The sequence below is a fragment of the Homarus americanus genome, unplaced genomic scaffold, assembly GCF_018991925.1.
Source record: "Homarus americanus isolate GMGI-L3 unplaced genomic scaffold, GMGI_Hamer_2.0 scaffold48220, whole genome shotgun sequence".
In the NCBI taxonomy this organism is placed as follows: domain Eukaryota; kingdom Metazoa; phylum Arthropoda; class Malacostraca; order Decapoda; family Nephropidae; genus Homarus; species Homarus americanus.
The window spans coordinates 3,065,949-3,275,928 of NW_024755060.1; the positions used below are offsets into that span (position 1 = coordinate 3,065,949).

The 209,980-nt window shown below is 40.0% G+C and overlaps 4 protein-coding genes across 20 annotated transcripts in view; 2 read left to right on the top strand and 2 right to left on the bottom strand.

Moving 5' to 3' along the window:
* Positions 1 to 38,351, bottom strand: part of LOC121856380 (RNA binding protein fox-1 homolog 1-like) — a 131,686-nt gene extending 93,335 nt beyond the window's left edge. For 4 of the 9 annotated variants that reach the window (XM_042351920.1, XM_042351922.1, XM_042351921.1 and 1 more), the window contains exons 1-3: positions 38,152 to 38,350; positions 32,427 to 32,459; positions 19,823 to 19,879 (exon numbers count right to left, since the gene is read on the bottom strand). In XM_042351920.1, the coding sequence (XP_042207854.1) occupies positions 19,823 to 19,825 (3 nt within the window). In that variant the 5' untranslated portion in view covers positions 19,826 to 19,879; positions 32,427 to 32,459; positions 38,152 to 38,350. Of the gene's footprint in view, positions 1 to 19,822; positions 19,880 to 32,426; positions 32,460 to 38,151 lie in introns of all 9 variants that reach the window. The other 5 variants (XM_042351924.1, XM_042351923.1, XM_042351919.1 and 2 more) reach the window with 3 other exon arrangements.
* Positions 38,352 to 63,346: 24,995 nt separating this feature from the next.
* LOC121856375 lies at positions 63,347 to 80,179 on the bottom strand. Its single transcript, XM_042351907.1, has 6 exons — positions 80,078 to 80,179; positions 78,112 to 78,343; positions 73,436 to 73,517; positions 72,666 to 72,827; positions 67,420 to 67,904; positions 63,347 to 65,036 (listed from the first exon to the last, which is right to left on the bottom strand). The coding sequence occupies exons 2-6, from the start codon at positions 78,318 to 78,320 to the stop codon at positions 64,250 to 64,252; spliced, it is 1,725 nt and encodes a 574-aa protein (XP_042207841.1). The 5' UTR covers positions 78,321 to 78,343; positions 80,078 to 80,179; the 3' UTR covers positions 63,347 to 64,249.
* A 6,144-nt stretch (positions 80,180 to 86,323) lies between these two features.
* LOC121856346 (chromodomain-helicase-DNA-binding protein 1-like) lies at positions 86,324 to 188,977 on the top strand. 6 transcript variants are annotated; one of them, XM_042351839.1, is made up of 34 exons: positions 86,324 to 86,612; positions 90,379 to 90,485; positions 90,798 to 90,843; positions 97,632 to 99,727; positions 115,793 to 115,944; positions 116,835 to 117,060; positions 117,158 to 117,288; positions 118,032 to 118,217; positions 118,325 to 118,500; positions 118,685 to 118,854; positions 137,013 to 137,170; positions 139,631 to 139,760; positions 140,906 to 141,028; positions 141,235 to 141,334; positions 144,690 to 144,868; positions 148,079 to 148,221; positions 149,638 to 150,005; positions 150,393 to 150,508; positions 152,075 to 152,299; positions 152,513 to 152,662; positions 152,970 to 153,111; positions 157,036 to 157,139; positions 160,981 to 161,145; positions 161,831 to 161,950; positions 162,377 to 162,514; positions 166,663 to 166,867; positions 167,440 to 167,653; positions 168,397 to 168,583; positions 170,886 to 171,047; positions 174,971 to 175,249; positions 177,810 to 177,988; positions 184,374 to 184,607; positions 186,949 to 187,101; positions 187,412 to 188,977. In XM_042351839.1, the coding sequence occupies exons 4-34, from the start codon at positions 99,719 to 99,721 to the stop codon at positions 187,869 to 187,871; spliced, it is 5,484 nt and encodes a 1,827-aa protein (XP_042207773.1). In that variant the 5' UTR covers positions 86,324 to 86,612; positions 90,379 to 90,485; positions 90,798 to 90,843; positions 97,632 to 99,718; the 3' UTR covers positions 187,872 to 188,977. The 6 variants fall into 6 exon arrangements, with proteins under 6 accessions (XP_042207773.1, XP_042207776.1, XP_042207774.1 ...); XM_042351842.1 differs by having other exon boundaries at positions 187,415 to 188,977; XM_042351840.1 differs by having other exon boundaries at positions 170,889 to 171,047.
* Positions 188,978 to 199,632: 10,655 nt separating this feature from the next.
* LOC121856383 (gastrula zinc finger protein XlCGF57.1-like) lies at positions 199,633 to 204,652 on the top strand. 4 transcript variants are annotated; one of them, XM_042351934.1, is made up of 3 exons: positions 199,633 to 199,844; positions 201,627 to 203,092; positions 203,345 to 204,652. In XM_042351934.1, the coding sequence occupies exons 2-3, from the start codon at positions 202,234 to 202,236 to the stop codon at positions 203,782 to 203,784; spliced, it is 1,299 nt and encodes a 432-aa protein (XP_042207868.1). In that variant the 5' UTR covers positions 199,633 to 199,844; positions 201,627 to 202,233; the 3' UTR covers positions 203,785 to 204,652. The 4 variants fall into 4 exon arrangements, with proteins under 4 accessions (XP_042207868.1, XP_042207865.1, XP_042207867.1 ...); XM_042351931.1 differs by having other exon boundaries at positions 201,627 to 204,652; XM_042351933.1 differs by lacking the exon at positions 199,633 to 199,844 and adding an exon at positions 200,024 to 200,503 and having other exon boundaries at positions 201,627 to 204,652.
* The last annotated feature ends 5,328 nt before the right edge of the window (positions 204,653 to 209,980 follow it).

The following is a 209,980-nucleotide window of genomic DNA, read 5'->3' on the forward strand; positions in this document are numbered from 1 at the left end:
CTGAAATAATAAATAAATAAATAAATAAATAAATAAATAAGAAGAATAAATAATAAATAATAGAATAAATAAACAAATAAATAAATAAGAAGAACAGTTAAATAATAATAAAATAAATAGTTAATAAATAATAAAGAAGAAGAAGGCCACAATAGCACAATAGTAAATAGTTAAAATAAATAAAAATAAATAAAGAAGAAAGGAAGAAGAAGAAAGAATAAATAAAGAAGAAGAAACAATAAATACAATAAATAACAATAAAGCAAGAATATATAATAAGGTTAATAAGAAGAAGAAGAATAATAAAGAATAAGTAACAAAAGAAAAGAAGAAGAAGAAAGAACAAATAACAAATATAAATAATAATAAATAAATAAAGACAATAGTTAATAACAAATAAAAGGTAGTAATAAAGAAGAAGAAATAAATAATAATAAACAATACAATAATAAATAAATAATAGTTAAATAATGAAGAAATAAGAAACAATAAATAATAGTTAAATAAATAATAATAAACAAATAACAATGGAAGAATAATGTACAATAATAAATAATAATAATAAATAAACAAAGAAGAAATAAAGAAATAAAATAATAATACAAGCTGAAAGAAGTTAAACAGAATGAAGAAGAAGAAGCATGTTAAAGGTATATCAAATAAATAATAAGAAAATAATAAAGAACAACAAATAATAAGAAGAAGAAGTATTAAAGAAGAATAATAAGAAGAAGTAAGAAGAAGAAGAAGAAGAAGCAAAGAAAATAAAGAAGAAGCAAAGGTAAAAGAAGACAACAAAGAAGTTAGTAAAGTTGAAGAAATAATAAAGGTAGTAAATAATGTAAAGTAAAATAGCAGCAAGAAAGAAGGAAGAAGAAGAAGAAACCTTCTCTCCCAAAGCCTATATAAATTGGAAACAATATTATGCTCATTTTACCGTACCTTCAGGAGCTCAGCAACAAAATATAATACATTGCTGCATTATTTTATGAAGGCATGAATAGTGAGTATAAGAAGCATCATATACTAGGCACCATCATACACAATCTCTAGCTCTCTCTCTCTCTCAAAATGTAACTTGTAATACCCATATTCTCAATATATCTACACCTTGAAGTATACTTGTGCATCTTGAAATACACATGTGCACCAAGAAGTACACATATACATCTTCAAGGTCCTGTACACATTACATGTACACCTTCAAGTGAACTTTTACTCGTACCCAAAAACTGGTAATACTCTAAGTTCACTGTCAAGGCTCTCTCTGCTGTCTTCCAGTATGTGTCTTTATGTATATGCAGGTAATTATGAGTATTTCTATATTAGTATGTGTGTATACTAAAACACACACACACACACTCAATACGCACACAGTGTACATTTAACCAAGAATGTGCACAGGTGCGCGAGTGAGTGTGTGTGTGTGTGTGTGCTACACCTACACACACAGACAGGTTAGGCCACGCACACACATATCTACTACACCTGTTTGCCTTGAACTAGTTACGCCAGGTCTCTCTCTCTCTCTCTCTCTCTCTCTCTCTCATATTCATACTTATGTTTATCTATTCTACAATAATTATAGTACTCATTAAAATAATATATATATATATATATATATATATATATATATATATATATATATATATATATATATATATATATATACAGAGAGAGAGAGAAGGAAGTCACAGGGAGAGAGAAATAGAGAAAGAAAGAAAAAAGAAAGGAACAAAGATAAAGAAAAAAGAAAGAAATAAAAAGTATGAGAGAGAGAGAGACTTACACAAGAGCAATATTACCAATGTTCAACTGTCTCATGACAAATGTCGCCACCATTGGTGACACTGTTTACGCCACCCGGAGCGTGTATGAGGAACCTAAAAGAAAAGAGGAATAATGAACTGAAGGGAGGCGTAGTCAAACCCCAAGGGGTTCTATCATATGAGAAAAGATTGGACTAATACAGTCAGATACCGACGAGATAACTGATAACGACGGAGAAATGAGCAACAATCTGAATAGATATTTTTCAACAGTTTTCATCACCGAAAATTTAAGCATGATTCCCCGAAGCACCGAATATATACATAGGTAGGTAGTGAAGAAAATAGATTAAGCGAGATAGTAGTGACTAGTAACGATGTTAGTAAGAAAATTGACAAACTAAAGCCTAATAAGTCACCTGGTCCCGATGAGATATTTGCCAGAGTATTAAAGGAATGTAAAGAAGAGCTTAGTATGTCCTTAGCAAAGTTGTTTAACATGTCATTAAAAAAGGGTGTAGTACCAGAATCCTGGACGATAGCGATTGTAATACCGATTTTCAGGAAGGGAAATAGATCACTATCCTCTAACTACTGTCCGATTAGTTTAACATCAATTGTAGGCAAATTACTGGAAGCAATAATTTCAAACTCTATTCGAAATCACCTGGAGAAGCACAAGTTGATCAATGATTCCCAACATGGCGTCACAAGAGGGCGTTCATGTCTAACTAATCTATTAACATTCTTTTCATCAGTTTTCGAATCAGTGGACGAGGGGCACAATTATGATGTGGTATATCTCGACTTTAGCAAAGCCTTCGACAGAGTCACCCACGAAAGACTAATAAGAAAAGTGGAGGCTCATGGCATTAAAGGAGATATTCTAAAATGGATTAGGGCGTGGTTACAGGACAGGAAACAGCGAGTGAGCATTAATGACACTATATCCAATTGAAGCAAAGTCACTAGTGGAGTTCCCCAAGGCTCAGTACTTGGACCATTATTATTTATTATATACATAAACGACATAGATATCGGCATAGACAGCAACATAAGTAAATTTGCTGATGACACTAAAATAGGGCGTGTAATTAAATCTGACAAGGACTCTGCAAAACTACAGGAAGATCTAAACAAACTTTTTGAATGGTCTGAAAAATGGCAGATGAAATTCAATGTGGACAAATGTTAAGTACTCAGTATAGGAGATGTAAACAGGGAAACAAGATACCAGATGAACGACGATGTTATTGAGAAATCCGACTGTGAGAAAAATTTAGGAGTTATGATAAGTAGGAATCTTAAGCCAAGTAAACAATGTGTATTTGCTCGAAACAAGGCTACTAAAGTACCCGGGTTCATTCAAAGGAATGTTGGTTACAAGACTAGAGAGGTCATCCTAAAACTATATCTTGCGCTTGTAAAACTTCACTTGGATTGCACAGTTCAATTCTGGTCACCGTATTACAGAATGGATATAGAATCCTTGGAAAGAATTCAGAGGAGAATGACAATGTTCTTATGTAATGTACTGTTGTTAGGTGCCCTCCTCTTACCCCTGACACACACATGCTGTTTAAGGTGCCCTACTCTTACCCCTGACACACACATGCTGTTTAAGGTGCCCTCCTCTTACCCCTGACACACACACACACAGCCTTCATCGGGTGAGGACGTCGGCTCTGCCCGTGGTTTCTTGACCATGGAGACAACTGCCAGCCTGGTTTATCAGGCCCTTCCCCTTCCCCATCTCCTCCTCCCCATCTCGATTTGTCAACATCCTCCCACCAACAGTACAGTGCAAATATTGACGATCAACCCACAAGTGATATACAAAAAGTGACAATTTCAACTCCAAAGAAAGATTAATTCAGGGAAGGATGCAAATGCACAACAGGAGGATATAAATAAAATACAGGAGTGGTCAGAAAAATGGCAAATGTAATTCAACACCAGCAAGTGCAGCGTACTTAATATTGGAAGAACAAATAGTGTCAACGTATACAGCCTTAACAACATCAACCTAGAGAAGTCGACTTGTGAAAGAGCCTCAGGGGTATTTGTAAGCCCAGACCTACGGCCTAGAAAACAGTGCGTTAATGTTCGAAATAAGGCAAAAAGAGTATTAAGAGTAATACGAGTGCGGAGGTCATATTGCAACTATATCTTGCGCTAGTCAGGCCGCACCTCGATTATGCTGTTCAGTTCTGGTGCCCTTATTATAGAATGGATATCAATTTACTGGAGTCGTGCAACGAAGAATGACGAGAATGATTCCAGGACTTAGAAACCTTCCACATCAAGATAGATTAAAGAAACTAAACTTGCATTCCCAAGAAAGACGAAGAGTGCGGGGAGATAAGATAGAAGTATTTAAGTGGGTGAAAGGAATCAATAAAGGAGATACAGATAAAGTTCTTTTGATATCCGAGCATGATAGGACTCGAAGCAACGGACTTAGGTTGGAAAAGTTTAGGTTTAGGAAGGAGATAGGAAGGAACTGGTTCACAAATAGGGTGGAAGACGAGTGGAACAAGCTTAGCAACTTTGTTGTAAGTGCTGGAATGCTAGAAAGTTTTAAAAGGAGGCTAGATAGATTCATGGATGATAGAGAGCGGTAGTAACTCTCTACAGGAGTTGCCATGCACAAGTCAACCGGCCTATTGCAAACTCCTTATTTTCTTATGTTCAATCAAGTGACCCACTCCCCGATTTCATCATATGTAGCTTATCACCTCTGTTCACTGTAATGTTCAGCCTTCGGGCTGCCACCGGCTGCAACTCTCTTAATAAACCGTTTATTATTACGTATTATTATTATTATTATTATTATTATTATTATTATTATTACACACACACACACACACACACACACACACACACACACACACACACAGAAAGACAGATACACACACAGACACACACACTCAGGTATACATAGACAGATAGAAAAATAGAGACACACAAATACAGCAAGACAGACAGAGACAGACAGTGGTGTAATCAAGAGCACTGACTCCCCCAGATAATTGCTGAAAGGGTCAACAAGTGTCGGTCAGGTCACGCTATATCACCTGACTGTTCAACAAGTCAGAGGATGGTGTTGAATCTATCTAACTATTACCCGATCTTCCTCCCTACTACCCTACCTACCTCCCTACAACCCTACCTACCACCCACCCCCACCTACTCCCTACACCCTACCTACCTCCCAACCCCTACCCACCTCCCTACTACCACTCCCCACCACCCTACCCACCCCACCCACCCACCAACCTACCCACCCCACCACCCCACCCACCACCCTACCTCCCTACCAATCTCTACCCACTCCCTCACCACCCCACTACCTACCTCCCCTACTACCCTACCCACCTCCCCTACCACCCTACCTACCTCCCTCACACCACCACTACCACACCACCTACCTACCTACCACCCTACCTACCTACCTACCAGCTCAGAAATAGGTATAATGAACTATCTAGGAATGTTAAGAAATATGTAAGGAAAGCAAAGAGAGACTGAAGTCAAAATGGCAAGAGAATCCAAGGCGAATCCCAAGGGATTTTTCCAGGTATACAGAACAAAAGTCAAGGACAAAGTTGGGCCTATAAATAGGGAGGGGAGAAATGATAAATGGCAGTGAAGAAATAAGCAAAGCATTGAACTCATATTTAGAGAAAGGAAGAAGAGAAATTAAAGAATATCACTATCAGAAAAGAGGATGTTCTTAAGAGGATAACAACTAAAGAAGACAAAACTCCCCAGGGCCAGACGAAATTTTCCTAGTCTTGAAAGAGTAGGAACAGATTAGCGGATCCCTTGTAAATTTATTTACAAAATCATGACACCGGAGTTATAGGAACTTGTGGGAAACAGGCAAATGTACTACCTATATTCAAAAAGGAGACAGAGCATCACAGCGTCAAATTAGCGCCGACCAGTTTGACGTCAGTAGTGGGGAAATTTCTTGAATCAATTATAGCAGATAGCAAACCGATTGCATCTAAGAAAAGCAAATTAATCTACGATTCGCAACATGGGTTTACAAAGGAAAAACTTCTGACGTTTTTAGGAAAGTCTTCGAGGTAGTAGATAATGACGAATTACAGATGTTATTTACTTAGACTCTAGCAAAGCATTTGACAGAGTACAGCATCAGAGGCTTTGAGAAAAATTAAGGCTCATGGTATCGAGGGAAAGTTTTAAATTGGATAAAATCATGGCTCACTGATAGAACTTAGAGGGTCAGCGTAGATGGTGTTAAATCTGAGTGGGGGTGTAACCAGTGGGGTTCTCAGGGTCAGTAATTAGGCCCACTTTTTCATAATCTACAAACGATCTACGATACTGGATCAGCAATGACATACAAGTTTGCGGATGACACCAAAATAGGGCGGCAGATTAATTCAGGGCAGGATGCAATGCATTACAGGAGGATCTAAATAAACTGCAGGGGTGTCTGAAAATGGCAAATGAAATTCAACACCAGCAAGTGCAGCGTACTTATATTGAAGAACAAAATGACAATGTATACAGCCTTAACAACATCAACCTAGAGAAGTCGACTTGAGAAGAGACCTAGGTGTACTTGTAAGCCCGGACCTAAGGCCTAGAAACCGCAAGCGTTAATGTTCGAAATAAGGCAAACATAGTACAGTATTGGGTTTTATATCTAGAAGTGCAGAGGTCTTATTGCACTATATCTTGCGCTAGTCAGGCCGCATCTCGATTTATGCGGTTCAGTTCTGTGCCCTATAGAATGGATATCAATTCACTAGAGTCGGTGCAGGGAAGAATGACGAAAATGATTTCGGGACTTTGAAACCTTCCATATCAGGATAGGTTAAAGAAAATTAACTTGCATTCCTAGAAAGACGAAGAGTGCGGGAGATATGATAGAAGTATTTAAGTGGGTGAAAGGAATCAATAAAGGATATAGATAAAGTTCTATAATATCCGAGCAGGATAGGACTCGGAGCAACGGATTTAAGTTGATAAGTTTAGGTAGAGATAGGAAGAAACTGGTTCACAAATAGGGTGGACGAGTGGAACAAGCTTGCCAACTTTGTAGTAACTGCTAACCCTGGAAAGTTTCAAAAGGAGGCTAGATAGATTCATGGATGATAGAGTGGTAGTAACTCTCGACAGGAGCTGCCATGCACAGCCAACTGCACACTTCTTATTTTCTTATGTCCACCATACCACCTACCTACCCACCCACCTACCCAACACACCCACCAATCCCTACCCACCTACCACCATACCTACCTACCCACCCACCACCACACCTACCGACCCACCACACTCCTACCCACCTACCACACCAACCCACCACCCACCTACCACCATACCCACCCACCACCATACCGACCCACAACCTACCCACCACCTACCTACCCATCTCTACCACCATACTACCACCTACCTACCACCACCATACCTACCCCCCTACCTACCCACCACCAACCCACCACCCACCAACCACACCCCACCACCGACCCTATCCACCACACCCACCTACCCACCCACCCACCCACCCCACCAACCATACCCACCCACTCACCAACCACCCACCCACCCACCCACCCAACATACCCCACCAACCCACCCTCCCCACCACCCTCCACCCACCCACCACCATACCACCCACCTACCTACCACCATACCCACCCCCACCACCCACCCCACCACCACCCACCACCCACCCTACCACCATACTCTACCACCCTACCTACCCACCACCATACCTACCCACCCTCCCTACCCACCCACCACCATACCCTACTCCCACCCACCACCAACCACCACCCACCACCCCACACCCACCCTCACAACCACCCCACCCCACCACCACCCACCCACCACCAACCCACCTACCACCACACCCCACCAACCACCTACCCACCAACACACCACCAACCACCACCCACCCAACCCACCTACCACCAACCATACACCCACCAATCCCACCACCACCATACCCACCCCACCCACACCCCACCCACCCAACCCTACCACCATACCACACACCCCACCCACCCACCACCATACCTCTTCACCCTACCCACCACCACACCCACCCTACCACCATACCCATACCCCACCCCACCCACCACCATACTCTACCAATCCCACCCACCACACTCCACCCACCCACCCACCACCCCACCCACCTCCCACCCACCCCACCATACCACCAACCCCAACCCACCCACCAACCACTCCACCCCACCCACCCACCAACCCACCCACCACTATTCCACCACCCACCAACTTTAACCAATCTCCACCCACCAACTCCTATCCACCACCCACCACAATACCCACCCACCCACCAACTTACCCACCACTCCCCACCCACCAACCCACCACCCACCAACAACCCACCAACCACCCCACCCACCCACCACACCACCCACCAAACCAACAAACCACCAACCACTCACCCAAATCACCAACCCAACCCACCACTTCATACCCACCAACCACCACCATACCTACACACCCACCAACCACCCCACCAACCATACCACACCATACCTACCCACACTACCACACCATACCCACCACCTTACCACCATACCACCACCTACCCACCCACCACCATACCAACCCACCACCATACCTACCTACCCAACCTACCTACCTACACCCACCACCCCACCTCCCCACCCACCCACCCACCACCCAACCCACTCCCACCCACCTCCCCACCCACCAACCACCCACCCACCACCATACCCACCCACCCACCCACCACCATACCCACCCCCCACCACCCACCACCACCCAACCACACCCACCCACAATACCTACCAACCCACCCACCACCACACCACACAACCACCAACCCACCAAACCTACCACCATACCCACCTACCTACCATACCTACACACCTACCCACCACCTACCGACCACCACACCAACCTACCTACCACCACAGCCTACCACAACCCATACCCACCACCTTACCACCATACCTACTACCCCACCTACCACCATACCCACCCACCACCACACCCACTCACCCACCCACCTACCACCCACCCACCTACCACACCCCACCACCCACCTCCCACCAACCCACACCAACCCACCCACCTACCCCACCACCCCACCCACCCACCACCATACCCACCCACTTACCAACCCCTACCCACCCAACATACTAACACCCACCACACCATACCTACCACCTACCACCATACTTACCACCCTACCTACCCACCCACTCCCCACCCACCCACCAACCACCATACACCCACCTACTTCACCTACCCACCCACCCACCACCATACTTAATACCCTACCCACCCACCACCATACCTACCTACCTACCACCTACCCACCACCATATTCAACAATCTCACCCACCCACCCACCTACCCACCCACCCACCAACTGACCCACCTACCACCATACTCCCACCCACCACCCACCTACCTCCCACCCACTCCACCACACCATACCTCACCCCACCTATCGCCATACCCACCCACCTCACCACCATACCCACCTTCCTCCCCACATACCACCATACTCACCAACCTAACCACCCACCCACCCACCCACCCACCTCCCACCACCATACCTACCTTCCTCCCAACCTGCCCACCAACCACACCCACCTGCCAATCCCCACCCACCTGCCAACCACCCACCCACTCACACTACCCACCCACCAACCCTACCCATCCACCCACCACACCACCTACCCACCAATCCCACCTACCTACCTACCTACCACCTACCTACCAACCTATCTACGTACCTACCACCCTACCTACCTACCACCATACCTACCTACCTACCAACCACCCTACCTACCTACCACCAAACCTACCTATCACCACACCTACCTACCTACCACCATACCTACCTACCTACCTACCACCATACCTACCTGCCTACCAACCACCCTACCTACCAACCACCCTACCTACCTACCACCATACCTACCTACCAACCACCCTACCTACCAACCACCCTACCTGCCACCATACCTACCTACCACCTACCTACCACCATACCTACCTACCACCATACCTACCTACATAGGAATAAAGGAAGGAATGTATAAGAAATTAAAGGGAGGGGAGGAGCAGCTCAGAAATAGGTATAATGAACTATCTAGGAATGTTAAGAAAAATGTAAGGAAGGCAAAGAGAGACAACGAAATCAGGATAGCAAAATAATCCAAGGCGAATCCCAAGGGATTTTCCAGGTATATAGAACATAGGTCAAGGACAAAGTTGGGCCTTTAAAGTCAGAGAGAGGGGAAGTGATTGATGATAGTGAGAAAATAAGCAAAGCATTAAACAGCTACTTCTTATCAGTTTTCACAGAAGAAATCCCAGAGGTGGAACTGATATTTAGGGGAAATGAAGAAGAGAAATTAAAGAATATCACCACAGAATAGAGGATATTCTTAAGAAGATAAATAAAATAAATTTAAGACAAAATCCCCAGGGCCGGATGAAATTTCCCCCCGAGTTTTGAAAGAGAGTAAGGAACAGATTACCGGACACTTCGTAAATTTATTTACAAAATCATTAGACACCGGAGGTGTACCAGACTTGTGGAAACAGGCAAATGTACTACCCATATTCAAAAAGGGAGACAGAGCATCAGCGTCAAATTACCGGCCGATCAGTTTGACGTTAGTAGTGGGGAAATTTCTTGAATCAATTATAGCAAATAGCATCCGATCACATTTAGAGAAATACAAAGTAATCTACGACTCTCAACATGGGTTTACAAAGGGAAAATCTTGTCTAACAAATCTGCTGACGTTTTTTAGGAAAGTCTTCGAGGTAGTAGATAATGACGAAAATTACGATGTTATTTACTTAGACTATAGTAAAGCATTTGACAGAGTACCGCACCAAAGGCTTCTGAGAAAAGTTAAGGTATCGAGGGGAAAGTTTTAAATTGGATAAAATCATGGCTCACCGATAAAACACAGAGGGTCAGCGTAGATGGTGTTAAATCTGAGTGGGACTGTGTAACCAGTGGGGTTCCCCAGGGGTCAGTACTGGCCCACTCTTGTTCATAATCTACATACACGATCTAGATACTGGGATCAGCAGTGACATCAGCAAATTTGCGGATGACACCAAAATAGGGCGGCAGATTATCTCAGGGTAGGATGCAAATGCACTACAGGAAGATTTAAATAAACTGCAGGAGTGGTCATAAAAATGGCAAATGAAATTCAACACTAGCAAATGCAGCGTACTTAATATTGGGAGAACAAATACTGTCAATGTACACGGCCTTAACATCAACCTAGAGAAGTCGACTTGTGAAAGAGACTTAGGGGTACCTGTAAGCCCAGACCTACGGCCTAGAAAACACTGCGTTAATGTTCGAAATAAGGCAAACAGAGTATTCGGTTTTATATCTAGATGTGTAAGTAATAAGAGTGCGGAGGTCATATTGCAGCTTCATCTTGCGCTAGTCAGGTCGCACCTCGATTATGCTGTTCAGTTTGGTGCCCTTATTATGGAATGGATATCAATTCACTGGAGTCGGTGCAGCAAAGAGTGACGAAAATGATTCCGGGACTTGTGAATGGAATCAATAAAGGAGATATAGATAAAGTTCTTATAATATCCGAGCAGGATAGGACTCGTAGCAACGGGTTTAAGTTGGATAAGTTTAGGTTTAGGAGGGAGATAGGAAGGAACTGGTTCACAAATAGGGTGGTGGACGAGTGGAACAAGCTTAGCAACTTTGTAGTAACTGCTGGAACGCTGGAAAGTTTTAAAAGGAGGCTAGATAGATTCATGGATGATAGAGTGGTAGTAACTCTCGACAGGAGCTGCCATGCACAGACCAACCGGCCTATTGCAGACTCCTTATTTTCTTATGTACCCACCTACCTACCTAGCACCCTACCTACCTGGCAACCTACCTACCTACCTACTTCTCCCGTCTCCACAACAGGACCCTCCAGAGTTAACCACATAAAACCTGTTTGTGTAATCGATTTTTGTTATATGAGACCTTGTCGTGGGAACTGGTTGTGTGTTTTATCTACTTATGTATGTATGTCTGTATGTATGTATGTAGCCATCTATCTATCTATCTAGCTAGCAATCCATCTATGTATCTATCTATCTATGTATCTATCTATCTACGTATATATGTATGTATGTATCTATCTATCTATCTACCTCTCTCTCACACACACACACACACACACACACACACACACACACACACACACACACACACACACACACACACACACACCTGATATCCAATATTCCTGGGTTTATAATTAAGGCCACGACAGGCCTGGTTGCTGTGTGTGACGGATACATACATACTCAGACACAAGTCACAGGTGTGTCTGGACGTGTCTAAGAGTGTCTGGCCACAAGACTGACAGACACAAGTTACAGGTGTGTCTGGACGTGTCTAAGAGTGTCTGGCCACAAGTCTGGCCACAAGACTGGCCAGGGGGTAAAATTCTTGGCACTCTGTAATACCTCAAATGTATACACGTCCATGACTCACACACACGTACACGCACTCATACGTACATATAGGAATATATTACGTGTGTGTGTGTGTGTAGATTATTTGTGTATATATCTTCAAACACGCACAAGAATTCACGTAAACAATCACATACGTAAACAAACAAACAAACAAACAAACAAACACACACACACACACACACACACACACACACACACACACACACACACACACACTGTACACAGGATGTTCCTTTCAACGCTAAAATTGTAAATAATTTATCGAGTCAAGATAATATTAATGTTAGCGAGGCAGGGCTCTCTCTCTCTCTCTCTCTCTCTCCAGACGTGATAGTCACTGAAGGAGTGAAAGAGACAGGCAGCCAGATAATTGATGCCTTGCTGAAGGAGAAAGAGATAATGTGTGTGGTAGAGAGACAAAGAGACAACAGAAAGACCTAAAACCATATTGAAGAGAAAGAGACGAAGACTCTGTGGGAGGTTTGGTAGAGAGACGGAGAGACAAGGGAGGGACTTGAAGCCTTACTGAAGGAGAGATGAGAGAGATAGAACGCTTGAAGAGATCGTCTCAACTCCCCTTAGTCACGTCTTATACTTGACCTCTCTCTCTCTCTCTATCATATATATATATATATATATATATATATATATATATATATATATATATATATATATATATATATATATATACATGCTTATATACATACAAAAACAACAGCATGCGGTCGTGAAATATCTTGATTTATTTTCATAATTACAAAATTAAAGTAATGGAGATAGTCAGTAATTTTTAAAGTATTGCAACACAAAATAGGGAAAGAAATTGAGAGGTCTGCGACACCTAGACGATATGTGATAACTGTTTTAGAAGTTATGAAAATATTTATAATGAGATGAGGAAATACACAAGAAAACCATAAAATTTAAGAACTGGCGATATTATTGTATACGGTACATGAAAAATAAAATAATATTTTATATATTTTTGTGCCATCAACAAGACAAATACCATAAGGCAATCTGGATGTAATGAACACTCACGGTAACATAATTAATAATTAAAAACAATTAAACTACTATAACTTCTCATAAAACATTTATGAAGTAGCAGCCGACGTTAATATTAACCTTCTATGCTTTCTTTCAGGTAAATTTTTCTATCTGTTCATGATAGCACAAACTTGCTGCCAGTTCTTTTTTGAAGGAGACCATAGCCAGTCCACTCAACCTCTTGAGTAGTTGTCCTTAGATACAATAGTTTCATATCAGGTTTGAGTTTAGACAAACTTGGCTCCCCTGATGCCACTGTGACTGGAACGGCCAACAAAATCCTTAGCGCCATTTCTGCATTAGGTAAGGTCCCATTGAGAGACTTTAGAAACGAAAGGACATGAAGTGCATTTATTGTTTCACTGAGAATGAGTTCTCGGAGTACTCTGAAAACAAAACGGTTTCAATATTGTAAGAATTTCCTTCCATCACTAACCAAAGCAGAGTTGTGTTCAGCTAGGTACTGCTCAGCTGCTATAATAAAGTGTATCTATGGTATTCATTAAACACAGCCTTCTTTTAACTTCCATCCATTAGGTTAAGGTTGAACAAGTGTTCACTTGATGACTCATGAAACTTTAGTATTTCACTAAAATGCCTCCAATCAGCACAGCCTTCTGTTGATAGTTTTATGTGTTGCATTTGAACTATATAATTACTAACCAGAAGAGCGCGAGGCCCGGGGCGGCCACTCCCCCCTCCCCACTTCAGGACGGCTGTGTGTAATATATATATTATATATATATATATTATATATATATATATATATATATATATATATATATATATATATATATATATATATATATATATATATATATATATATTCTGTCTTTCACACACTCACACACTGGGGTCTATTAAGACGTGGGTCTACTAAACTAGGGCCTATTAGCACTGGGGTCTATTAGCCTCTTCACCACTTGAAGCAGCTCTTAATATTTTGTTTGGTTAACGCCAGACGATTTTACTCGGCACAAAGAGGCCCCACAGGCCCCCATGCATGAGGTGTTACATTTGGGATCTGGTAGGACTGGGGTCTGCTAGAACTAGGACTGGTGTCTATTACGACTAGTAGGACTGGGAGCCAACACTGTCGGAAAGACACCCAGAGAATGTTAAACTGGAACTAAACACACACACACACACATCGAACCACTGTTGTCGCTCTCACTGTCGACGCACAAAACCGGACATGCCAGACTTGCTGAATAGTGTCTTTGTGTGTGTGTGTGTGTGTGTGTGTGTGTGTGTGTGTGTGTGTGTGTGTGTCTGTGTGTGTTTTGCACACAGGGTGGTGATATGCGTCTAGTGTGGCAGCATTATGTTAGTGATAAGGTGCAAGCACTGCTTGTTCCCCCCCTCGCTTTCAGCTACCACCTCTGGCTAGCCCTCGTGGCGAACAGGGAAGCAACTTGCATAAGTCTTCCCCTGCCAGTACACAGCCTCTTCACCATCAAGACTCCTGCTGTGCCTCCTCGTGGCAACACCCGGTAACTGGGTGCCTCGTGGGCCCAGGCTAGACCAGCAGGGGATCTCGGAGTAGCAGTGGGCCCCAGAGGGACGGCGCATAGGCCTACTGGCATGTGGACACGTCCTGGCGCCGACCAGCCATTGCCCCACTGCCTTGCGGATTAACCTTGGTAGGTATAAAGGAGTAAACCCCGAACGAAAAATCTGCGGTGGAGCCACGCATCAGGCAGACATGCTTACAGAGCTCCAACAAGACCCCAACGGCGGTATAGGCGGAAGAGGTAACCACCGTGTGAGCCCAACGACTACACCGGCGGACGAAGGCAATGCCTGATGGACAGGCTACTAAGGCGAAACCCAACAAACTGGGCTATAGGCAGTCCATTGCAACTATCCCTCTTCCCAGTTATTGCAACACTTGCACCACTGGAACAGGAAAAGGGAGAACCAAGATGTGTGGTTGCAGCCTGCGCTCCTGCCTCACCACATAAATCAACTCACTGGCAGCCATCACCCAGCTCATCATACCTCTCATCATCATCAAAACCCCTATACCCCCCAAAAGCCCTATGGCGACGGGGACAGGCAGAGATGACTGCCGGGAGTCTCTAATCACAACTCTGTACATGGGCGGCACAGATAAGGTGGTCGTTTATGCACTGGGAACTAGGCAGCAGTGCAATCCGGTCCTGTCTGTGCGACTGAGCAGCCCTTACGAGGAGCCAGTCTGCTCACTCCACATGGGGAGGGGGCTAGAAAAGGTGCTCTAAACATAGCCTGCCTAAAAATCCAACCTGACTGGGCAACCGCACCCAGTAAGGTTATCCTTATGTGGTCGAAAACACAATCAAAATCACAAATCCAAACAGAAACAAACCGTACAACCTCTTATGGTCGCTGCACGGAATGTCAGGACCCTTCTGGATACTGGCACAAATGAGCGTCCTGAAAGAAGAACTGCCCTTGTGGCAAAAGAGCTGGCTTGGTATAACATCGACATTGCGGCCATTAGTGAGTCCCGGCTCCCAGATGAGGGCCAACCTACAGAACGGGGGTCTGGCGACACCTTCTTCTGGAAGGGTAAGCCTGCTGTGGAGAGAAACCACATTTATGGAGTTGGCTTTGCCATCGGCCAACGCATCCTACACAGGCTAAATGAAATGCCTATTGGGATCAACGAGCGCCTCATGACGCTTCGAGTCCTACTGAATCACTCACGTCATGCCCCAACACTGGATGCAGAGGATGACATCAAGGAGGCCTTTTACGCCGACCTCGACAGTGCTAACCTCTCTCCCCGAGAAGATAAGGTTGTGCTCCTTGGTGACTTCAAAGCAAGAGTTGGCAGAGATGCTGACATTTGGCAGGGAACCATAGGGAGAAATGGACTAGGCAAGTGTAATCCCAACGATTTACTCCTCCTCAGCAAGTGTGCAGCGCACAACCACACTATCACCAATACCTTGTTTCGGCAGGCCACAAGTTCAAGGGTTCGTGGCAACATCCACAATCCAAACACTGGCATCTCATTGAGTACATAATTGTCAGAAAAGGAGATCGCCGAGACGTCCTCATCACCCGTGCCATGCGTCGCTCAGACCACTGTGACACTGATCATCGACTTGTCAGACCCAAGCTCTCACTGCACGTCACCCAAAATGGCGAAGGCAGCAAGCCTCCAAAAGAGGTTTAAATACTAAGCGTTTGGAGGATCCAGCGGTACCTCAAGCTTTCAGAGAGCAGCTCGAACATGTTCTTATAAACAACCCAACAACAAACAACGCTAATCCTAGTGCCGAATGGGATATTCTCAACACTGTTATGACAAAAACCTGCAGAGACCCTCGGCCAGATCGAAAAAATACACCAGGACTGGTTTGATGAAAATGACCCGACAGTCAATGTAGTCACCGATGATAAACGTGCTGCTTTTACTGACTGGCAGAACATCCCTCAGTCTTGGACCAAAGCTGATATCTTCCGCAAGAAGAAAGCAGGGGCCCAGCGGGAACTTAGCAATCTAAAGAATGACTGGCTTTAAAATAAAGCTTGTGAAATACAAAAAATTGCAGATCAGCACAAAATGTGAATTTTTCAATTCCATTAAGCCATTTTACGGGCCAGTCACTCGTGGCGCAGCCCCCTTCCGCTCATCTGACGGAAACTTCATAATTACAGATGATGAAGGCCTCCTTCAGCGCTAGAAAGAGCACTACCATTCATTGCTCAATCAAAACACCGATGTGGATGCCCTGACTACCCAGCAGGTCCCTCAGCATCCAGAGCTGACCCACCTCAGCTATCCTCCATCCCTGGATGAGGTAGCTACCACCACAAAACAGATGAAAAATAACAAAGCCTCAGGGCCTGATGGAATCCCAGCCGAGGTGTATAAAGCAGGAGGACCTTTGCTTACCAGCCGTCTTCACTCAGGCAAGATTATCGCCTGAGTCCTCCTAAACAGACTTCTTTCTGAGGCGGAAAATTTCCTCCCAGAATCTCAATGTGGTTTTAGACCATCACGTGGCACCACTGACATGATCTTTGCTGCCCGCCAGATACAGGAAAAGTGCAGAGAATAGTGTCGTGGCCTGCACATGGCTTTCATCAACCTAACCAAGGCCTTCGACTCGGTAAACAGGGAAGCCCTCTGGTGGACCCTCAGTCGTTTTGGCTGTCCACCAAAATTCATTGCCATTGTGAGGCAACTCCATGATGGCATGAATGGCAGTGTCTTGCACAACGGCACCCAGTCTGAGTTCTTCCCCATCCAAACAGGAGTTAAACAAGGGTGTGTACTGGCACCAACTCTCTTTTCCATTTTATTGGCTGCCTTCCTTACTCGTGCCAGTGCCAATTTAACAGGTGGGGCGGACATCGAGTACCGGATGAAGGTGGTCTTTTCAACATAAGATGAATCCAGGCGGGAAGAACTAAGGTGTCGGCAGCTTCCATTACTGAACTTCAGTATGCAGACGACCTCACCCTTGTTGCTCACACTGAACACAACCTACAGGAGATCCAGAACACCTACGCAGATGTGTATGCACACTTCGGCCTTGAGGTGAATGTACGTAAGACTCAGATTCTCTTTCAGCCTGCCCCTGGTTCAGCCACACCTCCACCATCCTTCCAGCTTAACGGTACTACCCTCTCTAATGTTACCTACTTTCGATATCTCGGCTCCCACCTGTCCACCACAGCAGACATTGATGAAGAGATTCAGCATCGGATCAGATGTAGGGAGATGAAATTATCGACAAAGCTGCACGTATATCGAGCAGTGGTCCTCTCCACCATGCTATATGGCAGTGAGACATGGGTCACATACAGGAGGCACCTCAAGGCACTTGAAAACTTTCACCAACGTAGTCTACGTTCCATCCTCCGAGTTTGCTGGGAAGACAAGAGAACAGATGTCAGCATTCTTGCTGACACTAACTGTAGGAGCATCGAGGCTACCATTATTCATGAACTATGCTGGACTGGCCATGTTGCCTGCATGGACGACAGTAGACTGCCAAAGCAGCTACTTTACAGTCACCTAACGAATTGTAAACGCAATGCCATATCAAGATAGGTAAAAGAAACTAAACTTGCATTCCCTAGAAAGACGAAGAGTGCGGGGAGATATGATAGAAGTTTTTAAGTGGGTGAAAGGAATCAATAAAGGGGATATAGATAAAGTTCTTATAATATCCGAACAGGATAGGACTCGGAGCAACGGATTTAAGTTGGATAAGTTTAGGTTTAGGTGGGAGATAGGAAGGAACTGGTTCACAAATAGGGTGGTGGACGAGTGGAACAAGCTTAGCAACTTTGTAGTAGGTGCTGGAACGCTGGAAAGTTTTAAAAGGAGGCTAGATAGATTCATGGATGATAGAGTGATATTAACTCTCGACATGAGCTGCCATGCACAGGCCAACCGGCCTATTGCAGACTCCTTATTTTCTTATGTTCTTATGTAGTCTTAAGACAAACCTGGAAAGTGCCAAATCGACCCCCTCACCTGGGAGTCGATTACTCCACACCATAACGCTTGGAGGAGCACCACACGAGAAGGTGTCCATACTTTCGAGTTAGCCCGACTGCAAACCGAGGCAGACGAGCACCAACGCCGGAAAGACGCTGCCACCGCCCCTCCCGCGCTAGATGCAGCCCTCCACATGTGCAACGAATATGGACGACCCTACCGGTCCCGTATTGTCTTCTTTAGTCACCTAAAAACTAACCAACCTAGGTGACAAACTTAACTCATATCATTGTATCATAACTGGTTGACAGTCATACTCGATTCCGAGTGACAGCAAAGTAGTAGTAGTAGTAGTAGTAGTAGTAGTAGTAGTAGTAGTAGTAGTAGTAGTAGTAGTAGTAGTAGTAGTAGTAGTAGTAGTAGTAGTAGTAGTAGTGTGTGTGTGTGTGTGTGTGTGTGTGTGTGTGTGTGTGTGTGTGGTTTGCCTATAATTTCACAGATAACTGGACAGGCAGACGTAATATATAGCCGAGGATATGTTAAATGAAGCAATTTAGCCAATCAGGCGACGAATTGTATCAACCAATCACACGCCGGCTGACATTCGGTCTCCAGCGGAAAGTTAAAAATAATGCGTTAATTTTGTGTCTTTGCGTAACGTGTGTGAGTCACTAGAGAGAGAGAGAGAGAGAGAGAGAGAGAGAGAGAGAGAGTTGCCAGGAATTTGGGGTCAGCTGCTAGGGAACCCGTTATATATGGAACCCCCATTATACAGTCAGTCAGTCAGTCAGTCAGTCTCTCTCTCTCTTGACAGATGGGACAGTTAATGAGCCACACAAAACTGGCAATACAATTACATTAAGTAAAATTTTTGCCTGTTTGTCCGTCACACACTTGTGTTCCCTGACCGACTGTATACTGTAACTCTTAGGCTGATAACCCCTTAATGGTGGGTCTAAGGGGTGTGCCAAATAAGGGTGAGTCTGTTTATGGGGTTTTTAAAGCAATACTTGTACGTCTGACAACATTGTTTACATACCATGCGTGCGTTGCCAGCCCAGGGTGCAGGGTGTCGTACTGCCTGGAGAGAACTTACCTATAAAGAGAAACAATTTATTAGTATTAACTCAACCAATCTATCAAGATAGATAGATAGATAGATAGATAAGGCGTCATACGCACGTCTTTGAAACACCTCAACTTCGTTACGTAAAACGGGTTTTCCCCCGAGGCGTAGGCACAGAGAGAGAGAGAGAGAGAGAGACGTTTCAAGTTACATACATACATACTGAAAAGGGATAAATCAACCAATAGACACATACAGGAATAAGTAAGAGTGTTTTATCAATAAATAAATAATAATTGTACGTCTGGCAGGTGTCATGATGCCGGCAGCGAAGTGATTCATCTGTCCGGTAGGATAAGTTTGTGTTGTCAGGGAGAGAGAGAGGACTACAGCATGTACTAACAGTGTGTGTGTGTGTGTGTGTGTGTGTGTGATATACACCAAAATAGTTGGGCAGGAAGAGGGGAGGGGAGAACCTCCTCACCTCTTCCTTCACGACGAGACAAAGAAAATTTCTATCTTTAATTTCTAACTCTTTTCCTAGCTCTAATTCCTAGCTCTAATTCCTAGTGTTTCATTCCTGGCCTTAAATTTTAATTCACTTGTTAACTTCATTCTTGTTGTTCAAATACCTAACGTTGTCAGAGAGAGAGAGAGAGAGAGAGAGAGAGAGACCTATATATCAAGGTAAAGTTGATGTACCTCTATCTCTACTGGACGCCTGAGCTAGGTTAGGGTAAGGGAAGGTTAAGGTTTAAGGTAAGTTAGGTTAGGTTAGGTTAGGTTAAGGTTAGGTTAGCGTCTCTGTGAGCGTCTCTCAGTCTCTTCCCCTCATCTCTCGAGCACCGGGGGATCGATACTTGTTTGTCGAGATGGTGACAGATGGCGCTGGTGTGTGTGTGTGTGTGTGTGTGTGTGTGTGTGTGTGTGTGTGTGTGTGTGTGTGTGTGTGTGTACAATATAATACACAATAATATATTCCCCTCAGGGATCTCTCCACCTAAGACCAGACATACACACCCGCCCTAAATTCTTTCATAGAGTTTTTATCAATATTTTTCCCACACACTTAACTCCGTGTTAGTCCATCTTGCTTACTCAAACACCTGGCAAGTTTAAATAAACGAATAATATTAATAATAATAATAATAATAATAATAATAATAATAGACAAAAATCAGTATTTAATAACCGTACCAAGTTGCAGTGGCCAACCTACCACAACTACCAGCCTACCACAACTACCAGCCTACCACAACTATTTTGTATGGACGTGGAAATAAAGAGAATATACTGAACTGGCAACACTAGCTATCTCCTCATTGGTATTCATTTCAGCCAATCAGAATAAAGCGCTGGTTGCCTACTTAACTCTCTCTCTCCCTTCACTGAGATTGACTCAATACACAATAGAACTAACCAATAATCACCATGAACACAAAATTAGCGAATCAGAACCAAGTGCTAAGACAAAGAAACCAATGATTGGATGAATTCTACCTAAGCAGGAAGGCCCTCTCGTGTGATTGGGCACAGGATGCACCAATCAAAATTAAGTGAGAGGATGGTGGTGGATGGTGCCTGTTGTGGGCGGCGGTGAGTGGTGGTTGTTAGTGAAAGCGGTAGCTTGTATAATAGTGGTTTTAGTGGTGGTAGTAGTGATAGTAGCACTAGATGATGTTAGTGCTAGTGGTAGATGGTGGTGGTAGTAGTGGTGGTGGCAGATGATGGTAGTAGCAGTGGTGGTAGTAACGTGACACCACTTGAGTGGGGTTTCATCTCTCAGTATTGGGAAGACAGAGACACAGACAGAGACAGACAGGCAGACAGACAGAAAGACACACAGACAGAGACAGACAGGAAGGCACACACAGACAGAGAGACAGACAGGCAGACAGAGACACAGGCAGACAGAGGACACACACAGACAGAGAGAGACAGACAGGCAGACAGAGAGACAGACAGGCAGAGAAAAAAGACACACACAGACAGACAGGCAGACAGAGACACACAGGCAGACAGAGGACACACACAGACAGAGACAGACAGGCAGACAGAAAAAGACACACACAGACAGACAGGCAGACAGAGAAAGAGACAAACAGTGTGGTAGGAATATGGTAGTGTGGTATTATAGTAGGGATAAGGTAATGGTAGGAGTGTGTGTGTAATAGGAGTGTGGTAGGAGTATGGTAGTGTGGGGTGTGGGAGGGGTAGTTGATAGAGTGTGGTATGGTAGGAGGTGTGTGTGGTGGTAGGAGTGTGGTGATAGAGTGTGGTAGTATGTAGGAGTGTGTAGTGATAGAGTGTGGTAGGAGTATGTGTGTGTAGGGGAGTGTGTAGTATGGTAGGAGTGTGGTAGGGAGGTGGTAGAGTGTGGTATATGGTAGGAGGTGGTTGTGTGGTGGTGTGGTTGTGTGTGGTGGTAGTGTGGTTGTGGGTAGTGTGGTACGGTGTGGTGGGTAGTGTGGTACGGTGTGTGGTGGTAGTGTACGGTGTGTGGTGGTGGGTGTGGTACGGTGTGTGGTGGAGGTGGTGTAGGAGTGTGGTAGGGTATAGGGTGTGGTAGAAGTGTGGTTGTGTGGTGGTGGGGGTAGGAAGTGTGGGAGGAGTGTGTTGTCTGGAGGTGGTAGGGAGTGTGGTGGGAGGGTAGGGTGTGGTGTGTGATAGGGGTGTAGAGTGTGGTGGGGTAGGAGTGGTGTGGTAGGAATGATAGGGTGTGGTAGGGGAGTGTGGTGGTAGGAGTGATAGGGTGTGGTAGGGGTGGTGGGAGGATAGGTGTGAGGTGGTAGGGAGGATAGGTGGGGAGGGGGTGTGGTAGTGTGAGGTGGTGGTGTGGGAGGTGGTGGGAGTAGGGGTGGGGAGTGATGGGGGTAGGTGTGGGTGGTAGGAGGTGGTGGTAGTGGTGGGGAGGATAGGGGTGTGGTAGGAGTGTGGTGGTAGTGTGTGGTGGTGTAGAGGTGGTGGGAGTGGATAGGGTGTGGTAGGAGTGTGGTTGTCTGGTGGTGGTGTGGTAGGGGTGTGGGGAGGATAGGAGGGTAGGAGTGATGGGGTGTGGTAGAGTGTGGTGGTAGGGGAGGTGGGTGGGAGGATAGGGGTGGGTAGGGGTGTGGGGAGTGATATGGGTGTAGTGGGAGGTGGGGTGGGAGTGTAGGAGTGTGGTGGGAGAGGGTGTGGTGGGAGGATAGGGGTGTGGGGAGGATAGGTGTGGTAGGAGTGTGGTGGTAGTGTGGTAGGGAGGTGGTGGGAGTGATAGGGTGTGTAGGGGTGTGGTGGGAGTGATAGGGGTGTAGAGTGTGGTTGTCTGGTGGTAGTGTGGTAGGAGTGTGGTGGGAGTGTGGCAGGGAGCGTCCTCAGCTGGTGAACGCGGTAACCTTGGTTTTAACTGAAGGGTTTTTGTCGCCTAACTCCACAGTTGCTTACACTTGATGATCGTCACTATCGGCTACAATAGTTCTCATGGATAGTCTAGAGCTTTGTGAGTAGGATAGGATTGTGAGGAATAACTCATATTTCTCATAATCAAGCTTCAAAGGGTTTTATGATCATTTCTTTGTCTTTAAGTAATGTAGTCTTGTTTGTGAAGTGAATAGTCCATAATGAACCACTGCGATAGTTCTCAGAGAATTTTATCACAACAATCAAAGGCCTTGTGACTATGACAGTTACGAACAAGCATTAATAATATAGGTTCACACGCTCTTCGATTAGTATTTTCCCGACTGGAGACAAGATATATTCAGGCTTTTCAAGTCAACTAACAAATACTATCAGATGCCTTTCTCACGAGAGTCAGAGACTTTGTGAGAAATATGAGAGAGACAGTGTGTGTGTGTGTGTGAGCAAGTTGAACCACACCACAGCCACGGCCCAGCGAGCTCACTCATTGAGGAAGGGAGCCATTTCAAATGTTACCGCCTTACATGATAAAACCTCTCCTTATTTTAACTATTTCTGCATATCTCTAACCAATTTTACCGTGTTAAAGAAACACCATTGTTGACCTAAATATTTGTTTATAAAGTTAAGTATATTTACGAGGACGTTTGAGGGGGAAAAATAGACGTTACTGAATGATACACTAAGATATATGGAAAGCCACAAGGCCGATGTTACCTCTTCGGACGAAAAGCCCTTTTTAAATTCTAACTATTCTAATGTATATCTAACCTATTCTAACATGTTAAATCATCAACAATGTTAAGTTATACGGTAAAATATAATGTTAAATGGGTTTCTGTGGACGTATAAAGGCGGGGAAAAGTGTTTATTGAGCGATAATGTTGTGAGATGTAGCGAAAACAGAGACATTGGACCGCTTGGCTGGTCCCACTTATTATGCACCTCTTAACACCAACTACCACCACTGGCTACCACCATTGACTACCACTACTAGCATCACCACCAACTACCACCATCGACTACTATCACCAACTACCACTAATAACACCATCGATTACCACCACCAACTACAGGTACTACCACCACCGACTACCATCATCGATTACCACCTACTACTACCACAGCCAACTATAACCATCAACTTCTACCGTCGACTACCACCATTGACTACCACCATCGACTGGCCACTATCACCAGCTACTACCACACCCATTTCTACAACTATGTCTTTCTACTACCAACCATCAACCACCACCAACTAGCACTACTACCACTAACACCACCACCATTACCAAGACACATGGCAGAGCGTGTAGTCATGGGTGGGCGGACGTTGAAAGTTACAGCATGGAAAGAATGAGGCGTGGGAGGGCGTGGACGGGTGTCGCGTGGAAACAATGGTGTGGTAAGGCGTGGATTGGCGTCGCGTGGAAAGAATGAGGCGTGGGAAGGCGTGGATTGGTGTCGCGTTGAAGAATGTGGCGTGGAAAGTCGTGGATTGGTGTCGCGTGGAAAAAATGGCGTGGATTGGCCTCGCGTTGAAGAATGTGGCGTGGGAAGGCGTGGATTGGTATCGCGTGGAAAGAATGAGGCGTGGGAAGGCGTGGATTGGTGTCGCGTGGAAATAATGGCGTGGATTGGTGTCACGTGGAAACAATGGCGTGGGAAAGCGTGGATTGGTGTCACGTGGAAACAATGGCGTGGTTTGGTGACACGTGGTAAAAATGGCGTGGGAAGGCGTGGTTTGGTGTCACGTGGAAACAGTAGCATGGAAAGACGTGTAATGGTGTTAGCGTGGAAACAATGACGTGTGAGGGCGTGGAGTGGTATCGCGTGGTAACAAAGCAGCATGGTGAGCAGCCTGGCGTGGTGACTGGTGAGGAGGCGCGGGTTGGTCTACTCTTGGCCTCAGACCTCACGTATTTGAGGCGTGTGTCAGCGGGCCACGCCTTGTGTGTGTGTATGTGTGTGTGTGTGTATCTTTATGCCTTTCTGTGTATGTGTGTGCGCTTGCAAGTCTCTGTGTGTGTGTGTGAGTGTGTGTGTATGTATGTATGTACGAGTATGAATGTTTATGCAAGTATGTATATATGTATGTATGTATTTGTATACCGTTGTGTGTGTGTGTGTGTGTGTGTGTGTGTGTGTGTGTGTGATGTATAGTTTAACACAAAAATACACAAAGGAAACACAGGAACAGACACATACTTGGAAAACCTGCTGAGTAACTTAACCACAAAGGACATACTCCAGTTCTTCATGATGTACTGACTTTGCATAACCTAGCCTTAACCTAATCTAGCTTTAACCTAACCTTTACTTTAATCTAACTTAACCTGAAACTAAGCTTAACCTAATCTATTCTTTACCTAACCTTAACCTACCCTAATTTAACCTTAGCCAAACCTAACCTTAACATATCCTAACCTAAACCAAACCTAAACTAACCTTAACCAAACCCAACCTAAACATAACCAAACCTTAACCAAACCCAACCTTAACATAACCAAACCTTAACCAAACCTAAACTAACCTTAACCAAACCTAACCTTAACATAACCAAACCTTAACCAATCGTAAACTAACCTTAACCAAACCTAACCTTAACAGAACCTAACATAACATAAGCAAGTTTGCAGATGACACCAAAATAGGGCGGCAGATTAATTCAGGGCAGGATGCTAATGCACTACAGGAGGATCTAAATAAACTGCAGGGGTGGTCTGAAAAATGGCAAATGAAATTCAACACCAGCAAGTGCAGCGTACTTAACATTGGAAGAACAAATACTGTCAATGTATACAGCCTTAACAGCATCAACCTAGAGAAGTCGACTTGTGAAAGAAGTCTCCAGTACTTTTAGCCCGGACCTACGGCTCAGGAAAAAACAGTGCGTTAGAAATTGAAATAAGGCAACAGAGTATTGGGTTTTATATTCAGAAGTGTAAGTAATAAGAGTGCAGAGGCTCCACAAATTGGTATCTTTAAGCGTCAGGCCGCACCTCGATTATATTCTTCTACCCTGAAAAAATTTTGCTATAGAATGGATATCAATTCACTGGAGTCGGTGCAGCGAAGAATGGCGAAAATGATTCCGGGACTTAGAAACCTTCCATATCAGGATAGGTTAAAGAAACTAAACTTGCATTCCCTAGAAAGACGAAGAGTGCGGGGAGATATGATAGAAGTTTTTAAGTGGGTGAAAGGAATCAATAAAGGGGATATAGATAAAGTTCTTATAATATCCGAACAGGATAGGACTCGAAGCAACGGATTAAAGTTGGATAAGTTTAGGTTTAGGAGGCAGATAGGAAGGAACTGGTTCACAAATAGGGTGGTGGACGAGTGGAACAAGTTTAGCAACTATGTAGTAAGTGCTGGAACGCTGGAAAGTTTCAAAAGGGGGCTAGATAGATTCATGGATGATAGAGAGTGGTAGTAACTCTCGACAGGAGCTGCCATGCGCAGGCCAACCGGCCTATTGCAGATTCCTTATTTTCTTATGTTCTTATAACCTAACCTTAACCAAACCCAACCTTAACATAACCAAACCTTAACCAAACCCAACCTAAACATAACCTAACCTTAACCAAACCTAAACTAGCCATAACCAAACCTCAACCAAACCTAAACTAACCTTAACCAAACCTAATCTTAAGCAAACTAAACCTTAACCAAACCAATACTAACCTTAACCAAACCAAACCAATACTAACCTTAACCAAACCAAACCTCAACCAAACCAAAACTAACCTTAACCAAACCTAAGCAAACTAAACCTTAACCTAACCTTATAATAACCTAAACTTAACCAAACCTAACCTTAACCAAACCCAACCTTAACATAACCTAACCTTAACCAAACTTAACCTAACCTTAACCAAACCTTAACCTAACCATAACCAAACATAAAATTAACCTAATCTTAACCAATCCTAACCTTAACCTAACCTAAACTTAACCAAACCAATCCTTACTTAACCTTAATCCAACCTAACTTAACCTTTACCAAACTTAACATAACCGTAAGGCAACCTAACAAAACCTTAAGTAACCTTAATCCAACCTATCCTAACCTTAACCAAACCTAACCTTAACCTTTCAAACAACAATGACCCTAAATGGATAAATATTTATTTAAAGAACATTATTGGTCAAAGGAAGGCTATAGGTACGAGGATAAATAGTGGCGAAATTTACCTCAGGGATTATTATAAGGTATTGACCGATAGGGTTAAGACCGAGATAAGGAAAGCAAAGAGGAATAATGAGCTGAGGATAGCAAGAGAGGCGAAGACAAACCCCAAGGGATTCTATCAAATGTATCAAACTAAAACACGAGAAAAGATTGGGCCAATACAGACAGATACCGGCGAGCTAACTGATAACGACGGAGAAATGAGCAATAATCTGAATAAATATTTTTCAACAGTTTTCACCACGGAAAATTTAAACATGATACCCGAGGCACCAACTCTATTCAGAGATAGTGAAGAAAACAATTTAAGCGAGATAATAGTGACTAGTAACGATATTAGTAAGCAAATCGACAAACTAAAGCCTAATAAGTCACCTGGTCCTGATGAGATATTTGCCAAAGTATTAAAGGAATGTAGGGAAGAGCTTAGTATGCCCTTAGCAAAGTTGTTTAACATGTCCTTAAAAACAGGTGTAGTACCAGAATCCTGGAGGATAGCGAATGTAATACCGATTTTCAAGAAGGGGGATAGATCACTAACCTCTAACTACCATCCATCAGTCTACCATCAATTGTAGGCAAATTACTGGAAGCAATCATTTCACTCTATTCGAAACCACCTGGAGAAGCACAAATTGATCACTGATTCCCAGCATGGCTTCACAAGCGGGCATTCATGTCTAACTAATCTATTAACATTTTTTTCATCAGTTTTCGAATCGGTGGACGAGGGGCACAATTATGATGTGGTATATCTCGACTTTAGCAAAGCCTTCGACAGAGTCCCTCACTGATACGCTTTAAATGCAGGAAAGTGGTTTTCTTACCGTAAAATTCAGATACCTTCACACTGGTTACTCACCCAGGAGATTATGGTGTATCACTACATTGAATTTCACTCTACATCCGGCATTCAATGCGTTGTGTACTTGATAAATGATGATTTAATGAATTCCATTAATTTCCAACATCCATCTAAGTTATTGGTTATACTTTGTCATAACCAATCAGTCATTACCTATAGTAATAATAATAATAGAGGGATCACAGATACGGGCAGATCATTGCACTTACGTTTATTTGGCACAATTCCATTCACTGGACTTATAATTTGCATGGATAGGTCAGTCACTCACATTCACGCCACAGTACCGTAAGTTATAAGGGAGAGTTTGTCAACCTGGAGAATTAATCGTTTAGATCTATTAGGCCGGCCTGGAGTGCTCTTGTAGCAAACAGGCCCTCAAACATTGATCACTTCCTTTACAGGATGTGTTAACTTGTCGCTGGACTTAACAACAATCTTGGGGATTTGCACACACAGACTCGTAGCACTGGTAGGACTGTATGGCTCCTGTTCTAAATCCGCAGAGCAGGAGGTCTTCTCTAACCCAGGGTCTAAAGCCCACTGGCAAAAATGTGGTTTTGAGGCGTCAAATGACCTATCGGCTGGCCAGGTACATTATCTCTATCTAAACAATAATTTGGGATGGGTTGTGCAGGAGGCCCAGAGCAACCCATGACACTCACGAAAGACTAATAAAAAAGGTAAAAGCACATGGCATTAAAGGTAATATTCTAAAATGAATTAGGGCACGGTTACAGGACAGGAAACAGCGAGTGAGCATTAACGGCACTAAATCCCATTGGAGCAAGGTCACTAGTGGAGTTCCCCAAGGCTCAGTACTTGGACCATTATTATTTATCATATACATAAACGACATAGATATCGGCATAGACAGCAACATAAGTAAATTTGATGATGACACTAAAATAGGACGTGTAATTAAATCTGACGAGGACCCCGCAAAACTACAGGAAGATCTAAACAAATTTTTCGAATCGTCTGAAAAATGGCAGATGAAATTCAATGTGGACAAATGTAAAGTACTCAGTATAGGAGATATAAACAGGGAAACCAGATACCAGATGAACAACGATGCCCTTGTGAAATCCGACTGCGAAAGAGATTTAGGAGTAATGATAAGTAGGAATCTTAAACCAAGTAAACAATGTGTTTTTGCTTGTACCATACACAGATGAGGTTCAGTTCAGTTCTGGTCACCGTATTACAGAATAGATGTAGAATCCTTGGAAAGAATCCAGAGGAGAAGGACAAGACTAATCCCGGGCATTAGGAACCTTGAGTACAGAGACAGGTTAAAGCATCTTAATGTGCACTCCCTCGAGAGACGTAGAGGGAGGGGCGACATGATAGAGGTGTATAAATGGAAGTTATGTCTAAACAAAGGGGACATTACAAAGGTACTCAAACTATCCAACCAGGAGCGAACTCGAGAACAATGGTTTTAAATTAGACAAATTTAGATTTAGGCGTGAAATAGGTAAACACTGGTTTGGAAACAGAGTAGTGGATGAATGGAACAAGTTACCAATATCATCATTAACTCGAATACGCTGAATAGCTTCAAACATAGGTTGGATGCTTATATGAGCAATAGGGGTTGGGTGTAAATGGGACTGCCCAGTATGGGCCAATAGGCCTGCTGCAGGTTCCTCCATTCTTATGTTCTCATGTAAACCTAACCTGAACCAAACCTAAACCTTAACCTAACCTAACTTTAACCAAACCTAACCTGAACCAAACCTAACCTGAACCAAACCTAACCTTAACCAAACCAAACCGTAACCAAACCTTAACCTAACCCTAACCAAACCTAACCTTAACCAAACCTTAACCTAACCTTAACCAAACCTAACCTTAGCCTAACCTTAACCAAACCTAACCTTAACCAAACCTAACCTTAACCAAACCTAACCTTAATCAAACCTTAACCAAACCTTAACCTAACCTTAACTAAACCTAACCAGTTACCAAACAGCTGACGTAATAATAACATTCAGGCCAAGTTCATAGACCAACAGCAAAAACTTGTGTTTGAGAGAGAGAGAGAGAGAGAGAGAGAGAGAGAGAGAGAGAGAGATTCTCACAACCAGCTGAACAAACTCTTTATTACTTGAGGGTTGCCAACTAGTCACATCGTGTTTTTACTGCCACACCTACACACTTACCAAACTTACAGTTACACCCCCCTACACTTAGATACTTATAAACACCTACACACACACTTATAAAGGCGCTACTTACACACTCACCAAACCTACACACACTTGAACATACACTTATAAAGGGTTACTTACACCTACGCACTTATCAACGTACACGCCTACATTAACTTACACAAGGTTACCCAAGCAGATTTCGTCTACTATGTATTAAAAAATTAAGATAAATAAATGATATAAAAAAAAATTAAGGTGAGGACAAATTTAAACTCATGACAGACAGACAGACAGATGGTTCAGCCACCTGCTCTAGACAGCTGGTGGGCGGCGGGTAACCATTTCCTTGTTTTGTTTAAGTGGGGCTTGTTGTGTGCCAGCTGTGGGGAGAGAAGACCCTACCACCATCACAACGAAACAACCACAACCTACTACCATCACAACCCACCACAACCTACTACCATCACAATGAACAACCACAACCTACTACCATCACAACCCACCACAACCTACTACCATCACAACCCACCACAACCTACTACCATCACAACCTACTACCATCACAACCCACCACAACCTACTACCATCACAACGAAACAACCTACTACCATCAACGAACAACCTACTACCATACACCACAACCAACAACCTACCTCACAACGAACCACAACCTACTATCATCACAACCCACCACAACCTACTACCATCACAACGAACAACCACAACCTACTACCACCACAACCCACCACAACCTACTACCATCACACAACCCACCACAACCTACTACCATCACAACCCACCACAACCTACTACCATCACAACGAACAACACCCACAACCTACTATCATCACAACCCACCACAATCTACTACCATCACAACGAACAACCACAACCTACTACCACCACAACCCACCACAACCTACTACCATCACAACCCACCACAACCTACTACCATCACAACGAACAACCGCAACCTACTACCATCACAACCCACCACAACCTACTACCATCACAACCCACCACCTACTACCATCACAACCCACCACAACCGACTACCATCACAACCCACCACAACCGACTACCATCACAAATCACATCACAACCTACTACCATCACAACCCACCATAACCTACTACCATCACAACGAACAACCACAACCTACTACCATCACAACCCACCACAACCTACTACCATCACAACCCACCACAGCCTACTACCATCACAACCCACCACAACCGACTACCATCACAACCGACCATCACAACCCACCACAACCGACTACCATCACAACCTACACAACCGACTACCATCACAACCCACCACAACCTACTACCATCACAACCCACCACAACCTACTACCATCACAACGACCACAACCTACTACCATCACAACCCACCACAGCCTACTACCATCACAACCCACCACAACCTACTACCATCACAACCCACCACAATCGACTACCATCACAACCTACCACAACCGACTACCATCACAGCCCACCACAACCTACTACCATCACAACCCACCACAACCTACTACCATCACAACCCACCACAACCTACCACCATCACAACGGACAACCACAACCTACCACCATCACAACCCACCACAACCTACTACCATCACAACCCACCACAACCTACCACCATCACACAGCCCACCATCACAACCTACTACCATCACAACACCACAACCTACCACCATCACAACCCACCACAACCTACCACCATCACAACCCACCACAATCTATCACCATCACAACCTACAACCTACATCACAACCTACCACCATCACAACCCACCACAACCTACTACCATCACAACCCACCACAACCTACTACCATCACAACCCACCACAACCTACTACCATCACAACCCACCACAATCTACCACCATCACAACCCACCACAACCTACCACCATCACAACCCACCACACTTATAATAATACTCACATAATCATCGCCATAAGGATGTACTGGGCTTACCTGAAAAGAGAAATTATTATTATTACTATTTATTATTATGATTATTATTATTATTATTATTATTATTATTATTATTATTTAGAGTGAAATATAGAAATATTACTGATAGAGAGAGAGACAACAGAGGGGTACCAGGCCTAAAATATCCACACACCAACGATCTACAGTAATGCGGGTGGTCGGGACAAAAACCCCCTCAAGAAAAGTGCAAAAGCGGAAAAAAAACTTATTTAGAGGGGGGGGTTTAGGTTAGTCTTATGATATAATAAATTTAATATTTTACATGTCAGAGATGTGTCCATAAACAATAAAAGGAATAAAAATTATGGTATATTTTTTTCCTAGGGGGAGGGGGAGGGGGTTGTCTGTAATGATAGGTGCAGGTCTGCCTCTGGACTTAGTCTGAAAATAGATAAACATAAGAGGTTTTGTCCTATTTTTTGTACTCTAAATAAGGAGTTTTGTCCTATTTTACACTTTACTTGAGGGGGTTTTGTCCAAGGGTTTTTTGTCCAAGTGGGTTTTGTCCTGCTTAACACTTCCCAAATACACTTATTGATGAACTTAACACTTCCGATACACTTATTGATATACTTAACACTTCCCAGATACACTTATTGATGAACTTAACACTTCCGATACACTTATTGATATACTTAACACTTCCCAGATACACTTATTGATGTACTTAACACTTCCCAGATACACTTATTGATGTACTTAACACTTCCCAGACACACTTATTGATGTACTTAACACTTCCCTTATACACTTATTGATGTACTTAAATCATGTATAATTATTTAAGTAATTAACTCGCTTACAAATATATAAGTACCTCCTAAACCTACTTTATACTTCACACTACCCATAGAAACACTTATATAAGTACTTATCCCATTGATAAGTAATTTAGTACGTTCGAATACACGTTTAAAAGTATTTCGTGTAGTTTCGCTCATGTGCACATAATGTTTGGAAATAGAGTAGTGGATGAGTTACCAAGTTACCAAACATCATCATTGACGCAATACGCTGGATAGCTTCAAACACAGGTTGGGTGGATATATGAGCGATAGGGGTTGGGTGTAAACGGGACTCCCCAGTATGGGACAATAGGCCCGCTGCAGTTTCCTCCATTCCTAAGTTCTTTAAGTTCCATTCTTATGTACGCACATCGCTCATGTACACATAACATCCACGTATTCCCCATGTATTCATCACCCAATGCACACACTTTACCCATATATGTACACACATTACTCATGCGTGCATATTACCCATGTACCCATATATACAGCACTGAGAGAAAGATCACGTGTTAGTACCGTGAGGTCAGGTTAAACCTAGGTCAGATCAAACACGACATTTCTCAAGGCGATGGAGGTCAGGTCAGGTCAGGTCCAGTCAGTGATTGGAAGGCCCTATAAGATGATTGGAACATAATTTAAAGTAATTCAAACCCTTGATGATTGGAGACCTACATACGCTTATTAGAACACGGTGTAGAGAGAGAGAGAGAGAGAGAGAGAGAGAGAGAGAGAGAGAGAGAGAGAGAGAGAGAGAGAGAGTTACCAAGTTACCTAATATCATCATTAACTCGAATACGCTGAATAGCTTCAAACATAGGTTGGATGCTTATATGAGCAATAGGGGTTGGGTGTAAACGGGACTGCCCAGTATGGGCCAATAGGCCCGCTGCAGTTTCCTCCATTCTTATGTTCTTATGAGAGAGAGAGAGAGAGAGAGAGAGCCACGCGGGCAGTTTGGCGCGCCTAGACAAGGAAAGAGCATGAGAAAGGGGAGGGAGGGAGGAAGGTGTGGAGGGGGGACAGCCACAAGGCGTGGTTGGGCAGCGTGCCTCTCTCTCTCTCTCTATAGCTACCACAACTACTAGTACTACCACTACTACTAGTGCTACAATCTACCACAACTACTAGTACTACAATCTACCACAACTACTAGTACTACAATCTACCACTACTACTAGTGCTACAATCTACCACAACTACTAGTACTACAATCTACCACAACTACTAGTACTACAATCTACCACAACTACTAGTACTACAATCTACCACAACTACTAGTACTACAATCTACCACAACTACTAGTGCTACAATCTACCACTACTACTAGTGCTACAATCTACCACAACTACTAGTACTACAACAATCTACCACAACTACTAGTACTACAATCTACCACAACTACTAGTACTACAATCTACCACAACTACTAGTGCTACAATCTACCATTACTACTAGTGCTACAATCTACCAATACTACTAGTGCTACAATCTACCACAACTACTAGTGCTACAATCTACCACTACTACTAGTGCTACAATCTACCACTACTACTAGCGCTACAATCTACCACTACTACTAGTGCTACAATCTACCACAACTACTAGTGCTACAATCTACCACTACTACTAGTGCTACAATCTACCACTACTACTATTGTTACAATCTACCACAACTACTAGTGCTACAATCTACCACAACTACTAGTGCTACATTCTACCACTACTACTAGTGCTACAATATACCACAACTACTAGTACTATAATCTACCACAACTACTAGTGCTACAACTACTACCACAACTACTAGTGCTACAATCTACCACAACTACTAGTGCTACAATCTACCACAACTACTAGTGTGCAACTACTATCTACCACAACTACTAGTGCTACAATCTACCACAACTACTAGTGTACTACAATCTACCACAAGTACTACTACTACCATATTCTACCACACCTACCAGTACTACAATCTACCACAACTACTACTAGTGCTACAATCTACCACAACTACTAGTGCTACAATCTACCACAACTACTAGTGCTACAATCTACCACTACTACTAGTGCTACAATCTACCACTACTACTAGTGCTACAATCTACCACAACTACTAGTGCTACAATCTACCACTACTACTAGTACTACAATCTACCACAACTACTAGTGCTACAATCTACCACAACTAGTACTACAATCTACCACAACTACTACTACTACCATATTCTACCACACCTACCAGTACTACAATCTACCACAACTACTACTAGTGCTACAATCTACCACAACTACTAGTGCTACAATCTACCACAACTACTAGTGCTACAATCTACCACTACTACTAGTGCTACAATCTACCACTACTACTAGTGCTACAATCTACCACTACTACTAGTGCTACAATCTATTACTACTACTAGTACTACAACTACTACTAGTGCTACAATACTACCACTACTACTAGTGCTCTACCACAACTACTAGAGCTACAATCTACCACTACTACTAGTGCTACAATCTACCACAACTACTAGTGCTACAATCTACCACAACTACTAGAGCTACAATCTACCACAACTACTAGTACTACAATCTACCACAACTACTACTACTACCATATTCTACCACACCTACCAGTACTACAATCTACCACAACTACTACTAGTGCTACAATCTACCACAACTACTAGTGCTACAATCTACCACAACTACTAGTGCTACAATCTACCACTACTACTAGTGCTACAATCTACCACAACTACTAGTACTACAATCTACCACTACTACTAGTACTACAATCTACCACTACTACTAGTGCTACCATCTCCCACTACTACTAGTGCTACAATCTACCACAACTACTAGTACTACAATCTACTACAATCTACCACAACTACTACTACTACCATATTCTACCACACCTACCAGTATTACAATCTACCACAACTACTACTAGTGCTACAATCTACCACAACTACTAGTGCTACAATCTACCACAACTACTACTACTACCATATTATACCACAACTACTACTACCATAATCTACCACAATTCAATCTACCACAACTACTAGTACTACAATCTACCACAACTAATGCTACCACAATCTAACACAACTACTAGTACTACAATCTACCACAACTACTAGTACTACAATCTACCACTACTAGTACTACAATCTACCACAACTACTGCTACCACAATCTACCACTACTACTACCACCATATTCTACCACAACTACTACTACCATAATCTACCACAATTCAATCTATCACAACTACTAGTACTACTACAATCTACCACAACTGCTAGTAGTACAATCTACCACAACTACTGTTACCACAATCTACCACAACTACTAATAATCTACCACAACTACTAGTACTACAATCTACCACAACTACTGCTACCACAATCTAACACAACTACTAATAACATAATCTACCACAACTACCGAATCATCAACCTATTCACACTGAGTTACATAAACCCACAGCCTTACTTATTAAAAGATTGTGAATTTGATAAACTATTTGCCGAAGAATACTTGATCCTAAATAAAAATTAGATAACTATATATAACGATCAGTAAATAATAAAAATATTAACAATAACGTAAAAGGGTTAAATGTTATCATATGGTTAATTGTATATGACAAGTATAAGTAATGTATTATGAGTATTAATTCACTAATATGATGATTGTAATTAACTTTTATACGTAATAATAAAGATCTAAAAAACTTTGGCTTCAAAAACAAGATTTATTACGATTGTTTCTTAACAAATTGCTAATCCAAGCTTGCAATATGGTGCTTGCTCAGAACACTCAACTGGGGTAATCCCCTCACTCATTCAGGTTTACTCACAAGCAAGTTGAGTAAAATGAGTAAGATCCCCCCAAGCTAATTTGAAGCAACGTTTCAACTTATAATCTATCTGTTCAATTTTTTTTCTTAATGTTAAATTTATGAGCCTATGAATATGGTCCTTACTCATAATATTTTTGTGAGTATAACCCCATATCCTTACGTTTATTGACGAGTAAATATGAGTAAGAATGAGACATACCACTTATTGGATAAACCCATCAACGATCGTATGACGATTTACGGATATTATTCAACATGTATTCAAATTTTACTCACAATACACATGTGAATAAACCTCACAGACGTTCTAACGTACTCATACTCACTCATAAATACTCATGGGGGTGAATAATGATGGATAAACCACTGAAACGTATTTATGAATCATCGTATAGATTTCAAATCACTTTTCTTCACCAATACAGTGTACTATTCATTTCTACTTACAATACTCACTTAAATAAACCTCACATTTGTGCTTACTTACTCATGATCACTTATAAAACAAGAATATGAGTATTACAAGGCACCACAACGAACCACGCAAGTAATACGCATCACGATTCTCATTTCTACGACCATTATTTATTATTTCATTCCATATTACTCACAATACTCACACACAGTGGCCATGGATTATTCACAAACACTCCTATCTACTCATAAGGGTGAAATGCGAGGAATAAACGACCAAAAACGAAGGAAAAGTGGAATTATTTAACCCGCCTTCAGGATGCATCGTTAATAGTACGCTTCACGCTTCGCTTTTGTAAGCTTACTGTTCACTTTTCCTCCATTATTACTCCCACTACATATATTAACACGATCCTAACTGACACATACATACTCTTTAAATACTCATATGGGTGGAATATGAGGTACAAGTATATTAAAACGAAGAAAAGGTATTTGAAGTCACCTCAGCTATGCATCACCCAAGATGTCTACCTAATGCTAGCTGGGGGTAGTCTCACAAAGATGGTTATTTCAGCTATAACTCACCGGGTAATATGCCGGTTGAACCTGCGCCGGCAGGGGAAATACACTTGAAGCCCACAGCTTGCCGGTTGAATAACGTACGTCGGGATAAAAAACCGCAAAAGCGTCGCGGACGTCGAAAATATCGGACCGACCTGTCGAACCCCTTGTCACTACTCGGCCCTGTGCCTGCCTTTAACACACTGTGAGAGAGACTCGACTCCCGAGTCCTCTCTCTCTCAGAACAGCGCGGAAGAATACACCATCGTGGGTCCCAACTAATCGATGACCGCCTTACCGACGCCTTCCCGTTCACTCCTCCGCGATTATAAGTAACTTTTAAAGTAGTTCGAGACACTAAAATTATTAATTTTTGCCATTCGTTCTCATAAATACATTTGAGTTTTTTTTCACAATCCACCTCATCGACGCCGCTTCTCACCAAACCACCGCGATTATAAGTATATGTACGTAGATCCGGACCATGCAGTAACCGTTTTTTACTTAAATTGCTTATAAATACTATTAAAAGTTATATTTTTTAGATGACCGCCATACCGTCATCTCTGCTACTCTTCCGCGATTACAAGTAGTCTAAAATTGATCCCGCACGAAGAAATTATTACTTCTAATCATTTCTTTTTACTTATATTTAAATTACGTCGATCATTGACCAAAACGATGAACCATAAGTAACTATTTTTATTTTTCAATGACCGCGTAATACTCCTCCGCGATCATAAGTAGCTTTAAGTATATCTGGATCTTAAAATCACTACTTTTGCCCATTCTTATTTACTTACCATTTAATACCTATATTTATTATTTTACACTTAATACTTAAATTTATTACTTAACATTCATTATTTGCTACTTAACAGATTTGCTTGATATTTGTTTGTAAGTAAATTATATCAATATTTCTTCAATTTTAAGTAATTTAGCTATTATAATAAGTAAATGCGACCCTATATTTCAACCTATATAATTACTTAAGTACTAAAATACGTAAAATTAATACACTTTTCAATATTTTTATTAATTTTATTAATTATTTACTTAAACACTTTAAAAAGTTATAATTTACATATCTATCTATCTATCTATCTATCTTTCTATCTATTTTCATAAAAAGACAGATAGATAGACAGACAACTTTGTAAAGTAAGTGATTGACATAAGGCAGCTACCAAGAAAGGGGGCTTCATATGCATGAGGCATGACGAAGTAAGGGATCTCACAGCAAATATGTTGAAGGAAATCTGCCGTGATTTCAGAGTAGAACAGACCCTCCTCCTTCCATTGAACGGTGAGAATTTCCAATATAGGACTTCAAACACATCCAACGAAGCCCGTGTTGACGTCAGTGCTCGAGGATTCTGGACGCGGGGACAGCGAGCCTTCTTCGACATCAGAATTTTTGATCCCATGGCCGCATGTCACCGTAACTTAGCTCTCGATGCTGCACACAGGAGGAACGAGAACGACAAGATAAGGGCATAAGGGGAGAGAATTCAGAACATTGATCAAGGCAGCTTCACTCCTCTAGTGTTCACAACCTCTGGTGGGATAGGACCAAGTGCAAGATGCTTCTACGCCAGACTCGCGGAGGTGATCTCCGAACAGAAGCAGCAGCCCAGACGTTATGTTACAGCCTGGATGAGATGTCGACTGTCCTTCTCTCTCCTTAGATCTGCTTTGCTCTGCCTAAGGGAACGAGAGCATCGGCCCCAAAGCTGACAACAGTTGCAGATATTGACTATGAGGCTACAGTCACTGAATGCCACATAGATCTGCGGCTCAACTAACCCAACACAGCTAGGATAGCTACTTATGTATTAGGATATTTAATATTAAGGTAATAAAATGGTGGCGAAGGAATGGCTATTGGGGGAGGCTGGAGGCCATTTTCAAAAAACAAAAAACAAAACAAAACAAACAGGGAGGTACTACCGCCTGGGAAGATGTTGGTAGACCCTGCTGCCACATATGACCAAGTCCCAGGTTGATCATGTGACTTCCTGCCTCATTTACACACAACTGCAGGGTCTCAATTGTTTCTCTTACTTTGACAACACAACATACATATATTATTTCTCACTACTGATCTTTTTTTTTCATTCTTGTATTTCTTTTGGGTGGGCTAATCCCCGTAACAAAATAATAATAATAAATATATATAAATACGATGATGAATTACTTTTTTATTTATAAATAAGCTGAAGTTAAATAATATTAATTGATAAACGTAAAGTAATAACTGTTAATAATAAGTAACAATACACACCGCTTACGTCATACAAGTATGCGAACGTTAAGAATAAGCTACACTGACAGAACAACAAATGAAGAAGTACTAAGATTAGCAAACACGTCAAGAGAAATACTGAAATGTTCAGAAACAGAAAATTTATATATTTTGGTCAAATAATTATGGATGATAGAATAATAACATAAATATTAATGGGCCAGGGGAAGGCAGAGACTGGGATGGATGAAGGAAATTAAAAACTGGGCCCCCAGAGAGACACAAAACCTTAGAGGAGTGAAAAAGAACAGCCCGAGAACGTTTAGAGTGGAGGACTGTGGTCGACAACCCTCAGAAACAGCCCGGAAACGTATAGAGTGGTGGACTGTGGTCGACAACCCTCAGAAACAGCCCGGAAACGTATAGAGTGGTGGACTGTGGTCGACAACCCTCAGAAACAGCCCGGGAACGTTTAGAGTGGAGGATTGTGGTCGACAACCCTCAGAAACACCCGAGAACGTTTAGAGTGGAGGACTGGTCGACAACCCCTCAGAAACAACCCGAGAACGTTTAGAGTGTGGGACTGTGGTCGACAACCCTCAGAAACAACCCGGGAACGTTTAGAGTGGTGGACTGTGGTCGACAACCTTCAGAAACAGCCGGGAACGTTTAGAGTGGTGGACTGTGGTCGACAACCTCAGAAACAGCCGAGAACGTTTAGAGTGGTGGACTGTGGTCGACAACCCTCGAAACAGCCCGGGAACGTTTGGTGGTGGACTGTGGTCGACAACCTAGAAACAGCCCGAGAACGTTTAGAGTGTAGGACTGTGGTCGACAACTCAGAAACAACCGGGAACGTTTAGAGTGGTGGACTGTGGTCGACAACCTTCAGAAACAGCCCGGGAACGTTTAGAGTGGTGGACTGTGGTCGACAACCCTCAGAAACAGCCCGGGAACGTTTAGAGTGGTGGACAGTCGGATATGAGGACTGTGGTCGACAACCCTCAGAAACAGCCTCACTGTGGTCGACAACCCTCGAAACAGCCGAGAACGTTTGGAGGACTGTGGTCGACAACCCTCAGAAACAGAGAACTGGAGGACTGGGTCGACAACCCTCAGAAACAGCCGAGAACGTTTAGAGTGGTGGACTGTGGTCGACAACCCTCAGAAACAGCCCGAGAACGTTTAGAGTGGAGGACTGTGGTCGACAACCCTCAGAAACAGCCGAGAACGTTTAGAGTGGAGGATGTGGTCGACAACCCTCAGAAACAGCCGAGAACGTTTAGAGTGGAGGACTGTGGTCGACAACCCTCAGAAACAACCCGAGAACGTTTAGAATGGAGGACTGTGGTCGACAACCCTCAGAAACAGCCCGGGAACGTTTAGAGTGGTGGACTGTGGTCGACAACCCACAGAAACAGCCGGAGAACGTTTAGAGTGGAGGACTGGTCGACAACCCTCAGAAACAGCCGAGAACGTTTGAGTGGTGGACTGTGGTCGACAACCTCAGAAACACCGGGAACGTTTAGAATGGAGGTGTCGACAACCCTCAGAAACAGCCGGGAACGTTTAGAGTGGGGACTGTGGTCGACAACCCACAGAAACAGCCGAGAACGTTTAGAGGAGGACTGTGGTCGACAACCTCGAAACAGCCGAGAACGATTTGGTGGAGTCGATAACCTCTGAGGACTGTGGTCGACAACCCTCAAACAGCCCGGGAACGTTTTGTGGTCGACAACCCTCAGAAACAGCCCGAGAACGTTTGGACTGTGGTTGCCGGAACGTTTAGAGTGGTGGACTCGAAACAACCCGAGAACGTTTAGAGTGGAACGTTTAGACCGATGGACTGTGGTCGACAACCCTCAGAAACAGCCGAGAACGTTTAGAGTGGTGGACTGTGGTCGACAACCCTCGAAACAACCCGAGAACGTTTAGAGTGGAGGACTGTGGTCGACAACCCTCAGAAACAGCCCGAGAACGTTTAGAGTGGTGGACTGTGGCCGACAACCCTCAGAAACAACCGAGAACGTTTAGAGTGGAGGACTGTGGCCGACAACCCTCAGAAACAACCCGAGAACGTTTAGAGTGGAGGACTGTGGCCGACAACCCTCAGAAACAACCCGAGAACGTTTAGAGGAGGACTGTGGTCGACAACCCTCAAAAACAACCTGAGAACGTTTAGAGTGGAGGACTGGTCGACAACCCTCAGAAACAGCCGAGAACGTTTAGAGTGATGGACTGTGGTCGACAACCTCAGAAACAGCTGTGGACTGTGGTCGACAACCCTCAGAAACAGCCCGAGAACGTTTAGAGTGGTGGACTGTGGTCGACAACCCTCAGATATGAGGACTGGACTCTAATATAAGTAAGGACAATGCTCAGTAGATAAGTGACTGACTTACAGACTGCCATTCACTTACAACAGTGAAATAATATTTAAGTAACATTTCATTAGACTTACGAATTATTTTATGTATATATATATATATATATATATATATATATATATATATATATATATATATATATATATATATATATATATATATATATATATATATATGCCCAATCCAACATATGAGCCTGAGGAGCAAATATATAGCTTAGCAACAACAATAATAATAATAATAATAATAATAAAAATAATAATAATATAATAATAATAATAATAATAATAATAATAATAATAATAATAATAATAATAATAATAATAATAATAATAATAATAATAATAATAACAAAGAACAATAAATACATACAAAATTGAAAACAAATCAAAAGTGAGAAACGATATACTGTATAGTGTTGTGTTGGCGAAGTAAGACAAACAATTGAGACCCTGCAACTGTGTGTAAATGAGGCAGAAAATACATACAAACATACATGCATACAAACATACATACATATAAACACCTCCTGATTTATGTACTGTACAGCCCTGTAAATGTATTCAACGCATATTATATCATTATGTCAAAATCAAATGTAAGTCTGTATATTTTCACCCACCTGCTGCAACTCTATTAATAAACCGTTTATTATTATTATTATTATTATTATTACTATTATTATTATTATTATTACACACATATATACATACAAAAATAAAAAAAGATGGAGCGAAAAGATAGATAGATAGACTGGCTGATTAACAAATAGAGAGAGAGGAAGAGAGAGAGAGAGGATAATGATGTACAAACACACTCATTGTCCCCCCAACATAAGACACCCAACTCCTTTCGAAGTCGTGTTGACGTGAGCCAGTGGGTTTCTTTCACACTTTTCTTGGTTATATAGACAGAGTAGATGACTCTCTCTATCTCTCTTTCTTCGCCATTATTATTCGTATTTTCTATATCAGTCGTTTTCTCTCTTTATCTGAGACTGTTTCTCTCTTTATCTGAGACTGTTTCTCCCTTCATCTGAGACTGTTTCTCCCTTTATCTGAGACTGTTTCTCCCTTTATCTGAGACTGTTTCTCTCTTTATCTGAGACTGTTTCTCCCTTTATCTGAGACTGTTTCTCCCTTTATCTGAGACTATTTCTCCCTTTATCTGAGACTGTTTCTCTCTTTATCTGAGACTGTTTCTCTCTTTATCTGAGACTGTTTCTCCCTTTATCTGAGACTGTTTCTCTCTTTATCTGAGACTGTTTCTCCCTTTATCTGAGACTGTTTTCTCTCTGAGACTCTCTTTATCTGAGACTGTTTCTCTCTTTATATCAATCTTTTCTCTCTTTTATCTGAGACTGTTTATCCTTTATGAGACTGTTTCTCTCTTTATCTGAGACTGTTTCTCTCTTTATCTGTTTCTCTCTTTATCTAGACTGTTTCTCTCTTTATCTGAGACTGTTTCTCTCTTTATCTGAGACTGTTCTCTCTTTATCTGAGACTGTTTCTCTCTTTTCTCTGTGTCTCTTTATCTGAGACTGTTTCTCTCTTTATCAGAGACTGTTTCTCTCTTTATCCTGAGACTGTTTCTCCATTTATCTGCAGGACTCTTTATCTGAGACTGTTATCTGAGACTGTTTCTCCTTTATCTGAGACTGTTCTCTCTTTATCTGAGACATTTCTCCCTTTATCTGAGACTGTTTCTCTCCCCTTTATCTGAGACTTCTGAGATTTCTCTCTTTATCTTTATGAGACTGTTTCTCTCTTTATCTGAGACTGTTTCCTCTCTTTATCTGAGGGCTGTTTCTCTCTTTATCTGAGACTGTTTCTCTCTTTATCTGAGACTGCTTTATCTGAGACTGTTATTTCTTTCTCTTTATCTGACACTGTTTCTCTCTTTATCTGAGATTGAGACTGTTTCTCTTTATCTGAGACTGTTTCTCTCTTTATGTAAGACTGTTTCTCTTTATCTGAGACTGTTTCTCTTTCTTTATCTGAGACTGTTTCTCTTTATCTGAGAGACTCTTTATCTGAGATCCCTCTCTTTATCTGAGACTGCTATTTCTCTCTTATCCCTTTATCTGAGACTGTTTCTCTCTTTATCTGAGACTGGGCCTGTATCTGAGACTGATTCTCTTTATCTGAGACTGTTTCTCTCCCATTTATCTGAGACTGTTTCTCTCTTTATCTGAGACTGTTTCTCTCTTTTATCTGAGACTGTTTCTCTCTATCCTTTATCTTCTCTCTCTTTAGACTGTTTCTCTCTTTAGCATCTGAGACTCCCATTTATCATTTATCTGAGACTGTTTCTCCCTTTATCTGAGACTGTTTCTCTCTCTTTATCTGAGACTGTTTCTCTTTATCTGAGACTGTTTCTCTCTTTATCTACTGTTTCTCAGAGATTTATCTCTCTCTTTATCTGAGACTGTTTCTCATCTGAGATTTATCTGAGACTGTTTCTCTCTTTATCTGAGACTGTTTCTCCTTTATCTGGAGACTGTTGTTTCTCTTTATCTGAGACTGTTTCTCCCTTTATCTGAGACTGTTTCTCTCTTTATCTGAGACATTTATCTGACTGTTTTTCTATCTAGAGACTATTTCTCTCTTTATCTGAGACTGTTTCTCTCTTTATCTGAGACTGTTTCTCTCTTTATCTGAGACTGGAGCTGTTTCTCTCTTTATCTGATCTGAGACTGTTTCTCTCCCTTTATCTAGAGACTGTTTCTCTGCTTTATCTGAGACTGTTTCTCTCTTTATCTGAGACTGTTTCTCTCTTTTTCTGAGACTGTTAGAACTGTTTCTCTTTATCTGAGACTGTTTCTCTCTTTATCTGAGACTTTTCTCTCTTTATCTGAGACTGAAACTGTTTCTCTTTATCAGACTGTTTCTCTCTTTATCTGAGACTGTTTTCTCTTTTATCTGGAACTGTTTCTCCTTTATCTGGGAACTGTTTCTCCATTTATCTGAGACTGTTTCTCTCTTTATCTGAGACTGTTTCTCTCTTTATCTAGGGCTTTGTTTCTCTCTCTTTATCTGAGACTGTTTCTCCCTTTTATCTTTATCTGGGGAACTGTTTCTCTCTTTATCTGAGACTGCTTTCTCTCTTCCTCTAGAACTGATTCTCTCCCTTTATCTGGGAACTGTTTCTCTCTTTATCTGAGACTGTTTTCTCTTTATCTGAGACTGTTTCTCTCTTTATCTGAGACTGTTTCTCTCTTTATCTGAGACTGTTTCTCCTGAGACTGTTTTATCCTGAGACTGACTGTTTCTCCTTTTTATCTGAGACTGTTTTCTCCTTTATCTCTCTCCCTTTATCTGAGACTGTTTCTCCTTTATTGAACTTTTCCCTTTATCTGAGACTGTTTCTCTTTATCTGAGACTGTTTCTGTTTCTGAGACTCTCTTTATCTGAGACTGTTTCTCTCTTTATCTGAGACTGTTTCTCTCTTTTTATCTGAGACTGTTTCTCTCTTTATCTGAGACTGTTTCTCTCCTTTTATCTGAGACTGTTTTCTCTCTCTTTATCTGAGACTGTTTCTCTCTTTATCTGAGACTGTTTCTCTCTTTATCTGAGACTGTTTCTCTCTTTATCTGAGACTGTTTCTCTCTTTATCTGAGACTGTTTCTCTCTTTATCTGACTGTTTCTCTCTTTATCTGAGACTGTTTCTCTCTTTATCTGAGACTGTTTCTCTCTTTATCTGAGACTGTTTCTCCATTTATCTGAGACTGTTTCTCCCTTTATCTGAGACTGTTTCTCTCTTTATCTGAGACTGTTTCTCTCTTTATCTGAGACTGTTTCTCCCTTTATCTGAGACTGTTTCTCTCTTTATGAGACTGTTTCTCTCTTTATCTGAGACTGTTTCTCTCTTTATCTGAGACTGTTTCTCCCTTTATCTGAGACTGTTTCTCTCTTTATCTGAGACTGTTTCTCTCTTTATCTGAGACTGTTTCTCTCTTTATCTGAGACTGTTTCTCTCTTTATCTGAGACTGTTTCTCCCTTTATCTGAGACTGTTTCTCTCTTTATCTGAGACTGTTTCTCTCTTTATCTGAGACTGTTTCTCTCTTTATCTGAGACTGTTTCTCCTTTATCTGAGACTGTTTCTCTCTTTATACTGTTTCTCTCTTTATCTGAGACTGTTTCTCTCTTTATCTGAGACTGTTTCTCTCTCTTTATCTGAGACTGTTTCTCTCTTTATCTGAGACTGTTTCTCTCTTTATCTGAGACTGTTTCTCTCTTTATCTGAGACTGTTTCTCTCTTTATCTAGTTTCTCTCTTTATCTGAGACTGTTTCTCTTTATCTGAGACTGTTTCTCTCTTTATCTGAGACTGTTTCTCCATTTATCTGAGACTGTTTCTCTCTTTATCTGAGACTGTTTCTCTCTTTATCTGACTGTTTCTCTCTTTATCTGAACTATTTTCTCTTTTTCTGAGACTGTTTCTCCATTTATCTGAGACTGTTTCTCTCTTTATCTGAGACTGTTTCTCTCTTTATCTGAGACTGTTTCTCCATTTATCTGAGACTGTTTCTCCATTTATCTGAGACTGTTTCTCTCTTTATCTGAGACTGTTTCTCTCTTTATCTGAGACTGTTTCTCTCTTTATCTGAGACTGTTTCTCCATTTATCTGAGACTGTTTCTCTTTTTATCTGAGACTGTTTCTCTCTTTATCTGAGACTGTTTCTCCATTTATCTGAGACTGTTTCTCTCTTTATCTGAGACTGTTTCTCTCTTTATCCTACGTGTACGTATGTATGTGAACCCAACAAAGAGAAAATAGACAAACACAAAGAGAAATTTGACAACTGGCCCCATACACTACACTACAGTTGGTGACCCTCGGAGTGACGCACACACAACGATGGATAAGAAACGGATCTCTCTTCAACCACAACATCGAGGACTGGATAATTCATGTGGAGGCAGCTCTCATCTGCTCAACAGCTAAAGACGAGCAAAAGTACGTCGCCCTGGTCTGTTCCCTGCCCACAGAAGTCGCCACGCAAGTCTCAGAAGTCATCACTAAGCTCCCAGATGACAACAAATTCACAGCTCTACGAGACACTCTCAAGAGGCGATACAAGCGGCCTGACACCAGTCTCCTGCAAGACCTATCCGGTCTCTCCCTCGGCAACTCAACGCCTGCATGTCTCTGGGACGAGATGCAGAGATTGAACTCCCTCCACACAGACAGGTTTCCTGACACTATCCTGCCCCAGCTTCACACTCAGAAGCTCCCTGCAGAAGTTCGTCTCGCCCTCTCGGCATTGAACTACTCTACAACCTCGGCAACCTATGCAGCCACGGCAGACAGAGTATTCTACGAATACACTGCTGTGCGCCATGCTTCCACGAACAACTCAGTGGCCACACCATCACCTAGCTCCGGTCTCATCAACCAGATCAACTCTCCCCAGAGAAGTAGCATCCCACCAAACAAACAGGACATGAAGGACCTGCTACAATCTCTACACCGCAGGATGGACACCCTAGAGCAGCTCTACTCCTCCATGCCTGCTGCTGATCCTGCCCCTGACCCACGCACTGTGTCCTACCGACCCCGACATCCCCGTCCTGCCTCAGACGCCGCCGCCAGCCCCCAGCACAGTGTACCAACCTTCTGTTGGTACCATCAACGTTTTGGTGCTAACGCTAGACGCTGTGAGGTTCCCTGCAACTACACGAGGAAGCAACGACGACGGGGATTGGTAGACGCCACAACCTCTGTCACTTCAGGCGTCTCACTGCTGCATATCACCGACTGCACCTCCGGCAGGAAATTCTTCGTTGACACAGGGGCATCGGCCAGCGTCATCCCTCCCTCACTGCAAGACACATCAAAGCAACCCTCATATGACCTGTTCGCTGCTAACGGTAGCCTCCTATGTGCACACATCCTCGCCTTAGACCTTGGTCTTCCCAAGACTCTGCGCTGGTCCTCCGTGGTGGCATACGTCTCTCAACCCATCCTTGGCTTCGACTTCCTCACCTTCCACAAGCTCGTCGTCGACCCAAGCAACCTCTGCCTCATTCATGAGCCTACAACACACACGATCCGAGGTACACGTGCCGCAGTCGCCGACACTATCACCTGCCTCTCGCCGTCCAACGAGTTCTCCCCCCCTGCTAAAGGAGTTCAAGGAACTTTTCTCACCCCAAGTCTCTCCACCACCACCTACGTCGGGAATCTTCCACCACATCAAGACTACAGGACCTCCAGTCTTCTCACGCCCCCGCCGCCTTCGCCCTGAGCTCTTGAATTCAGCCAAGGCAAAATTCAACAGACTCCTACAAGGTGGCATCATTCGACCTTCAAAGAGTCCCTTGGGCATCTCCTCTTCACATAGATCCAAAGCCATCCTCCAACGACTGGAGGGTATGTGGTGACTACAGAGCCCTGAACCTAGTCACCAAACCTGACAGGTACCCTATCCCGCATGTCCAGAACTTCCACCACAAACTCCACGGCAAGACCATCTTCTCGAAGATCGACTTGGAGTGTGCTTTCCATCAGATTCCAGTGGCACCTGCCCTCACCACTCCGTTTGGTCACTTTGAGTATGCTTACATGAGTTTTGGACTACGCAATACAGCCCAGACCTTCCAGATGTACATGGATCACATGCTTCGCGACCTCGACTTTGTCTCTGTCTACATAGACGACATTCTCGTCGCATCTCCGACGCCTGCCGAGCATCACCACCACCTACAGCTCCTTCTCCAACGCTTGCAGAACAACAACATGAAAGTTCATCCTGCCAAGTGCGTTTTCGGAGCCTCCTCCATCGACTTCCTCGGTCACAGAGTCTCGTCGAGCGGCATCCAACCCCTACCACAGACGGTAACTGCCATCAAGGAGTTCTCCAAACCTGAAACAGCGAAGAAGCTCCGAAAATTCCTGGGTTTAGTCAACTACTACCACCGCTCCTCTCCACGATCTTCTCAAGGGACTCCCCAAGACGTCACACAAACCTCTTATATGGACTCAAGAGGCTTTTACAGCATTCACCACTATCAAGCAGTATATCACACGCCTTCCCCTCCTGGCTCACCCTGCCCCCAACGCCAGGACCACTCTCAAAACAGATGCTTCTTCTACTGCCGTGGGCGCAGTCGTACAACAAGAGATCAACGGAACTCTTATGCCCATTGCCTTCTTCTCACAGCGGCTTCAACCACCACACCTCAAGTACTGTACCTTTGATCAAGAGCTCATGGCCATATATCTGGCTGTCAAGCATATCCAGCACTTCCTCGAGGCCCGTCAGTTCACCATCTTCACTGATCACAAGCCCCTCGTCCACGCCTTCGCTTCAGCCTCCCAAACACATACACTTCGTGTTCTTTGCCACTTGGCTTACATCTCGGAGTTCACCAGTGACATCCAACACATCAAGGGTAGCCACAACAAGATCGCCGACACCCTCTCTCGTTGTATATCCAGCATTCTTCCCTCATCTCCACCCATGGATTACGGACAGCTCGCCATAACTCAAGAGAACGATGAAGACCTTGAAGCATACAAGACATCTTCCTCAGGTCTCGCCCTCTAAAAACTCCCCATCCCCGGCACGAACATCAAGTTGTGGTGTGACATGTCCTGTGGGCAGCCTAGACTGTTCGTGCCTCACATCCATCGCCGCGCCATCTTCGACCGCATCCATGGTCTCAGCCACCCGGGTGTATGGGCCTCCCACCACCTTCTCACGCAACGTGTCGTCCGGCCCGGCATAAAGGCTGATACTAGGAAATGGGCTACCTAGTGCCTGGCCTGCCAGTCCTCTAAGATACATCGACACACACGGGCTCCCTTAGAAGCCTTTGCTGTACCCAAAGGACGCTTCTAGGTAGTGCACCTCGACATCGTGTGACCTCTCCCGGCATCCTGTAGCAACACCTACATCTTCACCTGACCGTTTCACCAGGTGGACAGAAACCATTCCCATGCCCAATGCTACAGCACAGTCAGCCGTCCGCGCCTTCCTGTCTGGTTGAGTCTCCTGTTTCGGTCCCCCCACGACTGTCATCACTGACCGAGGAGCCCAGTTTGAGTCACAACTCTAGCATAGTCTCCTACAGTTCCTTGGCACTTCCATGCACCCCACTACTGCTTACCACCCTCAATCCAACGGCATGGTAGAGCGGTTTCATCGGCAGCTGAAGGACGCCATCAAGGCACAGCACGACCCCTACAGCTGGACGGATGCTCTACCCTTAGTGCTCCTTGGCATCCGTGCATCCCACAAAGAAGACATGGACTGCAGCCCAGTGGATTTCACCCTAGGCGAACCCCTTCGCCTCCTCAGGGACTTCTCACCTACTCCTGTCCTCGACCACTTCACTCCTGCTGTCCGTCACGACCTACTGCAAACACTGCGACAGGCAGTTTCAGCAGTCAAGGCTTCCCATCACCCTGAACACATTCATCCCGCACCTCCCCCGCCAGTCTGCCCACCGTTGCCTCTTGCAGTACCACCTCGCCCACAACATTTCTGGGTACCCTCTTTTCATCCTCAGGTACCTACTTCTCCTGACGTGGACCCTGCTCCTGATGAGGATCCTGCATCTGGATCTTTGGACTCAGACACCCCACACGGCGCCCCTGAGGACTTTGCACCTGCCGCGAGAGAAGCACTACATTCCTCGCCTGTTCAACCTTCTCTTATCCACAACCCTCATTCTCCCTCTGCTTCTCCCACAGATCTCGTGTCATTAGACGGAGTCGTCACCCGTAGCGGCGGAGTGGTTCACACTCCCGCCCATTATGCCTCACATGTGGACTACAACCCTGCCGACAAGTTTCCCGCAGCGCTCGGAGGGGAGGGGGGGTATTGTAGTGGATACTCTCCCCTACAACTGCCACTGCCATTAGTCGTTGATCAGCGGATCCCTCGGCGAGTTTCTCTGACAAGCCTAGCGTCTGACTGCGCGGGGTCGGCCAGCAGCGACGCTTACTTCCGGTGGACTCATACATAAGCCCACAGCCTCCCCGTGAAGTGATTTCTACTCAGCGCTCTCAAACAGACAAGACCTCCATATAACAAGCTCCTCACCACACAGCAACTCTCTAGCACTGCATTGTATATAATATATATATAGAAAACACCATAGTGAGCTTCCCTTCTCACCTCCATCCTAGTGCGATCCAACATTACGTTGACCCCACACCATACTATAATATTAAGATATTTCTGCAACAGTCGTTCAGCCACACCAGAGTTTTCCCCAACATTACACTGGCACCATCACTGGTAAATGCAATAAGAACGTCCTGAAGAGAATCATGATCAAACCCATGCTCAGCAAGACAAGTAAGTAAGTGTTCGCTTATTGGTTTTGCTGTTGTATCAGGTAATTCTAGCAAATCCAGGAAAATAAAATGTGGATCATATGAATTGTTCGTTTTACATTTCAAATAGACTATCAAAGTAGTTTTGCTACTAAGAGTGGTGGACTCGTCTATTAGAATGGCTGTTTTTCCTTTTATTTCTAGGATGCGTTGGCTGACTCTTGATCTCATTTCTTGTGCAACATAGTCAATTATATTTGTAGCACTAAATCGTGAATGCAGTCCTTGTGGAATGTCTGTGCCACTTAATTCTTGCAATTACAACAAATCAAAATGGTCAGTATATGGTTTATCATTTTTGGCTATATACTGTAATATGTAGTTCTAAATATTTTGCAGGTAGCTTCTACTTCAGATTTATTTAAACGATCCACGATAGTTTCAACTTGTTCCCTTGCACTGAAGAATTGTAACAGCACTGATGTGTGACTGCGACTTTAAATGAAGCAAACTTTTTCTCAAGGGTGATAGTTGGACTGATCTTGTGCTGCCGTTGAAAGAAACTGAAACTGAACTTCATTCTTTGGAAACACTAGCACCTTGTGATTTAAATGGGCCTAGATTTGTCACACTAGAGCATGCTGCACATCCGATTTTTCCGGACTCACTCACAAGCCACGGGTGAGCCTTTTTCTTATCTTCCCACATCTCAGCAGTCCAAATTTCAGGCCATGCAGACTTAATTATATGTTCTCCTGGCAGTGTCCCTTCACTGGAGTATGACACACCACTAGAAGTAGTAGCTTGTGGAATTACTTTTCCACACTCAATATCTCTTGTGGAATCACTTGCACGAGTTACACTTTCTTCTGTGTGTTCTATTATTTTTTTTAAATGATTGTATGGATACTTGTTTACGTTTTTCACTCATTTTTGAGGGTACAACGTTTCATTAAATAAAGATATTTGATAATTTGGGGTAAACCACCAAAGCCTACATCACTCGCATTGAGCTTCGGTTCTCAGAACGCCACTATGTAATTTCACCAGTTCTGTACAACAATAGTCTTCTAGACTTCCACCTGTGTCAAGACAAGTGTGGGCATTTTCTAGGTGACTTGGTGAGCAACTAAACTGGCATTTCTACTCAGCACTGCAGGTCTGCAGCAGCGTCAGCACATTGCGCTGAACAATGCTGAGTATGCCAGATTTTTCGGAATGCACATTATTTAAAATATTTACAAATATTTCTGATGCTTATTAAGAGAATATATTATACCAACGAATTAAAATAAATTAGCTTAAAAATATATAAAACAGACAAACTAAAATAAGACTCAACCTATTTTTTATTTTTTATCAGATTGAAGGTATTTGACAAACTAGAACACTAATGTCCAGGTGAGGGGAGCGGCCGCCGGCCTGTAGGAAGTGGGAGGGAGTGGCTATTATTTTTGTGAGTTTTTTTATAATTAAGTTATGAGACAATGCCGCAAAATCACAATACCTCAAAGTTTATAGGCTAGCATTACCTCAGTTGAAGCAAGAAGAATTGAAACAGTTAATGATTCTGTCTCATATTTCTTTTAGGGGTGGAAATAAAAAAAATTCATTATATTAGAGAACTGTGCGTTTTGATTGATTTGAAATAGTGAGGGAACGCCGTTCCCACGCGTTCCCACAGCACTATACCACTTCATGATAATATGAATCTTTGGAAAGGGAAGGCTATGCACTGCGCACATCATGGTAATCCTTAATATCTCTTCAATTCGTATTATGCTGCTTAACATTCACCGACTGTATGTTGTTTTATATGAATTGTACCAATGTACGGGCATATAATAATAAGTGTATGTACTGATAGTATTAAGGAGAACTCAAGGTAACTATATGATGATTGGGAAGGTCCAATTGATACAGAGTAGTGTACTATAAGGGATAAGTGTAACCGTGTGTAGACCGTACCTGAAGGTCATAACATTTACGTCTGTAAACGATTAGTAAACATAGCTGCCTTAGGTATTAGATGAAAATATATGAGAACAATGATCTGGAAAAAGGATAAATGTATCAGACCTATGTAAAGTGTTGGAAGTGATCCAGAAACTATACTTCAAAGAAAATATTTTGTATACTTCGGTGTGAGCTTAATACACCTCGTTACCCCCATGTGACGACTAACCACAAACAGTGCAATGATCAGAGAATCTTATGAATGTGGTCAACGATTGCAACGTGTGAGGGGAGGATCCCTAAATACAGATTGAAGTAAAGTGGATATACCCAACACAAGAAAACACCAGCCTAGGCCTTTATTCTTTGTTGACGCCCATTCCGCCCCGGGCTACAGGTTTGAGTTAATGATATAGCCCAATTACTTTCCCCAGGAACTGGCAAACCAGACACTTACTTTCGTATGTAATTTAGAATTAAGGTATGTAATGATAAGACATAAAGTCACAATATATGGGAAAGAGTATATGTGAGACTTGAATAATGTCCAAGTGAAAATTATAATTTGGAAACTGTAGGCCTAGTTCAGTGTGAGGCGCAACAGCTCACGGTTGCTCACCCTCAGTGACGCCCCGCCAAAATAGGTCAGTGAACTCCATCTCATGCTCATCAGCACTAATCTAGCAGTTATATACCTCTTAAAACCTTGCCTAGTGTTGTAAAGTGACGTAATAGAGTTGTAATAGTGTGTGGTGATATAAACGCCCCACAGTGACGCCCGACTTCTCACCAAAAAAGGTGAACGCCAAGAGCGTAGGTAGAGTCCCCAGTGAGGTCGGAGAAATGCTCGGCCCAGCCACCATCGCCCTACTTTAAGGCACCCACGTGTTACTGTGCGGAACGCTGCTGGCCACCATGCAACCTTCCTTAAGGCCTCTGGACATCCCACATATCATTATCCAGTTAGTCCGTTCAACGCTTAATTGTTCATATTATGCTACAGCGCCCAGAAAACATGTGAAACGTTTGAGTCCCCCAGCAGAGACGTGCGTTCTCTAACCATTTGAGGATGTCTTGGTCCTCCGTTTTCTTTTTGTGTACTCTATCAGGGACTCAGGTATTTCTGTATATCTCCTAGGGTGTTCCCGAATTTGAAATTGAGTGAATTCATTTATTATACAGTCAATTATGTACACCCAACTTGAGAGGAAAGACTCTAGATGTATTGAATATATATTGAAGGCATCTTGTATTTTATATCTAGAGACGTGACAGATCGCCCAAACGGCTAACGAGCCGATCAGTGGTGAAGAGGATAAAGGTAAAAGTAACACAACAACACCCCTGTATTACTACAACCTGAATTGACCAATGGAACAATACAACACTATGCAACCCTTAACATGGCACCAAAATTGTAACTCACATCAACCGGAGACCGAATGTCCTATGGCATTCCATAGGTGAACCACTTGGCACAATCCTCATGGCACAGTATGGACTCCCTTACTTCACCGCCACCAAGGTTAATCCACAACTTCTGTAATTATTAACACTTATTAGCATGAGTTACTACACAACAACAAAAATATCAGACACATTAATACAGTAAAGTTTGCCCTCTCAAAAATTCTTCTGATATTTCTGTACACAATCGGTGTTATTCACATGTAAGTATCACTCTTAAGTCAGGTAATCCACAATTAAAGTAATTTATATATTCAGCATCTTAATCACAGCTTCATTTCCATCAAATTTGATCAACGAGTTAAAAACAATCCCACCGATATAGCCGCCAATTTATACTGCCCATTAGGGGGGGGTCAATAATCCTAAGGGGGGAACTTAACGTAAGGTCGTTGCCACCAGACCCCCTGGACAGTATGTAACTTGTTTAGGTAGCTGATAGAGCGAGCCAGGCATTGGGTTGTGTTTTTCATTGACCAAATTATGAGTGGGAGGAAGGGTGAAACATTAATCCTGACTTAATTTTTTATTTATTATTTTTTTAGGGGGATTAGCCCACCCGAGCACAAGTCACCGACCCACATCGGGGCCTTGGGAGCGAAAATGTAGTAATAATAATAATAATAATAATAATAATAATAATAATAATAATAATAATAATAATAATAATAATGATAATAATAATAATGATAATAATAATAATAATAATAATAATAATAATAATAATAATAATAATAATAATAATAATAATAATAATAATAATAATAATAATAATAATACAGTAATTCATAGTAAATAAAAATTTTAATAAAAAGTTAAATAAAATAATAATAATAATAATAATAATACAGTAATTCATAGTAAATAAAATTTATAATAAAAAGTAAAATAAAATAATAATGATGATAATAATAATAATAATAATAATAATAATAATAATAATAATAATAATAATAATAATAATAATAATGTAATAATAATAATAAAGAAAAAAAAATAAATAATGAGAAATGCAATATTGTACAGTACTGTATGTTGTGTTATGAAGTAAGAGAAACAATTGAGACCCTGCAATTGCATTCAGTCTCAATACAAAATTAGTTGACCTTCATCAAAATAACTATTATTAAGGTCATTACACCTCACACAAATACATGACCTTCTCCAAATGAATTAATTAAAATCTTAATTCTTCATAAAAAATCATTGACCTCCTTACCTAGGTCATTCTTTATACAATCACCCAAAAATACTTTGCAGCACCAACATTTACAGCACCAATCTTCCTTGTAGCACCAAGATACACCTGACAGGTAACCCGCTCACACTCTACTCTTGCTAGGTAGATGGGATACTTCCCCGGTAATCATATCAGGACTATTCCAGCTTCGGGTATCATGGGGTCACTTAAGTGGCGACCGCGAAGCATCTCATACAAGACACTCATGGTCTGTCCTGGATGTTGATATGTGGGATGTCCAGAGGCCTCAAGGGAAGTTGCATGGTGGCCAGCAGTGTTCCCCACAGTAACACGTGGGTGCCTCAAAGTAGGGCGATGGTGGCTGGGCCGAGCATTCCTCCGACCTCACTGGGGACTCTATGTACCTATGCTCTTGGCGTACACCTGCGTGAGTGAGAAGAGACGCCCGACGGAGAATAATGCCTGAGGGGCTTTTTTTATCACCACACACTATTACAACTCTATTTATTCACTTTATAATATTAGGCAAGGTTTTAAGAGGTATATAAACTGCTAGACAGGCCTCTATAAGCACGGTGGGGTACTACGAGCGTTTAGGTACTGAGTACTGACCTGCGTGGGTGAGAAGAGACGCCCGACTGAGGTCGTGGCCTCGTGGTGCTGTAGGGGTGCAGCATTTGCCACGTGGGGAAAACATTGAGACACAGGCCGTCTAAGTAACCCTCCAAGAACAAGAAATAACTGTCCACAACATCTACAAGAACCCAAGGGGCTCACTGGAGGTGACTCAATTATTCGCTTCAGCCGCTGACCACGCCACACTTATAGGAGGGGATTTCAAAGCACATCATCCCTTCCTAAGCTCGGTAAGCCCCACCAATGAAGACGGCCTACACCTATACACCACCTTTCAAGACACCCAAGATCGCCCTTCTAAACACCGGAGAGCCCACCCACATTAGGGGAGGAAGGCTAGATCTAACCTTCGTCTCCAGTGCACTACAGCCTTCGGCCTCCTGGCAGCTACACCCCACGCTGACCAGCGACCACTTGCCACCCTAACAACGCTGAAGGTGAACAAACTCCCCACTCCACCCCCCCGAGATGGAGATACAATACCCAAAAGGCAGACTGGGGACTCTTTAAGAAACACCTGGCTAAGTGGCGCGAAAAATCACAGCCGGCCGGCGCAGCACCCGTGGACGAGACAACCCTCCACCAACAATTGGTCGAGGCGTTTCACCAAGCGGCAGAAGAGGCTATCCCAAAAACAAAACCCACATCAAGACAGTACAATGATTACTGGTACTACTGTCCCAGGGTGAAAGAACTCAACCACAGAGTGAACATGGCCCGAAGAAACTACAGGAGACATCCCACGGAAACAAACAGACATCTCCTGCAAGTCATAGTTAAGGATACCAGGGAAGAGAAGGAAGAAATAAAAAACGTAAGCTGGCTCAAGTGGTGCTCCGAACTGAACGAGCACACCTCCCTTGGCAAGATGTGGGCCCAGATCCGAAGGGCATCTGGGAAGGCAACACCACCACCACCAACCCATCCCAGCCCAGAAGAGGAAGCCGAGAGACTTGCAAAACTGTTCTCCGACCGAGCAGCAACGAAAAACCTCCCGAGACAGGCGGAGGAGACACAACGGCGTCTGCGACAGGTCAGACTCCAGATGATCGAAGAGGCCTGCAACAGTGAAGATGACACCGACAGACCTTTCAACCAGCAAGAACTCCAGAAGTCGCTAAAACGAAGCAAGGACACAGCACCAGGGGCCGACAGGATAACCTACTCCATGCTTTCCCATGCCGGAAGCCGGACACGAGGCTTTGCTACAAGTCATCAATGCTTCGTGGACAGCACAAAGACTTCCACCGGAATGGAAGAAGGCAGATATACAGCCCATTCCGAAGCCCAGAGAACCAGACAAACCAAGACCCATCTCCCTCCTCAGCTGCATAGCGAAGACGGGAGAAAGAATGGCTCTCAACAGACTCAAGTGGAAAGTAGGCAGCCCACACCCTCACATTTTTGCTTACACCGACAACACCGGCACAAGCAACAATATTGCCGAGATACTCAGCACAGTGGACAATAAACCAGCTTTGGTGGTCTTCCTCGACCTGGAGAAGGCCTTCGAACTAGCAAATCCACTGGCCATTATAACGACGCTCGCTGAAAAAGGCGTCAAAGGAAGGTTGCTGGGTGGATCCAGAACTACCTCACACAGAGAGAAGCAAGAGTACGCTTTCTGGGGGCAACGTCAAGCTACAGGGTCCACGAAAACGGAACCCCACAAGGAGGCATCCTCAGTCCAACGCTGTTCAATGTCCTGTTGGAAAATCTAGTCAGACTTCCTTTCAGGCAAACAGCCAAGCTCCTCTGCTATGCAGATGACTTACAGCTCATAGTAAGAGGAGCAAACAGACTAGCCAACACGCAACACGCACTCCAACTTATAGAAGAGGAGTGCAACAGACTTGGACTCAAAATAAATGCAGCCAAGTCGAAAGCGATGGCCATCTGCACAGACACACCAGACATGATGCTCTCCATACAAAACCGCCGGTAGTCTGGACCAACACCCACCAGTATCATGGAATCTGGTTTGACCAGAAACTCACTTTCAAGCCGCAACTCGAGTATCTCGGGCACGGGACGAAGAGCAGACACAACATAATGAGGTCGCTCACCAGCACAACCGCAGGAGCGAAGATACACGTGCTCAAAGCCTACTACACGGCCGCCATCAGATCGCTGGTAGATTACAGTGCTCCAGCGCTCATTGGACTGAGAGAAGACACGATAGCTAAGCTAGAAGTAATCCAAAATAATGCTCTCAGGAACGTGCTCGGAGCACCCATGTGAACCAGAATTTGCAATTTGCAAATGGAAACTGAACTACCACCCTTGGCAATACGAGTCAGGCAGGTGACAGCCGGTCTCCTCGCCAAAATCTGTAGATCAGATAAGCCCACAGCTGTCAAAACGCGAATCAGTGCCTCCCTCCACCTCGACCACAGAGTGCGAGGGGCCACCTGGTCGCACGAGGCAAGCGAGGTCATCCGACACCTGCAAGCAGAAACACTCGTCAAGAACAACCAAGACATACGAGACAATGGTTATGTAGTTCCACCACCATGGAGCTCTCCACCAGCCACAATCAAAATTACCAACCTAGGTGATAGCAAAGCCAACCTCCAGAAGGAGGACCTCCAAAGAATAACACAGGAAGCCATAGCCACCGAGACACCGGCTATGCAGCATCATACTTCACAGACGGCTCGGTGGATCCAAAACATCATACATCCGGAGCGGCCTTCCACACCCAAGGTCAGACCCTCCTATGGAAACTTTCTAATGACTGCTCCACCCTACAAACAGAGTTGGTAGCAATCTCAAAGGCCCTACAACACGCTGCAACACAACACAACAAGTCCATCATAATTCACACGGACTCGAAATCGGCCATGCAGGCGCTGCAACACAGTCAACCAAGAGACAACGTCCACATCATAACCTCGATCCTCGCACAGCTACAGGAATTCCAAAGACAAAACCGCCCAGTCGTCTTACACTGGATTCCCAGTCATGTAGGGATCGGAGGAAACGACGTGGCAGACGAAGCAACCAAGGCAGCCACACGTTCTAGTAGCATACACATTCAAGTTCCAGCAAGCGTGCAACAGATCAAGAATCATCTCAGAAAGACTAGCAAGCTCCAGATCCAAAAGAGCTTCCTTCACGCATTCAACGCTGGTTCCCAATCAGCCAAATGGTACGTGGCGGCTACAAAAGGGGAACCACCTCTTGCAGACAAGAAAACACCAAGACAAACCCAAGTTAGTCTCCATCGACTACGACTAGGGTACAAGTGCTCCTGGCAGATGATCGGAAATGACGTCATGGAATGCACCTACTGTCAGGAGCCAGCAGCCAACCCACTTGAACACTATCTCCTCGACTGCGAAGTCACACAAAGTCTCCGAAACAGAACTCAAAACTTCCAAGAAGCACACAACACCAGCGGCCACTCTAACCCGAAAGGCCCAAACAAACCACATTCACCACCTACTCCGGGTCATCACACGATACCCACCACCCAGATAGCTTAGAAAGTATCCTTTCCCAGCAAGTGTGGACCCCAGTTCGGGGGGCGCGCCACTCCGAAACTGACCACGTCCAAGAGTGGGGGTTGGTAGTAAGCGTCCACTGATCGGGGGTCCGCTCACACTTGCAACCTGCAGTACCCTTTCATATCTGCAGGTAGGACAACCTTCAATCACAAATCCGGTCTGGCTGCTCCAGGAGCTCCAGCCGGAACCACCAAACGGGCCGCCTATAGGCAAAGGCCCGTATCGGACTACGGTCCGACAATCTCAACAACAAACAACCAGTGAGATTCATTCTACCCTACGTTCCTGAACACGCAACATCTCCTCTAACGAAGCTCCTGCACAGACACCTCCTCAAGCACGCTACTCACTGAACGTGTCTCTTGAGCAAGCCTCTCGCCACACGGCATCTCCAGCACCAGACTGTCTTTCATATAATATATTTTATACAATAAAACCACCACCTAGAGTTTCTATCCATCCATCCTGAGTGCTAGACAACATAATATCACGTAACCCTACACTATTACCAGAGTCCTGTTACGAATTAAGAGCTAAGGTTCTCAGGTAACTTGTATGAATGGTGCTTAAGTGTGCTATATGCAATATTATAGTGTTGTGTGTTCTTTTAAATGTACACCCAGTTATGGTGTAAGTGGAAAATATACCTAATTGGAAGTCCAAAATGAGAAGAGCCAGGGAGTTGAGCCTTGTAGTTGTATGTTACTGAAAGTATTCATAAATCTAATTTCATTTTAATAATCCATTTTATGTGTATGTTAATCCCAGTCCACACTATCGAACAGTGACCGTCGGGCACGAGTGATGAGTCCGTCATCGCACACTGTTTTTGGCAACTTTGACGGGCAAACCAGTGGACAGCCCATGCCCGTAGTTGAGCGATCAGCAGACTGCCCGGTAGTTTGGCGCCAGGCATGGACCGACGACGACCAGCACAATACATAATGATCACTATCAATATTTAAGTTATTTAATGGAGAGAGTCTTGTACATACGTTTTGGAGTGTATGTAATTACTTTATACAATAAACAGTTTATTTCTTTACACAACAGTGGTGTCAAACAATAATACTATATAAACAATCCTACCTGCAAGTAATCTTCCCGAGTACTGCATATATAGCTCCACATGTTTCTGGTATTATGAGTGACAAACTCTGCTTCGATATCCTAGTGGTATACTGCAGTGACGAGTATGTGCACCCAGTTGCTCGACATCTGAGCGTTGCTTCACGGGCTGCTGCTGGGGTGGACGGAAGAAACTTCACAATTTTGGCTAGGAAAAAAAGTCACGGGAAAGAAAGTCACATTTTATTTCACAAAACTCAAAATATTTTAAAACAATTATTAACTGAAAATACATGACTTTTACATATTGACAACACAATTTATATATGATGCAAGTTGGTTAGGTTAAGTTTTTTCCGTGCCTTTTTGTGACACTTTTTCTTGTGACTTTTTCCTGAGACTTTTTTCCTGTTACTTTTTTTCCTGGATTCGCTACTGGTATACTCTACCTCAGATGGGTATCTTCCTTTGTTATTTATGGTTCCACTTTAGCTAGGAGTGTGTAAAAGGCGTTGATATCCATTCTCATGTAGTTGGTGAAATCACGCTCACTTCCATCTTGTAGTTCACGTAATACAGTATACCAGATCGTTTTCTGCACACTGTCCTTACTTTTATTTTTTACAAACACAGCAATTAATATGCGGTTTCTCTCTCTATCTGAGGCTGTTTCTCTTTCTCTATGTGAGGCTTTCTCTCTCTCTCTCTCTCTATCTGAGGCTGTTTCTCTCTCTCTCTCTCTCTATCTGAGGCGATTTTTTTTCTCTATCTGGGGCTGTTATTCTCTCTATCTGGGGCTGTTTTTCTCTATCTGGGGCTGTTATTCTCTCTATCTGGGGCTGTTATTCTCTCTATCTGGGGCTGTTTTTCTCTCTATCTGGGGCTGTTATTCTCTCTATCTGAGGCTGTTTTTCTCTCTATCTGGGGCTGTTATTCTCTATCTGGGGCTGTTTTCTCTCTATCTGGGGCTGTTATTTCTCTATCTGGGGCTGTTATTCTCTCTATCTGGGGCTGTTTTTTCTCTATCTGGGGCTGTTATTCTCTCCATCTGAGGCTGTTTTCTCTCTATCTGGGGCTGTTATTCTCTCTATCTGGGGCTGTTATTCTCTATTCTGTTATTCTCTCTATCTGGGGCTGTTTTTCTCTCTATCTGGGGCTGTTATTCTCTCTATCTGGGGCTGTTATTCTCTCTATCTGGGGCTGTTATTCTCTCTATCTGGGGCTGTTATTCTCTCTATCTGGGGCTGTTTTTCTCTCTATCTGGGGCTGTTATTCTCTCTATCTGGGGCTGTTATTCTCTCTATCTGGGGCTGTTATTCTCTCTATCTGGGGCTGTTATTCTCTCTATCTGAGGTAGATAAATCAGTAGACATATGCCAATAGATAGACAGTTATAACTCGGCAGACACATGATGAATCTCATTTGAGGTGAAAATTAGGAAAAACATTGTATTAATGATTTTTTGTTTCAATATACTGTATTTCTGAAGACAGGTCAGGTCAGGTCAGGTCAAGTCAGGTCAGTCATTGTCTCTCCCTCCCACCCATTGTCTTTATTTGTCACTCTCTACTTCCCCCTTTTCTCTCTCTCTCTTTCACTCTGCCCAATCTGTAACTCTCTCTCACAACAAAAAACATGGCCTTATAATTGAACAAATAATAATAATAACAATAATATATGGACTAGCAATTATTCAACACAGCGGGCCACTTGGCAGCTTGGTCGACCTGAGGCACTTCGCTACAATAAATAAATAAATTAATATACATACTGTACATACATACATACATATACCCACATGGGTTTAAATACACGTAAGTTGCATGTGCGTATACCACTCGGTGTATATTCATCCCTCAATCTGTAGATATACCGGTAACTATTCTATCATATGTTCACACAGGTTCCATCTGTGGTGACAGTTGTGTGTACATACTGTCATTTGCAAATGACACCTCTGATATGACAAATATGGGTTAATACACCTGTCCTGTCTTATTTGACAGTTTTAGAGTGGCATACTACTGTCATATCACACACAACACCTCAATTTCATCAAGTTATACATGACATGACAATATGACATCACAGAGAGTAGATAAATTAAATATTTACTGACATGAAAGATGCTGTCATATATTTACTGGCATGATGCACTCATCAGAAGTTTATTGGCATATGACAGGTCATGTCAGGTATGAGTCACAGATCATGTTAATAAAGAATGACATGATAGAATATTAGGTATTTTCCATGATGTTAGATATAAAGTACAGTATATACTGGTATGACACAATCCATACATGTTATCCTGGCATATGACAGTTCATGACAGGCACATGACAGTCACAGTTGATGTCAGATGTTAACAGGGGGTTGGGTTATAGGATCACTCAAGTCCATTTCTTGGTATGATTTGGTGTCACTTGATGGGACATCATCCGTCACCATCGCGTCACTAGAACTACTGGTGTCACTCGCGTCGAGGCTCTTGGTTTCAGTGTCATATGATGCAACACCCCTAGGACCATAATGCTCCCTCCTAGAGATGTGGTCTTGGCTGGTCTCATATGATGCAACATCCCTAGGACCGTAATGCTCCCTCCTAGAGATGTGGTCTTGGCTGGTCTCATATGATGCAACACCCCTAGGACCATAATGCTCCCTCCTAGAGCTGTGGTCTTGGTTGGAAAAGCCAACATTTTGAACCTGGGGTAAGAATTGACTTCGGGGACTACAGCTGTCCTGATATTGTCCGCCATGTTCTTGCCCAGAAAACCGGTCATTGTGATCCCGGGTAAGAAACCGATCTCGTGCAACCCCAGAGCGGAACTCCTCGGAGAGATCGGGACCACTGAAAGAACGATTCCGCTCCCGGTTATCAAATGAGGAGTGATTTTGGCTTACAAACCGGTCATTTTCCTGTTGGCTACCAAATGCAGACGTGTGTTCTGTGCTCAGAGCCGGTGACACGGGCTTGAACAGGTGTGGTGGGGCTTCGGGTGTGTGGACACCAGCCTCGACGGGCGAATACGCTTGGGATGAGAGTCCTGGCGATTCTGATGAACATACTGATTCAGGAGTTCCTACGCTCCCTAAAGAACCTGGTCCCCCAGGGGTTGGGGAGTTGTCTAGGGATCCCACACTGAAAAATAATTATTATTAAATATGTTATTATCATATTAGTAGTAATTGCAGTATAGGAGTACCTGATGGCTTTGTTGGTTATCTTTGGTCAAATTTTTACACCTTGTATGCCTTCACAATCTATAGTAGTGTTTTTCTAGCTGATGGCACAAGCCCAACCCAGCATGCAGCTCATTGGCTCATACATAATGTTCAATTAATATTGATGTATCACAAATAACTCCATATATAACTGTTAAAGAGCACCATTCACCACTACTGTACTTTTCTTTTAACTAATTATTATTATGTATATTAAGACAAATGACACCAAACATCTAAGCCAACAGATAATAACAACCATTTCATAAGGAGTAGAATCAAGTGTAAACACCACATATTGACGTAAAGGTGTTGTTTAAGACAAACGTTAAAGGGAGGTGGTGCGCTTGGTGGAAGAGCTGCTCTGAGAGAGAGAGAGAGAGAGAGAGAGAGAGTGAGATTAAAAATAAATATAGAAGAAAAAAGTTTATATTAATCTACACCACGAAGATGCCGGAAAACAGCTTTTTGAAGTAAGACAGATTGCACGAGTATGGAAACACAGAAAAAGGCAGAGCATTCCACAGTTTGGCTGTGTGAGGAAAGAAGGATGTACTATAACGGGTTATTCTGGCGTGACCGACATCCACAGAGAAATGATGGGCACTGAGGGCAAGATGAGCGTTGTGAGCCCACGGCCTTGCCGGCGGTACACAGGATGCCAAATTCACCGAACATTGCCCGTTAAAGTACCTGTAAAAGAGAGAGAGTGAAGCAAAATTGTGGCGAAGAGAAAGGGAAGAAAGATTATCAACTAAAGGAGGAGAGTCGATAAGATGAAATGCCTTTGATTCCACCCGATCTAACAGTTGGACAAAAGAAGAGCCACCCCAGATATGAGAGCAGTACTCCAAGTTAGGACGAATGAATCCCTTCTAAACTTGAAACAACTGCTCAGGAGCGAAGTAGCTATGGCAACTGTACAGCATTCCCAGCTTTTGGGAGGCAGCTTTAGAAATGTTGAGGATGTGTGGCTTCCATGACATATTAGAGGAAATGGTGAGGCCTAGCATATCTATTCTAGAATTTGGCAGAATGATAGCGTCCCGAAATGTGATTGGTGGGAGATCATCTAATTTGGAAAGTGTAACTGGTAAATACTGAGTTTTATTACTATTGAATTTAACCAAGTTTCTACCTCCCCATTCAGAGATGCTGCACAGATCCACAGTGATAGATGTAATGATATTAGCTCTAGAAACAGATCTAGTTAGAGAATTAGTGGGAAGAGAAAAATGTGAAGAAGAGTGATGAGCAGAATCATCAGCGTAAGAATGGATAGATTTAGTCGTAATGTGAAGTAAATCAGTGATAAAAAGAAGGAAGAGAGTAGGTGAAAGACCAGAACCCTGTGGAACACCACTATTGGTAGAGAAAGAGTGAGAGATCGATCCCTTGACAACAACTGCCATGGATCGGTTCTCAAGGAAGCTAGAAATTAGAGAAACCATAAAGGGGAAGTTTAGAAAGCAAAGACTTGTGCCATACCCTGTCAAATGCTTTAGAGATGTCGAGGGCCACGACGAAAGTTTCCCCATAATCCCTAAGAGAGGATGACCAAAGATGGGTGCAGTAGGAGAGCAGATCACCAGTAGATTTCCCCTGGCAAAAACCATACTGGTGATCTGACAAAAGAGAATGGAATTCAAGGTGACGGAGAAAACGAGAGTTCAAGATGGTTTCGAAAATCTTAGAGAAGGATGAAGTTAGGGCAATGGGGCGATAGTTAGAGGGATTGGAATGGTCACCCTTCTTCAGGATGGGCTGAATCAAAGCATGCTTCCAAGAAGAAGGAAAAATTTGGGTTTTAAGGCAAAGGCGAAAGAGGCGAGCAAGCACAGGGGCCAGAATTTCAGCACACTCCCTCAGACATGAGGGAGTATTCCATCCAGTCCATGTGCCGTACTCACCAAGCGCACCACCTCCCTGTTACATTCGTCTTAAACAACACCTTTACATCAATATGTGGTGTTACACTTGATTCTACTCCTTATAAAATGGTTGTTATTATCTGTTGCTTTATATGTTTGGTGTCATTTGTCTTAATATATATAATAATAATTAGTTAACAAAAGTACAGTAGTGGTGAATGGTGCTCTTTAACAGTTATATATGGAGTTATTTGTGATACATCAATATTAATTGAACATTATGTACGAGCCAATGAGCTGCAAGGGGGGGCAGGGCTTCTGAAACTATTACCATCTGCTAAAAAGAAAACTGACTTAAGGTAAGGTAAGGTAAGGTAAGGTTATTCTTATTATCATTACAATATCCACAAAATATATATTTGAGCTTACCTATGGGGCTGGGTTATTAAAAGACCTCCAATGCAACGATCTGGTGCACAGGAGGACATACGTTTATTAGGGGTAACAAACGGCTCACACCGATCATCTACGTCCCATTTCCGCTTGAGTCCCGCCCCAAGAGGCGACGGCCGGAGAGCTATGGGGCTTAGACTCCTCCGTGTGGCGAATGTTTTCTTTGTTGGTGATGGGGAGGGACAGAATGACATATTTCGAACGTGTTGTTGGAGCGAGGGCGAGAAGCACTGTCTGCCAACGCCCCGAGTTGGCGATGCACCGCAGCCAGTCAGTGGCAGGACCGTGGGAACAATCGTTAAGTGGAGAGGGTCGGTGAAATCACGTCGGATGGATGTCGTGTTCAAGGTCGCTCCCGATGTGTTTGTGTTTACGTTGGTCGACACGCTGATTGGGGTGGATATGCTTGTTGGGACGCTGCCTGGGATCGTGTGAGGCTTGGGTCGACCGATGTCTTCTGTCTATGGTTATAAACACAAATTAGTTTATATTTTAACTTAACCTGAGCTAACCTTAGCCCCTCCACTACAGGGATGCCACTTTTAATATTTTATTTCACTAACACCAGATGATATTATTCAGCTCAGAGGCAACACTATAAACATGGGGTTAAGTTAACCTAACATTTATCAAACTGAATTCAACCTAATCTAACCTATGCTAACTTAACCTAACCTAATGTAATCTAACCTAACCTAGCTGACCTTAAACCAGAGCTAACCTAATCCAGACATGGGGTAATCATAATCTGTAATAGTAATCAATTAAAGGCACACCACCGATTTTCCAGGAAGTGATGATCCCGCACCTAGTTTAGTCCGGACCAAATTACGAGAGGGCACTTAACTCCCCTCCCTCCCTCTCTGCCATATTTCACTAGATTTACTGTTATTGTTAGTCTTTTCTGATACATTAGTGTTTAATATTGATTAATCATGGCACTGTAGCCAGTTTAAACTCATCACTGTAACCACCAGGCTACTAGGCCAAGCTGTGAGGTCTTATGGTTGTTTTTCCATCTCATATTTTTGGGTAGATATACATAACTTTTTTCATTTATTTGACTCAGTTACATGCACACACCATCCTATATACATATGGTTAAAATAGTAAAAGAAATAATTGTACTAAGTTTATTACTAAAAAATTTCTCAAGTGCAAACTATGTGATGTTTGGACTTAAATTAATCAACATCTCACAAGAATTACTGCAATGCAAGTTCTGCTAAGTAAATTCAGTGACATTTTACAAGAGCTAAAACTTAAACTCCCTCTATTGACTGATAACTATGTACCTTGTTATCTCCCCGCCGGCTGTCAACACCTCACCTCATCCCCCTCGCTTCCTCCCAGCCAGGGTGAAAGCAGTTTTAGGCTTAAAGTTTTTATCTTATAAAATGTTGCTGACTAGAATTAACAGAATATAACTTACATTGCTGGAATCCTTGTACAATAGTAATTAATTTGAGTATAAACATCATATAGGTTGCACAAGAGATGAAAATTTTAGTCCTTTACTGTAGTACATTTGAGTATAAAGTGTGTACAGTAATATGTTGCTCAAAATTATGGCTTTTTCACATTTAATTTACATTTAATATTTGTTTAATTTAAGTTTCTAGCAGTCCATGGTGCTTTAGAGACACAGGAGGTGTATAATTAGTGGGTCAGGTGTATTGTTGAATTATTATTACCTGACCTCGGTTGGTCCGGCAAAACGGATAATCTGGCAAGGCTTTGGAACCAAGGGTGCCGGAAAATTGGTCTAATCGATTAAAATGTTGAAGTAATCGTAAACGATTACATTTTCATTTAGGATAAACTAATCGTAATTGATTACATCCAAAATGTAATCGTAATCATGATTACTTTCACGATTACAAGAGTAAGTACATGCTGCTACTTCATTTCCTTTTCTTATAATACCGACCTCATTATTTTCAATACAGTCATCTACATTGGGTCCTTCATATGACTCGGCAAACATTCACCATCTATATTATGTCTGTTATACTAGGGTAACAAAATACTGAGTCAGTAAGATTTAAACATTCGTGCTGGTAACTACTGATTAAGCAAACACAGACTATACTAGCATGCAGACTTGGGCTAATCATTTCATCAATTACGTGAAGCTTCAGCAACAGTGAATTTGTTTATTCTTACAAGATTAAACCAGACTGCATAAGTTTAAACCACACGCGAACTGGACGTGTCAACCGTCTCACGGTGAACCACCCAAAAGAAGGTGATGCCATTTTATTTGTGTTTTTGTTTTGTAAACTGAATTCGTAATACTTATGAATTACAATTGTTAAATGTAATGTGCATACGATATCGATACAGCCTACAGTAAGCATACAGTTACCATCGCAAGCAAATATAAACAAACCACGAGTCAGTGTCAGCTGGTACCAGTTGTCCATCAGCGCTTGGTCCAGCGTAATGTTTCAATGCCCTGTGACTGTTGAACAAAACAAAGAATCCATGCCTCTCCTCACCTTGTAGTACTAGAACCTGTTGAGAGAGTATTCAGTGTTGCTGGCCAAATCTTTAGGCCACATAGTGAAAAAACCTTCCACAGTCTAGTTTTAATTAAGTTCAACAAATTAATAATAAGTTTTAATTTCTATATACCTGTCCTGAGAAGGTGTAACCACTCAATATTTTCTTACTGTTATTGATGTATAATAATGAACTGTACATTTTATTTGCTTAAATTAATAGCATTAGATAGTTTTTATTCTTGAAACTACAGTATCTCTGATATAATGGACACAGTATGTTTCAAAAGCTCTGAGGTCTACTGGTAATTCTTTTCTTAAAAAAAACTTAATTTTAAATTTACTACTACAGTACACAGGGCCGTCCCGAGGGTATGGCAACCGGTTAGACCGCCCCAGGCCCCGCGGCCCTTACCTCACCCAACACCAGAATTAGTGACCGAGTTAAGCTGACCTCACCTTACCACCCAGATTCAGGAGACCAACTGAAGGATTAGTGACCAGCACAGTTAGGCAATGCATCTGCTGACATGAGGTCAAAGGTAAGATTAAACCAGACTGAGAACAATGTCCGTGATTTGTGTTTTGTGAAATTGTTGATATACATTATCTTACTGTTGAACAGCCCTCTATTATACCATGGACACCAGGGAAAGAAACAGACACAGAAAATACATCTCCGGTGCAGAGAAAAGGAAGAGAGAAGCAATTGAAATGTCAATGAAAGATTCCCTAAAAAAATATGTTTTAAGAAACACCAGAACTAGTGTAAAAAAGGAGCTGAGTGACTGTGATGGTGATAGTGTGAGTCATATTCAAGCTGAGGAAGAGGAGAGTACTGAAAAAAATACTAAGGCTTTTAAAATGGACAGCTCTACCTACGCTAACTGTCATGTTGATGAATATCTATGTGATCCAGCCAACTGGCCACATTTACTGGACACTACTACAATTGATATTTTGTTATGAAAGGGACCTGTTAAGGTATCTAGTGAAAATTATGTGTTTCCCAAAAATGATGAAAACCGATACGTTTCAGAAGACTTTTACATGCGAAGATTGCCAAATGGGGAAATATATGAAAGATGTTATAACATAGTAAATTACATTATACTTGGCATAGTAATAGTATGATTGGGGAATTAACAATATGTATAGTACAGTATGTATGTATGTAACTATACAAACAAATTTGAACCTCTTTTATTTCATATATATATATATATATATATATATATATATATATATATATATATATATATATATATATATATATATATATATATATATATATATATATATATATATATATATATATATATATATGTATGTATGTATGTATGTATGTATATATATATATATATATATATATATATATATATATATATATATATATATATATATATATATATATATATATATATATATATATATATATGTATGTATGTATGTATGTATGTATGTATATATATATATATATATATATATTAAGAATACAAAGGGGCCCCACAGTGGATGAATTGCCCTGGGCCCCGCACCCCCTAGGAACGACTCTGACAGTACAATATTGTTTTGATAATCTTCATTTACTGAAAGTAATGTCTTAGGTATATCTGAGTATGCAGTACAGTAGCCATACATTTATCACAGCACTAAATTACTATCCTCTTATAAGCATTTGTGTTAATAATATTCCAAAACTTGTGAACACTTAAGTTATTTAGGTCAAATACATTTCTATATTTAATTTCCATATTAATCTTTTGAAAATTTACTGTAGATCCATCTGTTAAAGATTTTGAATTATTTTTGTCTATTAAATGGCCAAACCATTATGTATAATTTCTGCCTTTTTCAACTCTCAGAAAATATCATTTAATTGCACCAGGTTGACAAACAATACAGTAAATTGAGTTTCTGTAGTACGTTCATTTATTTACCCACAGTCCTTTAGAAGTATTCATGATTGGGCATCATGTAATCGATCACATCCATTTTTCCTGTAATAGTAATGAAATTACCATGTAACTGAAATCACCCCATGTCTGACCTAACCTAGCTGAACTTAAACCTAACTTAACCTAATGTGATATAACCTAACCTAACCTAAACTAATCTTAACCTAACCTAGCAAAACTTAACCTAACATAAGCTTAACTAAAAATCTCTCAAAAACAATCTTAAACAGTCTAACAGTTCTTTATATAATATTAGAACAGTTAGTCACTAAGGTCAGGTCCTGCCAACAGTCACTCACTAAGGTCAGGTCCTGCCAACAGTCACTCACTAAGGTCAGGTCCTGCCAACAGTCACTCACTAAGGTCAGGTCCTGCCAACAGTCACTCACTAAGGTCAGGTCCTGCCAACAGTCACTCACTAACAGTCAGGTCAGGTCCTGCCAACAGTCACCACTAAGGTCAGGTCCTGCCAACAGTCACTCACTAAGGTCAGGTCCTGCAGTCAACAGTCACTCACCACTAAGGTCAGGTCCTGCCAACAGTCACTCACTAAGGTCAGGTCCTGTCAACAGTCACTCACTAAGGTCAGGTCCTGCCAACAGTCACTCACTAAGGTCAGGTCCTGTCAACAGTCACTCACTAAGCTCAGGTCCTGTCAACAGTCACTCACTAAGGTCAGGTCCTGCCAACAGTCACTCACTAAGGTCAGGTTCTGCCAACAGTCACTCACTAAGGTCAGGTCCTGCCAACAGTCACTCACTAAGGTCAGGTCCTCCCACGACTGAGATAAACAGTCTGTGATCTGTAAGGTTGACTGGACGGTGCGTTCGTGGGCTGCCTCACGATTGACTACATCCATCCCTTCCTCCACCCTTAGCTGACACACACGCAAGGGCCCACTGCCTCTCGAACTGCCCGGAGACTGTAATTGAAAGATAGAGATAGAGTGAGAGGGAGAGAGAGTACAGTTGCAAATCAACACATTCTAAGGGTCTCAGTATACTGAAAGAGAGAGAGCGAGAGAGAAATATGAACTGCTAGAGTTAGCTATATGGCATTGAGAGAGGAATTAATAGATATATATAAAAACAGATAGATAGGAGGTCCCTGACTTATGAATGCCCGTCGATATGAACGAGGTTATTCTTGAAATTTACAGTATTTTATTTACCTGCTGACTTATTTTTTTACCTTCATTAACTGTATTTTGTCATTCTGTTTCTTATTTTTTCTTAAATTAATTGATTTTAGATGTATATAAGGACTTAGGCTATGATATAGTGTGATTTTAAACACTGTTCTGTAAGTACGCTACAGTATGCACATAGTGTGTGTTCAGACTTATGTACAAATACAAGTTAAGAAAGTCCTCAGGAAAGGAACCCGTTCGTAACCCGGGGACCCCCTGTCCTCTGTCTCTTCTAAATTAATTAATGAATTACTGTATATTTATAGCCTAATGATCATTAATGAGAAATCTATTCAATAACTGGCAATTAATAGAATCAATTATTATTTGTGACAACGTACCAGTGGCGAAACGGGGCCAAACGATGCACTAAATCTTCGAACTCTAGGCTGTGTTCCTTGTGTGTCCCCTAGTACTCCTTCTCTGTAACAATAATAACAACAGTAGTACAATAATAACTGTAGTACAACAGTAGCAGTAACAGTAGTAGCAACATTAGTACATGTATCTTCAATAATCGTGGGACCCGATAATCGCTGATCTGGGTTATCATGGTACAGGTTGTACCTCTCTAGTCCGGCAACCTCCGGATCTGACCGGTGCCGGACCATGGAAATTCACCCCCGAATCACTCTACATAAAGCATAAAAACAAAAGATAGGAAATAAATAAATTAGAAAAAGTAATACAGTTAAAATACTATTTAATTTACCTTTAATGCTACCATAATTCTGCTTCCAATGTGAAGTGATGGTTCTGTAACTAAAATTACATTTGCGTTACATCAGGGATGTTGGCTATTGGGCAAACTAAAATCGTTCCGGACCACAGGAGTTTCCGGACCACAGAATGCCGGACTAGAGAGGTACAACCTGTACCTGTATCATCAACTGTCACCATGTGCATGCTTATCACTGATTGATCTGGCTTATCATGGGATAGTGGCGGGATCACTAGAGCAACAGCGGTAACAACTTCTGCCAAAAGATGGCAGCACGGCTTCCAGTGACAGCCTTTGTTTCTCCGCACTGCTTTGGTCGGTGTTTGAAGACCGTTTCCTGCTCCGTGCTTGTTTTTGGTGCAATTTTTGTAACTTTTACTTACCCTCCACCATGACACCTGTGAACGAGAAGAGTGTTAAGGTTCCTGATCCAGCCAAGCGACGAGGACACGTGTATTATCTGGTCGAATGTTCCGATGTTCCCAACAAGGATAATAATCATGAGCTTATCAATACTCCCACTGTGTGTTACCTCTCCCTTCCACTCAACCTTTCTCACTCCATAATTTAAAATTTATATAACATAATGTGGAAGGAATATGACATTGTTCATTTATACTTACACTCAATTTTGTGGGTAGACATCAGCTGCTCACATGTGTCTGGCAAAGCTGCAGCCAGTGTTACCAAACAAACTGACTGATGCCTCATCTCCTCACCACTTAACACAATTCCCCCCTCCACCACCACGATAACCACCATCACCACTACCCCTATTATCACCACCTAAATCATAATTTCGTGATGGAGTTGCTTTAGCCAGAGCAGATTAGCACATTGTCCACTGCACGACATCCCACCCATTTCTTACCTTCCTCCTTCCCTCCCACCCACTGTGTCTCACCAACACTCTGCCTCTCCTTCTACACTGAGTGTCATTCATGATACAATATTGTACAGTAATGTACATTGTTTATTGTTATTCATTAATTAGTAAAGATATGTTACTATTATTATATCTTTTAGTGTACCTACACATTTTTGGGGGTATATTCTGGTCAGTTAGGGGGATGCATCTTTGGGGTCGTGGGACGAAACTCATTTTTTTTTTTTTACAGGAATTAGCCCACCCACACACAGGTCAAACGACCCACAACGGGGCCTGGGGGGGCGAAAAAATAAGAACAGAAAAATATTGAAAATGGAGAAGAAAAAGGTATACAGTATTGTGTTAATCTACACCACGAAGATGCCGGAAAACCAGCTTTTTAAAGTGAGACAGATTGTAATAGTATGGAAACACAGAAGAAAGCAGAGCATTCCACAGTTTGGCTGTGTGAGGAAAGAAGGAGGTACTATAACGGGTTATTCTCGTGTGACCGACATCCACAGAAAAATGGTGAGCACTGCGGGCAAGACGAGTGTTACGAGCCCACGACCTTGCTGACGGTACACAAGATGCCAAATCCACCAAACATTATCCGTTAAAGTATCTCTAAAAGAGAGAGAGTGAAGCAACATTGCGGCAAAGAGAAAGAGAAGAGTCGATAAGATGAAATGCCTTTGATTCCACCCGATCTAACAGTTGGACAGAAGAAGAGCCACCCCAGATATAAGAGCAGTACTCCAAGTAAGGACGAATGAATCCCTTATATACTTGAAGCAACTGCTCAGGAGTGAAGTAGCTACGGTATCTGTACAGCATTCCCAACTTTCGGGAGGCAGCTTTAGCTATATTAAGGATGTGTGATTTCCAGGACATATTGGAGGAAATGGTGAGGCCTAACATATTTATTTCAGAATTTGTTATGTGTTTCAATATACTGTATACTGTTACTGTATACTGTTTTGTTTATCACAGTAGTTTTCTGGAACCTTACCCCCGCGATTATTGAGGATACATGTACAATAATAACAGTAGTAGTACTTGGGAGATCTGAGTCACTCATTTCCTGACCAGACAGGTGGCAGAGAAGGTCCTGTGGCCAACCCTCGCAGACGATACACTTTTTGGTGGTGCTACGGCAGTGTTTGTAGAAGTGTTGATCAGATGAACACTCAGAGCATATGACCCCTTGCAGGGGGCAGTTCTTGGTCATGTGGATCATAGTATTTGTAGCACTTCATACATTGTTGGATGGGTGTATACTTTCATATTCTATTTGGTGTGAGGAGAGAGAAGTGTCATATACATAGAGCCCCTTCTTCACTCTTTTTGCATCCATTGTGTCTGCAAAGCGAACCTTTATTATATTATGGGCACACATGGGTACACCTCCACAACCTTGATATTGTTTTGCTTTTCTATTTCATCTCTTATTTCTTCGGCATTATTTTCCAATACATCTTTGTCCAACTTCTTACATACAAGGGTGAGCTTGGTGCCGTATTCCCTTGGGACAATGACCTCATTTCCGTTAGTTTTCATTGTGTCCGTGGCACCAGACTAAAGTAGTTTATCAGCATCTTCGTCTGTCTCTATGAGGATGATGTAACCATCTCTCAGATCCACAAGTCTATTTATTCTCACCCTTAGGTCACTTAATAGTCTTTATAGCTCTGCTAAACCCTTGCCATTCACGGGTTTACGATGGCTAGCTTGCGAGCCTTTTCCCACAGAGCAACGAGTCGCCCCATGCAGCATCTCGTGTTGTACTTTCAAAACTTTAGTGTTTGTGTGAAATGGCCCCTAAAAGACTGCCTAATGTCAGTGCTAGTGATGCTAGTGGAGTGAATGTAAAAGACAGAAGTCAGTGATGACCTTGACAAGGAAAGTTGAACTATTAAATAAGTTAAAGGAGGGGATGAGTGCTGCCGTGGCTGGTCTGTTGACTGGTATAGGTATACAGTAGTGCACTAAGGTAGTATAAGTTGCTATTCGCGGTTTTGCCTATTCATGCTATTATTTGGCAGCTAATCCCCGCAAATAACATGAGTATTCTGAACAGCTGCTCCCCAACTTACGACGGGGTTAGGGACCCAAATCCAGGTCGTAAGTCGAAATGGTCATAAGTCGAAAATGCTTAAATAATACATAGAAAATCTAAAATGGGTGTCTCTTTTTCTTCTCAGCACCACAAAACTCACTTTTAAGCTTGCCAGCCGTTTTAAAGTGAATCACAAAAAAAAATTTTGTCAGTACACAGCGCAATCACTGACGTTGGGACTCGAAAATACGTAATTTGACAAAATCTTGGTACGACTGAGGTGGTCGTATGTCCGGGTGGTCATAAGTCGAGCAGGAAAATACACACACAAGATTTTTCCTAAGTAATCCCTACTGAAATGGGAGGTGTGTCTTATATGGTCGTGTGTCTGATATGCAATTAAAGTATTTCCCCCAGTCATACGCTCCTACACTCAGTGTGTTGTTTTCTTAAGCCATGCACATAATGTTAAATAGACATAAGATGTGACACGACTGTACCTGCAGTATAGTATACCTGTAGAGTACATGCCAAACCAATTGTAAACTTGACTGATGATTTTACTAAATTATTATTATTATCATTACAGTATTATTATTTTATTATTATTACTGTATTATTATTATTATTATAATTATTTCAGTATTGCATTACTGTAATATTACAATTATTATTATTGCAGTATTGTATTATTGTATTCGTATTATTATTTACAATACATCTGTGGATTTTTCAATTTTCTTGAGTAATAAATTTAAATTAACTTAACCTACCCTTAACATGACCTGAATTAATCTTTGTTAATATGATTCATCCAAATTTAAACTTCCCATAATCTAACTTGAATCGTCACTCTGGGGATGCCACTCTTAATACTTTATCTGGTTACTACCAGATGATTTTATTCAGCTCAGAGAGGAGCCTGTACACAATGGGTAAACTAAACCCAACCCAATGTAACCTAACCCAATGTAATGTAACCTAATCCAATGTAATGGAACCTAACCCAATGTAATCTAACCTAACCTAACCCAACCTAACCTAACCCAACCCAACCCAACCAAACCCAACCCAACCCAACCCAACCCAACCCAACTTAACCTAACCCTACTTAACCTAACCCAACTTAAGCTAACCCAACAAAAAAACCTGACCCAACCCAAACCAACCTTACCTAACCAGACCACACCAAAACAAACCCAACATAACTTAACCTAACCTAACTTAAACTATTCCAACCTAATCTAACTTGACATAGCCTAACTTAAAATAACCTAACCTAACTTGGCATAACATAACAGGACTTAACTTGGCATAACATAACTTAACCTAACTTGGTATAACATAACTAAACCTAACCTAAGCACACCTTGAGGCAGAAGTTAAGGGTGGGTTGGATACAGGACCCTGCAGCACCAATTGGTTAATCATGGGAGCGCTGCTAGACCGCTTCAGCTTGTTGCCACTTGACATAGCTGCTTGACTGCTGGAGTGAGTTGACGACGAACCACCGCCACAACCCTCACTGTCCGACACACTCGCTCCGCTGAGGTCAACATCCATTGTTGATTCTGGCATGAGGTTCCCCTCACCACCCTAGGCTATGGGGGTTGGTACATAGATATATTAGATATATAAATAAGGCAAGGAAGATAATATAGAATGAATAAGGTAATATATATATATATATATATATATATATATATATATATATATATATATATATATATATATATATATATATATATATATATATATATATATATATACTCATTATACTGTATATATAAAGGTATAATTGACTACTACTACATGTACAATATATTGTAAGTAAACAAAATACAGTGTACAGTACAACTACAGTACAGTACAATAAGTTCTTGTTTAAAGTTGCCCCCGACAACGCTGTTTCGTTATAACGTCGCTACTCTTTATATAACCATGATTCGGATAACGTCCCGCCGATTCAGTATGATGTCGTCACAGACTACTTTGTACGGTGCATCACCCTCTCTCATCTTGGTGCGCTACGCTCTCACCCTCGGAGCTTGACAGCGTCCTCAAGCATCGCCAGTCTTTGTTAGGCTTCCACAGCATTCGTGTGTGTTTAAGTGTTTTTGCTCTAAATACTGTACTGTAACCATTCAAAATGTCTTCCACGCACCCATCAAATGCTACTGATGCTAGTGTTGTGAAGAAGCAATGTAAGACCGCTGCAGTTTACTCCATTCTTATGTAAGAGAATATACTGTGCTGTACTAAAGGTACTTTATGTCGTGTGTGGGGAAGGCGTTCATCTGACTTTATGGTGGGAAGCAGTTCTACACGAGACTATTCACATGAGTGCATTAAACAAAACAATAATGAGATTATCAAGCTTAATATTTATTCCCACACCAAATCATAATCCCTATATCACCTAAATATTACATAATTAATATAAATAAACTATATATCAATGTTTACTGATGAAACAATATACAGCATTAGATACAGTTTTGACAACTATTCACATTTCAAATCTATGTCAGTTTCTATTAAATCAACACATGAAATAGACAATAAGCCCACAATCTAACTATATATCAAATTACCTGGCAAAATATGTATTAAAGAATCATTTAATTTACTTACAAGTTATTTACAGCCATTAGAGAGTAAATTAATACCTTATATTTATTACTATTTAGGGATAAACTAGCCTTAGTACCTAATTATTTTAGGGGTTAAGATTAGAAAACCTAAAATACCAAAATTTTAGGTTAAAAAGTGAAATATATTGACAATTTATGTAAATAAATACAAATTATGAAACTTTGTTAAAAATGTCAGGTGTTGCAGACCTCCAAGGAAACATATTGGTCTCAGTTTAGAAATGATTAATGTTTAGATAATAATACCTAACCAGGGTCAACTTACTCAAGTTTCTAAATATAACCTTACAAATACAAAAATAATAATTATTTACGAAATAAAATTAAGATAGCGAATTTATTCAGAGGAAACTCCTTCCTCCTTATGCACTAACTCACTTATTTACGGACATTTTTTGCCATAAAACCATCTTATTTCAACTGGTATAAGAGGTAAAAATTTCATAATCTTTCCATATATTTCCTCAAAATGTGTCCAAAATGGATAACTTAGGAAATAATTAAGAAAAATACGATATTATTCCGATTGCAAGTCGAGTCTGCCAGACCCTAAAGGACATAAGCTTCCCTTACTTTGGGGATTTTAGGGTCTAATTGCCTGATATATAAGGGTGTAATACTGTAAAAATACCTGATTTTACCGAATTTATCCCCCAAAATGGACAAAAATGGACGACTTACGTTAAAATGAAGAAAATTGCCATTATTGACGAGATCAAAGTGTAAACAATAGGTTGGATGTGTTCTAGATTCTGATTAGTCAAGCCGCCAAGCCGCCAGCCAATCAGCGCTCAGCTCTCACTTGACGAAAACATGCTAATGGCCGCTAGACTTCATTTACGGGATCACTAAACAACACCTCTAGGCACAAGGTATTTAAGTGTTTGTGTTTGTATCTTTACATTAAACGTTAATTAATTGTTAATATTGATTTTCGTAAGGGCGGGTAATATTTCCTTTGTAATTCTCCTATTATATGCTACCATCTGTTTATATATAATAAATATATGTATATTGTCTAACATCAAGTGTAAATTCTAAAATAAGAATTTACTAAAAACCTTTAAATCTTAGAATTTAGCCATTTTTTTATAGATGGGATCCCGAATATAAAATCTCTAATAACTGTTTATAAATTTTTCTGATTATTTTTGGAAAAATTTGTAAATCTGAGTACACTACAATATTTACACTTGTCCTACAAGCCCCCCCTTGTCACACTGACCCCACCCCTTGTCACCACATGACCCCCACCCTTGTCACACTATGACCCCACCCCCCTTGTCACTATGTTACCCCTTGTCACTATGACCCCCCACCTTGTCACACTCTATGCCCCCACCCCTTGTCACTACTATTCACCTTGTCACACTATTCACCCCTTGTCACTACAATGACCCCTTGTCACACTGTGTTACCTTGTCACTACTGACCCCACCCCTTGTCCTACAATGACCCCACCCCCTGTGTCACCTGTGACCCCCACCCCCTGTCACCTATGGCCCCCACCCCTGTCACACTACAATGACCCCACCCCTGTCTGTGACCCCCACCCCTTGTCACACTACAGAGCCCCCACCCCCTTGTCACACTACAATGACCCCCACCCCCTTGTCTAATATGGGCATGCAGGGACGTTTGTCAGGCTATACACAGCAAAGGTAACAATAATCTTCTTTTTTTCGTTTTATAAATTAAATATAGTGATGTCATTTAAATTTGTTTGGGAGAAATGAGAGAATGTTAGTTGTTGATAAACCAAGTATATTTACTTGTTACGTGCTAAAAGTGGCGAAGAGCATAAAGTAAAGTTTGCCAGATCAAGAATGGTCCAAGAGATGGCTGCTGAGATTCACAATGTCACGAAGTGTAAGAGGATGAACCTGGAGCGTACCAACGGTAAGGAGGCGTATCATATATCCCAACGGGATGAAGAAACTCCACTATTTGAGACAATGTGAGAAGGACCTACTGTAGGTGTGTATGTTGACAATGAGTTGAAGTTCTCCGGCCATTGCGAGAAGGTAAATCAGGCAAATAAATTATTGGGTCTTATAAGAAGGTCGTTCAGATATCTAAACGGTCCGTCCCTTGTAACGATCTTTAAGAGTGAAGTGCCTCCCCATCTGGAGTACTGTCACCCCGTCTGGTCCCCGAGATATGCTAGGGACTGTCAGTTGGTTGAAAATGTTCAAAGGAGGGCCACCAGACTGGTGCCTGCACTTCGGCACCTCGGCTACCCTGAGTGATTGGAGCGCCTGAACATGCCAAGCTTATACTACAGACGGGCAAGGGGAGACCTAATTGAGGTGTATAAGCATCTCAAGGGGCACTACTCAGTCAAGTGTCCTTACTTGGAGCTGGCGGACGCTCGCCCCACAAGGGGTCACAGCTCAAGATTGAAGAAGCTGCAACTCCAGAAAACTGTGAGGCCAAACTTTTTCGGAGTGAGAGTTGTGAACTCTTGGAACAATCTACAAGAAAGTATTGTAACGGCACCGAGTGTGAGCTCTTTCAAGACCAGACTTGACCAACACTGGAGTAGGTTCAGGTACATTCAGGAGCCGGTGCATGCCCAGAACTTGCGGCTAACGAGCCGATCAGTGGTGAAGAGGATAGAACTTTATCTGTATCTCCTTTATTGATTCCTTTCTCCCACTTAAATACTTCTATTATATCTCCCCGCACTCTTCGTCTTTCTTGCAGTGGCGTAGCTAGAGTGTGTGCCGCCCGGGGCGGCCCTTGAGTTTGCCGCCCCCCCCCCATATTGCACAAAAAATATATATCTATATATATATATATATATATATATATATATATATATATATTAAATAGTTTGTGTACCATTATAATATTACTGTACTTTCACATACTCAAATATAGTATGCTTTAAATACACACCAAACATACTTAAACTTTATAAGTAACAGTTAAACAAAAAGCAAAAACGACATATAGGATAGGGAAAAAAGTAAAAAAGTGTAAAAAATTAGGACCATCTTTATTTCTGAAATGAAAACTACAACTTTCTACAAAGTAACTTTTCTTGTTTTTTTGTTGGCAAATTCTTCAATGACATTGTCAAAAACTATTTCATCTGTCAATTGTCGCTCTATAGACAGTATGGCAAGATTTCTCAACCGCAAGGTGCTCATAGTAGATCTTAAGTAATTCTTGATCAGTTTTAGTTTCGAAAAACTCCTCTCACAGGTAGCAACACTAACAGCAATTGTGAGGAAAATCCTCAGCATTATTACTATATTTGGAACCGAGTTCCCAAGGTTATACTTTTGAATAAACTGCAAAAGTTCAAGGGGGCCTTCTTTCCACGTCTGTATTCTGTCTTTAATAGTTATAGCAGCAACAAAATGCTGAAGTCTTTTTCTCTCAACGAGGAACTCCTCTTTATCAATGTCGTCGTGATCGTGATCTATTTGACACTCATATTTATCATCCAAAAGATTCAATGGGGTAAGGAAGGCATATTTCTCAGCAAGTTCATGAAGCTGTTGAAATCTCAAAGTCATTTCTTGGATCACTCTGTCCAGCGAAGAAAACATTTCTCTCCTCAATTCAATGTCGTATGGCAATTCAGCATCTCGTGATCCTTCACTTTTGGGGGGCGGCACTTTTGGGTCTGCTCATCACCCATATCTGCAGCTACTGGAGACGTTAATCCTTCCCTTTGTATCGGCGGCAAGTTAATCCTCGTCGTGTCTGACCTAACACCTGACCCACACCACATGAGCTCAATGGCGTACTTGTTTGAAGTTGTTTCCTTAATCCTCAACAGGTTACAGGTTGTGTGTGTGTGTGGGGAGGGGGGGGCGCATAGCAAGGGTGTAGCTCATGACGTGGCCGTGATGATGTGGGTCAGGTGTTAGGTCAGACACGACAAGGATTAACTTGCCGCCGATACAAAGGGATGGATTAACGTCTCCAGTAGCTGCAGATATGGGTGATGAGCAGACCCAAAAGTGCCGCCCCCCAAAAGTGCTGCCCGGGGCGGACCGCACCCCTCTAGCTACGCTAGTGCTTTCTTGGGAATGCAAGTTTAGTTTTTTTAATCTATCTTGATATGGAAGGTTTCGAAGTCCCAGAATCATTTTCGTCATTCTTCGCTGCATCGACTCCAGTGAATTGATATCCATTCTATAATAAGGGCACCAGAACTGAACAGCATAATCGAGGTGCGACCTGACTAGCGCAAGATATAGTTGCATTATGACCTCAACTCTCTTATTACTTATACTTCTATATATATAAAACCCAATACTCTGTTTGCCATATTTCGAACATTAACGCAGTGTTTTCTAGGCCGTAGGTCCGGGCTTACAAGTACCCCAAAGTCTCTTTCACAAGTCGACTTCTCTAGGTTGATGCTGTTAAGGCTGTATACATTGACAGTATTTGTTCTTTCAATATTAAGTACGCTGCACTTGCTGGTGTTGAAAATCATTTGCCATTTTTCTGACCACTCCTGCATTTTTTTTAAATCCTCCTGTAGTGCATTTGCATCCTGCCCTTAATTAATTTGCCGCCCTATTTTGGTGTCATCTGCAAACTTGCTTAGGTCAATGCTGATCCCAGTATCTAGATCGTTTAGTACATTATGAACAAAAGTGGGCCCAGTACTGATCCCTGGGGAACCCCACTGGTTACACAGCCCCACTCAGATTTAACACCATCTACGCTGACCCTCTGTGTTCTATCGGTGAGCCGTGATTTTATCCAATTTAAAACTTTCCCCTCGATACCATGAGCCTTAACTTTTCTGAGAAGCCTCTGATGCGGTACTCTGTCAAACGCTTTGCTAAAGTCTAAGTAAATAACATCGTAATTCTCGTCATTACCTACTACCTCGAAGACTTTCCTAAAAAACGTCAGCAGATTTATTAGAAAATTTTTTCCCTTTGTAAATCCATGTTGAGAGTCGTAGATTAATTTCTTTTTCTCTAAATGCGATCGGATGCTATTTGCTACAATTGATTCAAGAAATTTCCCTACTACTGACGCCACCCATGTTAGGTTATTATTATAGTCGGCTACGATGAATTAATTCCAAATAAGCTTTATTAGATGTAGTTACGTTTGGTTATGAAAAGTTACTTCCAAATATTGGGAAACTAATATTAGGTCAATTAAGTTAACAATTAGTCTGCTCGAATTCTTATCCGTCAAAAGGCTGTTTTTCGGTCGCAGTTCCCGGAAAATGGTGTTTCAGGAATGTGCGTTTTGAGGCCCAAAAGCCATACAGAGAAATGTAACAAATTGCAACAAATTTAGCATTGATGCAAGTTACAGAAATTTTGCAAGTTGAAATGTTGCAATGTACTGTACGCAGTTAAAACTGTATTAAAAATATCTGTTTTATGGGACCATTAATGTAACAATATATGTAAAACAAAGAATAAGATTAGGATTTCTAAGACAATCAATTTGCACTTCAAATAAGTGTTAGCCTAACTTACCTAATATTGCAACATTTCTGCAACTTGCACCATTTTTTACAAATTACAAAACATTGTAATTATTATTACTTATTTTTATAGTTTTAAAATTAAATTTAATATTTATTAAAATATTTTCACAACCGAAATATTAGTAATTAAAATTGTTTTCGTAAAATTTAAAGTGTTTTTTTCTGGTAAATTTTAATATATTTTGTAGAATTTGGTTTTTAATATATAACAGAATGGATATAGAATCATTGGAAAGAATCCAGAGGAGAATGACAAGACTAATCCCGGGCATTAGGAACCTTGAATACAGAGACAGGTTAAAGCATCTTAATTTGCACTCCCTCGAGAGACGTAGAGTGAGGGGCGACATGATAGAGGTGTATAAATGGAACTCAGGGTTAAACAAAGGGGACATTACAAAGGTACTCAAACTATCCAACCAGGAGCGAACTCGTAACAATGGTTTTAAATTAGACAAATTTAGATTTCGGAGTGAAATAGGTAAACACTGGTTTGGAAACAGAGTAGTGGATGAATGGAACAAGTTACCAAATATCATCATTAACTCAATACGCTGGATAGCTTCAAACATAGGTTGGGTGGATATATGAGCAATAGGGGTTGGGTATAAACGGGACTGCCCAGTATGGGCCAATAGGCCCGCTGCAATTTCCTCCATTCTTATGTTCTTATATATATATATATATATATATATATATATATATATATATATATATATTAGAGATTAATTAGATATTGATTTTATTGTGAATATTTATAATGATTAAGGAGTAAGCTGAATCGGGAATCTATTTGTTAAGGTTTATTCTTATTAAAATTTTTAGTTGAAAAGATTCATAAAAATTACTTTGTGTCGTTAATTTAGTGAGAAATAAGGTTACGTATGGCAGAAAATAGAACCACATATTTTTGCGGACAGATATATTATTCAATATTTAATTTATTACAAGTATATTAGGCGATAAATTATAAATAAATAGAGCTAGTCGTATAATGTTATATTACGTAGTTGTTTGTTTAAATGTTATTATTAGTTATATCTGGGAAAGCGAACTCAGTACAATCAATATGGCGGCTTCAGGCCATGTTGCTCAAAGTTCACTGTACGAAATGCTCTTCACACTCATATTAACCCTTTCAGAGAAGCTATTTGAGATCTTGAATATGAATGGTTAAATTTGTGAAACCAAACTAAACCGAGAAATACGATTGGTTGAAGAAGAATATGACAGCCAGTAGAACTGCACGTTAGTGAGGATGACGTAGGAAGAGCAAATATATAAGAAAGAAGGTGATTGGTGTAGTTGATGAAAACAAACCAAATACTGGATTGTGATTGGTTAACAGCTGTAAATTCCTGAGCAACTATCCAATAGAAAGAAGTGTTACATGGGTTAGATACCAGGGTGTGAGTATTACCTCAACTAGAGTGTAAAATCGCATCAGCTCGAAGGGGAGAGGAGCGAGTTACCATTTCAAGAAAGAAACTCCGACGAATATGGCGTATTTCTCTCCCGTGTGAGTGAATTAAGGTATAAAGAACAAGAAAATGGCGGCAAGGATTTTCCAGGAGGTTGTAAGTGGCGGTAGGGAGGACAGAAGACGAGAAATAAGCCGAAATAAACCACTCACGGGGAAATGGAGGCCAAGAGACACACCTTTACCATCTAAAATCCACAAGAGAGTCTCAAAACCTCCAGTTCATCCACATCTTCTGGAATTTTTCGGCTGAGGTGAGTACAAAGACGTTATTTAACCCTTGTTTGGTAATTACATCCTCCAGAAGCTTAGTCTACGTAAACTTGATTTAGGGCTCTATTAGGTAGTGTATGCTGTGCTTTGTTAAAACATTTCCTTTTCTAGAAAAACTTTATTCGAACTTCTAACTTACGTAGTAGTCTGTATAAACCTCACTAAACCCTCTTATGGACTAACTGACCTGATGTTACCTTCTAAACCGAAATTATACATGTATTTTTGTCTTAAAAGGTTAATTCTTTGTTTAAAATGTAGTTTTGTGTATCACGGAGTTTTGCTAAAGCCACAGTTTTCATAAAACATTAACTGAAGCCTCGGTATAATTACTCATTGACTAAAGCCTTAGTATAATTACGCCCATGAGAACATTAACTATAGCCGCAGTATAATACTCCCACAAGAACATTGACTAAAGCCTCAGTATAATTACGCCCATGAGAACATTAACTATAGCCGCAGTATAATACTCCCACAAGAACATTGACTAAAGCCTCAGTATAATTACGCCCATGAGTACATTAACTATAGCCTCAGTATAATACTCCCACAAGAACATTGACTAAAGCCTCAGTATAATTACGCCCATGAGAACATTAACTATAGCCTCAGTATAATACTCCCACAAGAACATTGACTAAAGCCTCAGTATAATACTCCCACAAGAACATTGACTAAAGTCCCAGTATAATTACGCCCATGAGAACATTAACTATAGCCTCAGTATAATTACGCCCATGAGAACATTAACTATAGCCTCAGTATAGTACTCCCACAAGAACCTTGACTAAAGCCTCAGTATAATTACGCCCATGAGAACATTAACTGTAGCCTCAGTATAATACTCCCACAAGAACATTGACTAAAGCCTCAGTATAATTACTCCCACAAGAACATTAACTTAACTAAATAACTTGCATAGTGGATATTTGGCCGTGAGCGGCTCAGTTCCTACTAATGCTATTGTACCGTGAGTGCCCCCTGATTGACTAAGTACTTTCACTTTAATACAACGGGACCCCTGGCTAGGAGGTTAGGTTAGGTATGTCTGTGGTTAGTTAGGTCAGGTTCTAATAAATGTCACCTCTTATAATATCTGGAAAAAATTACCTAAATCAAACCACGCGGTAAAATCCAAATGCCGCTAAAGTCACGGTCGCATATTGTTCTCGCGTTGTTCCCCGATAATGGACGATTAGCCAATCGGAGCGCACTTGAGGTAAAATAGGACGAGTAGGAACTTGGCCGGCCATGGCAAAATGTTCACTGCCAAGAAAATAACTTAATCGTACCGTGTAATGTAATGCTATACTGACCATGCTATTTCTCTCTCAGGCTCAGAAGTTTGTTAGATTAGGTTACTGTTGAGCTGGGGTGGAGAGTGTCAAGATGGAGTATAGTGAATGTATACCTTCTGGACTTTGGTCTTTAATGAACTAATCTATTCAAGGGGTTCATTAATAGTGGTTGATAATGTCTGCAAGAATGTTGCCCCTGTATAAACCTGAACTAGTCGGGTTTTATTATTGCCTTTAGACGTTGAATTACATGATATAAACCATGATTATACCTCTAAGGATAGCCTGTATAAATGTTAACTAAAGGCTTATTTAATTAATCCCATAAGAAGCTTAATTCATCTCGAAGTTACTTTATAGCCTGTAAAACCTTCCATATGGTAGAAGGTTTGTTAGATAGGTTCGGTTCTTTACATTTTACTTTGGAGCGTAGATTTTCTTAACACGGTCAGGTATTTAAGTATACTTGTAGCCGAGAGTGTGTGTATGTGCGGGAGCTTGAGGGAGCGAGCGAGTGTTTTAGGGAAGGAGCGAGTGTTTGAGGCAGGGAGTGAGTGAGTGTTTATGTGTTGGAGGGAGCGAGCGAGCAAGTGTTTGAGGGAGGGAAAGAGCGAGCTAGCTAGTGTTTGAGGGAGGGAGTGAGTGAGCTAGTGTTTGAGGGAGGGGGGGAGCGTGCGAGTGATTGAAGTTTTGAAGGAGGGAGGGAGTGAGTGAGGGAGCGAGCTAGTGTTTGAGGGAGGGAGGGAGGGAGTGAGCGAGCGAGCGAGCTAGTGAGCTAGTGTTTGAGGGAATGAGTGAGCGAGCTAGTGTTTGAGGGTGAGTGAGTGGCGAGCTAGTGTTTGAGGGAGGGAGCGAGTGAGCTTGTGTTTGAGGGAGGTGAGTGAGCAGAGCTTGTGTTTGATGGAGGGGCGAGCAAGCTAGTGTTTGAGGTGGAGTGAGCTAATGTTTGAGACCTGAGCTAATGCTTGAGGAGGGAGGTGGCCGAGTGAGCTAGTGTTTGAGGGAGGAGTGAGCGAGGCTGCTAGCTAGCTAGCGTTTGAGGGAGTGAGTGAGCTAGTGTTTGAGGGAGGGAGTGAGTGAGTGAGCGAGCGAGCTAGTGTTTGAGGGAGGGAGGGAGTGAGTGAGCTAGTGTTTGAGATAGAGAGTGAGTGAGCTAGTGTTTGAGGGAAGGGAGGGAGCGAGCGAGTGAGCTAGTGTTTGAGGGAGGGAGCGAGTGAGCGAGCTAGTGTTTGAGGGAGGGAGCGAGTGAGCTAGTGTTTGAGGGAGGAAGGGAGTGAGCGACTAAGCTAGTGTTTGAGGCAGTTTGAGATTTACCAGCCTATTTACGTGCAAATGTTTTATACACGGTATTGTCTGTGTTTTAAGTTATTATGATCATTTACAGTACATAAACCATTCCCCATTTACAAGATTATTTACTCAAAACTCTGAAAGTGTAAAAAAAAAACCCACCAGTACCAGACGAATTACTTTAAAAACTGTACCTTAAGGACTGGAGACCATATATAGTTAAAACTAGTATAGGACTCAAATCCTTGATACGATGTGTAAATATTAACTTCACTCTGTTATTGGCTATTAAAGAATGAATTTATTCTATGAGGCCATTAAGTACCCAAGACCCTATAGTAACAATATCCTTCAGGGTATGATTAGTCATGTATGATTAGAATAAACTGGGTATTTAAGATGCGCTGTTCATTATGTAAATAATGACTTGGTTAAGCTCGTAAAGGCGTTTTATTTTATTCCGGTAAGACTCGAAATACTCTTGACCTCTCGGTAAGAGTTTCTGTTGGGGTGTGAGAAGTAACTAGTGTACAGATTGAATCTTTGTAAAAAATACTGTACGGACAGTGTAAATAATGATGGCTTTGTCTGTAAATCTGTGAAAATGTTTCATGCAAGGTTTTTAAGTACCCAAGACCCCATAGTTAGAATTTCTAATAGGGTTGGAAAGTTAAAATACTGATATAACTGAAGTTTATCATTTTCATTGGTTTTAGGATATTAATATTAGTTAATGCATTAACTTGTAAAGATTTGTTTGGTAAAATATTGTATGATCCTAGAGTAAACACAATTTAATTTGGGTGTTGGGTTAGTTATTTAGTGCCCTTTTTTAATTTTTGTTCATATCGGTGATTTAACATTTTTTTTCTTCTGATCCCTTAGTAAATATTTTATCAGGCTATAGGGAAAAAAAAGGTACATTTTATTTTTATCGATTTAATTGGCGTTATTCCTCCCTCGTAATATATGTCAAAACCCAAAGTATAATTCCTTTTATTTTCTGAGGCTTATAATAAGAACGTCTTTTGGGATCCATTAGTGTAAACATAATTATGATTTCTTCAACCCCATACCATAGCTAATTAAGTTTTCTAATAGTGTTTTATTGAAAATGTCAAAACGTGAAATTATTTATTTTTTCTCTTCCTTTCAGGCCTTGTGCGATGAAGCGTTTGTTTGGACACTGAGGACATCGAGATGGACCGCAAAGGTGTACATGTCAAAACATGGCAACGGAATATGAAATTATAGGAGCACGAGGTAATTATTGTTTACAATATTTACATTCATAATTTGTTGAAATATAAAGATTATTTTTTCTTCAATAGTATGTCTACAGTATTTCTATTTATAGAAATGGGCCCCAATTCTATTAGACCCCAGTCTTAAGAGGTCCCAATTTTAATACTCCAATCTAATTGACCATAGTTTTAATAGGCCCCAGTCCAGAGACCCCACAGCTAGACCCCTGTGCTAATAGACCCCAGTCCTGATAGACCCAATAGAATATAGTGTATATTAATCTATTATAGGTGTTAAATCATTAAACGAAAATTTTTGTGTTCACAACAGCGTGATCCACCGAGGAACTGTTTCATGGAGCTGCCTTAGCAAAGTGGTGAGTACAGTACAGTATGCTATATACACATTTTATTTTTATTGTTTTTGAGAAAAACTAAATTTTGATTGTACAGTATTTAGTTTTTGTCGAGAAAAAAACCCCAGGTAATTATTGACGACTTTCCCGCTGCTGATTTGTCCGAGAAAACATTTAAAAATGCCACAATTTCATTGTATTTTATAGTGGAGACTGTCATAGTTATGGTAACTGTGGTAAAAAACTTCATTTAAAAATTCAACTTGACCTTAACCTAACCTTAACCTAGCTTTAACCTGCCTTAGCATAGCTTTAACCTAACCCCCCAAAATTATTTATCATGTCAGAACTCATTGACAAAAATACAGGGTGTCCCAAAAAAATTTGCTCACTCTTTGACTGCCCATTACTCGTATATTTTTTGTTTCAGGTGCGACTAACCCTAAATACTGTTATTTTCTTTAATTTAATTCATTAGACTTGTATCTGTCAATAAACACCTAAATCAAAACAAAAAATATATGAGTAATGGGCAGTCAAAGAGTGAGCACATTTTTTTGGGACACCCTGTATAATGAGAATGTAAACATCAAAGAATAACGCGTCGGCGGGATAGTCGTCAGTATAAGCCCCCCAATATGTAAAATTGAATGTTAAATGATGTTTTGCAAGGAAATTTGGATATGAAATGAAAGCAAAAATATTGGGCAATTAATTACATGTATCAGGGAAAATTTATTATTTCCATGCCAGTTTTGATCCAACTGAAATTGTTTGAAGTTTAAGTTTTATTATTTTGAAGATAAGAAAGTGGTTATAATGAATAAAAATTTATTTTTGTTCCTGTCAATGAAAAATTTCCAATTTTGTATTTCATCATTTTTTTTTTTAGTTTAAACTTATATGGAAAAACTTTACGTTAATGCTTTGTGACCGGTGGTCCTTTCTGCTGACTAAGTGTACAATTGTCTGGTGTTGTCCAAGAAATATACTGTACAAAAAGTGGCGTCCAGTAGAGAAGGTGATCAGTTGGTTACGTACACTGTACTGTACAACGTATTTATGTACAGCACAGTGCTGAAATATGTGGCTTCATGACCCAGATATTATAGGCCCCAGTTCTAATGGGCTCCAATTCTTATAGGTCCCAGTTCTAATAGACCCCAGTTCTAATAGACCTCAGTTCTAATAGACCTCAGTTCTAATAGACCTCTTCTAATGGGCCCCATTTCTAACGGGCCCCATTTCTAACAGGCCCCAGTTGTAACAGGCCCCAGATCTGATAGGCCCTCTATTTGACAGGTCCCAGTTCTAACAGACCCCAGTTCTAATAGGCCCCAGTTCTGATAGACCACAGATCTAATAGGCCCCAGTTGTAACAGGCCCCAGATCTGCTAGGCCCCAGTTCTAATAGGCCCCAATTCTGATAGACCACAGATCTAATAGGCCCCAGATATGATAGGCCCCAGTTCTAATAGGCCCCAGTTCTAATAGGCCCCAGTTCTAACAGACCCCAGTTCTAACAGACCCCAGTTCTGATAGACCACAGATCTAATAGGCCCCAGATATGATAGGCCCCAGATCTAATAAGCCCCAGTTCTAACAGACCCCAGTTCTAATAAGCCCTAGATCTGACAGGCCCCAGTTCTGATAGACCACAGATCTAATAGGCCCCAGTTCGAATGGGCCCCAGATCTAATAGGCCCCAGTTTTAATAGTCCCTCCCATTTGAAGGACACATTCCTTACTTCCACCCATTTGAAGGACACATTCCTTACTTCCACCCATTTGAAGGACACGTTCCTTACTTCCACCCATTTGAAGGACACATTCCTTAATTTCTTCCATTTGAAGGACACATTCCTTACTTCCTCCCATTTGAAGGACACATTCCTTACTTCCACCCATTTGAAGGACACATTCCTTACTTCCACCCATTTGAAGGACACATTCCTTACTTCCACCCATTTGAAGGACACATTCCTTAATTTCTTCCATTTCAAGGACACATTCCTTACCTCCTCCCATTTGAAGGACACATTCCTTACTTCCACCCATTTGAAGGACACATTCCTTACTTCCACCCATTTGAAGGACACATTCCTTAATTTCTTCCATTTCAAGGACACATTCCTTACTTCCTCCCATTTGAAGGACACATTCCTTACTTCCTCCCATTTGAAGGACACATTCCTTACTTCCTCCCATTTGAAGGACACATTCCTTACTTCCACCCATTTGAAGGACACATTCCTTACTTCCTCCCATTTGAAGGACACATTCCTTACTTCCACCCATTTGAAGGACACATTCCTTACTTCCTCCCATTTGAAGGACACATTCCTTACCTCCTCCCATTTGAAGGACACATTTACTTCCACCCATTTGAAGGACACATTCCTTACTTCCACCCATTTGAAGGACACATTCCTTACTTCCACCCATTTGAAGGACACATTCCTTAATTTCTTCCATTTGAAGGACACATTCCTTACTTCCACCCATATGAAGGACACATTCCTTACTTCCTCCCATTTGAAGGACACGTTCCTTACTTCCTCCCATTTGAAGGACACATTCCTTAATTTCTCCCATTTGAAGGACACATTCCTTAATTTCTCCCATTTGAAGGACACATTCCTTAATTTCTCCCATTTGAAGGACACTCGCCCTTTGGAAAACACCCTCTCATTTAAAGGGAAGAAGGGATTGTGTCCAATAATGGGAGGGAGCTCTTCAAAGGAGGGAAGCAGGGGGCCCTAATATTAGGAGGGTGGAAATGAGCCCTTCAATGGGAGTGAGGGTAGGTGCCCTTCAAATGGAGGGAAGGAGAAGGACCTTAAAGAAGGAAGGATGGTGTCCTACAAGGGAGTAAGGGAGGGTGGGTATCCTACAAAGGGAGGGTGTCCTATAAAAGGAGGAAGAGTATCCTACAATGGGAGGGAGGGAGGGAAGGAGGGCCTTCAACAATGGGAGGGAGGGTGTCCGATAAGGGCGCCCTCCCTCCCATTGTAGAACACCCTCCCTTACTCCTTTGTAGGACACCCTCCCTTACTCCTTTGTAGGACACCCTCCCTTACTCCCTTGTAGGACACCCTCCCTTTCACCCTTTGTAGGACACCCTCCCTTTCTCCCTTTGTAGGACACCCTCCCATACTCCCTTTGTAGGACACCCTCCCTTACCTCCTTTGTAGGACGCCCTCTCTTACTCCCTTTGTGGGACACCCTCCCTTTTGGGGACACCCTCCCTTACTCCTTTGTGGGACTTACTCCCTTGTGGGACACCCTCCTACATCCTCCTAACCTCCTTTGTGGACACCCTCCCTAACACCTTCCCTTCCTTTGTAGGACACCCTCCCAACCTCCCTTTGTAGGACACCTCCTAACACTCCCTTTGGGACACCCTCCCTAACCTCCCTTTGTGGACACCCTCCCTAACCTCCCTTTGTAGGACACCCTCCTCCTTTGTAGGACCCTCCCTAACCTCCCTTTGTAGGACACCCTCCCAGCCTCCTTTGTAGGACACCTCCCTAACACTCCTTTTGTAGGACACCCTCCCCTAACCTCCCTTTGTAACTCCTCACCCTCCCTAACCTCCTTTTGACACCCTCCCTAACCTCCTTTTTTTCTAGGGACACCCTCCTTTTTTGGGACACCCTCCCCTCCCTCAACACTCCCTTTGTAGGACACCCTCCCTAACCTCCCTTTGTAGGACACCCTCCCTAACCTCCCTTTGTAGGGACACCCTCCTAACCTCCCCTTTGTAGGACACCCTCCCTAACCTCCTTTGTGGGACACCCTCCCCTAACCTCCTTTGTGGGACACCCTCCCTAACCTCTTTTAGGGGGACACCCTCCCTAACCTCTCTTTGTGGGGTTACCCTCTAACCTCTCTTTGTGACACCCTCCCTAACCTCTTTTTCCCTAACCTCCCTTTGGGACACCCTCCCTAACCTCTCCTTTGTGGGACACCCTCCCTAACCTCCTTTGTGTGGACACCCTCCCTAACCTCCCTTTGTGGGACACCCTCCCTCTCCCTGTGGGACCCCACTCCCTGTCATTGTAGGACACCTCACTCACCTTTTCAGGAATCCCTCCATCCCTCCCTTTGTAGACACCTCCCTTACTCCTTTGTGGGACACTCTCCCTCCCTTTGTTGGGACACCCTCCCCTCCCATTGTAGACACCCTCACTCTCTCACCCCTTTTCAGAATCCTCCATCCCCCTCCCCTCCTTCAGTGGACACCCTCCCTCCTTTTGTCCTCCCTCCCCACCCTCCTCCCCCCTCCCTTGCAGAACACCTCTCCCTCCCTTTGCAGAAACACCCCTCCCTCCCTCCCTTTGCACCCACCCTCCCTCCCTTGCAGAACACCCTCCCCTCCCTTTGCACTCCCTCCCTCCCCTGCAGAACACCTCCCTCCCTCCCCTTTGCAGAACTGCCCTCCCTCCCTCCCTTTGCAGAACCTCCCTCCCTCCCTGTGCAGAACACCCTCCCTCAACTCCCTTCCCTTTGCAGAACACCTCCTCCTCCCTTTGCAGAACACCTCCTCCCTCCCTCACTCCTTGCAGAACACCCTCCCTCCCTCCCTTTGCAGAACACCCTCCTCCCTCCTTTGCAGAACACCCTCCCTCCCTCCTTTGCAGAACACCCTCCCTCCCTCCCTTTGCAGAACACCCTCCCTCCCTCCCTTTGCAAACCCCTCCCTCCTCCCTTTGCCAGAACACCCTCCCTCCTCCCTTGCCAACCCTCCCTCCCTTTGCCAACACCCTCCCTCCTTTGCCGAACACCCTCCCTCCTTTGCCAACACCCTCCCTCCCTTTGCCGAACACCTCCCCTTTGCCGAACACCTCCCTGGCGAACACCCTCTCTCCCTTTGCCAGAACACCCTCCCTCCCTTTGCCCTCCCTTCCTCCCTTTGCAGGAACCCTCCTCCCTCCGTTGCAGACACACCCTCCCTCCCCTCCTTGCAGGACACACCCTCCCCTCCCTCCCGTTGCAGGACACACCCTCCCCTCCCTCCCTTGCAGGACACACCCTCCCTCCCTCCCGTTGCAGGACACACCCTCCCTCCCCTCCCGTTGCAGGACCCCCCTCCCTCCCTCAGGACACGTTGCAGGACACACCCTCCTCCCCCTTGCCACACTCCCTCCCCTCCCGTTGCAGGACACACCCTCCCTCCTCCTCCCTCCCTCCCGGTGCAGGAACACACCCTCCCATTTGCAGAACACCCTCTCTCCCTCTCCTTTGCCTTTCCTGCAGAACACCTCCCTCCCCTCACACCCTCCTTTGCAGGACACCCTCCCCCCCTTGCAGGACGCCTCCTCCCCTTCACGTGAGGGCACACTCCTCCTCCCCCTTCGTGAAGGGCACCTCCCTCCTTCACGTGAAGGCACTCCCTCCCCTCCCTTCACGAAGGGGCACACTCCCTCCTCCCTTCGTGAAGACACTCCTCCTCCCTTCCTCCCCTCACGTGAAGGCACACTCCTCCCTCCCCTTCACGTGAAGGGCACACTCCCTCCTCCCTTCACGTGAAGGGGCCACCTCCCTCCTCCCCTTCGTGGAAGGGGCACCTCCCCTCCCTCCCCTTCACGTGAAGGGCACACTCCCTCCCCTTCACGTGAAGGGCACACTCCCTTCCTCCCCTTCACGTGAAGGGCACACTCCCTTCCTCCCCTTCACGTGAAGGGCACACTCCCTTCCTCCCCTTCACGTGAAGGGCACACTCCCTTCCTCCCCTTCACGTGAAGGGCACACTCCCTTCCTCCCCTTCACGTGAAGGGCACACTCCCTTCCTCCCCTTCACGTGAAGGGCACACTCCCTTCCTCCCCTTCACGTGAAGGGCACAACCCCCCCTCTATACATAGCTGTACAACATTTATCAATATTAAATCTATCTAATTTCCTTTGTGTTTATCTACAGTACAGTATATATATATGTTTACTTAACAGTGTTGAATACATCTTACCTTATCTCTATCTTCAAAATGTATTTATATATCTATCTACAGTACAGTGTATGGTCGCTTTAACGGTGCTATTTCTCGGACGAAATAATTACTTATGCTCAAAAGGACCTTTTTTTCTTATATTATCAAGTGTTGTAATTCTAGTTGTGACGATGGAAAATTCTCCCAGGCTAAATACTTTTACTGCCCCCCCCTCCACCCCTCTTCAACCTGGTGATTTGACTAGGATTGGAAAGTTCTCCTTAGTTATTTACCATGGTACCCTAGAGGTGGTGCTTTGACTAGGGTGTAGCTTTAATTATTGATGGAAAATTTCTGGCATCGATTTCTTCCCTGGTTACCATGGAATTGATTTCATTCGGGTCTGGTTTACACTGATGTTGAAAAGGTACATTTATATGTGTAACTGTATAGTGCTTTACATGTCTATCAATGTTGGTCTGCATCTGTCAATCTCTTGTTTTTATATGGAGATTTTGATATATCTGCATTTAATAGGCTTTATATTCGAGTTATATTGAGGCTTTAAGGTCATAAATGTCTTGAAATGGGGCATTTTTCATAATTGTAATGTTCTTAGGTAATTAACTTTAAATGACCCTTAGATTTAAGGTTCACAAATAAATGGCTTGAGGTTAGGGTCATTTTTGTTAAAAATTGTCATAAAATATCCTTTTAAAATAAAGGGTATTAACCATAAATGTCTCTAAGAATTACTCATAAATGACTAATTGAGGCTATTTTGGTGAACAAATCTCATAAATGGCCCTTGGAGACTTAAAACCTTCAAAGGTCATTTATGGCTTTGTGGTTTATTAATAAAGGCCTTTTTTTATTTACAGGTTGAGATGACAGCTGATCCAAAGGTCATATTAATCTTACACTACTGTACAGTACAGTACTAGGAAAGGTAATGATCAATTAGTCAGATAAATTTGTTGGCTATGTTGTGGTGTTAATTAGGGACCATATGAGCTGTGAAATGGCCATAAGTGTTTTAAAGTGCCCTCTCCAATACCATGGTTCCCAATTCACCCAAAATGGCTTAGGTAGGTTGTAGTGAAGGATGATCTGTTCAACATTGATTGATGGGGACCATTTTAAGGAACTTTGAAGGCCATTTAAGGCATACGAGTCATTTTAAGGGACTGGGGCCAATTTAGATGACATTGAGGGACATTTCCAAGGGAAGATTTTGTTCTATGGTTTAGCATAATCCAATTGGTCATTAGAAGGTGTCTTATATGACTTTATGAACAGCTTGGGTGACAGTTAATGGCCCTTAGGAACTTCACTACTCCATTTAAATGACAGAATAGTGACCTTAGAAGCAGGAAATGACCATGAGCTGTCATAGAAATGCCTGTAAGTGGCTCTTTTGGTCAAGTACTGTAGAAAAGACTTGAATGACCTTTTGGTACACCTTTACTGTACTGCATTTTAAGTAGAAATAAATTCAGATGAGTGTAAATGGCTTATATAAGTAATTTGGGTAACTTTGAAAGCCACCTAGAAGCCATTTATGTGAGGTAAGCTACATACAGAGTAATTGCCCTCATTTGATGTCTACTCAAGACATTACAGGAGTCTAAATGGCCTATGTAAACTATATGTATGTGAGCTAAATCTCGTATAGGCAATTGGTGCACCAACTAAAGGCCCAATTTAACATGTTGTTAGGCTATATATGTGATAAATTACCACCTGCAAGTCATGCATATGTGACTGAAGGTCTCTCTAAGTCATATATGTGCTACAATGTTACTAACTTATGTGACTGAGGGCCTTTGGAAGTGGAATTTGGTTACATGAATTACATCACAAACAGTACATTGAAAAGGGTGTAATTCGACATGTAATTAATGTATAAAGTATGTGGTTAATTGCTTCATATAGTATAGTATAGTATTAATTTACTATACCGTTTTAGTAGTGTAAAAATAAGTATACTTTACTAATAAAGTATTTAAATAATAATTGTATCATTTTTCTAGTTAACATTTGTGTTTTTATTTTAATATTATTTTTAACAAGGTAAGTTTATTTAATTTTTGGGACTGAAATTTACTTTAATTGTAAGGAAGAATTATTTGTTCTTGGATTAACAAGTCCTGCATTATTTATTTTAATATAATTGGACAGTGAGGTGGGTTACATACTATTAAGTACTAATTAATTGACGTCTTATTCATATTTCATTCACAAGGTTAAAGATTAATAATTTATTTTAATATTTTTATAGTTATTCCAGAGTTTTTAAAACACTAGAAGCGAGGTTTTAACAAATTTATTTATATGTATAATTGTACCAAGAAAGGTTATTTAACTTTAATTAACACATACTACTCGATATGTTTGTTTTTAAAGCCAAAATTGAGTAAATATTGAGCTTTCTCAATTTTGGCCCTGATTATTGTAGGGCTATTAATTGAGGTTTTAAAATAAGATTTTTAAATTTTGGCGCGCATGGCGTCACTAGCTGAGGCTTGTGGGTAGTCTAGTATCAATATGGCTGACGGGACTTAACCTCCAGCCCGTGTCAGTAACGTCCAGATATATCGTGAATTTTCTAAGTCATCCGTCTATATATATGTGTAAGGGTGATATCAAGTACTAATTAAATCCCCTGTGGTGGTTAGTCGTTGTTAATAACGAGGAACTGTTCGTGAAATGAGGAGAAAATAACAAAAATAACGAAGTGATTTGAGACGTAGTGACGAGACCGGGGAGGATAAGATGGCCGACCGGCAGCCATCTTTGATTCTCACGTATTTCATCACCTACAGCGTCTATTATCATCTCCTCTACACAATAAACTGAAAACTAGATAAACTAAAGGAGAATTAAAGCAAAAATAACTGTAATAACCCAGTGAGAAGCGAGAGATAGGGTATATACAAGAAGAGAGAAGAGGCGTCACCGGCTCGACATGCATCGGGTTTGTTTACCTTAATCAGCTGTTACTTGTTTACATATGACCACATGCTGCCCAGTCCCTATATTTTTGACATTTTAGGGGGATTTAAAGACGTTTTAGGGAATTTATACACCTTTAACTATGTCCATTTATCTTAATTTTTCCAGATAACTCGCCAATATCAAGTAATTTAACAGTTTTAAGGGAATTATTTAAGGTTTTATCCCAATTATTATATGTTTTAAGCCATTGAGATGCGTTGTGGTGACTGAAAATGGTCATTAACCATCACTGTTGGGGACACCAACAGTGTCTACTTAGTGATTTTATGCTGCATGAAACATTATTTGGTAGTTAAGAAGAGATTTTATGGGTATTAGTTTATTTAATTTATCCCGGACTGTCCTTATAGCTAAGTTAGTGCGGTTTGTCTGGCCAATCAGGAGCTTCGATTACTTGATTAAGGTGTGAGTACGTGCTCAAAGATTCACTAACCTAATCAGAATGGATTGGTTAAGATCATTTAATGGGTTTTTATTGTGATAAGGGTTGAACAAGTTGCCAATCAAATGGATTTCTGCCTCTTGGATCAATCTCGTTTAGGGTGAATCTGATTGGCAGATGCTCAACCAACCGCGATGATTCTGTGCAGTGATTATTTATTTGTGCGAGATGATTTCCCCCAATAAGCAAGGGTTTAAGCAAATCCCGTAGAGATTGGAGAGTGGAAGTGGGTTGCATCGCACGTACTACCTATACCCCAGTCAAACACAGTCAGCCTTTTGCCGTTTTATTCCGGTCCGCTGAGTGTTCCATCCTAAAACATGTCTAGTGTCATACAAACGTGTGCGTGTTCACTGTTAAGCCAAGTTTGGATCGGAAACAGTCGGGACCCTTTTGAGAAATTTTGTCTTGAAGTTGGATGTTTTGGTCCAAGCTCTGTGTGTTTGCCTTATTCTATGGTGTTTTAAAGGTACGTTTGGTGTAGTTTGTTGCGTTTGTGCAGTGTAGCATCTTCTGCGTTTCGTTTATGTCTAGTGTTTTGTGTTTTTCTCTGGCAAGGGTGAACGGAACTGCGAGTGGATGTTTATCGAATGTTTGGATTGTGGAGCTTAAGTTTGGTCTGGTTTATTGTGTGCGATTCATATAGTGTTTTCTTTGTATGTGTGTTTATATCGTAAATATTATCAATGGTTAGGGCAAACAATTATGTTATCGTATTATCAAATGTTTAACCCAACCTGTCAATTTTTACGCCTCGTAGTTTGTTTATCTCGTATATACTGTTTGCATTTGTTTTTGAAGGTCTCGTATTGTGTATTTAGCTGGTTAGGTTAAACAATTCTGCATGGATGTTTATGAAGTGTGTGGTCTGTGGAGGTGCTTGGTTTTGTTTATCGTGGGGGCTTTGTGTAGCGTTTGGTTTGTCTTGTATGTAGTTACGAGTGTATGATTGTAGCGTGTTTGGTATATAAGTTTACACATTAATGGTTATTTTAGCAGATGGGAAGAGGATAAGGTTAAATAGTTTGTATTTTGGGGGCACTGATAGTCTGTTTGCGTGTGTTATTCTGTGTGTTCAGGATCCAGTTTTATAAGTTGGTCTCATGTCGTTTGGACTAACCCGACTGTTTTTGAAATTTAAAATGCACACGCACATTTTTGGTTGATGTTAGAGATAGCATTTGTCTGGGTGTAATACTTAAGGTTGAAGCGTTGTTCCGACGCATTTTTTATTTGTTTATTTTTATTTTTTACAACAGTTAAGCCAACATATGTACAGTGATTTTATGCCCGGGAAAACAAATACAAATGGATTATTCTGATTTATTATTCTTAAATGGTTTTAATGTTTGTTTGGCTATGTGTACAGTATTCTGTTGGGTGACCCACTCATTTTGTTTTTTACTCTTGTTTTGAACCTGATATACTCTAGCGACCCCATAGTAGAACATTCTATTAGGGTCCGATAAGTAATATTCAAGAGTATTGGGGATTTGAGACCTCTTAGTGGAATGTTGTATTCTGGTTCGATAAGTCATAGCTATATTATTTAGGATAAAGTTTTCCTGTTTTTCTTTACAATTCGACTAGCTTATTCCAGTTAGAATATATGTTTCCTTAAAGAGTGTCAGTATTTCTGACCCCATAGAAGAAAGTTCTCTTAGTGTTCGATAATGCCACGTTTTTAATCGACTACCTTTATGTTTGAGTTCTACAAGTTGTATACATTGAGAGGGAAATTGTCTTGTTTATATTAACTAATTGCCCAATATAATATTGTAAATAACTGATTTTTCTCCAAATTGTTATTAAGGAGGTGAGACCCATAGTAAAATATTCTCTTGGGGTTTGAGAAGTTTACAGGATTTAAAAAATATATATATTTTTTAAACAATTATTAATTTGTTTTTATTTTTATTCAGTAAGGATGTTAAGGATTTGTCACCCTATAGTAAAGAAGGGTTCTCTTAGGGTTCCGTAAGTCATACACAAATTAACATTTTTGTGTGATTTGGGACTTGATTATTATGCCTGAGGGAATTGAGTTATTCCAACCCTATAGTAAAAAAATTCTATCGGGGTCTGTCAAGTAATATGGTTTTCTGGGGCTATGATTAGCTGACTGACATTGGCCAATGATTTAATATTTTTTTCCTTCCAATTGTTGTTGATGTATAGTAAAATATTTTGTGTATAGTTTAAGACTTGTATTGATTAATTGACTGACTGAGGGCTGATGATCTACTATGATAATGTTTAAGATGCACATGGAAAATAAATTGAACCTGCAGCTAAACTCAACAACATAATTTGGCCCAATTTCTGATCTGACGGGTACAAAAACATAACCCTAGGTTGAAGTCTACTATGGGGACCACTATAATATTTGATAAACAATATCATGGATACATTATTGAATTATTGCAGGTAAGATAACTTTACCCTAGGCTGAGGGTATACTATGGGGTCGACTACGATAATAATTAGTATGGTATAAACAACTTTAGACCCAATTACTCGTTAAGAAAATAAATTGAAGTTTGACAAAGCTCTACGATGACATAATTTAACCCAGTTACTGACAACACAGCTAAGATTGTGACTCTAGGCTGATGGTCTACTATGATACAGTAATAGTTAATGTAAGATAAATAAATTTGATTGACAAGTAAACATTATATTAGTCTTGGAAGTAATGGAATGCAATTTATAGAATTATCACAGATAACTTGACCCTTGGCTACTCTGGGGTTCACTGGAATAGTTGTTGAAACTAACTTTCAATGTATTTTGTCTTGAAACAAAATTTAGTCATCTGGTTAATTCCTTAAGCGATTTATTATAGCTTAAGGCAACGATCGTAGGCTGATGATCTACCATGGGGTCGAATGCAATAATTATTTAATGTAAACAACCTTCTACAGTTTGTATTTTCTTTATATACAAATATTTATACAGGTGTTGACCATAATATGATGGATCTATATATGGTCCATCATTTTTACCATGTTAAACAAATAACACCAATTACGGCTATACAGCACAATGGCTAAGATCAGTTTAACGCAGCTTCTGATTTTTTATTGTTAAATTTTTTTGATCTACAGGTATACAGTATACTTACAAAATTATTTTATTAGATATTTTTATTAATTACTTATTTACACTCGTGTTTGTGAGACAATGGCATGTACTATGTAAAGACATCTGTTGACTGTTTAATGATTCTGCTTCCTGAGAGTCATTGTATGCTGTACTGTACTGTACTATACTGAGACAATGGCATGTGCTATGTAAAGACAGCTGTTGACTGTTTAATGATTCTGCTTCCTGAGAGTCATTGTATGCTGTACTGTACTGTACTATACTGAGACAATGGCATGTGCTATGTAAAGACAGCTGTTGACTGTTTAATGATTCTGCTTCCTGAGAGTCATTGTATGCTGTACTGTACTGTACTATACTGAGACAATGGCATGTGCTATGTAAAGACAGCTGTTGACTGTTTAATGATTCTGCTTCCTGAGAGTCATTGTATGCTGTACTGTACTGTACTATACTGAGACAATGGCATGTGCTATGTAAAGACAGCTGTTGACTGTTTAATGATTCTGCTTCCTGAGAGTCATTGTATGCTGTACTGTACTGTACTATACTGAGACAATGGCATGTGCTATGTAAAGACAGCTGTTGACTGTTTAATGATTCTGCTTCCTGAGAGTCATTGTATGCTGTACTGTACTGTACTATACTGAGACAATGGCATGTGCTATGTAAAGACAGCTGTTGACTGTTTAATGATTCTGCTTCCTGAGAGTCATTGTATGCTGTACTGTACTGTACTATACTGAGACAATGGCATGTGCTATGTAAAGACAGCTGTTGACTGTTTAATGATTCTGCTTCCTGAGAGTCATTGTATGCTGTACTGTACTGTACTATACTGAGACAATGGCATGTGCTATGTAAAGACAGCTGTTGACTGTTTAATGATTCTGCTTCCTGAGAGTCATTGTATGCTGTACTGTACTGTACTATACTGAGACAATGGCATGTGCTATGTAAAGACAGCTGTTGACTGTTTAATGATTCTGCTTCCTGAGAGTCATTGTATGCTGTACTGTACTGTACTATACTGAGACAATGGCATGTGCTATGTAAAGACAGCTGTTGACTGTTTAATGATTCTGCTTCCTGAGAGTCTGCTGTACTGTACTATACTGAGATAATGGCATGTGCTATATAAAGACAGCTGTTGACTGTTAAATGATTCTGCTTCCTGAGAGAGTCAGTGTATTCTTTACTGTACTGTACTATACTGAGATAATGGCATGTGCTATATAAAGACAGCTGTTGACTGTTAAATGATTCTGCTTCCTGAGAGAGTCAGTGTATTCTTTACTGTACTGTACTATACTGAGATAATGGCATGTGCTATATAAAGACAGCTGTTGACTGTTAAATGATTCTGCTTCCTGAGAGAGTCAGTGTATTCTTTACTGTACTGTACTATACTGAGATAATGGCATGTGCTATATAAAGACAGCTGTTGACTGTTAAATGATTCTGCTTCCTGAGAGAGTCAGTGTATTCTTTACTGTACTGTACTATACTGAGATAATGGCATGTGCTATATAAAGACAGCTGTTGACTGTTAAATGATTCTGCTTCCTGAGAGAGTCAGTGTATTCTTTACTGTACTGTACTATACTGAGATAATGGCATGTGCTATATAAAGACAGCTGTTGACTGTTAAATGATTCTGCTTCCTGAGAGAGTCAGTGTATTCTTTACTGTACTGTACTATACTGAGATAATGGCATGTGCTATATAAAGACAGCTGTTGACTGTTAAATGATTCTGCTTCCTGAGAGAGTCGGTGTATTCTTTACTGTATTGTACTATACTGAGACAATGGCATGTGCTATATAAAGACAGCTGTTAAATGATTCTGCTTCCTGAGAGAGTCGGTGTATTCTTTACTGTACTGAGACAATGGCATGTGCTATATAAAGACAGCTGTTAAATGATTCTGCTTCCTGAGAGAGTCGGTGTATTCTTTACTGTACTGAGACAATGGCATGTGCTATATAAAGACAGCTGTTAAATGATTCTGCTTCCTGAGAGAGTCGGTGTATTCTGTACTATACTGAGACAATGGCATGTGCTATATAAAGACAGCTGTTAAATGATTCTGCTTCCTTCGTCTCCTCGTGTTTTTTAATATTCTACGTATTGTTAATGAATTGTATTGTTCATTTTGTACACACAAACATTAATTCAATCAAAAAGAAATTAAGTAATAAACAATAATGAATATTTTGTACATAAGAGATATTACACTATATTGTGTACGCCTGAACGTTGGCTGGCTGCTCAAGCCCATCGAAATTCGAGTTTCCGCCGTCAAAATTTGAAATTGTGTAGTGTTTATTTGTGTCCAAATATAAAACGTCGAATTAAAAACCTCACAAAATTTGAGAACCTACTGCAGACTGTAAAGACCTCACAAAATTCAAATCTTCCAAATTTAAACACAACTTCCTATGGAGAAAACCAGGATTTGAAGATGAATAAAATGCTTTTGACTGTTTTACTGGACATGATATTTAGAGATTTAGTTTTTTTGTAATTTTTGTTTGCTTACAAATTTTTTTATTTAAACTGATTTTTACCGAGCTGTTTTTTTTTTACTTTGTTTTTTTTTTAAATAAAGTTTTTGTTTTATTTAGACGTTGATATACAAGTTTACATTTGCTTACCTTCTACTGTTGGAAAATATTTCTACACGAATTACTTGTATGTTATCTTAAAGGCTTACCTTTAATGATGGTTAGGAGAATTTGGAGGACATAAGCGGTGATGAGGCAAGTAGAGGCTGGCGGATGTTCCCACACAAACATGGAATTCTTTTAAAAAGAATAATAAAATTCTTCTTGTGCTGTTCTATGTGGGTGATATCTTATAAAAAATATTCCTTTGCAGATTTATACAATTTATATGCATCCAATTCTATTTCTTTTCTTTTGGGTTCAAAATATAGTTCCATACGAGTGGTCATCGGGCGGGTGTGCGAGTACCACGGGAATCTCCCACACACTAATAACGAATCATACATTTTTGTTTTAGACCAGAGTGCTTCTTGCAAACCGACCATGGGCTACCGCAGCATTGTGTACACCACGGAAATTCTTGTAATTGGCCCTCACTACTAAACACGGCGGGTTTCCTCCTATACTGTACCATGGAGGATGACCCTCACTACTAAACATGGCAGGTTCCCCCCTATACTGTACTATACTGTACCATGGAGGATGACCCTCACTACTAAACATGGAAGATTTCCTCCTGTACTGTACTAACACTGGACCATGAAGGATGACCTTCACTACTAAACATGGAAGATTTCCTCCTGTACTGTACTAACACTGGACCATGAAGGATGACCTTCACTACTAAACATGGCAGATTTCCTCCTGTACTGTACTAACACTGGACCATGAAGGATGACCTTCACTACTAAACATGGCAGATTTCCTCCTGTACTGTACTAACACTGGACCATGAAGGATGACCTTCACTACTAAACATGGCAGATTTCCTCCTGTACTGTACTGACACTGGACCATGAAGGATGACCTTCACTACTAAACATGGAAGAGTACTGTACTAACACTGGACCATGAAGGATGACCTTCACTACTAAACATGGCGGGTTTCCTCCTGTACTAACACTGGACCATGAAGGATGACCTTCACTACTAAACATGGCGGGTTTCCTCCTGTACTGTACTAACACTGGACCATGAAGGATGACCTTCACTACTAAACATGGAAGATTTCCTCCTGTAATGTACTAACACTGGACCATGAAGGATGACCTTCACTACTAAACATGGAAGACTGTTCCTCCTGTATTTCCTGTACTAACACTGGACCATGAAGGATGACCCTCACTACTAAACATGGAAGATTTCCTCCTGTACTGTACTAACACTGGACCATGAAGGATGGCCTTCACTACTAAACATGGCAGGTTTCCTCCTGTACTGTACTAACACTGGACCATGAAGGATGACCTTCACTACTAAACATGGAAGATTTCCTCCTGTACTGTACTAACACTGGACCATGAAGGATGACCCTCACTACTAAACATGGAAGATTTCCTCCTGTACTGTACTAACACTGGACCATGAAGGATGACCCTCACTACTAAACATGGAAGATTTCCTCCTGTACTGTACTAACACTGGACCATGAAGGATGACCTTCACTACTAAACATGGAAGATTTCCTCCTGTACTGTACTAACACTGGACCATGAAGGATGACCTTCACTACTAAACATGGAAGATTTCCTCCTGTACTGTACTAACACTGGACCATGAAGGATGACCCTCACTACTAAACATGGAAGATTTCCTCCTGTACTGTACTAACACTGGACCATGAAGGATGGCCTTCACTACTAAACATGGCAGGTTTCCTCCTGTACTGTACTAACACTGGACCATGAAGGATGACCCTCACTACTAAACATGGCAGGTTTCCTCCTGTACTGTACTAACACTGGACCATGAAGGATGACCCTCACTACTAAACATGGCGGGTTTCCTCCTGTACTGTACTAACACTGGACCATGAAGGATGACCCTCACTACTAAACATGGCAGATTTCCTCCTGTACTGTACTAACACTGGACCATGAAGGATGACCTTCACTACTAAACATGGAAGATTTCCTCCTGTACTGTACTAACACTGGACCATGAAGGATGACCTTCACTACTAAACATGGCAGGTTTCCTCCTGTACTGTACTAACACTGGACCATGAAGGATGACCTTCACTACTAAACATGATGGCAGATTTCCTCCTGTACTGTACTAACACTGGACCATGAAGGATGACCTTCACTACTAAACATGGCAGGTTTCCTCCTGTACTGTACTAACACTGGACCATGAAGGATGACCTTCACTACTAAACATGGCAGATTTCCTCCTGTACTGTACTAACACTGGACCATGAAGGATGACCACTACTAAACATGGCAGGTTTCCTCCTGTACTGTACTAACACTGGACCATGAAGGATGACCTTCACTACTAAACATGGAAGATTTCCTCCTGTACTGTACTAACACTGGACCATGAAGGATGACCCTCACTACTAAACATGGAAGATTTCCTCCTGTACTGTACTAACACTGGACCATGAAGGATGACCTTCACTACTAAACATGGCAGATTTCCTCCTGTACTGTACTGACACTGGACCATGAAGGATGACCTTCACTACTAAACATGGCAGATTTCCTACTGTACTAACACTGGACCATGAAGGATGACCTTCACTACTAAACATGGAAGATTTCCTTCTGTACTGTACTGACACTGGACTTTCAGACCGAGAGGAAGGGCTTATATTCATATATTACACTTATTTACATTCACAGAGCAAGTTTTCATGTCCAAATATCTCCAATTACTTCACGCACAACTCGGCGGCTATCTTGTACCCCACGTCGGCGTATGTATACCAGGCCTGGAGTTCCTGGTTCTCCGAGCTGTCTGGTTCAGTTGGTGGCTGACGCTGCTCTCCTGTGGCCAACACTACCACCACACGAATATGGCTCGGTTGCCAACTAATCCTAATACAATACATTAAAAGTGTTACACCTTATACCATATAAAATGGTACTGTATATGGCTCTTACATAATGTTTTAACAACCAAAACTAAATAACATTAAAAACATTGTAAATCAAAACATTAGAAAACTTGTATAAGCATACAGGCCGTGAACCACCCTCATTGACATTGGTCGTTCTCAGGTATCACCTAATTAGCCAATCATAGACAGTGGTGTGGGCTGTTATGTCACAATACTGTACTAACACTATCATGGAGGATGACCCTCGCTACTAAACATGGCAGGTTTCTCCTGTACTGTACTAACACTGGACCATGAAGGATGGCCTTCACTACTAAACATGGCAGGTTTCCTCTTGTACTGTACTAACACTGGACCATGAAGGATGACCCTCACTACTAAACATGGCAGGTTTCCTCCTGTACTGTACTAACACTGGACCATGGAGGATGACCCTCACTACTAAACATGGCAGGTTTCCTCCTGTACTGTACTAACACTGGACCATGAAGGATGACCCTCGCTATTAAACATGGCAGGTTTCCTCCTGTACTGTACTAACTCTGGACCATGAAGGATGGCCTTCACTACTAAACATGGCAGGTTTCCTCCTTTACTGTACTAACACTGGACCATGGAGGATGACCCTCACTACTAAACATGGCAGGTTTCCTCCTGTACTGTACTAACACTGGACCATGAAGGATGACCCTCACTACTAAACATGGCGGGTTTCCTCCTGTACTGTACTAACACTGGACCATGAAGGATGGCCTTCACTACTAAACATGGCAGGTTTCCTCCTGTACTGTACTAACACTGGACCATGGACTGGAATAAGCTGACAAGCTGTAAGAAATTTGGTTATAAGGTCTTTCAAAATAATGTACTGTACATTTATGCTCTTGGAGATGTAAATGTGTGTTCACTGGAGCTGAAATATGTACAGTTGCTTTACTGCTTATGAAGATAAAGACTTTGAAAGATAAGAATGTACATGTTCAGTAAGCCATTACAGTATGTACTGTAGTGTACTGTGCTGGAAACATTAAAAGACTGTAGTGTTTAAAGCTGGTAAGATATACTGCACTGTACTAAATTAATTATTAGGGTACTAACGTATAGAGCTATGCACAATGGGTTCGATGATTTCCTAAATGATAAATACAGGTACAAGGTACTGTGCTGTACACCAAGGCCACAACGTGATCCGCTCTACACATTGTTCACAATATTAATATACTGTACTGTATTTCATATGAATGTAAATGTAATAATACAGTTCTTGTTAAGAGATAAAACTGGAAATATTGGAAGCAGTACAGTATGATATTTTACAAAAGATGGACATTGTCTTTGGTGCTAGATTGTCTCAAGTGAAATGTGCATAGATACTATTTTGATGGTGTGCACGAGAGGACTTATGAACGAATGGACTGACTTAACAACAAATATATTTAGAAACTCAACTGAGGAAAGAAGCTGTGTTACAAATATACAGTATGTACAGAATCTAGTTGGCATATATGTACAGCATAGGGACCCAAATCCAGGTCGTAAGTCGAAAATGATTAAATAATACTTAGAAAATCTAAAATGAGTGTCTCTTTCTTCTCAGCACCACAAAACTCTCACTTCTAAGCTTGCCAGCCACTTTAAAGTGATTTACAAACGAAAATTTTGTCTGTACTGACATTGGGACTCAAAAATACGTAATTTGACAAGATTTTGGTATGACTGAGGCAGGTCGTAAGTGCGGGTGGTTGTAAGTAGAGTAGGTCATAAGTCGGGGAGGAGCTGTACTGTACACAGTCAGAAAGTGATATATGGATGTGCCATTAAGATTGAACTAGTGGGCTGTGAGTGTTCATATGCTGTATATGGTATAGCCATCTGACAAGTGCTGTAGCCTCTATGGTCATTGTCCATAGGAGAGGAGGTAGCGCCATTCCCATAGGGCTCTTGTCTGTACAGTGATCCCTCGGTTAACAAACGCCCCGGTTAACGAATTACTTTCCATAAGATTCTTCACTTCGGTTAACGAATTCCTTAAAAAATTTTCCCAACATGTTTTTGCCTGCTCACCAGCTGTAGTATTAGTCCACCAATACAGTAATCGGTTTTAGGGCTTAAATTTGTTACCATTTGAGTAAATATCAAGAAGGTTGTACTATTCAATAATTTTCCAAGTCTTATATTAAATTTTTTAGTAATTTTAACAATTATTTAACATAATTGAAGTACAGGGAACTAGTTTTTAGCTCGCCAAACAGCCACTCAACACACCCAAAATGGCGTTGGTGTGTGTCCCTGCTCAGTGGAGGAAGCTTCTTGCTTGAGACTCTTGAACATAAACTATTTTTACGTTTTTACAGTACAATTATTGGTCATTCTGAAGTTTATTTTACATATTGACAATATATAATGCAGGAGCCTTCTACATACACACCTCAAAGTAAGTGTACTTTACTACCTTTTTTGTTGAATTTAGGCAATTTTCGGTGAGCTGGAACCAATTACCCAAAAACCCATTGAAACAATGGTTTCGGTTAACGAGCAACCTTCTAGAACGAATTGTGCTCGTTAACCGAGGGACCACTGTACAGTATTATCTTTCATGCAAATGCAATGTTTCATAACATAACAAATTTCAACAAAAGCTCAGACATTAGTGTTATATTTTTTTATCACTTCAGGCAAAATTATGAAATATTGCAATACTGTATTATAATAGGATCATGTCACTGGCACAATATGACGAATTATTGAAATACTAATTTTATTAGAATAGTTGTGGAAGAATTTTGCTTTGGCAATGCCCTGTCAAGTACCACCACTGGAGAAGACATCTTTAATATGTTGAAATTTTTTTTCAAGAAACATGATCTACGCTGTTTGGCTGTGTGCACCGACGGAGCCCCATCTATGATGGGAAGTCGTGTGGGTTTTGTTGTGTTAAAGCAGAAAACCTTCATGTCACATTAATTGACTGTTTCTTACATCGGGGAAACATTGCCTCTCAACGTTTGTAACCTCATCTCCGTGTAGTTCTCAATGATGCTATCCAGATTGTGAATTATGCCAAGGCTGGGGTTTTAAACTCACGTATTTGTGTGAAGATGTGGGATCACATCACCAGGTCTTGCCGTTCCACTCTCATGTCCGTTGGTTCTCTTGAGGGAAGATTTGTGGAAGAGTTATTGAACTAAAAACTGAAATTGAAAATTTTCTATGCAAGAAGAAGCAAGCACTGGAGACTGCTCTAAAGATGCTGACATTTTGGTTTTGAGCGCACGAGTGCATGCTTTTTTTCTCGTGCTAAGAAGTATTATATTGTATTTTTCTCTCCTTGCTATGCTAGTTTGCCATTATAGTAAAATAGATGGTTACATAAACAGTACTTTTCATTTGTCTGATAAAAAAAAAGTTCTTAATATATTCTTATAATTAAAGTTTATCACCATACAATCAAAACCCAAAAGAGCTCCAAGAATAAAGCAGCAGCACGTTAGTCACTGCAATTTCTGATTTTGTCACCAAAGCTACTGAATTATGTAATAAAGTCTCATTTTCATGAAAATTTGTGTTTTTCATTTCGTCCAATTAAAAACTTATTGAAATTCATTATGTGTTAGTAATTTAACTAATTAAGTGAAAATATATGAATAAACACAACATATCAAAATGATTAATAATTAACACTACATGTACCCGTCAGGACAAGATTGTATATGGGGTTGAGACCAAAAAAGTTTGGGAACCACTGCCCTAAATGATAAGTGTCTGTACAACAGGCACCCATCTCTTCAGAGCTAAACAATAACTGTTTCTGAACTATTACAAGCATTACTATCTACCTGTATACAGTAGTATAAATATCAAACCTGCAATATTTATATTTACACATAATACAGCGCAGTACTGTACTGTATCTACAAATACTGTGCTTGATACAAATGAACATTTTATAGATAATTTTCTTAACCGTTTGCATCTGTTAACATCGCTGGCAGTAGTGTTGTCAAATTAGACTGTGAGGGCGTTATCGTTATTTTTCAATTCGTAATTTCGGTCATACAGTATACACCCGACCCTGGCTTTATTTGGTTACCTAGCACAAAGTGAATTGTTAATCTTATGAGGATGTTTCCACAATCATTTCTGGAGGTCCGCAACCTTAATTCTAACACTTATTCATAACAGAGAGACACTAAAAGACAACAGTAATGTTATAAAAGAAATGCCAATACTCTATTATGGCTTAGAAGCAAAGGAAATATATATATAATATAAAACTATTAATAAGAAAAGTGAAGATCATGGTTGTATGTGTGTAGGAAATGAATGTTTGTGGAGGCAGAGACCTGTAACTGTTAAGTGCATAGCTGACTCACCAGTCCAGCTGTGCTCCTTCCCTCCTGACTCTGATGTGAGTCACTTGGGTGACTGCCCAGCTGTATCACGTCACCCTGAGAATAGTTTGAGCGTGGAAGCAGCTATTCCTTGCAGATAAAATATATACTGGAGTGCTTCAATTTATGAAAGGGTTATGTTCCTGGAAAAGCTTTATCTAATATACTATAGGACTAGCTGTCTGTCTGTCTGTCTGTCAGTTCTGGGCAGCCGAAACGGCACAATCGTTTTTCATCAAACTTGGTGGAAAAATCGCAAAAAAATCGTAGAGTGGAACAAACCTGGTCACATGTCGATGGTTTCTTTAGCAAGGCATTAATTAACGATTTTATTTACACTGGCAAAAGATGTCGCTGTATCTGTCTGCCGGCCGGACGATTGCAGTTATCGTATGGCTCCCTCCTCCCCACACTTTTTCTCTTAGCCTACTTTTTTTCAATGTTGTTTGGATTAGTAAAGGAAGAAAGATGAGTAAATAGAAGAAAAAGAAGGGGAAACAGAAAATAGTTAGAGATAACAGGTGGGGGGAGCTGAGTTTCATCATGCGTCTGGATGCGCAGTTTCAACGTTACCAGAGCATTTTCGGACCTTATGAGGCTACAGTGTATACTTATTTCTGTGGCTGACTGTACATGGAAAAGGGGAAGAGATAAAAAGATAATAACATGAATGCATGGAGAAGATAGAAAGGGAGAAGAAGAGAGACTGAAGAATTATTATCCTTAATAGGCGAGCTAGGAAAGGAGATGGAAGCGAGGGATAGTGAGAGGTGGAGGTATGAATGGAGGGATGTGTTTTTAAAGTTCCCAGAATATCATATTAAAATCACCTATTTAATAAGGAAGAAAAGTGCTAAATATGATGAGTAGTGTAATGGAGAGACATAGAGATATATAAATAAAGATAGAGTTAGTACGGATAAAAATGGAGAGAGAGAGAGAGAAGCGGACAAACAAAAGACATAGACATAGACATAATACAGACAGATTCAAGGACACACAGAAATACAGACAGAAGACATAATACAGACAGATTCAAGGATACAGAAATACAGACAGACAGACAGACTTATGAAAGACAAAGACAACATATAAGACAGACACATACCTGTACATAAAGACAGAAAGACATGACTACAATAGGCACAGGGTGAATATAGACAGTGAAGCAGACAGGAGGTTGACAAAAAATAGACAAATTCATACATGCACAAATAGACAATATGTCAACTAACATGACAGACAGACAGGTTGACAGCTGACTGACTGGTTCACATTAGACAAACAGGCAGACGTATGCCAACAATGGATAAGACAGACAGATTTGACGACACAAAGAGTACAGACGGGTTTACAGTCAAACACCACGCAGACGAACAGACAGTTGGGATGGCAATAGACAGGACGGATAGACTTGAGACAGATTAGAAGGCATTTTTAAACAAGAATAACACCAAATTGACCATAGCTGCATCAGTGAGGGTAGGAGGTCTTACATCCACCAGCATAAATAATAAGACGCATTGAAAACTAACACCCTCGCATGGAAAGAACATCGATGGTCGGTCAGTCATGTGAGATGGGCCTAAAACTGACTAACGTAGATGATGACTATGATGACTTAACACAGGTGATGACTCTAGCAGATGGTAACTAATCTAACCAAAATCAAGGTCATTTTTTTTTTAGGATTTTAACCTCTTATGGCAAATATTTCTTTAACTAATTATTCTAACCTTTATTCTAGTCCTTCCTATAGTATACTAGATACTTAAAGTATCCGTAAGACATTAGCTATTGGAAATGTGATTAAATTTATTATTAATCCAGTGTGAAATGTATCGGTATTGATGGTACAATCCTAATGGTCTCTAATCCTGTTGATCAGGTGAGGTTAATCTAGGTTTATTGAGATTAAAGATTAGCTGTGGGGTTTATTCTACCTGTGTTAGTCTCAGGTACGACCCTTATTGTGACAATCATGACCATGATTATAACAACCAGGACCATGATTATAACAACAACGACCATGATTATAACAACCATGACCATGAGTATAACAACCACGACCATGATTATAACAACCACAACCATGATTATAACACGACCATGATTATAATAACCACGACTTACGATGGGGTTCCGTCCCGACGACCAGGTTGTAAGTTGAAAATGTGAAAATAATACATAGAAAATCTAAAATGAGTGTCTTTTTCTTCTCAGCACCACGAGAACTCTCACTTTTAAGCTTGCCAGCCATTTTAAAGTGAATTACAAATTTTTTTTTGTCAGTACACAGCGCGATCACTAACGCCGGGACTCGAAAATACGTAATTTGAAAAATATTTTATACAACTGAGGCGGTTGTATGTCCAGGTGGTCGTAAGTCGAGGAGTACCTGTAATATAGATGGATTGATAAATTTTTCTATTTGTTGCATTTGAATTGTAAATTTATGTGTGTGTGTGTGTGTGTGTGTGTGTTAATCCTACATTTATATATTTACTCTCAGCAGCACGGTGAAGACAGCGGGTCCGACACTGAGGAGGAAGAGCGGTCGGGTTCAGGCAGTGGTGGCGACAACGACAATGAATCTGACAATAACGAGAATGAGAGCAAGTCTGGGGCGTGCAGTGACTCTGACTCCGGTAGTGGAAGTGGCAGGTTTGTGTCTTGTGTCTTAATGTTTGTTTATGTCTTTGTTGTTTAGCTTTGTGTTTGTTTATGTTCATGCTTAGGTTTATGTTTATTTATGTTCATGTTTGTTTTTTGTTGATGTTTGATTGTTTGTGATTGTTTATATTTGTGTTTATGTTTGGTTGTTTATGTTGTTATTTGTTTTTGTTTGTGATTGTTTTTGTTTAAGTTTTGTTTGTTTATGTTGATGACTGTTTGTATTTGTTTGTCTGTACAAGGGTATTTCTTTACATTTTTCTTGTGTTTACATACGGGTGTGTGTGTATATCCGTACAGTAAGATCTTTTAAGTCAGCCTACTTGTATATGGGGCTGCAGACATCTAGAATTCCTACATATGGGTGATCTTCCCCCTGGCTGCTTTCCAACATCATATTACTGAAGTATTGAATCACCAGAAGAATCTCCATCCCAGCTTATTTTATTGAAAAATGAACTACCCTAATGCTAACTTAATCTATCCAAACAGGGAGGTACTACCACCTGGGAAGATATTGGAAGCATAATGTGTTGTCTAATGGTAGACCCTCCTGCCATGTGACGAAATCCCAGGTTGATGATCTAACTTTTTGCCTCATTTACACACAATTGCAGGGTGATATTTTTAAAAGTACTTACTGTGCTTCAGTCCAGTGTCACAGATAACAGTCAGGGTGTGTGTGTGTGTGTGTGTTGTAGCAGTGATCGTCTGACTTATAGGGAGGGGGGGGGGGGGTTAAGTGACTCCAACTTAGAGGGGTCTTACTGTTTGTGTTTGCTTATACGTTTGTCTATGATGTTTCATTTATATTTTTTACTGTTGTTACTTTATGACAGACAGACAGACACTGACAAACTAACACCACCATTATCCCACAGTGGATCGGGATCGGCCAGTTCATCAGACACGTCGCAGAACTCGGATTCTGACTCCGATAACAAACAATCAGGATCGGATGACGAGGAAGAGGAAGGAGAAGAGGGGGAGGAAGAAAAGGAAGACCAGGAAGAGGACGATGAGGATAATGATCGTTCGGGCAGTTCGTCCAATAGTAGCAGCAGAGGCGGTCATTCTCGGAAGGGAGGGAAACAGGAGACGAAACCGGTTAGTGGTGTCTCTCTCTTTCTCCTCTCTCTCTCTCTTGTGATACCATGTTTTCAAGTTTTACTGGAGGTGGCACTTCAAGTATAACTTAGAACAGACTTCCCTACAGTTATGGGAGGAGAACCCGGACATATATGGCATCAGACGGTCAGCCCGGGAGAGGAAGGAGCCAGACCGCATGAAGGTGGAACACCAAGATAACTCACAGAAACACAGCAAGAGGAAGAGGTATGTTAACCTGACCTGACCTAACAATGTAACCTAACACCATATATATAACCTAACCTAACATGATGTAACCTGACCTAACATGGTGTCACCAACCTAACCTAACATGATGTAACTTGACCTTACATGATGTCACCTAACCTAACATAACATAACAGAACATGATGTAACCTAACCTAACATGATGTAACGTGACCTAACATGGTGTCACCATCCTAACTTAACCTAACATGATGTAACTTATCCTAACATAACATAGCATGATGTAACTTATCCTAATATAACATTACATGATGTAACCTAACTTAACCTAACATGATGTAACTTATCCTAACATAACATAACATGATGTAACCTAACCTAACATGGTGTCACCATCCTAACTTAACCTAACATGATGTAACCTGCCCTAACATGGTGTCACCATCCTAACTTAACCTAACATGATGTAACCTGACCTAACATGGTGTCACCATCCTAACTTAACCTAACATGATGTAACCTGCCCTAACATGGTGTCACCATCCTAACTTAACCTAACATGATGTAACCTGCCCTAACATGGTGTCACCATCCTAACTTAACCTAACATGATGTAACCTGCCCTAACATGGTGTCACCATCCTAACTTAACCTAACATGATGTAACTTATCCTAACATAACATAACATGATGTAACCTAACCTACCCTAACCAAATATTTCTACAACCATTCTTATTGGCAAATTTCTCTCCTGTTGTAGCCAGTGGAACAGCTCGGATGGGTCAGACAGCGACAACTCCGACTATGACTCCCCCAAACCCCGCCGCAAGCCAGCCCCCAGCAGCAAGAAATCAAATTCATCGTCGTCATCGAAGAAAAAATCATCTCAGAAGAAACACCATCGGTCGAGTAGTGATGGGAGCGAGAGCGAGGGTGGTACTAAGAGGTGAGAGAGAGAGAGAGCGAGTGTATGATAGAGAAATAATGATTTAGGTATACAGTATAGGTATTTTAATAGGTAGATTAAACAATGCCTGGTTTACACTCTAACAGACGAGGGTCAAATCGTGCTGCCAAGGAGGTGAGCTACAAGGAAGCCGAGAGTGAGGAAGAGGAGGAGGACGAGGAGGACATGATTGAGGTGGATTGGTCGCAGGCGGTAGCGAAGGAGCAGGAAAATGCCCACACGATCGAGAGAGTCCTGGAACACCGGTGTGGGAAGAAGGGCGGTGAGTGGAGGATGGTGTGAGAGTTCTTATTGTGTAGTGGGGGATAATGCATCTAACCTAACCTAACAGACCTCCATATAATCTGTTAGATGATGGAAGTTTCACATCTAACAGACTATATATTAAGGTGTAGAGAACAGACAGATAGCTAGAGAAACAATAACCTCAGTGTGTCCTCTTACAGCCGTGGGGATGCAAACATACATCTACGAGGTGGAAAAAAACGGTGACCCCAACACAAACTTTGACCCCAGCGACCCAGAACAGGTGGAGAAGCAATACCTCATTAAGTGGAAAGGTTGGGCCCATATACACAATACCTGGGAGAGTGACGAGTCAATCAAGACACAGAAGGTAAGAGCGTCTACCTGTACAGTACACTGTCTGTTTCATGTGTAAGTTGGTTCGTAAATGGAGTATTTTACCTGTAAATTGGGGCTTAGATTAGGTTTTAAATGGAGTGTTTAACTTGTAAATTTTGTCATAAATTGGGTGCTCTACAAGTATATTTGATTGTCTGTTGGGTGTTTTACATGAAAGTTGGGTGTTAGGGTTATCTTGGGGTAGGTTGGTTATTTTAGTAGAGATTAGGGTAAATTTGGTCATGACTTGGGATTTTTAGTTTGAAATTCGGTTTTTAATGTATATAATGTTATAAAATGGGGGTATTTTAATATATAAGTGGTGATGTTACTTTAAAAACCCATAAAACAGAGAAAATAAGCCCTATTGGATGTAAATTTTGTTTTTTTACATGTAAATTGGGTATAAATAAGGAGTTTGGATGTAAAATAGATAATAGATTTAGTGTTTTTAGTAGGAAATTGGGTGCTTGGAGGTAAGGTTAGCTTGTAGATTGATTTTGGTAGGTAAATTGTTTTAGATGGAAACTGGCTTGTAAATTTGGTGTTTTACAGATACACTACATTTCCCTTAGGTTGTAAATAAGGTCTTAGGATGGAAATTAGGCCCTGCGTCAGTTTTACATGTGAATTGGGCATTGTAATTGTAACTGCTCTTGTAAATGAGATATTAGAAGACAACTGGTTTTTTACAGTTATATGGAGTTGGTAAGATTAAGTTTTTTGTTTAAAAGTGTATTTGCATGTAAATTGGGGATTTCATATGGTAATGGTCATGTAAATTATGCCTTTCACATTATTATAGGCTTGTAAATATTTCAGTCTTACGTGTAAAGGACCTTGTTTACATTTTTACAATTTTGTAAATTAATTTTTCTTTTGCATTTACGTTTGTGTGGCTATTTTCTCCTGGCATAAATTATAGCAACAGATTTTAATTTTATTATAGTTGAGTCAGATTTAACCCAGGTTTTTTTTACCCAGATTTGTCAGGTTTAACCCAGATTGTCAGTTTTTATTTACCCAGATTAGGTCTGGTTTAATCCATATTCGTCAAATTTTACCCAGATTAGGCCAGAAATACACTACAGTAGATTTAATCCAGATTCAGTCATATGTATTCCAGATTAAGCCTGATTTAAGAGTTATATTTAGGTGATTATAGTTAACCTTATAAAGTGAAAAAGCTAATCCCTAAGCCTCTTTTTGACACAATATTGTAAAAAAGCTGTAATCTATGGCTATAATTAGGTTAATATAATTAAAAAGCTATAACTAGAGGCTATATTTAAAAGCTGAATGAAGCTTTATATAGTAAAAGAGCTATAATTATTAGCTGTACAGTGGGGTATGCTATAACTAACGGATTCTACTACGAATATTCCTATAACGAACGGTTTTACCTTTAAAATTGAGAATGCTATAACGAACAAAACTCCTACAATGAAAACGGATGAATACGGGACTATTTCGTCTGGCGCACGAATATCGTACCGCGGCTCTGAGTAAGAGCATCAGTCGCCATATTGGTTCATTGTGTAGTCAGTGCACCACTGAACTTGTTAAAATTTCGTCTTTTGATGTGGAAATTCGTGTTATTTTTATAACTATTTTGTTATAGTACAAGTGTACAATTGTAACAATGAATCGTCAAAAACGAGTGAGAAAACTAATAACCCTTGAAACTAAGAAAGAAATTATAAATAAGTGTGAGAATGGAACAAGCATTGTGAAACTTAGTGATGAATATGGGATGGCTAAATCGACTATATGTACGATTTTGAAGAATAAAGGGGAGTTAAAAACTGTGCAAGTGGCTAAGGGAATCTCTGCCTTCTGCCCTGCATGCTGAACAACACTAAGGTAAGATAAAGTACCGTATTTCTTACAATTTCCACATAAATTTTTCATTGTTAAGTGGTTGTATTTGGGGGCCTGGAATGGATTATTCCTGTAACGAACAAATGCTATAACGAACGAGGTTCTAGAACCAATTAGATTCATTATAGCATACCCCACTGTACTTAGTGGGATATAGTAAGAGCTATAACTATTAGCTGTACTAAATGGGATATAGTTAAAGCTATAATTATTAGCTGTACTAAATGGGATATAGTAAAAGCTATAATTATTTGCTATTTGTAGATAATTGTAGATAAAAATAAACATAAGGCTATAATTACCATATTATATGTGATTGAAGCTAAAATATAGGTTTCTGTTGCTTAAAATAACATATGATTGCTTATCTTAGCTTGACTTTGCTTATTATAGCTTAAAGCTTAAAATGTCTAAATAAAACAAAATAGATTTTTTTTACGGGGATTAACCCACCCGGGCACAGATCACTGACCCACATCGGGGCCTGGGGGGCAAAAACGTAATAATAATAATAATAAAAATAATAATTATAATAATTCAGATAAGTAAAATTTTTAATACAAAATACAAAAATACAAATAATAAAATTATAACAATAATAATACCTGTAATAATAATAATAATAATAATAATAAAGAACCATAAAGAAATACAAAAATTAAAAAAAATCAGTAGTGAGAAATAATATATGTATGTTGTGTTGTCAGTAGTAAGAGAAACAATTGAGACCCTGTTATTGTGTATAAATGAGGCAGAAAGTCAGATCATCAACCTGGGACTTGGTCACATATGGCAGCAGGGTCTACCAATATCTTCCCAGACGGTAGTACCACCCTGTTTGGTAGCTGCCTACTACTGTAAAAGATAGCTTCATATATCTCAGTCATAGAAGCTAAATAATTGCTGAGGAAAAAGAAGAAAAAAAACTTTGAATTATATGGATTTTTAATTTTTTGGGAGGATTTACTTCGTCTCTTTCCTCACTTTTTATTCTTTAATTTCCTTCTACTTTCTTCATTTTCTAAAATTTAAAATTTCCCTGAACTGTCTTAAATTTACTTCTAGTTTCTTCTACAGTGTATTTCTTTAAATTTATTCATTCCTTTAACATTCTTCTATTTCTTCATTTACTTCAAAAAATATTAAATTTTCTTCATTCCCATCATTCTATGTGCCTTATATCTTCATTTATACCTTTTCTACTTTCAATATTAAAATGGGATGAAATTGGATTAAATTGGGACAAAATCTGGGTAAAACTGGCACCAAAATTTTTGAAATTGGGATACATTGGGTAAAATTTATACAGTGAAAAATTGGGGCAAAATTGGATGAAACTTGGGGAAATCAGGATAAAATTGCATGAAATCAGGACAAATTTGATAAAAATGGGTGAAATTGGGGAAAAATCACCCGAATTGGTAGAATTTGGGTAGAAACTCCCTTATTGGTTTAGATGATTAGGGATTGGTAGATTATAGCGTGTTTTTTCCCAGCTGAGAAAAGATGCACCGCCCCTCCTCAAAAGTTACAGCTGATTGGTTGTTGCAAACCTGTCCGATTTTGTCCTGAAGTAATGATGTGTTTCTAAAGGAGTTTATTCATAATCGTTGGGATGACCATTTCTGACGAGAAAGATATTTAGCTAAATTATATATAGATACATACCTTCATTATTTAAACATAAGCACGTAGGAAGTTTATCAGAAGTATTATACATGAATTAACTGTTAAACTCTGGTAGCAAATTCACGCTTCCAGAGGATGCATTTAATATATACTTATTTTTACCCACAATAAGGCATACTAAGACAAATTACATATCAGTAATACTATATTATGCGAAAACTAAATTTTTAAAGATCAGAATCACATTGAAATATTACACCGTCAACAGAGGCAGGAAATATGACTGCGAACAACTTCATATTTTCCTCTGTTGTTAGTGTATAATATTTTTAAAATTTTAAAAAATAGACTATAGTAGCTGGTATTAACCAATTGCAAGCCAGGGAATAGTTGGTTGATACCTATTAACCAATCACAAGCCCGTTATTAGTCAATTTACTGGTTTAGTACAGTACATTTAAAAGTAATTAATTGGAAGAATTGAATGTTTATTGTCAATTTAATCAGAAAATTTGTTAAATTGGGAAAAAAATAATATTTAATGTTTTCCGAGGTGAATTAATTATATATGAAAATTATATAGAAATCCATAAAATTTGTGTCATCAAAACTTATTTTAAAAAATCCTAATTAATTTATATGCAGTATTTTTGTGTTTTGTTCTAGAAAAACTGAGTTGGATAAAAATTGATTATTACTGAATAAATTTGTCGAATATTTTCCAATAATTTTATTAGAAAATCCTTTCAAAATTATATAAAAAACCTAATTTAATCTGTAATTATAGTAGAAATCTGTATTGTGTATTTGTAGAGAAATAGCATGATATAATTGTGTCTCTATCTCTCTATCTCTGTCTCTCAATATTGATGTCTCTTGAAAGTAGACAAAGGCCAGGGACATCTTAGATTGGTAAGAAATCTAGAAAAAAAAGTAAAATTGGCGAATGAGGACAAGAAAAGTCTCTCTCTCTCTCTCTCTCTCTCTCTCTCTCTCTCTCTCTCTCTCTCTCTCTCTCTCTCTCTCTCTCTCTCTCTCTCTCTCTCTCTCTCTCTCTCTCTCTCTCTCTCTCTCTCTCTCTCTCTCTCTCTCTCTCTCTCTCTCTCTCTCTCTCTCTCTCTCTCTCTCTCTCTCTCTCTCTCTCTCTCTCTCTCTCTCTCTCTCTCTCTCTCTCTCTCTCTCTCTCTCTCTCTCTCTCTCTCTCTCTCTCTCTCTCTCTCTCTCTCTCTCTCTCTCTCTCTCTCTCTCTCTCTCTCTCTCTCTCTCTCTCTCTCTCTCTCTCTCTCTCTCTCTCTCTCTCTCTCTCTCTCTCTCTCTCTCTCTCTCTCTCTCCTCTCTCTCTCTCTCTCTCTCTCTCTCTCTCTCTCTCTCTCTCTCTCTCTCTCTCTCTCTCTCTCTCTCTCTCTCTCTCTCTCTCTCTCTCTCTCTCTCTCTCTCTCTCTCTCTCCTCTCTCTCTCTCTCTCTCTCTCTCTCTCTCTCTCTCTCTCTCTCTCTCTCTCTCTCTCTCTCTCTCTCTCTCTCTCTCTCTCTCTCTCTCTCTCTCTCTCTCTCTCTCTCTCTCTCTCTCTCTCTCTCTCTCTCTCTCTCTCTCTCTCTCTCTCTCTCTCTCTCTCTCTCTCTCTCTCTCTCTCTCTCTCTCTCTCTCTCTCTCTCTCTCTCTCTCTCTCTCTCTCTCTCTCTCTCTCTCTCTCTCTCTCTCTCTCTCTCTCTCTCTCTCTCTCTCTCTCTCTCTCTCTCTCTCTCTCTCTCTCTCTCTCTCTCTCTCTCTCTCTCTCCTTACCTTTTTGTATCACCCTCCCCTCTCTCTCTCTAGGGCTGCCAACAAGTGAGCCAGCCAGACCAGCCGCCCAAGGAGTTATCTAGTCTATAACACACCCGATTGTCACTATTTTGGGGATTACACTTTAGGTGCCATATATATTAATTATACATCTGTTACACATCACCATATGAATTATATATTTTGCTATACACACCTGGCATAGATATACATTTTGTTCATTTTGTGATCATAGGTAATTATAGGGGATTAACATAGTGTTTTAGGCTCAATATATGCCTATACTGTACACCTGTTTTATACCAGAATATAACTATATATGTTTATCTGTACATACATGTGTAATATAGATAAAGAGGTTTCTTATGAGGTCTATTAGGACTGTGGTCTATTAGGGCAGAGGTCTATTAGCACTGGGGCCTTTTATGATGGGTCTATTAGCACTGTGCTCTATTATGACTGGGGTCTATTAACACTGGGGTCTATTAGCACTGGGACCTATTGGTATTAGGGTCTGTTAGCACTGGGGTCTATTAGCACTGAGGTCTATTAGGACTGGGGTCTATTAGAACAGGTCTATTAGCACTGAGGTCTATTAGGACTGGGGTCTATTAGGACAGGTCTATTAGCACTGGGGTCTATTAGCACTGAGGTCTATTGGGACTGGGGTCTATTAGGACAGGTCTATTAGCACTGAGGTCTATTGGGACTGGGGATTATTAGGACAGGTCTATTAACACTGAGGTCTATTAGGACTAGGGTCTATTAGGACTGGGGTCTATTGGTATTGGGGACTATTAGCACTGGGACCTATTGGTATTGGGGTCTATTAGCACTGTGGTCTATTATGACTCGGGTCTATTAGGATAGAGGGCTATTGCACTGGGGTCTATTAGGACTGTTGTCTATTAGGACAGGGGTCTATTAGGACTGGGGACTCTTGGGACAGGGGTCTATTAGGACTGTTGTCTTTTAGGACAGGGGTCTATTAGGACGGGTCTATTAGGACTGTTGTCTATTAGGGACAGGGGTCTATTAGGAATGTTGTGTCTATTAGACAGGGGTTCATAGGAATGTTGTCTATTAGACAGGGGTCTATTAGGACTGTTGTCTTTAGACAGGGGCTATTAGGAATGTTGTCTATTAGGACAGGGGTCTATTAGGACTGTTGTTCTGTGGGACAGCCTTAGGACTGCTTCCTTTTAGGATAGGGGTCTACAGGACTGTTGTCTACAGACAGGGTCTGCTTAGGACGGGTCTATTAGGACTGTTGCCTTATTAGGGACAGGGGTCTATTAGGAATGCTCCACAGACAGGGCCCACAGGAATGCTGTCTATTAGGACAGGGCCCATAGGACTACAATCTTTAGGACAGGGTCTATTAGGAATGTTGTCTATTAGGACAGTCTATTAGACTGCTGTCTACATTGGTGGGCCCACAGGACTGCTGTCTTGTGACAGGGCCCATTAGAATGTTGTCTCTAGACAGGGGTCTATTAGGAATGTTGTCTATTAGGACAGGGTCTATTAGGACTGTTGTCTTTAGGACAGGGGTCTATTAGAATGTTGTCTATTAGGACAGGGGTCTATTAGGACTGTCTATTAGGACAGGGTCTATTAGGACTGTTGTCTATTAGACACAGGGGTCTATTAGGGATTGTTGTCTTTTAGGACAGGGGTCTATTAGGACTGCTGTCTATTGCAGGGCCCATTAGGACTGTTGTCTTTAGGACAGGGCCCACAGGACTTGTTTTTAGGACAGGGGTCTATTAGGACTGTTGTCTTTGTGCATTAGGGCCCATTAGACTGTCTATTAGGACTGGTCTTTGAGACAGGGCCCATGAATGTTGTGTACAGGACAGGGGTCTATTAGAAATGTTGTCTACAGGGCTCATTAGGACTGTTGTCTTTAGACAGGGGTTCATTAGGAATGTTGTCTATTAGACAGGGCCCATTAGGACAGGGGTTCAGGACTGCTTGCTCCACAGGACAGGGGTTCATTAGGAATGTTGTCTATTAGGACAGGGCTCCATTAGGACTGTTGTCTTTAGGACAGGGCCCATAGGACTGTTGTCTATTAGGACAGGGGTCTATTAGGACTGTTGTCTTTTAGGACAGGGGTCTATTAGGACTTGTTTTTTTAGGACAGGGGTCTATTAGGACTGTTGTCTTTTAGGGACAGGGGTCTATTAGGGACTGTTGTCTTTAGGACAGGGGCTCCATAGGACTGTCTATTAGGACAGGGTCTACAGGACTGTCTTTTAGGACAGGGGTCTATTAGGACTGTTGTCCAGGACAGGGGTCTAATGAGATGTCTAGAGGGTCTATTAGGACTTGTTTTTAGGACAGGGCCAATTGGACTGCTGTCTATTGGATTATTAGGACAGGGGATTTGGGACTGTTGTCTTTTAGGACAGGGGTCTATTAGGACTGTTGTCTATTAGGACAGGGTTCTTAGGACTGTTGTTTTTAGGACAGGGTCTATTAGGACTTGTTTTTTGGACAGGGGTCTATTAGGACTGTTGTCTTTTTGAGACAAGGGGTCTATTAGGACTGTTGTCTTTTAGGACAGGGGTCTATTAGGACTGTTGTCTATTAGGACAGGGTCTATTGGACTGTGTCTTTTAGGACGAGGTCTATTGGACTGTGTCTATTGGACAGGGGTCTATTAGGACTGTTGTCTTTTAGGACAGGGGTCTTTAGGACTGTTGTCTATTAGGACAGGGTCAGATGTTGTCTATTAGGACTTGTTTTTTAGGACAGGGGTCCAATTAGGACTGTTGTCTATTAGGACGGGTCTATTAGGAATGTTGTCTATTAGGACAGGGTCTATTAGGACTGTGTCTCTTTTAGGACAGGGCTCAATAGGACTGTTGTCTATTAGGACAGGGTCTATTGGGAATGTTGTCTATTGGACAGGGGTCTTTAGGACTGTTGTCTTTTAGGACAGGGGTCTATTAGGACTGTTGTCTATTAGGACAGGGGCTCTTGGGACTGTTGTCCTTTTAGGACAGGGGTCTATTAGGACTGTTGTCTATTAGGACTGTTGTCTTTTAGGACAGGGTTCATTAGGACTGTTGTCTATTAGGACAGGGGTCTATTTGGAATGTTGTCTTTAGGACAGGGTCTTTAGGACTGTCTTTTAGGACAGGGTCTATTAGGACTGTTGTCTATTAGGACAGGGTCTATTAGAATGTTGTCTATTGGACAGGTCTGTGGGACTGTTTTTTAGGACAGGGGTCTATGGGACTGTGTATCTATTAGGACAGGGTCTATTAGGACTGTTGTCTTTTAGGACAGGGTCTATTAGGACTGTTGTCTATTAGGACTGTTGTCTTTTAGGACAGGGGTCTATTGGGACTACTATTAGGACAGGGGTCTATTAGAATGTTGTCTTTAGGACAGGTCTATAGGACTGTTGTCTTTTAGGACAGGGTCTGTGGGACTGTTGTCTTATTGGGACAGGGGTCTAATGGGACTGTTGTCTTAGGACAGGGTCTATTGAATGTCTATAGTTGTCTTTTAGGACAGGGGTCTATTAGGACTGTTGTCTATTAGGACAGGGGTCTATTAGGAATGTTGTCTATAGGACTGTTGTCTTTTGGACAGGGGTCTATTGGACTGTTGTCTATTAGGAGAGGGTCTATTAGGACTGTTGTTCTATTAGGACAGGGGTCTATTAGATGCTATTAGGACTGTTGTCTTTTAGGACAGGGGTCTATTAGGACTGTTGTCTATTAGGACAGGGGTCTATTAGGACTGTTGTCTATTAGGACAGGGGTCTAGGACTGTTGTCTTTTAGGACAGGGGTCTATTAGGACTGTTGTCTTTGGACAGGGGTCTATTAGGACTGTTGTCTTTAGGACAGGGGTCTATGGGACTTGTTTTTAGGACAGGGTCTATTAGGACTGTTGTCTATTAGGAAGGACAGGGGTCTATTGGACTGTTGTCTTTTGGACAATGGACTGTTTTTAGGACAGGGTCTATTAGGACTGTTGTCTTTTAGGACAGGGGTCTTGGACTTGTTTTTTGGGTCTATTAGGACTGTTGTCTTTTGACGGCTAGGACTTTTTAGGACAGGGCTGTGTTAGGACAGGGGTCTTGGGATGTTGTCTTTGGGACAGGGTCTATTAGGACTTTGTCTTTTAGGACGGGTCTTGGGACTGTTGTCTTTTAGGACAGGGTCTATTAGGACTGTTGTCTATTAGGACAGGGTCTATTAGGACTGTTGTCTATTAGGACAGGGTCTTTAGGACTGTTGTCTTTTAGGACAGGGGTCTAATGGGACTTTGTTTTTAGGACAGGGGTCTATTAGGACTTCTTTAGGACAGGGTCTGTGGGACTGTTGTCTTTGGAAGGGTCTAGGACTGTTGTCTTTAGGACAGGGGTCTATTAGGAATGTTTCTATGGACAGGGTCTATGGACTGTTGTCTTTTAGGACAGGGGTCTATTAGGGACTGTTGTCTATTAGGACAGGGGTCCATTAGGACTGTTGTCTTTTAGGACAGGGGTCAATAGGACTTGTTTTTAGGACAGGGTCTATTAGGACTGTTGTCTTTTAGGACGGTCTATGGACTGTTGTCTTTAGGACAGGTCTATAATGTTGTCTATTAGGACTGTTGTCTTTTTGGACAGGGGTCTTTGGGACTTGTTTTTAGGACAGGGGTCTATTAGGACTGTTGTTCTATTAGGACAGGTCTATTAGGACTGTTGTCTTTTAGGACAGGGGTCTATTAGGACTGTTTTTAGGACAGGGGTCTATTGGACTGTTGTCTTTAGGACGGGTCTATTGGGACTGTTGTCTTTTAGGAGGGGTCATTAGGACTGTTTTAGGACAGGGGTCTTGGGACTGTTGTCTATTAGGCAGGGGTCTATTAGGAATGTTGTCTATTAAGACAGGGTCTATTAGGACTTGTTTTTAGGACGGGGTCTTTTAGGACTGTTGTCTTTTAGGACAGGGTCTATTAGGACTGTTGTCTTTTAGGACAGGGGTCTATTAGGACTGTTGTCTTTTAGGACAGGGGTCTATTAGGACTGTTGTCTAAGGACAGGGGTCTATTAGGACTGTTGTCTTTTAGGACAGGGGTCTATTAGGACTTGTTTTTTAGGACAGGGGTCTATTAGGACTGTTGTCTATTAGGACAGGGGTCTATTAGGACTGTTGTCTTTTAGGACAGGGGTCTATTAGGACTGTGGTCTCTTGCAGGGAGTCTCAAGTGACCAGCACTGCATTCGACTGCCTTCACTTCCTCATCTGTAAGGTCAGGCACCATTTTATGATTGGGACACTGGATGGACATTTGGACATTTATCGATAATTTGCATAAATTTTCGAACGGCTACAGACATACTTAGCCTATTTTGAATGTTTAGATAACTTTTTGTTAATTTTACAACCATTGACAGAAAACTTTGCACACTAAGATTTTTGGGGAACATTATTCAGAAATTTTTTTGAACGCTTCTGACACTGGGAAGACATTTTATGAATATTTTTGTATAGAATTGGACATTTGAAGATTTTCAAACATTGACAAACATATTTTCTTTTACACATATACTGTAGAATAGTTTTGAACGTTTCTGAACTTTTGAGGATTTTTTAATAACGTTTCTGAGCATTGATTGATACAGTGGCGACCATAGATACAATAGTACTGTAGCAGAGTACGCAGTCCACCGGTCATTGATACACTTCCCAGCCCTTGTATGCTGCAAATACTGTTGACGGTATCGTGGGCGATCTGCCGTTCAGTTGACACGTCCAGCAGAGCGACTGCAACTCTCCGATTAGTATGCTTGATATATGGAAAATTCCCCCAGAGATCGGTGAAGCACATGTGCATCTCTGGTGATATTATGGACACTTAAGTGGACCACATGTTACATTAACCATAGTTTAATACAGATCATGGGAGTCAGCTGTGAAGTGTATCATGAGGCCCTTGCTGGTAGACCACTACTTATGGCTGACACTTTATATTAATAACAAATAATGCTCACACATTATTGAGCACATATTGACATTAACACACACATTATTGAGCACATATTGACATTTACACACATTATTGAGCACATATTGACATTACCATTATTGATGACATATTGACATTTACACACATTATTGAGCACATATTGACATTAACACACACATTATTGATGACATATTGACATTTACACACATTATTGATGACATATTGACATTAACACACACATTATTGATGACATATTATTTATTGAGGACATATTGACATTTACACACATTATTGATGACATATTGACATTAACACATTATTGATGACATATTGACATTTACACACATTATTGATGACATATTATTATTTACACACATTATTGAGGACATATTGACATTTACACACATTATTGAGCACATATTAACACACATTATTGACATATTGACATTACACATTATTAATGACATATTGACATTAACACACACATTGATGACATGTTGACATTTACACACATTATTGATGACATATTGACATTTACACACACATTATTGATGACATATTGACATTTACACACATTATTGATGACATATTGACATTTACACACACATTGTTGATGACATATTGACATTTACACACATTATTGATGACATATTGACATTTACACACACATTATTGATGACATATTGACATTTACACACATTATTGATAACATATTGACATTTACACACATATTGATCACATATTGACATTTACACACATTATTGATGACATATTGACATTTACTACACACATTATTGATGACATTTAGACATTTACACACATTATTTGACATATTGACATTTACAACACATTGTTGATGGCATATTGACATTTACACAATATTTGATGACATATTGACATTTACACACATTATTGATGACATATTGACATTTACACACATTATTGATGCATATATACACACATTATTGATGACATATTGACATTTACACATTATTGACATATTGACATTTACACACATTATTGATGACATATTGACATTTACACATGATGACATATTGACATTTACACACATTATTGATGACATATTGACATTTACACATTATTGATGACATATTGACATTTACACATTATTGATGACATATTAACATTGACATATTGACATTTACACATTATTGATGACATATTGACATTTACACATTATTGATGACATATTGACATTTACACACATTATTGATCACATATTGACATTTACACATTATTGATGACATATTGACATTTACACATTATTGATGACATATTGACATTTACACACAGTATTGATCACATATTGACATTACACATTTTTTTATCACATATTGACATTTACATACTTTTTGGTGTGCTGTATTTACGAACATTAAATGACATTTTGAAGAATATTCTGATATTTACAGACGTATCTTGATATTTTTTTTACTATTTCTGAAGGTTTACGGTCATTTCTGAAAGTTTTTCGACAGTTATGAACATTTATTACCAATAGAAACACTTAATAGATATTTTGTTAACATTTCCTAGCATAATAATTTTGTACATGCAAATGACATGTATGACCACTATTAACCTTTACAGACAATTTTTTCGAACATTTCCGAATATTTATGATAATTTTAAACCTTTACAGACATTTTAAGAACATTTGCGAGAGGTCAGTCACAAAAAATAGAAGTCTGTTTGGTTGTTTGTTTTGTCCCTGGCTAAATGCTCAATGCTTTTAGTGCATGAAATGGTAAATACCTCTCTCTCTCTCTCTCTCTCTCTCTCTCTCTCTCTCTCTCAGTGCATGAAGTGAGTTAATATCTCTCACTGCTTAGTACATGAAGTGAGTTAATATCTCTTGCACCTCTCTCAGTACATGAAGTGAGTTAATCTCTCTCTCTCTCTCTCTCTCAGTACATGAAGTGAGTTAATCTCTCTCTCAGTACATGAAGTGAGTTAATCTTCTCTCTCTCTCTTGAAGTGAGCTCTCTCTCTCTCTTGCTTAGTACATGAAGTAGAGTTAATCTCTCTTGCTTAGTACATGAAGTGAGTTAATATCTCTTGCTTAGTACATGAAGTTAATCTCTCTCTCTCTCTCTCAGTACATGAAGTGGGTTAATCTCTCTCTTTCTCTCTCTCTCTCTCTCTCTTGCTTAGTACATGAAGTGAGTTAACTCTCTCTCTCTCTCTCTCTCTCTCTCTCTCTCTCTCTTGCTTAGTACATGAAGTGAGTTAATCTCTCTTTCTCTCTCTCTTGCTTAGTACATGAAGTGAGTTAATATCTCTCTCTCTCAGTACATGAAGTGAGTTAATAACACTCAGCACATGAAGTGAGTTAATATCTCTCTCTTTCTCTCTCTCTTGCTTAGTACATGAAGTGAGTTAATATCTCTCTCTCTCTCTGTTGTTTAGTACATGAAGTGAGTTAATATCTCTCTCTCTCTCTGTTGTTTAGTACATGAAGTGAGTTAATATCTCTCTCTCTCTCTCTCAGTACATGAAGTGAGTTAATAACACTCAGCACATGAAGTGAGTTAATATCTCTCTCTCTTTCTCTCTCTCTCTCTCTCTCTCAGTACATGAAGTGAGTTAATAACACTCAGCACATGAAGTGAGTTAATATCTCTCTCTCTTTCTCACTCTCTCTCTCTCTCTCAGCACATGAAGTGAGTTAATATCTCTCTCAGTATATGAAGTGAGTTAATTTCTCAGTACATGAAGTGAGTTAATCTCTCAGTACATGACGTGAGTTAATCTCTCTCAGTATATGAAGTGAGTTAATCTCTCAGTACATGAAGTGAGTTAATCTCTCTCAGTACATGAAGTGAGTTAATAACACTCAGTACATGAAGTGAGTTAATCTCTCTCAGTATATGAAGTGAGTTAATCTCTCAGTACATGACGTGAGTTAATCTCTCAGTACATGAAGTGAGTTAATATCTCTCTCAGTATATGAAGTGAGTTAATCTCTCAGTACATGAAGTGAGTTAATCTCTCAGTACATGAAGTGAGTTAATCTCTCAGTATATGAAGTGAGTTAATCTCTCTCAGTACATGAAGTGAGTTAATCTCTCAGTACATGAAGTGAGTTAATCTCTCAGTACATGAAGTGAGTTAATCTCTCTCAGTACATGAAGTGAGTTAATCTCTCAGTACATGAAGTGAGTTAATCTCTCAGTACATGAAGTGAGTTAATAACATTCAGTACATGAAGTGAGTTAATCTCTCAGTACATGAAGTGAGTTAATCTCTCTCAGTATATGAAGTGAGTTAATCTCTCAGTACATGAAGTGAGTTAATCTCTCAGTACATGACGTGAGTTAATCTCTCTCGGTATATGAAGTGAGTTAATCTCTCAGTACATGAAGTGAGTTAATCTCTCTCAGTACATGAAGTGAGTTAATAACACTCAGTACATGAAGTGAGTTAATGTCTCTCAGTATATGAAGTGAGTTAATCTCTCAGTACATGAAGTGAGTTAATCTCTCTCAGTATATGAAGTGAGTTAATCTCTCAGTACATGACGTGAGTTAATCTCTCAGTACATGAAGTGAGTTAATCTCTCTCAGTACATGAAGTGAGTTAATCTCTCAGTACATGAAGTGAGTTAATAACACTCAGTACATGAAGTGAGTTAATCTCTCAGTACATGACGTGAGTTAATCTCTCAGTATATGAAGTGAGTTAATCTCTCAGTACATGAAGTGAGTTAATCTCTCTCAGTACATGAAGTGAGTTAATAACACTCAGTACATGAAGTGAGTTAATCTCTCTCAGTATATGAAGTGAGTTAATCTCTCAGTACATGACGTGAGTTAATCTCTCTCAGTACATGAAGTGAGTTAATAACATTCAGTACATGAAGTGAGTTAATCTCTCTCAGTATATGAAGTGAGTTAATCTCTCAGTACATGAAGTGAGTTAATCTCTCAGTATATGAAGTGAGTTAATCTCTCAGTACATGAAGTGAGTTAATAACACTCAGTACATGAAGTGAGTTAATCTCTCTCAGTATATGAAGTGAGTTAATCTCTCAGTACATGAAGTGAGTTAATCTCTCAGTACATGAAGTGAGTTAATCTCTCTCAGTACATGAAGTGAGTTAATAACATTCAGTACATGAAGTGAGTTAATCTCTCAGTACATGAAGTGAGTTAATCTCTCTCAGTATATGAAGTGAGTTAATCTCTCAGTACATGAAGTGAGTTCATAACATTCAGTACATGAAGTGAGTTAATCTCTCAGTATGTGAAGTGAGTTAATCTCTCTCAGTATGTGAAGTGAATTAATCTCTCAGTACATGAAGTGAATTAATCTCAGTACATGAAGTGAGTTAATCTCTCTCAGTATGTGAAGTGAGTTAATCTCTCTCAGTACATGAAGTGAGTTAATCTCTCTCAGTACGTGAAGTGAGTTAATCTCTCAGTACATGAAATGAGTTAATCTCTCAGTACATGAAATGAGTTAATCTCTCTCAGTACATGAAGTGAGTTAATCTCTCTCAGTACGTGAAGTGAGTTAATCTCTCTCAGTACATGAAGTGAGTTAATCTCTCAGTACATGAAATGAGTTAATCTCTCTCAGTATGTGAAGTGAGTTAATCTCTCAGTACATGAAGTGAGTTAATCTCTCTCACTATGTGAAGTGAGTTAATCTCTCAGTACATGAAGTGAGTTAATAACTCTCTCAGTACGTGAAGTGAGTCAATAACACACTCAGTACATGAAGTGAGTTAATCTCTCAGTACATGAAGTGAGTTAATATCTACCAGTACATGAAGTGAGTTAATTTCTCTCTATCTCCCTCTCTCTGCATGAAGTGAGTTAATCTCTCTCTCTCTCTCTGCGCATGAAGTGAGGTAGTCTCTCTCTCTCTCTCTCTCTCTCTCTCTCTCTCTCTCTCTCTCTCTCTCTCTCTCTCTCAGTACATGAAGTGAGTTAATATCTCTCTCAGTACATGAGGTGAGTTAATATCTCTCTCAGTACATGAAGTGAGTTAATCTCGCTCAGTACATGAAGTGAGTTAATGTCTCTCAGTACATGAAGTGAGTTAATATCTTTCTCAGTACATGAAGTGAGTTAATATCTCTCTCAGTACATGAAGTGAGTGAATCTCTCTCAGTACATGAAGTGAGTTAATTTCTCAGTACTTGAAGTGAGATAATGTCTCTCAGTACATGAAGTGAGTTACTCTCTCTCTCAGTGCATGAAGTGGGTTAATCTCTCTCTCAGTACATGAAGTGAGTTAATCAGTCTCTCAGTACATGAAGTGAGTTAATCAGTCTCTCAGTACATGAAGTGAGTTAATCTCTCTCAGTACATGAAGTGAGTTAATCTCTCTCAGTACATGAAGTGAGTTAATCTCTCTCAGTACATGAAGTGAGTTAATATCTTTCTCAGTTCTTGAAGTGAATTAATCTCTCCCTCTGCATGAAGTGAGTTAATCTCTTTTTCTTGGCTTAAATTAGTTAATTCAAGAAGGTTATCTTTAATTTTCTTTTAATGTATTTTTATTTTAATTAATTTTATTCAACTATATCACATTAAACTGGCTTTAAAATCCCTAAGTAAGCTAATAAAGCTATTTTCAATTTGCTTTCACTTGCTTTTCAAACACCAAGCTTGATTGGTCTGCATTTTTTAAACAAAGTATGCTATTGGCCAGTAATTTGTAAATAGAGGGTGTGATTGGTCAGGATTTTGTTAACAAAGGATGTGAATGATCAGGAATTTGCAAACAAAGTGTGTGATTGGTCAGGATTTTGTAAATATGATGTGTGATTGGTCAGAATTAATTTCACAAAATACAATACATAAATTAATTAGGACGAAAATAGTTATATAATTAGATACATTAATTAGTTATTTAAGTACAATTTTAATGAAGTACTGTAATTATAAGGAAAATTAGCTTAAATGTAAGGAAATTAGATTAAGGAATCTTTGAAATATTTTTAAGAACTTATAGAGAGATAGATGGTTTATTTATGAGGAAAGTTAACACACACACATGAATATTAGTAGGAAAAGTAAACAAACATGACTTTTGGAAAAATTTGTATAACTAACTTTTAATAAGAAAAATTAAACAAACTTACCCAGCAGTAAGTGACTTTTATTAGTTCTTAGGAAAGGGTAGTCCCCTTACATGTGACTCTGACAGGTATTTAACAAATTCACTTTTAGACTTTAATTATCCATGCACATGTGATTAGCAGGTGTTTCTCTCACATACAGGACTTTTATAGGAGGAAATCTACACATACTGTACATGATACATGACTTGAATTAGTTCTTATGAAAGGTTAATTTCCATACATGTGACTATAGCAGCTATATGAAGCCTCATACTAACTTTTAGACAAGGGTTATCCCCAAACATGTGCTGTAACAGGTATAGAAACACTCAAAGTAACTTTTAGACAAGGGTTATCCCCAAACATGTGCTGTAACAGGTATAGAAACACCCAAAGTAACTTTTAGACAAGGGTTATCCCCAAACATGTGCTGTACCAGGTATAGAAACACCCAAAGTAACTTTTAGACAAGGGTTATCCCTAAACATGTGCTGTACCAGGTATAGAAACACTCAAAGTAACTTTTAGACAAGGGTTATCCCCAAACATGTGCTGTAACAGGTATAGAAACACTCAAAGTAACTTTTAGACAAGGGTTATCCCCAAACATGTGCTGTAACAGGTATAGAAACACCCAAAGTAACTTTTAGACAAGGGTTATCCCTAAACATGTGCTGTACCAGGTATAGAAACACTCAAAGTAACTTTTAGACAAGGGTTATCCCCAAACATGTGACTAAGTCGGGTGTGTGAAAGCATATATTAACATCGTCATCTTTTGGACCAGTACAATGCATTTCAGGTTAAAGGAATGAAGAAACTGGAGAATTACTTAAGGAAGGAGGAGGACCTTGATGCCTGGAGGAGACAGGCATCCCCGGAGGAAGTAGAGTACCTCGAGATCCAGTCAGAGTTGGAGAAGGACCTGTATCAATCACACATAAGGTTAGTCGGGTGTTGAGTCTCTTTATCAACATGTCTTTCAAGATTTTTACAATATTATACACCTGAAACTTCAGTCATAGGTGGAATAGGACATTAAGATAACAGTCATAGTTGGAGTTGGACCTTAAGATAAGTCATAGTTGGAGTAGGACCTTAAGATAAGTCATAATTGGAGTAGGACTTTAAGATAGCAGTCGTAGTTGGAGTAGGACCTTATGGTACAGTGCATGTGTGTGTATGTGAAAGACCTTTTATATTGGGGTTAACAGTCAGGTATATATTTACCACACACCTATAAGTCAAGTCAGAGTTGGAGGAAGACTTAATACCAGTCACATATGAGGTGAGATGCATGTTAAGTCACAAGTGTCTGTTCTTGTTTGATTGACAGATATCTGGCTTGTGTCACTTATGTCAGGTATAGATTCATTTTACACACCTGTAAGTCAAGTTAGAGTTGTAGAAGGATCAAAATAACTTATATATAAGCCAGTTTAGGTGCTTTAGTCACATGTGTATACTATATATAACATCTGTCATGTATTAATCTTTTATATATATATATATATATATATATATATATATATATATATATATATATATATATATATATATATATATATATATATATATATATATATATATATATATATATATATATATATATATATATATATATATATATAGTGATCCGCTTTGAAAAATTTTGCCATTGACATCTTCAGAGCAACTGAAGTCTTGAATGAAATATATATATAATCAACACAACCCGCCAGGATTATAGCCCATATTGATATTCGAATCCTGGCGGGAGTGTTGATTAATGTTCTGCTTTATTGGGCTATGATATATATATATATATATATATATATATATATATATATATATATTATATATATATATATATATATATATATATACACACATATATATATATATACATATATATATATATATATATATATATATATATATATATATATATATATATATATATATATATACACACACACACACACACACAAAGGTGGGCACGCGCAACGTTTTTTAGCACCGCTACCGTAACTCTGCTGAAATAGTTGCGCCGCAACCTCAACCATTTTTAAAAAGTTGCACCGCAAGCGAAACCGCAACGTGCAACTTAAAAAAAATAAATAAACAAATACTAAAATCACAAAATTTGCCTATTTACAAGTAAAACAAAATATAATTGATACAAAAAAGTTAATATTAACACTATTTTATTACAAAATTAAAAAAATGCCTCACTGGCCTCAGTCTCAGTGGACTGGCTGTCAACATTCTCAGTCACTTCAACTTCCGTGTCCATGTCCTGGTCGGCAGGATCACTGCTGCCAGCCACAGACTCCTCCTCGTCGTAAAACGATCCATAATACTTAACATGAAACAAAACATAAACACACACACACACACACACACACACACACACACAGTGAACAATTGGTGTAGAGCACTTCAGGGTAACGAGACGACTCTCTCAAAGCCAGAAAAGCTCCCTCATCCCTGGAATTTTCCAGGTAATGGAAAAATGTTCTTGGAAGTTCCAGAATTTGTCCATTACAGTAGGGTCGGGATATATAGCTATTTTCCAATATACGTATAGAGATAAATTTATTTACAGTAGACTCACAACTTATGTGGGGTTATGTTCCTGGGTCCTCAGATATAGCCAAAAACTGTATAAAGTCAGAAACACTCATAAAAATCCCCTAAATAACCCCTCAAAATACGAGTTGAAAAACTGTACAGAACTTAAACGTATTTTAAAAGACTAAAATATTTTTTGTCATCTGCAAAATATATGATGTCTATATTCAAATTATTCTCTGTCTTATAAGGATTCAAGCAATGCAAATTATATTCTGTTAACTTTAGACTGTGCCATTTTATGTCAAGTTTAGTGACTTTTATTGGCCTCCAGAACCTAACCCTATTTTCCCCATTGATTACATGAAATTAAATATCGTGATTTAGTATATAGTGAACATCCTTGGACCCTATCTGGCGATATATCTCGACCCTACTGTACATCATCTCTCGAACATGGAAAAATATCTCTCATCCCCGGAATTTTCTAGGTATTGGAAAATTTTTCTCGTAATTTCTGGAAAGTACACCTGATTTTCATCTCTCAAGCCCGGAAAAAAATCCCCCATCCCTGGAATTTTCCGGATATTTCCGGAAAATGTGCCACTCGGAAAATTTCAGTTCCAGCTATTGGAGAGTTCTGGGTTTGAGGGATTCTGGCTAATGGAGATAGTACTGTGTGTGTGTTTGTGTACAAAATCCTTACTAATCACATGGTTTGTAAACAAAATTGTGACCAATCAGATCCTTTGTTTACAAAATATTGACCAATCACTTCTTTTTTTACTCATCACTCCAATAGGTAGCCCAAAAAAATAGAGTTGTTTTGCTGATACCATTCTCTTTGCACAGAGCGGAACGTATCTTTGCCGAGGCGGAAGAGAATGAGAATCGGTATTACTACATGAAGTGGGAGAATTTGCCGTACGTAGAGGCCACTTGGGAGCTGGAAGACCTCGTTAAGACCAGATTTAAAAGTCAGGTGTGTGTCTCTGTCTGTCTATGCATATATCTATCTATGTATGTACCGTATATACTCGAGTACAGTTTGAGTTTTTCTATAAAATTTAGATGCAAAAAGTAGGGGGCGTGCTATATACACATACTATTTTTGAGGGGTTGAAATTAATGCATTTCTGTGTGTCATCTATGGTTAATGGTACATGCTCAAGGTGGGCTAACATTACCAGTAAGCTGTAGGTAGTAGGCAGCTATCAAACAGGGAGGTACTACTGCCTGGGAAGATATTGGAAGTATAATGTGTTGTCTAATGGTAGACCCTGCTGCCATATGTGACCAACTCCCAGGTTGATGATCTGACTTTCTGCCTCATTTATACACTTTTGTAGTGTCTCAAATATTTCTCTTACTTTGACAACACAACATACAGGTACATATTTTTTCGTACTTTCGATCTGTTTTATTTTTTCAATTTTTTTATTCCCCGATTTTATCAGTTAATAGTTATATTAAAGTAGGGCCTTCTCAGATGGGTGCTGAGAAGAAATAGAGACGCCAATTTTAGATTTTCTATGTATTATTTAAGCATTTTCGACTTACGACCATTTCGACTTATGACCTGGATTTGGGTCCCTAACCCTGTCGTAAGTCCATCTCTCTAATCACCCACACCTTTCTGCTTTCTCACAACATATTTTAAAATGTTATGTAATGTTGTGTTGAAGGGCTACAACTTTGCTTATTTATACTTATACTTATCACAATCTCTCAAAAAATACTTTAGGTTTCGTTTTTATTCAAGACATCTCCTAGGGAAGTGGGCTAGTGTCTGTGTGTGCAAGGTGTCTAGTTTAGACAATACAGTACAGTAACCAGAAAAGATTCCAGGGATAAGGAATTTTTCTGGGTTTGAGAAAGTCGTCTGGTTACCTGGAAATCTGTCATCCCTGGAAGTGCTGTGCATCTATTGTTCTGGTTAACAGGGATATCACATTATTATTACTGTTGTTTTTATTATGGTACAGTATTATTATTATTATTATTATTATTATTATTATTATTATTATTATTACTACTATTATTATTATTATTATTATTATTATTATTATTATTATTATTATTATTATTATTATTATTATTATTATTATTATTATTACTGCATTGCAGTTGGAGAGCTTCCGAGAGAGGGAAAAGTCCACCTGCACCCCTAAACAATGTCCAGCCTTGAAACATCGACCAAAGTTTTGTCCAATGAAGGTCCAGCCAGATTATCTCGGAGGAAGTAACGAGGTATGTTGAGTTTGCTTATGTTTATCTGCTTGTTTTTGTTTGTATATATTTGTGTTTGTTTATATTTATGTTTGTTTGTGTTTGTTTATGTTTACTTATGTTTATGATTGTTTATCTTTGTGTTTGTATATTTGCTGAATTCCACATATTAATATTGATATTTTTTTAGCAGAAATTGAAATGTAAATTGTATTTTTTGTCAACAGGACCTAGAGCTACGAGACTACCAGATGGAGGGAGTTAATTGGCTAATTCACTCTTGGTGTAAACACAATTCAGCGATTTTAGCCGATGAGATGGGTCTCGGTAAGTTGATTGTGGTAAAGTCCTTTAGATGTGAAATTTACATAACATTGGGGAGGGTACAGCATTCCATAACTGTATTATTACATGTGCAGTGAGGAGCTCTGTGTTTTTCATGTATTTTCAACATGGTTATCATGGCACCCAGTCCAGCTTCAAGGAAATCCTATTCGTAAGTGTAACTTTAGAGCAAGAAGTGATCAGTGTCCTTGGACCATCTGAGTGGATGTTTGTGACAATTGTTGAACTTGTGATTCTATCGCAGGAGGTGCTAGTGTTGTCGGGGAGCCCTGCAGTGTTGCCCAGCGTGTATTTTGAGAGCGAGTAGTACCTTGTCCAGCATGTGCTCACTCACCCCACACCCCTTCACCCTCCCTCACCAGCCACCCCACCCCCCTTCACCCTCCCTCACCAGCCACCCCACCCCCCTTCACCCTCCCTCACCAGCCACCCCACCGCCCTTCACCAGCCACCCCACCCCCCTCCCTTCAACCTCTACCACTAGCCTCTACCCTCCTCATCACTGCTATTCCCCTTCTCCATCCTACCTTACTATGGCTGACATGACTGATATTGTTCATGAAAAGATTGGATGCCATCAATATAACAATGTGACTAATACATTTAATTTCTTGCCAGCTGTAAGTTGAGGGTGTACACATCTCTCTCCTCCTACCTTCAGCCTGGCGATAAAACTTTGATCGTGAATTCCTTAACCAAAGCAATCCTCTCCTCCACTCCTCTTCCCTCTCTCATACCTACACCACACTTCCACCATTTTCTACCTACTCCATATACCGCACTGCCCAATTCCTCCGCATCATAGCCGGAGGGCTTGTTCACAGAGGGATTTCCAGCTCAGAGCAACGTTAAAGACGGCATCCTTGACTGTGAAATTGTTCCAGAATTGCTGGACAGTCAGTTCTTGGTCAGAACTCATTGAATCTGCCATTTGCTTCATTGTTGTCTTCAAATACATTCTTTTGAGTAAGGCAATGGCTCCCTGATCCATAAGCTGAATAAAAGAGGTCACATTAGGGGGCAATAACATCGTTGTTCATCTGGTATCTGGTTTCTCTGTTTACATCTCCTATACTGAGTACTTTACATTAGTCCACATTAAATTTCGTCTGCCATTTTTCAGACCATTCGAAATTTTTTTTTAGATCTTCCTGTAGTTTTGCAGAGTCCTCGTCAGATTTAATTACACACCCTATTTTAGTGTCATCAGCAAATTTACTTATGTTGCTGTCTACGCTGATATCTGTGTCGTTTATATATACCTGTATAATAAATAATAATGGTCCAAGTACTGAGCCTTGGGGTTCTCCACTAGTGACGTTGCTCCAATGGGATTTAGTGCCTTTAATGCTCACTTGTTGTTTCCTGTCCTGTAACCACGCCCTAATCCATTTTAGAATATCTCCTTTAATGCCATGAGCCTTCACTTTTCTTATTAGTCTTTCGTGGGGAACTCTGTCAAAGGCTTTGCTAAAGTCGAGATACACCACATCATAATTGTGCAAGCTCCTTCAGGTTAGCGGTTCAAATTCCTCCTTCTCTTGGTGGTAGTGCTGGAGTAAGGTGGTGGCTTTTCACTGGTGTTGGAATAATTACATTCCTAATGGCTTCTTCTAGAGCAGGGGTTCCCAACCTTTTCCAGGTCATTCCCCTTTTGCCAAAAAATCAATAATGTCCCCCCCCACCCCTCCTTCACTCTTAACCATGGTGTTTTGATTTATTTACACAAGGTTAAATTTTAAAAAAAATTGCCAATACATGTAATGATTTAATTAGTGACTAATAACACTCAAAGAAAGCAGATAAGAAAGAAATGTATGACTGGGAAAAATAACTCAGATAAATAAAAGCCCGACAGTTCCGTTTCAAAACACAAATACAGTAGGGTCGGGATTTATCGCGACTTTTTGTAAAGATTTTTTATATCGCGGCTACCAAAAATATCGACATTTTCCTACATATAGCGATAATTTTTTTATTTCGCGAGAGAAATTGAGCAGGAAATATTTCAAATTTATCACCATGGCAAACAGAGGCGCCACGTGGCCGCTTACCCACACCTTCAAGCTAGCCCGCTCAGTCTTAATTCAGCTCTCACCGCATGTACACGCTTCACTCTAAGTCACCACGTCCTCTACTACTGTGTACTGTACCAAGATGCCTAAGTGTACTAGTACCACTCCTAGTTCAAGTGAGAAAAATAAGAAGAAAACCATCAACTTTGGTGATAGGCTTATAAACTAGCCACCATCTGCTTGCTGTAAATAGTTGAAATCACGAATCATAAACCACAAATAGCAAGGGTTTACTGTACCTAACAATCATCTCGGTGAAAACAGTTGTCGGTAACCAAACTCAACTCTGATTTTCAGCCCAGAGAGTTCTGTTCTATATTTAATGTAAGAGTGTTTTAATGACCATGTTTTGCATTATAACACCTGATTTAAATAGTCCAATAGGCATTGTTATTTCCAATCCTTCTGTCCCCCATAGATTCACATTTTTCGGTTTATCAAGGTTCTACTGTTTATTTGTTATTCATTAATTAGTAAAGATACATAGCTGTAATAATATGTGTTTATTAATTCCTCTACCCCTCATATACAATACTGTATATATCTCATAGGTAAAAATAACATAATCAAGAACACATCTCCAAATATGCAATACTGCCGAATTCATTTCTGTAACACAATTTGAACAGATTTTGTGAATAAAAGTATATGCAGTGTCTGTCCATGTGAGATGAGATGCTCAGGTTAGACTCTTAGAATACTTTCCTTAGCTCCCAGAAACACTTTGTTTATGTGGACTATTCTGTACTGTACTGTACCCAGAACAGCCTCTTTTCTTGGAAATCTCTCATCCCTGAAAGAGCTCTGCACCAATTTTTCAGGCTAATGGGGATATCATAGTTATTATTATTATTATTATTATTATTATTGGCAGTAGTAGTAGTAATAGCAATGGAATAAATAATAATAATAATATTATTATTATTGTTTTTACTTTATTTTGTCATTGTAAATATGTTCCAAATACACAATGGAGCTTAGAGTACCACATAGCTTACAAAGAGACACAATGTATCATAAACAAATGTGAAATACACAATTCTTTTTTTTTTATTTGAGGAAAAATTAACTAAATAATAATTTTAAACTGTATTACAAACTGCAGGTATAGCCCCTGGGTACTGTACTCACACTTTATATAATGATAAACAAATGACAAATTCACCTCCCATTTATTTTTTTTTATTTCAGCCACTGTAACATTAAATACCCTTTGAAAGGATAAACAAACAGAAAACTCACATTCTGTTGTTTCATTCCAGGAAAGACAATCCAGGCCATCGCATTTCTGAGTTACCTCTTCCACACACACCACATGTATGGTCCGTTTATTTTGGTCCTGCCGTTGTCGACGCTCAATGCATGGCAGAAGGAGTTCGCTACTTGGGCCCCAGACATGAATGTAATTGTTTACATCGGTGACCGTGATTCTCGAAGAATTGTAAGTTTAAAGTTTTTTATCAGTGGATATATTAATTTTTATCTGAAGATTAACCTAACCTAGTCTAGTCTAACCATAAACTATTCTAATCAATGCTAACTTTAACCTAATCTTACCTTGTAGCTTAACCTAATCTAACCTAACTTAACCTAATAGCCCAGGGAAATTAGGAAAAAAATTGTACTAATTCATAATGAAATGATACTAGGTACAAATAGTGAGAATACGATTCTAAGCATCCTGACCAATCCGAAGTGAGCTTTTGTCGCCATCTTGAAAAAATGGCAGCCGTTCTCAGATTTTCATGTTTTACTCATTAACCGTTGATTTTTGAGAGATGACTTTTAATACCAAAATTAAAGAGCACAAAATTCTGCACATTTTGGTATATTCAGCTTTTTGTACGATTAATACTTTCTGAGAAAAAAAAAATCTTCACTACTGGCTACACCCTTCACTATTGTTACATAATCTGGTACCGTTTTCCACATCACCCATGAGGTACAATATGTGGCACATTTTTGTCAATGTGGTATCCCCTGTAGGTCTATTCCATGATTAGTATTTTTATGACAGTTTCATTCTCTTTGCAACTTGTTCAGTACTAGTTGTTACACATGAAATTTATGAGCCAAATTCAGTGATGTGATAATTAAGGTCAGTATCAAATGTGCATTCATTCTCAGGAGTATCATTTACATTATAATCATCCACAGCAAAACTAAAATGGGTCTCATCATTACCCTTATAACCACTGTCAGTATCAACATCATCGTCTTGGAAAGTAATATTGTAGGACATACTGTTGGTATATGCTGTTCCTCGATAGTAACTGCATATATTCGAGCAGTTGCATCGACCATCACAACTTTTTTTGCATAAGCAGAATATTAGATTCAGAAGTGACTCTGGAGCTGCTGCCTGAAGGGTTGGAATAGTGAGCAAACTATTATGATGAATCTTCCATCTCCAAGAGTCAGGTGGTAATAGATTACCTCGCCTCAACTGAACCTGATGGTAAACTCTCAGAAAGTGCAGCTGCTGTTGTAGGCGGCAGTCTTGCAAGTTTAACTGTATTATTATCGAGACCAATTACTTTGTCAAAGTTCTTGATGCAATACTGATTTAAAGAGGTTTCACTCTTAGGTGCCTCATATAGTGCAAGAAGGAAAAGTTTTCCTACTCTAGCAGTTTCATCTGGGGAGGCATTCCTGTCATTAAAAACGTGCAAGAGAGAATGTATGTCAGTACGCTTTTGTAACAAGCTCAGAATTTTGTTTTTTCCTTTTTTGAAATACAGATGGAACGTGTTATAGTCATCACTAGTTCGCACGTCAAAATCAGCGTTGTCAAATACAAACTGAGAGAAAACTCCGTCCATAACTTCTGGGAACAGTTGCATGACAGTTGAGGCTTCATACAGAGCTGTTTCTTTGTATGAGGCACAAATGCCCAGCTTTGACAAAATATCCAACATCAGCTTTGATTCATATTTCCTGTGTATATACACTCTGAGACCAATATGAATCTGCAACAGGAAATATCGTGGCCTAACAGCTGAAATAATATTGTGAGCTATGACATCACACTTTTTTCCAGATGTTTTGTATCCCTATTCTTTTTCCCTTTTATGATGACATCTTTCAGAAATGTTTGAAGGGACAGAGGGATCACTTTTCTTACATCATTCAGAAGGTCTGCTGGTGGTGGATACTTATCATCCTCATACATCTGTGATCGTATATCTTCCTTTATAATGGCTGCTGCTGTCCGAACTATTCTCAGAGGTTCTTCATTTTCATTTCTTTCCTTTGAAACAGATCGCAGTTGGTTTATATACAACATCAGAAATAATTATATTGTCACCATAGTTCTGTATTAATTTCTTCTTTAATGTCACTTCTGCCGGCTTATATTCGTCCATTAACTGCACTAATTACTGCAATGAAAATTGGCAGTCATTGCTGTCCTCAATGGAAGAACACACTCGGACAAATGCTGATGCAAGGTCTTTCATCGGTGGTTGACTTCTTTTCTCATTTGCTGGCACACTTTCCAGAAAAGATGACATACAGTTTTCATTATTTACAGCTTCTTCAGCTACCAAGCAAGATACACCACATATTCGACTGCTTACTTCTCTTCCACAAGAATCACCCCGTTCATTCGCTTTCTCTAGAACCTTTTCTTTGAAGCCTAAAGTCCTAACACTCCAAATTTTCCGCCGTCTATGTACGGGTTTCTTCTTTTCCGAGTCTCTATTACATACGTCTGAACAAAAGAGGCAGCATCTCCTGAAATCAAATGCAGATATTGCAGATCTCAATTTTTCTTTTACTGGAGAAGCTGTCAAACTTCCATTTTCTGTAGTACCTTCCAATCACTTCATTACTTTGGCTTAAATTGTATCTTCCTTTGTGTATTCCTTCCTACAGTTTTCATGTACTCTTACTGTTTGCCTCCTCTTTCCAGAGTCCATTTCCCATCTAACATTTCACTGGTTCTAGTCCTCTCTTGACAGAGACTATACAGCCTTCCATCACATAAAAGACACAGTTCTTCCATATTCTGCAAGATGTTTCAAACGGTTTATAATTATATATCACTTTATTGTTCACTACATAACATAAATAGTTCTTCCATTTTCAGTATATTTCAAGTTGTCTATATGTTTCACTTTGTATATATAATATTTCACTTTGTAATTGTCTGTATTTATCATTTAAGTAAGTTAGTCCATTTCACATTAGTACCTGAAAAATAGAAAAGCAAAATAAACCTTATAATCTTGTTATTTTTCTCACCGGAACATAAAACAGTGTCAAAATTAGAGGTGGGTTGCAGCTATTGAGGAAACATAATGTTTGTTTTCTTAGAGAGTATTAATTCTACACAAAAGCTGATTATACTAAAATGTGCAGAATTTTATGATCTTTTATTTTGCCGTCTCCCTAAAATAAATGGTTAATGAGTAAAACATGAAAAACCGCAAATGGCCGCCATTTTTTCAAGATGGTGGCAAAGGCTCACCTCAGATTGATCAGGATGTTTAGTATGTTGTTAAAGAAAGTATTCCCAATAGTTCTACCAAGTATCATTTAATTATGAATTTGACCATAACCTAACAAAACTTTACCTCAGAAAACTTAATATGACAACAACCCAACCCAACCCAACCCAACCAGAGTTCTAAACTGATGTATTTTACAGGTACGGGAGTATGAATGGACACACTCCAGTAAACGTATCAAGTTCAATGCCGTCCTGACAACATACGAGATCTTGTTACGAGACAAAGAGGACCTTCGAGACTCGTGCCATTGGGCGTGTCTGGTGGTCGATGAAGCTCACAGGTGAGTCATGAATGGTTAGGTTAGGTTAATGTTTTATTTGGCAAGGATAGGATAAGTTTAGTTAATGTTTTGTTAGATTAACTCACTACAGTGGTCCCTCGGTTAACGAACACAATTCATTCCAGAAGGTCGTTCATTAACCGAAAATTTCGTTATCTGAAACCATTGTTTCAATGGGATTTTGGGTAATTGGTTCCAGCTCACCGAAAATTACATACAAAGTAAAAATAAATGCAGTAAAGTACACTTACTTTGAGGTGTGGATGTAGAAGGCTCCTGATTGATGATGATGATGATCGGAATTAGAAGTGGGGTGGAAGAGAAGTCACCCCATGCTTCATGCCGTCATTTCACCATAAAATTTTAGTTCACTTGGTGTAATTCAAGATTATTTTCTTTAAATCAACACTGCACTGCACTATACATTGTCAATATGTAAAATAAATTTCAGAATGACCAATAATTGTACTGTAAAAACGTAAAAATAGTTTATGTTCAAGAGAGCCTCAAGCAAGATGTTACCTCCACTGACCAGAGATACAAACTGACGCCTTGGTGGGTGAGTCAAGTGGCTGATTGGCGCACCAAAAACTAGTTTCCTGTACTGCAATTACGTTAAATAAGTGTTAAAATGACTAAAAAATTTAATATAAAACTTGGAAAATTATTGAATAGTACAACCTTCTTGATGTTTACTCAAATGGGAACAAATTTAAGCCCTAGAACCGATTACTGTATTGGCGGACTAATATTCCAGCTGGTGAGCAAGTGAAAACGTGATGAGAGGAATTCGTAAGGAATTCGTTAACCGAATTGAATATTCTTATGGAAGGTAATTCGTTAACCGAAATTTCGTTAACTGAGGGACCACTGTATGTAATTTTATCAAGATTTATCTTATCCACATATCCATTGTGGATCTACATGAAATATTTACACAAATGAATCATGGATTATACAAATTTTTCCGAGAAATCCATGACATACCCCTGGCAACATGCTTATTTACACACACAGGCTCAGCATCAGAATATATAAAGGTGCTTTAGGGTTCCATGGGGCAAGTTGCTGCTAGGTTTATTTTCAATTTAATAATGCTCTGTGGAAAAGGCCCGCCAAGCTCCAACTATTGTTTACCACTCATTTACAAGTTGGAAAATGAAGAACATACTGTCGACTGATAATGTTAGCATTTTAAAATAAAAGGATTTCTGGATGAATAACAAATGTACAATATAACATTTCTAAATGAATAACTAATTTATATTATTTCCTTTCAGTGAAAAACTAGGAATTACAGGTGTTTAAAAAATTTCTACTTCAATTAGCAACTGCATAATCTGAGTTCTATAAAATGAATGAAACTGTATAAATGAATAATGTTTGTAGTCAGCAATGTATAATCTTTCCTTCCAGATTGAAAAATGAAGAGTCACAGCTATACCAGGGATTGAAAGAGTTCCGCACCAACCACCGCCTCCTTATCACAGGAACCCCATTACAGAACTCACTCAAGGAGCTCTGGGCCCTGTTACACTTCATCATGCCAGAGAAATTCGACGACTGGGACTATTTTGAATCGCAGCACGATGGCGAGAATATGAAGAAGGGATTCCATCGCCTACATCGTCAGCTGGAGCCGTTCCTGCTGCGTCGAGTGAAGAAGGACGTGGAGAAGTCTTTACCGTCTAAAGTTGAGCAGATTTTGAGAGTGGACATGATGCAACAGCAGAAACAGTATTATAAGTGGATATTGACCAAGAACTATGACATGTTAAAGAAAGGTGAGAGAAAGAAAGAAAAGGGAGGGAAGGAGAAGGAGAAAGTGAGATGGAGAAGGGAAAAAAGAGAGGGAAAGGGGAAAATAAGAGAGGAGAAGGGGAGAGGGAGAGGGAAGGAGTAAGATAGAGGGAGAAGAGAGAGAGACTTATTGTCAAAAGTTGAGCAAAATGCATATAAATCCTATACAGTATATGCAAATATTTGGGAAAAAATGAAATATTAAAGAAAGGTAAGAGAAAGAGAGAAATCTGTACCATCCAGAGCAATAAATAAAGTTGCTATCTATCTATATATATCTATCTATCTATCTATCTATCTATCTATCTATCTATCTATCTATCTATCTATCTATCTATCTATCTCTAAAGTATAGTACTATATATTTACAGGCAGCAGAGGGTCAACATCATCATTTGTCAACATTATGATGGAATTGAAGAAATGTTGCAACCACTGTTTCCTTACTAAACAGCCTGAAGAAGTTAACAACTGTGACATACTTCAGGTGGGTCTCACATTCATCATATAATGTGTATACTGTATGTGTATAATGAATTGTAATAATTTAATGATTGTAAGGAAAAAAATATACAGAAAACCCTCGAAAGTTCAGATTTCAGATAGTCCGGACCCTTCCTAAGCAAGAACCATTTATTCAAACCCATAAGTATTTGTCGTTTGAAATTGCCGCCAGTGAGTAACCCCTTGACCTCTTTCCTGCTATCAGACCTGTGAGTGAGCAGCTTATTTCCCCACTCTCAGAAAGGACCTGCTTTAAGTTCAACACACACACACTCAAACAATGGCAATGGTAATCCTCCCAGGATGAAAGCATATGTCTCACACACACACACACACACACACACATACATATCTCTAAACTTCCCTCTTATGGTTTCTCTCCCCCACTTTGTTCTTTAATTTCTAGCTTCCTTGAGAACCGATCCATGGCAGTTGTTGTCGAGGGATCGATCTCTCGCTCTTTCTCTACCAATAGTGGTGTTCCACAGGGTTCTGTTCTTTCACCTACTCTCTTCCTTCTTTTTATCAATGATTTACTTCACACTACGACTAATTCTATCCAATCTTATGCTGATGATTCTACTCTTCATTCTTCTTCACATTTTCCCTTCCCCCCCTAATTCTCTAACTAGATCTGTTTCTAGAGCTGATATTACATCTATCAATGTGGATCTGTGTAGCATCTCTGAATGGGGAGGAAGAAACTTGGTTAAATTCAATAGTAATAAAACTCAGTATTTACCAGTTGCACTTTCCAAATTAGATAATCTCCCACCAATCACATTTCAAGCGGCAACCATTCTGCCAAATTCTAAAATAGATATGCTGGGCCTCACCATTTCCTCTAATATGTCATGGAAGCCACACATCCTCAACATAGCTAAAGCTGCCTCCCGAAAGTTGGGAATACTGTGCAGATGCCATAGCTATTTCACCCCTGAGCAGTTGCTTCAAGTATATAAGGGATTCATTCATCCTAACTTGGAGTATTGCTCTCATATCTGGGGTGACTCTTCTGCCCAACTGTTTGGTAGGGTGGAATCAAAGGCATTTCGTCTTAATAACTCTCTTTCTTTAGTTGATAATCTCTCTTCCCTTTCTCTTCGTCGCAATGTTGCTTCACTCTCTCTCTTTTACAGTTATTTGAAAATATAGGCTATTGGATGCCACGTTGGCGTTGCGAGGCTGAGTGTAAGTTTTTTCGCCTTTTATGTTCGGTGCCACAATGGCGTCGTGCGAGGCTGGGAGGGTTAAGTGCACAGTGACCCCCCATGAACCCACAAAAGAACTTGCTAAAAGTCCCAACAATTGGCAAGTCGTCTTTCTCCCAAAATTGTTGTTGACTTTCGAGGGTTTACTGCAAGGCAGAGAGTAGGATTGGTGAAGGAAATTGAGAGAAGGATTGACTGATAGAACCACAGAGACAGCGGAAAGTTGATTTTATTTGACAAACTTCTCTTTAAGATTGAGAGAGATTGGCCATACTGTCTTAATTTATCTATCTATCTCTGTGAAGTAATTGACATCAATGATTGATTTCTTTTGCCAGCAACTCCTTAGAGGCAGCGGAAAGTTGATGCTGCTGGACAAACTCCTGGTAAGACTGAAAGAGACCGGCCACCGCGTCCTCATATTCTCCCAGATGGTCAGGATGCTGGACATCCTGGCCCAGTATCTGCAGTACCGTCGATTTCCGTTCCAGCGGCTAGACGGATCGATCAAGGGCGAGGTCCGCCGGCAAGCTCTTGATCATTTCAATGCTGATGGATCGATTGTACGTTGATAGAGTTTGTGTTTTGGTGCCTGAGAATATTAGCCTAAAGTACAGTGTAAAGATATTCAGCCCTAGATTAATGTATAGACAGATAGCTAAATATTTAACCCAAGTTGGATTGATTGATTGATATGTTCACATCTCAATATTGAATAGATAGATAGATAAAGAAAAAGATAGATAGATAGATTAATTAATTTTGGGTATTTTCAGGACTTCTGCTTCCTGCTGTCAACACGAGCAGGTGGACTAGGGATCAACTTGGCCACTGCTGATACTGTTATCATATTCGACTCTGATTGGAACCCCCAGAATGATCTCCAGGCCCAGGCCAGAGCACATCGCATTGGCCAGAAGAACCAGGTATATATCTATCTATCTACCTATCCATCTTTCTTTCTTTTTATCTATCTATATCTATATATTTATCTATATAGCTTGTTTAGCTTTATTAACATGCTGTTTATCTATAACATATCTATAAGTCATTAAACATTTATGACAGTATGTTCTTCACAGGTAAACATCCATTGCCTCATTACAAAGGACAATGTTGAAAATAATGCATCATAACATGATCATTCACTAACAGCATGTTTTTTAGTTGCATATAATACTTGTTCTTTATATATAAATGTTCTAAACAGCTAAAACAAACTGTTCTTCACAGGTGAACATCTATCGCCTTGTTACAAAAAATAGCATCGAGGAAAACATTATAGAACGAGCGAAACAGAAGATGGTTCTGGACCATCTTGTTATTCAGTCAATGGACACTTCTGGCCGCACTGTGTTTAATAAGAAGATGTCAAGTGAGTGTGTGTGTGTGTGTGTGTACTAAAATAATGATAATAAACGGTTTATTAATAGAGTTGCAGTCAAATTGCTGTGGATCAATTGACTGATAAATACTAGCAAATGCCCATTCAAAAACAGTCTTCACAGAGTAGACTGGGTATGGGGGTAATGGCAACTGGCCTGAGGTCTTTAGAGGACTGTGGGGTGGGGACCTTGGGGATAGGGGTAACAAATGCGGTTTTCCATTCATTAGGCCATTTGCTTTGTCTGAGTGATGCATTAATAATGGAACAGAGGGGGGTGGCAAGTTTGACTGCAAACTCCTTGTAAATTTTGATTGGAAGGTCAATTGGGGTTGTAGAGCATTTGGATTTAAATTTCAGGAGTTTGTTGGCAATTTTAAATGTATGAACACTGGGAGGGGGGCAAGGGGAAGGTAAGTAGGCCAGGAGAAGAGTGAGGTCAAGACTGGGTAGGGTATGCCATATGGTAGAGATAAAAGGAAATGTGGGAGACTGACGGTTAAGACCACAGAAATCTTTAACCTTAGAGTACCACTGACCGATACCGACCTCGTTGAGGCAGTGCACTTTCTTGGAATAATAAGACTTCTTGGCTGATTTGATTTCCCTGCTGACCTGGTTACGTAGACTTTTGTACAGGCAGTTGTTGATGTAGTATGCCTTGTTGTGCTGCTCAATTAGTCTTTTGATACGGGGTGTAATCCACGGGACATCATCTGGGTGGATCCTCAGTGTCTTGGCTGGAAAGAAGTGGTGGTAGACCACAGTAGAGACTGGTGGGTGCTCCTCCCCACGGGAGGCAGCGGCCTGGGGGGATGGGGGTGGAGATTGTGGTTGCCGATATCAGTCATGATGAAGTCCAGGGTGGCATTCTCATGTGTAGGAAAGTCAACTATCTGTGCAAGGTGGAGGTGTTGGGTGATGTTGCTGATGTCTAACTCATTAAAGTCACCACATATCACTGGCTTTGCACATGGAAATCTGGATCTCAGGGAGTCAGCAGTGTCTATTATATGAGTAACCAGTACATTGGCAGTAGTTGAGCACGGGGGATGATAAGCCACACAAACAATGAGGGAGGCAAGCTGGCGGGGGTGGGAAGTGGGAGTAACCTTAACCCACAAAGCTTCAACATCTTCAGGAACATTAACACCTTGGGGTGATGGTTTAAGGTCACTGCGACAGTACAGCACTACACCACCACCTCTTCTGTCTTTTCTAAGTGGTGAAATAACTCATAGTTTTCTATGGCACAGATCTCGGGAACAATTTGTGTGTATGTGTGTGTAATAATAATTAGCGGTTTATTGAAAAAGTCGGTAGCCCGAAGGCTGAAAATATACTTTGGACAAAAATGACTTATTACATACAAATACATGGGGTGGGTGGGTTGTTTAACAAAAGCTTTCATTACTGAAAGAAGAAGGAACATGAATTGAACATACAACTTATTATACTGTAGTTTACAGTTGATGGCCCGGGCCTGGACTGGTCATGGGGACACCCGGTGGTGTGGTGTTCACGTGGTGCAGTAACTCGTCCTCGGGTGTTGATATGAAGGACCTCACGTAGTCATGGGGACACCGGGTGGTGTGGGGTGGTGTCACAGTACCCCACCCTACCAGGTGGTGTTGTGTTATCTCGTAGTCAGGTGTGAAGCCGACCCACTTGTTGTTCCCTGGGTGGACTGATTAGCACCTCCTTGTCAGAAGACGGCGGTCAGTTCCCAGGGGTGCTTGTCCCACTGGTGGGTCACGGCTCTCACTGGTACTGTCTAGTGCTGAATTCACTGGCTTAAACACTGCTCATCACTGTTCAACACTGGTCCCACTTCTTTCCGAAATGAAATTGTCACTTTTGATTATGTTGATATCTTTGTGGTAAGGATGGGTCAGGGAGAGGGACTTGGGGAAAGGGGCAAACATTGGCCAAAGGGGGGCCGCTGCTCACAGGAGCAGCGTCTGAATAGGTCTCGACCCTCCGGTGGTCAGGAATGTAGTGTGTGTGTGTGTGTGTGTGTGTGTGTGTGTGTGTGTGTGTGTGTGTGTGTGTGTGTGTGTGTGCGTGCGTGCGTGCGTGCGTGCGTGCGTGCGTGCGTGCGTGCGTGCGTGCGTGCGTGCGTGCGTGCGTGCGTGCGTGATAATTAATGGTTTATTGAAAAAGTTCTGCAGCCCAAAGGCTGAAAATATACATTTAACATAAATGACTTATTACATACATTGACATTGGTAGTTTAACAAAAGCCTTCATTAAAGAAAGGTAAAGGAACATACAGATTAATGTTTACAGTGGAGGTCACGTAGATCATGTGCGCTGAGGTGTTGAGCAGCAAATATGGTATTGTAGTAAATCCCTCACAGATGGTGTTATGAGGGGCTTGATGTGGTGTAATAATTCCCTCACAGATGGTGTTATGAGGGGCCTCACGTGGTTTAATAATTCCCTCACAGATGGTGTTATGAGGGGCCTCACGTGGTGTAGTAACTCCCTCACAGATGGTGTTATGAGGGGCGTGTGTGTCTGTCTGTCTGTCTGTGTCTGCCAGATACAGGAAAAGTGCAGAAAACAGCTTCAGGACCTGTACATGGCCTTCATTGATCTAACCAAGGCCTTCGACTCGGTCAACATGTTAGCCATTTTGGCTGCCCACCAAAATTCATCGCCATTGTGAGGCAACTCCACAGTGGTATGAATGGCAGTGTCCTGCACAACGGCACCCAGTCTGAGTTCTTCCCCATCCAAACAGGGGTTAAACAAGGATGCGTACTGGCACCAACTCTCTTTTCCATTTTCTTAGCTGCCTTCCTTACTCATATCACTGCCACTTTAGCCGGCGGGGTGGACATCGAGTACCAGATGAAAGGTCTTTTCAACATAAGACGACTCCAGGCAACAACAAAGGTGTCGGCAGCTTCCATTACTGAACTTCAGTATGCAGACGACCTCACCCTCGTCGCTCACACTCAGTGCGACCTACAAGAGATCCTGCACCTACGCAGATGCCCACTTCGGCCTTGAAGTGAATGTACATAAGACTCAGATTCTCTTTCAGCCTTCCCCTGGTTCAACCACACCTCCACCACCTCCACCACCTCCACCAAGCATCCAGCTTAATGGTACTACTCTCTCTAATGTTACCCACTTTCGGTACCTTGGCTCCCATCTGTCCACCACAGCGGATATCGCTGAAGAGATTCAGCATCAGATCAGCTGTGCATCTCAAGCCTTTGGCAGACTCTGTACCCATGTCTTCAGCTGTAGGGAGCTGAAATTATGTACAAAGTTGCACGTGTTTTGAGCAGTGGTCCTCCCCACCCTGCTATATGGCAGTGAGACATGGGTCACATACATGAGGCACTTCAAGGCACTTGAAAACTTTCACCAACATACTCTAGGTTCCATCCTCCGTGTTCGCTGGGAAGACAAGAGAACAAATGCCAGTGTTCTTGCTGACACCAACTGTAGGAGCATCGAGGCTACCATTATCCATGAACAACTACGCTGGACTGGCCATGTTGCCTGCATGAACGACAGTAGATTGCCAAAGCAGCTGCTTTACAGTCACCTAACGAATAGTAAATGTAATGCTGGCAGGCAACTGATGTAGCCCTCCACACGTGCAACGTCTGTGGAAGACCCTGTCGGTCCCATATCGGCCTCTCGAATCACTTCAAAGCTGACCAATGAAGGTGCCATCCTTAATAACTCATATCATTGTATCATTGGTGGAAGATCATTATACTCGATTTTGAGTGACAGCAAAGTAGTAGTAATAGTGTGCATCAGTGTGTGTGTGTGTGTGAGTTAATTTTCTATTTAAACTATGATATATACTACAGAGTACTGTGCTCTATAACTATCAACATGAGTATATTAATGGAATTAATAAACTCACAATAATGTTTTACATTTCAGACTCCAACTCCAACCCCTTTAACCGTGAAGAACTTAATGCCATCTTAAAGTTTGGTGCTGAAGAACTGTTTAAGGATGATGATGATAATGATGAGGAGCCTGTGGTAAGTGAGAGAGAGAATGTGTGTGTAATAAAAGAACTGTTTAAGGATGATGTAATATTGTGCTCACACATGGGAAAATCATAATCTGCAATCATAATTGATTGACAGTTTATGAAGTAATTGTAACGATTACGTTCTCATTTTGGGTAAAGTAATCATAATTGATTACATCCAAAATGTAATCGTAATCATGATTACTTTCACGATTACAAGAGTAAGTACATACTGCTACTTCATTTCCTTTTCTTATAATACCGACCTCATTATTTTCAATAGTCATCTACATTGGGTCCTTCATATGACTCGGCAAACATTCACCATCTATATTATGTCTGTTATACTAGGGTAACAAAATATTGAGTCAGTAAGATTTAAACATTCGTGCTGGTAACTACTGATTAAGCAAACACAGACTATACTAGCATGCAGACTTGGGCTAATCATTTCATCAATTACGTGAAGCTTCAGCAACAGTGAATTTGTTTATTCTTACAAGATTAAACCAGACTGCATAAGTTTAAACTACACGCGAACTGGACGTGTCAACCGTCTCACGGTGAACCACCCAAAAGAAGGTGATGCCATTTTATTTGTGTTTTTGTTTTGTAAACTGAATTCGTAATACTTATGAATTACAATTGTTAAATGTAATGTGCATACGATATCGATACAGCCTACAGTAAGCATACAGTTACCATCGCAAGCAAATATAAACAAACCACGAGTCAGTGTCAGCTGGTACCAGTTGTCCATCAGCGCTTGGTCCAGCGTAATGTTTCAATGCCCTGTGACTGTTGAACAAAACAAAGAATCCATGCCTCTCCTCACCTTGTAGTACTAGTACCTGTTGAGAGAGTATTCAGTGTTGCTGGCCAAATCTTTAGGCCACATAGTGAAAAAACCTTCCAGTCTAGTTTTAATTAAGTTCAACAAATTAATAATAAGTTTTAATTTCTATATACCTGTCCTGAGAAGGTGTAACCACTCAATATTTTCTTACTGTTATTGATGTATAATAATGAACTGTACATTTTATTTGCTTAAATTAATAGCATTAGATAGTTTTTATTCTTGAAACTACAGTATCTCTGATATAATGGACACAGTATGTTTCAAAAGCTCTGAGGTCTAATTCTTGTCTTAAGAAAAAATTAATGTTAAATTTACTACAGGAAAGCCTCCGATAACGATGGTTCTAATAACAACAATTCATATTTAAGACCCTGGTTAATTTAGGACCCATTTTAATTTACACCATTACTTTCTTCATATTTATGACGAAAACATTATAAAAAATAAAATAAAATTACATTTTCATGTAAATAATAACTAAATCTCGATATGTATTATACAAATAAAAAAACACGCTTTGCACGCGGAGGCTGCAGGGCTTGTAAGTGGTGACCCCAGCATCACTAGTATAAACATCGCAGCTGGCGGGCCTTTTGTTTTCACGTATCTGAACAGGAAAAGGAGAAAAGCATTCTCAGGTTTCTTATGGCATTTTTGTGTCCTTCAACATGAGCAAGAGAGCAAGTGTTGGTAGTGCTGGTTCAAAAGCTAATAGAAAGTGTATTAGCTTTTCAAGAAACTAGATGTGTTAAAATGATATGAAAAAGGTGAGAGGTCTGTGGATATTATATGGAGCAAGCAACGAACATATTTTCTGAAGTGAATCCATTAACAGAACAAAGCATTAAAATTAACAGGGACGTGAAAAACGCAAATGACCTCTACATAAAGATGTATAATGAGAAAAGTAAGCAGCTATGCAAGATTCTTTCAACAGCTTTATTATTCAAAGGCCTAAACCATCAACTTCAGCTATACCATCAAATTCAGCATCATAAGCAGCTTCAGTAACAACTTCAGGTTCAGTAACAGTTTCAGCAGGAGACTATAATATCTTTATGAAAAGCTTCAGCTTCAGCCTGAGTTGAACCAGATTGACGAAATCATCTGAGTAAAAACTCGCACAGTATTCATTGGCTGTCCTTATGTTTTAGACTTTATCACCATTTGTGAGTAAAACTTTTGTTTTACGTTAGTATTATTTAAAACATACATGAACATTAATATGTGTTGCCTTCATATTCTTATGTAGAGAAATGACGATGTTTTCACGTATACGCACTTACATACGTTAGCATTCCCAATCCATTTCGTTTTTTCTTACCATTATTGGTCAGCTCTTCTATTGTTCCATTTATTAACAGTAAATAACATTACCTAAAACATACAGGTATTCTTTTTTTTTTCTTCATTAAGTTCACTACAGTTACAACCAGGGTCTCATTTTCTTAGTCTCTTATGTAGAACCATCGACACTGACGAAAACAATGCCGTCTTGTCTCCTCTTGTGTTTTAATATTCTACGTATTATTAATGAATTGTATTGTTCATTTCGCATATATAAACATTAATTAAATCAAATACATATTCAGTAATAAACAATAATAAATCTGTTGTACATATTCTTAAGACAAATGACGCCGCTTCCTTGAGGGCACACGTATACATTGTCGTACCACTATCATTATTTCTTTTTTCTTTAACTGTACATTAAATAACATTAATTAACACATTCATATTTTTTTACATTCATTTTACTACAACAACAACCAGGGTCTTATTTTCTTCAATTTCAGATGGATAACTGACAATATGGATGTAAACATTTAACAACAATAGCATCCCATCTCCTCTTGTGTGACCAAATTAATATTAAGTTACATTGTATAAGGTGCATTCATAACAGTATTTAAAGAACACAGTTTGCATTTTCATTAATTGAATTGTTTTGGGGAAAAGAGGGTAAAAAGCCACACAATAGATATGAGAAGGTCACACTTGGGAACGCATCTCATTATTATTGCTTTATTTTAATGGTAATTAATGATACGATGATTCACCTTACACTGCAATATTGGAGGACACATTACCGTCCTTATTCGAGGCTTTACTGTATTACAGTACAGTATTGTTTTGATAATCTTCATTTACTGAAAGTAATGTCTTAGGTATATCTGAGTATGCAGTACAGTAGCCATACATTTATCACAGCACTAAATTACTATCCTCTTATAAGCATTTGCGTTTATAATATTCCAAAACTTGTGAACACTTAACAGTTATTTAGGTCAAATACATTTCTATATTTAATTTCCATATTAATCTTTTGAAAATTTACTGTAGATCCATCTATTAAAGATTTTGAATTATTTTTGTCTATTAAATGGCCAAACCATTATGTATAATGTCTGCCTTTTTCAACTCTTAGAAAATATCATTTAATTGCACCAGGTTGACAAACAGTACAGTAAATTGAGTTTCTGTAGTACGTTCATTTATTTACCCACAGTCCTTTAGAAGTATTCATGATTAGGCATCATGTAATCAATTACATCCATTTTTACTGTAAAATTAATGAAATTGCCATGTAATCGTAATTGTAGTCATAAAATTACCATGTAATCGTAATCGATTACATACATATTTGCTGTAATTGTAATCATAATATTACCATGTAATTGTAATTGATTACATACATTTTTACTGTACAGTAATTGTTATTACAGTCAAAATCATAAAATTACCATGTACAGTACTTGTAATCGTAATCAATTACATTATAGATGTAATCGTCCCATGTCTGATTGTACTTAAATGCGACTTACTATAATATTGTACTTAAATGAAACTTACTGTAATATTGTACTGAAGTAATATTGTTACAAGAGAGTAGAGACACAAGATTATATTGTTTTAGCCTAAGTAATATGATATGATTTCTCTATTGCTATATTATTTATGCTTCTATAAGCTCTTCCCTCTCTTGTAGTGTGACATCGACGAGATTCTCAAGAGAGCCGAGACACGTGAGGATGCTCCCTCTATGGTAGGGGAGGAGTTACTCTCAGCGTTTAAAGTCGCCTCATTTGCCTTAGATGAAGATGAGGAAGTCTCCAAGCTTGACTCAATTGCTGATGAAAACACCAAGGATTGGGTAAGATTAAATAAAGTTTTTTATTTAATATCTCACCACTTACCAGCACCTTTACTAGCAGTTGGTCTGTCCAGTGTTAGTACAGGAGGAAACCTGCCATGTTTAGTAGTGAGGGTCACACTGGATAACACCTTTCTCATGGTTTTTGGGGGTCTAAGCAGGACTTCAATCCATGACTTATTGGTTAGAGATGTGTATTGCAGTTTATCTAACATTATTTAAGTTTTCTAAGGTCCGACAATGTCTATATTAAGCTGTGTAAGGGCTAAGGCTATCTATTTCAGCTGTTATTTTAGCTTAGATAAAGATGAGGAGTTGTTGACGCTTTACTGCTAAAAAAAATACCAGTTATTGGGTAGGATTTTTGTTTATGGTGTTTTCTTGTTTCTTATGTGGTTATCAGCTTATACATGGATCAAACACAACTACAGTGACTTATTTGTGTGTGTGTATATATATATATACTGTATATAATTTTAATTGAATAATACAAAATAAGTACTGTAAGTTGTATTTAAATACAGAATAATTGTCATTAAGGATTGTAATAGATTATGGAACAAAATTTTATCGATGTACAGGTAATTATAATTATGTTTACAATCAGTTACGTATATAAAAATAATACTAATTTAAAAAAAAAACAGCAATACATTTAACTATAGATGATTTTATTTAATTTTAGGATGAAATTATACCCGACGATTACCGGACAAAAGTTGAGGAGGAAGAACGTCAAAAGGAAATGGCTGACTTATATTTACCTCCTAGAAAACGGAAAGCAGTTAACCAAAGTGGCCAAAAGGTATGTTGAATTATGTTATATTGTACGGTACATTACTGTATAGGAAATGGGTTATGGACTTTGAGATTAAGTCATTTAGTCAGAAAGTGGGAGGAACAATATTCTTCACAACAGGAGGAAAAAAGTCCCGTTATTAATTTTTTTTTTGTGATAGAATATGATAGAAAACTGGTATTGTTAGGAGAGAGAATGGCTTAAAATTATAGAAAAACAGTCAATCAATAAGAAAATGGCTTAACCCTTAGGCCCTGGGTCACGTTCTAGAACATCCGCCTATTCCTGCCACTTTTTTATTTATCCGCGCGTGGGGGGGGGGGGGTTACTGCCAACAGCACCCTAACCCAGGGCTTAAGGGTTAAAATTATAGAAAAACAGTCAATGCATCAATTAGAAAACATGAAGATTAATCCATTTTCTTCACTGTAGGAGGAAGAAAAACCCCGGATGAAGAGGAAGAAAGATGACAGTGAGTCAAGCAACGATGACACGGACGATGATAGACCCAAGAAGAGAGGGCGACCTCGGATATACCACAAAGAGACCAAAGGATTTACGGATGTTGAGGTAGGATTCAATAAAATTTAAGAATGTTTAGGTAGGATTTATAGACATTTATGGACATCGAGGTAGAATGTTTTGGTATTGTGGAAGGATATACAGGGGGTCTCCTGTTACGAACGAGTTCCATTCCCGAGGACGTTCTTAAGTTGGAAATGTACGTAAGTCGGAACACATACCTTATGTGCAGTATATCATAGCTCAAGACCTTTTATACATCTCGAATCACTTAATTTAAGAGAAAAGAAGAAATTGAATGACAAAATACAGTAAAGGAAAGTAGAAATTAAAGTTTAACATTTACTTTGAAACCTTGGGCTGGCTTGCATGTAGAGATGGGCATTTGTAGGAAACACAGAAGCTTTATTGGGATGAAACTGAAGATGGTGATAATGATGTAGATTTTAACTGGATTGGTTCTGGAGAATCTGGTGAGGTAGAATTAACTGGTTCTGGTGTTGCTGGGAGTTGCTCTGTAGATGCTGCAGAGGTTGATGGGACTGGTTTTGGCTGCCTTTTGACTTTCTTAAAAAACTTTTCAAGGGATGGTTGAACTGAAACTTTCTTCTTTTCCTCATAAATCTGTTTGTAGCATCATAGACATTCAGTAATACCTCTGTGAATCTTGCTATGTTGGGATCTTGCTCTTCAAATTTAAACAATCCTTCTTCAATAAGACTGAAACCATCTGCCATATCTTTTGTAATGAATTGCTTTGGTTTTGGAGTTTCAACTTCCTTTACGTCCTCTGACAAAATGTGCTTCACCGGTTCAATCAGGTCCCCATTGCTTAATTCTTCAGCATGAGACTCAAGCAACTGTGTGATATCATCCTCATGAATATCAAGCTGGAGTTTGTTTCCAAAGTCTACCACTGTCTGTGTCACTTCCCCAACATCATTTTCAAAGTCCCTGAAATCATGAACAAACTGTGGGCAGAGTTTTTTCCAAACACCATTCATGTTGATTTCTTTTACCTCAGCCCATGAATCTGCAATGATTTTCACAGCATCAAAAATATTTTATGACATCCAAAATTCCTAGAGCAAATGTCTTTCTCAGGTAAGATGCTTTTAATGAAGCAATAACTCCTTGGTCCATCATCTAAAAGTGCAGGAAGGCCACAGGTGCATTGTCAAGAACCAATAAAATCTTAAAAGGTATTAACTTTGATATACAATATTGCTCCACTTCAGGCACAAAATGGTTGAGGTACAAGTTTTCAAAAAGAGCCAATGTCACCCAAGCCTTCTTATTAGATTGCCAGATAACTGGAAGTGCTGCCTTCAAAACACCCTTCAAAGCTCTAGGATTTTCTGACTGGTAGACAAGCAAAGGTTTTAGTTTGTAGTCCCCAACAGCTTCCCCCTCCCCCCCCCAGCAGTAAGGTCAACCTCTCCTTGGCAGCTTTATGCCCTGGTGCCGTTTTTTCACGAATAAACTCATTAAGAAAAACATCATTACTTCAGGACGAAATCGAACAGGTTTGCAACAGCCAATCAGCTCTAACTCTTGAGAAGTGGGTGGGGCATCTTTTCTCAGCTGGGAAAAAATGCACTATAGCAACAAAATCTTCCCCATCACTTTCACCACCAAGTTTAGCCTTCAAATCAGCGTGCAAGCTTCTTGCCTTTTCCTGAATCAAGGCTATACTTAGAGGCTGATGTTGTTGATTTTGATCATCCACCCATATCACTAACAATCTTACTATTTCAATTAACAATCCACTTCTTTGTTTTGCTATCACAGTTGAGTGCATTGGTGTAGATCCTTTAACATGTTCAAGAATTTTCTGTTTGTCTTTCAAAATTGTTCCAATTGTTGACTGACTGAAGCCCAACGCTTTACCGATCACAAAGGATGTCTCGCCTTTTTCAGAACGTTTAATTACATCATATTTCACTTCCATTGTAATTGTTTTCCCTTTCTTGGATGCACTACTATTACTTGCATCAGGTTTGTGTTTGGGAGCCATGATGAGGGCCGGAAAAGAGAGTTAATAAGCAAAAAACAACAGTTTGCACTTGATCTCGTACGTTAATGTGGTGAGGGTAATGAGTACTGACGCTCCCTAAGGCGTGTGGCTGGGCATGGCGTATCACTCTCCTTGCGCCGCCACCCCCTATGCTGCACAAACTAGTTCTCGTACGTAAATACTACGAACCATTTGTACTTATATTGGATTCTTGACCTTATGGGACCTTGTTCTTATAATGGCTGGTGTTGGTAAGACAGGGACCCCATGTATAGATATTAAGGGAGGATTTATGGATATTGAGGAAGGATTTATGAATATTGAGGGATTTGTGGATATTGAAGGAGTTATGGATATTATGGAATGATTTATTGATATTGAAGAAGGATTTATGGATATTAAGGAAGGATTTATTGATATTGAGGAAGGATTTATGGATATCGAGGAAGGAATTATGGATATCGAGGAAGGATTTAAAGATATCAAGGAAGGATTTATGGATATTCAGGAAGGATTTATGGATATCGAGGATATAACATAAGTTGTTGATCTACTTACTCTATTCAGCCGGGGCAGTACTGGAATTAATTATAGGTGGGTCACTTGACTCTATATACTCTGGTACCCATCCATCTGTTATGGGGGCCTTTTTAAGGTTAATGTATTAATTAGGAAAGGAAATAGAAAGAGATATCTTCCAAGTTAAATTAATTCAGCAAAGACATGATATGAAGTCATCTGCATTCGTCCTATTTCTAACTAGTTACAGTGGGGGGGAAAAAGGAATTTACTATACACCCGCACGACTGCAGAAAAACATTAAAATACACATTACAAAGCCTCAGTACGGCACTCACAGGGCCACTTAGGGTAACCTCCGCGCACTATCACTTCAACAGCTAAAACTGTCTGGCTTAACACTGCTTACTCGCTGCCGAACAGACATTCTCAGTGTCCAATCAGAGCAGGTTCTTTTTTCCAAGATCCTTATGTTCTGTTACACAGTATGGGCGGAGCTATCCTAATGGCACCTCATATAGGGAGAATTTATATATTGTAAAGGAAGGATTTATGTGTATTAAGGAAGGAATTTTGGATATTGAGGAAGGATTTATAGATATTGACATAATTTTTTATATTTATATTATATATGTGTGTGTGTGTGTGTGTGTGTGTGTGTGATTTATGTACATTGATCTAGGATTTATGGACAGAAAGGAAAGAAGTTATAGGATTTAAGGACTAAGTACAGTATTTAGGGCATTTACTGACTCTTAAGGTAGGATTTATGGACTTATAGATTGGCTTCATGGACATTAAGAGAAGATTTAATACTATTTTAAAGGTAGTGGGCAGCTACCAAACAGGGAGGTACTACCACCTGGGAAGATATTGGAAGCATAATGTGTTGTTTAATGGTAGACCAAGTCCCAGGTTGATGATCTGACTTTCTGCCTCATTTATACACAATTACAGGGCTTCAATTGTTTCTCTTACTTTGACAACACAATATACATATATTATTTCTCACTACTGAATTTTAATTTTTTTTTATTTCTTTATGGTTCTTTTTTATGACAGTATTATTATTATTAAAATTATTATTATTATTAGTTTTGTTATTTTTCTTATTATTGTTATCATTATCATTATTATTTTATTATTTTTATTATAAAGTTTATTTACAATTAAATGTTTTTATTATTATTATTATTATTATTATTATTATTATTATTATTACAGGTATTATAATTATTATTATTATTATTATTATTATTATTATTATTATTATTATTATTATTATTATTATTATTATTAAATTTTTGCCCCCTGGGCCCCAATATCGGTCAGTGACCTGTGCCCGGGTGGGCTAATCCCCCCAAAAAAAGAAAAGAAAAAAAAAGGATTTGAGATATTTTTAGACAGTACTCGTTGATGTCTAACGTAATTGAGCTTAAAATTTAATGTAATTTGGTTTCAGTTCATCTTAATTTTGCTAATTTTGTGTGATAAGCTGGACATTTAATATAATTCAGCTTAACATGAAAGAAAATATATCTACTCTAGCATAATTTAGCTAATTTAGTGTACCTCTGCATAACATATTACATAATTTAGTTTAATATAGCTGACCTAACATATATCTAGGCAATGTAACATACACCATAATCCCTGACAGGTTAGACGGTTCTACAAGAGCTTCAAGAAGTTCTGTAACCCTCAAAGACGCCTGGACACCATTGCCGTGGATGCAGATCTCCGGGAGAAACCCATGACAGACCTGCGCAAATTGGCGGAGACCATCATTGAGCGGTGCCAAGAGTCCATGAGGGAACAAGAAGCCACAAAGGAAACGGACAAGACTTCTGACATCAATGGTGAAAGTACGTTGAAGTGTATGTGTTTGGTATTTAAACCTAACCTAACTGAAAGGTGGCTATGCAGTGTAATCTAAGGTAACATAATCAAACCTAACCTAACTGTAGGGTGACTCAATGTAATGTAATCTAAGCTAATGTAATCAAACCTAAACCTTAGCTAACTGTAGGGTGACTCAATGTAATGTAATCAAACCTAACCTAACTGTAGGGTGACTCAATGTAATGTAATCAAACCTAACCTAACTGTAGGGTGACTCAATGTAATGTAATCTAAGCTAATGTAATCAAACCTAAACCTCAGCTAACTGTAGGGTGACTCAATGTAATGTAATCTAAGCTAATGTATCAAACCTAAACCTAAGCTAACTGTAGGGTGACTCAATGTAATGTAATCTAAGCTAATGTAATCAAACCTAAACCTAAGCTAACTGTAGGGTGACTCAATGTAATGTAATCTAAGCTAATGTAATCAAACCTAAACCTGAGCTAACTGTAGGGGACTCAATGTAATGTAATCAAACCTAAACCTAAGCTAACCTAACCAAATATAACCTAATCTAGCCTATTTCTCACAGGTCAGCCAAAGCAGCGAAGACACAGAGGCCCATCATTTAAACTGTCAGGTGTTGCCATCAATGCAAAGACGACCTTGAGCAGCATTGAGGAATTAATGCCACTAGATAATATCGTCCCCCACGCCCCGGTCGAACGTGCCTCTTGGATGCTGAACATCAAGAAGGTCAAAGACGTGCATTGGGACGTACCTTGGGGTATTGCTGACGACTCCAGGTGAGTTTTAGCACCCTAAGTTAGCCATTTTGTGAAGTGGCATATTGTATTTTCTGCACCGGGCACCCTGAGTTGACCCTATTGTGAGAGTGCTCCATGTATTAAGCTCATTGGGATATACCTTTTGTGCCATTGTGGATGATTCTAGATAAGTTTTGGGACCCTGGTTTACTGTTGGTTTGATTGGTTCCTTGTGTGTGGTATTTCATGTCGCAGCACCAATAATAAGTGTGCCTTGTGTATTAGTCTTACTTGTGGATGTGAGTAGGTGTTTATTTGTTAATAAAAGAAATTAGATAGCTTGGTGTTTGGATTTTGATGTGTATTTGGTCAGGCTAGGGTTGAGGTTAAACCCCAGTTCTTTGATATGTTTGGGTGTGTTTAAAAAGAAAAAAATGTCATTAAACCAAATACTTCCCTCATCACAAATGTCCAAACACAAAAACTCTGTAAAACAGCAAAAATTATTTATCTTCTATTGTTACTGCCAAATACCCAAGGGGCACTAAAATGATTTTTTTGCATCAAAATAATGAAACACTTTCTAAATTTTTGTTTTTTATGCCAAACATGCAGGCATACACACAATAAAATACACACAGGCACATCCAAATGCACACCCAAACACATTGAAATGCACACTCAAACACACCTAAACATGGTGTCTTTTTATCTAAGTTTACTTCAAGGATGACTTTAAGGCAGATCCAAGCATATCCAAACACTGTGTTTTTTTATTTAAGGTTACTTCGGGGAATATATGAGTACGGCCTCGGGTCTTGGGAACAGATCAAGGGCGACCCTGCGCTCAACCTCGATGACAAGATCTTACTCGAGGGCGAGTCCAAACCTCAAGGGAAACACTTGGAAAGTCGTGCTCAATACCTCCTCAAGCTTATTAAAAAGCACATGGGTCTTGGCCCTATCAAGGTTGGTTTCCAATTTCTGTCACCAGGGGCAACTACTCATTTTCTCATTTCCTATACAGTAAAGCCTCGAATAATGGCGGTAATGTGTCCTCCAATATTGCAGTGTAAGGTGAATCATCGTATCATTAGTCATTAATTACCATTAAAATAAAGCAATAATAATGAGATGCGTTCCCAAGTGTGACCTTCTCATATCTTTTGTGTGGCTTTTTACCCTCTTTTCCCCAAAACAATTCAATTAATGAAAAATGCAAACTATATTCTTTAAATAATATTTATGAATGGACTTTCTACAATATAAATGAATAATAATTTGGTCACACAAGAGGAGATGGAATGCCATTGTTTTGGTTAGTGTTTACACCTGGAATGATGGTTCAACTTAAGAAAATGAAGAAATAAGACCCTGGTTGTAGCTGTACTAGAATTAGTGTAAAAAAATTATTATAAATATTTGAAGTAATGTTATTTAATGTTAATAAATGGAACAATAGAAGTAGCTAACCACTAATGTCAAAGAAAAAAGCGTGATGGATTGGGAACGCCAAAATATACGTGCGCACTGAAGGAAGCAGCGTCATTTGTCTTAAGAATATGTACAACAGATTCATTATTGTTTGTGACTGAATATGTATTTGATTTAATTAATGTTTATATATGCGAAATGAACAATACAATTCATTAATAATACGTAGAATATTAAAACACACAAGAGGAAACGAGACGGCATTGTTTTTGTCAGTGTCGATGGTTCTACTTAAGAAACATTAGAAAATGAGACCCTGGTTGTAGCTGTAGTGAACTTAATGTAAAAAAAATTAATACCTGTATGATTTAAGTAATGTTATTTAATGTTAATAAATGGAACAATAGAAGAGCTAACCAATAATGGTAAAGAAATAAAGCAAGATGGATTTGGAATGCTAACGTATGTAAGTGCGTACATGTGAAAAGTATCGTCATTTCTCTACATAATAATATGAAAGCAACTCTGGCTGAAGCTGTAGCTTTCCATAAAGCTGTTGCCAAAACTGCTACTGAACCTGAAGTTGTTGCTAAAGCTGCTTATGATGCTGAATTTGATGGTGTAGCTGAAGTTGATGGTTTAGGCCTTTGAATAATAAAGCTGTTGAAAGAATCTTGCACAGCTGCTTTCTTTTCTCATTATACATCTTTCTGTAGAGGCCATTTGCATTTTTCACGTCCCTGTTAATTTTAATGCTTTGTTCTGTAAATGGATTCACTTCAGAAAACATGTTCATTGCTTGCTCCATTTAATAACCACACTCTCACCTTTTTCATATCGTTTTAACACGTCTAGTTTCTCGGCTAAGCTTATGCACTCTTATTAGCTTTTGAACCAGCACTACCATCACTTGCCCTCTTGCTCAAGTTGAATAGGGACGCAAAAATGCCGTAAGAAACCCGAGAAAGTTTTTCTCCTTTTCTTGTTCAGGTACGTGAAAACAAAGGGCCCGTCAGCTGCAACTGTTTATATTAGTGATGCTGGCATCACCACTCACAAGCCCGGCAGCATCCATGTGCAAGGCGTATTTTTTATTTCATTTTTTTTATAATACATATCGGGATATAGTTATTATTTATAAGAAAATGTAATTCATTTTTATTTATTTTTATTCTATTTTCCTCTTAAATACGAAGAAAATAATGCCGTAAATTATCCAGGGTCTTAAATATGACTTGTCATTAGTAGAACCGCCGTTATTGGAGGCTTTCCTGTACTGTATTTTGTTGCCTATTATTAATTTGGTTCATCATTTCCTACACTGTATTTTGTTACCCATTATTAATTTGCTTTATCATTTCCTATATTTTGTTACCCATTATTAATTTGCTTTATCATTTCCTATATTTTGTTACCCATTATTAATTTGCTTTATCATTTCCTATATTTTGTTACCCATTATTAATTTGCTTTATCATTTCCTATATTTTGTTACCCATTATTAATTTGCTTTATCATTTCCTATATTTTGTTACCCATTATTAATTTGCTCTATCATTTCCTATATTTTGTTACCCATTATTAATTTGCTTCTTCATTTCTTACATTTTGTTACCCAGTATTAATTTTCTTTCTCTACCAAGTATTATTTTCTTTGTAATTTCCTTAATTTATTCAAGTCTTGTATTTTTTCATAACCACTTGGGTATGAAAGGTGGTCCCTCTGTGCTGAATAAAGTTGTCTCGTTATCCAAATGAAATATTAAATGTGAGGTCTTGTAGTGAAGGGGTGGTGGGCCAGTTCCATTTCTCTCTTAACCACATTTTCTATTGTCAGCAGACAAACATACGCAAGGTAATGAAACCCAGGAAAGGGATTAAGGAGCCAAAGGGAATCTCCAAAGCCATTATAGAAAATGATGACAGTTCTGATGATGGTATCGGTCACCCAACCCAGTCAGGACCTAACTCTGCAGCCAAAAAAATTAAGGTTGCTCATGTAAGTCTGTGTGTGTGTGTGTGCACGCATTTTGTTAGTGTTAAGGTGCAGGCACTGCTTGATTCCTCTCGCTTTCAGCTATCGCTGCTGGCTAGCCTTTATGATGAACTGGGAAGCAATCTTGTGTAAGTCTTCCCCTGCCAGTACACAGCTCCTTCACCATCAAAACTCCTGCTGTGCCTCCTTGTGGTGACTCACGGTGCCTTGTGGGCCCAGGCTAGACCAGTAGGGGATCTTGGAGCAGCATTGGGCTTCAGAGGGATGGCGCATAAACCCACTAGCATGTGGACATGTCCTGCGGATTAACTCTAGTAGGTATAAGGAAAAATCTGCGGTTGAGCCCCCGCATCAGGCAGACATGCTTACAGAGCTCCAACAAAACCCCATTGATGGTATAGGCAGAAGAGGTGACCACTGGGACCCCTACGACTACACTGGCAGGTGAAGGCAATGCCTGATGGACAGGTTACTAAAGTAAAACTTAACAAACTGGGCTATTGACAGTCCATTGCAACTCTCCCTGTCCCCAGTCATTGCAACATTTGCACCACTGGATCAGGAAAAGGGAGAGCCAAGATATGTGGTTGCAGCCTGCACTCTTGCCTCACCACATAAATCAACCTACAGTGACAGACGAGTGGTGACGGAGACAGGCACATGGGTGACATAGATATGATGTCGTTTGTGCACTGGGAACTAGGCAGCAGTGTAATTCGGTCCTGTCAGTGCGACTGAGCAACCCTTACCAGGAGCCACTATGCTCACCCCACATGGGGAGGGGGCTAGAAAAGGTGCCTTAAACATAGCCTGCCTAAAGAACCAACCTGACTGGGCAACTACACCCAGTAAGGTGGTCAAAAACATAATCACAATTATAGATCAAAGCAAAAGCAGACTAAACAACTTCTTATGGTCGCTGCATGGAATGTCAGGACCTTTCTGGAAACTGGCACAAATGAGTGTCCTGAAGGAAGAACCGCCCTTGTGGCAAAAGAGTTGGCTAGGTATAACATCGACATAGCAGCCATTAGTGAGTCCCGGCTCCCAGATGAGGGACGACTCACAGAACGGGGGTTTGGCTACACCTTCTTCTGGAAGGGTACGCTTGCTGAGGAGGTAAACTGCATTTATGGAGTTGGCTTTGCCATTCGCCAATGCATCCTACACAAGCTAACTGAAATGCCTGTTGGGATCAACAAGTGCCTCGTGGCACTTTGAGTCCCACTGAATCACTCATGTCACGCCTTCTTCATCACTGCATACACCCCAACACCGGATGCACAGGATGACATCAAGGAGGCCTTTTATGCCAACCTTGACAGAGTGCTAACCTCTATCCCTAGAGAAGACAAGGTTGTGCTGCTAGATGACTTCAATGCCAGAGTTGGCAGAGATGCTGACATATGGTAGGGAATCATAGGGAGAAATGGAGTGGACAGGTGTATTCCCAACAGCCTACTCCTCCTCAGGAAGTGTGCTAAACACAACCTCATTATCACCAACACCTTGTTTAGCCTAACCGACAAGTTCAAGGGTGTGTGACAACACCCACAATCCAAACATTGGCATCTCATTGACTACATCATTGTCAGAGAAAGAGATTGCTGAGATGTGGCTTAGACTACTGTAATACAGATCATTGGCTTGTTAGAGCCAAACTCTCCCTTCACGTTACCCCAGAACGGCAAATGCAACAAGCCTCCATAAGAGGCTTTAACATCAAGCGACTGGAGGCTCCAGCGGTAGCACATGATTTTAAGAGAGCAGCTCGAACATGGGCTGATAAACAACCCAACAACAAACAAACAAAATCCCAGTACTGAATGGGGTCCCATCAATGATGTCATCACAAAAATCTGCAACGAGACACTAGGCATGATCAAAAGAAAACACCAGAATTGGTTTGCTGAAAATGACCCAGAAATCAATGTACTCGTCGATGATAAATGTGCTGCCTTAACTGACTGGCAGAATAACCCTCAGACTTGGATCAAAGCTGATACCTTCCGCAAGAAGAAACCGGCTGCCCAGCGTGTTCTTCACAATCTAAAGAAGGAATGTTTGAAAAATAAAGTGTGTGAAATGCAAAACCATGCCGATCAACACAAGATGCGGGAATTTTTTAATTTCGCTAAAACAATATATGGCCCAACTACTCATGGCATGGCCCCCCTCCGCTCATCCGGAGGTAACTCTAATTAAATACGAAGAAGGCATCTGTTGGTGCTGGAGAGCACTACCATTCACTGCTCAACCGAAACACCGATGTGGATGTCCTAACTACCCATCAGGTTCCTCATCACCCAGAGCTGACCCACCTCAGCTGTCCTCCATCCCTGGTAGCTATTGCCATCAACCAGATGAAAAATAACAAAGCCATAGGGCCTGATGGAATCCCAGCTGAGGTGAATAAAGCAGGAGGACCTCTGCTTACCAGCCATCTCCACTCTCTCCTGGAGAATATATGGGAAAAGGAGGAAATCCCCCAAGCTCTTAAAGACGCCACCACTGTTAATATTTATAAGAACAAGGGAGACCGGTCAGACTGTGGCAACTACCGGGTATTTTCATTGAAATATTACATCACAAGTATATTTTACGTTAGCTGTGATTGAATGAATATATTCTCAGAAATAAATATGGAAATGTAATATTTTTGCTGAAATGACGTACGAATTACAGTGGAAAATGGGATAAAATCATGACGAAAACAATGACTTTCGCTTTCTTTCGTTGTTCAAAAGATTTTACCGTGATCGCTTTTCGAATGGTTTTCAGTTAAAAAACTGTTCCATTTTTAGGAATGTTTCTGACTTTATGCATTTTTTGGCTTTACTTTGTATGTACTTTTTCTGTGAATTGGAACCAATTACCCAATATCATTGAAATTATAGATTCAGTTCACAAAATTTTTGGTTAGCAAACGACTCTGTGGAACCAATTGTGTTCGTTAATCGAGGGACCACTGTAAAACTATAAAACATGTTTATATCCTTAGAATAACTGTGTTTGCAATAACATTGCCGTACTGACAAAGTATACTGTAGGTACTAGAACCACACTTCCACAGAAAATGAGCCATATCTCAAAACTTAAAGTTATCATCATTTCAACGTGCATTACTCCATTATTTTTCAACCAATATTAAAAATGAAGATAACTTTAAAAAAAGGACTAAAAGGTGGATTTTTTATTGGCAAAATTTGCATGGAGTGGGAATTTTTTATTTTCAAATTTCCCAAAAATTTTTGGGAACAGCAACGAAAACAGTTTGGTTAAATGTTGGTAATACAAAATGTAGGTGTGGGTTTGGGCATTACAGGGACCAATTTTCAAACATATATGGATGGAATGCAATTATAGAATGATAAAAAAATTTGTTAATTTTTTACTCTTTTTTTATTTCCCTCAAAATATATTGTTTCAATCTCTGTTAAACTTACAGAATCTCATAGTTAGGCAACTCATCTTAACACAAATTAAAATCACGGAAGTCAGCCAGAAGGCTGAAATACATTGGGCAGAAATGACTTATTACATACAAAGACATGGGGTGGGTGGGTCATTTAACAAAAGCTTTCATTACTAAAAGGAGAAGGAACATGAATTGAACATACAAATGAAAGTTGATGGCTCGGTTTGGTTTCTTGCCCTACTATGTGAGGTCATGTTGGACAAGTATTGTAGTGACTCGTCCTTGGGTGTTGATATGAAGGACCTCATGTGGTTATGGAGACACCAGGTGGTGTGGTGTCACAGAACCTTACTCTCTGCAACTGAATTCACTGGCTTAAACACTGTTCAATACTTAACTCACTCAATTCCAAAACAAAATTGTGTGTGTTTATGGGTGGGTGGGTTTAAGTGTATGTTATTATGATATGGTTTCTTCATTATTATTAAATATCATTTATTTATCACAGGAAACAAAAGAACACAAAGAAAAACCAAAAGTCAAAGAAACAAAGGAGGAGAAGGAAGACACAGATAAAACAAAGACCAAAGAGGAACCAGAAAACAAGGAAGCAGAGAGAACAAAGAAGAAGAAAGATAAAAAAGATAAAAAAGATAGAGACAAAGAGAAGAAAGATAAAGAAAGAGATAAGAAAGGAGGAGGACCTCTTCACATTACAGCTAATGGAGAACCTGTCCCTCTAGATGATTCCAAGGAACTGGACAAGTCTCACCCTTTGTGGGATGAGGTAAGTTGTGTTTAACTACAATCTAACAGACTTGACCTGACCTAACCTAACTTAACTTAATTTCAAGTAACCTAACCTAATCTCAAGTAACATACCGTATTTTTCGGCTTAGAAGACACACTTTTTATTACAAAAATATACCTTGAAAATTACCATGTGTCTTCCACGATGCTAGTTGATAGTTGTAACAGTTTTTCTTAGGGTCAACTGAAATCAGCCCCTTACAAACACTGTTACCTCATTACTGTACTTAGTAATTACAAGTATTCTCTATACTATAAAACAATTGATTTAACTAATATTGTTGATATACTGCGAAAAATATGATTATTTATTTACTCGGTAGGTAAAAAATAAACAATATACAGCTGCAGCTACACAACCCTTGCTGCTGTGCGGTTTGTTTACTAATGGCAGTGGTGCGGCAGCGCCATCTATTGAGGAATTGCTTAAGGTTGTCTGCTGGTCTCAAAGTGCAGGAATGTGTGTTTCTTCACACTTGCTTACCAAAAATTTTAATTCAACTGATTTTTACCGCGTTGCTTTTTTACTTTTATTATTATTTTTTTTAAATAAGGATTTTTTTTTCTTTAGACGTTGATATACATGTTTACATTTGCTTACCTTCTACTGTTGGAAAATATTTCCCGTCGTTGTCATGCCGACAAAAACAAGAGAAAGAATGTAAGCACTACAGCCCGCTATACGCGGAGGTGACCAGGTGTATAAAATGAGTGCTCTATTAAAGATTTCACCTTATGCAGATTTTGTTTTTAAATTGATGAAAATGTCGACTGATAAGCAGTTCTAAGTGATGATATTCAAAGAGGTGTGTGCACTTGTGCCAAAAGGGCTGTATATCAAGCAACTGTTTCACTGGTGTCGATTAGTAAGTATAAAAAGTTTTTTCCTAGAATTACGTTTCCAAAATCAGGGTGCGTCTTCCACGATGCAGCGTCTTCCAAGCCGAAAAATACAACCTCAAGTTTACAATAACATAATCTAATCTAACTTCAAGTAACAACCTAACCTAACCTAACCTAACCTAACCTAACCTGATATGATCTGACATAACCTTGTCCTGTAGGGGTGAACAACATGCTGCTGACTCATAGAAGACTTTTTATCATCTTGATCCTGTAAAAGTATCTAAGGTACCACTCACTTATGAACATGTTGCAGACTTTATTTGTAGAAAAATCAGTGATATCTCCGTTAGCTGGAACAATTGGTGGAGAGCACTTCCGGGAATGAGAGACTTCCTGGTAATGAGACGACTCTCTCAAATGTGGAAAAATAATCCTTCATCCCCGGAATTTTCTTGGTAATTGAAAAATGTTCTCTGAAGTTCCATAAAGATGCATTACATCACCTCTCGAACCTGGAAAAATATGTCCCAATCCCGGAATTTTCCGGTTACCGGAAAATTTTTCTCGTATTTTCCGGAAGATGTGCCTGATTTTCATCTGTCAAACCTGGAAAAAACTCCCCCCTCCCTGGAATTTTATGGGTACTGGGAAAATGGGAAAATTTCTTAAAATTTTCCAGAAAATGTGCCAATTGGAAAATCGTTCCCAAAGCCGTAATTTTCTGGAAAATTCCGGCTTTGGGAACGATTTTCTAACAAAATTTCAATTCTGGTGCAGAAAGCACTTTTGTGACATCAGGGAAACAGGCTTTACTGCATCCACTTTGTAAGAAACCTGGGCCGGTATACACAAAACTTGTAAGTGCTAGCAAACAGTTGTTAAGGCTGACCTGTTAAGCACTAATAGTATATACACAAAACTTTAAGGGCCTTTGTAGTTCTGTTCAGGTAAAAGACTCCCAGAGCACTGTTACATCCCATAATAGTCGTCTGTTAGTTGATGCCACGGCGAACCACCAACAATATCAACATCAACGCATTTATCGAGAAAGGAGAGATAAATGTAATGAATATAGTGTGTATATATTAAATATTCTGCATAGTTTCCATATTACAATACATTTAAGGTGTTGTATTAATGTGTGAATTTGATGTGAAACCCCCATAGGTTTTTGTAATACCTGTAATTTATTCACAGATGTCTTATGTACAGCAGTACAGTGTGATACAGATGTCTAACACAGGTGCAATGAGGCAGGGACCGTGTGTACGACCGAATGAGATAAAGGCATTTACAGGGGGAGGGAGTTCCACATCAAATTCACTCGTTAATACAATATCTTAAATGTATTGTAACATGGAAACTATGCAGAATCTGACATTTTACCATAGAGACATTGTGGTTTAGAATTATCCAAGGATTTCATCTTCCAATTTAATGTACTCTTTGCTGAATCACCCTGTATAGAAGAAGATTTTTAGAGAGTAAATAATAAATATAAAACCAAGTTACATTCATATTTTCCTTTTACAATACAAAGAGAAAATGTAACCTAGAAAGAGGCATTAAAGAATAAGAAATAAATATTTGACTTCTTAATCTGTTATTTGAAGGTGTTTTAATGCATTATCTACTAATTAAAAAACAAAGCATAAAACCAAATAAAACTTACTCTGTTTTCTTTCTTACAGTGCAAAGAGAAAATGAGACCTATGAAAAAGGCTTTGAAGACCTTGGACAACCCCAACGAAAGCCTCAGCCAAGAGGAACAGATTCAGCACACCAGACGTTGTTTAGTACAGATTGGCGACCACATTGAACGCTCCCTACAGGCTCTACAGGACCCCACCTCTATAAGAGAATGGAAGAGGTATGTAATATCACTTGATGCAACATCTCTACCTCAGAGTATAGTTTCATTGATGTTTTAGGGTTGCACAGCTTTATAGGATGTCACTTCTCTAAGACAGTGGAAGACATATGTAATAGAGCTTGATGTAAAATTTACCTCAGTGTAGAGTTACATTACAATTTTAGGGTTACTGAGCTCTATAGGATGCCACTTCTCTAAGAGAGTGAAAAAGGTACATAATAGAGCATGTCATATGCCTTGACATAACCAATACAGGCCTGTATGTAAAGTAATAGAGCTATATTAACACTCTTGGGAGGTGCTCTCCGGCGAGACGCTTGGGGTCTGGCTGGATACTCATCTCACCACAATTAACTGAACCACTCGAGAGATAATTGTATATAATGAGGTATAACAAACTTGATATTTGAGATAAAAAGATGGGGTTTGTTGCATTAGCATTGAAAATAAATTACCTGTATCTAAAAATACAGTAGTTTAATATAAGTAATCATGATATAATTATTTCTATACGTAAGCATGAGTAAAACAAATTTTTTTTTTTTTTACGCTAAATGAAAACACTTTATACCTTCATTATTTTATGTTTATGGGCATTAGCCTACCTGGGTAATATTATAATGACGCACATCAAGGCCTCTGGGGGCGAAAATATAATAATATAATAAAATAATAATAATAATAATAATAATAATAATGATAATAATAATAAATAACAATTATAATAATAAAATTAATAAAAATAATTAACAATTATAATAAAAGAAAATATTTATAAAACTACTAAAAATTAATAAAATTATTTAAAAAGAAATAATAAAGAGCCATAAAAAAATCAAGAGTGAGAAATATTATATGTAGTACGTTGTGTTGTCAATAGTAAGAGAAACAATAGAGACCCTGTAATTGTGTATAAATGAGGCTGAAAGTCAGATCACCAACCTGAGACTTGGTCACATATGGCAGTAGGGTCTACCATTAGACAACACATTATACTTCCAATATTTTCCCAGGCGGTAGTACCTCCCTGTTTGATAGCTGCCTACGACCTACTGCAGAGCGTACTGTACCTATTTAGCAAGAAATAGTTATAGAAGAAAAGTTATGAAAAAATTAATGTTTTGCTAGGTAGTAGTGGTGTAAACTGTTGAGCAGACCCAGACCGAGTACAGATTATCAATTTTTTCCCTTTGAACACAAAAGATAGCTGTACAAATTGAGTCATAGCAAGTTTTTTATTGGAGATAATAAGGTCAGGTTTGTTGCATTACCATTGTAAATAGATTATATGCAAATCGTTTTATTTGAAGTAATCACACTAAAATGATTAATTCTATATGTATGTGCGAGTATAACACAAATTTTAGTGCATGGCTACCACTCAGGCTTCCAAACGCGAATATTCCTTGCTCAAAGTTTCTACAATGTTTACATAAATTATACATAATGTTTTCATAAATACATTTTATTTTTTAAATTCATATGAAATAATAATTGTAAATTATTAGTTAAATGTAATGCATAAAAATATTAAAAAAAATTTTCTCCAAAAATAAAGAATTTCTGTAATTACATGTTAGATGTTGGAGCACTTGGTTATGTTCCACCCCCCCTCCCGCTCTTTTCCCTCCTCCTCCGTGCCCCACAGTGCCGTACTTAGCCTGAACAAGGTGACTAAATCTAGTTTTTGTGGGAGTATGGGTAGTGCCACTTATGAGTGGCCATGAGGTAAGCCACACTGTGATGGCTGAGGTGCCACATGTGCAACACTTTTTTATTTTTCCTTTTACTCACAATGACATACCAGGCAGTTCCTTTCACACTAGAACTGCTTGTTGAAGGGCCACACAAACTATCACTTTATTAGAAGGGCCAGGGACACTGGGAGGTACCACACTATCACCACATAGTGTAATCTCCTTGTATTTCCCTCCCCTCCCTCCACCTTCTCTAGCAACACAAAGCTTGGTTCAAAACTCTCACAACACTGTTATGAATAAATTAAATCACTGTGATGCACGATAAATCAGCACAAACCACAAGAAAATGGTGGGAAATGTTGGTCAAGATTACGTCCTGTGCCGCTGAACCACAAAGAGCGACTAGTGATATGAGGGTGGGGGGTCTTTTCTAATTTAATTCAGTTTTATTTCTTCTCCATGCCTCTACTTTTAACCAATTAGCAGGGAAGGTTTTGTAATTATTTAATTTTCTCCTTTCTTTATTTTGTAATTGGATCTCTCTTCAAACCTTCTTTCTTTCAATGTCTTACTTTATTAATTTCTTTTGTTACCTATATCTTAGTTACTTTCTTCTCAAGATATCCCCTAACCTCTGACCTATGGTAGCATGGCTCGAGGGTTAGGACACAGGGGTTTACTGTAATTACTGGTACCAAGGTAAAATACTGCAGGGATAATGATACCCCCAACATACAATAAAAATGGTTTATTAAAATTAAGTTAGGTTTATGACTAGTTTCATTAATGCAAAACTACAAGGATCATCTCCATGACTTCACTCAATTTGTACTTCTCAATTAGGTACACCTTTCAACATCCACTATTACTGGGTTTACTTTATAATGAGACATAACATTATAATCTAACATGTAACACACTTGAGCATCACCCTTACAGGTTACTTGTGAATTTATCTTACTTACTAACAGGACTCTTAGTGATAGCACCGGGACTGCAATACAGTACTTTGTTACGTTCACTGAGAAGTAAAGTGGCGACCCTCATACACTTGCTCACTCCAGACACCCATGCAACTGAATAGGTTACATACATGGATACTTGGATGAATAACACACCCAATAAGTAACTCTACTTATCATTGTGGACTCATAACACTGTTTATGAGCTGGTCGTATTTACTCCACACATGAGATGCACACGCGGACAACAAACACATTCTGGCCACCTCCTCTGAGCGGCTGGCTGTATGTAAGATCTCAGCTCACCACACCACTGTGTTACATGATGCTCTCAGATGTTGACAGCCTTCATCCATCTCCATACTGGACGTCCTGGCATACAACGGCCACCCGTGGTCTAATCAGGCACCTGTTACATAGAGGAGTCGTGGCTTGAGAATGACAGAGTGAGTTGACACGAATGTCATAAAATACGTCTTGTAAGCTGATGGTGCATGAACACTTTACTAAAGACATCAAAGTTGCATTGCTGGACCATTTGCATATTCAAACAAAGCACAACTAAGCTAACTTTACTTAATAGAGATGGGGTGGGACACAAAGTACTGGACATTCCTGTTACACAGAGGAGTCATGGCTTGAGAATGAGGTCAGGAGTTCCTCTGCCTCTGCAAGCCTCTCACCACCCCTGAGTTACTAAGTCGGACTTTCACAGATATATTCATCAGACTCCTTTACTGTTAACATTGCCTTGTGAAAATCAGGCTATGAGCTTATATTAATTTTCTAAGATTACTTTTTTTAAACTAATCAGTGCCCTAGCTTTCAAGGACAAGAATTAAACTGATGTCAAGTACCCAGAATGGCAGTGGATTGTGGGCGGAGCTTCTCAAAGAGATCTTGGGATTTTTCTGTTAGGTCCCTGTGATAAGCAGTGTATGTACAGTTTACATTTCAGACGACTATTTACTTTCCACAATACAAAACTGACAACAATTTCAATACTCTCATCGAATTCTTTGATGTTCACTGATCAAAAAGATATGACTTCAGTTTTGAATAGCTATCCCGAAAGCTCACAAGAAACAGGCTGATTACAGCTGACGGTTGTGTACTCAAAACACATCGTCTTAACACTATGTACTTTACACATAAAGATATATGAAGATTTCAACATATACAGTACTCAATACACCTTGAATGCTTTATCTGTAATCAGACATTTCTAACTTAATTTTAAACATGCATTGACTCTCAATTTCAAATCTCTGAACACCATATGAGGTATTAAGAAATATCGGAGAGTCTGAGGTACATGAGACAAAACGGAAGACTCAGGCGTACTGAAGTGGTGAGAAAACGGACATCTCAACTGGTGGATTCAATAAAGAAGTCACAGGTACTGTACATATTTTATGGGCTATTGAGCGTACAGTAAATCCTCGTATAACGTCGCCCCGCTTAACGTTGTTTCGGTACTACATCGCTACTCTTTAGATACCAATAATTCGTTTAACTTCCCGACGACTCAATTAAACGTAGCTTTTGCGTCTTCACGGACTACTTTTTACGGCGCATCACCCTCTTTCATCTGGCCGCGCCACGCTCTTGGTGACTCACCGCCCTCCTCCGGGAGCGGTGAACTGATGTGTTTGACAGTTGGCGTCGAAGGTCTAGTGTGTATTTATTTATCTGTCCTTAAGAGGGGTTTAAGTTTTTTACTTATAAAATGTCAATGAAATTATCTGCGAGAATTTAACTTAGTGCTGGAATTCTTGTAAGATAGTGATTAATTTGAATATAAACATGCTATAGTTTGCATTAGGCATAATTTTTTTCTAATATTTAGTTCATTTCAGTAGAGTACAGGTTTGCCCTCATTTATTTTACCTTTTTCACAATACAGTGGTCCCTCGGTTAACGAGCACAATTCGTTCCGGAAGGTTGCTCGTTAACCGAAAAATTCGTTAACCGAAACCATTGTTTCAATGGGTTTTTGGGTAATTGGTTCTAGCTCACCAAAAATTACATACAAACGAAAAATAAATGCAGTAAAGTACACTTACTTTGAGGTGTTGATGTAGAAGGCTCCTGGTTGATGATGATGATGGGAATTAAATTGGAGTGGAGGAGAAGGGAGAAGAGAAGACATTGGGGTGGAAGAGAAGTCACCCCATGCTGCCATTTCACCCATAAAATTTTAGTTCACTTGGTGTAATTCAAGATTATTTTCTTTAAATCAACACTGCACTGCGCTATATATTGTCATTATGTAAAATATATTTCAAAATGGCCAATAATTTGACTGGAAACACAGAAAAAAATTTTATGTTGAAGAGTCTGAAGCAAGATGTTACCTCCACTGAAAAGACATAGAGACTGACAGCTGTATGGTGTGTTGAGTGGCTGTTTGGGATGCTAAAAACTAGTTTCCCTGTACTTAAATTATGTTAAATAAATGTTAAAACTACTAAAAATTTTAATATAAGACTTTTAAAATTATTGAATAGTACAAACTTCTTGATATTTACTAAAATAGTAAGGAATTTAAGCCCTAGAACCGATTACTGTATTGGCAGACTAATACGACAGCTAGTGTGCAAGCGAAAACATGTTGAGGGGCGCTCGTAAGGAATTCGTTAATCGAGGGAATGCTTGTTAACCGAAGTTAAGAATCTTATGGAAGGTAATTCGTTAACCGAAATTTTGTTAACAGAGGGGCTCGTTAAAAGAGGGATCATTGTATTTATTTAGGATAGTGTGTGTATGTAAATAAGTAAAAATAATTGAAGAAAGTTATGTATATCTACCCAAAAATACAAGTTGAAAAACTTGTACTAAAATGTACAACATTAATGGACTAAAATTTTTATCTCTTCTGAAAAATATATGATGTCTATATTCAAATTCTTCACTGTCGTGCAAGGATTTCAGCAATGCAAATTATATTCTTCTAGTTTTAGTCTGACAGTTTATAAGATAAAAAAATTAAGCCTAAAACTACCTTCACCCAGTTTTGTGAATGCTTCTTAGGGAGGCTTCTTAACACGGAGCCCCATTTTTTTTTTTTTCCAAGTCTTCTGAAATCTGGATTTACCAATGCCATTGAACTTATGTATATGTAATGTATTTCATGGGGCATAGGGAGGCTCAGGAACGTAACTCCCGTATTTTATCTATTTCTTTTGGGAAAATTGATCCGCTTAACGCTGTTTCATATAACGTCGCGTTTTCAGGAACATAACCCCGACGTTAAGCGAGGACTTAATTTAATATGAATCCTCTGATTTTACGTTAACTAACATGTATGACTGCGTTCAGTACAGTGAGATCACTCACTTAACCTTGGAGGCAGTCTACATAGGTGCCAGATCACACTGACGTTGCCAAATGTGGTACAGTATTTAGTGTTCATACGCAAGCAAAATTATTTTATTATAATTTTTAAGCTTATATATGCATATTTGCATATGAAAACCCCAAGAGTGTTAAGAAGTGTTATAAGAGACTTAAAGTGTAGATGTTAAGAGTGCAGTATAGAGTTTTGTAAGCATTTAATAGGTCAAAAAGTTGTATGGATTAGCTAGTTTGAATTTTATTAACATATAGTACAGTACTTATAACTTTAGCTAATTGTAATAATATGAATAATATCAATTATTAATATTTTTATAATTACTGTATTATTATTATAATGTTAACTCAATCATTGCTTTACAGTTTATTGTGGCAATTTGTGTCTAAGTTCACGGAATACGATGCCCGAAAACTCCACAAATTATATAAGAAAAACAAAAAAATCCAAGAAGAGAAGAAAGAAGGAGATAGAGAGAACCAAGAGAAGAAAGATGAGAGGAAGAAAGATAAGGAGAAGAGGAAGGGAGAAAGAGAAAAGTTCATTGAGAAGAGGAGAGATCAACCTGGGAGTCATTCACCTAATAAAAAGTCATATGGGTGAGACCTTAGCATTTTTATATATATTTTGAAACCACATTCTATCACACTTTCAGATTTAATGAACTAATAGACTTTTACATCGAAGGAACTGTATTATCGAATGGATGTTTAGATATAACAGACCTCAATCTAATCTGTGTTTTAACCTAACCTGACCTAACCTCTAACACTGTCTCATATAGTCAGGTAGATGGATAGTTCATTTAGAGAACTCAAGTAGGTTTCAACTTTGACTTTTAGAGAAATTAAAAAGTCTTTTTTAACCTGATAACTGTGATATACATTCTTGAATGATAAGTGGAAGTGTGTGACATACATTCTGGAGTGTTTTGAACTGAGTGTGAAATTTTTTTTTGTATCTTGTGGGGTCAAGTATGGGATGTTAACACTCTCCAGTTTCTTGAGTCCCCCCACTGAAACTTGCGCTTCTCTATCCTCCATTTCAGAAACCTCACAAAATCCCAAGTTGATGTTGTGTATACAGTATATTTAAAATTACAAATGAATATGCATATGTTACCATAAAATATATACAGTCGTGTCGAATCTTACACACATTTAACTTACGTGCTTGGTTTAGGAAAAACAAAATGACACAGCGAGTGTAGGAGTGTATAGCTGGGGTAGATATTGTAATAGTGTATACCATTTGCTTACACTCCCTGCTTCACCATAGCAATGAAAACCAGCAGAGACGCTACCTACACTGCCTCCATAACAATGCCCCCCTCACCCTCCTCCCCACCCTCACTGGGCCAGGTGTTTGCCCTTGTGACAATTATTATTATATTTTTTTATTTACGATATGTATGTAGGATGGTGTGTGCATGTAATTGAGTAAAAATAAATGAAGAAAGTTATGTACGGTAAAATCTTGATGATACGAATAGATTCGTTCCTTGGAGTCTGCTCATATAGCGAAAACTCGTATAACAGAGGGAAGAGTACATGGGTCAAATAGGGGTGTGTTCCCGTGTACCAAGCTGTGAGGTGTTATGGTTGTTTTCAACTTGTGTTTTTGGGTAGATATACGTAACTTTCTTCATTTACACGCACACACCATTCTATGTACATTTTGTGAAAAAAGTAAAAGAAATAATCATCTTAAGGGCAAACCTGTACTCAAATGTACTAAGTTAATTACTAAAAAAATTATGTCTAGTGCAAACTAATAATAACAACATTAACAACAACAACAATAATAATAATAATAATAATAATAATAATAATAATAATAATAATAATAATAATAATAATAATAATAATAATAAAGAACCATAAAGAAAAAGAAAAAAAAAAAAAAAGATCGATAGTTGTTGTGTTGTCAAAGTAAGAGAAACAATTTAGACCCTGCCATTGTCTATAAATGAGGCAGAAATTCAGATGAGCAACCTGGGACTTGGTCACAATTTGCATACTGTACTTACAAAACAATGTTTAAATTCCCACTATATCATAGCCTAAGTCCTTATATGCATTTAGAGCCACTTAATTTAAGACAAAAGAAAAAAAATGGAAAGCCATAATACAGTTAATTAAAGTAAAAAAAATAAGTCATCATGTAAATCAAATACTGTAAATTTCAAGTTTAGCCCCATTCATATCAGCAGGCATTCGTAAGTCGGACGTTTGTTAGTTGGGGACCTCCTCAACTGCAGGGTTAAGTTTTGTTTTTTTAATGGGGATTAGCCCACCCGGACACAGGTCACTGACCCACATCAGGGCCTGGGGGGCGAAAATGTAATAATAATAACAATAATAATAATAATAATAATAAAAATAATAAAAATAAATAATAGTCATAATTCATAATAAATAAATTTTATGATAAAACAAACAAAAATAAAATAATAAAATAATGATGATAATAATACATTAACTGTAATAATAATAATAATAATATTATTAATAAAGAACTATAAATACAAAAATGCAAAAAAAGATCAAAAGTGAGAAACGATATATATATGTATGTTGTGTTGTCAATGGTAAGAGAAACAATTGAGACCCTGCAATTGCATGTAAATGAAGCAGAAAGTCAGATCATCATCCTGGGACTTGGTCACAATTTTCGTGATGCTATATGGCAGCAGGGTCTACCATTAGACAACACATTATGCTTCCAATATCTTCCCAGGCAGTAGTACCTCCCTGTTTGGTAGCTGCCTACTGTGTTAGAATATGAGAGAACACCAAATTTTCTCATTTTGCATTTAGAAAACTTAATATTATTTAAAGTTAATACATAAGAGACCTTAAAATGTCATTTGGTGGAAAGTGTAGATCTGGTTTCATTATTTGAAAACTTAAGAGAACTCATTAAGGCTTTTATTTTCAGAGGTCGCGAAGGAGATAAATGGAATGACAGAGAGAAAAATAGAGATAGAGAAAGAGAGAAGGAGAGAGGAGATAGAGACAGAGAAAGACCAAGAGACAGAGACCGCTTTTATCCCAGAAACCCAGGCTGGCATGGTGGTCCTGGCAGAGAAAGGTATTATACTTTCATTTGTTTCTTTCTATAATAACTTGAACTTCTGTAAACAAAATTATGAAAATCTTCCTTTTATTACTTGTAAAACTTTACTCGAATACTTTCTAAACCTTTTACTTTCTATAAATTTTTCTACAGACTTTTTTTAATTACATTAACAAGGTTACGTACTTTCATTCAAAACTTAAAAATTCAATCAAATACTCTTTAGAAGTAAACCAATTATGGCATCTGAATAGTTTCCACAGCTGATTTTTTTAAATGTGTTACTTTCATTTGGTATTTTCTTAAAAAAAAAATTATTTTTCAGTAGATACCCACGAGAGGGCGGTGGTGGGTACAGACACGAGGGTTACAAGCCCCACGGGTATCGGGGTGAATGGGGCAGCCGGGGACCATACCCAAAACACTATGGGGTACCTCAAGGTGGATATGGGGGGTCAGGGCCTCACTCTGGGCAACATCCTGGTCCATCAACCCATCCAAATGCCCCTTCAGGGCACTCAAGTCACTCGGGGCCACAGTCAGGACATTCAAATCATCCTGGTTCCACATCAGGACATTCTAACCACCCGGGACAAGGTTCGGGGCATTCCAACTATTACCCGCCCCATCCTACCCACTCACCTGGGATTTACGGACAGATGCCCCATCGGGGAGGACCGTACAGTGGCCATCGGGGTGAATGGGGGCCCAAAGAGAGGGGTGAGTGGGGCCCCAAGGAGAGGGTTGAGAGGCCTGCTCAGTCATATCCAAAAGATTTCTCATAGGTTAAGACAATTTCTGATATTTTGAGAAAAATTTGACTTTTTTCCTGAGTCAGAAAAGGGGAAATTTTTCCTTTAAGAAGGTAAATCAGACATTTTCAGTGTTTTGAGGGAAAATCAAGACAATGTATGATAATTTGAGGAAAATGGGATATTTTATTCCTCTCTAAGTAGGAAAAAGAGGACAGTGTATATGATATCAATGTGAAAAATTGGTTATTTCTTTCCTGTCTTAAGTAGGAAAAAAGGACATTAAATGAAATTTTGGAAAATGAAGAAATTATGTCCTTAAAATTACTGTGTGGAAAATAGGACATTACCTGTACATTGCTTGGATGAATAAAAGAGGAAAATTTTACATTAATTTAAAATAACAAGCAACAGAATTTTACAATGCTTTGAGAAAAATGAAGACTTCTTATGATATGTTGAAATAATTGGTTCTGTTTTCATTAAATAAATTGTTTTCCTTCAGTAGAGGAAAGTAGAATTAATTTGCTCATTTAAGTAGAGAAGTTGATTTTTTTATATCAAAATTTGAATAAAAAAATCAGACTTTTTTTCTCATTAGTTATGGTGAGGAAAATTAGACAGTTTTTGTTGTCTTTGGGGAAAATGTCTAATTTTCCTGTCTATATGTGAGTTTTATTCATTTGTCTGTTTATAGACAAATGTCTATTTTTCCCCATTGATTAGACCTGAAGAAACAAATGTACCTCAATATGTCTAAATTTTGTTAGACATAAGTATTTAGACATGTGTCTTTATAGACGTGTGTCTGCTTTTAGACACGAGTTGTTAGACATGTCTATTTTTGAGATGTGTCTGTTTTAGACACGTCTAAGTACGTCTAAGTAGATGTAAGTTTATTTACACATCTGTATTTAGACATGTCAGAAACTGGACACATGTCAATATTTAGACATATGTCTGACAGTTGATGCGTGTCTATCTAGGTATAAGTGAATGGCTGTGAAAAATGTACATAATATATACTGTATATAAAATTGTTTATATATTTCGTTTGTAAATAAGTTGATTGAGCTAAGTTACAAAATCACTTTAATTGTAAGTGAATTTGGGGATATTAAAAGTACTTATAATTTATATTTATGATTGTTTTATTAACCTTACAAGTAGTTTCAAGTATTTAATTATTTTTTTTGTAACTTAAATATGCACTTAAAATGTTTAAAGTATTTTTTCTTAATTCTAAGTGCTGTGTGTAGGTTTTTGAACAGTACTTGTGCTTGCAATTTATATTCTGCTAACTTTAGTCTGTGCCATTTTATAAGATAAAATCTTTAAGCCTAAAACTACCTTCAAACTGCCGGAAGTTGAAGTGGAGGTGATTTGTTATGACAACAGCAGGGAAGGTTTGAGAAGGTTACCTAGTGTTTATTTATCAGTCATACAGAGGAAGTTTTAAGTTTTAAGCTTATAAAACGTCAATGAATGTGACTTTATAGTAATGCATACAAGCACCTCACCAGGCATTACACAAGGAGCTTTGAATTTTTGTATATGTAATGTATTTCATGGGGCAAAGGGAGGCTCAGGAACGTAACTCCCGTATTTTATCTATTTCTTTTGGGGAAAATTGATCCGTTTAACGTTGTTTCGTATAACGCAACCCCTATGTTAAATGAGGACTTACTGTACCTTATTTACCTAATGGCCACCCACTAGAAATGGCGATGCCAAGGGAAGGATGCCAGTGGCCTGTGTAGGATCCGTCCATTGTTCTTGATAATTTTGTCAAGGGCTATTTTGAAGCCCAGTGCAGTTGTGTCGCATCTTATGTGATGGTTACATTGCAAAAACGTATATAGTCAAAATTACCCTTGAAAATCACTTAAATCACCCATAAAGTACACACAGCATGTCCTTACAATTCACGGCCTTCGATTATTCACAGATTACACCCTGGATGTACCCAAGAATGTCTGCGGGTAGTTTTAAAGTTGGCAGCATTTTCGTGGCCAGGATGGGGAGCCCGTGAGTTTTATGGTGTCCCGCAAAGTTAGGTTAGGTTAGGTGCTACTCTGCTCTCTTAGCAACTGTACTCCTCAAGCTTGTGGTGGCACTCAAATGCCCTCAACCACCTTCAGCCAGCCTTGGGAAGGTGTCCAAACAAGTGAAAAGAGTAAAAGAAGGTCATGTATTTCTCCCATAGTGTTTACTGACAGAATAGTGTTTAATAGATTAATAGGTTAGCTAATCATTGTTACCACCAGGTTACTGGACCAGTGGGCCAAGCTGTGAGGTGGGAAGCGTTGCTCGAGAATCAGCGTCCCAGCTGATCTTCATTACTATGATGGAGCAGGGAGTGTATGCAAATGGCGACTGTTAAACTTTCATTTGGCACTTATTTACTGGTTTGGCAATAGTATTTTTTGTTGTAACTTATTTATTTTTATTATTTTTATTTATTCCTCACATTTTTGGGGTAGATATACATAACTTTCTTCATTCATTTAGACTCAGCTACCTGCACACACCATCCTAGATACAAATTGTAAAGAAAAAAAGTATAGTGCAGTACCGTGTTACACCGCAATTACCGACATCTTACAAAAGAAATTCTGTAAGTTTGATCTACGTATCAACCCAGCTGGTGCTCAGATGCCATTCGTTACAGAGACGGTTATTTTTTACAATGACAAAATTACTGTATGGCAAGCCAACCAACCCAACTTAAATAACAAAGTAGATGTTCCACTGCAGCCTCTCTGATATTACTCTTAAGTACTTTACATATTATGCTGGTCAGACTTACTGGTCTATAGTTGTTTGTGGAGCGACAATCGCCCTTCTTGAAGATAGGACTCGCATAAGCCACTTTCCAATCACTGGGGACCTTTAGTTCATCCAAGCATTTACAAAACAGGATCTTTAGGGGTTTGGCAAGCTCGTTGTACAACTCTATAAGCACTCTGGGATGCACCATGTCAGGGCCGGGACTCTTATGGATCTTTAGCTTTGACAGTTTATTTCTAATACCCTCTTCTGTGAACACATTGTGGGTCAGTGCTGTGTCGAACCATCTGTCCTCAAACACAGTAAGGTTAATTGCATCCTCTCTTGTGAACACCGAAGAAAAGAAGCTGTTCAATGCCCCGGCTTTATCCCGGTCAGAATCTGCGTAACTACCATCTTCAAGCCTCAGATCTGATACTGATACTCCTACTCGCGTTTTTAATTTCGACTTTGCATAGCAGTAAAACGCCTTTGGTTTTGACTTGACCTCGCTCGCAACCAGCCTCTGGAACTCCTTTTCAGCCCTTCTACACTTTATCTTTGTTTGGTTTTTGGCTCTTGCATACATCCTCCTGTCCTGTTCATCGTTTGACCCAACCCACGTCTTGAATTTCTGGGTTTCCTCCTTAACTTTATCCACCGCCGCATGGTTCATGTGTAGGGATCCCCTCATATTCCTAGAGGCACCGGTTTGGTCTTGGGTATATATTTATTGATCAAATGGGTCACTTTACTAGTTATGATATTCAGCGTAGTGTCTGTGTTCTTGTGCCTTAATGAGTCAGGCCAGTGGATACCCCTCATCCCATTGTAATTTCCTTTGTAATATTTGCACAATGGCCTGGCCTTATCTTGAACTAGGTAACAGTTAGATTTGAATGACAACACTATATGGTGACTGGGGCAAGGTGTTCCAGTTTGACCACCATACCCTCCTTGTTTGTTATGATGAGGTCTAGTGGCTTGGGTGTTTGCTCCCCTCTGTAATGTGTCGGGTCTCTAACATGTTGGAACAGAAAATTATCTCTCGGAGTTTCTACAAAAAGAGTAGCAGGGTTATTCAAGTCATTTGGGGTGAACCTGTTTCTCCAGTCGATGTCGCCATAGTTAAAGTGTCCCATGACAAGGAGGTGGCTAGCATTGAACATCGCTGCGTTGTCTATTAATGCTCTTAGTTCCTTTGATGTAGTGGGCCACAGTTTGGGGATCTGCAGATACACCCAAGAATAAGTAAGTCTGCCCCCCCCCTCCCTCCCTTTAATTTAATTTTACACCACTTGGACTCTTCAAAAACATTATCTCCCTGTACCCTAGCCTGGCTGGCTCTAAGGTCTTGCCTGGCATAAATAACTATACCCCTCTTGCAAGTTTCTTGAGAAAGGTTCGTAAATGAGTCATATCCCGCAATACTGAACTCATATTTCTCTGGGTCGATTCTCCTATTCTTGTACAACAGTTCTACAACTCCTACAATATCTGGTTGGCGTACCTTCAGTAGTGTTTCAAACTCCTTTCTCTTATCAAGGAACGTATCGGTATTAGTGTACACGACATTCAAGCCAGAATTGAATAATACACATCAAGTTATGGAATAAAAGAATATTTACTTTTATCCTCTTGGCAGTACAGCTCAAACATGGATTCAATTGTAAAATTTAATCTTCGCAAATTAATAGAAACCCATAGCACTAATTTTCATTGCCGAGGTGTACCGTAACAGAGACTAATGAATAGATATGTAAAATTATCGCCCAAGGAAAATTATATAAAGTACTTTCCTTGGTGCCGGAGGCTGGTATGAGCTGATTAGTGTTATAATATTACTACTAACTAGTTTAACCTCAACTAACTAAGTTTTACCAAACTATAATTTCCTGATGATAGTTTATTATTACTTAGTGATACTATAAGTACCTGATAATAGTATATTATTACTTAGTGTTCAGTCTATAATATAATAATAAGTAGATGTTTTTCAGATAATATTAAGTAAAAAATAATTGTTAAAACTATGTGGGGTTAGTTTATAATTATTATAATAGGTAAAGTTGAGTTACTAGTGGTGTTGTTCGTGGTGAGTTATTTACAGTGTCCATCGCCTCACTAGTGGTGTTGTTCGTGGTGAGTTATTAACAGTGTCCATCGACTCACTAGTGGTGTTGTTCGTGGTGAGTTATTAACAGTGTCCATCGCCTCACTAGTGGTGTTGTTCGTGGTGAGTTATTAACAGTGTCCATCGACTCACTAGTGGTGTTGTTCGTGGTAAGTTATTAACAGTGTAGTGGCTACTCTCCCCTACAACTTCCAACTGAGCTCCGGCCGCACTCCGACCAGCCAATCAGCGTGCAGCCAGCTACGCCGAGAGACTAGGTCTATGCAGAGGACGTAGGGGTACGATCGCCGACCTAGTCTCGACCATCAACCTCCAGTTCAGGATCAGAGCGTTTCACACCTTACGCTGGAGCCGCTGTGATTGGTCACCTCGCTACGCGCACCCCAGATCCTGATCCTGGTAAATTGTATAAATACGGCCACGCCTGCCCAGGGAGGACATCCTACACTCAACTACTGGACCAGCAACATCTCTCTCAGCTCCTCACCTAGTCACTCCTAAGCACTGCGCTGTACAACAATATATATACAGGAAGCGCATCGTGAGTTTCTATCCAACCTCATTCCTGAGTGAAGGTATCTACATGTACGTACGTTTGTGTGCCCATACAAAGAGATAATAGACAACTAAAGAGAATTGACAACTGGCCACATACAGTACACTACATTGGTGACCCCCGGAGCCGTGAATACCACACTCCATTCTGCTGCCTTACTACTTGAGCTGAGAAGATCGTCCTGCCTGCTGCCAGCCTAGGCCAACCGCCTCCCTGCACCACCCACTACTCCACAACGACACCATCTCACGATCGTAAGGTTTATAACGCATTAGTCTGTTCTCCCCCACTGGCGTTGTGAGTGACCCACATCACAGCTGGAGAGCAACTATTGTGCGATATTCCAAACGTGGTTTGAGCTCTTTTGCCTATTCTCCTATTTTTCTTTTGTTTTTTTAGTTCTGGCCGAAGGACCTGCACCCTAAAAAAGTGTATTCGTCCCGAAGTCCCCCCCGCAAGTGTTCACCTCCCTCCCAGGAGATTGTGAAGACGGAAGGGGGTCGGAACAAGCACCCATCCCTCATCCTTCCCTAACAGGTGCGATATACTCACGCAAGAATGGACGGACGGATCTCTCTACCAACCTTCAACCACAACGTAGAGGACTGGTTAGTTCATGTCGAAGCAGCTCTCATCGGCTCTACAGCTACAGACGAGCAGAAGTACGGCGCCCTGCTCTGCTCCTTGCCCACTGAAGTCGCCACACAAGTCTCACAGATCATCTCCAACCCTCCAGAGAACAACAAATTCGCCACTCTGCGGGATGCCTTAAGAACGCATTACCAACGGACCCGCTCCAATATCCTGCAGAACCTATCTTCCATCTCCCTGGGAAACTCAACTCCAGGACATCTCTGGGAAGAGATGTGCAGGGTGAACTCCCGGTACACAGACAGACTTCCTGACTCTATCCTGCGCCAGCTTCACGCACAAAAGCTACCCACAGAAGTAAGCAACATCCTGTCCGCAGTAGATTACTCTACGACACCAGAGCTATATGCAACCGCGGCAGACAGAATTTTCAACCAGTGCACTTCTGCACCCCTTGCTGCCTCGGTCACACCAGTACCTCCCACCGAACTTGCAAGCCGGGTCAACACACCTCAGCCGAGCAATACCTCACAAGATATCAAGGACCTGTTACAAACCTTGAACCGCAGGATGGACACCATTGAGCAGTTCTGCTCCTCCTTACCCGCTGCTGTGCCAGTTCCTGACTCACGCATCACACCCTACAACTTCCGACACACAGCAGCCAGCCCCCAGCACAACAACCATACCCTCTGCTGGTATCACCAGACTTTCGGCCGCAATGCTCGAAACTGTGAGCCCTATTGCACCTATTCGGGAAACGGCAACACCGGAGGCTGGTAGACGCCTCAGCCCCCGTCCCTTCAGGCGTCTCATTACTGTACGTCACCGACCGCACCTCTGGCAAGAAGTTCCTCATCGACACAGGTTCATCGGTAAGCCTCATCCCTCCCTCACTACAAGACAAGTCAAAGCAACCCTCTTATGACCTGTTCGCTGCCAACGGTACCCCCATCGCCTCCTACGGCGTACTCACCCTCGCTTTAGACCTCGGCCTGCCCAAGACTCTGCGTTGGTTATTCGTGATAGCAGACGTGTCTCAACCCATCCTTGGTTTCGACTTCCTCACCTTCCACAAGCTCGGCGTCAAACCAAGTCATCTATGCCTCATCCATGAGCCTACAGCACGCAAGATCCAGGGTTCTCGTGCCAGACACACCGACACTATCACCTGTCTTGCACCTTCCAACGAGTTCTCCTCCCTACTCAACGAATTCAAGGAGCTTTTCTCACCCCGAGTCTCCCTACCCCCACCACCTACGTCGGGAATTTTCCACCACATCGAAACCAAAGGACCACCAGTCTTTTCACGCCCTCGCCGCCTGCGCCCTGAGCTCCTGTACACAGCCAAAGTAGAATTCAACAAACTAGTGCAAGATGGCATCATTCGCCCTTCAAGGAGTCCCTGGGCATCGCCTCTTCACATGGTTCCTAAGCAAACGCCCGGCGAGTGGAGGGTGTGTGGCGACTACAGAGCCCTGAATTTCGTCACCAAACCTGACAGGTACCCTATTCCGCATGTCCAGGACTTTCACCACAAACTTCATGGCAAGACTATCTTCTCGAAGATCGACTTGGAGCGTGCCTTCCACCAGATCCCAGTAGCACCGGCAGATACCCAGAAGACAGCCATCACCACTCCGTTTGGACTCTTCGAGTACACTTTCATGAGTTTTGGCTTACGCAATGCAGCACAGACTTTCCAGAGGTACATGGACCATATGCTTCGCGACCTCGACTTTGTCACTGTCTACATTGACGACATCCTCGTCGCATCTTCGACGCCTGCCGAGCACCGCCACCACCTACAACTCCTTCTCCAACGCCTGCAGAACAACAACATGAAAGTTCATCCTGCTAAGTGCGTCTTTGGAACCTCGGCCATCGATTTCCTCGGTCACAGAGTCTCGCCCAGTGGCATACAACCCCTACCACAGAAGATAACCGCGATTAGGGAGTTTCCCAAACCTGAAACTGTGAAGAAACTCCGAGAATTCCTGGGTTTAGTCAACTACTACCACCGCTTCATTGACAAAGCTGCCACCGTCCTAGCCCCCCTACACGACCTTCTCAAGGGACGCCCAAAGAAGTCTCACAAGCCTCTCGTGTGGACTCGAGAGGCTGCCACGGCGTTCACAACTGTCAAACAGCACATTACACGCCTCACCCTCCTGGCCCACCCCGCACCTAACGCCCGGACCACTCTCACAACAGACGCTTCTTCTACTGCAGTGGGCGCCGTCTTACAGCAGGAGATCAACGGAATTCTCATGCCCGTTGCTTTCTTCTCACAACGGTCAAACCCAAAGGCTTGGGTGACCAGGAATTTATTCTCTGAGTGGGTGATTGAGGTGTTTGGACCCAGTGTTCTGGAATACCTCAGGGAGAATAATCTTCCACTGAAAGCTTTGTTGGTAATGGACAATGCACCAGCCCACCCTCCTAATTTGATGGTTGAATTGCCAGAGGAGTTCAACTTCATCACTGTGCACTTCTTGTCACCCAACACAACACCTCTCATCCAGCCCATGGATCAACAGGTAATTTCTAACTTTTAAGAAGCTGTAAACAAAGGCACTGTTTAGAAAATGTTTTGCGTCCACTTCTTCCAGTGATGTTAGTTTGAAGGAATTCTGGAAGAGTCACTTCAATATAGCAGATGCTGTTTTTTTAATTACCTCAGCCTGGAAAGAGGTTACTGTGAGGTGTCTTTGTGCTGCTTGGAGGCCATTGTGGCCTGAATGTGTGCTTCAAAGTGACTTTGAAGGCTTCGAAGAGTTAGAAGAAGAGGCTGTTGTTCATGAAATTGTGTCTCTGGGCAATTCCATGGGCCTGGAAGTGGATGATGATGATGTTGAGGAGTTGGTGGAAGAGCACAGTAAGGAACTGTCCACTGAGGAGCTGCTTGAGCTTCACAAAGAACAAAACGAGACACTGAAGCGGAGCTTAATTTCTGAGGAGTCAGGGGAGGATGAGGACAAGGAGGAAAGCCGCATAATTCCAGCCAAAGATCTCAAGGATGCGTTCTTTTGCTGGAGCAAACTGTCCAAACTTGCTGAGGATTATCATCCTGATGTTGGTTCTGTGCAAAAGGCCATCAGTGTGTTTAACGACAATGTTATGAACTACTTTTGGAAGGTCCAGAAATCAAGGTTGAAGCAGCCAACCCTGGATTCCTTCTTTAAAAAGGTAACAAAAGAACCTACAGACAAAGTGCCTGTGAGACAGTCACCAAAGAGGGCTAGGAAGGATGACTCCTCGCCTTCCACCTCTTCTCCATAATTCTCTCCTACCCCCTCCTCCCCCCTCCCCCTCTGCCTCCTGTCCTGCATGCTGAACAACACTAAGGTAAGATAAAGTACCGTATTTTTTACATTTTCCACAGAATTTTTTCAGTGTTAAGTGGTTGTATTTGGGGGCCTGGAACGGATTAATCCTATAACAAACGAATGCTATAACGAACGAGGTTCTAGAACCAATTAGATTCGTTATAGCATACCCCACTGTACAGGAAACTATTTTTTTGCACGCCAAACAGCCACTCAACACACCAAGCTTGGTGTCAGTTTATTTACCAGTTCAGAGGAAGGAACATCTTGTTTGAGACTTCTCAACATAAACACTTTTTTTCTGTGTTTCCAGTCAAATTATTGGTCATTTTGAAATATATTTTACATATTGATAATATATAGCGCAGTGCAGTGTTGATTTAAAGAAAATAATCTTGAATTGCACCAAGTGAACTAAAATTTTATGGGTGAAATGGCGGCACTGGGTAACTTCTCTTCCACCCCAATGCCTTCTCTTCTCCCTTCTTCTCCACCCCCATTCTGATTCCCATCATCATCAACCAGGAGCCTTCTACATGCACACCTCAAAGTAAGTGTACTTTACTGCATTTATTTTTCGTTTGTATGTAATTTTCGGTGAGCTGGAACCAATTACCCAAAACCCATTGAAACAATAGTTTCGGTTAACGAGCAACCTTCTGGAATGAATTTTGCTCGTTAACCGAGGGACCACTGTATATTACAGGAGGACCTGGTTCCTGCTGGGGTTTGTACTGTCTCACTTAAATCTCAACTTATTTAATTGTGGATCAAGCTTTATTTTATCTCATGGTTGAGGAAGAGACTTTGGTAAGTTTGTGAAGTTTGTTGTAAAATTTGCTTCGTGTTACTAAATCTCAAGAGGACATTTCCTCCTCTGAATATTGATGTGGTAGATTTTTCTTGCTTATGTTAGAGATGTTTTTATATTGAGTCAACTAACTTCCTCTAGAGAGGATTTACTTATCATCCAAAGTTTCAGTGCCAGGAGAGTTGTTCCTCACTTATGATGACATCTTCTGTTTAGGGGGAGGGATGAGCTCAGGTGTCTGGAAAGAAAGTCACAATTTGGGTTATAAAAAGTCAGGGGGTATAAACACATCTTTTAAATAGCCTAAGAACCCCTGATCTAATGTATGAACATTTACAAGGTGAAAACAGTACTTTGAAGTATGTGGGTGATGTGTAATGGTATTTTAACTGATATGTTTGTTTTAATACATAGAATACAAATCTGTTGTGGAAGTACATTTAAAATATATACAGTACAGTTTACCCTCCAAATTTATGGGGGTTAGGTTCTCAAAATGGGTGCGAATCACCAAATCCTTGAATAACATTGGCTGACTGTTGGGGGGTACATTATTACTTGTGTACAAAGAAATGTATTATCCCTGGAAACGCCTTGGTTAAGGACATTCAGGTAACGGGCAAGTCGAAGGGAATGATTGAAACCCGCTTTTTGACGCATTCAATATTTATTGATGTGGTCAAAATCTGCAGAGAACAAGGCGTTCATTAGTATTACATGGTGATCTATCTGATACATAATTAGTTAGTCTCACACAATTTATCTTAATTATAATTGATTATTGAGCATAGTGACATGATACAAAGTTCATAACTATTAATCTTAGTTACACTTCATTCTGCATGGTCTTATTGCTCCAGATAAGGCAGGAACGAGTAGGCATAATTAGTCCACAATATTTCAGTAGTAAGGGGTATGTCATCACTTTGACTGTACTTACAAGTGCGGGTCAATGCGAATCATTATGATGTTCCAAGGGAAAATAGTACTGTGTAAATTGTTCCTGCACAAACTCGGCCAGGATTGGGAGTCGGTGTTCACCATTGCTAGCAGAGGGCTGGTCCTCACAGCATCACCGAGAGGGCGGAGGGCTGGTCCTCATAGCATCACTCGAGAGGGTGATCTGCCTGGAGGCCAGGCGGCCACTCCACCCTCTAAACCATACACTCAGCAGAATCAGGACATCTTGTCCGTAAACACCTCCCCCTCCCCCCTAATGTTTGTTCGGGTAAGGCAGCAAACGCCAGCACTTGACGCCAGCACTGACGCCAGCGGCGATAACACCCCAGCCGCCACATCTGGTGATGTCACAGGCCACGTGGGGGGACACTGTTCGGGTAAGGCAGCAAATGCCAGCACTGACGCCAGCGGCGATAACACCCCAGCCGCCACATCTGGTGATGTCACAGGCCACGTGGGGGGACACTTGGTCGCAGGCTGAAAGATATAATGTTTGTTCGGGTAAGGCAGCAAATGCCAGCACTGACGCCAGCACTGTAATTGAAGCCAGTGACGATAACAATCCCTTTATGTGTTTGCCCTTAGTACAGTTGTTACCGCCACAGTAAGATAAACAAGAAGAGAGAGGGATAGAGAGAGAGAAAGGGAGAGAGGAGAGACAGAGTGTTGACAACAAACTTTGCTGAGGTGTTAAATGTGCGCGCTGGCCAGAGATGGGGCTGGTAGCAGCTGTGTGACTGTCTGAGGGACAGTCTATCGCCGTCTACTGTAGAGGCATCACCTAGATTCTCGTCAGCCAATATCACCCGCAGGACATTAGATTTGTTCTCGTTGATCTAACCCTAGACCCCAAAACGTGAGTGTGATTGTGAACTGTTGAATCCTCTGAGAACTCGAAATAACTTTAATAAGTGTAATTATGTACTGTATATTGATCGTATTATTCAAACTGTGTCCTGATGTACCAGCAGTTGTTATATGTGAATTGTATTCAACAGGTTTTGACCGAAATTTCCATATTCAAGCTGAAAATTTTCTAAATGAGTCATAAGCGCCCCAAATGCTAACCCGCCAAAGCTCCACCCCTGCCATCCCACCTCCCAGTGTTCAGTTGCCACGTGGGTATTGTCGGAGTAACACCTGCCTCTCGTGTGTGTCAATTTAGTGCACTTGAACCTCTCTCATCCTCGTTCATAATGCCCAAACACAAACCAACTCTGTTCTGTACTGTACTCAAATGCAATAAATAATTACTAAAAGTTGTATGCCTAGTGCAAACTATAGCATGTCTATATTCAAATTAATCACTATCTTACAAGAATTCCAACAATGTAAATTATATTCTCCCAGGTCAGTTCAGTGACATTTTATAAGCGAAAAACTTAAACTCCTCTATATGACAGATAAGACGCACAGGCTTAATGTCCCCGCCGGCTGGTGAATACCTCACCTCACCCCCCACTTCTCCCCCCTGCTTGGCTGTCAACACAGCACCTCCACTTCCCAAGGGTGAAGGTAGTTTTAGGCTTAAAATTTTTATCTTATAAAATGTCACAGACTAAAGTTAGGAGAATATAATTTGCATTGCTGGAATCCTTGCAAGACAGCAAATAATTTGAATGTAGACATTGCACACCTCAAATAAAGGATAGGTGATTGTGGACCTGTATTACATTACAGCAGTGATTTATGAGTTCTGGTGTATATGGATAGACTCTCAGTCAGGGCAGGGGGAGGTGCCAGCATAAAGTAATGAAACACTAAGTTGAGAGGAAAGGGAAAGTGCATGGTGAGTGGTAGGGATGGAGTGAGGCAGACGAGAGGCAGGCGGTGTGCGGCACCAGTGCGACCACCCTCTCACATCAGCTGGTCGCTAGTAAACAGACCATTTCGCGTCCCTTAATTTTAGCCGTGTTGATTTATGAGTGCTTGCTGCACATATATCATTAGACCATATATTTTTCTCATATTTATTAGTTAATAAAAGTCTTTTTAGTATTTTGTGTTTCTCTTAAGTATCAAACTAAATTATTCCCTTGAAACAATACACCCCTGTGCTTAGATTTAGTGCGAATTCGATTTAAAGCGATCTCTCTCGGAACGTATCTCGCGTATTGGTTATTAATAAGGACTGAGTCACATAGATAATGTACTGAAGTCTATACAGTATTTATCTTTAAGAAAGAACAATTTATTTGCTTCATTGTACAGAACTTGATAACAATCTGATGTTGTGACTTCACTCTTCCTTCACTTGCTGAACAGTTTTGTGGGATTCATTGTTCTTTGTGGAAAATAATTTTTTCCTCCCAAAGTATTGACACTTGGAATGACACAAGGTAGTTCCTGCAAGATGAACATAATATTTTTTTCCACATTCTGACGAAAAGGTGAAGCAGCTGAGAGGATACAGGGTATACCTTCAGTCTTAAGGGTTGGTCGTTAGTACCCAGAACATCCCCAGTCAATCCAGCAGTTAATGAGTACTGTAGTGATGCCACTTAGGGAAATAAGGCTATTTGAGTACAGTACTGAGCTAGCCAAGTTGTCTCCTTGGGTAAGTATCTACCAGTAAGTCTTCCATCAACTGTGGAATTCTGAAAACTTCAACATTGTAATGCTGTTCACTTTATTTCAGACATAAAGGTGCGAGTGGTCGGATGTAAGAAAGAAATATTATGGTAGCATCAGGAGGCCATCCCACACAAACTTCTTCCACCACAACCTAGTATTAAAGCTCTATAAAACAGGAGGCAGAACAATTCCTCACAACTGTACAATAAGTCAGTACAGTATGAGGGTTAGTGAACATCTTCAGGAGAACATTGTAAGCAAGATCAAGGTAAATTGTCAACTCGCCAAGCCTTAAGTTACAAATACTAAAGTCAAGTTGGTGTTCTAGAAAACAGTAAGAATAAAAAGAAGGTTCACACAAGTGAATCTTTCTCCTGAAAATACCAGTTAAGTGGTGCACTGTGTTATATATTGTCTAATTACAGTATGATGAGTGTTGCAGTGTTTCTACCTAAACAACTACCTTGTGACTCTTGTGCTTGTGTACACTGCTGATAAAAGTTCCAATATATAAATGTGACAAGTGGTTGTCTGCTGTGCTTGTGTATTGGTGAGACAAAGTTCACTTGTGGTAAATATTTCTCATACAATATTTAGTTCAAAAGTTACCCAAACGTGTGTACACTGAAGGAAATATTTTCTTATATGGAGTGTTGTTAAGTGTTTAAAAGATGGCCCAGTTTATAAATCAAGTAGCTGGACATGGTGGCCAATATAATTATGTGTGTGTACAGTGTGGTGAATTATTTTACAGTAATGATTCTTTGAAGATGCATACCTGTATGGCTGAACACATTGATGAGATAAATATTAAGTGTGAAGAAGTTGATGAAAGTTTTAACAGTAACTATGATGTAACACAACATGTGACTGTTGATGAGAAAGATATTAAGTGTGAAGAAGTTGATGAAAGCCTTAGCAGTAACTATGATGTAACACAACATGTGCCTGTTGATGAAAAAATTCGTAAATGTCTAGAAAGTTGTATAAGTTATAACAAAAAGGAACAAATAGTTGTACACACTGGTGAGAAGAATTATAAGTGTGAAGAGTGTGGGAAAAGTTATTCCACAAAGAGTTATCTGAAAAAGCATATGGTTGTACACACTGGTGAGAAGAATTATAAGTGTGAAGAGTGTGGGAAAAGTTATTCCACAAAGAGTTATCTGAAAAAGCATATGGTTGTACACACTGGTGAGAAGAATTTTAAGTGTGAAGAGTGTGGTAAAAGTTATTCCAGAAAGAGCGCTCTGATGGAGCATATGGTTGTACACACTGGTGAAAAGAATTTTAAGTGTGAAGAGTGTGGTAAAAGTTATTCCACAAAGAGCTGTCTGAAAAAGCATATGGTTGTACACACTGGTGAGAAGAATTTTAAGTGTGAAGAGTGTGATAAATGTTATACCACAAAGTACAATCTAAAGAAGCATATGGTTGTACACACTGGTGAGAAGAATTTTAACTGTGAAGAGTGTGGTGAAAGTTATTCCAAAATGTACAATCTAAAGAAGCATATGGTTGTACACACTGGTGAGAAGAATTTTAAGTGTGAAGAGTGTGATAAATGTTATTCCAGAAAGAGCCATCTGATGGAGCATATGGTTGTACACACTGGTGAGAAGAATTTTAAGTGTGAAGAGTGTGGTAAATGTTATTCCACAAAGAGCAGTGTGAAAAAGCATATGGTTGTACACACTGGTGAGAAGAATTTTATGTGTGAAGAGTGTGGTAAATGTTATTTCAGAAAGAGCGCTCTGGTGGAGCATATGGTTGTACACAAAGGTGAGAAGAATTTTAAGTGTGAAGAGTGTGATAAATGTTATTCCAGAAAGAGCGCACTGATGGAGCATATGGTTGTACACACTGGTGAGAAGAATTTTAAGTGTGAAGAGTGTGGTAAATGTTATTCCACAAAGAGCTATCTGAAGAGACATATGGTTGTACACACTGGTGAGAAGAATTTTAAGTGTGAAGAGTGTGATAAATGTTATTCCAGAAAGAGCCATCTGATGGAGCATTTGGTTGTACACACTGGTGAGAAGAATTTTAAGTGTGAAGAGTGTGATAAATGTTATTCCAGAAAGAGCGCTCTGATGGAGCATATGGTTGTACACACTGGCGAGATGAATTTTAAGTGTGAAGAGTGTGGTAAAAGTTATTCCACAAGGAGCAATCTGAAGAGACATATGGTTGTACACACTGGTGAGAGGAATCTTACTTGAAAGTTGTAAGGAAAGATCTTACATAAAAATGATCTGGAGAACTGTATGGTCTTGAATGTTGGTAAGAATTATTTCAAGTGTAAATAATGGATTACTTATTTCCAAAAAAGACCAACTGGAAATAATCATCTGATGGCTGTGTTGGTTATCCTTGGTCAAATATTCTTACTGTTTACTATTGTTTGTATACCTATACAGTACTGTATATTTGTTGTATACCTGTACAGTCAGTCCTCAACTTACGACGGGGTTCCGGACCGACGACCAGGTCATAAGTCGAATTGGTTGTAAGTCGAAAATGCGAAAATAATACATAGAAATTCTAAAATGAAATACAGTACAGTAAAAGTAATCAATAATTAAAAATTATTAAAGTGTTACTGTGAACTTACCTTTAATGCAATCAGCTGAATGCACACGGGACCTCAATAATTTTTTAATTGTTGATATCGTCGTGTGAGAGAAGCCTAGGTCACGTGAAATGGTTGCTACCGTTTTTTCATTTTCATATTGCATTATTATTTTCATTTTCATCTCAAAAGTAATTGACTGTCTCTTTTTCTTCTGAGCACCACCAGAACTCTCACTTTTAAGCTTCCAGTTATTTTAAAGGGAATTAGAAAAAAAAAATTTGTCAGTACACAGTGCGATCACAAACACCAACGACGGCCAAACACCAACTGAGCAGCTACGGCATGGATGCTGTAAACCACGAGGCGGCCCAGCCCACACTGTCGTGCGGAACGAAAACATTTCGGTACTAGAAAATACTTAATTTGAAAATTATTTTATACGACTGCAGTGGTCGTATGTCCGGGTAGTCGTAAGTCGAGGAGTACCTGTACTGTATATTTGTTGTATACCTGTACTGTATATTTGTCGTATACCTGTACTGTATATTTGTTGTATACCTGTACTGTATATTTGTTGTATACCTGTACTGTATATTTGTTGTATACCTGTACTGTATATTTGTTGTATACTGTACCTGTACTGTATATTTGTTGTATACCTGTACTGTATATTTGTTGTATACCTGTACTGTATATTTGTTGTATACCTGTACTGTATACCTGTACAGTGAGTTCTGCTATAACGCGTGTTTTGATAACGCGAATTTGCTCTAACGCGATTTATGAATTAGGAACGATATTTGTATAACGTGAACGCTTGTTTGCTATAACGCGATTTTTGCTTACTATTTCTCCAATTTTGTGGTACAGTGGGGTATGCTATAACGAATCTAATTGGTTCTAGAACCTTGTTCGTTATAGCATTCGTTTGTTATAGGATTAATCCGTTCCAGGCCCCCAAATACAACCACTTAACACTGAAAAATATAATATAAAATTGTAAAAATTGTAAAAAAGTGCATAAATATGCATCTAAACCCCTGAAATAAAGAATATCATTAATATTTGTAATAATAAAACAATAAATTAGAAAAAAAAATAAATAAATTATGTTCGTTGTAGGAGTTTCATTCGTTATAGCATTCTCAATTTTATAGGTAAAACCGTTCGTTATAGGAATATTCGTAGTAGGATCCGTTCGTTATAGCATACCCCACTGTATTAACTGTGAATATTGTAAAGAAGAATATCAACAAGAAGCGTTCTGGTGATAGAATTCCCGGTGATGGTCGTAAAAGAAAGGATATAACACTTGAAGAGAAGCTCGATTTTATCAACCTCAAAATCACCCTTCTCCCCCATCAAGTAAAGTGTTACATTTACTGTATGATTTCATTATTAGATATGAATGTAACATTTATTTAGACTGTGCTATCCTTTGTGTTAGGCGAACTAAATTTTTTCGATTTCGAGTAATCTGCACCTAATCCTATTTTCTCCATAAGCCCTGTTATTTCTATTACGCGATTTTCTATAACACGATATTTTACAAGAACACAATTATCGCATTATAGCCGAACTACCTGTACTGTATATTTGTTGTACACTTGCACTGTATATTTGTTGTATACCTGTACTGTATATTTGTTGTATACCTGTACTGCATATTTGTTGTATACCTGTACTGTATATTTGTTGTACACTTGCACTGTATATTTGTTGTATACCTGTACTGTATATTTGTTGTATACCTGTACTGCATATTTGTTGTACACCTGTACTGTATATTTGTTGTACACCTGTACTGTATATTTGTTGTATACCTGTACTGTATATTTGTTGTATACCTGTACTGTATATTTGTTGTATACCTGTACTGCATATTTGTTGCATACCTGTACTGTATATTTGTTGTACACCTGTACCTCATATGAAGAGGTAAGGTAAGAGTTTATAGTAATAGTAAAGTAAAGTATAGTAAAAAAAAAAAAGTTTATAGTAATAGAGTATAGTAGTATAGTGAGAGGAGATGGTAGCGTGTCTCGGTGTGATGCTAACACTGTATATTAACACAGGCTCAGCACAAGTGTAGTATATAAAACACCAATGTGTGTTACAGCTTTATTTTACGAGTTCATTAGGGGGAATTAATGGGGCATTTGTACACAGTGTATGATAGACTATGATATTCTCGTATAACCTCGCAAATAGAATGGGCACTTCACTAAGTCGATCGTTGGGGAGATTCGGGATTGCCGCACTTCTACCGTCTACGCAGCCGGCACTTACTTTTACATGTTGATTCGACGGCACTCTGTCAATGGACCCGGCTGAGACCTCGTAACACTTAGTGGCAGACTTCTCTCGAGATGGACTGGGGACGTTGTTGCTGGCCCTTCTTGGTTACAAGACTCTGTCGTGAGGCCCGTTACAGGTCCTGTATATTAGGAGAGGAGCAGGCAGATGACCACTAATGCTGACTGGGTGGTGGCGAGGGGTACCCTTACATCTGACCTCGCTAATGTAAGGTCAGGTCTGCACTTTTTTCGGAGCTATAAGTTGTATATTTTGGAGGAATCTTCTGCTGACTGCGTGCTTGTTAACATAGTTGGTGGGGTCATGTGACTGTGATTTGGCCCCTTGACCTGGGCTGTGAGGGGTCGTCTTTGCATTTGACCTCGCTAATGTAAGGTCAGGTCTGGACTTCTTCTGAGATGTAAGCTGTGGTCTGACAACCCATCACTACAATTTGTTGTATACCTGTACTGTATATTTGTTGTGTACCTGTACTGTATATTTGTTGTGTACCTGTACTGTATATTTGTTGTATACCTGTACTGTATATTTGTTGTATACCTGTACTGTATATTTGTTGTATACCTGTACTGTATATTTGTTGTATACCTGTACTGTATATTTGTTGTATACCTGTACTGTATATTTGTTGTATACCTGTACTATATATTTGTTGTATACCTGAACTGAATATTTGTTGTATACCTGTACTGTATATTTGTTGTATACCTGAACTGAATATTTGTTGTATACCTGTACTGTATATTTGTTGTATACCTGTACTGTATATTTGTTGTATACCTGTAGTGTATATTTGTTGTATACCTGTACTGTATATTTGTTGTATACCTGTACTGTATATTTGTTGTATACCTGTACTGTATATTTGTTGTATACCTGTACTGTATATTTGTTGTATACCTGAACTGTATATTTGTTGTATACCTGTACTGTATATTTGTTGTACAGTCAACCCTCGCTTTACGCGGTCCCATTCCGCCACATTTACGCTGCACTTGGAAACGAATGCCTCGCTACCATGTACCCTTTATATGAGACTGAGCAGGAGCGCACAAGGCCCCAGTCATCAAAACATTACCGAAGTTCTTCACACGCCACCCACCACTGCCGGCCCAAGTCAGTGATAGTGATAATTATAGTGAGGATATGGACTTGAGGGGTTTGACAAAGAGGCCCTGCAAGCCTCTGTGGTGGGTAGTGATACAATTGATAAGAGACAGGTGAGGGCCAAAATCTGCCCTCTGCCTCGGAACCAACCCCCATCCTCATGTGCCCAGCCATCTTTTCTACTAATGTAAGTGTTAAAAAACCTAATATTATTGGAATTTCTCTTAATTAGTAATTTGTGTGCATACCATCATAAAATAAAAAGTTATTTTTACTACAACGAGGTATTGTCTAAAAAGTGGAGTTTGGGGGTTGGCCGGTCTGTATTTCAACCTATATGTTTATGTTGTTCATTTCCACGCGCTTTCACTTTACGCCGGGTCACTGTAGTTGAATTAACAGCTGAAAGTGAGGGTACACTGTATACCGTACTGTATATTTGTTGTATACCCACTGTATATTTGTTAATAATCAAAATACTGTATATTTGTTGTATACCTGTACTGTATATTTGTTGTATACCTGTACTGTATATTTGTTGTATACCTGTACTGTATATTTGTTGTATACCTGTACTGTATATTTGTTGTATACCTGTACTGTATATTTGTTGTATACCTGTACTGTATATTTGTTGTATACCTGTACTGTATATTTGTTGTGTACCTGTACTGTATATTTGTTGTATACCTGTACTGTATATTTGTTGTATACCTGTACTGTATATTTGTTGTATACCTGTACTGTATATTTGTTGTATACCTGTACTGTATATTTGTTGTATACCTGTACTGTATATTTGTTGTATACCTGTACTGTATATTTGTTGTATACCTGTACTGTATATTTGTTGTATACCTGTACTGTATATTTGTTGTATACCTGTACTGTATATTTGTTGTATACCTGTACTGTATATTTGTTGTATACCTGTACTGTATATTTGTTGTGTACCTGTACTGTATATTTGTTGTATACCTGTACTGTATATTTGTTGTATACCTGTACTGTATATTTGTTGTGTACCTGTACTGTATATTTGTTGTACACCTGTACTGTATATTTGTTGTATACCTGTACTGTATATTTGTTGTATACCTGTACTGTATATTTGTTGTATACCTGTACTCTGTATTTATTGTATACCTACACTCTATATTTGTTGCATACCTGTACTGTATATTTGTTGTATACCTGTACTCTGTATTTGTTGTATACCTACACTCTATATTTGTTGCATATCTGTTCTCTATATTTGTTTTATGCCTGCACTGTATATATACATGCTCAATTTTGTAAGCTTGTGTGATGAATTTACTAAATAAATATATATGTATCTGTCTGTCTGTCTATCTGTCCACCTGCCAGAATATTGCGATGGCACCAAGTGTAAGCTCCTTCAAGACAAGACTTAACCAGCACTGGAGCAGGTACAGATACATGCAGGAGCCAATGCATGCCCAGTACTTGCCAACAGCGTGTAACAGGTAATTTTACAATAAATATGCACTTTTTATTTAGTTATTATTCATTACTTTTACCTTTTCACTTTTATCCTCTTCACTACTAATCGCCTCCCTAGCCACTTGGCTGGTCGGTCATGTCTCTGTAATCTCAAGCTGTGAATCATTATGACTGCTGTCACTGTCCTTTACATCATCTCTAATATCATCCATAAATTCATCAACAACATACTGCTGTGTAATAAACTGTATATCATTACCATATCACAATTGTTCCTGCTCCTTCAAAACATGGCTATGGGTGCATAATACAATGAATATTGTTGACTAATGCTAAACCTCACTGATGTAATTTTTATGTTATTAATATATTTTTACCCAGTAGTTTTATAGATCCCTGTCTCAGTTATTTCTTTAGAAAACAAAATTAGAAGTGAAGGTTAAGTTAGGTGTAAAGAACACATGAATTATGTAAAGTATACTGTATATAATTAAAGAGCTGAAACTTTTCAGTTATCAACATCAGTGTCCATAATTGCAGAACCAACTTTTTGTCTATTGCTGTTACTGTAAACGCCTTGGTTAAGGACGTTCAGGTGACTGGCCAGTCGAAGGGAATGATTGAAATGCCTTTTGACGTATTCAATATTTATTGATGTGGTCAAAACTTGCAGAGGAGAAGGCATTCATAATATTATATGGTGATCCATCTGATACATAATTAGTTAGTCTCAAACAATTTTATCTTAATTACAATTTATTAAACATAGTGACGTAACACAAAGTTCACAACTCTATTAATCTTCAGTTACACTTCATTCCGCATTGTCTTATTGCTCCAGATAAGGTAGAAACGGGTAGGCGTAATTAGTCAACAATATTTCAGTACCGAGGGGTATGTCATCACATAGGCTGTACAGGTAGTCCCCGACTTACGACTGACACAACTTACGTCAA

Bases quoted from the DNA above. Each gene is read 5' to 3' on its own strand.
- LOC121856375 (XM_042351907.1), bottom strand. From the start codon at position 78,320: ATGCCAGAATCAACAATGGATGTTGACCTCAGCGGAGCGAGTGTGTCG. The intron at 72,828-73,435 runs GTACGTTGTCAC...TTTCAATTACAG, and splicing joins TTGGCCCCGTTTCGCCACTG to TCTCCGGGCAGTTCGAGAGG. The intron at 65,037-67,419 runs GTAAGCTCAAAT...ATTATTTTTCAG, and splicing joins TTAATAACCCAGCCCCATAG to TGTGGGATCCCTAGACAACT.
- LOC121856346 (XM_042351839.1), top strand. The intron at 175,250-177,809 runs GTAAGTTGTGTT...TCTTTCTTACAG, and splicing joins CTCACCCTTTGTGGGATGAG to TGCAAAGAGAAAATGAGACC. The intron at 177,989-184,373 runs GTATGTAATATC...ATTGCTTTACAG, and splicing joins TCTATAAGAGAATGGAAGAG to TTTATTGTGGCAATTTGTGT.
- LOC121856383 (XM_042351931.1), top strand. From the start codon at position 202,234: ATGGCCCAGTTTATAAATCAAGTAGCTGGACATGGTGGCCAATATAAT.